This window comes from Thunnus thynnus, chromosome 11 (assembly GCF_963924715.1).
Source record: "Thunnus thynnus chromosome 11, fThuThy2.1, whole genome shotgun sequence".
Lineage (NCBI taxonomy): Eukaryota > Metazoa > Chordata > Actinopteri > Scombriformes > Scombridae > Thunnus > Thunnus thynnus.
Window position 1 is genome coordinate 21,747,306 of NC_089527.1, and position 280,937 is coordinate 22,028,242.

A 280,937-nucleotide genomic window follows, 5' to 3' on the forward strand; every position below is an offset into this window, starting at 1 on the left:
AAAGAGAGAGAGGAGTATGAAAAGACAGGAGAGAGAAAAAGAGCGAAGCAGGCACTTGAGGAGCAGTAGGAAAATTATATAAAAAAGGAAAGTGGCTCAGGCCAAAAGTATTTGCAAAAAAAAGCCCGTTGCTGTTAAGAGTAGTGTGAATTCTCCTCAGTGCGGTTGGAGTTGTGATAGGTGGTTTGCTGCTTTTCACTGGCCCACTCTCTCTGTGTCTGTCTCTGGTTTTCATTACAGCTGTTATGATGCTCTGTGCTCAAGCCAGACCTTGCATAACACCCTGCCTGTTATTGGCCCACTAGTCAAAACCATGCCCCCGCCAGTCTCGCCCCACTTTAATGTACTACTGTACAGTTCTAATATACTTCACCAGGCCTGCATGGAAGTCAGCTGACGTGGACAGCTGTGATCCACATGTTTTTTGTTTTGTTTTTTTAAATGAAAGTATGCATTCATCATGAGCTGTTTTAAACATTTACGTCTTCAGTAGGAGCAAATGGGATTGGGGCTGGGTGCCACAGACAGGCTGGGGGAGGCAATAACATTAAAAAAGAGGCTGACACATTGTTAGTTTTAGTGTTTTCATGAGATTTCTTGAGAATAAGAACATTTTGAATAGTGTTACAGAATTCATGAGGTATGGTATGTTAGGGCCCTCAACATGTTAGTACTGAGCTACAGCTACAATCCTGGTGCTGCGCTCAGAGTAAAATGTATCTGTTTAGACACAGTGCAGGGTGTTCTGCCCGCTGCGACGAAGATGCTATGAATACAAATTGAAACAGTTGTAATTTCATTCCAGATTACATACACAACATGTTTCTCCCGAGATTGTGATGTGCTTTCAGTTTGGTGTAATTTGTGACACTCAGAAACACACAGGAACATCCCTGTCTTACATATAGACCTACTGCTTTGTAAAGTAAACACCAAATAGGTTCATGGTAGAAATAATTTGAATTTGTGCTGTGCTGTGGTATTGTGGTAAACGTGAATGGTGGTCTTTTTCTCCCCCTGGATAAAGGGTGTTGTATTGTTTACAGATTATAAAACCCTTTGAGGCAAAGTGTGATTTGTGATATTGGGCTCTATAAATAAAATTGACTTGACTTCTGTTTTCGCAGGAAAACATTACTTCCCGTGAGATACCTTTTGTGGGTGAGATGGATTATGTAAAGTATTTACTTTAAATGTAACAGGAAGGGAGGACATCTCACTACATTTCTAACAAATCACTTAGTAATTGAGCCTATTCACGCATCCCTTTTGATGTATGGAAAATGGGGAGGTGAGTTTGATGTATCTGAACGTGAGAGTGCATGCATGAGAGCACAAGACACAAGAATTAGTTAAAAAAAAAAAAGAGGTTGTATATGTAACAAGCTCATCCTTCACCAGGGGCACTCTGGGACCTATTTGTCCCAGTAGGGAGAGGCGGGTGAGGGATGAGGTCTAGAGCCCCATGGCCTGTCTGGAGCTCCGAGCAGGGCAGGAACACCCAAGATGGATGAGCGGGGGGCTAAACGAGAAAAGGTGGATCAAAGAGTGGGAGAGAAGAGGGTAGCTGGGAGGATGGCGGAAGAGAAGATGAGCAATGGGGGGACGGTCTTTCTTTTGATCCATCATTGAGTGATGCTCCATTCAATGTGTTGACTGAGACCACCTGGGGGACTCCGGGGGAGACTGTGTGTTTGTTTATTAGCGCTAGGAGGGGGAGGGATATCACTCTGCTATAGATGGCTGTCAGCCTCACAGCCCTCCACATTAGGGTGATTGAAGGAAACTGATGGCCCACTTCCAGACAGTGTCAATGTCTGTGGAGCGCTTTGTGAACCTGCTGTGTGATCCCAGTGATGGAAAACAGCTTTCGTTACACTGATACAGGAGAAGCCAAACAAGGAATTATTTGATATCGCGAGTCCAATTTTGTTATTGTTGTCGAGGAATGAATAGTCGAGTGGGGACATCAATCCATGCCTCTGATTTATGAATGTTTTTGCTCTTTTTTTCCTCTTCCTTGATTTTCTTACTTTGCCTTGAAAAGAAGAGGCTTTGTGTTGTTCAACCATGTGTTTCCCCTAATTATTTATTTATCTTCCCTTCACCACTACCAGCCTCCGCCATTCATATAATAATGTGGTAATTCCCAAATGAGACTCCCATCCCCCCTCACTTCTCCTCTCACTCACCACAACCTCTGTTTTCTGCACCCATCCACCTATCCTGTTTATCACATGTGTATTTATTTTATGAGACCCACACACACAGACACACATACACAAATGACCTCGTGTTGGGGTCAATGCACAGGCTGAATATACCTTTTGTGACCAGAGGTGTTACTCAAAACTCAAAATGTGAATGTAAACAATGGCGCCATTGTCCTTCAGCTCTCATTCACTTTCTACATCTCTTTCTATCCATCATTTTCAAATATAAAAACATTCAAAAAGAGTATGGAATTGTTCAGAGATTTGCGATTCGAGGTCATTGTCTCAGTGTAGCATAGAAACTGCATGTCCTTGCTCTGTGGCTCCGTGCGTCATAAGGAGAGCAGCCGAGATAATACATGAGTCCTGAGAATTCAGAACATTATCAGTGATAAAGAAAAATGGAGATAGAGGCGACACAAAGATTAGAGGAAGTGAAACATTTGTGGTCATCAGTTAAGATGACAAATGTATTTTAAGATCAGGTTAACATTCAAGTCATGTTTGAAGGTCTGGTGGTCTAAAATAAGTCTTTCTGTGGAATATGTAAAAGATAACAAGCAGCAAAATGTTCCAGAGAGCTACGTAACATTCATTGGAATTGCCTTAGTGTGTGCTTCCCAAAAGGTTGTCACTGATAACTAAATGTTACCAGGTGCAAAGATGTGATATTGATGAGTATAGATTTTCTGCCTCAAGCTGAACTAAACGCAACACAACAAAGACACAACTGTACTCTCAGCTCGTGCTGCGTGGTTGGCCATACAGCTGTCAAACTATAGAAGACAATGGAAATTACTCTGCTATTACTTCCTCAACTGTTTGACATTGCCCAACTGTTAACAGTAATTTGAAGAAAACACTGAACATCTGCACAGTAGTGTGTCGTTGATGTTCTATACAGAGTTTCAATATCACATGTTTTACAGTGGTTCATTGATACTTAAAAAAGTAAAAGACATAAAAAAAAAGTCTTCTTCTTACAAATAAAATGTTGAATTCATAAGCGATAAAACACCCTTGTTCAGTTAAACACAGTTACAGATGCTGCCACCACAACCATGGTCTGGTATGACCAATTAGCTAGTTAGCTAATGTTAGCAAACTTTAGATAGATATTGCTGTGTCATTACTGCAGTCATATTGCTGAGTTTAGGTCTCTTATCTGTTTGAGCTACTGTTATGCTATGATTTACAGATAAACATTTCAGTGGTTTTATCACATATGTAAAACAAGAAGTAAATGGCTACAGTGAATTGTTGACCAAATTTAGTGATTTGGGGCCCTATAGGCAAACTGAGGCACGGGGCCTCCATCACTCCTTATTTTCCCCTTCTCTCTAACTGAGAATGCTGGTATTGGCAGTGGTAGAAGAAGTACTCAAAACTTTTTTTTAAGTAAAGCTGAAAATACCACACTGTAAAAAATACTTCTGCATTCAAAAATTTTCTTATATAAAAAATGATAAAATATAATAATAATGTTTCTAAATTGCGGTATTAATAATTTAGGGATCTGAAATACTCACTGGGATCAGCATGTTGTTGCGCACACTCTTCCTTTCTCCTGAAAGTAGTTTTTTCCCTATATTATCATCATATCATCATTATCTTTGTCTGTTTTCATGAGGGTTTGGGGGAAAATGAAGTTGATGCTCCCATCATCCAAGAAATGAGTCAATGTGGCAGGAAAACATTAGTGGCCCAATTCTGACCCTTGCTAGTTGTTTCAGGGGGAGCAACAAAAAAGTGAAAATATATCCTTCTTGGTTTTTTTTTTCTTTGTGTTGAAAGTGCTCACAGACATAACAATTTTTAATTGAATTAATCATGAATTGCATGTTACCTTGGCGCTTAAACACTGGAAATTTAGCATCCTTAGCAACAAGCGAGTGGTGTGCAGTGCCTCTAATTATGAAATAGTCATTTGTAATCTTTGTAAGTTACTGCAGGGTATCAGTTAGAATAGTAACATAATTTTATGTTTTACATCCAAACATCATAATAGGCCTACATCTATAGCCCTTGGGGCCCTAGTTGGAGGCCCTAGGCAGTTGCCTACCATGCCTAAAGGTAAAGTGTAAATGAAAAACTTCAGTGGCTTGTAAACAGCTGGAATTACCACAATGTCAGTCAACAGAAATTTCATCAAGGTTGACCTTTTTCTGAAAGAGTGAACTGTTGGAAAGTTGGGGTGACCATGACAGAGTGTACTTTTTTCCTATTTATAAGCAAGTTGACTTGCTTATGTCAACACTCATGGATTTTTCTTTTCAAAGCAGAGAGTCATCAAGAGTGAGAACAGAGGTGAGGTATCTGAGCTGTGAGTTTTTCCATAGCAACTACTCGTTTTCTAAAATACAAATCTGGAGGATAAAGTGTCATTATTATTAATACACAAACATGATTCATCCACGCTCACCACCTTGAACACATACACACAGGATAACAAAATAAAGTACACACTCGTGGCTCATTGAAACTCAAGCAGAGTAAGCAGATGGTGTTTCCTTCTAAGGAGCTGGTGGCTGTATGCTGTCTGCAGGTCGTGTGCTGTCTCCACCAACAACATTCATCACTTTCAGGCAAAAGCAGGGAGGGGAAAAGCAGACTTGTAGGGGGGCCAACTCCTAAAAAAATCTCCCTCGTACTGTCCTCTCAGGGGGGTTGTGGTTATTTTCAGAGGATTACATACTCAAGAGTTTCCAAATGTGTAATCCTTACACCATGGCTACTGTTTTCTTAATTTATGTTCCAGAAATTCTGTTTTGAAAAGCCTTTCTTTCTGCTACACATTTCTCACTGTTGCTTTGATTAGACCATGCAGTGTGGTGATACACAACTGAAGCCGTTGAAACACTAGTGTGATGAATAGCTCTACCTGTGCTTGAGGAAACATGTTCCCCAGCAGTTTAATGAGGACACACCCTGAGCTGACCTGCAGCTGTAAACACACACCTGCCAAGTATGAGTCACGCACGGTGGGCAGGGCCAGGAGAGAGCCATGAGCTCATCCTGTTGGTTCCTGCACATTCCCACATCTCATCTCCAACCCCCACTCCCCTCTGTCTTTGTCTTTCCGTCTCTCTTACCTGCCTCTTCCTGCTTCTCCCTCTTCATCTCCTACTTTTTTTTTTTTTGTTCCCAGTGTGTATGTGTGTGTGTGTTGTTTGTGAGTGTGCTTATTTTCCCCCTGCCGTGTCTGTTGTGGCTGCCTCTCTATCATCAGAGAGAGGAAGGGGTGTGTATGTGTGAGTGTGTGTGGTGGGTTTTTGTTCACCTGGTGGAAGGTGGGAGAGGCAGTGCAGTGTGTGTGTGTGTGTGCGTGTGTTTGTGCGTGTGTGTTGGTAGGGATTACAGTCAAAGCAGCCAGCATGAGAAACAGGAGATGCGCAAGAAGCGTGAGAACACTACCTGGAAAACAGCTGGGAATGTCTCTTGAACAGGCTGACCAAACACACATGCGTATACTTAGAAACGCACACTAATACATGCAAGTGAGCAACAGGCACTCCCCCCACACACACATTGCTGGGTCAGACCCAACTGGGACTTACGTCTTGACTCATTTCTCAAGAATCATAGTTTCAGGGTCTGGGAACTCGTAGACAACAGAGGAATGAGCTCTTCTGAAAGCCAGGAAACTTTCAACCTATAATCAAAACACAAATGTAAATCAACACAACTTTGCAGAACATCCTCGCCCCCACTAGCACTTCCCTTTCTCGCAACCCATAGTCCTTTCTCTCTCTTGCAAAATGTGTGAAAGTGGATGAGAAGAAACAACTTCTCCATTCTCAGATTTTACTGAAAAGAGGAAGTTAATCATTGTTTACTGCACTTTTGTGCGCAGATTATGTAACACTGGAAAGATGACACATATGATGGAGAGAGAGAGAGAGATAAGCTGTTGATAGTCACTGACCATGGTGAAAACTCAGACAAATAGTAGTAGTAGTAGTAGTAGTAGTAGTAGTAGTAGTAGTAGTAGTAGTAGTAGTAGTAGAACTTTATTTGTTCCCAGAGGGGCTATTGGTTGTGCAGCAGTAAAAAAAAAATAGTAAGAACACAAGATCAAATACACCCAAAGCAATGAAATATAAAATATAAAAACATAGAGTCCATAATATTGACGGAGTGTGGTTGATTGGTTAGTTGGTCAAGCTGATATTACCTTTTTCGGTTGGAGTTCAGCAGTGACATGGCTGAAGGTATGAAGGAGTGTTTGTATCTATTGGTTTTTGTTGGTAGCGGGTATTTGAAGTGGAAACCCGAAAGCAAGATCTGAAACTCTAGGTGCAGCAGGTGGGTGCTGTTAGACAGGATGGATTCTGTTTTTTTCAACAACTGTTTGTTATATAAATCAGACAGACTTTCCTGTTGAGTACCTGTGATACTGCTACAGGCCTTTTTACATATTGTTGTTACGATCAAAGCTCAGCTTATTATCAATTATAATGCCCAAGTACTTGTACGACTCAACGATTTCTACATCCTGACCATTAATTTTTGTGTTGACAGGATTGGAGTGATGTCATCTAAATTTAATGCACATATCCTTGGTCTTTGTCTCATTTGATTCCAAAAAACATTAAAAAATAATCTGTGACGGGACCCTGGGACATTTCCTATAGGTAGGAAGTGCTATTTGAATATGCAGCCCACAGTTAGAGAAGGATCTGTTACAAACACACAAGAGTAAAATGGGTGTGCCTCAGGGTATTTGCTCTCTCTCTCTCTCGCTCTCTCTCTCTCTCTCTCGTGAACCTGTCATCCACTCCCTCCCATGCAGTATACAGTATATACAAATATGGTGAAAAAATTCCTGAATGCAGAAGTGTTTGCATTCCTCCCTGTTGGATCTGTGGGAAATATCTGAGAACCTGAATATTTATGAATCCATGCAGTAGTAGAGCACATCTGCAGGTAGATTTCACCATGCTTGACTAAGTCCTATAAAACCTGTTGTACTGTCACCTTCATGGATATCAGCCAATTCCAACTCCTGCAAACCAAGATCACCAACTTTGTCATCAAGAGTGACTTTTCTTTAAAAGGGTAAGAACATAAACCACAGAGAACTTTAAAGGACAGTTCACAGTTTTTCAACCATGTCTTAAAACAATAGTGAAGTGCCCAAATGAATATTGAAACAGGTTTTCCTTGCCACAATCATTCCTCCTGTTCATAAAGTCCCTCTTTTTGTCACTATACTTCCACCGCAGCTCAACAAGGGGGATCTTTTAATAGCCAGTATGAACAGGAGGAATGATTGCAGGGAGGAAAACCTCTTCCAGTGTTCATATGGGCACCTGACTGTTGTTTTAAGACAGACTTGAAAAATTGTGAACCTGTTAACATCCACAGCTGTGGTCCTTTGGAAAAGGCTGATCTAAAAGTTGTTGGAAACATCAATGAGGAGCTCAGAAACATCATCTTCAGGCTACCAACCCATCCCCCGATCAATTACACCACTAGCAGTCAACCAGAGCAAAAGGCTTCTATACATCATGATTTTAGGCAAGATAAAAGTTGACAATTGTCAAGAGAAACACATTGACATGTTTGGTGGACAATCAAAACAGTGCCTAATCTAAAGCTTTGGTGACCAAAAATAGAACCACATGTGTGTGTGAGTTAAGTTTAAAAAAACAGAGCTTGTTTTTTTATTTTTTTATTTTGCTATGGTTGTTTTCATTTAAATGAATGTCACAGATGGAAGACCCAAGTTGATGATGTGTCTCTGCCTCATAGATCTATGATTCACTAGGCATTCATTGCATTATATGACATGCCTTGCAATTGATACTGTACAGTTTGACGTACAGTAGATCGCAAACATGAGATTATTGAACCCATCTTTCAGCGGTGAACCTTACAGACTGCACACAATGTGTAAGAGCCTGAAGTCTCATGAAGATTACAGTGTCATTTTTTTCCTTTCAGTCCTCTTCCACAAGAAAGAACACAGGTAGGTGTGTCTATGTTAACAGTATTGTATATGTTTTTGTGTTTTTGTATTCTGTCTCTCTATTGCACTCAATAGCCTCACATGTGCACACAACAATGCAGAAAAAGATGTAGCACGTTGGCTACAAACCCACGGAAGACTGATTGTTGTTGTAGGGGACATCCACAAATGGCCACAGAGCATACTAGCTTTTAAAAGCACACGCACACACATGGCCACTTATGTAGCGGCGGTGTCCCAGACAGCTCTCCGGAAGCAAGCCATTTCCTGTGGAGCTCCTGCAGGTCGCTGTCCATAAGGCTGATGACTCCCTGGGGCTACAGGCTACTTTACGCTGCTCATATGGACCTATCTACTGTTGCACAACCAACCCCCCCCCCGCCCCCCCTCCCCCCTTCACACACAAGACACACACACACAAATTTTCACTCACATGCACATATGAGCACATGCATCCACACACATGGTGACACGTAGGCAGCATTTACTGGCAAGCTAGTTCATTCAGTTCGCATGGTTTTATCTCACATGCATGTGTGAGTTTCCTCCTTTGGCTCTGTGCTCAAGTTTTATCTTCTTTCTTTAACACTTTCAGTGCTCAGCAACTTAAGTGTCACAGTTTTCCTCTTCACCTGATCAGTCATGATGAGACTCTTTTGTCAGTGGGAAGGAAAGAAAAGAGGATATAAGACATAGAGGCGTAATGGCTTGAGCCTTACTCTCTATCCTTTCTTTACAATTTAATGAGATAAATTAGAGTCTTTAATTAAACTTGCAGTGAGCAGTGAGGAGAGCAGTGATGAATGAGATCTAGTTTACAGGGAATATGTCATGCTTTGCTCTCTTTCATTAGCCTTCTAGCTTCTATGCTACTGGGAAAATTCTACCTAATGGAAGAGATCTACCTTCAGATTATCATTCTTCCATAAACCAGTGAGTCAACCTTCATATTTCTCTGCAAACTGCCTTTTCTTTCCCAGCTGTTCTGATCCACCCTTCACTTTTGACTTGCTGTGTTTATGACTCACATACATAAAATTTAAGTACCAACATGCACACAAACCTAAAAGCCCACCCCTCCTCCCATCCAAACATATACCGCTAGTAGACAATTAGACCTATTTCTCAGCATTAATTACCATTTTAATTAGCAAGGCTGTGAGAATGAATAATCTGACAGCATATGGCTAAGGGTGCAAAATCATAATCCTATCACAGTGTTATTTATTCCCTCCCAGTTCCAGGGGCTGTTTCAACATGCTGGTCTAATTACTATTGTTGGGGGTGGGGACTGGGAGGCAAGCTCAGAAAAACAATAACAATGCTAATGCTGGAGGCAACACTAGGTTAGGCCTACACCCAATTCTTGATGCGTTCTTTCTCAATAGGGAAAAGGACTTTTAAAAAAACACTCACAGAAAAGGAGGGACGTGGGAAATGAAAGAGAATCAAGACATGTCCTCTTTCCTTCCATCTTTCCTAATGAGGGTTTTCTTAATGAAAGAGCCAGGAAACAGAATTGAAACATCTGCTCTGGCGAGTGCCTATTCAAATGAGAGATGAAAAGCCAGTGTTTGTTTGTGATGTGACGGGGGAGGAGAGAGGGAGGAGAACGGAAACAGAAAGCAGACATCTTTTCTTAAATAATATCATTATTTATTGCATGTGTCTATAAAGAATCAATACAATCTAAAGCAATGAACTAAGTTTAAATTATCATCTCTTAGTAGCATCACAATATGCAAGATATGAAATATTTACAATGAAAGACACAGCAAGATAAGCCAGGGCCCCTATAGCAACCTTTAGATGCTGAATAGAAACATTATCCAAATGCAAAACACTGCTCAAAACACCAATAGGCTCGATTAGCAAAAACAAACAGAAGAAAAGTTTCCATTTCAAATTTGAAGAAAAAAAAGTACAAACAGCAAAAATCTGATTTTAAGGTTTAACAAACATTATTAACAGTATTTATACATTTGGTATGTCTTTGTAAACTAATTTTCAAAAGTGTAAATATTGCATATATGCCATTTGTGTTGTACCTAACTAACAAGAATTAATTATGTCAAGTATTAATGATTTCTCTTAAAATCTTTTTTTTTTTTTTCAGAATTACAGCATTAGAAAATGTCCTCATAGTGGCATCCGTTTCACAAGACTATCCCAAGACAGTTTTAAAAAAAAGAAAATCAAAGCCAAACCATACTGGTTAGCATATAACTTAATTAGTGCTTTTGTTGTATCAGAAAGTTCACTCAAACACATAGTATGTACAGTACAAACAGCATAAGTTATTTAACTTAACATCTCTCAAAGTTTCTCATCATTTGCTTAGATGTAATTCTCTGTAAAGTTGCACTATTTACAGTATATAGGCAAAGGTTAAAGTACCAGTGAGTTCAGATAAATAAAGAGATACTTCCCCTGGTTTGTTTCTTATATTCGGCTCGTGTCTGTGTCCTAGTTTTCCACTCAGTACCTCTGCATGTTTCACTGTTGTTGTGGCGTTGTTTGGGTCGTGTGTTCCTCAGAACACAGCATGTACTACATTCAACGTGTCTTGTGTTACAATCTAGAAAGTTTGTAAGTGCAAGACCATGCATTAGCTCTGGCATGTCCTGTCTGGCTCTCTCTCAGCTCAAAGCGGCAGCGGAAGCCAGGTGGATTCAAGCTATCGAGCGGCTCATTGAACAGCCAATCAGACTGTGTCCTGCATTCGCCACATTGCTCGGCGCTGCCCGCACCTGCCAGCCAACCTTCTGGTGTGACAGAGCTCCGCAATGAGGCATCAGGTGAGAAAATGTAAGATTCTGGGCTGTCCAGTTACTCTATATAAATAACTTCAAACATTCATGTTCCCGTACCTTGTCCTGACAGGTCATAACTTCCTGCAGGTTGTGTGGGTGTGCAGGGTATTACAGGTGAACAGTGGATAAGTTGGGTCCAAATGTAAAATGTATAAAGGTGCTGAGCCTTGTGCTCAGACAGGCCACAGATATTGGTGGTCAGGTCGGGTTGGACCTGGTTAATGCTGTATTCCTCTAAGGTCCTCTGTATATGAATCATACTCCTCCATCTCAGGCATATCAATAAATATATTACTCTGGATCTTTAAAACATTATCTTGTCATAAATGTAAAATGGGGAGAGAAGGAACTTAATCTCAGAGAGTTTGTCTCTCATTCGGCTCTGATGAACATTCAGTCTCTTAAATCAGTTAAATCTTTGATATACTGCGTGTTTATAGGTCCAAACTAAAAAGGTCCATCAGACTGGGGACTGATGGTTAGAGTAAGGCTTTGGATTGGTGATTTTTAAAAAACATTCACCTCTGAAAATAAATATTTTATATATATTTCAACTGTGTGAATTGGTACCAACCTGGTTTTTGCTGAGGTAGGGTTTTTTTTTAAGCAAATGATTTTTGATTTTTTTTTAAATATGTTCATAAATGCCACCTCTTTTTGCATGTATACAAATCCACACACACACACATTTCACCAAATGCATACATACATGATAAATAAATAAATATATGTATTCTGTATGCATGAAAGGTTTTTTGCATGTGTGTGTGTGTCTGTGTGTGCGCACGTGTTCTCCAGGTTTGGTTCACAGGTTTTTCAGGTGAGAGTATCTGGCAACTATTGGCTGAAACCAAAAGAAAACCAGCTGAAAGTGTATGAATGGAACAACAATAATAATTAACATAATATACTGCAGAATCATTTTGCAGGCCTACATACAGAGATAAATAGTTACCTGTCTATAGTTAGAGTTAATAGTCCATTTTAAAGAATCTTTTAAGTAATCTAGTACAGCAGCAGCAATGGCGCCTGAATGTTTTGGTGCCGAGAAAAGCAGAGGGAAGATTTGGGGCAAGGGTCAAGTGTCCGTGTTGCCATGGTGATGGCCGTCCCTGTGACCCTCAAAGACGACAAGGAGGTCAAAGGACATCGGCTGCAGCGCATGGTCCAGCTGTCGCTGTGGCGACCTCGTCACTAGGCTGCAGCGAAATCCTACGTTCACAGGAAAAGGAGAGTAGCGGAGGGCGGCGGGGGGTGGGAGGACCCGTCAGCCATCATTCTGAAAGAAAAGAAGAAGAAAAAACATGAGTGAATTTTATTATTGTGTGATTTACAGACATGAAGCTGAATGTCTGTGGAATGTAACTGAGTAAGATTTCTCAGTCAATACTCCCTTTAGGAACTTAATTTAAGTGTGTGTACATACAGTATATGTGATTTATTACGCAGGACAGAGCAATAGAGGGGAGGGGGAGGTCAAACAGATACCCCCACTCTGTTACCAAGTAAGGAATAAGTGCTCTTCAAGGGGCCTGACTTTGTGTGTGTGTGTGTGTGTGTGTGTGTGTGTGTGTGTGTGTGTATTCCATTGGTGGACACTGGAGTGGCAGGTGCTTTCACGGCAGGGGAAAAACAGAGTGTCATTTAGCACTGGGCAGCTGACACAGGGAAGTCTCTATTGACGGCAAAAGAGACAGCAACAACACTCCTCCACACCAGCAAACACAAACATACACACACACAGGTATCTTGATTGCATACCTTCTGAAGACAGATAAACAAATATGCCAAGTTCACTCCCACATACACCACAGCAGTGTATTCTCATGCGCTATAAATCCAGAGTCTTCAGAGTGTCGCTTTTCTCCCAGTGGAAAGCTGTGCTGACCCTTGCCCCTGTGTACTTGTTTGTGAGGTTTCATTTGCATGCAGCTATCAAACGGGAGCGGAAGTCTTGGCTGACACACACACACACACACACACACACACACACACACACACACAAACACGGCTGCGTTTCTTCCCTCGTTCGCTGTCTCCTCTCCCTCTTCCCCAGCCGTGAACAAGAGCTGTTTTCACAAAGCTGGATGTGATCGTCATTCTCTAAAACAAACCTTTCATTCAGACTCCTCACTGTTACCCCCTCCTCAACTACACCCACCATAAACACACACACACACACACACACACACACACACACACACACGCACACACACACTCTTTCTCTTTGTCTTACTCATACTCACATCAAATAAAAATCAGAGGATAATGTGAGATCAAAAACCTTACAGACACTTGGCACAACCCTTATTGACTGACTGGCGCATGTCCTCAAAGGCTCAGGGATGTCTAAGATGCAAAAGTTCATGTGAGTTCATTTGACAAAAATTAATTAAATAATTGATTTCACTCCTGAGGCCACCTGGGCTGGCTGGGCTCTGTCTGTTCTTTGTTTGGGGTGTCAGACAGAGGAAAATAGAAACACTGGGGAGGGAAGTGGTGGAAAAACCACAGTAACAGAATCAACCTGACAGAGAGGAACGGGAATGCAGTGAGGTCATGGGACCAACGGTCCATAACAATCTGAGGGAGTGTGTGTGTGTGGGTGTGTGTGTGTGTTTCTCTCAGGGCTGGTCCAGTCATTGGCCTGTAGAGGCAGACACTTGGGTGAGAATGGCTGCCGGGAAGGAGGCTTGAATCACAGACAGCTTAGATTAGTATGCAGGTGTGGACATGATAACATAAAAAACACACACTGAAAATGATTATCATCATTATTGTATTTGTTATAATGTGGTGTATTGGGGGTCTGATGAGACCCTCACCACACACACACACACATACACACACTGCTATTTAAACACATGCTGATCGGAGAAAAGTGTGGGTGGGTAGGGAGATTTGGGGAGGGGGGAGTGTTATTGAGAGAAGGGGACAGAGGTCCAGCGGGGAATGAACCCAATGGCCTCTACCCCTCCTCTTTGTGGAACACACACACATACATCCCTCAGCCCCTCCTAACAGCCCACGTCTGTGCCCCCGGTCCCTATCCCCACACACACACACACACACACACACACACACACACACACACACACACACACACACACACATATACACACACACACATACACACACAGGGTCTGTTCATTATTTATTTAGTTCTCACAGGCTAAATTTAGCCCCGCTTCATTCAGGGATAGTGCTCTAGTGCTTCAGAAGCAGAGTAAACATGTCTACTGATGCCATCGCCTGCTCGAGTACTTCTGTGTTGCTGCAGAGTGGACTGAATGAGCCCTTTAGGGGAACTGCTCCAACTGTATTTCTGAACAGCAACAACAAGAAAGGAAGAAGATAATGAACAGGTTTTTTTTTTTTTTTTTTTAATTACAAGCTGGAAATGGAACTTCCGCAAACAACAAAAGTGATGTTGGGAGTTTTTGTCAGTCGGCTAATTGATTTATCGTTAACTGTTTCAGCTCTAAAACAAATACTTTATTGCAGGTTACCAAACATGCTCAACAAGACAGCTTTTATCATTAAAAAAATCCAGATGAATTCAATCCATTACTACACATTATAGCCCTCCCTTCTTCATATCCACAACCTAATCCTAAACACCTCTCTGGAGAAGCATTAATACAGCACTGTGGGCAAAAGAAATAAGAGAAGAGTTTATGATAAGCTGGACAGTTTATGAATGGAAACTCCGGCAGTAGCTGACTGAGCTTGCCTAGTGTGTGTGTGTGTGTGTGTGTGTGTGTGTGTGCGCGTGTGTGTGTGTTTGTGTTTGTACTATATAACATGTGCATTCATGTCACACACAAGTTCTGGCTCTTCTTCTACTTCTAGACAAAACAAGCTACTCAACAATGTCTAATCCTGAAGTGAATGTAATCCTTCTTACCTCCAAGCTAAATTGAGGATACAGTAGGTTGACTTTGTTTTTATCTAGCACTGGAACATCCCGCCCTACTTTGCTCAAAGAGTTATGTATCAGACAGTCAGGAGCACTCTGTGTGTGTGTGTGTGTGTGTGTGTGTGTGTGTGTGTGTGTGTGTGTGTGTGTGTGTGTGTGTGTGAGGGAGGGAGGGGTGCGCAGTACAGGTGAGCACGGAGACAATGTGCTCCTTCAAATATCGTATGTAATCAAATAATCAAGTAAAGGTACTGTTTGCGTAGATAAATGTTCCGGGATAAGAAAAAAAATACTGCAATAGTCAATGTGTAAAATATCGTGAATGATGATGTGAATTTGCTTGCTTCTTGCATTAAAAAGGTTACTGCTCGGCTGTCAGCTATTGATTCTTAGATATCAGACTTTCCCATCAGCTCATGAACACACCATACCAAAAGTCATTTCGAATCAATCCTTGCAGGGTGAGATAACACAAACAGCAGGAGGACTGAGAGTCTTGTTAGCGGCTCTAATCATATATGATTAGCTAATTGTTTAATGCATCGTTAGACAACCCTCTATGGCCTCTGGTGCGAAAAGCCAATCAGAAACAGTCCACTGAGGTCAGATAACAACAGAAAAAACACACTGGCGCCCAAATACACTGGTGTGGAGAAGGTGTGTGCGGTGGTGGTGGGGGTGAATCACATGATTTCAGAAAAACAGAAACCGATGCCTGGAGAGAAGAGGAGGAGGAACGAGGGGAGGAGGATACAGAGGAGGGGTGGGGTTGAGTTGGTGTACGGCTTCTTGAAAACTGCCTGGCCACACCCCCACCTTCTCCCTGTTGTTGTTGTGGCAGATGGTGGCCAGTCATTAGCGTATTGTCACTCTCCTCTGAAGGGCCAGATAACCAGTGAGCACTGCTTGGCGGGGCAGGTGCAAAAACCCCTGACCCCCCACCACTCACCCCCACCCCCCTCCCCTCCTCCACCATCTGCTGATGGCTGTGTATATGTACGTACACGGGACAGGAAGGCAGACAGACAACGTGGAATTGTGTGTGTGTGTGTGTGTGTATGTGTGTGTGTGTTTGGGCGGTTTGGGGGGGGTGCAGCAGTCTGGGCACACAAATGAAAGGCATGGAGAATGTGAGTCAGTCTTCTCCCCTGTCTGCACCCATGCAAGACTGTTGTTTATCCAGAGGGAGAAACACTAGATAAATGAGTGGAAAGGAGGGAAAACACGATGACAGGAGGATGATAGTAACAGTGGTTGTAGAGATTTCCTCGGAAAGTTGATGTAAAATGAAAAAAAAAAAAAAAAAAAGTTGGAAAATAAGTACACACACCTCCCTGTTTCTTTTCCAACACAGCTACTGAGGTGTGTTAAGGTTTTCTGGAAATGCCCTGATTGCAATATCTCTCCCCCCCTCTCTCTCTAACACACAGCGCTAGTTCAAAGGTCAAGAAACTGACATTGTCGGCGGGGCCAGAAGGCGTGCACTGAAAGCTAAACAGCCCCCTCCTCTTCCCCTCTCCCTGCACCTCATGTGAGGCCAAAACCCAAACAACAACAGTGTAACCTATCAACTAAAAGACTTCCTCAAAAAGCATTCCTCTCTGAGCCACGCAAGAAACTCCATTTACACAGAGACAGAGGCATGTGTGTGGAGTTGTGAAGCAGCGTCTCCCTCACACGGTGACAACTTCAGACGCCAAATGAGGACAGGTGATTTGAATTCCTAATGGACCAGTTTCAAATTGATGTACTGACGGGAATGCAAACTATGGTTCACTCAGTGATAACAAGAGAATGTGGTAAAGCCTGTAGTCTTGTAATAAAAACATGTGCCCTTGCTTTGCCTCACGCACACAAAAGAAGTGCAGTTTACTATCATGTACAGACATATTTCAATCCCTCAGATTTTTTGTTCATCAGGAAGACCTTATATAACCAAGATCCAGTAGCTAAAGCCACCTCTTACAAGAACAACACTGATCTGTCTTTTTCTGTGTTTCTTTTCTTCCTTTCCTCCCCCTCACTCACTCACTCCCTCCCTCCCTTCAGTCAACAGCTCAATTGTCTATTTTGTTGTAGATGAAAAACAAAAGTCCTCCATCCTTCACCATTGTTCCGCCACCTCCTCCCCTGCTCTTGTACCCTTGAACAAACATCTCCACTGAGCTTCAAAATTCAAAATTTAGGTCCTGAAACACAAAACTACCAGAAAACAATGAAGTGATGGGACAATAAGTGGGAGGTTTACAATAGGTGTACGGGGGTGTACGTGTATGTGCGAGTGCTTCGTCAAAGTCATATGTGTTCATAAAAAACACAAGTGAGTACCTCCTGTGTAAAACCATTTCATTAGCATGTTTGTGAAGTTGCTCACAGTGAAAAAAAAAAAAAAATACTCCCATCCCCCCTCTGAGTCCATCCCGGCAGGTTAGGAAAACAAGTGAGCATTCACCTCTCTCAGCAACCTTTGCACACTGCCCGCATTCCAGCCCTGAAACCCAGTACCTGACAATTGATAAACAACTGACTCACTTGTTTTTCTGGGGAACCCGATGACTTGCACCAAGCCCCACACTGGCTGTGCTCACAGCATGAGAGCCAGCAGAGACAGAGACAAAGAGAGACAACTTGGTTGTGAAACCACAAACAGCAATTAAACTCTAGTATTTCACCATTAGGAACACTGACTCCTGACTCACAATGATCCCGACAGTGTGTTTTCTTTTCAAACAACAGCAACTTCTGACATGCCCCTGTTAGGTATCTATCTAACCCCGTAAATAATCCCTGCCATTTAGAAGATGCATGAAAAAAAAACACTGATGCAACAGCACACGAATGAGGTGAAAGGTAATATTTTGATGGCAACTGTTTTTTCCTCAGAAAGACAACTAGTCACAATGATTTCACAGCTTATTCACAAACATATCAGCGTCATAAAATCTGCAGAACATTGTGTTATGAAATGAACAATTAAACACATATTTTTGCCTGTTCTGAGCCATTCATCATGTGCAGTGATGCATGCGTCACTGGATCAGATTAGATGTTTTTTGAAATACTGACGTGGTATAAAACTGCGTCACTAAGGGGAGACCAGAGCAGACCATTCTCACAAACGCACAACAGTAGCTTCAAGCCAGCCAGGATAGGATAGAACAACAGTTTTCAAAATAAAACTGTTTCAAAATATGATGGTTGCAAAATCAGCAAACAAAATCTATAAAAACCAGATGAATCCTGAACTGAAATGCATGTGTTGTTTCCTTTTAAGGACATCTACAGCCAAGGGGTTCAAATAAAGCAGCATCCCCTGGAGAATATGGATTCATTGTTTTACTTCACACTTGTGCTTTCCCCTCAGCTTTCTAATTCCAAGCTTTTATTTGGAAAGAAACATACTTGTTTTCCGGTACGACTGCTCAAATGTCTCTACACACGCTTCAGTTTGAAGCAGATCAAAGACCGAGCAAACAGCTCTCCTCAGCATCGCACCGCCTTGAGATTTGTCGATGTGTCATGGGTGTGACGAGTAGGTGACTAATCCTATCTAAACACCACAGTCTACTACACCTTACAGCAATGTTAATAACTTTACATCCCTCTGCTTCTGTAGCCTGCCTTTACAGATAGAAAACTGCAAAATATCACATTTGTCAGTATGTGACCACTGTTAGCATAAAGCTCTGTTTCCCCTCATTTCACTACATAACATTGTAGCCTGTATTTGCTACATGTATGGTCAGTCAGATTGTGGCTTGATCTCTGATATGATAAGCAGTGAGTTAAACAAGGTTATGAACGACAAGTTCATAACACAGCTGTCCAGAAAAATAAACTTTGTGTATCAGCTTTTAACTTGCAGTCAGTGGGTTGAATCCACAGTCACAGTGTTAAACACACAGGCTCTGCTGCAGACACACAAATGAAGCAGTTTGGTTTCAACATGTTCTCTGAAAGATCATTATTCTCATATTTGGAATGAAAATGAGCTCAGAAGTGCTGCTTAGATACAAGCGGCCTATCTCTGCAGAGTACACAGTAACCCTGAGATAGATTCTATTCGAGCTCTGACACCACTCCCTTCATGAATGAAAACCTACTGAATGAATGAGTGCTTGTGACATGTATGCAAACTCTCACCTTTCACAGCAGCAGCAGTCTCCTTGAATCCCAGGCTGGCATAGGGGCTAGTGTTGAAACCATTCATGCCACCCTTGCATCCACAGGCTGTCTTGAATCTCAGGAGTCCATCACAGCCCCCTAACCTGCATCCTCCTAGGTTTCCCTCCATCAAGTTTAAGGCAATGTAGTTGAGTCCATTCTGATAACCAGCTGACGTCTCCCTGCACATGGGGCTGCTGCTGCCGTAGTCCTCATCGGGTCCATCAGAGCTGCGCACAGTGCGGGATACGTTCTCCACAGAGGCAGAGCTGTGTCGTTTGGTGTCATGAGCAAAGGATGGGCACACGGGTGTGACAGTGGTGGTGGAGGAGAAGGTCTCAGAACTGTGGCGCCGGCGTCCCTGAGGGTCAGCCCGGATCACTTTGGCCCCTCTGTGTGGGTCCACGAGGGTGACAGACAATGAAGGAGCCCCCAGGAGAAAAGAGTCCACCGGCACATGGGGAACCCCATCCACGATGCTGTTCTCAAGGCTGAGTCTCTGGACGCAGGCAGTGGGGCTGGTGGGGAGGGGTGCAGTATCGGTGGTGCAGAGAGCAGGTAGAGGGGCGGGAGGACTGAAAGTCATCTCAGTGTAGTCATCCTTGACTGGAGCAGGCTGACACACCAGGCTCACCTGCTGTTGGAGAGGATATTCCTCTACCATCCCCCTCACCTCTGCCTGTCCCTCTATACTTTTTCCCTCTTTTTCGCCCTCATCTCCCTGTATGTCCTGGGCATTCAGCAGACTAGGACAAGTCAAGACTTCAGGTGTGTAGTTTAGGCACACTGCAGGGGGAGATTCCCCGGCTTGGTGTGTACCCAGGTGACTCGGGGAGCTGACATCAACATTAACATAGTCTGATAGTGGCAGGGATCCCCTCTCTGCACACGATGAACTCACAGAGGACTCAGAGCTCTCTGACACTGTGGATGCCAGAGGGTTGCGGTTAGTACTACTAAAGTCTATGTTGATATACTCTCCCGGGCTGCGTGGCTCTGAGGGAAGTGGGTGTTCACTCATACATGGTAGGGTTCTGAGGGATTCCAGAGCCAGGCGGGTGGGCCGACACACCCTACTTCGGTGTACCAGACCTCCGTCTACCCGAGCTAGTCTGAGAGGAGATGGAGCAGAGGAAGGGGTGCCTGGTGTCCCTGGAGAGCTGCTGGCCACAGAGTCTCCTGGAGAGACAGGACAATAGTTGGACTCCTCTTCTATCCGTTGTCTCTGTAAACTCATCACCACATACTGGTCTGTGTCTGTGGACCCATTGCGCTGCAACTGGCTTTTAAGTGAGCGTGGCAGAGAGCTGTAAGAATAAGGCTGTCTGTGATGTTGCTGGGGGTGGGGATCTCCTCCTGGAGAACTAAGGATGTAGTCTGGGGGCGTGAGTGACACCAGAGGGTCAACAGGAGACATGTTCAGGTACTCTCCATTAGTGAGCTTTCCATCAGTGCTCTCCACTGACATCTTGGTTCCACACCACATGCGCATGTAGCCACTGTCCTCCAGAGAAACACTCCCAGGGGAGTCTGTGCGTGGGGCCAGCCCTGCTGAAGAGGAGTGTGTACGGGGGTTGATGATCTGCTTTGGAGCAGAAACACACATGGGGCTCATGGGCATGTAGGGGTCACCCTTGGACCCTGTTGTCTGAGGTGCCACTCCTGGCATCATAGGCATATAGCCACTGTCACCTTGGAGACTGCTAGAGCCAATCTGGACATCCCTGTAATCCTCGGGATAGGTCCCTTTAGGAGACGCAGTGTGACACCTGCGAGAAGACTGGCTTCCACTGGTGTATGTGGCCCTCATAAGAGTATACTCATCCAGGGAGGCGGAAGATACTTGTGGGGGACCCCTCTGCTGGCGGGGGGTAGTGAGGGAGTATGTGCGCTTTCGATAAGCCTTATCCAGCTCTGATAACCGACGGTAACCACTCTGATTCTGCCGCTCCATCACCATGTATCCATCAAGCTCGCTGCCTTCCCGGGAGGGGGGAGTGTCAGCTTTGAGAGACTCAGGAGTGTTGCTACCAAAGGTAAGCGGTAGCCTGAGGTCCCGTGCGTCTGCGGGGCTGGAGCCATATTCCTCACATGATATAAAACCAGCATCACTGGGGGAGCCCGAGAAGGAGGCACTGCAGCTGGAGGGGCGAGGAGCACTGCTGTCTGGGCAGGAGGACAGGCTCACTAGGCTAGGGGTTGCCATGGGCGGGGAATGAGACAGAGGCATAGACATCGACTTACTGTGCTGGAGGGAAGAAGATTCAAATGTCCGATAAGGGCGCGTTGTAATGGTATGAGATCTGCTCAGGAGGGTCCTGTGGACCCCTGGGCTGAGGGGGCTTCCAGTCACTGACATGGGGCGTGTCATAGTACCATCGCCCTCGCTGGCCGTGCGTATTCGACAGGAGGAAAATTTGCTCACAGGAGAGGTCGCAGCCATGCTGTCAGTGCGTGACCGCCGGGGAAGCCCGGTCTGGCTGGGGGGTAGATTGTTCAGGTGCCGCCGTGTGGGCACAGAGATGGGGTTTGTACCAGATGACTGACTTTTGCTGCGCGGACGAAATTCCGACAGCTCCTTCATGGCTTTCATCGCCTCCAAGATAGTTTCATGGATGTTTTGCGCCACCACTGAGTCATCAGCCTGCATCCACAACTCACCGGGTCCCGTGGCTGCGGATCGACCAACCTCAATGAAGAAAAAGCTGTCAGAGTGGCCGCACCTCCGGATATTCATCAGCTGTAAGATGACGGAGGCAACCTCCGTGTTCAGCTTGACAAAGCTGATAGTCCGACTGGAGAGACAGAGTCTGTACACCCCGGTCAAATTTCTGCTCTGCCCAAGGCCTTTAGATTTCAAATTTACTTGCCAAACCTCCTTGTAGACGGCGGTGACCGGCGTTATTACACCGTAGCTCGCCTCGTCGAAGCCAACCAGCGAGGACGCAGAGTTGGACGCTGAGCCGTCGTATACTTTCCCCTCTGCCATTAATTCCGTCAGCACCCGATACCAGCTCTCCTGTTCTTGCTCGTTTTCAGACGCCACGGCAAAATACTCGTCCTTGGTATAAAGCGCAATAAGATATTTGTGTTTTGCGTCCGCTCTCTTGTTGATATTAAGGCAGCAGTCCAGAGGAATAACTCTCTTCGCGGCCGATTTGTTTTTCCATTTCTTCTCGCTCTCGTAGTACTCCAGCCGGGCAGGGAAACCTTCGCTCGGCTCTTTCAGCACGAAAAAGCGCTTGTGTCCGTGTTTCTGCTTCTTTAGATATCCACATTTCTTGATATTGTTGTTCACGTTCGTATTACTTGGTGATAACGGCTGATCTCCCGTGTTTGGCGGACTCGCCATTCTCGCGTCCTTCACTATCAGACACAATGCTTCCTTTCCTCGAGTTGCAGAAGAAACGACGCGCTTTATTTTAATCCTCTATTTCCAGAGCCGGTTGCGCGTTCGTTCGTCTTCTCCCACAGCTGAGCAATAAATAACACATGTCTGCTGGTGTCCGGACTGAGGAGGGGAAACAACATGTGACGATCTACACATCCAGCTCTGGTTAAAAAAAAAAAAAAGGAAGGGAGAGGAGAAGAAAAAAAAAATACACACACCGACAGTGGGCGGTGCGCACTCAGCTCATTGGGCTTATTGGTGGAAACGGGATGAATGCTGGAGTGAGATGGATGGCCCTGTTCAAAGGAGAGAGAGAGAAGGAAAAAGCCCTCCTACTATTACTCTGCCCTCTTCCGACTCATTTGAGCGCAGTTGGTCAGGACTGTAGCTTTATTTATAGCAGCTCCGGTTCTGTGATCCAACGTTTGGCTGATGATTTTTTAATCAATCTATATATACTTGGATTTGTTCATAACCTATAAAACCCACATTTGCGTCATTTAAGGAGTTGAGGTGGATTGTAGGGAATAAAAAAGTGACCTATAATGCAGAATGCGGGAGCCAAGAATAAATAATTAATTGTGAAAATGTATTTCCCCAGAAGTCTTATTATTACTGTTATTGTTTTATTCTAATCGCCTATTCTTATTCCCCATGTTTTTCACAACCCCTTCGACTATATTTTAAGGTGACTGTAGAGGGAGTCCTTACAGTCCTCTTCTCTAACCGGTAAACAAGCATCATGCAGCTCTGTCACAGTAATTTAATATTCCTGCTGCGTCGCCCATCCAGAGTACATGCGCGCTTTAACCGGGATATTCAACCCCACTTTCATATGCATCGAAGTGTTTACGATAAACAACAAGATCTGGGGAGGAGCAGTTCTAGTGCAGCGTAGGTTATTGCGTAACGCTTTATTCATGTTTTCCCGGATCTCTCAGGATAGCCGATCTGCTCAGCTATGGTCGGTTTCCCACCGCTTTATCTGTAGCCTACATTTGTCTTTCCATTCATAAACAGAACAGGCTGTGGCCGCGATAAAGATAGAGATATAATTCAGAATGACAACAAATGTTAAGGTTACAGTAGGTCAAAGCTTAACCAACGGAAAAAAAAACCTCCCTCTGTCAGCGAAACAGAGGGATGATCCATATATGGTTATATTAAAAAAATCAGTGCTCATGATGACGCAAAAAATTCTCGATGATCTCGATGCGTCACTGGCTGGCAATATGCGTAATAATGAAATGCGGGAGGCAGCTGGGTACCACGGTGTGGTGGTGCTGTGACTGTGCTGCTGGCAGCCTGACTTTTACTTCCTGAAGGAATGAGGTTTACCTCTTCCTGCCCCACAAAGGGATGATGCTTTCAGGATGTCCTGACAGTTCAACAGTTATGTATTCAGAACTCATATTTAGACTCATCCATGTAGATCCTGAACTGTAATGAACTGGTGATTGTCTACATTCATGTGTAGTGCCACTTTTTAATAGTAGCACGCCCCATTATGATAACATGCTGAAATCTACCCCCACCTTATTCACACACACACACACACACACACACACACCACTTCCTCCACTTTATATTCCCATTTTCCTTCACACCCCACAGTGCTGGCTCAGCAACAAACCACCCTGTCCTCAGAGGCAAGGTCAATTACCTTAACCTGTGCAGGTCAATTATGCCACCAGAAGCAATGATTTGACTACTGCTAGTATGGAAAAGGAATCAGATCAAGCAACAACCTTGTATGGTCTGTCCCTGAAATAACCTTTAAGTTATAGATTTAGTTCAGTGGTAGTGATGGGTATATTTTGTGTTTTGTCCAGTCGTTTTCTTCATTTGAGCTATACTGTGTTTACTTCAGCTTTGCTTAAAGTGCCATGAAGGCATATTGATATAAATAGATATAGCAGAGCTGGCAGTATAAACCTCCCGGGCTCAGATATCTCCCTGTAGGATAAGGAGGGTTCCCTGTCTGTTGATATTAGGTTTCCTACATGACAGACATGGGCTCACATCTGAACTTTCACACTCTCTTATTAAGAAAACAACAACAAACAACTGCTGCAGAATTGTGAATGTGTTGCTTTGTGTAAAATTTACCATATTAAACCTCTGATAAATTATTATTAAAACAGATTGGTCCCTCCTACTCTGACTTTATTTCCATGCCCACTAGTCCAAGTGATGTTAATGTTACCAAACAAGCAAACAATCAAACAAGGTTAACTAAACAGAGTATAACAGATTGCCTAAATTCACTCCAGTAGCCTGTAGCTTTGAAGGCCTAATCTCATTTAGTCTCTTTAAGCTAGACTTCAAATACAGACAACCTCACTTGCCCCATTTGCTAAGTCACAATCACATAATGTCTCAGTCATCCACTGCACTGTCACTGTATGCAACGATTACTTTCATAAGCTTTCATAAAGCAGATTAGAATAGCCAATCTGATGAGATAAGATTAAGGACGGGCAGGGAGGGGGTAAAGATTAGGCTCAGTCGCACTCTGCTCACTGCCACATAAGGCTACATCGAATGAACAGCATAACATGTATTGTTGGCATCCAAACATAACTCTTTACCCAACCTCTGCCTCATCTCATTAGTCACAAACAAAACAGATTATAGCCACAGCTTGGAGTGTCTGACTTGTATTGTTCTTGCAGTGTTGTTTTGATGGTTTGAAGCTGAACATCCACTTATTTATTGTTCTGAGCAGGTGTTTTGTTAGGGTTGTTGTGTCAGAGGCTAAATTGGATAGATTAACCTTTGTTCTAATGGTTACTTAATCGGTTAACCCTAATGTTCTGTTGGTAGTCCTGCAGAAGTACATCACAGAAAATGGCAGAGACAGAGATGACAGAGACCCAAGCTGTTAAAAATGGTTGAATACGATGGATTTTCATATTTTCATACATCTCTATATCTATGATAGATGATGATCTATGACTCTGAACAGTAACATCACTACGTAGGGTAGCATACTGACTTTTTGCCAAACAAAATGAATCCGTTCATGTATAGATCATATAATACAGAATATAAACCATTAGATATTTTCTCATTTGGTGTAATAACAACCCTTTCATTTTGTTATCTTCAGTAAATGAGCAAGTGCAGTTTGTGGCAAATGGAAGAGTTAATTTAATACTTTTCTACTTGTTGTGTTTAATGAGGTCAGAAGAAAAGAAAAAAAATTGCAATTATTGTTATTATTTTACTATCTGCGTGACCCCCAACAACAAGGAAGTGAAGCCAGTGTCAACAAATTAAACCCAATATTGTAACCAGGTAATGATAATGAAAGCGGTTCTCTCTGCTCTTGAGCACATACAATATAGATTGCGCCATTCCATCTTATGTTGTCACCCATAATTGACTCGATTTTCTAATCGATACAGCAAACGCGAAATTGAAATTTCTCTTCTGGTTAATTTTTGCGCTCATTGATCTCAGTCGGGCTGACCTGGAGGCAAGACGACATGTGCTGATGGAGATTTTTGTGTTATTGGACATGACTGCATGCTTGTATTGAGCCAGAGCACAAGTGATTACAGTTTTGATTACTTCAGTTAACTAAATCATTAGATTGGACATAATCTATTTTTGATTAATCTGCAAATTGGACACAGGGTAGGCATTGGGTGTGTAGGACACAGTTTTCACTCTCTACTATGATCTTCTGCCTGATCTCCTCATAATGTTTTCACCTCTTTTTAAATAATTTGTTGCACAGACTCTCTGAATGACTTAGGTTTTCTCATTTCACAGGTCACTGAGACAGTTATTTATTTATTGTGCTCATTAGAAGGGACAAGAGATGTATCAGGCAGATGCAGTCGCTGCATGCTTATTTGACCAGAAGAGAAAGCAATGATAATATGTTTATGTAGGCTGAAGACATACACAGATAACATATTTATTCATGAGCACGTCTTCCCCCAATGAATTACTGGCTTGGCCATACAGAGAGATACAACAGCAGCCTGCCATCTAAAATCTTAGCTCTCTGTAGTTTTGATTAAACAGATATGAATGCATATGATATTCAGGCGCCATAATACCATCATCAGTCATTTGTCATAATTATGCATTATCTGGAGCCATGTGGTTTCAGATAAATGACAATGATACATGAGCCCCCCTCTCTGCTTCAGTCAGAGCAGAGGGAATCTTATTGACTGTGACTCTGACAGAAAGACTGTATTAAATATGAATCTTAAGTGATTTTGTTTTCAACTTTTCTTTTTTTTTTTTTAAAGCAACAGTTTACAATTGAACATGTGAGACTAGAACAGGGTTTCTTGACAGAACTGAGACTTATGATAAACGTCATCTTATTGCTTGTCGAGGAAATGGTAGGCAGTGTTGGGATCATGAGGATAATATTTGTAGCATAGTGACAAACAGATATCTATTTATTAATGCTGTTCCCTAAGAGTTAATCACACAGTTCACACATACAGCAGCAGAAGGAAGATGGAGGGATAGTGGGTGGCATCAACAGTATTAAAATTGGAACTGATCTCATAGGAATATGTAGGTAGCTACCCATTCCTGCTTGTGTTTGTGTGTGTCTGTGTGTGTGTGTGTGTGTGTCTGTATAGTTTAAGCGAGCATTGATTTTTGCTGTTACTTATCCTGAACTGACCTGCTGATCTAATCTCCTCTCCAAAGCATACACATCCTCTCTTTTCTCTGTTCGCTCTCTGCCTCTCAAACAAAACACACACACTCATCACTGTGTTGTGCTTTGGAATAAACCACATCTTCTCCTATACAATACACTGTGTAACATGTCTGGCTTAGATTGCAATTTTAAGGGTACGAGTATATGAAAATGTGTTGCAGTATAAAGATACTGCAGAACAATAAATTAACCCATAAAACTGCATAATGAATAATTAATGGGACCCAGATACACAGATATCACTCAATTAAAACAAGTTCAGTCTGAAACATGATATTTAAATCTGAGATATTCTAGGAAATATGACTAAGACCTTCACAGTTAACAATAAAATGTATCATAGGTTACAAGAGGACAGGTTTGAATACAGCTGTGATTGAACCTCAGAGAAATCAGCTATGTGTTCAGGGGTGCGTCTACAAACTTAATTTGGAAACATGTCTTTCATAACAGGAATTCAAATGCATTTGAAATATGTTTTATGAAAAATCTGACTGCTTTATTTTACATTATAGCTTTCATATATTATTGTGCTATATGTGAATGTTTTATATTACCTTTCTATGTACAGTATGAACTACTCTAGGCTGTACATTACATTATTGTGATACATTATCTCAGTATTGTAAAATCATTTATTTTATCTTGTCTAACTAATCTGATAAGAGAAAATAAATGAAAAAGCAAAGAAAGCAAATGACTCAAGGAGTGCTTTGTCTACTTTGTGATGTGTTAAAACCTGCATCCTGACAAATCTCCCATGATATAGTTGACACTGTCTATGCCAAACAACTCAGAGCTGTTTTTCCATAACCAAGACAAAGAACCAACCTCTTCTCCAGCTAAATAGCTCAGAGCAAAGGTATTTTTTCTCTTTAGCAGTGGTTCCAGTTTCCCACAGATATCTCTTATTTTAGGAGATAATGTATCTCAAGAGACTTCCAGGATAACTAAAAGGTTAAATAAATAACAAAGTCAAGTTTGAGTTTTCCTTTCAAACTTTCTATATTAATTTGAAGTCTCAGTGTGAAATTTTATGAAATGTTGTAATTTTCACTTTGTTGCCTGTTAGCTTATCTTGGTTGGGTTGTCGTCGTGGCCTAGGGGTAAGAGCCAACCGTGAAAGGCAACGTCCCTCCTTGTTTCCAGTCATCTTTCCACCACTGATAAAAAGAAAAAAAGCTTATCTTGATTGAAAGGAGCTCCCTTCTCTGTTACTTTCACAAACTAGTGTGACAAGATAAAATAAATGAAAAAGCAAATGAGTCAAAGGAGTGCTTTGTTTACTTTGTGATGTGTTAAAACCTGCATCCTGACAAATCTCCCATGATATAGTTGACACTGTCAATGCCAAACAACTAAAGCTAAATGGCTCAGAGCAAAGGTATTTTTTTCTTTTTAGCAGTGGTCCCAGTTTCCCACAGATAAAATCAAATGGGAGCAGTGAAGCAAAATCCAAGTACTGATATTACTTGAGACACATTTGATATGCATTACCAGAACTGAACTATAATCCACTGTAACTGGTTATAGAAAAGATCTGAATAGATACATGCATACAAGTCCTATATATATGTATGTAAGGATTCACAGAGGAAACTAGGATCCAAGTGTAGGGACATAATAGAACATCACATCTTCCCACTACTTTTCAGCCATATGCCAGTTTCCCTAAATCAAACAGACAGAGACTTTGCTCCTCATTCCTTAAATGAGGAACAATTAAAAGGCTATCACATTGTCCCGCACAGATTACATCCTTGAGAATATACTTTGTGTGACAGCTACAAGTTACAAATATCACATTTCTGACCCCACAAGACCACGACAGCTTGCCTGAAAAAAAGACATAATGGCAACCTGATTAGATAAACAAAACACTGGTTAAGGATGATCTCAGCTGTTAGGATCACATGATGTTAAAAGTCAAGGTTTATTACCTCAGTACAAGATGCTTCACACTGTTTTCTCCTGATATCACAACTACCTCTCTTTAAAGGTTAATTGACTGATGAGGAAAACGAATAAAGAAGATTGCACAAGCAGACAAAGGAAATAGAGAATTGTGCCACCACAGAATTATTGTAGTCCTCACCTCAGGACCCCTTCAAACTGGATTTAATCATGGCAATGACAACAAAATATTACAGATTTGAAAGATTAAACTCTGTAAAATTTGTAACACCTTCTCATGTCTCATGGTTTTATTGATATTGGTCCCAACCAGAAAAAGGCATCACTATGTCTATGGTCTTTGTTTGATAGTAAATGTTTTGCATAAGAGCACATTGTAAAGCACCTACAATCCCCAAACCTCTTAGTGGACATGAGAGCCAAAAGAACCACAGCTTTTGTTAAGAGGATATTCAGTTCCATCTAAATGATGGGCCACACAGACCATCCAAAAGTGTTTGCAGGTCCCACATAGGAACAAAGTTGAAATTACCCCTGTAGGACCTGTTTCACCAATGCAAACAGCACCGCTATAACAAATGTTTTCCCAAAACTGAACTTTACACTACACTCAAACTGATACACAGTGATGTGGGTCAAACCCACAGTCTATTGGCATAGGTCAATGTGTGTCAACCCTTTGCAGTTCCCGGCCCCATTTCACCTCATTTGCAACATTCAAGCTGCAACTTGTAACATGAGATAATTTTCACTTGCGTTAATATTGGCACATTAAACTAATCAGAAGAAACACTACACTTCCAACCTATGCATGAGCGTGCAAGAAGACTATAGGACTTGCAAATATATCTGCAATTTGTAAGCGACAATCATTTGTGAAACAAGGCACTGCACATGGGCCAATTACTGTCTGGTTTTGGAGAACAAGTGTCTCTACTGGAGATGGAAAGGTGCACATGTAGGCGAAAGAGAGAGAGAGAGCGCATATGGATTGAGGGAGAGAAAAGAATCAGTAACTTGGGGGTACGCCTCAAACACACACTGCTACCAGATTAGCTGTGGTAAGGGCTCATAAGAAGTAGTTTATGGTGAAACTCTATGAGCAGTATGGCTGAGGGTAAAGTATTAGGGGAAATTTAACTATAGTCTGTAAATAAGCAATAAGTATACATAATTCCTTTAATGGTCCTACTGTACCAGTAAGTGAAGAGATGGTGTTAGCCTTGCAGGTATGTGTGTGCATGTGTGTTCGTGTGCATGCCTGTGTGTGTGTGTGGTCATTTTAATGAAGACAGAGAAGTCACAAAGTTAAATTATGCATGTAGTGTAATTAGCCAATCAAGAGTTTAAATTAGATGTTGATGACTCTTTGGCACAAATGAGAAGATGGAATTCCCTTAGGTCAAAGAGGGCTTTCCCCAACGAAAAGAAAATCGTTCTGACAAGAAGCACAATTATGTGAGCTTTGTGCCTCAAACATGTTCACATCCTCTGACAAAAACTCTCAGTTTATCGTGAAAATAATTAAATATGGTTGTATTTATCTAATTATCTTATTTGTGTTCAAATTATGCCATTAGTAGGTTGTAACCTTATCGGATATATGGCTTTAATTACATCCTCATCAGATAGTGCAATTGCACTGTATAAAGTATGTAGTAGCTTGTATCTTATCTCACAGAAAAAAAACAACACATGTGGCATCCACATGGCCTGTAGTGGTTAAAGACACATACCATGTAATTGCAACTTCCCCGGTTTGAATCTCAGATCAAAATCAATTAATTTCAATGGCATTGCTTTGATTAGTGGATTAGTAAAATCACTTATTATGACCACACATTAAATGTCATTTAGAATCTCCCTTCTAAATGACATTTAATGTGTGGTCATAGTAAGCACTGTTTTGCTCATTTTTTAGAAACACCAGATCAGCAGTTTGTCACATTTTTCACAGCTCTCAGTTGGATTGAGAATCCGTCACAAACACAATTTCTTATTCCTTAATTGCAATTTAGGTGTAAAGCAAAATGTGATCAAAATGTATTATTTCTTCTCTTTCATTATCATCTACAGTACCAGCCAAAAGTTTGGACACACGTCCACATTCTGTGGAACGTGTTACTGTATGATTTACTGTATCTCATTTGTCAGCACTGTGTGGATGACGGCAACATTCTGAATGAAGGTGGAAAGCTACTCGCTGGTGGTTTTTTGTTTTAAATGAATCCTTCATGTTTTATAATGGTTTTAAATTGTTATTAGTCAAGGTACATAAACTTGAAAGAACATAAATAATTTGTTGAATGCCCCGTACATACACACACACAACACCACCATAATCCCATTTATTTGAGGTGCAACATGCTACGTGTAGAGACATGATATCTAATAAATTGGACGTTGATAGAGGTTGTAATGAAAATCTATATGGAGAAAGCGGGACACGCACGAGCATGCACACAGTCACATACACACAAATACACGTCCATGCATGCACATAGGCTCTCCTAATGAAAGAATCAGTCATAATGTCCCAGACAAACTCACATATATAAATACATTCATCCAACACTCCAGAGAGTGGGTTCAAGCAAATCATTTGAAAAACGAGAACATTTGCTTTTATGTATTATTAGGAATATTTATATGAGCCCACCCTGTCTTGGCTGTGTGCAATTAAAGTGGAAGTGATAGGTAATATGTATGATCACTGGCTGCTCTGGTTTTGCACGCGCACACACACACACACACACAGACACACACACACACGTAATGGCTGTACCATCACATGAATATGTAATGAAGTCTACACTGAAATTAGAAAGATGGAGTTTTATATCGTTCTACCCTCTCCTTCTTCATTTTTCTCACTTTCAGTCCCCCTCCCCCATCCGCCGTCCTCTGCTCCCTCCCTGTATTGCGAGGCCTACAGCTGTTAAATATTTAACATTTCAGAATGATTTGCGTCCATCTTCCTCTTTTCCAGGGAATAAGACAGACTTTGTTTGAACCCAGACTCTCCCCACTGAGAATTAAGCTTTTCTTGTATCTTATCTTCATATAGTGTCTGTAAGATTCATTCTTTCAACATGTTTAAGCTGCTGGCAGGTGGAGAGGAAATCACATGTGTATTATATACTGTCATAGGGTAAAATACTCTGCATGCTTGCACATATATCAGTCAGAGGCTGGCTGTGTGGGTTGGAGTTGTGGCGTAGTTTTGGTAACCACAGGGGTGGGAGGATGTGAGGAGGTGTAGTGACTGCCAGAAAACACAGGAAACGTTCTCCTCAGGCACTGGACCCATCCAGTGGGACAGGCTATGATTGTCTGCATCCTGAATCAACAATATGGGTACAAAGCATCTTCACACACTGAGCCACCATCAGCCGTAGCAAAAAAGGTCTGGTTAGAAATCTTATCACCTTTCATTCCATAAAATCTGCAAGGAAGGCCAGAATTACTGCATCAAGGCAATAAGATTAGATTAGATAAATGCAATTCTTTCCAGTAAAGCAGAAGTTTGTTTTGTTAAGCTTTAGTTAAAGGCATCAAAGTCTGAATGAATCCACCTACAGACACTGCTAAACTGACATTAAAGGATAAATCTGGTGATATTCAATATTTTTCTTATTGTCAACAAATCACAATGAAAAGACCAAAACCAACAATTAATGCATCCCTTACAGGTATTGTGGTGCCATACAGCTCTAATTTTGTCCAAACATTTAAGGACATTTTCAGAACACAGTAATCATACTCAAGTGCGGACCAGAACAACTGATCCCACCCAACTATAAGGCGTACTCTGCAAGTTGGGCTAAATGGCTCCTGTAACCAGGTGTGCTTTGCTTACTGGGATGCAGATGAGAGAAATCAACACTTACTAGCAACAAGCCGGAGAATGAATTGAGGTCCAACCTAGACTAGCACAACGAAGAACGTGGCATTTGGCCAGCGGATCCTCTTCAGGACCTTCTTCCTGTGTTTATATTCTTGCTCCTGCCCCAGACACATCTGACCAATAAGCGGCGCGAATGTTCTTATGTAGCTTTTAGTGATGCATTTTGTTTTTTTGTCAGTGTGAAAAGAATCTGAAACACAGGGAAAAAGCATCAGGTTTACCATCTCATTCATGGATTTGAACCAGAGCAAACAAACTGTAGATTTGAAAACCCCTAAGAACATATAAATGAGCCACACTGTTGAACTGGGTGATTGTTGTTTATTTTGGGTCAATCGCAAATATACTGTTCTGGTGTTGTGGATGACCATCAGCACATCAAATGTATATTAATCTGCAGCTGAAAATAGTCCCGAACAAATGTACCATTTACTCCTGTTTGAGCAAGGTGAGTTTGCTAAAAAAAAAATAAAGTGCCCAGTTGTTTTATTCAGCCTTTTAAAAAAATCTAACTATATATTTAAGACCTGTTTTACTTTTTTGATAGGAACAAATGGGCAGAAAGTCAGAAAGTATTGAGAGACAGACTAATACATTTGTGGTTTTGATGTTTTATGGGATTTGTTAGCAATAACAAAAATATAGCATATTGCTTTATCCTTAAAAGACACTCTTCAAGACACCATTGTATTCCCAGTCCAAATAAAACATGTGTACAAGATGACTGGGCAATAGGTGCCCTACGGTTTTAAATATTTTTTTATTCTTGTTCAGCACATTATACATCCAGCAGTCAAGCAAATGGAAAGAGGCTGTAGAGAAGCATTAAGATCTTGATCATTTACTCAATAATGAAACCCTGGTTTAATTTAGAGGATCATAATTGATTAAGACAAGGCCTAATTGTACATACATTAAGCCAAATTCAAAAATTCTAATGATTTTACGAGTGAATTAAGAGACAAATGCACTGAATAATGAAACCCTGTCTGAGGGTTTGACTCGAGGGGGCAGGGAGCCTGTGGGTCATAGTGCTGAGGTTTTCTTCCTATAGCTACCGCAATACTGCAAATGTCTGTCACCATTCAGTGGGACTTCATTTACATACATTTACATACCAACATTTCACTCATTCCATTGTCTCTTCTATGGGGTTTCAACAAGATGGTAAGAGTGAGGACCAGTTAATTAATACCTCATAGGTACAAACAATATGTTACTGTGCATGCATAGGTGTATAATGGTATGTGTCCATATGTATGTGGGTGATGGAATGTATATTTGCACATACAGTTTACAGTGCATGCATGTGAAAAATATTGAAAGTGAGTTCAATCTGCATGAATTTACTAAAGCTAAGACATAACATATATTGCATTAAATTCCAGCTGAGAACAATCAAAAGCTGTGGATATGGTAATAACTGTGTGTGAAAGGTTGAAACCTCCACCAGCATGGTATAGAGAAGAGGCATATTCCCAATGCATGGCTGCCCTTGTGTACAGAATAAATTATATATTGAAAGAATATATATGGGGAGAGTCGTTAGGTATACATTTGCATTTGGAGGCCTTTGGGATCTGAGAAATTGTGGTGTTGCAGGTTGTGGCCTCACGAGATAGGTCTTGACAGTGATAGTGTGTGGGTGGAGCTTTGATATGCAAGAAATTGGGTGGTTGACGATCAGAGCTTTCATGTGTGACGGTACTGAAATAGGAGGTTTTACTGCCACCTTCCGCGGTTTCACTTGTCTTCATCAGTAGCAATGCCTTTTCTTTAGCTACACACTGTCAACCTTTAATAAATACAGACTAGACACAGCATGGGCCTGTCAGCATCAATTCAGATCATTTGGAAACTTTCAGTCACGAAAGGCTTACAGCTAATCATCAGGCGTTACATGCACCAGCAACAACAATACCGAGTCTTGCTTCATAAAATAATGTGATCCTTTAATTAAGGTTAAAGGGTCATACATCACTTCCACACCTCCATTTAAAACAGAGAAAAAGTGGGAGATGATGACGACATGCCAGATGTCTTTATTTCTCCACAATGGGTGCTGCAGAAAGTAAAATACTTACCCCTCCTAGGTTACAGATACTGTGCCAAGCGACAGAAACACAGACAAGGGGAGACAGACTGATGGACAGAAATGAACAAACATTGGCCAGAAGGAGGAGACAAAAAATCTTGCGAAGTACCATGCGAAGTACCATAAAGTGCAATGCCACCAAAGGCCACTAGATTCTGACCCACATTCAAAAAGCGTCAATTTCTCTCTAAAAAAAGTCAATCATTTTTTTCAACAACTCATTGTGGTCTCCATCGCTAAATTCGGCCTTCTAATAAGTGTGCTGGTGGTCATTTTGGAAATTACTGCTCCATTAATAAGATTTGTAGCAGCTTTGATGTCTGCCGTGTGGGTGTTGATCCACAGCTGTGATTGACAGTTCGCTCAGCTGCTGCTCTCCGGCTCCAGGGCTTGTACTGAGTCAGACTATTCTTGTGATATTTCGTTAAGTTTAATGTCGCTTGACTATAATACCTGCCCTGTTAGCACACCTCTCAGTGTTTCCAGTAAGCTAGAGTTCGCTTCGGTCCTGGCTCATCACACCTTGCTATGTCCTTCTGTATATATAGTCTATGTTTAGTACTCATCCTCAAATCTTGTAAAGGTGAAACATACTTTTGAAAATATAACCAATAAAGCATAAAACCTCTGTGTTGTGTGACCAGGTAAGTTTTTATATAGTAAGCCTCCGAACAGGTTTATGTTAGAACGAATAACATTTTTATGACATTTTTACTCATAATACTGTTCTATAATACTTGGGCTAATCAGCTCTACCCTCCAATACAAGAACAATCCTGCTCTTGGTTGTTGTGTCTTCTTCATGAATTAACTGAGGATGCTAACTTTTAGCCCAGGACATGTAGCTTTAGCCTCAGTCTTGTAGAATTATATCATGTTTCTATGTAACAGCACTTAAAGGGTGTGGGATGCAGCAATGGGCCAGTTTAATTAATGTTGAAGTTGCTTTTTAGTGAATTTTAGTTCAGAAGTGGTGTGTATATTGTGCATATTGAAAGATGAAAAAAAGTCAACACAACCCACACAAACTTGCTGCAGGTAGCAAGGGTACAGATTGTGTCTTTTTTAGGAGCAAGAGTGTGTATGTGTGTGTGTGTGTATGAAGGTAAATGATACGGGTGACTGGGTCAGCCAGCGAATCAAATACTGGCAAACCATGTTGTTGCCACTATGTTGCCTTACGTAACTGTTTGTGTGCTGATAGAGGAGTCAGTGGTGGAGACTGTAAATATGAAAGTTTCCAGAGCGCAGTGAAAGGTCAAAGGCGTCCCTTATCTCCCTGGAGGGGATCACGACCTCTTTATAGCTTTCTCCTCATAGCCCATGACGATGGAAAAGACTTGTGACACACAAATATAAAAGGTCAGAAACACGCACAGTGTGCATACACAAACAGAAGGTTGCCAAGAAAGGCAAAGTCTTTATAGCTCTGTTACATCCTTCACACACGCTGTTGCCATCAGCCTCGTGTATGTGATTGCGTGTTTAATCTGGAATCTCCCGAGACATTGAAGGACAGCCTTGCTCCGTAATAGTGTTGAGCCAGCATGTGTCGCTATGGTGTAAGCACATTTTCTGACGTGCTCAGACCACTGTTGAAAAACAGCTAACTCCCATGAGGGTCCCCCCCCCAAACAACAACTGTGTGACAGCGTTTGTGTCTGCGAGCGTGTGTGAGCATGTGCGTGTGTTTTTGTTGATGCAGGTGTTACTCTGGCCTTCACAAGGGCTAATGGAAGGACCCATTAACACCACAACAACCCTAATAGTACTGTAAATACTTGGTCTGCTGGTGTGATGATAGCTTTGTTCAATAATTCAGCAGCTGCTAAGAAAATCAACAATTCAGCCTTCTAAAAGAGCAAACAACATTGCAGACAATGTCATCAGATAACCAGGGGCACAACTCATACATGTATGCATAGCTCCACTGAAAAGTTCAGTGCAGCCTGTGATGCAGTGTACAATATATATGAGTGAAAGAAAAAAATAATGTTTTTATTTAACCCACATTTATTGGTGTTTTTTTTCTTTGAAGACCTGACTATCCAGTCAGTTGTTGAGGATGCTTAGCGTTGGTAGATGTAGCTGGTTAGCCTCAGCATTCACGGCCCTTTCATCTGCTGTAATTGGGCTTCTTTTTGAGGGAGCACAATTGTTAATGGTGCTTGAGGTTGGTGATGACTTCACTCAGCATGTAAATGAAGCCGCCAAGTCAGCGAGAGATTCCCCTATCCGGCTCATAATATTAACTGAGGTAATTTAGCATGAAACACGGTAAAAGGTTATTTACTAAGGATGATACGCTGATATATATTTGTCTGTTGTGTAAATTAGATTGTAAATTATGGTGTAGTCTTTTAAATACAACCAATTTATACTGTGCAGTGAGCCAAAACCTCTCCCCACCCCCAACCTTTTATACAAGAAAGTGACATGAAGACAAATGACAGTGTCATGCCTAATCAATTGTGCATTTCTTCTCAAGATATAGTTTAATAATCATTAGTTGGTAATTTACATTATGATGTGACAAAACCATAAAAGCTGAGGAAAGTGTTGCCATCAGTTTGGTTCATCATGATGGAAATACTGGTCAGTCATGGATGAGATGTTCCAGTCCTGTGTGCTCGCACTACCGTACAGATCATCTGCAACTAATCATATTCTTTATTGACATATCTAGCTAATTACAAGAAGTTGTGTTCAACTGAATATGTAATTTTAAGTATTAGTCTTCACACCCTTAGCTGCTAATGTTCACACAACACCCACAATCATCTTCTCGCAGTCAGAAAGAACAGTATCTAATCAATATTCCTCATTGGTGTGAAGACTGGGCTGCACAGAATGTACCTTTTTTCTCTCTGGTTTACAAACATGAGGTGCACAAAAAAAGAATCCTCCTGTGCTTCCTCCACATATTAATTAGCCGTTTGATTTCTGCACGTGTAATTACGACAGGCAAGATGTCAAAGCCCAGGTTACAACGTTGGCTGTGAGATGTTGTCTCACACAGTCTATTTCATGACCTTTTCGCCCTCTCTCTTCCGTCTGGCCTTCTATGGATGGTTTCTATGGTTCCCTTTTTGTCTGACTTCCACATACTCATCCTTGGTTTCTAGTACCAGACAAGGACGGCCCATGAATGCCAACCATCTGATGGTACTAACGGTCCAGAAGGGCCAAACAGACCCTCCTGTGCTGACTGCCAGTCATTTTACCACCAAAGTTGTCCTAAATGCTCCACTTTTTCCTGCAGCTCATATTTCTAGATGCCTTTCTCTGCTATGTTTCAGTAGCTCATTCGGTATTTAAGAAACATTATGACTATTTAATCAAGTGCGGTTGTTTGCTATGAGTTTCTCTTTTCTTTTATTATTTCTTCATAAGATAAATCATTTTTAATGGGATCCTCTTCCCTGTTGAGGTGTCATCAACAGATGACAAGTCGTGGCAAAAAGAGATGCCACATAGGAGAAAGTATGTATTGATTGGTGGGGTGTTAATTGCAAAGTGCCATTTAATGTATAAATAACAGTGCTGGAGTACAGGACCATACAGTACAGGGGACAAAAACATGTGATTTACCTATAAATCAAACGGAAGGAAGTGAGAGAAGTATGAAGAGTTGTTCAAAAGAAAAAGAGTGATAGAATTGAGACAAATAAACAGAAAAGACAGATTGAGAGTTATACTGGAATGCCTCCCACAAACTCACTCCTACTCTTCCTCTCATGCCCACGCACTCTCTGTTACTGTGACGTCCACTCTTCCTTTTTACTCCTCCGCTCTGCTGTGGAGGCGTTCTGCTCTCCTCTCATTCATACACTGCCACACTGCCACGCTATTTCAATATTCCTGAGTGGACACTGTGCATTGAGTTGAAATTTCAGCGGAGGAAGAAGAGGTGGCGGAGGAGGAGGAGGAAGCACCATGTTTGGCTTCATCTGAGCACATCAGATTTCCGATCATGCTGAGATCGTGATCAGACCTCACATGAGAGCCAAGCTCCACAGATGGAATTATGTCATCTTCTCGCATAGGAAATTGAAGCAAAATCATGATAGTCATATTCTCAAATTCTCTAGTCTTTCAAAAATAGTTGCATTTTATTATTGTAACTTAAAATGACAAACATTACGCTTTTTAACATTAGCCCTGTGATAGATAGCCATACATAGATAGACCTCTAACACACACACAAGAACAAAGCCCCCCCCCCTCTTAGGTCCCTTGTATGCAAACACCAGCCTATGTAGACACCTGACCCACCAACATACAGGATCCATGCCAACCCAGAGTGACCTGTAGCCGCCACATTCCACTAATCATGCTGAGAAACAAATGCTGTGCAGCACAACTCTGCTGATCTCACAACACTGTGTGATCCGGTACATCTGTCAGTACCGGCCTTTTCAAAGAGAATGACATCACACAGCTTCTAGTTTGATCTGGCATCGTCCAAAGAGAGACATAAAACACAGGACAGTGAACTCTGAAACCAAGGCCGTGATTTTCAATTTCAAGTTCAGAGAGGACGTGTTCTGGGAACTGCTCAAGCTACTACAATTATAATCTTCACCAACGAGAGCAGCATGTTCCTAATGTTATGCTATTTTTTTTGTGTGTAATACACTGCATGGTCTACATGTAACTTTTTGGCACTTGATGTGACATCCTGAGCTGGATAGTGTATTAAGAAAGGGGCATAAACACAGTAGCAGTAGTTATCTATTTGAAAAAAGAAATGCTATTTAGTCACTGGTGACTGATGTGTATGATCTAAATTCAAGTGATGTAAATATTTCTTGTGTTTTGTGGATGTGTGAATGTGCTGCACAATCAAAACAATATGCAGTTGGGAGTATACTACTCTTTATTTTTATCGTATTCTTCTGTTCCTCTTTTAGATCATTGACACACTTTACAGAACAAGAAAAATAATGTTTGTTTCAAAAAAGCAAATGTATATATTTCAATTTGAAAAGTACAATTTTTGAAATGGTGGAGAAGGACGGCAACAACAAATAAGTAGCAAAGATAAGAGGTGACATTTTTCAGTTGGATTCTCCCTCCAAGCTCAAGTAACAAAGCAAAATAACAAAAAGAGGAAACTGTTATACTAAACATGATAATCAGCAATATATCAAAGTCAAATATCAAATAATTAGTGGTGTGATAAACTTACATCATGTCGAACGGGATGTAAAAGCAGCAGTGTGTCTTCACATGCTGAGACTTTAAATGCATTTTTAAAAACAAGTGGAGCATTGTTTTCAAGGCTAACAGAAAACAGACTTAATTTTTGTAAGTTGTGGTACCAGACAATAAGATGCAATCCATTGATGAAGGTGTCAGAGAATCATGAGTGCTCAGGCACCAATAAAGGCCCCATTATTATTATTATTATTATTATTATTATTATTATTATTATTATTATTATTATTATTATTATTATTATTATTATTATCATTATAGAAGTATCTTTTATAACCATTTGCTTAATACCTTGAATTTGTCACAATGTGTCATCTGTGAGCCTATAATGCAAGGTCACAACAAAAACAAATCTAAGCTAGTCAGTATCTGAGGAAACAGGGCATGTTTACACCGTTATATACGCTGTAAGTTTGGTCACACTTTCTCATTGAAGTGAATGGGAGGATGTGTCCAAACTTTTGACCGGTACTGTATAGTTTAGATGTTTAATATTGTAACGTAGTGACTGTGGTCAGGGAGGGGAGCTGCTGCAGATGCTAATTAGAATAAGTGGCTGTGCCTGTGCCTGATGAGGACTGTGGGGGCAGGTTAGGAAGTGTTGAAAGGGAAAGAGTTGAGCGCAGGCACTCATGTGGACTCATGGGGAGCGTTGCTCGGTGCTGACAGCCAAGTCTAACAGTGCACTCATTGCTGGGGGTGGGTGCCGTTAACATGCCGGTCAGGGCTGCTAACGGTGAAGATAGGTAGCTGGGCTGTAGTAGGGCGAGGTTCCTGAGTGGGGCTAAGGCTAGATTAGTTAAGGCGGGGTTATTAGGAGTGCAACAGCCGCTTCTCAACATGGTAAGAGGCTCTCCTGGTGCACATGGAGGCCTTCCAGTGCTGGACTGACACATTTCCCCCACTTCTGACAAGGGCCAGACCACCCCGGGGGAGGGTCTGGAACCTTGGGAGTGTTAAGTATTCTAAATGACTATTTTTATTGTTTTGTTTGTGTTAGTGTTAATTATTGTGCCTCGTTTGTTTTGTCAAATTTAATATAGTAAGTTTAGCCACAGTGTTTCTGGGGAGTGGGATTGTTTAAGGCAGTGGTTCTCAAACTTTTTCACATCAAGGACCCCCATCTGATAAGATTTTTGCTTTTAAATGTTTTATTACAGAAAGTGTATGAAACCCATGAACAAAATAGTCATATATTCTGTCATTGCGTTACTTATGGATGGAATTACAGTGAAAATAAATTATAGACCCCCTGGAACCCCCTCATCAACCCCTGGGGTTTCCCACTTTGAGAGTCACTGGTTTAAGGGACTGTTTATTCTTTATATGCTGCCTGTATACGCCCTTAAAATACTGGTTATGTTGCGGTGAAGTTGGATGAGTATCTGCAATGCATTTTCCTGAGTGCAGTGCCCTAAGGGGATGTAGTGGCCTTGGGAGTCAGCTGTGGTCTGATACATATTGGCTTGATGCCCACACAGTCGTTATCGGCTTTCAAGGGCGGCATCTGAGAAGTAAGATAGGACTTAGACTTGTTCTAGTTGTCCTGTGTGTAGGCTACCTGGTTGGCAGCTGCATGAATTTGTTATAATAAAGGTCTATCTGTTTTAACAAGTCCTGGTATTACCTCTTCATTTTTGCTGTTTAATTACAGAAACATTCTAGGCTATACTTACATACAAATCTAGGTTTATTATAATACATCTGCTGTTTTGCTAAGGTTATCTATGTAAGTTTTACAGTTGAAAACGTGCATGTTCAAGTGACAAACTGCAAATTACTGCAAGATTTTCACTTCTTGCAGTTGATTAACTCTTCACTCTCTAACATACATGTTTGCCTCTTGTTTAAGTCCGCAGCAAAGCTTGCAGGACAACTTGAGAGCCTTAATGCTCTCCTCTACTGTATCTTATGTTTAGGGAACAGATATTTGGCTCATCAGGGCCCATCAACAGTACATGTATACACCCTGACAAATAGAAACATTTTTCAAGATGCATATTGTCAACTTGTTTGAGAACTTACTAAAATGTTTAAAATATCCCTTGATTTAATATATAAACTAATATATTTTAAATATGCCTCCATTCATGAATTGAGTCTCGTCCGATTGACATTGACAAACCTGTGAGGCTCTCCAACATTCAGCCAGTTTGAGAGACGGAGCGAGACTGACCTCTAATTCAAAATATTAATTATTCATATTCTTGTTTATAACTACATGATGACACAACAAACAACAAAAGGGATAGTCAGGACAATGATGTTAATGACGATACAGTGTCTGATAAGAAGCTGTATAATTTACAACTTGCAGAGTGATCTTGTTAGCCGGCTAGTCACGCTAGCTCCTGCAGTTTCTGTTAACCATGCTATTTCGTGTGCGTGTTACGAGTTTGTTGCACCTGTTATCACAGAACAACTCGCACCATTATCATTCTTATTGGTAGTAGATTTTTCGCAACATCACATAATTCCCAGCATATATCTGCCCACCTAGAGTTGCAATCAGTGAGGTTAAAAGTAAACAGCTGTGGGTGTGCAGGACCTTTAACAAAGTCCAAATATAACCAAGATTTTGAAACATGATTTTGAAAAGTCCAGTGCCTGCTTTTCATAAGATTGTTGTTGGGGTCCAGGCAATCTAAAGTCATTTACAGCACCTGCAGTAAAAAGTACACATAAAAAATACCCAAATTAAACTCAATTAAAATCAAAATTGACTACCAACATATCTTTCAGTGGCAACTGTCATCTTACCAACAACTGATGTGATTGGCTGAGAGCTACTCAGCTCTTTCCACTAACAAGCTTAAGTGTTTGCAGGTGAAGTTCTGCAGAGACGACAGTCACATTGAGATCAGAAATATTTCTTTATGAAGCTTTTAAATGCTCATTGTAGAGAAATAACAATAATTGGGAATTATGATCCACTGTTGCATAGATCCTCACAGAATCTTGCTAGCTTAATTAGGAGGGAGAATGAAGCAATTTGATCAGTTTCCCTCAGACTAGAAATGCTGCATGGATCTAGCTGCTGATATCAAGATGTTTAAAATCATCTGGAGATCATTCATTTTATTGTTAAAACGAAAATTAAAATCAATTCTCTTCCCTTCTTTTTAGGAAATGAACAGCCACTGGTACCTTCCTATTGTAACTGTTTCCGGACCGACCCGAAAAGCACTGTTACGCTAAATCTCCCTCCTTTACGGCTGTGTCTGCATATATTTGTGATTGTTTGTTCTGTATGTCCTCTGTTACGTTTTGTATTGCTGGCTATGTTACAAGCTAATCTTCATTTGGCAGGGCTCAGGTCAAGGGGGTGTGGTGGAGGTTGTGGCCTCTGTGCTTGATCCACTTACGAGAAAGGTCTGGGTCATATTAACCTCCTGATGCATTCCTGCACTGTATTGTAAACACATTCTGAAAAACATGACAGATTAAGTTACATTATCAGTTTGACATAAATCGGTGTACGGTAATAGTATATATTCATTTTAAAATCAATTTTCTGTCAGTCAGTCAGCTTGATCTCCTCATAAGCAACGTCATGGACACATTATTGCAATAATGTTTTACCAGCATAAAACCTTGCGCTGTGAGGGTAATCGTAACTCTTAAGTCGGGTCTCAACTTAGCAGTGTTAGCAAACAACCAAGAGGATTAAAACGTTTAAAGAGGTTAAAGTTTTGAACTCTAAAGCCCCTGAGCAAGGCTGAGTGCTGACCCTAACCACATGGCAGTGATGTTGTGCGTTTGCATGTGAATTCCAGTGTTTTATTCATTTTTTAATCAACTTGTCTTGTGTGAAAATGGTATCCACATGCACAGAGTTACACCTAGGATTTAAAATCATATATTTTCCGTGACTTTTTCTTAAAATGATGTTTGCTTTTCAAACTCTTTCCAGTACAGTTATGACTGCTTGAGAGAAGCAGCAAAAAACAATCTCACAATTTTTAACTTTTATTTTGGATGGTATAGCCACAGCAGGGTGTTTATTGAGTGAAGAGAGTGTCTCCTCCTAAAGAGCAACCTCCTGGTCACAAGCCTGTTTCTCTCATATAAATGATACAGCTACAGGTTGTTGTGTATATGTGGTGTTGTGATGTCACTTATTTAATGTTCATCCTGTCCTCAGATGTCATGGCAATGCAAACAATGAACATGACAAACTTCACCGGGAGGGTTTGGTCACTTTCAATAAGATGTCAGTCAACTTTTGAGTGATGATCAGTTTGTGTTGTCTACAGATACTACTGACAACAATGATCACCATGATAAGATTATTTAAATAAGAATAGTGTTGCTGATAATTTTATTACTTTGTTATATACTACAGTTTGAATGGCACTTATTTTAATTTTTAGTGTAAGAATGAAATGTGACCTACTTTTCCACCATTGCATGGTTGAATACATCAGTAGTACAGCAGTAATTGTCTTTAAATGTATTACATCATACAAATGGATTGTATTAATATGAAGTTATAGATATAAATTTATAGTTTAACTTTCATACTTATTTCCAAGTAACTCCTCTGTATATTCCATTAACTTATTGCCTTATATATTCTGTTTGATTGAAGCATTTCCCTCCTAAGTATTAGAAAATTGACAAGAAAACAAGTACTCATCTCAGAAACTCATAAACAACTACTTTGTTATAAGACATAACCTATTGTAGTGTTACTATCCAATTGATTGACACATGTAAGCAAACTAACTCTAAATCTCAATTATTATTTTCTGATGTAAAGTTTTGCATCAGTAATGTTTGTAAAAGCAGCCGTATTATGGGCTTACATTTACAATTATCATCACTTTTAAACTTAATCTTTTAGTCATATTATTTGATTATCTATATATGTATAAACATACCTGTAATGTACTTAAAATACAGATTGGGCCTTTTAAAGTACGGTACATGTCTGAAAATGTAGCCTTTGCCCCAACTGCAGACATCTCAGCCATGTAGCAAATGATCTTGATTGTGGTCAGTAGGCCATCATGTTCAGTTGTACCCATCATTTGATCATTTGCCTTTAGTGTTGTATGACCCTCCACTGTGACTCCCACCTGAGTGACCTTGCACTCACCAAGCGGTCAGAGGCCAAAGCCTTGTTAGACTTGTTTATGAAGATAGCCGGGGGTCAAGGCCTCTCTGTTTGTCCGTCTGGTGACGAGAGGAAACAAGGGATAGGATTCCGGTAATAGATGAAAGACGAGAGTGGAGATAAAAGGAGGGGTTATCTGGTTCTCTGCGGAGCGTATCGATCTGTGTGTGTTTTCATGGGGTGAACGGGTTTGTTGGCCACCATCCCAGCAGAAGTGCTGAGGTAGTGGCTGCATCGCGCTGTGGAAAAGTTGGTGCAGAGGATGCACTTAAATTAGGGTTCGAGATAGATTTGAGGTCAGCTTTTGCTGGAATAATAGCCAATGGAAGTAAAAGCAAAAGGCCCTCTGTGAACTTGTGAATCATCCAGTTGGTGAGCTCTGACATCATGAATCATCAGCAACTTACTTTCAAATTGTGCTGATGCTGCCCTCTTGTGGCCCATATGGAGTACTGTAATAGAAATCTTCATGTCACATTTACAGAAACAGACAAATGGAAAAATAACACCTATGATAAATTAATAATAATATTCTAAAAAATTTTATTGCAGGAATTACACAGTATTGGATCTGGGAAATAAGAAATGTCTGTTCTGTTAATCAGTCAAGATTATTCCCACTGTACTCAAGTTTGTGTGAATACTGCTAATACTTCATGTACTTCATGGAGCACTTAATCAAAACCAAGCACAACATACTAACAAGAAAAAACAGGTTACGGTCAGTGTCAAGTAATTACTATAACTTTAACAGCAGAAAACTTTGTATCTTTCAATTGCTCTGCAAAGGACATAGAAACTATGTTTTGGGTTTCTCATATTGACACAACTGAAGTTCTCTAAATACTGTATATTGAGGAATAAACATAACATAGGCCTATATCCAGACCTCTTAAAGCATCTCAACCTGCATAGACACTTATAAATATAGCCCTCCTCATCTGTCTATGTTTGACTTGGATGCACAACCATGACATGATGAACCTTTACAAAAGTAATCCACTACGGGGAACAATCAAGTACATGAGCAGAATAGCAAGTACATGTTATATGTAAGTATATACACATGTGCATTTCTTTGGGATCAAAGATTAGAAACATTTGATTCACTTAACGTGACAAGAGTAAATCCTTTAACACACAGCCGTTATACACAATACTGAGAGTAATGGTATAAGAAAGGTGATTTTTTTTTTTTGGTCTATTTCTTTTTGTGCATTTGTCATTTGTTTTGGATTATATTTGCAGACATCACAACACACACACACCACTTCCTAACAGCTCAAATCCATTCATATATGTACACTCACACAAACACACACACACACACACACACCTGCCAATGTTGTTTCAGTGCTGTTTTGCATGTTAATAAGGCGCTGATTGTCAGAAGTTGAAACACTGTTTCTGGATTTATGGAATCTCAGATACACTCAAGTCCAACATATTCTCATAACTCTTATAAATAAAAATGGACTTAATAACACACAATGTAAATTCAATAATAACCTGAGGAGAGTATGTTGAACTAGGTTAGAGAGGAATGCATTATATTTACAACAGTGTGGTTGTTATATTTTGGTGATGGTGACATTATAGTGATTTTAAGTTTGTGTAAGCAGTGGTAAGTCCCATCCTTTACATTAGTATGTCTAAACAAGTTAAAAGGTGAAAATCTATAATACTACTATGTAGCTATATCTTTGAATGATGTGGCACTGGTAGGGAAGGGAAATAAAAAAATGGAATAAGGCAGATAAGTAAGATTCAATAGCACCTGTCTTACACAAACAACCCTTTCAAAATGAACACTAGTTTACCAGTTTAGGGGGCATGTACTCAGTGCAGTGGTAAACTGGGTGCCATTCCTTAGAGACATGTTGTGATCATGTTAGTAAAGTGTTCTGCATGGAGCAAAAGGCTGCTTGGTCTCTGCATTGTGGTTTGTAAAGTTCGATCTCCGGTTTGTTCTGCAACCCACGCCTCAGTCCCTCTCCTCTCACACATACAGGGAATTAGCACCATCCTCTGAAAACAGGAAGTAAAGCCAAGTCACGGACGTCGGCGCAGGTCAGGAAGTAGGACTCAGAGGTTGGGGTTTATGTCCTCTTCATGCACACCTGACAGCGGCTTATGTGTGTTCGGAGATTTCCCGCTTTTAGTGTTGTTGGGACAGGTTTCCTGGAGATACGTAGAGAGAAAAACATCAGAAGTCGGTTCTATAATGCCAAGATTATCATGTAGATGTGGTGAGGGAAAAAACAATCAAGAAACATAAGGAAAATCAAGAAATACAATGTCTGAATGTGAGTATGTCTGTCTTACGTAAACATCTCGCTGTCTTCGATAGTTGCGAGCCAGAAGCTGTAAGAGTTGGCGTAGTAGTTGCAGGTTCCACGACCATGACACTCGATGAACGGAGCACTGCGGAACTCCTCCAAGCAGGAACCAGGTGAGGCCAGAGCCTGGCCTGAGCCCTCAGCACCAGCACTGGTGTGCTACACAAACACACACACATACATATCCAAATGAAGCCTAAAATGTGCATGTGCAAAAAGGGTTGCTATGTGGATTTTCTTTAGCAGACAATATAAATCTATAGATGTATGTATATGTGTTTGTTTACATGTGTATGATTACAATGGGTTCATAGGTGCATGCACGTCTTCATTTATATATTTAGATAGGTTTGTTTGTAGATAAAAACCTGTAGATGCTGAGTAGATAAACACATCTGTATATTATGCAGTGGTGGAAGAAGTATTCAGATCCTTTGCTTAAGTAAAAGTACCAATACAGCAATGTAAAAAAATAGTCCATTACAAGGAAAAGTCCCACAGGAAAGTAAGAAGTAAGTAAGAAGTAGAAGTATTAGCAGCAAAATGTATTTGAAGTATTAAAGTAGAAGTACTGGTTTCATCCCTCTGACTGATATATTATCATATATGACATCATTAAATTAATAATACTGAAGCATCAATGTTTAGCAACATTTAACTGTTGTAGCTGCTGGAGGTGGAGCTAGTTTGAGCTACTTTATACACAGTCTGGCTTTATGATCACGGCCTGGCTGAGCAGCCTATCTGTGAAACTTAACACTAAACTATATAATCAAATCCAGATTTGTGTGAAGATTATTGGCCAACCTGAGACACACATCTTTCAAGCAGCTTCCAACAAGAGCATGCTTAGACTTGCTAACAGTATCTCTTCTGTTTTAAATGGAGAGTACCAACTTCTGCCCTCTAACAGGTGATTTAGAGTCCCTATATGGTTTACAGTTTTGGGGAGGGGGTAGGGTAGGAGGAATATATTATAATATGTATTTGTATTTACAGCATGATTTAATTAAATCTTTCAACAAATGCTTAAAGCACATGGTATATTCAAGTTAACTGTTATCTTTTTATCTGTGTATTAACACAAAAAATTGTAGTAGTTGTATTGTTATCATATTTCTCTGTTTTTGTTGGCTGCTCAGGATGTGAGCTGTTTTTATGGATGAATAAACTGAACCTTGATAATGTTTGTGAAAATAAAATCTGAGAAATTCTGCAAGAAAAGTCTCCCCATATTTTAGTGAATCATCACAACATGAGGCTTGGCTGATAACATCTCTGGTGTAATGAAGATTGAAATCTATTCTCTACAGAGGAGACTCTGTTCACTTGCACTGAGACCCGACCCTGCTTGTCTTACCATGACAAAGGAGTAGCCAATCCACAGAGAGTCCCAGCCATGAGGGCATGGTGGGATCATGATAGTCTGACTGTGAACTGCAATCACCATGGCTGGGGCTTCACACACAGCACACCTGTACGCACATACATATGAGAAGGGTACAGCATGTGAGTGTCATAAATAAGCTGCAACAGAACAGTATATATTGTATAGAAATGCTGACATACCTGCTGATGAAGGGTTTGATGCTTTCACCAGTGATTGGTGCCATGCTCATGGGCATGGGCTCAGGGGAGGTGAGCCAGTAGGAGTAATCATTACGGGAGGCAAAGTTGCACACGTTGTTGATGTTACAGAACAGGAAGGGCATGGGGCTGAACTTCCTCAGACAGCTCCCTGCCGTACCTAAAACACAGAACCATAACACTTGTAATTCATCCTGCAAACTTCTCCTTTCATCCCTCTTCTTTTTCTTAATCTCACTTCTTTCTTTCTTTCTTTCTTTCAGTCTTTCTTCCAAATATTGTTTTTCTCACCTAGATCCTGTCCGTGAGAGCGTTCATTTCCTTGAACGTATAGCAGGGAGTAGCCATCATATATGAGCGAGGTCCCCTCAGGACAATATGGAACCTCCACTGTTTGACTGTGACGGGTTACCAGGAAACCGTGTTCCATTGAGGAGGGGCCAGGGGGACCCACTTGACCTGGAACACCATCAGGTCCCGGGGGTCCAGGGTGTCCTCTGGGTCCTAGAGGCATGGAGTTATTAATCATTTATGAAAGCAACAGAACAACTGGGGACATGTCTTATCCACTGTTCCTTAGAACCTCTCACCTTGAGGCCCAGGCAGGCCAGGCTCTCCTTTAGATCCAGGTTGACCGTGATGTCCAGGGACGCCGTCTTCACCTTTTGGTCCTGTAATACCTGTCACACCTGAGAAACATAAATGAAATAAATGATGTAACAGTTATTAAAATGGATGTGAGCAGGAGGAAACTGATTATACATTTTTAAGCAAAACGTCACCTTGTTGTCCTTTCTGTCCAGGGAGCCCAGATGGACCCTGGGGTCCCGGTAAGCCTTGAATCCCTGGGAACCCAATGTCTCCTTTAATGAAGGTGTGGGGGCCAGGGGGACCAGGGGGGCCGTCAATACCTGAAATAAAGAGTATCATTTTCCAGATTACCCAGATTTTTAGCAGTTTGTGGAAATCAAGTGATAAGATTATCAGACAAGAGAAAGTACTGACTGAATTATATACATTATTTATTGATATAATGATTATATATAGTGTGTAATGATTCTAATATGGCAAATTATTGATCTCCGTTTTACCCTTTTCTCCCGGGAATCCTCTGTCTCCAAGTTCTCCTTTGACTCCTCTGTCCCCGAAATTACCCTTTGTACCTAGATATAATGTTCACAATAAGCTTTTTTGCTTTTGAAAAAACATAGTATTTTTTCTCACAATTGCTTAAACACATGCTGTCTTTCATACATGGTAAATGGCTGCTTTTATCCAAAGCGCTTTACAATGTTTCTGCTGCTTACTCCTCCATTCACACACACACACCAATGGTAGCAAGCTACCATGGAGGGCACTGGCACAGCCATCAGGAGCAATTTGGGGTTCAAGTATCTTGCCCCAGGACATTCCACCATTTGGACAGGAGGAGTAGGGGATCGAACCGCCGACCTTCTGATTAGTGGCCAGCCCACTCTACCTCCTGAGCCACACACCCCACATGAATGCACACACACACTCACAGACACACTGTATATTACACACCGTTATTTCACACTGTATTTACTTACCTGGGAAGCCAGGGACACCCTGCAGTCCCCTCTCTCCCTTCTGTCCATCAATACCTGGAAGACCAGATTGTCCCTGGAAGACACACACACACAAATAAAATCGCTGAACAAGCTTGAACTAAAAACACAGATCAGTGTTTCTCTAAAAACTTGCTCAGTTTACAGTGAGACAAAAGTTCTTCTTCAGTGGTGGGAAGAACAGCATTTACATGTATCAGCTATCTCTCATGCACATTAACTATTGTATGACATGACAGAAAACAGCTTTGTGACATACAGGAAGTCCAGGAACTCCAGGGTCACCCTTATGTCCTGTCTCTCCCTGGAAACCAGGGTGACCTGGATCTCCTTTGTCTCCCTTTAGGCCCTCTCTGCCTGGCACACCAGAGGGTCCAGGTGCTCCTGTGACTCCTGTTTGATAAAGACAAGAAGAAGTTGAAGAGATTTTTTTGACTACAGCATAAAATGTACACAGTATTTCTATTCAGAAACTTGTGACAGCTGCTCCATCTATGGAAACAAGTCCTTGCACATGTAATGCATTGCTGGCATGTCATGTATGTGGCATACCTGTTTCCCCAGGTTGTCCTGTTTCTCCCCGTTCTCCTTTAGGGCCCTGTAGAGAGGAACCTGGGGGCCCCCTCTCTCCTGGCTCACCCTGGCGACCCTGTAGGCCTTGAAGTCCCTTGTCGCCTTTGATACCAGGGATACCTGGATGACCAGGAGTGCCAGGGAAGCCAGTACTACCTTTGTCACCTGGAGAGTGAAAGACAAGTCCACATGATGAAACTCTGTTTGTCACCAGAGATTAAGGGATTATATAAATCAACAACGGAGGGGGCTCTCACCTTTATCACCAAGCACTCCAGGTGGCCCAGGGAAACCTTGGCCAGGTATACCTGCAGTGAAGGACAATTAAGAGGTACATTCCTAAAACATTTCTACAGGTGTGGAATGAGAATGTTTACTACAGGAATAGGACCAGCAAAATAATAATACAAAATAATATTATCATCTTAAAATATGTCTGATATGCTCTCTGACATTCACACTGAATTGATGCCATTATATTTAATTTGTCACTCCATCCTCTGAATTTGTTCACTGATTAATGAATGTCAATCAAATCCTTTCAAATAATTCATTTACATGGTTTCAGGTGTGGAATTGTTTCCAGTTATAATTACAATATGAAAATATTCAATTAAAAATATTTAATTAAAAAATTACATTTAAATTAAACAAGGTCTCAAGTCACAGTTTGAACAAGGATATGTGCATATTCTGAATGGCTTCTTTTTGTATTAACTGCTTCATATAGCAAGAAATGACAAACTTGTTGACATGTTTATTGTTTATTTGGACATATAGGACATACAGTAATGTTATATGCAATAGTAACTGTGATCTGTTTTTCAAATTTTGCAGCTAATGATGAGTTGTGGCAATCTTTTGAAGGTGCATCTCACTAAGGTTAAAAAGCATCATCCTCTGCTGTCTCACAGCTTTGTTACCATTGGTTACCATCTGATTGCTTGTGTTTCTTTTTGGTAGTTTTTGTGATGTCCAGATTGGTAGTGAGGGTTCTGAAAATGTTAGGGCTGCTTAAATCAAGATACTGCCATGTGTCTGCACTAATTAGTTGTCACCATATTTGGAGAAGTTACACTGTTACCTGAACTCCTGATTGACACTGAGCTTGTGTCTTCCCGTACTTATTTTTGAAAAAATAATATGTGGACGTACATAAAAGTATTAAAAAGTGCATGTGGTTGTTGTGGTGGAGAGTTCTCAAGATAGGGAATATCAGGCTGAGAGGCTCATTATACTGTAACGTCCAGTTGATAGACAGGTAAATTTTAGCACTAACCTGGGTCTCCTCTCTCTCCTGAGGATCCAGGGATGCCATCCACTCCAGGCTCTCCCTTCTCTCCAGTAGAACCAGGAGGTCCCTGCAAGCCAGCTTCACCTGGGAGAGAAGAGGTTTACACAGTATTTGTTATTGTGTTTATAGGGACAGCTTTAACTTATTTCATCATTGTCCAGCAAGACTAAATAGGCATTTGCATGGGACAGGTGTCATTTCAAGTATGGTGCACAACAGATGAATGATAAGTACATGAGTCCTTTTTGTATCTGTTTGGATAAGTACATGACTCACTGAGCTGTCACTGATCTGGAGATTTTCCCACAAAAACGGGTTTCTGAATAAAATTGGTATAAAAGAAATTGCCAGTCTGCTGTAGAGTGATGCTTTATTTTATACTCACAATAGCTAATTTAAAAAGTTACCAAAGTTTGGGAGAGGTGGCAAGGTGCATAATTGTCCAAACTGCCCCTATAATTCACTGATTAGTTTGGATTTTTTTACAGACTAAACTGTTATAACAAACCTTGATCCCACAGGATTATAGCTGATTAATGATGTATCAAAACTTGAGCAATTAATGCAGCATTAATGAAGTGTTTGCCATGTAGTAATTAATTGTGGGCACTGGTCTGACTAACATATCTAAGAAGCCTGTTACTTACCAGGCCGACCATCAAGACCAGTTTCTCCTGCAGACCCAGGCAGCCCAGGGGTACCCTTCTCACCTGGCAAACCTGGCTGACCTGTACAAAACACATGCAGACACACCACAATAAGAACGCACATGGAATAACAACGCTTATAATACCTATATATACCTAGTGTTCAGCTTGTGGACAAATAGGATGAATGCGACAACACAGACAGAAATCTGACCTGGATAGCCGATGCTTCCTTTGTCTCCTTTAGTTCCTTGCAGTCCTGGCTTGCCGGGCATACCTACATGACCCTTCTGACCCTTGTCTCCTGGTGTTCCTGGGAATCCAGGCTGGCCTGTCTGACCCTATGAGAGCAGAGGAATGGAGAGATGCTGAGTACAAAGAGGCATGAATGTGAGGAACAAGGCAGAATATGTTGAGGGAAGGACAAAGACAGTATGTCTCTGATAACCTGCTGGTCACACGTTTATAGGCATGATCACTCATGCTTACAGATACTTCTTTTATTCAGCGACAAATTTGACAACATTGAATAGCCAACTATAGAGTGGCGACTTTCATAGCCTGAGTCAGCTTCCATCTCCCTTGTATCAAGGGCGCTAATTTACAGTCTTTAAATCCCAACATTCTCCACACAGTCTATCCATGTTTTCTTAAATTAGGCAATTGTGGCTATCTGTGGTTTCAACTCACATTTGTAACAATGCAAATTATTAAAGATACAGACCTACAGCATTAGGCAGCTGAATTTTAAATCCCTTATTGCAAGCTTCTTGGAAATCACATTTGACTTCTTTCCCAAAGTTACCATGTACAAACTCTTGTACTGTTGCCTTTTTCATGAAAGAACCCGTTTTTTTCAAGACAGTGTTTTATTTTTTTTACTGATAATTTAACTGGGAGTTTCATGGCCATCCATGCCTTGCAAGCGCTCCAGCTACAAATTTTTAATGCACAGAAGATGACTTATGGAGGTCACTCCCTGCAGTACGTTCACTAAACTAGTGTTATAAATTATAACTGTTGTTATAGCTAGTGTATTACCTTTTCTCCTGGATGTCCTGGGAGACCGATACCTGGCTCACCAGGTAATCCTGTTTCACCTTTTTGTCCATCCGTGCCTCTGAAGCCAGGATGTCCCGGTGTACCAATGTCTCCTTTAGTACCCTTTGGACCAGACGGACCTGCACAAACAGGCACACAAGTACACACAAACAAACAAAACGCAGATATTTGTCAGCGTTGCATTGAACTTCCATTGAACACAGTGTTTCACACAAATTAAATGTCAACTTTAGTTATTCCCTTACTTGAAATAGTTACAAAACAGCTGTTAACAGTTCTGTGTTTAAAAGACAGAATTTCATGTTTGTAATACACACAATAAATGCCTGCACAAATGCACACGCTTCCATACTGTTTCACATTTTCAGGACATATATGACACATTTTTCTCTGCTTCTGAGTGAGTGTTTGCTATTTGTGTGTTCTCACCCGGTATTCCCATCTCTCCTACACTGCCCTTCTGTCCAGGTTGTCCGATATTGCCAGGACTTCCAGGAAAACCAGGGTCTCCTTTCTCACCTGAGAAACATCAATGAGAAAGAACAATTACAGAAATAATTTTTATTTTCCCTCCATTTTCATTGGGTACCAAGCAAGTGCAGAGAATTACCAAAATAGGAGTTACATTAAATGGGTAAACTGAAATGGTTACCACATGAAGTCTTTGTGATTTAACTATCCTATACAAATATTTAACAAATTTTAGAATGGTGGTCAGGTAGGTCACCTGGTTGTCCAGGTAACCCAGGCTCTCCATCTTTGCCAGGCATTCCAGGGTCTCCAGGCATTCCACGGAAGCCCTTCTCTCCAGTGATTCCAGGGTCACCTAAGGGGAAAATGGAATTAAAAAAGAGAAGACATATGGGCACTGAGATATGTCTGAAACTATAGGTCAATATACAGAATCATCAATTGGCCTGTTTGTAGTTAATCTAATGAAGGTAATCAAGCGTTTCAATGAGTCAAAGACCAGCCTGTTATTTCATACCAGTGTCTCCGATGTCTCCCTTCTCCCCCTTCATGTGCTCCATGTCAACTTCAGTCATGTTGCCAGGAGGTCCCTGAAGACCTGTGTCTCCCCTTTCTCCTTTGGATCCAGTCTCACCAACAGTCCCTCTTGATCCAGGGAAACCGGGGTCACCTGAGAGAGATGGTGGGAAAGGGAAATTGTAATTTCTGCTGATAAATAGGTAAGACCAGTAACAGACAGGCTGAAGAAAAGTACCCCTAACTCTTTAAATTGTTTTAACTATTTGGTGTTCCTCACCTCTCAAACCGGGAGATCCAGGATTACCAGGAGGTCCGGGAAATCCTGGTACTCCCGGTGTCCCCATGACGCCCATATCACCTTTAGGACCTGGCAAACAAACACAAACAGACATTGTGAATTTCTGTAATTGAAAAAGAGATTAAAAAGCTAGAGGAGTAAATTGCTGCCTATTTCCTATTTCAAATTGAATTGTAGGTTGAGTTCCTTATAGATGACTGTTACTTAGTGGTCAGAGTGATGCGTTTTGGAAAGACTATAACAACAAAGACATAACAACATACAGTCACTTCTCAAATAGTACCTCAACTGCAGAGAGGATGAACCTGTTTTTAAAAACAGGCTTATATATTGTTATTAATTCAAGATAATGTACATTTCCACTAAATTATTATACAAATCATGTCATAGTCACAACTCTGCTGCTGCAAATTTCTCTTTTTAACAGAGATACTATTCTTATTCACTTCCAAATATGTCTATTTTTCAGTTCTTTTGTTTGGCATTAAGCTACTACCAATGAAACGCAACACTTCCTGCACAAATGTTTCACATTAAAAGTCTTCCAGCAGCTCAAAGGCATAACCCCGCCCTTACCTGAAAAACTTTTAATGTGAAACATGTATAGGAAGTGTTAAGCTTCATTTATAATAGCTTAAAAATGAGCAAAACGGCAAAGTAAATTTTATTAATTAAATGTATGAATAATAACAGTATTTCTGATATAAAAAGTAAACTTGTCAGTTTGAGTGTTTTTTCTTGTGTTTTTGTGGTTTTGCACTCTCACCTTGGTTTCCAATCAGTCCGTCCCTGCCTGGTAAGCCTGGTGGCCCTGGCAGTCCTTTAGAACCTGGGGTTCCTGGGAACCCGGAGATTCCCTTCTCTCCCTGAGGCCCCGGCATGTCCAGACCAGGAGGACCCGGGTAGCCCTTTTCTCCCTTTACACCTTCCCTACCTGTACAACATACACAAATATAAATATATTGTGTTTGATATTCAAGTGAAGGAAATTAAGAGTATGCACAATCTTCTTAAACAGCAGACATTTTGACTTGTCAGTCAAAGTAGGGAAAGCACAGGTGTCACTCATAACATTAATGATGCCCCAGTAAGTCATGACAGTATGACAGTAAGCAACAATACCAAGACCCTGAAACTGAAGCCACTTAATGGTATTCTGCCATTATTAATGTTAGTATTTACACCTGTGATTTTCCTGCTGTGACATGTGTGTTCTGCAAAAAAAAGGCCTCTATAATAGAATGCTGAGGTTGTGCTCACCATGTGGTCCTTGCTCTCCAGGTACTCCTTGTGGTCCAGGAGCGCCAGGTGAGCCTTTTCCTGGAACACCTGGTAATCCAACCACGCCGGGAGATCCTGGGGGTCCCATTTCACCTAAGACCAAAGAAAATCAATTTTGTGCTTGGTACAAGCAGGTCTTTTAACTCATGGACTAAACTGAAGCAGGCTTCACACCAGAGTTTTTGTAAATGTCCTGCAGTACCTTTGATTCCCTGAGGTCCTGGTGGCCCAGTCTGGCCTTCCTGTCCAGGAATACCAGGTAGTCCAATGCCACCCTTCTCTCCCTGGAAGCCCGTAATTCCTGGGAGTCCCTGCAAACCTTTTGGGCCTGGCAGCCCTCGTCCTGGTTCACCCTATAAGGTTTAGAAATGATTTACACGTCAACTCTGATGCTAGTGATTTTACATGACATTCATATCCCCCAGTTTATCATGGCTATATAATAAATGATATTGTAGTTGCGGTTGTTGGATTTGAATTTTATTGTATGTAGGACTTGTATGTAACTGTAGGACTAATGCATTTGTTTGGTTTTATACCTATTCCCACCAAAACCATATTTAAATGCAACAAAAAGAAAGACGCATAATCCATACAACAACTCTGGGAAGTTGCACAAAACACTAATGTTCAACGGTCAAAAGTCCCTTGTTGAGTCACTTCCACAGTGTGTGCCAGCATATGTCTGTAGTATACATGTAATTAATCATTATTAAGTTATATATACATGTAGAACAATACATACTTTCTGTCCAGGTGAACCAGGTTGTCCAGTAAAGCCATCCTGTCCTGGTCTTCCTGGCTCTCCTGGTAATCCTGGAGCTCCTGGAATCCCACTGATTCCTGGAAACATGGACGAAACATTTCCTGAGTTATGTTTTGTTCTCTTCATTTACATGTTTCTTTAATAATCTGTAAGTATCTGCTGAATGTCTGTGATATATACATGGACAGAGGGACTGGGGTCAACATGGAATAATTTACCTTTAGCACCAGTTGGGCCTGGCAATCCAATTCCAGGGGGGCCGGTTTCACCTTTCTGTCCTGGGAAACCTGGCAACCCAGCATCTCCTGGATTGCCTCTGTCACCTACAGCCAACAACATGCTGTGTGGTAAACAAGACCACTTTCCAATAATCTTCATATATACATAATTACATGATCATCGCACTCTACAACCCCAAATCAATGACATTCCATTGATCAAAGTTTCATTGTCAATGATTTTCTTTTTTTGGAGTGGAGTATAGACTATGACAGCTGAAGAAGGTGTTGCGTACCTTGAAGTCCAGGTCTGCCGCTTTCTCCTCGTGGTCCAGGTGCACCTTGAGGTCCAGGAGTGCTCAAACTTATGCCTGGCTCACCTTTTACACCTGATGGATGTAAGGTATATGTTCTAAATTAATGAATATACGATTTGTGTGTGTGCTGTCGAGATACAGTTCGATATGACTTCACTTTGAATATATGAGTCCCTTTGTGTATAGTGTATTTGTGTAGATCTCAGGCGTACCAGGTACTCCAGGTGATCCAGGAATGCCTGGTCTCCCCTGACTCCCCTTCTCTCCAGGCTCTCCTGGTTGACCGAAGCCTGGCAGACCAGGAGGACCCCTCTCTCCCGGGGTCCCAGTAAAACCAGTGTCCCCGTTTGGTCCACGCTCACCCTTGATGCCTGCTTTGGCCTGAAAAATGTCCAGTCTACTTAGTTTTTAAAATGTTAATAATAAATTCAAAAGACTTAATAAATATAGTAATATCCCTATAGACTGCCTAAGCATACAAACTACACACACACACACACACTTACAGGTTCTCCTTTGAGGCCAGGTAAACCCGGGATGCCATCTCTCCCTGGCTTTCCTTCCAGCCCTGGCTGCCCGGGTGAACCAGGAACACCAGGCAGTCCTTTGTCCCCCTTCAGACCAGGAGCTACGAAAATGTCCCCTGGCTCACCAACAGCACCAGGGGCTCCCATCAACCCTTGACTTCCGTCAATACCCTGCGCACAGGTTAAGAAAGATGGTTCATACAGGTGAAAAAAATGTCAATGACATATTCTCTTATTTTCCTCCTGCTCCATTTCCCTTAATAAAATGGGGAATTCATCTCAGATCTTGTTGTCATAATCTCAGACATTATTCTACTTACAGGTCTTCCAGGATTTCCAGCTAGTCCAGGCTGACCCTTTTCTCCTTTGCCACCCACTCTCCCAGGAGGTCCTGCCAGGGGGAATGGACAATTGTACATAATTAGCTCCTTTAATACTCACCACAGCGGGTGTCAATACATGCAGGAAAAAAATGGTGGAATAAGACAACAGTAATGGTTACGTTTGGACAACAATAACAAAAAGTATTTAGAAAGGCCAAAGAAATATTTGAATGCTCAAATATTGAGAGCAGATAGGTCTCCAGCAAAAAATACCTTTAGCTCACAGCCCCAATTGGTTTTGACTATTGTCATTTGAATGCGACTACGTTCACTTACCCCGCTCTCCTTTAGTGCCCTGTGGGCCAGGTAATCCAGGGGGGCCAAAACCTTCACACTGAACACAGGTATCTCCTTTGTCACCTGATAGGTGGCACAAAAATATTCATTTAAAAATATGTAAATTTCCTGATTGTTTAGTCCAGCAGCAGTGAACATAAAACATTGAAACGTGGAGTTTTAATTAATCAATTATTCATACTTATCAGCATTAATTGTAGATGCTCTTACCTTTCTGTCCCAATTCCCCTTGTAACCCAGGGGGTCCAGGTGGGCCAGGAGCTCCTTTCTCGATGTTACATTCATTAGGGTCAACTGCATGGCCATGTCACAACACATACACGCACACAACACACATATTAGGTTATTCAAATATCTGTAGGTACACACTCTTTGTAGGTGTCCCTTGTTTTCATTGATTGAAATTATTGTCTTCACAGGTGAGGCATACCCGGCTGTCCCGGTGGTCCAGGAGGTCCAATAGGCCCGGGTTGTCCTGGAGGTCCAACTAGAGATTCTCCTTCAACCCCCCTGTCTCCTTTCTCACCCACGTCTCCCTTCTGACCACTCTCTCCACGAGGCCCTTCAATAAAACGGCCTGAAGCACAAGAAAGCCAACGTTAGTGTGTTATTTAGGTTAGCACCTAAACACCTCAAAGCAGTGTTGTTGTGTCAAAAAATTTGATTATTTTACCTGGAGGACCTGCCTCTCCCTGGGGGCCAGGAAAACCTATAGGTTAAGAACAAACCAAAAATGAAACAAAAACATGGATATCATTGCAACTTATCCACTGATGGCATTTATGAGTGAACGTATAAGCATTTGTGATTGTATCATGGCATCCTTACCTTTTTGTCCTTGTAATCCTGGGAGACCTCTGGGGCCAGGAGGACCAGGGGCACCACTACCCTATAATTACAATAAGTACCACAATTACAAAGATGAAAAATACATGACCATTTTTTAAAATGTATGTCAAGTTTTATTGTACCTGAATTCTATTCTGTACTTGCTGCCAGTCTGCTCTCTTACAAATAACTATTACTGCAATACTGGTGTTAATTATTTGTATTTAAATGACTATGAATAAAATGGTTACCCTTTGATAACAGTACATCCTGCTGTGTCCAACTCACTACAACAGATTTTTGCATTATCTCAAATACAATTTAGTATTATACTTCCATAAAGTCTGTGGTCTTTGCCACAGACAGATAGACTTTTAGTCCCTACTGTGGACCAAGCTCCAAAAATTCAGAAAAGGCCAAACATATCAGCTTTTTAAATGTTCAATTTAATCTCTTTCATTTAATAATTATTCTGTTCTAATTCTAATTTAAGCCTCATTTTCAATCAGGTTTGCTTCAGAAATGAACGGGTTACTGTCCTTAAACCATGAAAATAGAGTCATCCAATCAGATTTTTTTGTTGTTATCTCTTGGCAGAGAAAAGATTAGCTGGCTCAGTCATTGATTAGGACTTCATAACTGGGACAGAAGGCCATAGCCCCCATAGCTGCGTGTGTTTGTTCAGAAAGTGCCCAAAAATCATGCTTGTGGCTTAGCTCACCACACATGCTGTAGTTATGTTCGTCATGTCTTAATTCAAGGCTCCCTTGTCATGTTGTATGTTTGGTAATGCTCCTGTTACATCTTAAATGTTATTATGGGTTCATAAAGACAGTATTGTGTACACAACTAGTAATTGTTTAAAGTTAAATAGTGTAATACTAACTCTACTAGCTTTGCCTTGGGATTTCCCATTGTATTAAAGTTGCAGTGCATAGGATTTAGTGACATCTAGCGGTGAGGTTGCAGATTGCAATCAACTGAATCCCCCTCACTCTCCCCTTCCAAGTGTGTAGGAGAACCTATGGTGGCTGCGAAACTAGCAAAAATGCAAAAGGCCCTCTCCAGAGCCAGCGTTTGGTTTGTCCATTCTGGGCTACTGTAGACACATGGCAGTGCAACATTGGAGGCTCTGTGGAAGAAAACCTGCTCCCTACATAGATATAAAGGGCTCATTCTAAGGTGACAAAAACGCAATTATTCTTATTTTCTGGTGATTATACACTAATAAAAAAATACATACAATAAAAATCATACATTTCTGCCGAGTCTGTTCTGCTAGATGCCACTAAATTCTACACACTGCACCTTTAATATGTTGTTAGCATAATGCTAAGCAAGGATTACTGCCCTGTCAGTCAGCCCACCTGGAAACCTATTTGCAAATAGTAGTGTATTTATTAAAGCTCTAAGCAGGGGACCAAATAAGTTTGGAGACACATTTTTTTCTTTCATTTGTACATGAAGAATAACAGTGCACATGTCTGTTTGTAGTTTTGTTTCTTTGAGAGAGAGAGAGAACTGCTGTTTCTACATGCCTCCCCCTGCTGATTTTGAGTGATTGTTGTCATTGCTTTGATTACTAAATGAATATTTATCAATTATGGATTTTTCAATTACGCAGAAGGAGTAGATGTCATTTTAAGGATTTTAACAAGGTAACTGAACAATTTTTGTGTGAATAAACCATATGAGACACAAATTATTATTCAAAGCAGAGTATGTCTTAAAACATGTCTGGAGGGAATCTTTACAAATCCATGCAACTGTTCAATTGTTGCAACTGTTTAATTATAGAGAGGTTGCAGCCACCCTCTCTATGTTTAAGAGTAGGCTTAAAACTTTCCTTTTTGATAAAGCTTATAGTTAGGGCCGACCAGGCTCACCTTGGATCAGCCCTTAGTTATGCTGCTGTAGGCCTAGACTGCTGGGGGACTTCCCATGATGCACTGAGCTCCTCTCTCCTCCTCCTCCTCTCCATCTGTATGCATTCATGTAACATCAACGCATGTCACTGACTTTGCTTCTTCCTCTGAGTTTTTTTTTTTTTGTGTGTGCTTTCTCAACCCAGGGTTCCGGGCCGAGCCTTCGCGGTCCTTCACATTCCTGTTGGCATCCTTCCCTAGCTGCTGCTGTTGTCGTTGTTGTTATGATTGTTGTTATTCTGTCCCCCCCCCCCCCCCCTTTCCCTCTTTCTTTCTCTCTCTCAACCCAACCGGTCAAAGCAGATGGCCACCCACCAAGAGCCGGGTTCTGCTTGAGGTTTCTACCCGTTAAAGGGGAGTTTTTCCTTACCGCTGTCGCCAAGTACTTGCTCATGGGGGAATTGTTGGGTCTCTGTAAATTAAAGAGTACGGTCTTGACCTGCTCTGTGTGAAAAGTGCCCTGAGATGACTTTTGTTGTGATTTGGCGCTATATAAATAAAAATTGATTGATTGATTGATAAATTGATTGATTGATTTTCTTTAACATCTATTTGCCTACGTGATGGTCTAAATACTTAATATTATACTGCCAGAATATAAAAAAAATCCCCACTATATGTTAATATAATTAATTATTATTTTACCTAAAAACTTGTAGATATTTAATTTAAACCAGAATTACCCTCTGGTCGGTAAAGCCTCTACCACATTTCCACTGGGGACATAATGTCAGTGTCTTCAAGCTACAGGCCTCACTCAAGTGATGTCATTTGATGTAATTTTTTTCAGACTTGACTTTATTATACAACTGTAAAATCAGCGGAGTGCCACTTTAAGAAAGAGAGAGTTTACTTACATAACCTGGTGGTCCTTTTTCTCCTTTTTCACCCTGAAACAAGACAAAAGAATTTAGCCTGTGTGATCATAACACCTCCATGAAAAAGTTTCATATTAAAAGCCTGATATTATGGTATGTGTCGAATAAATAAAAGGTGCATTATTTACCGGGGAACCATCGTATCCAGGACTGCCAGGAAAGCCCGTTTCTCCCTGTGTGAGAGTATGTATGTACTTTAGCGATAAATATTTCATGATATAAAAGCAAATATCAGTTGGATGGTAGAGTAGGTAAATAATACATTAAGTTATTGTTACCTTACTCCCACTCTCTCCATCCTTGCCAGGTTTGCCCTTAAATTACAGAAAACAAAAAGCATACTTCAATTGTTGCATGGATTGATGGTTAAGAGACTTGAATAAGCTTTAAATGGTTACATGAAAAAACTGAGGTAAAAAAAAAAGCTTGTTTTCCATGTTACATTTAACCTTCTTAAGTATGGGCATAAAATCTTACACTGACAGCAACTAATGTTGAAATTCTTTAAATTCTTCATTTATTTTACTATCCCATAGAGAGGTCATTTGGCCACCTACTCTTGGTCCAGGTGGGCCTGGATCACCTTTGACACCATCGAGATGAGGGATGCAAAAGCCCTGCAAATGACAACACATGATTTGAACCATGTTTCAAAAGGTGTAAAGTTGAAGTTGAAGAAAACATACAGCCTGTGTACACAGTGATGTAAAACATGCACAACAATATTTGAAGCACAATACTAACTTTCTCTCCTTTCTCTCCTTTATTTCCTGTCTCCCCCTTTAGAAATAAAAAACACAAACACATTCAAGAAAGAACACAGAATTTAAGTCATCTTTTACATCTAAATTGTGATTTATTGTATCTATACACAACAATTTGTAAAATTTCTGTTTAGATTTATGAGAACTAGGTGAGTACCCGTGGTCCAGGTATATACTCCGTGGGTGGTCTGTAGACTTCACCAGCTGGAGGTCCAGGAGGGCCGGGTGGGCCACGAAACCCTTGCTCACCCTGCAGGGACACGACGACACAAATGACTTTGTAAGATACTAAGAAAATGAATGAGATTATCCAAAAAGATATAACTCAGTCTCTGGAAATGAATCATCATATCCTCTCTTCGTAAGAACACCGTGTGAACAATTAATCACAAACTTGATTGGAAAAGTGACTTAATCCAGAGAAAATCTCTTGTCTCTTAAACTAAATAAACCATTTAAAAGCCCAGTGGATTTTCTGTGAACTGCATTGTCACAAAGCTTAAAACAGGGCTGTTATTCTTAGCGCATGAAAAGCTAGCATGTGGGAGATACATGGTTTTCACAAGGGAACAATGACATTCAAAATGTGTTCAGTCCATCAAAGCAAACCCTGCTTTGTTAGCAGTAGCACTTTACATTACAGCTCAGTATTAACATGGTAATGATATATAATTAATTTAATTACAATGGCAATATCTTGGTATTATTAGAGTTTCATGTTTGTTATAAGGTAAAGGGGAAAACAGCTCAAAGTTATAATGGAGCAGAATATATCAGTGATAACATGGGAATAATGGGGCTAACCTCAAAACAACTTTAAAAACCTTCACATCAAGTCTTACTACCTCAAGATAGTACCTAGTGTGTCCTTTTAATCATTTCTGATTTTATTATTTATTTTGTCTCTGATCTAAGTTTTTTTAGTTCAGTCCTTTTTGATATTATTACCCTGTAATGTGGGCCGAGCCACAACAGAAAGCATTTCACTGCCATTATTTACAGAATGTATTTGATGCATATGTGACAGATAAAAATCTTGAACTTGAGTTATTGATGAAAAGAGATTAATAGAAGGGTAATAATTGAGTAAAATGCTGAGAATAACAAGGTAATATCAGGGTAATGTTTTCACAGTATTGAAATTGTAATGTGTAATATAAACACAATGGACAATGCCAGCTGAATCTTTGGTAGGTCAAATGGTTTAAAAATGACCATCACAGTCATGTATTTAAAACTTTTTGACCTGACGAAGATCTGACAGGGATTGAAACATAGTCCATATAACTACATTTATGGTTCAGAGTCAGCATGCAAGTGTTACTTTTTTCGTTGATGCTGATTTCCAATAGCACCTACATGTGATGTGTGTAAACCTACGCTTTGTATCTTCGAAATTGTCATGCATAATTATCGGAAATTAATGCTGAAATTCCTATTCCCTTTCCATTTCCTTTCCTTTTTTTTTACTTTTTACCTGAAAACACATAAAGCAGATATTACCCCATTTTTACCATGTTACCACCATGCTGTAAAGAGCTCCCACTACCTCTACAGTGAAAGCAGAAATGTGTCTTTTTTTTGCAGATAATGCATAAAGAACAAAACCTCTCACCTTTTCTCCTTTCTCACCCAAAAAGGCCAGCTTGTCACCCTGCGGGGAAGTAAAATAAAAAGTTCCAATGTCATCTCAGCTGGGTGATCAAGTCCAAGAAGGTGGATTTTGTTTTATAACTATAAAACTTTATTCATGACTTGTTTTACCTTCTCTCCAGGAGGGCCTGGTGGACCAGCGTCACCCTGCCAAACACAGTTATTCAATTAGTCAAACAAACTGATAATACTAATACTGTATCTAACTGATGAACAGCATCTGCCAGGTTATGATGTCAAGTATCTACAGGGATTGTACTTTGTAATGTGTGCTCTTTCCGGTGTGGATTCATTGGCTAATAAAATGTGTCACTAACTCTATAGGCTGATAAACAGTCCATCTCTGTAAGAGTAACTCACTTTGGGTCCTGGATAGCCGTTAGGTCCTGGGGGGCCGGTAGGTCCAGGAGGTCCAACTGGTCCCTGCGAATGAAAGATGTGTGTGTGAAGAACTTGGAATTACATGAAAATTCAGATTACATTTTCTAATTTGTCTCTTTCTCTCTTTCTTTCGACACATATAACCACATACGTGCATTCACACAAACAAACGCATAAAACGTACAGGAAATCCAGGTGTGCCTTGCAACCCTTTTTCTCCTTTCAGGGGAACCAGCCCAATCAAACCACCAGGGTCACCCTGCAGGATACAAAACAACAAAAAAGAGGTTTTGTAGAACATTTACTGGTGGATGAATTATTTTTTTCTTGTTTTACAAACATATTTGCATATAAAATGTTAAATTTTCATAAAATTTCAACTGACCTTCATTCCAGGAATTCCTGGGATACCCTGAGAAGAGAGGACAGTAGAAACATACATCTATACATGTAACATATTCTGGCAGATATATATATCCTTTTACGAGATGATGCTCAGTTAACATATTGCTATGTCATGTGGAAATCTTGTATTTCAAATGTTATAACTGTAATGTTTTAACTTCGGTCTTGTCCAACTGGACAAATCCCCAAAACAGTTGGCAGTCAGTATAAAAACAAAGCAGCCTTTCTTGTAATTTTGATGTTTTTCGCGATGTTTTCACAGGAAAGGTGTAATAACTGAAATGTGTGCTGCTCAATGAGGTGTTGTTTGTCATGTGGATTGCGGTTGCTTACAGGTGGTCCTTGAAGACCAGGAAAACCAGGAGTGCCATCCCTGCCTCTTTCTCCCTGAAACATACACATAACACATTCAGAAGGCAAAAACAGTCTGCAGGTTATAAAACAACAGAAAATATTAGGTGTGGAGGCTGTTGATCAGTTTTAGAAGAGGCTTACTTTAGTCCCATTGCATCCTGGGATACCTGGTGCACCAGGTGGACCATCATTTCCGTTGATACCCTATAAGCAGGACAATTAGAGACAATTTGCAGTTACACAGTGACAAATAATTTACTGGATCTTGCAGGATGTGAGACATGAAGGCAGATCAAATGAACTTACTGGTAGTCCTGGGTTTCCTGGGAAACCTGCCAGACCAGGAGGGCCCTGCGAGATCACCACCATATCAACATTACTATCTCATGACAATACAGCAACTACAACATAAGCAATAATTTGTAGGATTTGTGTAAGTCTGTCTCATATCATACTACACTGCTTATATCAGACTGTATCATAATTTTGATGGTTAGCTACTTACTCGCACTCCTTTTATTCCAGGAGCCCCAGGCTCACCCAGATCCCCCTAAAAAGAAATAAATGACAGCATGGTCATCATGAGAGAGAGAAATAAATTCTGACAAGCTCTGTGTGTCTGTATGGCATGTATTCATTACATTTTGGGGATAAAACTTTGTTCACAATGTCACATGTGTGGACTGGGGAACAAAAATGAAGTAATCAGAAAGTTATTGAAGGTTATTTATTTTAATGTGTATATGTGAATTTGTACTGACCTTGGGCCCCATTGGCCCTGGAGGCCCCTCAGGTCCCTGCATCCCTGGGAATCCCATATTGCCTTGAAGACCTGGAAATCCACGCTCACCCTATGAAGCACAGGGGATCATATTAATGATACAAGGGCAAAAGAGCAGGAATAACTTAAACCTTAAATGCTCAACACAAGTAATTTTATAGTTTAATAAAAGTCAAATTTCACAGGAAACAGAATAAGTATTGAATGACATTGTGACAAAGCTCCTCTGTACGTGGCCAGTAGTGTTACACTGTGCCCAGCATTCAAGCTGTCTTTAATGGATTTTGGATAAACATTCCCAGAGGGAGGCATCCTGGTGGTCTAAGGCAGTGGTTCCCAACCTGGGGGTCGGGGCCCCTGAAAGGGATACCTACGAAATTTGAGGGTCTCCAAATAATTGAAGAGATAATGAAGAATAAGATATTTTTGTTACACAAAATTATGTTTTGTTTTTTAACTTTTCTGAAATGTTTTGCTTTTTTCTTGTGAAATACATATTTTTTTAGCTGTTTAGGACTCCTTCAAATAAAAAAAGTTACAGGAGAAAAAAATCAGTTTTCGGTGGAATTTCTCATGTCTTCTTGTCATCAAGGGTCACAAGGAGACACTTTTTCATTTTAAGTGTCCACAAGCTAAAAAGGTTGAGCTCCACTGGCCAAATGGGTTTAAGGGGATGACGATGATGAAACATTTCTATCCTGATGGGAGTGGTCTCTCCTAGGATGATAATGCCTCCATCCACAGGGCACAAGGAGTCACTGAATGGTTTGATGAGTATGAAAATGATGTGAATCATATGCTATGGCCTTCGCAGACACCGGATCTCAACCCAACACCTATGAGGGATTTTGGACCAACATGTTATACAGCACTCTCCACCAACATCATCAAAACACCAAATGAGGGAATATCTTTTGGAAGAACAGTCTTCATCCTTCCAGTAGAGTTCAGAGACTTGTAGAATCAATGCTAAGGTGCACTGAAGTTGTTCCAGCAACACATAGCGGCCCAACACCTTACTAAGACACTTTATGTTGGTTTTTCCTTTAATTTGTCACCTGTCTGTACTGTTCTTCTACACCATTGTCAAGTTTGTGATTTCAAGTTTCTATTCAGTACATGTAGGTTTAGTTGGTACTGCACACAAAAGAATGTTTTCCCTCATCAAAACAGCCCATCACAAACAAATTTCTTATTGAAATAATGAGTTCATTGCATTTTATCTCAAAATAATCAGACTGAATTACCATTTTGTTTCACATCCTTCATTCATTCATTCATTATATTTGAATCGCTGAACAAATCTGAGGTGCAGATTCAGAGGTCTTGAAGCAGGCTATCATGATTCATGGTGCAGACTCATATAAATTTAGTTATTGTTTTTGTGTAATCTTTTAATTGTAAGCAATAAAACAAATATTGGTCCCAATAAAGCCTCTTCAGTGTCAATCACAGTGACAAAAAATTAAGTAAAATATTCAGACATGTTGTTAGCGTTATCTGCCACTAGATGGCAGCATTGCTTCATGAGGGAGAGTCATGCCTCAGTAATCTTCACAACCTTGTGGGTGCATCCATGGATGAGACACTGATGTGTAAAACTCAGCAGTGAATAATAAAGTGCCATATTGAAATGATTATTTTTGGATTGATTCCTTCTCCCTGAACACAAGATCAGATCAGTCACATCAGTCCGGAGAAACACTGTTGGTCTGAACCATGGGAACAGTCATGGGGTTCCCATGGCAACACTTGTTGTGGAATGCCAGGAAGTGATATCATTGGAAATAAAGCTCAAAGGAGATTTTGTGAAGGCTGTTTGGAGCCTTTCAGCACTTTTCAAAACACAGAGGTGCTTTGAAACTGCAGTTGATTGGCCCGGCTCCACTGAACACAGTCGGTACATCTGTTGTTGTCGGCTGAGCTGAATGTTTGGCTACTGTGGCTGTAAGAATGAGCCATAAAAGGCCAGTCTGCTACACTAAGAGGACAGATAACACTCTGGAGCCGTGTGATGTAACTGAGCCAATAATACACATGAACATACAAACAGCAGGAGTTGCAATGAAAAATAAATCTATGTAGTTGCTTTACAGCAGTGGTTCCAAACATTTTTTGCTTGTGACAACATTAAACAAAGCAATGTTGACTTACCGACTACATATACTACTTTAACCAGTTTAACCAAAAAGGGATTTTTTTCCTTTGTTTTAATCTTAAAGTGCTAAAGCAGTACAATTTATTATAATTCACTTGCAAAAGATGCAATTATAGAAAGAAAGTCTGAAAAAATTAACATAATTTTGTGTAGGAGAAATCTTAGACCTTGCCACATGTTCTAAACATCTAGCATTGCCCTCTTGGAACTGTAGTTTCACTTTCTTCCTGTAATCCCTTTTTGCCTCTTTTACTACATTTTAGGCTGCTTATAATTGTCCATGTTTCCAGACTGCAGCCCTAATTTGTAGGCTGCAGTGTGTGTGTTTATGGCATCTCGGATGGTTCTGGTAATCCATGCTTGCCAGAGAAGATCCATGTGGCCGGGATCGCAGCTGGTGTTTAATCCCTCCACATTTACCTTGGTGTTTCCTCCGATGTTGAGATGGGTGCAGAAGTGGACGCAGAGATGCTCTTGCTTGTCTATGTGGTCGCTATCATAACTGGTGTTTATCCCCTTCACCTTTTCCTCAATGTTTACTCCAATGTTTACATTTGAAAACCTCGACCAGCCAGATAGCAGAGTCGGCAGGAGAAGAGTTTACAAAGTAGTGAGTTTGACCATTTCTCTATTCTGATGAGTGACTCATAGTCACATGTTATCATTGTCCAATATTATTAACAAAAAATACAACTAATATCGCAAAAACAAACCTAAAGAGCATGCATTTGCATAAATGTAGGCGACTGGATAGGTCCACACTTTCTAGAACTTCTTTATCTTGCAAACCCTTGTGGGGGTTCTGACCTCCATGTTGGGAGCCGCTGCTTACATTTTTGGGTGGGGGTGGGGTCGGGGGGGGGGGCTGAGAGATCAAACAATTAAATGCAGTTCATATAGAGAGCAGGTATTTATGTTTATACCGCAGTCACAAAAAATATGTGCTTGTTTCTGACACCTTCCACATATAATTGTTATGTTTAACAGTTTAAAGGCTGGTGATATTCAGTTTCTATATTTATTATTGTCAACAAATCACTTTAAAAGACCAAAACCAACAATGTCAAAGTCCATCTCTAAATAGCTTCCAACTTCCCAAAACTGTGTCACTCAGCCCCAAGCCCATTAATTCCTACTGAAGACATAAATCTTTTGAAACAGGTCAAAGCAATTTTTCAAAACAGCTGGGCACTGTAATATTAGTAAATGTTACTCAAACAGGAGTAGTAGGAGGTAAATCTGTTGGGAACTATTTTATCTGTGGATTTGGTTTAATGTGATTTGTTGACATCAAGAAAAATATCCCCAGACTTGTCCTTTAATGTCTATTTGTAATTTGTTTTGGGTTTTTTACCATTGAATACAATAAAATAGTTTAAGCAGTTGTTTTCAGTGGGAAAAATGTACTTGCTACATTGCCCTGGTCATTTAATAGCATTTTTCATGTTTCAGGTCAGTGATTAACTCTCATGCTAGATTGCTGAAAGCTCAAAAGCTCACAACCAATTCATGGCTGGTGTCCCTGCCGCTTGCACATCTGTATCTGAGAGTTTCACTCAGTTGGATGGGAATAAGGCCTTCAGCCCAGCTGTGCTCTAATTCAAACTGATCTTTGTTCCCTTCTTGGTCTCTGCTCCGTGACTAAGCCCCATCCACAGTATTTCCACCCAGGCCTGACTCCTGTCCGTCCCACTGAGCTGACTCCATTAGTCTGAACATAGGTAGCATTGATGGGGCAGCTGTGGCTCAGGAGGTAGAGTGGGTTGTCCACTAATCGGAATATCGGCGGTTCGATTCCCAGCTCCTCCAGTCCACATGCCGATGTGTCCTTGGGCAAGATACTTAACCCCAAATTGCTCCTGATGGCTGTGCCATTAGTGTATGAATGTGTGTGAATGGTTAGTGTCCTCTGATGGGCAGGTTGGGACCTTGCATGGTAGCCCCTGTACCCATTCAGCGTATGAATGGGTGAATGTGATTTGTAGTGTAAAAGCGCTTTGAGTGGTCGGAAGACTAGAAAGGCGCTATACAAGCACAGTCCATTTACCATTGCTATGAATTTACAAATCCTGCACTTTGCGTCAACAGCAAGGCCTCATATCAAATAAGCACAAATATACATGAAGATTGAATGTTAGTGAAACTGGCAAATGTTAAAACAGAAGTCTCACCTTTGCTCCTTTCACACCACTGCAGTCACATTTTCCACATGATGCCCCGCAACCCTGAGGAAGAAGAGAAACAAATAAATGGTCCATCAACTTAAATTGTAGGTTTGAGTTTGACAAAAGGAAAGAAAGCACATTGTATCATTGTAAAAATTAAGTTTTAAGCCAGCAGTACATCCACTGTCCTACAAAAGTGTTCGCCAGCTGTGTAACGGACACCTGCTGAGAGTCATTTAACATCGTCCAAGTAAAGGAAGTCCATAATGTGTGTTGCACAATCTCTTCTGTCTTTTATAGCACATAAGTGTTCTGCCCCTGTGAGATGGATTACAGGTAACCCACTGACACATTAAATCACCACAGTGAATGCCTCAACAGATTCCTACAGTGTTTTCATGCAAGCCTGCTGATTTATCCCACAGATAGGCATTTATAAATCAGAAATAGGGAACTCTGGATAATTCAAGAGGTCACTACTATTCTGCACTCTGTTGTATCTTAAACGTACATTGACTATTTTTTTGGCCAATTGGGAACAATGGAAAGAAGCCATAAACACAAAATTAATATATTATCAACTTTCAAGGTGAGATGGCGAAATGTGTTAGCAAACAGTTGCTTATTTACACATCCAGAATATATGGAGCAGTATTAGCATTTATGTGGCCACATGATTTATGTCAGTCCAATATTCACTCTGCTTTTAACTCTGTCTTGGTCTCTATCAACTCCTGAGGGAAATTTCTGTCTCTTCAGCTGCTAAATGCTCCACTATGTTCAAAAGTTAGTTGTTAACTTTGACACTGTTTGGTGCTGGGCAGGTAGTGTACAGTGGGTTCAACAGAGCTTTTTGTGCAGCTGGAAATGACACTATGAGAGCTGTCAAAGTGAACCAAAACAGTAAAGTTGCTGTAAAAAAATAAAAGACTGAGCTGAAAATGCTGAAAAGCTCTCTAGAGCTGATGGGAACTGCCAAGTTGGTTGATAATTATCTGATCATGACCCCTTGCGCATACATATAGCCATTTGATCAATTGTTAATATAAAAATATAGATTGTAGCAGCTTTACGTTTACTGATGATGCTGTTAATAAGGTATCAAAGGTTTTATTTCCCGTAGTCAGGTTATTTTTAAGCTACATCAAGCGGTCATTGATGAGCTTTGTAGAACTACATGCAGGCAGCAGGACATCAACGCAGCTGGCCTCAGCCCTCTCAGTCCCCCCCACCCCACCCCCCTGCTTCCTCTCCTCTGGGTTCTCCAGAGGCCAGAGCCTGGGAACTGGCCTTGCTCCCTTCCATTGCTCCTCTTCCCCTTTTCCCTCAATCATCCAGCTGTTGCTTGACTCACGTGCAAGGCGTCCAGCCAAAAGCCTGTCAGGGCTTTGGACATGCTCCGCAGGCTTGGGTAGAGAGTACACAGCTATAACCACAAGAATTTCTTTCTGTCTGTTTCTCATTCTCACACACACAAGAAATAAATGGCTCCATTAACATCCATTGTGATCCATTCCCAACTTTTTAACCATGACATCTCATACATAAGTCAGTGTCAATTATAGAATTTCTATAACTCAATTTCCTGTCCAAGTCTTACTTCTATTCCCTGTCTTCCCTCTTACATGCAATCCTCTCCAACATACCTGATAACTGAATCAATATGTGGCTCTGGAGCTTTAAGAAATCATGGGAAACAGACTTCACTCTACACTCTTCAAGCCCCAACTGCCCCCACCCTGTCCCAGTGCACTTGTTCTCCTCTATTTGCACATGTGTGGCCTTCTACAGCATGTCATTTCCCATTCCTGCTCTTTCAAACACCTCTGACTCACCCCATCACACCTCTCCACCTCTGGTTCCTTAATTGTTTTTTTTGTTTTTTTTAACAGATTAATTTCTGTCATGCCATAGGAAAACTTTAGGAACACCTGCTTCACATCAGATTACTGTCATAAGACAAATAAAGGGAAAGGAATATTTACTCTGAAAATGAAGCACATGTGTGCCTTATTATAAAAAAAAAAACAAAAAAACCTGCTGGCTCACAGCAATAAGAGCTCCTGGTGCTGGAAGTCACCAAGGGAGTTAAGGCACGCTAATGTGATGAGGGAACACGCTTGCATATTGTCAGCACCACTGAAGTAAATCACAGCTGTTCATGGTTGTGTTGCTTAATATTCCCTCATTCACCTGTAGCTCTCTGTCTGTCTCAGATTTGTCTTTTGTGTGCATTTTTCTGTGTCCTCTTTAAGACAAAACTTGGCTGAGCAGACATTCCTGCACGTTGGTGGGCATGACCAGGGAATCCAAACCTCAAACCGACACACACGATGAGGACGCTGTGTGTGTTTGTGTGTGTGATGAAAAGCACCACCCTGTCAAGTCTAATGCTGGATCTCCAAACACAGAACAGTAATCTGCAGGTAGATGAAAGCAGAGTTTACAGTCTTTGATTTCACCTGTATGTTTTCCTTCTATGTCCGTTATGCATTGCCATAAACCCAAACACCAGATGGGAGCGATGGCACAAAGAACAGACTGACATCTGCACCAAAAGAACGTCTTGCTAATGACTCTTCCAGTCATATAGTGGATGATTTTGTGGTCTGATCTATGTCTTGGAGGAAAAGGGATCTTAAGAGGACCTTATCAGACAGATCCTCGGGTATATAGGATGATGAGGGATGTGATTGTTCAGCTAAGCCACAAGAAGGGGATCTATTTCTAACATGAATATAAGTTTTTTACCTCATGGAGATGAGTAGTGGATGAAAGCCTTACCAGTTCATACATGAGCCAAAATTGAAATGAGCATACAGACAGTGGTGCAATTTAACAAAGTACATTTACTCAAGTACTGTGCATAAGTATAATTTTGAGATACTTGTACTTCTTCTGTCCTTTCATGTTGTACCACTTATACTTTTACGTCACTAAATTTCAGAGGGAGATATTGTATCTTTTACTCCACTACATTTATCTTTATCAATATTTTGCTATATTTGCTTTGAACTTTTAGCCATACTTTTACTCCAGTAGTATTTTAATTGCAGGATAAGACTATAACTGTAAAAAATTTGTTATTTTCCTGATAAATCAATTAATTTTTTTTTTTGGGGGGGGGGGGTGTTGTCAGAAAATAATTAAAAAGACTTGTTATACTCACAGAGTCCAATGTGATATCTTTAAATAGTATGTTTTGTCTGACCAACAGTCCAAAACCTAAAGATATTCAGTTTATCACGAATGAGAAAAGAATGGATGAGAAAAACAGCAAATCCTCACATTTAAGAGGCAGACACAAGATAACATCTGGCATTTCTGGTGGAAAATTGCTGGGGAAATGACTGAAACAATTAGTAAATTATCAAAATTGTTTCTGGTTAATTTCCTGTATTTTAACATTGTGTCATTGCTATTTTACTCATTCCACTTCTTCACACAGACTACCAGCACAGTAGAGGGTGTACACATGGTGAATAGTGTTGGAGCCACAGACTGTGAGAAAATCAGGAGATGAAGATGACGTTACTCTTCCCAAACAGCATGATCTTTCACAGAGCAAACAGACTGAGCAGAAGCCTGAGGCTCTGCAGTGTTGAGTGTCCACTGTGAATATACAGTGGCTGGTGAGTCACTGAGCACTTGTGGCTCTGTATCAGATCCAGTAAACCTGATGCAGACAGCCTCACGTGTCTCAGGACAAGTGTTTATGTCATTCCTAAGTCTGGATGTCTCTGAACTATGAAAAATGAATATGACATACTCTGGTGGGGTGTTTACGTTCACTGAGTGCTGCGCAAAACAGTGCCTTATCATAATTGCGTGCTTGTTTGTGATTGTTTACTGAGGCTGGAGCTGGTAGGGAAACACAAGCCTGAAAGTTTGCTTTGACAAAATCTGAGATAGATTCGTAAAATGCCAACAGAAGAGGAGGATGGGGTGGCTATAATACACAGAGGCACATGCATGCACAGAGTGCAGGCCTTCATAATGTAAAGGTGCTGGAGGTTACATCAGTTCAAGCCTCTTCCCAAAAAGGTTTACTGTTTCAACAGCATTTACTCAATATGTCTGACATCATCAGATATGGAAATCCAGGACTCAGATGAACCCAGGAGAGAGGAAGTAATGAGTAATGTTTACTTTCGAGATCACATGCCTTGGCTAGCAAGAGATGCTGGTCCAAAGACATTAACACGAAGACTCTCAATGTAAACATACGGTGAGTGTATAGAACTGTTGCATAACTGGGTCCCAGTCAGGAGATGCAGCACGATGGCAAGCACATGGACCGGGTTTTGTATATCTGAAATTCATTTTCACAGATTTCACCTTGTGGACAGGAATAAGGAAAATACAATACTCTGATTGACAAAACAATTTCACCAAAAGGTCCATTTAGTTGCTGTTCTGGAGCTTTCAGTTGTATCACACGATCTTCCTCAACAGACAGAGTTTGCCCAGTTGTCATGGAAATGTAGATATTCAAAATTCTATTTTGTCTAAGCACTTTAAAGATCTCTCATCCACATTGGCATAAAAGTTGAGTTGAGTTGAGATTAAAATTAAAAGTCCATTTTTGAACTTGGAAACAGCGGATGACTAAACAGTCTCACCACAAGGTCCAATCAGCAGCTGTTCTGGCCCTTTCGATCATATCACACAATCTTCATCAGCAGTTGGAGCTGGAAGGAAATTTAAACATCTACAATTACACGACAACTGGGCTCCTAAACTGCTAAATGGACCTTGTGCTGAGATTGTTTTATCAACTTTGGTTTCCAAGGTGAAGAATGAACTTTCAATCTCAATATTCAAACTGCTTGGCTGCTTGTGTTGCAGCATTCACAGTGTTTTCTGCAGTTGCTGCTTGGTTTCCATTTCCTCTGTAAGCAGTTTTTGTACTGTATTCATGTTGAAACTTTGACTTTATCTCTAAGGCCTTCAGGGAAAAGGATTTCTCAACTTTTCCACAACCCCACAACCTGTCAATAGCATACTGTCTCAATCAAACTGCATTTCTGTCTCATCAAACATCCTCTTACAGAGTAAAGGCATCTTAACTATTTATGTACAAAGTGTAAACAATAGAAGGAAATGGAAAATAATTTATAGTATTTGCACAATTATGAGCTTGTGTCATGGCAACCAGATTTTCCCATTTTCCCAAATCTACATAGAGGGTCGCTTTCTTTGCAGCCCTCAGGGTACAGTCATTCAGTTTGTCCTTCAGCTTTATGTGGCTCTATGACTCACTGCCTCTGTTCTTCTTGCCAAAGTGGGCAGATCCACCCCTCACACCGACCTCCAAATATGGGTGATAGACTTAAAAATGTGCCCTAAAATGTTAAAAACTTTCATTTTGTGTGACACAGTTATAATATTTTCATTCGTCTCAGCCTGCTGCTTAAATATTGTACAAAGGTGTTGTGAATATTTTTGCTGCAGAACTGATTTCTCCCACACAGGGGCAGAAATGTTCCCACCACCAGAGTGCTCCACATTGAACATCTTTCCTTGCATGTTAAAGGAAACTGAATGATCACATAAACATCTGGTCAATGTCATCTACAGACCTTTCTTTGAAAGACATCACATTCCCAGCATATTCCTGCCATAACCTCCCACTTATGCTAAAGTATCTCAGAAAACCCCGGGGGATCCTGGAGGGGTGCTGAAGTGTGGGACGACGGATGAGTCATTTCACATCCCCTCTTCTCCCTTACATGTACAGTCAGTATATGTGCGTATATAGCACACACACACACACACACACAAACAAATAAAGTGTAAGAGCCCAACATTAAGATCACCTTCAACAGTAATGACTATCACACAACCATCATGAGATCCAGTCAAGGTAATGGAAATACAGTATGTTACCACTTACTGTATGAATTTTAAATGTATTAAATGATATATATACACACATGGTAATTGAGATATAGCCAGCACCCAGTTTGTTCAAATGGCCAAAAGATATGAAGTTACATGCTCATCAAACAGGCATTTTTCCTTTGATTTGATCTGATACCATTCTCTGTTGGGGCTGACATCTTTAACCAAAGTCATGCACAAAACTTCCGGTTTCTCTTATCTGGACACAAGTGCTGCAGAAGTCTGTTGCTTTTTTTTTTCAGAAAACAAAACACACTTTTTCCTGGCTCCATGGTGTGAAAATCTAGGTATCCACAGAAAATGGTTTGACTGGAGGAATCACTGTTTGTTTATCTCCTCGGCTGAGGGGGAGCAGAGAAGAGGCTTCCTTCCACATTGATAGGGATTTTACTGAAGGGGAACTAGATAACTTTGCCCATTCAATTTCACATTTTTACTTTGTTTTCCAGAGTTTTGTCGAGCTTGCTCTTCTTCTCACATGGATATGCACCTGTAACCTTAGTTACTGTAACTACTCTGCAGCAGTATTTTACATTTACATGGTGTGGTTCATTAACAGGATGTTGGTACAATACTCACATGCCTATGTGTACAGTGAAACAGTAACTGATCCTTCCTCCTCTCTATACCAGCTGAGAGGAGATCCCTTCCTATTGTAACTTCAATACAAGAGATAGAAGGTCCACAGTCCTTGTTCGATGCAAAGATAAACTCTTAAGTTTAGCTGAATATGAAGCTCCAGTCTGTTTTAGCTAAATCTTAGGTATTTTAGGTATCTTAGGTATTGATCAATCTTTTAGTGAACTCTTTCAATGTACATATGGACATCCTTTGAAGTGTCCATTGATATGTAGCCTCAGTTAGTTTTAGTTCCTACCAGCTTCTTAACCAAAGTCAATTGTGAGTGTAACAAGAGTCTGGTATAAACTCTACAACAGTGACTGTTATTGATTAACGATGATTACTTCAAGATCATTTGTAGCCTATTTATTACTCACAGCCTGGAGAGACAAGACAAGATAAAGTTGCTTTCATCAATATTTTTTATATGAACAGTGGCTCATGACTTTGTGTAATGTGGAAGGTGTCATTTGTGGGTCACCCTGGTAACCTAGTAGTTAAGATGCATACCTGCAACATTGGTGGTTGGATTCAGGACCTGCATGTCACACCCCTTTAGCTATGGTTACTGTTTCTTTGCACTTTTAACTGTCAAGTAAAGGTGAAAAATGTAATGTCTTAATCTTAAAAAACCCACAGATAATTTTATCAATCTCTTCAGTTCCCCATAGCTCTATGGAGCATTTTAGCAACTTTCAGCTCATTGTTTTGGTTTTTCTTGCCCAACAATTACATTGTTTTGGTTCAGTCTTACTGCTCTCATGAATCTTCAGCAAAAAGCTCTGATGAGCCTACTCTATGCCGTTATGTTCGACACCAAACAGCAGACAGACAAAGTTAGCAGCTAGCAGGTGAACATACTGCAGCATCTGGCAACAATACATGAAACATGTGTGTAATGTTCAGCTTGTTGTAGACATCTAACACCAACACTACACTGTTATACTGTCAGCCACAATGCTGCTTCCCCTGAGATATCTAAAGGGCATGTCAGTGGTTTTGAGCTGCTTGGATTTCTCACATGGATTTGTAACAGCTCCTCTCTTCTTCACACGCCCCCAAATCTCTGAGTTTTAGACTGTCACAATCCCTCTGACTAAATTGTTTTGCTTCAGTATAAACTGGAAACTGCAGCAACTCATGGCCTCTGAACCATGAGTACACAAGTTAGCCATATTGTTGCATTACTTACTTTTTTATTTACATTTCATTCTATGTTTTGGGCATTTGGTGGTTTGGGTTGATTTCAAATTGGCTGATCTAATTGCTCTTAATGACCTCCGATGAAATTTCAGCTTTGTGTCCCACCAGTAAATATTGTGCAACATTGTTAAATTGGACGTATCCATGAACTTTCTCATAAACATCTGGGTCCTTTTGTGGACTGAAATAACAAGTAGAGTTATACAGCACATTTTTCTTTCAGTGTGTCAAAATGAGTGTTACAAACTTCTGTGTCCCTTTATGGTCAATCCCAATTCCTATACAGATAACAAGTGTTTCAAGGTCATTTATACAGCATCTTCATTAGGATCCTGCTCTGTTACAGTCAATTTACTACAGTGCCATAGTATTGGTCTAAGATGTTTAACTTGTGTAAGTCACCCCATAAAGACGTGCTCGTGGCCTTAAGCCATAGATCATGGCTTACATATGGAGACAATCAGGGTAGCTTTACTCCATAAACGTCAGAAGGATCTCACTTGGCAGCAGGGCTCATTAAGCAACACTAAATGAGACAATAAAACACCACAGTGAAATACAGGGTAGACAGTGCTTTGTAATAAATTTAGCAGCAACAACACATACACAAGCAGATGAGCAAAAGAACCTATACTAGTGCTTCTTATTAGCTGATTCTGAAGTCATGAAAACTGTATGAGATCAGGGTCTCTCTGCAGTTGACTCATTCTGGCTTTTCTGTGGTTCTGGGCATTGCTTTGTGATTTTTCTTCGCCACCAATAAAATCACAGGTGCTAGTGACTGTCCCACAACAGTCCACAGCTACACACACTGAGTCGAGAGAGAGAGTGGATTTAACAGAAAAAAACCCAAACAAAAAAATAAAAGATGTGTGGAGGAGGATAGACATGTTTTTTTCAGACTGTGCTGGGTTGAACTGGGCTGCTCTGACATTCCTGGCCTTCTCTGGTACTGAGAGGCTGGGATGAGCGAATAGAAGTGGAGGAGGGGAATTTTCTGTCTGACTGCCATACTTGGTAGACAAGGCTCCTGGTGCAACTTGCTCTGTAAACAGTATGAGTGTATGTCTGTGTGAGGGGTGAGCTGCGTGCGCACTAACTGGAATGGTACGACATGAAACAGCACTTTTTAATGCCAAGGGTTGATATTGAGTTGAGCCAAACTATTTTTCATATTAACTGCTCCTGCGAGCTAGATTCTTTGAACATATTTCATATCCACTTGTTGTCAGTGGTATGAGCACCATTTTACATTTGATTAATTTAGTGGAGAAATTCAAACCTTATTAGACTAAAAAACGCAAGTTTTTTTGTTTAATCAATTCAATAAGATTAGTAATACCTGCACTGAGCATTACAACAAAATAGGTGAGATATAGAATTTTCTGGATGTACCTACTTGAAATCTGGAAGCAATAGTTTGACATTTTGAGCTTTGCTTTCTTGTGAGTTTGATGAGAAGATTGATACCACTCTCTCCAGAGAGACCTAACCAGATACTAGCTCCATATTTAGCGTAAATGAAAGTATCAGTCTATCTCATCTATCAACTGTTCCTTCAACGAATGCCCACTTGACAGCTCCAAATGTCTAAAATATTTGGTCTTATCTCAGTTAGCATTACAAATGACAGACACACACAGTAGTACCACATCAATACTCCAGAGACACCAAAGGCCAAGCAGAGAGTCCTACCTACATACATATACATTCTGCAATAAAACAGGGCTATGTTTTCTGTTTCCTTTATTTAAGGAGTCCTGTAGCACTTGTTTGCTGAGATCAGTTTGATGTAAAACATGCCCTGTTCTGGCTGCAGGCAGCACCTGTATTCATCTATACCACTGAAATAATTCAGGGCTCCTGTAACCAAAAGCAGATGCATCTGCAGAGAGCTGTTCTCACACACACACACACACACACACACACACACACACACACACTCAAGTGCACATGTCTGCAAGAAGAAACAGACATAAATGTGCATGTGCAGAAACATATGCATGCAAGGGATGTAAACACAAAAAAACAATAAAATGAATACCAGACTTGGTGAAAATCCCTGAAATCGTAAAACTTCTGCAAGCTTCATGGGATCTGATCTTTAAGTTGCACTTACATTTCCCATGGTAAATCTAGCCTATATTTGTAAGACAATGCATGAAAGGACCGAATGCACACACACACACACACAAGTTAATGACCAGTCAATCATCAGCCTGTTCATGCACGACCAAGAGTGAGGTTAATGTTGCCTATCATTAAATTTGGGGTTAGGAGACCAGAACTGGGGTCTGAAAGTTAAGAAAACTGCATCTCTACCAAAAACACATCAAGTATATCACCCATTTATCACAGTCAAGCAGCTACACTTAACTTCAGTATCTCAACAAACACAGAGAGCTGACATGCCTACAGTAATGCTGCAGTCAAGCCAATCATGTCCAGCTGTGGATGGCACGGCAAACACAGCTCATCAGAAATTGTTGAACATGTCAGCGGACGTCTGACTTGAAGAAGGAACACTGTACAGTCCTCTTCAGCAGGACACCACCAGCCATGTCAACAATCCACCCAGGAATCCTCACATGCAAAATTAACTCTGCAAATGGGAAAATTGTTTTAGAGAATTTCTCAGGCCTTGAAAACCGTGGGTTGGCTGATCCTCAAGAGCTAGTGGGATAATTCCAGCAAATTATTGCTCACTGTACATGCTGAGAAAATGAGTGAAAGGGGGAAATAAACACAATATGGGTGGCAAAGAGGCTGAAAAAACTGCATTGGTCCAATAACACAACATCATTAGACATCATTACACTGATTTAGTTGAAATTAACAGCACCAAACACAATAGGTCATCTTTCACTCAACTGCATTTAGGCCAGCTCCACGCCACATTAATGCTTCTAACAGATCCAATATTTCTACTTCAGATTACAGAGGTCTCTGACCTCTCCTAATCAGCCAGTCCATCTGCATCCCATCTTGACCAGTCACATGACCCTCAGAGGCTCATCCTGTTGACCCTTAACCTCTGATGAGGCCATTAGGGGGATTTAGAGGTTCAAACAGAGTTTTCAATATACGGTTCATCTTGATAACTAGACTCTAGTGTTTGTGTGTGTGTAAGCAAGCGCATGTGGATGAAATGTTACTTTGTTAACCTACTTAAGCAAGACTCCTACTAATCTCTTGGCCTCAGAGGGGACTTTCCATCTTTAAACGCACTTACATACACTTGTACTCCACCCAACCGCTGATGGCACTCTTGCCCTGTGTTGAGGATATATGATGCAGTTAAGTCCAAAATGCAGATTTGGTGTCTATCTCTCATACAGAAATCTGGCAAGCTGTCATTGAAATGTATACTGCTGCACTTGTGTTTCTGTCATTGGGAGATATGAGCTTCTTGCTTTCTGTGCAGGGCTCTGTTCATGTGCCCACACATTACTGTTCTGGGCGGTTATTGTTCCAAATAGTAAAAAAAAAAACATTCCTCAACAATCCCACAGGAACAGGACTGGTCCAAGTCATACACACAAACATCAAATCATAAGCTCTCTACCTCTGCACTTCTTTTTGTTGTTTGCTTTCTTTCTCTTTGCAGCTGCATCAGTTTGAGATGCCTGTGCCATAGAAACAAAATCTGATGCATAATGTTTGCACTATTTCTCTGCTAACAAATCTGGTAGTGATAGAGAGATGGTCAGGCGGTGGCAGAAAGAGCGAGAATAGGGAGAGAAAGCAGCAATAACTTTGCTAAGAAGTTTGTTTTCTCTGAGAAAGAGCCAGTTCAGTTCATGTGAGCTGCTGCTGAGATCTGCCTGTGAATGTGCAGCACTGTGCCACAGGATGTGGGGTTTAGGAAGCCATTCTTTCTCTAAGGAGCAAGGCCTCTTCCTTGCCTTTTATGCTCACAAAGACAAGAAGGGGTTGGGTCAGCCTCGCGTCTCTCTCAAGAGTGCTCTGGTATCTGGGAATAGCGTCAGCACGTGAGGACAAGGAATGACCTCTGTGACTTATGACCAACCAAATACCTCCGACCTGGAATATTCTCACATAAACTCTTTTTTTCCCACTAGTGTTACACTTGTGTTTCTTTTTTCACAAACTTATATGAACACATCATTTAACCAAGCAACAAAATAATATGATAAGGCAGAGAAAGAATTCTTTCAACCACATTAGTTTTAAAGTTTAAAGTTTAAAAACTAAAAAAAAACTCAAACTAAAAAAGTGTCTCTGTCGCTTTTACAAAACACACACACACATTACATGGAAGCATCTGGGATGTGAGTTAGTAATTTATATAAAGGAAGCATTAACATCACTGTTATACAGGCAGACACAATGCATCCATCAGGGAGTGTAAATGTACAGGAAGTGTGTGCATATAAGCTCTATTACAAATCCTTTTTAACCAAGGTTCTTCCAGTTGTGCATTCTGCACATATTTTGATGTCCTCTTCTTAAAATATCCTCATCAGAAACACAGAAACTTTTATATGATACATAATTGAGGCAACACTAAATGATTAAAGATAACTGTGAGAAAGAGGAAATTCCAAGGACCAGTGAAAGAAAGCCTTCATCTCTGCCCTTTGCTTCCAAGTCTGCAACAAACTAATGGATAATGGAGCCTTTTAGTCCCATTATCATACCATACACTTCAGATGATAGCTATCTAATAGACAGAAGTACTCTCTATTGTTCTCCTGTTTCTTTATCAGGCCTTATCTCCCACATCACCATTACATCGGTGCCGTTCAACATATGGAGACTGTAACTTACAGATGATACCGCCTTGAGGCCTGAGCTTTGCTTGCAGAGAGATGGCGAACCCTGACAACAGATCTGCTCTTGTATCAGCTAAAAATGTCTTAATCTGCCTCTAGACTCAGCTATGCATTGAAAGATTAGCATATCTCCACTTCTCCTGATGTGAACCACGTCATGTGACCGGCTTAACTTATTTCCTACTCAAAATTATCTGATTAAGCCTTTCTGGGACAATTTAGTAGAATAACAGCTACATAAATGAACAATTCTCATTGTCCGGCAAGTCGACAGGGTGCGACCGCCAGCAGCAACTTAAAAGAGCAACACAGGAGGAGATGAATAAAGCATCTGTTCTTCCAGGAAAGAAGTTCAAGGCTCCAGGTGTGGATACATGAGCATTCTCGGCTCCTGTGAATTTACAGTCGGATCTGATTCACGTTCTGCTATTTCTATCAATCCTCCTCTGTAAATTTTGTGCCATAACAGTCCAGTACCATGTAGAGGAACTCTAGCTGTTAAGATGAAAAGAGTATGCAGGAATATGTGAGGTCCACAGTGAGAGAAGCAATTCACAGACAGAGTTATAAACCAGATTATACCACATCAGATATCACTGTCATGTTCATAAGAAGTGCCTCCATTCATGTAATGCTCCGACTTATTGAAGGGCACCACATACCACATATGCCACATTCAGAGCTTAATCAGTTAATTCAGAGCTTTAATCAATTCACTTTTAATGGGACAAATATGAAGCATGTGGCCTTCTCATCTGTAATATCAAAAGGTCATGTGTCTTCAGTGCCTTGTATTCATCCTGACTCTATATGCCAGCATCTCCTCCTCTTTTTTGCTTCTGTAACTTACAATATTTATTTATTTATTTAGCTTACTGAACTACTTTGATAATTCTAGGCAGAATCAAAGTGAAATCTTCCACAGATTACCTTCATAGATATAAATATTACTAATGGTAGACAAAGACCTAATAACTCCTTTTAACTCCTTGTAACATGATATAGGTTGTTAGAACATTTTACAACCCTTTGCGCTTATGAAAACTCTTCATGACATGTTGTATAAAGTAAAAGATGTGAGGCTATTGAGCTACAAACAAAGCTGTTTGTCCCGTTTCCTGAAGAGTTGGAGAGAAAAATGTAAAATGTTTGCTTTTTGGAAACAAGAGGTTTTAGCCTGGCAGTGAAAACGCCAACTTTTAAGCATAAATCAGAGATACATTCTACTGAATTTAAAACCAAAAGTGACTGAAAGTAATATTCTGTTAACTATCAGACTCAACATTCAGGCAATAAGAGAACAACATTTATGAACAATTGTGTTTGTCCTGGATATTTTTTGCCAAAATACTGCCAAAACCTAATTTGTTATATACAGTTTTTTTTAATCATAACCACCCTGTCTGATTAGTTGATATGCATAATGTCAGTTTAGAAACACTCAGTCCTGCAATGTAGTATGAAAGATCAGCAATCAGTTTGAGCCAGCTCTGATTGGATCTTTATTTGATCTGGATCAGTTTTCATAAGAACATACTGTCTCTTTCTTTTGAGTACTGAGTCATGTCTTGAGATGGAAAAAATATGACATGAAATACAAGAAGGAGAAAAAAGTCATTTCTTTTGCAAGTGAGGCAAATTAATGACGTCAAAAGGCAAATCTGGTGGTGTTTCCAAATATGAGATGTAGATAAGTCTTTCATCAACTTCAAGAGTCAGAGGGTGAATAGACACACTTTGTGATGTTTATCTGAAAAGATAAATCACTACATTATTAATAAATACTGAAGGAACAAGAGGAGCACTTTCATGGAAAAAATAGAAAGTGCATGACCAAGGTGCATTTTGATTGTAGCCATGGGGATGTTCTGTGTTTTCACACACACACACACACACACACACACACATACAAACACACACACACACACATCTTTCCTAAATTTTTCAGCAATGTCCCATGTTGGTGTAATACAGGAGCAAGAGACAGTTTGAACTTCTAAACGGAGCAACATTTCCAGGTAAACCATGAAAAATGACTTTGTATGAGTTTTACACAGAATGAACAACCCAGTCACTGAGAAAGTCTAGACTTTACAGTCAGCTATGTTGCATTCAAGAGCTACATTGTTGTCAGATGAGCAAGCACGGAAGAGTGTCAAATTAAAACATGGAGACTGTGAAAATGATAAACTAATTTAATAGCTTCTTGCATTATAAAGGCTTTAAAATTCTTCTGGTGGGGTTCCTGATGGCTGAGTCCTTCACTTAAGACAATGTAACCTCTATGTTTCCAGTTCAGTTTCCTTTGTCGGCTTTGCGTCAAACACAGGAAAAAATGCCATAAAAGCTTAGTCTGGCTTCTGAGGAGGGAAATTGTTTTTTCCCTTTATGATATCACATGAATTCAGCAGCTTTTCTCTCACATTGCAAGGTATCAAAACAATGCAGTGACAAAATTTAAACAAAGCATTCACATTGAACGCCTCCCAGTGGCATTATCTAGTCAGGTTATGTGTGAAAACACAACAAAGGCTTTTTATACAAGGCACTAGAGACGACTGAACCCCCTACCATCATCACATTGTGATTTAAAAGACCCCCCCAAACACATTTCTAGCTGAGTGGCTACTTTCCTTACTGCTTATTGCCTCCTGTTCTTGTTACCTGAAGGGGGACAGCAAACAGAAAGACTGCTAAACTTAATTAGAAAACCATTAACATCATCTACAGTGTGTGTGTCTGTGTCGGATCACTGCCATGGTTCTGCAAGGCCCAGAGGAGCTGGGGGAGCTGGTCGAAGAGCCGGAGGATCTAGACGACCAGGATGCTAGTAACATCTCCCCAGCCAAAGAGAGATGGGCCCCATTGGGCCCAGAGGCAATGAGGATCCCTGACATATGCAAGTAGAAAAAAAATGCTGGGAGAATCGCAAACCTGCTTGCAAAGGTCAAAATCGAATACTCATTTCAATCAATTTTCGATTTAGAATCATGACACCCCTATTTGGTAGACATCGCCAAACCCTCCAAGGCACCGATGTGTGGACAATGCAAACCAGTACTTTTATCCACATTGTTAAAACTAGCAATTTCTTAGGTTCACACACACACACACACACATATCTATATACAGACACACCCAGAACCAGAATTGCACTGTCCAGTAAAACACAAACATAGACACAAAGAGTAACCACACACCTAAATGCTTTCTATGTTGTCAAGAAAGGTTTCGATAAAGAAAAACTTGACTAAACATAATTTTTCTCAGTCTTGCACCTGTCAAGAAGGACACTGAGATGGAAGCTTTCCAGGCCAGAAACTGACACAGAGAACAGCTGAAGAAAGAAACAGCCAAAACTTCACTCTTCACTCTTCACTTCATACAACAATACAGACAGTCATAAATCTAATGATGCCATCATCACTGACTTCATTATCCTCCGTCAGTTGGTCAATTTGGCAGCCATGGGTGGAAGTGCAGGTCAGGGGCCAGAGAGTGAGACTAAAAGATTTGCTATGGGGTATCACCGCTGGCTCCAGCCCACATTCCTCCACTTCTGGGGCTCATAACCTCATCACCTCCATCTCTCCTCCTCCAGCAGCCCTTCCACTCTATCCTTCCATCACTCTCCACCTCTCTGTCAGACAGATGTATCCATTACACCATCTCCGTCCAAACCACAAATGACATTTATGACTCACGAATTTCACACTTAAATGACTAAATTGCACATTGGCCATAACAACACACCTCTGGGAAGTAACCGATCTCGAGGGTAAAAGTAAAGTTGATGTTGAGACAATTAATGTGCAGAAATTATAAGCGTGGGAGAAAAGGCATGTTTTATGTGGGAAAAGTGAAACGCAGCTGTGACGAGTGAAATTCTTAGACTCAAGGGAAATTTGAACAAGGCTTTACCATGCTTAACCACTATTTAATCCTATCCTCACTTGGCACAGAGCAGGAACACACACAGAGGTGTTTACACATACACACACACACACAAAGAGGCAGAAAGTGGGGCATACCTGCTACACTACTTGAGTATCAAGGTCAGAGAAGACTTATCTTTGCCACCCATGAACGCCTGTCAAAATACTGAGACACAAACACAATCGCAACTCTTCCAAATGTAGGCATTTTTACAACGCTGGGAACAGGGGTCAGACAGGTTGTGCCTTCCCAGGGTGCATTGCTTGGTTGGTGGCCAGTGGCAGTGACAGGGTCAGCTGTTGTCTCTGTGGGGGGTGCTGGTCTACAGGATCAGTTCCAGACCAAACTACAAGCACCCTTGTGGGCACTTTGGGCTAACGGATTCAAGATTCTTAGCTTTTAACAAACAATACACACATGTTCCTCAGGCTGTATGAGGATTAACAGTTGTCAGCGCTGCTTCCTCCAGTCAATTTGGAGTTGTGTTCATGCTCCCTGTGGTTTGCCCTGCCCTGGAACATCATGGCCAAGCCGGGAGTGGGAACCTGGCAGCCCAGAGGAGCTTGTCTTTCCCACCAGCTACCGCATTTCCCAAAACTTCCATCACACATCCCACACACAAACTGTTACTCCAGGAATCTGTTAATCTCCTCCTCCTCCTCCTCCTTCTCCTTTAGGAATTACAAATGACTCATTCTGATCAGATTAAATGACCGCTAAGGGAGAGAAACTCTGACAACAGAGAAATTCACTCAGGATCAGATGATGCAGAGAAAAAATATGGGAGCAAAGGTTTACGATATTAGCTTGTCGCTTCATCCTTAAATAGAGGAGAGAGGTTAAAGGCAAGGCAATCTTACATTATTGCTCCGTTATTGCCTTTCTAAAGTCATCATGATCCATTCTGGGTTCAGGGTTATCACACTTGTATGTGCCTGCACACATTATTGGTTGAGTATGACTTGTTTATACTGTCTGTTCACTCCTGGCCTCAGTTTATCCCTACTGATTGTGAAAGAGCCCAAACAGGAGGCTCTGATACTCAAAGTCATGTCCTGTTCGAGGACACAAAGAGATAAACTCACTGATGTGTGGACATCAGCCAAAGACACTTATTTCTTTCACCAGATTCAAATTTTGGCAAATGTGTGTACATGAAATTCTAATTTAAAACATGTGACTGCATCTCAGCCTTGTATCTATGTCATTGTTCTGGATATAACTGATGAGGAAACCCCCCCCTTTCTGTTCACCGTCCTGCTTTGGACAGATGAAAGCCCCTGAGAGGATCACAAACTTCCTGTCGCAGACCTCCCGTGCGTGGATGGCAAAAATATGCAACTCCCGCCAGTGAATCCAGAATGTTGAATTATTCCAGTTTCATTGGTGTCATCTGATCTGTGACAAGATGTTCAGCCAGACATACACCTCCTCTCCTCTCCTCTCGTTTCCTCTCCTCTCCTCTCCTCTCCTCTCGTTCTGTCCAGATATCTTAAGTCCAGCTTGTGTTTGTGCTTCTGAATCCATGCAGGCAGGGGATCAAAGATAAAACAATCTGGTCTGTTTTTCCTCACCTTTATACATACTTCTGTTTGAGAGATGTTTCTGCTGGAAACTTCACCCACGCTTTGAATAAAGCACCAAATCTGATCAACTGACTTTAGTTATATATGTTTCAACTAATTGGATTTCTCTGTTTGTCATTAAAGTAATAAATGGATTATCTACTTCAATGTGGAAGCTGGATCTGGAAATGCATTCATATATTGCCTTCTTCTTCTGGGATAACACCTTGTCTAGCTGTTCCCCAGATGTGCTCTATTTAAAATTTGGGATTCATTTTGTTAGACATTAAGGTCTAGTGACTGAAAGTTTGGCTTTATCATTAAATACTTGTATTGGACCTGAATTAGTATCTCCATTCTAGCTGTTCCCAATAAAACCTGACTGAAAGAGTGACCCACATTATCAAGCTTATTCGAAACACAGAACTTTTGTATTTATAATTTTTACACTGCAATGGTTCATTTTCATTCTCACAGCTGATTAAGTATATTTTGGTTATTCCACTTCCCTAAGCACACCAGTTATAGACAGTTTTCAAACCTTCATCCACTAATGAAGACTCTGTGACAAGGTTGAAAGCCCCTGAAAATGCAATTGAGTAATTGGACCATGAGTTGCTTTATCAAATTATTTCAAAGGTCAATTAACTTTCATGCTTATTTTTCTAAATGTTTTTAGGTTACTTGGTTAGTTTGTTCTGGAATAACAAATTAACTGAATGTATAATCTCTAACCATCTTCTATATGGCATTTTGTAAACTGAGAGAAACGACTTCATTAGTTTTATTCACATGAATGTCGAGAACAGCTCTAACTGTAATTTTCTACCTGATGATGCCTGATATGTCATCTTAATTGACTTGAAATGGGAATGTGCACCTTTACATTTGGGATAGGAGGGAAGTAAACTGGTTGAATGACATCCCTAAATCACCAAGAGCAGCACGTGCTGACAGAGATACAGGTGATGACTGGTGAAGACAAAGCAGTTGTATTTCTCTCTGGCTTTGTGGGAGCAGACAGCTGCCAATAAAGAGCAGAAGTATCTTTATGCTACTAAGAAACATGCCTGAAAAATGTATAAATGGTTATCTGTACCGTGTATACTATACAGTGCATATCTGTCTCCCTCATTACCTCTCTATACCTCTCTCTTTAACACACATACACACACACACATACACACACACACACACACACACACACACACACACACACACACACACACACATACATACTTGAGTTTCTAGTCTGCCCCACCCTCTCCTCCTCTCCCGCTGATCTTCTCCAGCAGAAGTGGAGGAGGCAGAAGTGGTAGTAGACTCAACAGAAAGAGTGCAGAGCAGCGTGACAGAGTCCGACCACAAATAAAAGAAGTGAATAACAAGACAAATTAAACAAATAAAATCGCCACAGACTTAAAAACATCTGGGAAACGAACGGGCGTCTCAGTTACACTGAAACAAATGTCATTTTAAACTACTGTGGTAGGCTACTAAAAGGGATTAACACACTTAATTAACCATGTGAGCACACTGAATTCATGAAAGAGAGGGCAGAGTTGCTTGCAGATAGAGAATACATGTGTGCATGTATAAATTACATGAAGAAAACTCCTCAGTCAAACTCTGCTTTAAAGTTGCACACATTAACTTAATCATATATCAAATATCACAGTTCAGGTGATATTTTTGCAAAAGTAAACCTGTAATCTCCCCCAAATGATATACTGTATATACATTGTCCACTTACCTCTGCTCTACTCTGGTCTACACTTGATGAGAGAACCGCCAGCAGTAACAGGGTACCTGTCTGTAGCAGCATCGTGGCGGCGCGCAATGGCAACTGTGTGCGCAACAGTGCAGAGTGCCCGCAAAAAACACCTGTTGACCACTTCTTGTCCTCTTTCTTAAAGTAATTCGCAGTTTAACGGCAGAGCACCGGCGGCACGTTTGGCTGCATCTTTGTCCGAGACGATGTGAGGTTCTGATCAATGCAAGTTGGTCTTGTTTCTTCTGCACCACACCCCCCTCCCAAAACGGCCACCCTCGCCCATGCAAACGGACACAACCCTGATCATACAAACACTTTGACTTTTCTCGGTAAGGAGAGGGACTACTCGGCACACTTTGGTGTTTTTTGTGACAATATTTGAGAAGGTTTTGGTGTAACAGGTACCTGTTCTGAAACTTTTTCAGCTAGGTAAGCCGCGCATCCCTTCGTGATACCTGTTATTTCCGTCATCCTACCACTGCACGCGATCCCGGGGTGACTGTAAGTAATGTACTTTATTAGAGTGATAGCAAGTTAATGACATACATTCGTGAAAAATTTAACATTGTAATTGTTTTCTGTGAGTGGTTTCATGAGGAACAGCCGGAGGACAGTAACCTATTTCTTTAACGCAAAAACAGTGAAAATGGGACTTTTGTGAATTAATTCAGACATGAGCCAGGCAGGTCAGATGTAAAGACTCATGAGTAAACGGTAATATTCACGTTGGGGGTCTTGGTCTGCCTCAGGTTTGTCAGTCATGTGTTAGAAGTGTCCACAAGTGAAACAGCGGCGTGGGACTTAAGTTTGCGATCTGCATGAGTGGGACCATGCAAGAACAACACAACAGAGGAGTAAACAATCTGAGGTGAGCATGAACATGAGCGCAATTCACTGCAAGTCTTTAATAATTATGTTTGCTGATTATTAACAGTTATTTTTATGAACTGCAGGCTGGTGCTTCTGTGCCTCTTCGTTGCCATTCTCGCCTCAGGAGTGCACGCGGTAAGTTTTCTTACCCACATGTTGTTTTTTGCTCGTAAGCTTTTTCTTTCAAACCGCAGCCTATTGACAACTAAAATGTATGAGAAGAAACCCGCTAAAGTCTCCAGGCTCGGTTTGTCAGTCACACACAGACCTCAGTGTGCTGACAGTGGGAGTGTCTGGTTCAGGGAGTTCCACCTATGAGGAGGGTTTTGGCTTTGTGCTGGTAAATAGCTAAACTGAAAACAGTTATTGTAGAAATGGCTCATGTTGCAACACACTGTTTTGTTTTTGCAAAGTGCATAAACAGAAACATAATTCAGGGTGTTATTTAGAGCTATATCATGTTTTACTTGACCATTGACCTGTCAGGGATTGAGGGGTGGGGTCATGACCTCTGCAGACAACCATGACATGTTGTGCTTTATGGATGCACTTATACTTTATGTTACAACTTTCAACCAATACTCTCCTTAATGAGAAAGATGTGTGCCATTACATTCCTCTATGTGTGTGTTTGTGTGTGTGTTTGTGTGTGTCAGTCATTCTGCCTGTCAGTCAGATCCCAATATTTCAAGAACCAAAGATACATTATTATGAGAGGTGGACACTTTCCAATCTGTACTTATCTGCTTTATCACTCAATGATGATAGCACTAAAATTAATGCAGAGTAGAACTGACTTGTCAGCAGAAATGTGCCTTATTCATGATTTGGAGTTGGAGGATAGGTTCAGATCTCTTGAAAGCTGTCTTAATGTAATACTCACATGCTCTTATGTACATGGATATAGTTATTGGTTACTGTAATCTCTTTGTACTGGCCCTGAAGTCATCCCTTCCTACCACGACTCCACTGTCAGAAATGGGGGTCAAAATCTGCAGACGTCATTCTTGAGTTCAGCAAAAGTTAGCTTCATCAGTGTCAGTTAGTCAAATCAAGTGAGTAACTTCCAAATTCGCTGTCTTTTTAGTATAAAATTCCCTTTCTGTGTTCATCTCTCTCTCTGTCTCAGCTCAGCAAGGAAACACTGTTCAGGTAAAAAGGAAGAGTGAATTTCATATTCAAAAGTTTTAAGGAGATAAAACTTGCAAAAACACATTAAACATTTAAACATTTAAGTAAACTATCTAAGTTATGCCATTGTTGTTATTCATTCATATGTGTTTTCAATGAATGAACTAATTAATTACATAATGTTATATAAAATGTCCCTCTAAGAACCTACAAGCTGGGACCTACAGGCTGCAGTGTCGTTGTGTCCCTAAACCCACATATTCTCTCATGATTTATGGACTACTGATATTCATGTCAGAAGCAGTTTTATGTCGTGTCAAAATGTCCTTGAGCATGACGCTGAATCTCTTTCTACTCACTTTTTTGAGTCAGTCCATAGCAGTGGATGCAGAGGAGCAGGTCAGAGAGTTTTTTAGAGCTTCTCTGGTAGCAGTGAATTGGAGAAAGTATGGTGGTATTAACCTAGTGACAGTCAGGAGGAGTCTGAATGAATGCATGGACCCATGGTCCTTCAGCTTTAAGACAATTAAAGACACAATACGAGAGTGGAGCAGCTCCATGTGTTTGCTGACATTACAGTCTACTGTTTCCATTTTGGAAAATACCTTCCTATTCACATAAATTTTGATTTTTTGTTTTTCTCACACACCTACATGTATAAACACCCTTGCTTGGATTCACCTTTATTTTACAAGCTATCATAAAAGTTGATGTTAAAGGGAGAATACAGATGTTTTATTAAATGATTATGTTTGACTGGGCCCAAAAAATAACACATAAAAATGGTGTGTAATGATTTTATTATTTTTTATCCCCTCTCTCTCTCTCCAGGCCTACTTACATTGCATGGCCTACTTTTTTTTCTCACAAGATTAAGCCCACCTTTGTGATGCTGTGTGTTTGTGTTTGTGAATGTGTGGCACATGAGTGTGTTTTGCTTTTCTGTATTTTGCAGCTTGTTCAGAATGTCAGATGTTCATTGGTTCTGTAAGGTATTTAATATCATACTCAGGCCTCTCAGATGAAGGGTTATTTTCACAGATTAGATGAAAAGGCTCCGTTGTCTCTTGCTTTTATCAGATTTGGTCAGGGCTCGATTAAAAGCGTGTGACACAGCTCAGGTCCTCTGTGTATTGTGCAGCTTTGCTCCAAGGCCGCAATACTGAGAGACATCAGGCTAATTTTAGCTTGGCACCGTCCATGTGCTCTTTTCAGGCATGTTAATCGTCAAATGAAGGAACAGCTCACATTGATTATACAAATAACCTAAGTAAAAACAAAATAGCTTTGGTTTCAGGGTGCAACGCACAATCAGCATCTGACTGCTTGGGAAAATATTTGTTTGTGCACATTACAGAAGTTGTTGGAAGGGTATTAAGGAGTCAGTTTCAGTAGTTACGAGTTGTTGGTAATGAGGCTGTTAAGAGTTGTTTTTATTAAAAAAGGGTAAAAAGGGTGACGAAAACAGCAATCTATCACACATCATACTTTCATGTTTCCCATTAGAAACAGAATTTCTCAAACTCAGTTGCGTATCAGAAAGTATGTTTCTATTTAATATCAAATCCAAATCTGACCCAAGGGACTGTTTTAGTTCTTTGAACCAGACCCCTGCCTCTGTGTTGTACTGTTTCCCACCATCCGTCTCCACGTGATGTTTTACATTTGGAATTCCCCTGCTTATCAAAAATATAAGTCTCAAGATGTGTTGCATGTAAGATTTGATTTGTGCATTTCACGATTTTCACATTCCTCTTACATGGTAAACAAACGGGAAAACATGATATGCATTGCAACTCAATGTTTTAACATACTGAGTTGCAAGAGCCTGTGAGATTAGGAGCTGAAACACGCTGGAAATACAACACTGACATATTATCACCTTATGAAATTGTAGGCAAAGAGTTGCCTATTTACATATCTAGCAGACACAGAGCAACCTTAGTATTTACTGTATTTGGAGTTGTGTTTGACCTGATAATATGCATGTCCAATAATCACTCTCCTTTTAGCTCTTTTTTGGTCCCCACCAAATCCTGAGGAAAATATCTGGGTTTTTATCCTCTAAATGTTCCTGTTAGTTCACCAAGTGCTAACTTTGTCACTTTAGTGCTGGAAAGGCTTTGATTCTCGGGTGTTTGAGAATATATTTCAAGCTGTGTTTGAGCACGATGGAATGAGGGGATGATGGTGGCAGCGGATGTGTGAGTTGTGGGAATTGGGTATGTGACCGAGGAAGAGAAGTTTTTTGGCCACAGATTCCTACAGTACCTGGAAGCCCATCGGCAACATCTGCTTTAGCAGTTATCTCTTTTTAGCTAAGTGGATGATTATGATAAATGTAGCTTCTGCATGTGCCTTTTTGGCACTGGTATTCTACTGCAACCACACAAACTAAATCAAACCTAGTACATTTTGAATATCCGTAAGAGAAAAAGAAAAAGATGCAAATGATGGAAACATTAGTTACACAGACGGGCAGTTCACTCGGGAAACGCTGCATTTAAGAGCATAACCCTGCTTCTGAATGTGTATGAGTGATGTGCGATGGGGTCAGCCAATAGAAAGCAGACACGTCTGACCTCTCAAATGTGATTGTTTTATGGGGGAGGAAGGCGTGTGTCCAGGGCGAGGGGAAGATGTCTGACTTTGATAAGAGTAGAAAAATGGCAAGCACATCCCCTGCCAAAATAGTGGTTGTGATATAGAGAGTGCTTGGCTGTAACAATCAGGGGAAGAACCCATTGTGCTGTGCTGCAGGAAGCCATAGCCTCGGATGAGAAGCCCATATGTTGGGCTTCCCTGTCACTGGTATGTGCAAGCATGAACGTGTGTGACTGAAGAGAGGCAGCGTGCAGTTTCCATCAAGGTGTTGCCCTCACCTCAGAGACAGACCCCTCTGACCTTTCTGCATTTGTACTGCAACATTTGCTAAGATGGATGGGCACGAGCATGTGCGCTCACGTGTGAGTGGGTGTACAGTATGTGTGTCTGTTGTTTGCTTAAGAATTGTTTCCTGAGCAAAAGCATTCTTTTGTAAAACGTGACTTTGTGGTGGCGATCATTTGATTAGTCTCTGCGGGTCAGCATTGTGATCGTGAGGAAAGACCTGGTGAGCTTGGCTTTTTGCCCCCATTGGTGTCCAGTTTGCCTCATTAAACAAGCATCTCTGCACAATTATGAATACAGCTGAAAGCAGAGTATTGGTAATAAAGGATAAAAAGGTCAGTAAAGTCAGTTGTACGTTAGATTAGTTTGTGGGATACTGAAAGATGATTAGTGAGCCAATTTTCACTCTTGCCAAATTTTGTTTTCTCACACGTGCAGAGAGTGTGGGCCGTGTTTATCTGTGGGCTTAGTGAAGTTCAGTTTTATGGGAAACATCCTGAGTCCAGAATTGTGTGAAGAGAAAATAGATTACCCAGAGAAGCTCTCTAAACAGGAAAAGGAAGCAGGGTGGAGTTAAATGTGTCAGAGTTTCTTTACAGCCCTACTGGACCCCACATAGTTTGGCTACTCTAGAGAGTGTTTACTGAGTATATTCACATTTTAAACTCAGTCCTGTTCAAATTGTACATGCAGGAACATGAGAAAGAGAAGGGACTGTATACATGTTTGTCTTGTTTTTTTTAATTTGAGTTATTTTCATGTAGTGTGAAGAAGATTAATTAAAAACAATTTGCTATATCTAAAACTTGTGAACTTATGTATCTGTTTTCAAGCTCCTCTGGTCTCGTTCCAGATACCTTTGAGGTTATAAACATGACCCATATTCTGGCAGCTCTATAGTTAGACACAGTCTATGGGATAAACCTGAGATTCAGTAAATGTAAATATAGTCTATATTTTAGCTCTAAGGTATCTTGGGTATCTGCCACTGGATGTTTGACGTCACCTGGGTGCTGTGTGGTCTGTCTGGCTTGATCCCATTTCTGAGTATATATCCATGTGTACCTTTGCAGTCATTCCAGAGACTCAAGAGCACTGAAGTGATCCTCTTCAAATGAAATCAAACGACCAATATCTTGTCATCGGTCATTTTCTTAGCAAAAAGCAAAAATGCAGAATAATGATATTAAAATATGTACAGTAATAGAAAAACATCCATGTGCAAAGCAACAGGGAGGTAGGAATACCAGCGGTTTGACTTCATGGATAATTACAATTCATGCTTCATTTTCATTCCCAGTCATGTGTGACAGCCCGCAGTCACACAACACACGCGTACCAGTTATCTGGTACAATATGTGTTTGGACATACACACACACACACACACTCTCTCTCTCTCTCTGTCTGTCTGTCTCACAGAAATAGGTGGTTTACTTCCATTTCAGAAGTTGCTCTTTACACATACCTAACCTAGTTACAAAGCCATACATATATATACCTACTATACTATACCTACCTAGAGCATTTACTTCTGTCTAGGAAGTACTTCCCTTTAGGAAGTAACTATCCATACATACCTCCTTATTTACTTCCATCTTGGGAGTACATGTATGTAACTTTATACTGTACTTCCGTCGTTCGTTGGAAGTAGACGTATGTAGCCTACTTCCACAGGAGAATGTACAATACTCTTTCATCCCAAACAAGATGCTGTCACCCCTAATTGAATTGAGTCATTATATAAATAGATGTGCAGTCTTGTTTGATATGAAGTTTTTTGGGGAAAAAAGCTTCTTTTCACTTCTCTGTAGTCTCCCCATAATAACAAGCCAGTGGTTACTGTTAATTTATTTTGCTGTAGTAAAATCCAGCAGCTTAAACTGACTTTTATTGGACTTGGAATGAAGTCAGAAGTAAATTAATTGTGGACATTGTCTCTGGAATATCCCTGTATACTATGTATACATATATATATATATATATATATATATATATATATATATATATCCACCCCTGTCCTCTGCCCTTCTCCATCTCACAGTGATTAATGGAGGGACACAGGGGTCCCATCAGGCTATGCTGAAAGAATTCCAAAGCCTCCATCCTCCCAGTCCTCCCAGGCTTCAGTCACTCACTACAGCTCCGTCCCTCACTTCCTTTTATAGCCTCATTCTGCCCCTGGCCTCTATCTCCCCTGTCTTCTGTCCCTTCGCCCTCTTTCCATTTATCTCGAAAAGGGACACTTGGCAGACGGTCTGTCCTCCCTCTCTCTCACTCTTCCTCTCTCTGTCTGTCTCCTTCAGTTTTGTGCTCTCTCCCCATTTATCCTCCCTCCCCCTCATGTCCTCCTCCTACACATGCGTCTCTGGTCATCTGTCTCTCCTCAGTAGAGGTGACTTTTCTCACTGAGCTCAGATGGAAGGATTGTTTCAACTGTGTTTAGACAAAGAACATACATACTCCTTTCTCACCAATTTACTCTTGGCTTTCTAGATTATGTACGGGTTGGTTCAACAGGTGCCCACATAATGATTTAATTTTTGGAGTGGTTTGTTTAAATTTGATTTAAAGGGGTTTCTGTGATGCACTGATCTGTAGACTGGAACTAGTCATATCCTGCAGGTGGTGTGAAGGCCCCACCACACTGTCCTAACAACGATATCTCATCAAGAGACCATTCACTGATCTCACTGTCGTGCCTTGTACAGTTCCTCCTCTAGACGAGACACGTACACCATTTATTTCCATTCCAGCTGTGGTCTAATTGATTAGACTGAATTATTTCGTGTCATGGGAAGAATGTTAACAAAGTTAAATGCGCACTTTGTGATAACATGACCATGTCCAATGTTTCCCTCTCTCTCTCTCGCTCTCTCTCTCTCTCTCTCTCTGTATCTCTCTATCTCTGTCTCTCTCTCTCTCATCCCGTCTGTTGCTCTTCTCCTTTTTTTTCCTGTCCAACTCTGCCATAAAGAACAAAATAAGTGGGTTCACATCAACCAGCACTCCTGACTGTCTCACCATCTTTGAACCCAGCTCACACTAAACTTAGTCATAATTATTTGAGGTCTACTACATGTCTGACTAAATCAAACCTGAATTTTAACCTCAACTTTAACCCTCCTCTATGCTCATTTTCAAAGAATGTCCTAATCTTTAGATGCCTTCTGAAGATTACTCATAAATAGGAATAAAACATCAAACTCGAGTATTCTCAGGCCTCTGGTGTTGTTACTGAACGGATCCTCCCATCTGGATGTCATTGATCATCTGATTAGAGGGGTGAGCAGCAGGGCTATCAACATAACACAGTCTGACATGCAGGGTCGGCCTGTGCACACCAAGGTCCAGAACAGAAATGGGTCTAATCCAACCTCCATTTAGCTCATGGCCGTAGCAGGAAGCACTGATTAGAAGTGTGGCCCACTGGGAAATGGAGTTGAATCTCTATGTGACCTGAGGCCAGTTAAGGAGAGGGAAGGTCCAGCTGTGTCAGGCCCAGGGCAGAAACCAGAGCTGTGTTTACACTGGAGCTTTGCCAGAGGAGCACAGTGGGAGTTTCTGGTCTGCCCTGTTTCTCTCAGGTCCCACTGCTCTAGTTCATGGTCTCCTTCAAAGTCATGCCCTGCTCTTTGCAGTGTGACCCTGTCCCTTTGACTCTAGGGTTTATACTTTATTTTAATTTTGCAACAAAAACATAAAATGCTTTTAAAGATGATCAATAAAGTGACTTTGAGAAGTTTCACTTGCTGTTAATGACGGGCTATAGAGCAAATGAAAGGTCTGTATGGTTCAACAGTTTTGGTGCAACAGCTGAAAATGCACATCCGGTGTGACCTTTTTCTTCGCAAATCCAGCACACAATATTTCAACTTCCTTCAGCCATTCAGTCTCATATCGAGCCTTGAAGACTTTATAAAACAGGAACATGTCTTTTGAGTTTAGTTTCCCGCGCTTCAGGAATGTTCTACAAGTGTGTGTCAGAAAGAAGAGAAGTTGATCATTGCAAAAACACTAAAAAAAGACTGACAGCTGGATTGAGAAAATTGTTGACACAAGTTTATTTCCATTGGGAATAAGTGAAACATGTTTTTAAAAGATAAGATTTTAAGGTTCAAAAATAAGTAACTTGGTGAGATTATTGTTTTTTAGGGCCATTTCAAATACACAACTCACTGGGATGTCATTTATCTTTCTGTCAAAATAACTGGTAATGGTAACTGTTGTCATAACCTCATATTTGTCGTAAACTATCAATTTAAACCATTTTGAAGCACAATGTAAGCAGTGCAGTCACTGAAATGTGGTTTCTGATAGGTGCGATACACATGATATCTGTTAGGCATCCATCTCTCCTATCTCTCATTCTTCTCCACAAATCTGTGGCCCATGCCAACTTAGTAACTCTTTCGTCACATACTTTTTGCCTATTTCCGTTTGATTTTCCGCTTTTGTAAATGTATTTGTCTGGGGGTGTTTTATAAGTGTACACAGAGACTACAGCACAGCACTCGAACTCTCTAACAGGAGGTCAATGGTGGTGTGGCAGGAAGTAGAATTAGATGTAAAGAAGCAATGGTGCAGACAAGTTGTTCTGTTTATCAAGGAAAAGAATTGGGAGATCCATTATGGCCGGCACGAGAGTTATCCTTATCACCATAATGGAGGCCTTTGGGACATGTAGTGTATATCAAGACATGCCTCAGTAAAGAAAAAACTACGCCAACATAAACATGGTAATGTTTGATGTTTTGGTTTTCTGGCTTCTATATGTGTGTGTTTCTGTTTTGTTTGAGTGTGTTTGTTTAACACTTGAAATCTGATTATTTGATTCAATTCTAAGTCAGACTATTGCCGGAAGGCGAAGCTGCACAGAAAGTATAAACTCTTACTTTTGACACGCTGCCCTACTTTTTAAGCCATTCTGGTTTGAGCATTTTTTAAAAGTTAGTATTATAGTAGTCTGAAAAATAAGTACCACCCTGAGGACAAAATAAGAGAGGAAACCCTTTATATAAGTGTATAAAAGTGTATAAATTAAATTAATAAATGAATTGATTGTTGAAAAAGTATTTCCAAGTATTCTGTCGTATCCGTCCTGTTTTATATCATGAGGAAAACATTTCCTACAGCCCACACATGAGTCACACAAGCAGACAGAAACAATAACAGCATGATTTGGTCATCAGCTCTGCTTTTCAACTCTTTGCAGTCTGTGTGTACGCTCACACACTCAGACATTTGTGGTTTTATGTTTATACCTTCCCACTCACAGTCACAGGGGGTATTTAATGGGGGACATGATTCTTTATTCTCTTTATTCAGCAAAACAAGAACGTCTTCACCCAAATTCCTGAGTCCTGTCCTGGACTCATTCAAGAATCCAACAAGCCTTCAACTACAGCATCAGGACCGGCCTAAGTGTCAGCCATATAGCATCAACTCCAACAATAAGTGTTTTAATCACTTTTTGGAGTTGGTCCTGTTTATGTACAAGCAAGGGCAAAGACTAGATGACATAAAAGGCCAAATGTGAGATTGCTCTTAATCAGACTTAAAAGCAGATAGGATGAAAGCAAGGACAAATATTTTTTTTATTTTTTGACCCGATTAACTCTCAAACCTGCACAGTTTAGTCCGGTTGAATCGGACTCTCGTTTGTTTTCCCTTTTTGTGCGATTCATTTGACCAAATCTGATCGCAACAATCATATTCCAGTTGCGGACCAAAACAACCATACTGAGACCCTTTACAGGGGGTGGTCTCGGTCTCATGAACTCTGGAGTGACTCATTTGTGGTGGGAATGTGATCCTACCTTGGTCTGACCCAACTACAAGGTCTCCTCTGCAAGTTTGAGCTAAGTGGCTCCCATACCCAGGTGTGCTTTGCATACTGGGATGCAGATGAGCGAAATCAGCAGTTACTAGAAGCTGGAGAATGAATCAAGATCCGACCTGTACTAACAAGGGAGTACATTGCATTTGGCCAGAGGACTTTTTTCCTGCATTTATGTTCTTGCTCCTACCCCAGACACAACAGACCAATAAGCATAGTTAACCTTCTCACATGGATTTTTTCTGTGTGAAAAGAAACCAAATCAAGGAAAACGCAACAAGTTTACCAACTCATCTGCTGATTCGGACCAAAGCAAATTAGCTATAGGTTTGAAAACGCACTTAGTCTCTTCAGGTGTCTTGGCCGCTTAGCTGTCAGACAGAAAGCTAAATATGCACATCCAAAAAACATTCAAGATGGACTGAAATCCAAATGCTAAAAAAACCTCAGGAGGTGGTTTGAAACGCATTCTAGCCAGATGTTGGAAAGTTGGAAATGCAAACACCTTTCAGAAGCCCCTTTCACACATGCACTGCAACCCTGAAGTACATTACCCGGAGGAGCTGTATATACATATGCTTAAGACGCATATGTGATCTTTACTCCTCCCACCTGTCTCCTGTGATAATGGCAATTATAGTAGCCCTGAAACACTGTTGTGGCCTTTATCTGATCCTTGAAGAGTTTGAAGACTAAATATGTCATATGTATGATATATGTGGTTAAGTGTGTTCAAGTCCCTATGACACACTTGAAATGAAAATTGTAAATGGGCCTTAGACACTTAAAAATAATACATTTACTGTGCTGCCCTCTTTTACATTTTTATTATTTTTTAAAAGTTTACCATGAACAAAACTTTCAAGTTAACCCTTGATTCAAATGTGTTTCCTTTAACTTCCTGCTTTCTTGCTGTGAGTCAAATGCAGAGATAATTCTCAGCTGGCAAAGGGAGTATCAAACACTTGCCGCACAGAATCTCTCCCATCCTGACATTGAGATATAGTGCAGATATGTATCAAGGCAAATCACGCAGCACATTTCCATCATAGATATGTCTCACACAAACAGTGACCTTCTCAGAGCTTTTTGCTGAAAGTGGCCAGGTGTTTCAAATTCAATGAATATGCCTTTTCTCTTTGACATCTACATCATTAGTGTGAAGAAGGGCAGCTGTTGCCTTGGTAAACCATTGAGAGATGGCCTGACATGCAGTATATAAATGTACACACACACACACACACACACACAATCAAAATGAAAGTGGTGGAAATACACATTAAATGCCATAAATGTGTCCCTTCCTTGATAATTTATTGCATCATAATTCATCTCAATTATGTGGTGGTTTGTGGTTAGTTTATTGAATTAAATTTAAAGTACCCTATGGAGTTTTTGACCACTAGTACTGCTATGCAGCAATGTTCCTAGTAGCAGATCTCCATTGTGTTTGGTATTATGGTATTTTCAGTGACCAAAACAATGTGATGCAGCAGCAAACGGAAGAAGACTGGTAGCTGCTTTAAACATGGATATAAAAAGTGCAGAGTTCAAAATACTCAAACACACAACTGCGCCACCGCAAACATACAACTTCCTTTCATCCTATATTGGCCCTTTATGCAGCCCCTCAGTTCAGCTTCTGTCTGAAACAGGCCGTTTTAGTTCCTGTCTCTTTAAGGCTCCCTTCCTGATGAGCCCACTCATCTGATGGGTTTGGTCTGGAGGCGACATAATCAAACAGTAGTAGTAGGATTTAGCTTCTTTTTCTTTATGTGAAATATAAACTTCTCAGATACATCCATACATGACCGAGCCCGAATCCGATGGAACTAATGAACAACGCAAACCTGTGGAACAACCTTAACAACAAAGGTTACGAAACTGTTGACTGTTTGTGGGCATTAACAAACAATCTGATGTCAGTTCAAAGGGGAAGTAGAGGTAAATTTGCAAATGGAGCGTTCAGAGCAGACTGAAGCCCTGGCTTTAGACTTGAAGTCGGCATTTTTACATACATTAACCTCAAGTTATATAACTTTGACCATGTTTAACAAAAACATTCAACATTATAACAGTATATAAATTACAGAAAATCACAAAAAGCATGATATGTCCCCTTTAAAGTGTAAAATGGGTTTAAAGCTGTGTTGAGCAGTTGGCACTGCTATTTCTTTTCAAGGACAGTCCACTTGCTTCCACATAAGGTCTCATTTATTCTCAATTGTTGAAAAAACCTGCAATAGTTAATTTAATCTGAGTTTTTAGGGGTTTTTTTTGTTTTTTTTGTCCAAACACCTCACCAGTTTGCAGTATCATGTTTGTTTTCTTGTCCCTGCTTCTTGAGTGTGATAATGTTTGATCACTCAATATAAAGTTTAGTGGCAATAGAAGCAGCCCTCTGAGGTCATCCACCAGATAGTGACATTCCTCTAGAAGAAGATCAAAGAGGAAAGGCCGCAGGTCAGATCTTTCATTAAGGATGAGCTCACAGATCAACTACTTACGGTCACAGGTTTCCTTGTAGTGGGATTTAGTTTCTGTTGACTCTAGTAGCCTTGAGATTCTTCATTATGATTATCACAGCGGCCATATTTTACATCTTTTTTCTCAATTTCCTTCATGTTGTCCTCCTCATTGGGTGAGTTAGGGAAGGGTACAAACCGTGTCATCACCAATCACAGATCAAACACTCATCCTCAGCTCTAGATACTCTGTGATCTCTGTTCATTTGATCCCACAAGCACAGTGGGGGGGTCTCATACAAACACTGTTTATGCTTCACTGTGTCGTTTCATGTGTGAAAACTGAGAAACCATCTCAAAGAGGCAGTTTGTCATTTCCAGCACCTGAGGTTCAGAGTGATTGCCGTTACAGGATCTGCCTGTGACATCAAGGTTGATTTGTGAATGCTTGGATGTTTAAACAACAGCAACAGAGACATAGTATCTTTAAAACAAAGAGAGCTTCACATTTTTTACTAGTTATGAGCTCTAAACAGAAACTTAAGTTTGAATTCTGTTATTGTCTCTCTCTCTTTCAGCCATGTAGGGATCATGTGTCCAATTTGTCTTATCGTGCATTTTTCTGATACACTCTGAAATATCATAAATTATCTCTGTTTTTGTCTCTTCACTGCTGATTTTCATTGGGGGGCATATATAGTTTCAGCTTCCTCTCAAAATCTGGCACTATTCCTCTGCATCTGTATTTATAATTTGGCCTCAGTATGTTTTGTCTGCTGTTTTGCTCCTGTCATCATCCTGTCCTCATGCCTGAGATTCTGTGTTGATTTTGGCTGTTTGACAATGACAGGAAGTGTCAGGAAGTGGTTATGTCTGTGGTAAACCTACAGTATGGAGCACATCGATAAACCAAAACCGTGGTGACTCACACTGACCACAGACAATCCACAGCCGCTAACCTCCATCAATTCTGAATATGCTGTGTGATGGTGGTACAGTAAGAAAGACTGGACACTAGAGGTGAAACAATAAATCAATTCACACAAAGTTATTCAACAACAATTTTGTCTGTCATTTATGAAGGCAAAACATTCACATGTTCCAGTTTCTCAAATGTGAGAATTTGCTGATAATCAATATAAATGAATGAATAAATTGATCAATTTAATATCTCTTCATCAACAAAACATCAAATTTCAAGATGTCTCTGGGAACTTGTGATACATTTCAGTGTCTCTTTACATTTTATAGACTTAACAATAAATTAATTCAGCAAAATTAAGAAAAAAAATTGAAAGTTAATTGTAGGCACTAGTTGCAGCCCTACAGGACACCCAAGACTGACGGAAATGTTCACTATTCATTCAGAAATGAGAAAAAGCAGTGTAATATTTGAATGATTTGGGAAACTACCTGTTATGGAATTTTCCATCTTTAGGGGTTACAAATTGGATTACATTGGGTCAAACCTGGGCCTTGAGGTCACAGAGTAAACAACATCAAGTCTTGCAGAGAGAGACACTGCCTCTCCTTGGATATACAACTGTCTATGATATTTGGGGAAACAGAAGCCTCTCTGATAAAGGGTAAATCAGCCATGGTTACCAAGGTCGGGGGGGGGCTTTCCTAGAGAACACAGATAGGTGAATGCGTAGATTCTATTGACATAATCAGACATTCAAACCAGAATGTGCTGATGGTGACCTGAAGTTCCATGCAACGTGACCTAAACTAACACGGGTAAAAGGCAGTTCCTTGTTTAGAAACTAGTGAACCAATTAGACTAATTTTTCATATTGTAGGCTGATCTGTTGAGGTTAAAGACTAAGAGTCAGACCTTCAGAGGGCAGAACGGAAAGAGACAGCATCAGAGTTGCGGAAGACTTCGATGTTTGCTATTTCAGTTTCTCCTTGATCAAGTGCTTCAATAAACATTTTCATCATTAAGACATCAAAGGCTCGTATGCACTTTCTCCACTTAGGTGCTGACCATCACTCAATAATTCCACAACGCTACCTATTTATTAAACAGACGTCAAGTCAGTATTTTAATAGTCAAATTTATTATTTTGCCAATTTCAACACCAAAAAGATTCAGGAAAACTTGGTTCACCTGTTAGGGCTGGGTATAAAGCAATATGGAAACAAGCTTTCTATCTCTGCTATATGTCTCTAGACACAAACTAGTATCAGCTTTACAACAACAACAAAAGCATATATCTATCTAATACAGTTACAGTCAACAGACTAAAAACTGTGAAGTGGAAGTGGCTATTTCAAGTGCTCAAGGTTACGGATTTCCCAATAATTTTCTCCCTAGACAATGTGAGGTGACGCACATTGAGAGCACTTCACTCCACAGCTCAGATTAGCATGAAACTCTCCCAGTTGAATCATCACTTCAAAAGATGAACAACTGCGTCAGAAAATCTCTCGCTCTTTCATGAAAAAACTCAAAGGAATCCTTTGTACATAAAAATGTAAGGTGAGAAATGAACTATGATTTTAAACCATTCAATTTTAGTAAGAAATATCCAATCTCAGTGCTTCAGATTCTGGTGCGTTGCCGCCAATAGCAGGTGGACATTAAAGTTTACACTGTTGAGAAAACTGACAGTAAATTTGGGGCTGAATTTTGTAACTGCAGTGCAGTGCTTTGTACACAACTGCAACAGAGAAGCTTTTAAAGTTGCCAACACTCTTGACTTTTGTTTGCTGCCTGGCTTCCTCTCCAATAGCAATAGTGTTGGAGGCTCATGGGTATTGTAGTACTTAGACCCGCCGTGTCAAAGTAAAACATGATTTCTCAAAAACAAAATTTAAATAATTAAAACCGGTGGCCATAACATAAACCTATATGATTGTAACATTATCCATTATAGTTTTGTTTCCCCCCTTCGCTGCTCTATTCTAAATAAGTGCGTACTGTAGGTAACCCTGGCAACCATACTGACTCTTAACCACACTGTAACACAGCTGCGTTTTTTTTGCCTTCTTAGGCTGCTATACTAGTATGATTGTGTGAAAAAATGAAATGAATGACCAGAGTTCACAGCAACACCTCTCTCTGTATTCACATAGCCACATAAACTCATACGAGGGAGAGAGAGCAAGAGAGAAGAACTGACCGTGAGAAAGAGTGCTGTTGACCCAGCTGGATTTATTTCATTTACTGTACAGAATATTGAAGTCTGTGGACGTTCGGAGTGAGGCACCAGTGCAGCCATAAAGAACAGGGAGGCAACAAAAACAACATTCCTCATTAAGTAAAACATTAATCAGACTACTGTGGCCTAAAGATCTAAGAACTCAAACTCTAGTTCTTCTGCACACAAATATCTTCACACTTGTTCAATTAGTTATTCAAAGAAGCATTTTCAAAGGCTGGTAGATGGAAAACATAAAAATATTACATGTGAAATGCCTCTCATATAGAGTAGATGCCCCCTACACACACATACTGTACTTACGCACAAGGCCACAGACACTCACATATCAGTAACAGACATATATTACACAAATGTGGCGTCACTGGCTCTGCTGTTACAGACTGATCCAAGATACATGTATTTACTTATTTTATCTCTTATTTATTGTTTACATTTCACAGCACTATTTATAGTAATAGACTTATACACCCACTTCAGACACATTCAGCTGAAAAGAGAGGTTTGAGAGATGTTTTGGCTCTTAGATGTTGGCTCAAAAAGGAAAACTGCTTGTGGTATTTGGACAAGCTGAGCCTATTTTTCTATTTTATCAGCTCTGGAACATTTTATGTCTCCTTTGGCGATGGCGATTTTATTTATTTAGCACATTTTGTTACAAGTAATCTCAATGTGCTTTACACTGAAAAACTAAATATAAAATATAGGCATAAACATGAGAACATAGGTAACATAAGCAATATAGATATAAGAAAATAAGTATGAAGCATACACCTGATGTACATTAAACATACCACACAGGAATTAAAAACCCCCCAAAAATCAATGCAACGCACAATCAAATAGAAACCCCTGTCCTATCACATAGCCGCACATGTAACCAACTGTACAAGAAACAAGTGCTACCATACAGGTACACACACATGCATTCACACACACAGTAATTAACCATAAGCCTGGGAGAATAGGAAAGTTTAGAGTTTGCTTCTGAATGTAGACACAGTTGTGATGGACCTCAGGTCAGCAGGCAGCTTGTTCCAGAGAGCAGGACTGAAGGCAACTGAAGGCACCCTCACCAGACCTGGATCTAATTCTGAGTACAGCTAGAAGACCTCTGCCTGATGACCTGAGAGGCCTGATAGGGTTATAATCAGAGTGAGCAAGTCAGAAATGTACTCAGGAGCATTTATATGTGCTTTATAGACAATTAGCAGGATTTTGAAGGTGATTCTGTATTGAGCCAAGGAATTTCAGTACCGGGGTGATATGTTCAAATTTTCAAGTACTTGTAAGGACTCTGACTGCTGCATTTTGAATGAGCTGGAGCCGTCCCACTGACTGTTTGGGTAATCCTGCAAATAGAGCCTTACAGTAGTCTGCTTGAGAATTTCTCTGAGTCAGTTTGAGATATGAATGCTCTGAGTTTGTCTTTGGCTTTGTCATGCGTGTGTGGGCTGAGCGGTGTACACAAATGTGCAAGTTAATTTATAAATGAAGAGGAGTGAATGGGTTTCTGGAAAGCATGTTTACATCTATGCACGTGATTGTAATTTTGAAGTTGAGCAGATGACTATAATGGATCCTCCAGACCGCTAAAGATAATTCACAAGACATAAAAGATGATCAACACTGAGGAGCCATATTGTAAACCACAGATCACCTGTTTTATAGTCATTGTTTCATATCATATACACTGTTGGCAGACATCTCTCATAACAAAGACATATGTTTTCATTCATACTCTTTAAACTTGTGGAATATATAGAGAAAATATTGATATTTCTTTATATAAAGACACTGCACAATGGCATCAATTCATCTGTACGTCTATGGTGGAAATCTCCTGCCTCTTTGCGTGTCTCTTTGGGCCACAGATGAAATATTGAGTCTGGTATAGCGTTCAGTTTTCCAGTGTTGAGACTGGGAGCAGATCCCCTTTCACTACAGCTTTACATAGGTGTCAGATTTATGGTAGACAGACCCAACGCTGTGATGTTAGGTGGTCTGGATTTATCTCTTTTGTCGCATGGTGCAGTATGTTGGCAACTATGGGGTAAAGTCCTTGATCTTGTTTGGTACACTGTTAAAAAAACCCTCTCTGACCTGTTTTCTTTTGTCTGATCATATATCCTTATGTTGCTTTCACATCTGTAGTTCGGTTTACTTGGACCTGGACCACGTGCATACCCACAACTCCCACAACCAGCAGATGGATTAAATAATAGTTTAGCTTTTGAATGTATGCTAGAATTACATATTTACTGTCACAAAATCCTGTTGGAGTCTGTTTTGTCCTCCTACCCCGAAAGATCTGCACCAGAGTTTTCTTGGAAGTGGACACAACTTTTCACATGGTCTTTTGTTAATTGGTCTGAAACCGAGTTCAATTGACAGCTTTACTGCCAGCCAACCAGTTCATTGAATTCTGGTGCATTTGGTTGGCCTATTCGGTACAAGCTTGTGTGCTACGACATGTATTTTGGTAGTTAAGTTAGTGAGTGAAACATAGCCGCCACAAGATGCCTATTTTTTCTCCCAATTCTACATGTTCATTAGTAGGGCTGAAAAAATATGTGTATCACCAATGCCAAAGGTAATGTCCTCAAATGTCTTCTTTTGTCCCAACCAACCCCAAAACCCAAAGATATTCAGTTTCTATCCTAGAAATTGGCCATAATCGATTAATCAACTAATTGTTGCAACTCTATTCGTCTATTAATGCTGTACAAGATCCAGTTGAAGTCTATAGTATTAATGCTCATAATCAATCATTTCTTCATAAACATATGTCAGTCACCAGAATTTGATTTCTCTTTGTGGTGAGGCTCTGTCCATATGACTCCAGTCTTACAGCTCTTGGATCGTGACAATAAGTCAGCGTGAACACAGAATTGACTGGAACTAAAAGGTAATAATGTATTGATTTTTCTCCTTGGTCTGGACCAAATGAACCAAATTACAAGTGTGAAAGCACCCTAAAAAAGACAGAAAATAGGAAATGATTCGAGTATTAGGAAGCAAGTTTTTGAAGTTCAACAATTTCATAAACATTTAAACTTTCTAGTAAAATTTCCCTCTTGATATGGTGGATTTTTGTTGTACCAGCTTTGTTGCATTGATACACTAACACACATAGTCATCCAATGTGTTTCCAAGGTGTGCCGTACTGCACCATGGGAAAGGTGATTTTGACAAAGACTGGGTAATTGTGATAGTGGGTGGAGAAAACAGGATACTGTAGCACAATCCTATTGTCCTCAGCTGAAGCAGCCATCAGCTATTTTGAGCCTGTAACTGTAAAGTTGGATTGATGGCGCATTGCTCCACGATGTGTAATTGCTTTTATGGGAGCGATTCCTTTGTGTGTCTGTAAGGAGATGACGCAGTCTATTGTCTGTGCTATTGACTTCCACCTCAATGTGGAGAAAGGTCATGCCGTGACTATGTTACATCCTTATTGGGATAATATGACCTTTTGTTTAAGTCTCCACTCTGGAAACTAAAAAACTTGTTCTCCCTGCAGAGAAGACTTTGTTCATGTCATGTTTGTTCACATGAGTTCAAAATTAATGATATAAGTAAAGAATGTTGCTTGTGTACATGTATTGAGTTATGATCTGAGTTAGTCTACCACCAAAGTGTGCAGTCAAAATTAAACCCATTACATGTTTCAGCTATATCAAGCAGCGGTTTCAAAGGAATCCCTCCGATCCACTGATAGTTAACACACAAATGCCTTGTGCATTCCATAAGAGAGGGGAAGAGGGTCTTTTTGTTGTGGGGATAGGGGATCATTAAAGGACAATGTCTCTATAGTAAAAGAAGGTCTTTGTGTGTGTGAGGAGGGTCTCAATGTGGCCTTTGTTAAGTCGGTGTACTGGGTTCTGCTCTCAAACTGAGGAGGGGGAATTATTCTAAATTCTTAATCTGCCGCTTTGTCACCACTGTGGGCATAAAGTGGCCGTTTTGGGTTTTTTAACAAGGGAGAGGGGAGGGTATTGAGGCATTTGCTGCCTAAGCAGGCTATGGTATGGCTGTGTAGGTGGAGGACGCAGGCAGGCACAAGACAGAGACGTCATGAGATGAACCAGTTACATGGAGCCTTTCTGCATATCTATACTCAAAGTTTCACTTGTACATGCTAAGTGAAATTACACTGAAAGGCCTTTTTCCAATACACAACTTCTCTCTTGCATTTGTGTGTCTCATCACTATTCACTCTCAGGCACTATGTGGAAAAGTTCAGTGGAACATTTTAAACTATCAAAAAGCTTTGTTTCCACTCATGCATTGAAATGGAAACCGGGTCTAAACAGTCAGTGATTAACCTGCAGATCTTTTAAAAGAACGTGTGGATCAGGGACATATTAATTCCAGCAATGACTTTGAGCAAATCTGTTTTGCAGCATTAAGGGTTAAATGTGTGTCTTTTGGCTCTTGATATATTATGTCTGCAGTTTAGTCAAGGCTTCAAATTATTTTGCTTCTGCTTCTGGTGAGCAAGAAAATGTGGTCATGGCACAGGATCCAAAGAAACTAGGTTCCACATGGATTTTGCATGTGAATTTCATTAACAAGACTCTGTTCAGTCTTAACTAATATCTCTACGGCATTCTCGGCTATCTTAGGGTCTTGACACCTCTGACCTGTCGGTTGCGACTGCTTTCTTTGATCATGTCTTGTTCAGAGTGACCCCACAGGCTGTGTTTGTGTTTGTGTTGTATCTAGTACAGACCAGCCTGTGATGGTGGGTGGTTTTCTTGGTATGCAGACATTCAAAGACAAATTGTCCCCATCAGTGGCTGGACCCAGCCTCTATGATGAATGGGATTTTCATGGACACATGGCTATCCATTATGTCTGGATGTTCGTCATGAGTCATTCAAGCCACATCCAAAACATCCTTTCTGCACACCAGACCAACATAGACAACATTGCAACAATCTTCAACACTCATGCAACAGAGCTGCAACCATAAACAACAAGTGTATTCACAAACCACAGAATACACAAACATAGCCAGTCACACCTACATTACACAAAATTACTACACACTGTGTCCCATTTAGTGCACAAAGATGGAGGCTGGAATCAACACATGGACACATATGGCTGCTGTGTTTATGCTAATGAAGTGGACAGCAGAATGTTTGTTTCCTGTATATTTGACTATAACGTGACTTCTAACAACCCATCCCTAACCTCCATGTTGTCTGTTTGTGTCTTACAGGGTGGGAAGAAACACAGTGGCCCCTGCGGAGGAAGAGACTGCAGCGGAGGCTGTAAATGTTTCCCAGAGAAGGGTGCCAGAGTAAGTCCAATACTCTAACTACTGTTCCAAATAGTGTTATAAATACCCCCCTCTCTTTCTCTCTCTCTCCTTCTCCTTCTCTCTCTTTCATTCTGAAATGCCAAATAAGGCCATAATCGTGTTGGATGCTTTCTGTAATTGTAATTTCAATAACTTGGTTGCTGAGAGTGCATACCCTCCTCCAAAGTAGCTCACATTTTGATGCTTCAGGCTTCTACATACCTCAATCTTTCTCACAATGTGGCAGTATCTAGAAAACATAATTTGCGGAGCCTGGAGGGAACTTAATAACTTCTTATAGATCCTCAATTCTATATCCTCCATTTTGAAAGTGACCCCACATCCTCTTCTTTAAAGGACAAGGCTGGTGTTATTCTATATTTTTCTCCCCAACCACCAATTAAAGGACCAGTGTGTAAGATTTAGTGGCATCTAGTGGAATGCACTTGGCAGAAATGGAATATAATATTCATAAGTATGTTTCAATTAGTGTATAATCACCTGAAAATAAGAATTGTTGTGTTTTTGTTAGCTTATAATGAGCCGTTTATATCTACTTAGGGAGTGGGTCCTCTTCCACGGAGGCCGCCATGTTGCACCACCATGTTTCAACAGTAGCCCAGAACAGACAAACCAAACACTGACTCTAGAGAGGGCCTGTTTTTTGTGAGTTTCGCTGCCACCATAGGTTCTCCTACACGCTTTGAAGGGGAGGGGTATTCAGCTGGTTGCAATCTGCAACCTCACCACTAGATGCCACTAAATCTTATACGCTGGTCCTTCAAAAGACCAAAACCAATGATGAATTAATCCTATGTACAAGTATTGTCTGTGCAGCTGTAAATACTCAATACTGCACCAATGGTTATAAATCCATGGTTAAAAATAGTCCCTGTCCAATTCACAGTTTATTCCTGTTTGGGTAATGTTTGCTAAAAATGATTAGGTGATTCAGGAAATTTCTTAGCCCTTTACTGAAAGCTATATATTTGTGACAGTCAGAAAGTATTGAGAAATTGGCTTGGTCTTTTATGGGATTTTTTCATAATAGAGAAAAAATAGAAAAATAGAAAAAATATAGAATAATGCCAGTCTTATAAATACAAGCAGAGCATCCATTCTGGTATTATTTATACCATATGTTCCGTCATGTTAGCTAGCTAACATCATGCTATCACGGTTTCTTGTGGGAAATTAAAGTATCACAACAATGCAATGATGTGAATGTATGAGCCTGACATGGGCATTCAGCTATATGGAAGACTGTGCTGCTGAAAGCCATTAGTTTGAAATACTTATCACACTTTCTTAACATTTTAAGTGATGAAATTCACACCATTAACCACAGTCAAAGAAGAGGTCAGCATGCAAGGAGTGTCTGGAGTGTGAGAGACCCATTAGGGAGAGAAATGAAAGATAAAAAGAAGAGCGAGTGACCTGATTAAGGGGTTTGAAATCAGAGACAGACATAGACTAAACATGTTTAGATAACAAGCTCAGAGTGAGTGACTGGGGTTCTGCATGACTAAAGACTGTTTTTTGCTTCAGACACGTGCTGTTCAGATCATCAGATAGTTTTCTGATGTTGGAGTGAGGTTTCCACATCCTTAAAGTTTTTTAACTTTCACAATCAGTCAGCAAACACCTACTTGCCGCTTTGTTTGGGAGAAGAAAAGGGTTTCATCTGTTCTGTGAATACTTTCTTTTCAAGGATGAAATGTATTTTGAATGGGGACATAAAGAAGTGGTTTCTCTTGGCTTACACAGTAGAGGAGCTGACACAAACACCTCTAAGATCTCTGCTACACACTGAGCCTACCTGCTGCATGGAACAAGTACCTGTTAGTTGAGCAGGAAAGTAGAGCTGCAACGATTAATTGATGAATTGATTAGTCAGTCGACAGAAAATGAATTGTCAACTATCCATTCGTTGTTTTGAGTAATTTTTTAAGAAAAAATGCTAAAATTCTCTGGTACCAGCTTCTTCAATGTGAATATTTTCTGGTTTCTTTAGTCCTCTATTCGTGGACTGTTGGCCAGGTCAAAACAAGACATTTTAGTTTGCATCTTGGGCTTTGGTAAATGGTTATCATCATTTTTCACCATTTTCTGACATTTTACAGACCCAATGACTAATCTTTTTATTGAGAAAATAATCGACAGATTGTTGATAATGAAAATAATTATTAGTTGCAGCCCTACAGGGAAGAATATCTGGACAAGCATTGGTGTTGGGTCAACTTCCAAAAGAGATCAAAAACAAACAAAAAAAGCAGTCAGATTGCCACAGCTTTTGTTGCTTTGGGTGCTTAAACCCCAGTTTACCTGCTACCATGTCTAGTTTATTTTCATGTTATTTATTAGATTTGTTTTTCAGAGATTTAAATGTTTTCATTCCCGCATTTTTAATTTCCTGTCCATTCTGGTTTGGTCAATGTAACATTGCCCCCTACTAAGCAACTTGTAATGTTATACATGAACATACATATACTACCAATTATATATTTGCAGAAAATGAATTTATGCAAACGTCTGCACTCAGTGCCTTCTCAAGCATCAAATGTAAGGCATTAAATATGATTTCAAAGTCATCATTAGTCAGGTAATGTGCTGTGAATAAAATCACCATGACAACCTGTTACAAAGCAGTTGTACAGAAAATAAGGGATCTATAGCGTTATATATATTGTAAGCTATTGTTTAAAGTTTTGCTTCCCTCTGTATTTCAAAGACCATATTTCCAAAGTGGCCAAACTGGCCAGTTTCCTTTGTTTCTCTTATCTTGTAAAGAGTGCTCACAGGAACTATAAATGTCTCAGTTCAGCTCTGTGATGTGGTAAACTCAAGAACTGAAATGGACTCCTATAAGACTCCCTGCCCACCAGTAGAACAGCTCTGTAGGGAGGCATTCTTAAAAAACACAGAAGTGAAGACAGAAATGGTCTAGCAACTGTACTTTGGTATGCACTGAGAATTTACCAGACCAACTTTACAGTAGGTCTGACCTGTGACCTGTGTGCTCGCTGGATACAGGAAACCCCATAAGTAAGCGTAGAGAGACAGAGGGAGGAAGTTCCACATTCCTCATCTGAAGGATGCAAAAGTGTGATGAGAGGGTCAGCAGACCACCTTTCGTTTCCTCCTCCCCTCTGTCACTCTTTCTCTGCGTCAGCTGGATGTGAAGGAAAGGATTTCGATCATTCAGTGAAGAAGTGATAATGAAAGTACGAAGAGAGTTAAGAGTTTTTACAAGCAAAGTCCTTTACTCATTTGTTCTGCTGAAGATGACTGTACAAACGTTTCTTTTACGCACTGACTTTGGCTCTGAAACCATTTGTCGAAAGATAAGATTCTACTGTCCAAGAAGCTAGGAATTATAAATGTTCCTTTATTTTTGTCTGTCAAGTGTTGTCTCTGACTCATTATGTGCGTATTTAAGCTGTTCATTTTTCAAGGCCTAAGGGTCTTGTACATAATATGCTTCCCCTTCCATGCATTACCCAACTCTTGTACTTGTTTGTGAACACAATGGAAACAAAGATGGTCCCTCACAGATGTGTTCACCCATCTAATTCTTTAGCTTTACGTCTATTATCTTTCCTTCCAAGTCTTTCCCTCGAGGAGATTCAACGGATCTTTCGCAGCTGTCTGGATTGGCTGAGACTTGTCACAGCTGTGGTGATTAGGTGATGGTTGTTAATGGCTAAATGGTGGCTGTAGACATATCAACACAATGCCATGGCTGCCATGTGCAGTGGTGGGATTCTGTTATTTGAGCAGAATCATCATCACCGTGTCCAAGCTTTTTACTGTTAATGTTACTGTTTTTTATCTGTTCTGCTCATGCACTATGCTCCAATGTCTGGATGACCATCTTCAAAAATGAGGTCACACTAGCAATATCTCTGTGAGCTATGAGTCATCAAGTAAGAGAGATGAGCTAAGAGCAGAAATATAAAAGTAATGTTAAAGATATAATCTTCAAATTTTTTAATGAAATGATGCGATTTATGGTCACCATTTTTAATATAGTCTTTCATATATTTATATTATATTATATTATATTCTTTCTATATTGTAGTTTTCATTGTCAGTGGCAGAGTCCACCATCTCCACTCAGGATTCAAATTTCCAACCTACACATGAGGGATTCATAGGAAATGATGCATGCATGTAATCCAGTGTAATTTCACCTAATAATTATCAGCCTTGCTGTTTACTTTTCACTCTCCCACAACCGTATCAGAGCTGTATTAAGTTACTGCTAATGCAAACCAAATATTTATTATAGTTATACTAGTTCACATTAAAAGCATTCAAAGGGGGCGTATGTAAATCAACAGGATTGAAGTCTTAAAGGATTATAACTTAAAGGAACAAAGTGATTTTTCCCATTCAACATAGAAATATATTACATGTGTAGTGCAGGAAGAAAAGGGAACTGGATTATGTTTCACTGGACAGAGAGTCATGTGAGGTTCTTCATAAATTAATGCAAGACAAATCTGGAGAGAGACAAGAGACAGGCAGCGAGAGCATGAGAGACTGAAATAGTGAAATGGATTGTTTGGTGGAGAGCAGAGATTCAGCAAGTAGACTCTCCAGCCTTACCACCCACTCCCCTGGCAGAGTGCACACTGAAGGCGTGCAAAAAAATATCAAGCTCCTCGCAACACACTTCCAAAAGTCCTCATTGTTCTTTTGTATCATTAATGGATTGCACTTCTGAGATTGGTAATAAAAAAGAACCTAAAATGGAGTAATGAGAAAATAAATTAGGCACACAATGCATCTGAAGTAGTTCACAAGACTGTACTTTATTATAGTTGAGTAAAATAGGCACAGCTGTAATCACACAGCAGAGTTGGCACCTCTACAAAGAAAGTAAAATGTAGCCAAATAAAGAAATTGAGAATCCCAGGAGCTATGAGCGAGGTGGTGTTGTGAAACAAAACAGTTTGTGGTCTTGAAAGCATGAAAAACCAGGGCAGCATTATAAACTGAACACAAGGCACCCTGCATCCCCACCAGAAAACATGTTCAGCAGATCAATGCTGTCTTTTGTGCTGGGAATCTTTCCATTTCAGTTCTCAGAAACAAGGAGCGGCGCCGGGTTTTATACAGAAAAAGAAACTTCGGCAGAAAGAACAGTAGTGTCCATCTGCATGAGCTCACTGTCTCCTATACAGTAAGAGAGAGAGAGAGAGAAGCTATGGGAGGGAGAGAAAGATAATGTGTGTGTGTGATAGGCACCATTATAGACACTACGCAGATGGAGAGATGCTGTCCTTTCCACCATGGGAAAAGCTGCCACAGCTAATGTACAACAGGAAATGACACATATTTCAGGAAGTTGAGCACAATGACAGTCCACTGATCTTTTCTTAATATGGACGGTCTCTGTTTTTGTGGGAACAGGATTGTCCATGTGTTCGGTCAACTGCATTTTTTGCCTGTAGCTATAAATGGCAGAGATTTCCTTGTTCCATGAAAACAAGTCCATACCTACAGTACATTCTGAATCCAGCACCCATCAATATCACGCACATAAAGGGGACCTATCATGCTTTTCCTCAATTTGAGTCAAATGTATAATATAATAATGGATGTTCATATTAAATGTGGCCAAAGAGTCAAATAATAAGGTAAACATATGTAGAAGTTATCCCTGTGAGCAAAAAGCACCAGCTTCAGACTGCTCTGAACCAACAGTTTCCAACAGTTTTTTCTATCTATCAATTCAGCCCTAGCCGATGTCACCTTGTGATGGATTTCTTTATATGGTCATATGCTCCACACACAGCGTATCAGTTCACTTCTCCACTCTGCTAATATTATGGTGTTTTCCATTGTTTGGGGGTAGTCACTCTGAGCCGTTACTCAAATCAAGCTGGCACGCTATGAGTGTTTTTCCATTACACAGCACAGCAAAGTAAAATAAGTAGTTTACCTGTTGGTCGTCTGCAGCTCTTCATCAAACATCATCATCGCTGGGGCTGTTTCTGCTTGTACTAATCCTCCCTGCATTATTTCTAACTAATCCACTCAGCAAAGAGCTTCAAATATCCCCATATCTTGTTGTATCAACCGGTTTTTAGGGCTGCTAACGAAGCTCCACTAATTGAGTGAGTAACACATTTAATTTCCTGTAAATTCTTCACACTAAAAGTCTCCCATTATTAGGTAATTTAAAAGCAGCGGTTTCCATTAGCAGCAACTTAACACAACTGTTACAGCTGCCCCTCAGCAGGCTTCCAGAAAGTTGGCCAATCAGAACAGAGTGGGCTCATCTGGAGGGGGCCTTAAAGAGACAGGAGACTAAGACTGCCTGTTAGAGACAGAGACTGAACTGAGGGGCTGCATAAAGGGCCAGAATAACATAAATAAGGAGTTTTTTGTACTGTGAATCATGCAAAGCTCCTCTAGTGGAGTTCTAGATTAAAGGTATAGAGCTGGAAATGAGCATAATAGGTCCCCTTTAACGTCTGCTCAGGGACAGGATAACGGTACACAGAGGAATGTTGTAGATTTAAAAAGGATCAAAGAACTTTTGAATATATTTTCACCAAAAGGATGGAAGCCCTGGTTTGGTGAGTTTCAGGTTTTGAGCTTGTTTTGATCATAACTTCTTAGCAATGAGGACATTTTACAATGCCTGGGTATATAAAACCGTTTCAAAGCAAGTCATAAAACTCACTAATGCATGGCATTCATGGTAAAGTAATAATGTTTTTCTTTGTCCCTGAAAATTGTTTCCACTCGAAGATGCACATTTTTCACCTGACAGTAGTGATATGAATTTGAAGCAGACATTTTGGCCTTATCTAACCATCTAAAAATTGTCTCAGTATAACTCTTGAACTTAAATCATGCTCAACTCCTCTGATTAGAGCTGCATACAGTACCATCAGTGGTCGGTAACTTCAATCAAATGTGCTTGATCTCTTTTGCTGGACACAAATTGTCTGACAGTAGAGGAGAAGAAATAAGTGAGTGAATTGATTTGCTGGGACTGACAGCATACCTTTTTAGATTAGGGGCCTGTTGCAGCCTCACGCATCAATACAAGAAATGATGTGTACAGGCAGTTTTGTGTTGGAAGCACTTCATTCCCAACCTGCAATCAGGAGCCTCATTTATTCCTGTAGTCCATCTTCCCTGACCCAGACCTTGACAGGGCCTGTCAGGGAAGAACTACCAACTGTGGAGCAATGATGAAAAAGTGGAGCATGTGACTGTGTGATTGGAAGGGAAGGGAGGTCAGTACAAACCTGCTGCTATCACTAAAACTCTTGGACAGGAGGAGTTTCTTTTCCTAAGATTATTGGAAACGGGAATTCAATGGGGATCACAGGCTGGCTTTTGTCCTGTGTGAAAATTAAATCTGTGGGGCGGTAAGAAATGTCTGGGGAGATGCTTAAACAAACAGACAGTAACCAGCTGTTTCTATGTGTTAATACAGCATGATGTACCAGGCAAAAGATGGAAAGAAATGTCATCACTAGCTTTTGCTACGGGTGGAGGATTTTAAAGATACCTCAGCCACTGTGCAAACCTGTAAAAATAATGGTGAGACATAGAAGTCATGCCTAGAAGAAACACAAAGTCTTAACAAGCCTGTTAAATCACCACACCTCACACATTCCTCATGTGGTTTGTTTGGTTTCACCATTTCCCCTAGACTCAAAAATATCTGTGTATGGAACACAGAGATCAATGAGAAAAGAATAATATGCATAAATAACAAAAATATTTTATGACAAGGTCACAAAGTATTCTTTCATATATATATATAAAGAATACTAGCAGCTGAGCAAGAGTTTATGCATTAGTTTAAGTTTAAGCAGATTTCAAAGGAGGTCTCATGAGTAAAATAGTTATAAAGTATCAGAAAGGGAATTTAAAAGGACAATTGACATTTGAGGCTCATTAAATATTGGTGATGTCAGACTAATACTATTCAAATGTTATTTTATGAGTTCTCGTGTAGTGATATTTAAATATGCATGAAATTTTTCTTTTTTTTTGGGCCACTTAGGGGCAGCGCAAGAACAACACTGACCAGATTATTACCATATAAAGTTGTTATGGTGAATTTGGCTACAAATCTAGCACATTCAGAGCAACATTAGCATTCATTTGGAGTCATGTTTCTGGCCAACAGGCAGATAGTGCTGGGCAGATAGTGTGCATTAGGTTTTTAGAGCTCTTTTGCTGAAAACAGCCTGCTGTGGCTAGAAATAAAGCTGATGGGAGCAGTGAGAGTGAACAAAACTAGTAAAGTTAAGGGCCATAAAACCAAATCATGAGCTGAAAGATATTAAAACACTCTATTGAGCTGAGGAGAACTGCATAGTTGGTCAGTGCATCACTATAAGCAACCACATTCACACTATACATAGTCACTTTGTCAATCAATATTGATTGAAAAAGCTTTAAATGTGTGTTTGTGTGTGTGAGTTTGCTTCCTTGATACTCTACAGAAAGACAAATCTCAATGTCACGGACAACAAACAAGAAGGCTGAGACATACAGTGCAGCTCTCATACACAAGTAGGCTCTATATAATTCAGAAAATTGATATCACAAGATCATATCATATTTCTTCAATGACATCATCTGCCTCTACAATCAAAAGAAATACTTTTCCCTATCTCTTGTTTTTTTCCAGTACTGTCAAAGCCAAGTTTGACCCGCCATTCTGCACCCAGTTATGGTTCAGCTTTAAGAGCCTATAAAAGTGGCTTACTCTCACACTTTAAGATGATGGGTGCTGTTTTGGAACAAGAGGACTATTGTTGGTGTGGACAAAGGAGCATCTCTTTTTAAAAGTCACAAACACAGGGTTAGGGTTTTCAGTTTTTGCTGAAGAATATTAACCGTTTGCTAAATAACTGTTACTAGGCCGGCCTGTCAAGCTTTGGATTAGCATGCATGGGAGTTTGGAGGGTCGTGCCTTTTTATTTAGTCTTTCCAAAACCAAAAGCACAAGAGCAAAAGTGTATGTAATGGTAGTACTGTAGTACAACAACAATGCTGTTTATATTCATCTCCTCTCGTGAGGAAGCTATTTCTTCTGTCTTTTTAAAAAATTCTGGAAACATTAAAAAGCCGAAGACAATGTTTTGAAACCATAGAGTTAATGTTAGCTTAATCAGCTAGCAACAGGTGATAAAATCTGCCAGTGAGTTGTCATTTCAAAATCAACATCCTACTTTTGTCCGAAATCAACTTTGAGTAATAAATTTGCCAGTTATCATTGTAAACTGCATATGCCACCTGGGAACAGAAAGTTTGTAGTTGCAGTAGCTAAGGGGTTGGCAAGTGGTCAATCGATTAGACAAATGTGACAAAATTTTGATTTTGTCGTATCATAGAATGTCGCTCCATGACATTAATGCTTTTATCATCTCTGTATCTCTCTTACAGCAGAAAGAGAGATTAGTTAGACCTCTCCACTGACAGTGCAGTCATTCAGTAGTCCAGTATTTGTGCAACCTTGTGTGTATTTAGGCAGCAGACACTGGTCTTGTGAAACCATCTGTAGCCTCACCGTGTTATCATCAGCCTGAACACATGGCGTGAGTATAACTGAGGACAAACAAGGTGGATCAAGATGACTAGAATAAGCCTGAGATATTCTGTTTCATGTTGTGGCTGGGTGATTGTTACCTCATGGGACTCTGAATGTAAGCATACTTCATCCCTAATCACTTAGAAATATGGCAAAAAGCTCCTTTTATGTCCTGTAACAAACCTCTCCCCCTTTCTCTAATTGTTTCCTCATTATTTTCATATGGACACCTCCTGTTACAAGTTCAATCCATCTCCCTCTCCATCGTATTGAAAAGCACATGCAGACACACCAATCAATCATCTGGTCAGTCTGTATTGTCATAACAGGAAAGTTGGGTAAATAAGGTGTTAACACTGTTCATCCTCTGGGACGTATGCATTTGATTTGCAAACAGCAGTCAGGAAATGTTATGGTCGGCGAAGAGGGTCTTCTGGGTTGTAGGAAAAATGTGACCAGAGTTGTGGGTCACCACGCCAACACCATGTGTTCCCCATCAGGCCTTGTTGTGAAACCTACATCGAGGGCCGGTTGCAGAGGAAACAATTAGATCCCATCTAAGTCCTCTCATATTTATTTCCCCCAGTATTCTAGTTTTCTGAAAAAGACAGTTTCCAGTTTCCAGTGCAGGCTTTTTTCTCAGGAGCAGAGATTGGGGATCCCATGCCATGTGTTCAACATCACTGTGTAATTTTGGAAATGTTAAGCAATATGTGACTACAGTGATCAGCAGTTTTTCTTCCTCATGGCACAAGGTCAAAGTCAAACATTGCCCCCACTCTTAACCATCCACATCTTAAAGAAATTTGGAAGATCTCCTCGATGTAATTTTACATCTATAACCACCTGATAAGCCATTCAGTTGGTAATCATATCCATGCATAGACCTATGTGTCTAGGAATGTGTATTGCAGCTGGAATGGCACTGGGCGTTGCATCCCCCTGTGGGAAAATTAAAAAATTTTCCAGGATGGCAAAATTGGACTGTGGACTGAGCCAGATGGATGGGTCTGAAGTTGCCAAAAGAGACCTTGAGGATTACATGGGTATCCTCGACACAAATGTGACTGGCTGAGGTCCATATCAATCAGGGCCAAATTCACAGCTGGGTATTCCACAATAAATCTAGTTTTCCAGACTTGGCTCTTCTGCTACATTGTTGTATTTCTCACACATTTGTAAAGCAGTTCATAAAAGTGCCCTATATACATAAAGCTATTTAGGACTCCAACTTGGTATTTTTGCTTGATAAATTAAGTATTATATTATTACCAGTAATAATTTGGAATAAATGTTTTTGCTGATAGATTCAATTAATCAACTAATCAAACTGGCACTAAAACTAGCATCATCATTTTTACCCATACCTACTAGTGATCATGTTGTTTTACTGTAAGATGTTTTTATCAGATCCTTATTAAAAATACAAAAAAAAAAAAACTCCAAAAAAACTAATTTTCTAATACTTCACCATAACTCCTGTGGCCTGTTAAACTCTTACACGCCATATATAATTCAATATACATACCTTTGTGCCCTTGGGTGCGATACACAACGTCAGAGTACATTTGTTGAGGAAATGGTTTTCCTTGGTGGACTTTTATAAACAGACATGCTGCGCAATGAGCGAACCACTGTATGGAAGTTGTAATTGCATTATAATCACAGTGATAAATGTAACAGTGTGATTATAGAGGCAACACACCCATGATGGATCTCATTACACACAGACACACACTTATACACACATACATGCAGACACACGATACAGGCACACAGGTGGTTGATCTCGGAGGTGAGGGCAACACCTCATTTGAGACTAGGCGCCACATCTCGCTCTTTCTCACACACATACACACACACACACACATATATACACAAAAATCGCAGCTGTGTCCTGTTTAGACACACATGTGCTTGGACCACAAACTTGAGACGTCTCATTCCTCTAACGTGAGGCAATAGCACAGGTGTCGGGCCCCAGAGACCCCTGGGATAACTAGAGGTCCAAGCTGTTCTGCTCTCAGCCTGGGATCCCCCCCCCCTCGAGTCTTGCTCTGCAACACACACCCTTAACAAAAACAGCACACATGCAGACTCTCTCTAACACACACACACACACACAGTCAGTTTCAGTCCAACCACTGGTCATTAGGAGTCCTCTCTCTCCGGTCTGGATGCTGTCAGATCTTTGGCAAATGCGTGTGCACGTGTTTGGGGAAAATAACACGTGCATGCAAAAATTAGCTCAGTCTAAACACATTAATTCTAATGTAAACTGGGCTCAGCCAAACCACTCTGTGCCGAATGGCTGCAGACGACTTCATGAGAAATGAATCAAATGACAACAAATGACTTTTGTTTGTCTGAATGTCATCTGTTGATTATCCCGCCACTTCATCTCCTTCTGTGTACATGAGAAACTTAAAGTGAGTCAGAGGAACTTGTTGTTGCACCAGCTGAGTTATGAAGGTTCAAGTGATGTTTTCACAACTCTGGCTGGAGGTTTGTCTCCATGACAACTAAGCATGTTAACTTCCTCATGGATAATTCTTCATCGGGTGCTGTTTTGATATTGTTGTTCCACCTGTAGCCTGTACAGCATGGCCTTGTTGCTTTTTCTTTGACTATTACTGTATCATTTTTTATATGCTCTGATCCAACATGGTCATCAAGGATTTTCAGAAGTAAGACTTTTTTTTTCCAGCAGGGGGGAATTGGAAAGCTGACCTTCCTGACTGCAGCCAGGAGATCTAAACATACTCTCACAGATATCTAAACATCATCTACAGATGTTTATTTACTCTGCCTGAGTCCTCCTCAGGGCATCCAGTGGAGGGCCCTCCTCGTCCTCCTAAGCAAGCCCCTCAAGCCTTCCCCTAACCCTTAATTCCTGAGCCTTGTTTCCCCCCGGGCATCATGTGGAAGGGATGCGGATCTTTAGGAAATGAGTCCAAAAAAATTGTGTCCAAGAAAAACATGTATGTGAGCTGGGTCACAGAGCAGTGGGACCAAATTCACTGAAGTGTCTGAGCCCCATTTGTGGGAGTCAGAGAAAAAGGGCAGGAATTTAGTGTTTATGTGTGGTAATCTGTCTTCATGGCCACTTTCTTTCCTTTTCTTTCCTACTTTCTTCCTCTCCTCTCTTCCTTGATACATATTTATTTCCTTACATCCATTCATTCCTGCTTTATAATCTTTCCTTTTTTCTTTACTTCCCTCCTTTTTCTTTTGTGCGTTCTTTAATCTTTCATTCACATCTCCCCTCCCCTCTACTCCCTTTTCCCTTTTTCACACCAACTTTCCTGCCTTCATTTCTTCCATTCTACTTTGTTTCCTCCATTCCTTCCCTTCATTCTCCCCCCATTCTCTTAATTTAATTCTTCTAATTTCTATTCTCGGTTTCAACCACCTTCCTCACCATCACATACTGTTAATATTCTTCAGGGTATTGTCAACCCTCAGCAGGCAGCTCACAGAGACACTCACCAGAGTTTACATGAGTATGAGTGTTGTGTGAATATAAGTGCACTCACTCTCATCTGTTAGATGTTTGTTTGGAGGTAGGGAGCTGTCAGTGCCCTGTCCCACACCGATGACATCAGAGGGCACTGATCACACTGCATAGGTCAGTCATTCTGTTTAGATTCTAGTATTATTTCTGAGGAAATAAAGTATATACAACCACCAGAATGGCAAGTTATGGCATTAACACTGTTTTCAACAAAGTAAATATAGAGAGGAATAAATATCCCGTATCCATGAAAAAGAAGTGTTTAATCTCAATTTATATGTGAGTGGAAGTTTTGAAGATTGCAAATATCTGCAAGCATGTGTGTCTGCATGTCCTTAGGACAGAAGCTATTTCTTGTAAAAATCAGTCATGGACTGAATGTTCCTCTCCCTAAGCAAATATCTTCCACATGCTGCAGCTTCAACACAACAAGAAAACAAATAGAAGACAGAAAATGTTTAATCCAAGCTGGTACATTTTAAGGAATATTAAAGATAGGTTCACATTTTTTCAAGTCTGTCTTTAAACAATAGTCAGGCACCAAAATGAACATTAAAACAGGTTTTGCTTGCTGTAATCATTCCTCATCTTCAAACTACCCATGACAAGATCCCTTCCTAATGTGATATTCATTGTATGTGATGGAGAACAAAATCTACAGTCCCCCTTCTGTGTGAAAAAAGGCTTCAACAGGTATGTTTTTATCAGTGAAACATAATAAGGGTCAACATAACAGATCCTGAAGAAAAATACAAAAAAAACCCCAACTGTGGCCTCTTAAACTGTTACACTCCATATATAATTCAATATACATATCTTTGTGCCCTTGACTCTGATATACATTTCCACTCAAACGTTTTGACACACCTTCCCACAAGTGTCTCCAAACTTTTGACTGGTACTTTACAATGTGGGAATTTCATACTAAAAAGACAGTAACTCACTTGATTTGAGGGACTCAGATTGCTGCAGCCTCATATTCTGGACTCTGGATTTTGTCTCCCATCTCTTCCGTTGAAAGCACATTTGGAAGGATTTTCTTCAGGGCTGGTACAAACAAGAGGAATGATTACAGCAAGCATAAACAGTTTCATAGTTCATATGGGCACCTGGATATTGTTTTGAGATAGACTTGAAATCCTGTTCTTTGCTACTGCCATTATTTTCACGCTTACCTCTAAGACATGATAAATGTTTTGATTTTCCTGCCATTTATCATAACTGCTTATCTCTGTTGACCCTTTACCTACCAGTAACTCTGCCCATTTCTTGTCTAAAAATACAAAATGTCCTGAATGTAGCTCCCATTTTTTCCGAACAGACAGATGAATCAACAGAGGGAGCTTCCGGCCAGTTGTTTATTCATTTATTTTATTCAACTCTGAGGTCAGAGGTTTGTGCACTGGTCTGTTTGTTCCCATCCTGCTCTTAGCGGGTCATTCCCAAACCGTCCACCCCGTGGGACAGTCTGGGCCCAGATGAAATTTATGGTGTCAGACAGGGGAACTTTTAATATATCTGTGATTTAAGAATGAGAAATGCAAACACACCCACATACGGACAGGGGTGGGTTGCTGTATTTTAAACAGTGTGAAGAGGAATTTTCTCAGAGTTTTTCCAATATGGGTCAGATGTTCTGAAGGCACTAGCACGGTTAAGTACTGCAGTATAGATGACATGTAAATATGTCAGTTAGAAATCCAATCACACTTAGAAAAGTAGGAAATGTACACACTTCTAGACATAAGCATATGTTTGGACATGACTGTGGGAAAAACAGGTTGCGTCAGAGGAGAAACAAGCGAAATATATCCAGCATAATCGTAGATTTACTAACTTTTAAAAAGCAGCTTAACCCAGGCTGAAAACCCATGTTTCACTGCCCTCTGTGGTTGAGACTGTCAAGTCTGTCACATCATTTATGGTTGTGGTCAGAGAGGAGAACCACATCCAACAGTGACATCACAGTGTACTGACACACCCTGGAGTACATATCTGCATCACTGCAGCAAGATGAGGAGTTCAACCACTGGAGGTCAGCAAAAAGAAAATCTTAAACTGCTGTTAAATAGCTCTTTGTATAGGGTGGGTTCCAATTTTCAGAAAAAACATATTTTCGGACTTAGCTGTAATGCTGTCTGTCAGTGCATATAACTTTTGTATCATTTATATATTTTATATATATTTTTAACCCACAGATATCGCTGTGAGCAGTTTTCACTGAAATTATTCTCCACTGAATAAATACTCATCTTGAGTAACATGCACGTTGTTTCAAGAGAGATGTAGTTGTTGAACCTTTCAAATCTTTATTTTCATTGCTGTTAACACCACAGATTAAATTTCATTCACCTCTGTACTGGAGTGGTGGCAGAAATCTCAGTAGGGCTCTCCTCGTCCTCCTAACCAAATATATTTCAAAACCTGAGCAAAACAATAGAGATAGATAGCAATAGATATGTGAAATTACCCTTTAATAATCTGGCATGTCTCTGAAAGAGACAGAGAAACAGGAACCTCACCAGCAATCACTGGCTAACACCTTCTTTTCTGGATCTTTAATAACAACACAAGGATCCACACAGCCATGGTTAGTTCAGAGGTTTGGTTCAAATCACATGTAAACCTCTGCTGTCCCGTGGGCACCAGTTTTCTCCTCATCTGAATGCTCACATGTCAGATTTAACTGAAGGAGGCTGTCTAAAATCCTCCTCACACATTCCTACAGCTGTAAAACATAGAACTGGGACATCTTGTTGTCATTGAAATATATGATATATGAAAGAGGGGGTTAATCTGAGACAAAAATATTGCTGTGATAGGAATAGCTAAGAAAGAAAGTATTCAAAATAATTGATATCTTGTGTTTATCTGATGTGTCTGTGTCTTTCTGTCTGCCTTGTTGCAGAAAGAAAGATTTTTTTTACCCTATCAGTATCCCATCATCACACACCTCAGCCTCAGTCACTTTGTTCACCCGGCCGGGGTGTGTTTTTATGTGTGTGTTTGTATATGCGTGGTAGTTTTATGCCCCTCAAATGAGGTGAGAAGTGATCAGATAAAAAGCAGACACCAGTTGCCAGACCGTGTGGGAAGGGCTGGTGTTTTATTGCTCTTTCACAATCGTCTGCCTCTTAAAATTCGCAATTTCTTGCATGCATGAAGTGTCACTCTTTGTTTTATTGCCATTTATTTCTTTTTTTACCCTTAATCTTTTTATTTAAACTCTCCTCCTCCTGCCTGTCTGTCTGTCTTTCAGTTCCTCTTATTTAGTCGAAATGACTAACATAATTTGAACCATGAAATACATCCATACAAGCTGTTCAAATTGAATTACTGTATAATTTTGAAAAACTCATTGTTATCATTGTGAAGAAAGCTCTCTTCTAAAAGAATGTGACTTCCTAATCACACCTCACCTAACCTTCATCTCACACAGACTCACAGATCAGGAGTCTTGTTTTGATCTGTTCAAATGTTGTTGCAGTCTTATGCTGTATTACATTAAATAATTAGAAAATTAACACGGTTATCATTGTTATTAGTTTTTAAAGTTAGGTGAAATCACACAAGTCTCAGCATGGTTATTGAAAACACCTGTGTGGATGTGAGGGGCCTTATAGTATTGACTTAGTGTTGTAATTGTGTTTCTCCATATTGCAAATCTGTTTCTGCTACTTTTACTTACTCTGTACCTGTTGCATGTCTGTTCGTCCATGTCTATTGTTGTACCCTGTACAAGTTTTACCTTGTACAGATTGACAGTCAAAGAATACATTCACCGTCAATAATGCCTTGATGGCTGCAAGGAGAAGTTAAACTTTGGTAGATTATTGGTCACCTATGATCTACTGTCTGCCTCATCCCCTCCTTGACCTCAGTAAAGTCGAGTGCTGATTGATGACTGGTCGTATCTTATTATGGAACTCACGAGACAAGAGGCTGAAAGTATGACGTGAGCCATTTGTGACGGGAAAAAAAATAAGGGAGCACAGACAGCTACAGTTAAAGAAAAAGCCATAGGGCAGCACATGTTTCCTGAGCTTCATAATCTGGTATAGTCATGACCAGCCTTCAAAGACAGAAGCTCAGACTTGAACAGACACATGTATGTCTGTCCTTTTAGAAATCCAAGACATGTCTTTTTTAAGAGCACTCAACTCGGGATCAGAATTTTACTGCACAAACTGTAACAGGATGTTTTCTCTTTCTTATCTACTGTCATTCGGCATTTCTTCTTTCCATCCGCCTGCTGCTTCATCACAACTCAGACTTTTTTTTATCTTTCAGCTGTTTAGTGATACGTAAACAATTGTAATGTGTCTTTCCCCATGCCTTTTGGTTATCTTGTTAATCGTAGCTGGCTAATTTGTGGCCTTATATGTTGGTCCCTCTTGCCCTGGCAGAGACTGGAAGGGAAGTGAAGGCTGGCATGCAAAGGCGGGTAAAAAGAAAAGGGATGTGAGAATGCTCAAGAGTTTTGGGAGAGGAAGGGAGGAAATGTTGGGTGGAAGTAGTGTGAGCAGATAAGAATGGGAATGTAAAAGTATGGAGGAAGTGAAGCTGTGGAAGACTGGTGAAAAGACAGTGGGGGGGACTGGAGAGACACTTAGCTCAGGAGAGGATGGAGGTGAAAGGGAATGTTGAGTGTCTTGAGTGCTAATGGAACAATACAGTATGCTGTATGGAACAGGTCTGGTCAGTTTGATTCACTGTAAACGTACTGAAGTGTTAAGTGTGCTTAAAATAACCTTGTTCGTGCCACAACAGTCTGAAAGCAAAAGTGCTCATACCAATTCCAAATGGCCTCACTAAAAGCCAGTGTAAAGCTTGCCTTCATAGCCTTATTCAGGCTGCATCGCACTACCTCCCCAACCTCTCTTCAAGAGTTCTTAACTTTTTGCATGCCCTTTTATTTGCAAGGCAAAAAATCATACAAATGTAGATAAGGATGCACACTTTCGGACAGTCTCTCCAGGAACATGGAGTTGCACTCAGTTGTGCTACCACAAATTGAAAAGTTCCTGTTTGAAGAATGAAAAAAGAAAGCTTGACAGAGAAATTAAAACCCTGTATACTTTCTCACATCTGCACACCTGGCATATTACTGCATGAAGTAGGTGTGTATGTTGGGGAAAGCTATAAAAATTGTGAGGCATGCCCCCCCCCCCCCAATTCTGACACTGGAAAGGTGCGTAGGGAGATGTTTAGGATGCTGTTAGATGATCTTAGTTCTTAGAAGAACTTGGTTTAAAGCATACAGAGGTAGAGCAGACTCGTACCTTTCGGCATATAAAAGCTTGCCACTGGGAGTACCTTACATGGGTACAGTAAGGTACCATTTATTGCAGGTCAGTTTTTGTATCCCCACCATTTGTACCTGAGAAGAACAATTAGAACAATTAAGCAATATTTAAAGAACCAGTTCACTACTTTTATTTTCCCCTTCAATGTGAAATGGCCAGAACCTGATCCCTCACTGACTTCCCACTCAGTAACACGCTACTGTACTTGCTGGGCCCCCACATTATGGTGCCTTAACTGACTATCGTAACTGTGCATTTATGCCAAATACTGTAGGTACAATGGTGTACCTAAGGTTACAAGAAACTAGTTTGTACCTTAATGTAGGAATCAAGGTTACGTTTCTGGGGCCCTTTAAGTGTCTGTGAAAAAATGTTTTCCTGCTGTACCTTTATTTTTGAGTCCAGCATTGTAGCAGTCCACACAAATATGCACTTTGAAACATCTCTGGTTATCACCTATGAAAGGAGACTGGTATTTATCAGCTCTGTGTTTACGGCATGCAGAAAGATACAGAACAGTGCACATAGTGTACCATGCAAGTGCTCTAGACAAGGATCTCTTATGCACTTACACACTTACATGCACACATACACACACATGCAGTCTATTTGAGACATAAGCCACTTTTGAATTACGAGACTCTATTCCAGCTCACCCCACTCCTCCCTTCTGTCACTGTATATTTTGCTTCTCCCTCCGTTTGAATTATAGCAAAATTATTACTTTGACAGAACCATTTGTCTTCAGTACATTAGTCAGCTTGATTAATCTGCTTTCTATGAGGATGATGATTTACAACTGTAACTGTATGAGTGGAGTTCACCTTACTTCATGCACGAGGGTCTTTTTTTCACAGTAACAATAGGGAACATGGGGTTTAATAGCAAAGGAAACAGGTGTCAGTTTCTTTCTGCATCTAAACTTGCCAAATTACATCTATAATCTTGACAAGAAGGTGCAAATTATGACTGTGTTGATTCCACATTTAAACCTGCATTAACTGATTTTTTGGCCACTTGGGGGCAGCGGAAACAAGTTGTGAACACAACATGACATTTCATCACCTTTTAAATTGATATGTTCATCTTGTTAGCAAACAGTTGCTTATTTACATGTCCAACAGTGCAGAGCAACATAATCATTCATTTGGAGTCGTGTTTCTGTCCACCTGATTAATGTAAATATTCACTCTAATTTAGCTCTGTTTTTGAGCTCTGAGGGAACAACTCCTGAGGGAAATATCTGGCTCTTTAGCTGCTAAATGCTCCACTATGTTCACAAGCTAATCACCAACTGTGTCTGTTTGCTGTTTGGTGCTGAGCATGTAGTATACAGTGAGTTTTAGAGCTTTTTCTCTGAAAACAGCTGCCTGCTGTAGCTGAAAGGACACTGAGAGCAGTGAGAGTGAACCAAAACAGTTCAGTTGCAGCTGCTAAACAATGCGCTGAAACTCACTATAAATCTCCATAAAGCCAAGGAGAGGTGCAGAGTGGGGTGATAATACCCTGTAGGTTCATCACTATGAGCCTTTGGCATTACACATTGTCATTTGATACATTGTTATTATCGATTATAGCAGCTGTAATGATGAAGAGGATTGGGAACCACTGATGTGTTACAAATAATAGTAGAGTCAGAGATATTTACATGTTGCTTTTTTGGAGACATTTGAACTCTGCACTGCTCTGCTCTCTGGCTGTTCAGGGCTCTGCCAGTTGATGACTGTTTCGACACGATTGCACATTTACAGCAACACTAGCTGCGCGACTTCAGGAATAACAGTTTCAGTCTGTTGGTCAGTTGGTCTAACACTTAAGTCCAGATTGAAATATTTCAACAGCTATTTAAAGGATTGTCATGAAATTTTGTACAGACATTCATCATCCTTCTGACATTGTTGACCTCCTGACTCCTTCTCTAGCTCCACCATGAGGTTTATGAAATGAAAATTTTATTTGGGTCAGACGTTCATGTGCTCTGACTTCTCTGACTCCTCTAGCGCCATGTTTATGACCTCGGCTGTACTTTTTCTTTAGTGCCTGCTTTTTGAGAACATTTTCTGTCCATTTTATGGTGTGTTTTCTTCCTTCTGTTATGTACCATGGTTGGACACCGTAATTTATAATAAATGACCATTACACAGAATAACCAGGACAGTGATACCATCACCTTAGTGGACAAGATATACTGATGGTGTCATATCGTGATTGAGCCTCTGAATGCCTAATTAGTGCAGTCCTACAGCTGTTTCCATTTGTAAGTGTAAAAAAATCACAGTATACTGCCCATTATTTGTGTATGGTTTGACTTGTTTTGACAGGACTGCGTTCTGTCTTCTCTGTAGGCAACAGCTGAAGGGTCAAGATTGAAGACAAAATACACATCTCCTGTTCCAAAAAGCCACCCATAGACAAAGTTCTTGTTACTACACACGCACACATACACACAGGCTGCATTTACAAGTGCACACACATCTAGCGATCAGTCATACAAGTTCAACAGAGGCCTTATCTCACACTATCTGCATCTGATGTGTCTGTGAGCTTGTTTGAATTGTTGTCTGACAATGTTTAGGCTCCCTGCAGTTTTATTAACTCTTTTGAGACCCTTGGCTCCAGCTTCATGTGGCAAGGCTCAGAGTATTTCTGTCTAGGGAAAGCATCACTGTGTTTGTTGGCTCTCACAGGAACACTGTCACGCCCCCAAACGTTGGAGGTCATCAGTTGCTGAACCCCTGACCTCCCAGACCATACAAACACACACAGTTCTCATGGTATCGCCGACCTCACGTGTTTCTCGACCCTTTGCAAAGTGCTGTCGTCATATTAATATGTTTCCATCCCACCAATCCTTGTTTCCTCTCTGTCCAGTCCCTCTCAGACATGTGAATGTACTGTTAATCACTCTTCTTGCACTCTTATTTTAAAAACAAGGTGATGTATAAAACTGTAGCAGAGATATAGTTTTGAAACCAGACACATAACGTCTGCCACTGCCAGACTCACAGTTTCCTTCCTTCCTATCAGCCTGCCTGCCTTCTCTCTTTCACCACACTGAGTATCATAATCAAATTGCTTATTGATTGCTTTAGCTTGAAGATTAGGGGGTCAGCTGCGATTTCAAATAGTCAGCAATCAAAATCCTTTTTAAACAGCCCTTTACTTTGCCTTATCTACCTTAAGTTAATCTACTCAGTGCTCTATCTGGCATGTCTTGAAATAACATCATATGTGTGTGTTGGGGGGTTGGAGGGTCTCTCAGTTGCGTGTGAGATAAAGAGGCTCTTACCGGTTATTACATGGTTTAAACTGTTTCCACGCAGATTTCTAAGACAAGAATATATTAAGTAATTTGTTTTTGAGCGTAACTATTGTTTATGCATGTTCTCTCCTTAAATATTGAAAAGAAGAGGAATCTAGAGATGTTGAAAAGTATTATGTTATGTTCCTATGTTTGCATTTTGTTTATGTGCTTCTCTGGCTTTTAAGTTTCTGAGTCTAGCAGTTATGTTTTCATTTACTTGCAGTTCTTTTCTAATAGTGGACTTGTGTAAGAATACTGTTCAACCACTGGATGGGTGTAGAGAGCTTGGAGTGCTGGAGGAGAGGTTTTCACTAGTAAAAGAAAAGTAAATGACTCCCCCTTGTGATGAAAAGAGAAAATATATGCACACATATCAAATCCAAATGTAGTAAATGTGGTTCAGTGTGTCAAGCAGTCAGTAAATAAAGTAAAATATTGTTTGTATTGTCTTGTCATGCATTGTGCTGTGTTGTTGTGATGCTTTGATTATTATACCCACACTGTCCTATTTTCAAATCTCTCCTCTAATTCCTCTATTCCAAACAGGTGAGTTAACATTTTCTACAATATTACCCATCCAGTTACCCCAGATATCATGTTCATGTCATATATGTTAGTCTAGCTTTTGTTAAACTCAAACACTCTAAACAATCATTTTGATAAAGAGAAAATAATTATTCTTTGATATGTGCTTCTTTTTCATATTCATCTTCTTCTGCACTCTTGACTGAATGTTGATCAGCTCTTGTTTTTCTTTCTACCTTCCCAATCTCAGGGTCACCCTGGGCCTCTTGGTCCCGTGGGCCCCCTTGGGCCTCCAGGGAGACCAGGTGATCCAGGCATCCAAGGACAAAAGGGGCAGAAAGGTGACCGTGGCCATGGTGGCATCATAGGTCCTAAAGGAAGTATGGTAAAGTATCCCTCTTTTTTAATGTCTACTTGTTAAAAATCCTCACAGTGACAGTTTCTCGTGTTTAATGTGGAATTCTTGTTGCTGCACAGGGAATGACAGGAGTACCTGGGTTTTCTGGAAATGATGGCATTCCTGTAAGTCCTGCAGGAGCTCACCGTACTGTATGTTCACTCAATATTGATTTTGCTTGCAGTGCATTCTGACTGTTTTGCTCTGCAGGGCCACCCAGGACAAGCTGGACCCAGGGGGAAGCCAGGTGCAGATGGCTGTAATGGGACTCATGGAGAACCTGGGTCACCGGGACAAATCGGTTATAATGGCTCACCTGGTTTTCCTGTAAGTGCAACTCTTAACCTGTCTTGATAGTGATTTGTCAAATACAGAGTTTGCTTTCCTGTAAATGACTTGTTTGTTTGTGTTCCTTCTCTCAGGGACAACATGGCAGGAAGGGAGAGAAGGGAGACTCCCTGGAAGTGACAGTGTTCATGGAGCGTTTCAGGGTGAGGATTGGGAATAGTTCACATCAAACACGGTTTTAATTCTGAACTAAATTTAAAACTTAATATTGCTGCAACAAAGTCATATTGATCTCATTAACTTTATGAATCTTTGAACGTCTCTCCACAGGGAGATCCAGGCACACCAGGGATCAATGGAATATTTGTAAGACACATTATTTAAAATATTTGATACTGCATGCTGATCATAGTTTATCAGATCATGGTTATTACATATAATATTGTCATATGAAATACTAACTTCTACATTTACTTCTTTCCAACGGCTTATCTGAACCTTACTTTTCCTCATTTGCAATCTCTCTGTACCATTGTTCATTTGATTTTTGTCAGGGGCCTCCAGGAAGCCGAGGGTTTGTAGGTAGGGGGGGCTTCCCAGGACCAAAGGTAAGTGTGTGAATGTGTACTTGAGTGCATTAGTTCATGTGTCATTTTAAATTTGTGAAGCCTAACCATTATGATGCACAGTGCTTATTAGGATCCTGTTTGTGTCTTCTGCTAGGGTCCCCCAGGGCCTCCAGGCCCCCCAGGACCAAAGGTATCTTAACAGCAATATGTATTTGATACAATATAAAATAATTGTGGTGTATGACTGTATAAATACTGCATGAGATGTTATCTTACACTGTGTCCAGCATGTGACCCGTGGCAAATGTTAGCTTGAATTTATGAATGCAGCTTTAAGTGTTGTGTTTTTCTGGACAGGGCACTATGACCAAAGTGTTTAAGGGAGTCAAAGGAGACCAAGTAAGTGACCGTGTTTGTCAGATGCATTGCTAATATATATTAGTCAGGTCTATTTGCTGGTTTTGGATGAAGAATCCTGATTTTATTTAGGTCACAAATCATCTGCCTCATTTCCATTTGAGGTCTATATCTGTACTTTCCCACGCTATGATTTGTTTCTCTCTGGGCTGGCTGACTTTTGTTGCACTTCCTACTTTCACCACAGGGGGACATTGGACTACCAGGGCCTCAAGGAAACTCTACTCAACCCTACACTGGGCCCACTTCCGCACTCCCGGTCTGTACATCAGCAAAAATGTGTTCATCTTTATTCATTAAACCTGCTGTAATGACATGAATGTTACCAATACTGACACATGTACCCCAAAAATCCTCATTATTTTAGGGACCTCTAGGATTGAAGGGTCCGAAAGGAGACAGAGGAGATTCGGTATGTGGTCACTCATTGACGATCATACACATTTCCTCACACATATATGTTCACATAAATGCACACATACACCACTGCATGCCATTTCTTCTGCTGATCTTTCTTTCTTTTTTCTTTTTTTTTTGTTGATCTATTTCAGGCTGACAACAAAGGAGAAACCGGTGTAATGGGATTCCCTGGACAGCGAGTGAGCACATGCACATATCTACATATTTCAGCCAAACGCAGTCCTCTATCTGTGTGTTAAGTTAATTTTATGTTCTGTATTGGATGCTGTTCTAGGGTGTATCTGGTGCAGATGGGAATCCTGGATCAAGGGTATGTTTGTGTGAAAGATGACAGATGTGGCACCATCACTGTATTATCAAATTAAATGAAGTGCTATTTTAAAACGTAATCATCACAACTCGCTTTCAGGGGGATCCCGGTGAACGAGGACTAGTAGGCGGACATGGTCCTAAGGTGAGAATGCAGCTGATCATGACCAATAATCATGAATTATGTATGCAAACTTTTCCTAACTGACTGACAAAAATGTGTGCACTCAAGTTCACAGTCTGCAGCTTTAAAGATGGACTAAGCATCGTATAAATTATCATAAGTATATGTTTAAATCAATCATCTTGTTTGAACAAATCACTTTTGAGTTTCATGTCATCGTTCTTACAAAACACCATAAATCCATCACATTTATGTGATGAAATTTTAGTATGATGTTCGTTCAGCCAAAGGGACAATGATAAAAAAAAACGGATGTTAAACCCTGGTGTACCAATCTATCATCATGACAAACTCATGTTGTTTGTTCATTTTAGCATTTTTAAAACCTACAGAAGTTTATTTTAAATGCTAGTGTAGATCCCCAAATTTTCAAAAATACCAAATGTATCAGGTTAAATTTGGGGAAAATGTGTGTAAAATGACACAGGAGACATACAGAATATTTCCATTTGATTTAAAGGTTGCAAGAGTCATATGGAGTTTGTATATTTCTCTCAGTGTAAACATCATATACTATCAATTGAGTGTTGGAACATGCAGTTACAGAATATATGTGTGATTCTGTCAAACTGTGAAGTTGCATTTGGATTTTTTTGTCTAAATTGAAAGAAATTTAAGGAGATGAAGAGGTTAAGAGTTAAGAGTAAAACACCACAGTGGGTGATCTAAGTTTCAAATTTTTCCCACCAGTTGACCAGTCATTACAAACTCATGCTGTGCAATCAAACATCATTCAAAACCACAAAACTTTATTTCAAATTCTAGTTTCCAAAAATACCATCATGTCCAGTTGAATTTTGAGTAAATGTGTATGAAATGATCCACAGGACATCTATAATATTTTCATTTGATGTAGTGATAAAAACATGGAAGTGTACACATCATACAGCTTTAACAGTGTTTCATATAGTCAGTCATTCTGAGGAAGTGTTTCAGTTAACATGATATCATGCTTTTTCTCTCCTCAAAAATGAGCAACATTATTATCAGATTTTCAAAATCTTTTTTTGTGTGAAACTGGTCAGTGTGAGTAAGAAACATAAAGAACAGAAGATCAAAGATTAAAAGAAAAACAGATTTCCTTACTGATAACAGGATACGTGGCATCCTCAAGCAATGTGTCTACATTCAGCATGTGATCTCATCCAGTCACATCTGATCTTTATACTCAAAACTCTTATTAAAGTGAACCTGTCACCACCGAAGACTGACATCTAGTTTGTGTTTCAGGGAGTCAGAGGTGACGCAGGAGATCTGATTTTATCACCATCCCCTTGGCCTTCAGAAGGTAAGTAGATGAAAAGCAGGGAAGCAGTCCAATAATCAGCCAACAGAAAAGAGAAAACAAGTTTAATTCTAAGATGTAACATGTACAAAGTAGTAATGACTTGAAGTGAAACTCTGTGGGGAAATTAGTGACATTACTGAAGTTCAAAATTAATTTGTATTACATTTGGTAGTTATCGGTTTTTATTAAACAGTCAGAATAAAATAAAAATAAAGCATCATTATATATTATATATATTAGAATATATATATTAGAATAAATATTATTATTATATTAAAATTAGGGTATAGCAGTTTAAAAGCCTTTATAATCCTTCATATGTAATCTATTACAGAGGTACATGAGGATGAATTAAAGCAGCCAAAGAAAATGTCAATGACGTCCTAGCAAAAGCTCTCTGGAACAGCTTAAAGTTATGTGTTGCACAGATGCTAATAATTGTTTCTTCTAACTGTACTTTGACTCAATAAGCCGGCCTTCCTGGTCTCCCTGGTGAGCAGGGTCCACAAGGAGAGAGGGGCCCGGTAGGAGACCAAGGCTTCCCTGGACCCCCAGGAGGCTACGACTTTCACTCACAGCAACAAGGTCTGTAGACAGAAGCAAAACAGATTCATCCACACATTTCAAAAGAGTGCAGTGAAAAGTGTATGGAGTAAAGACAGTGGACAGTTTTTAAAATTTAGGCTATAGTGAATCAAAATTAAACATGTCACAAATCTAATCTCTAATATACAATGTTGATTTCTGAAACTTTTTCAACTACCTTGCCTTCATAAAGGTGATGTGGTTCTTTCTGGTCTCTTTATACACAAACCACCAATAAGTCTCAATATTTTGTGTCTATTCAAAGGGAAATATAAATTGCAATAAATATAAAACATACAAGGCAACATTACAACATCTCTTCAAACCCTTCAAATCTCTTCTTACAAAATGATTTTTAACAAAACATTTAGGCTACTTAAGCGTTACACAATTATACCATGGTGACAACTCAGTTACTTCAGCAGGTGTGAACAAAGGAAACGTGGTGGTGTTGTAGTCTTCTGATAAACTGAACAGTGATGCACTTGTTCTAAATCTGTCATGATCACGAGTTTTAGCTAAATGCCAAAAATGTAAATTTCCTTTTGTGTCTGTCAGTATTTGATTTCACAGGGCCGTTTGGTTTGAAGGGGGAGCGAGGGGAGAAGGGTCAACAAGGAGAACCAGGACTCCCTGCTGTCAGTGCAGGACGTCCAGGCAGCGATGGGCGCCCAGGGTTCAGGGGCCTTCCAGGTCCCAAAGGAACATGTGAGTGAGGGAGTGAGACAATGACTGTGCATTTGTTTTGATACTTTTAAACTCCTGTTTTTAATATTTGATCTCTTTTTTTTTCTTAAATGTCTCTTTAATATGTTGTATTTCTATCTATGTGTCTCTAGGGGAAGAGTTCTTCAAGGGGGCTCCAGGTGGGAGAGGAAGACCAGGCAATGCAGGCTCCAAAGGAGTGAGAGGTGCATACTGTTTATGCTAAAGAATGGTGGATTATTGCTTAAAACATATAATGTTTTCTGAAGTATTCTCTCCTCATGAGATGAACTCATGATACACTTGCACTATGTGGCTGATCTGTGCTTGGTGTGTGCATTTAGGTGATCATGGGGAATGTGAGTGCACTGTTGTGAACTCTCCACCTGGGCCACCTGGCCCTTCCGGTGAACATGGCGATGCTGGGATGACTGGAGAGTTTGGTATGGAGGGTGATTTAGGAGAGCCAGGTCCCCAAGGAGATGATGGATTCCCAGTAAGAAAAATAAAGTCACATCACATCAATTACCTTTTTTCATTCTTTTTATTTTAAGCCCTTCTTAAACTCTCTATAATGTCTTGCAGGGATCTCCCGGACTTAGAGGTGTGCCAGGTCCAAAAGGCCAGAAAGGTCTCTTAGCTGTGGCTAAAGAGAAAGGTGCCGTTTACCTGTGTTTTTATCTCATTTCAGATCAGCACTAGGAGTACAGGTGGGCTGGGAAACAGACAATAACCTCTGCCGTGTTTGTGTGTGCTGTATGTACCTGTGTGGTTGTATGTGTGTGTTGTGTGTGTGTGCACTTGTGATCTCCACAGGATATGCTGGAGACCAAGGGGTTCCTGGGCAAGTTGGTGAGCCAGGAGTGTCGGGTGCCCAAGGCCAAGATGGTCAACCCGGTGTCCCTGGCAACCGAGGTCTTACAGTGAGTCCACCAATCCTCTCCCTAATGGCAGTTTGATGTTGTACATACTTGTCATGTTTTTGTTCATTTCAATTACTAAGTAATGACTAAAGAAACTAAGAAATTAACAAAAACAATGTTTAAATGTCTTTTCTTTTTCCTGCAAAAATAAAATTCATTCTATTCAGACCCTGTTTTGCATTAGGAGTTAGGAGCACAGTTTTGTTTTGTTTTGTTTTTTTGCTTGAATATATTTATTAGTTTTCACATTTTTACACATAAAATAAAAACAGAAAAAGTAAAACAAAACAGAGAAAATGAAAAAACAGAAAAAGAAAAGTTATTATATAGTTCATTAGTTCTGCATACTGTCATAGATAAAACAAGTATAAAACAAATGCTTCAGTTTAATGATTGTGCTGGTTCATATCAACAGGGGGACAGTCCCAGGGGAGAACGTGGAGACAAAGGTTATCCAGGTCGACCTGGTCGACCCGGTGCAGCCGGGCTGAGAGGAGAACCGGGTTTGGTCCTTGGGGGTTTCAAAGGCCAGCCTGGTCTACCCGGTGATGATGGCCTTGCAGGCTATCATGGAGTCCCAGGAACACCTGGCAGCCCAGGTGAGGTGCAGTTGACTACTGCCTTCCCCACTTCTATCTCATCAGTCTCAATATGGTGTTGCATATTTCCCCTTCAAGGCTTAATCTCTTAACAGGGATTTTATCTATTTTCACTCTACTAAGTGTTTCATTTTGTCTCACCTTTCATAATATCCGCTCTTTTATAATTTATTGCAGAGCAGCTACATGGGAATGACCATTAATGGCCTGTGATTACAAAAGGAGAAAGCATGACAAACATATCTTGCCATTTTATTACTTTTCTTTCTTCACCTCCTGTTGTCACCTGGATGCAGGGGCTGCATCCCTCAAACCAGCTACAGCCAAGTTTGTTTGAGATAATGCTTGTGCTTTTGAATAACTCTTGTTCCGAATGCCTCTCTCTTTCATTCTCTCTCATTTGCAACTGAAAGGCGGCTGTAGTCGGACAGGAGATGGAGGACAGGTGGATGTAACAGGTAGCTGGTATAATAACGTTTTCACCTTATAGCTCCCTTTGTAACAACTCTGTTGTGCTTTGCCTCTGGATTATTTAAGTTGTGAGCATGATGATTTTTGAATTGTTTGAGACTCGAGTACTACTAAGATACCAGCTAATTTAAAGATAATGCCATGTTCTGAACAACAATCCACGCTGGGCAGCAGACAAAATCACCACAATAGTCATTTCTACACAAAAAAAACAGTTCTACATACAACCCTGATACTCTCCTAAGGATTTCCTGTTTTCTTCTCAGGTCCTTGCGAGGCTCTTCCAGGACCTCCTGGGCTGCCTGGACTTCCAGGACCAAGTGGATCAACTGGTTTATCAGGTAACACAACAAGAAACAAGCACTGAACATTGCCTCATGGTAATTGCTTTGACTATTTTTGATGCCCTGTCTTTCATGAACCAACAGGTCTTCAAGGCCAAAAAGGATCACAGGGTCCATATGGAGCACAGGGAGAGAAAGGAGAAACAGGAGAGCAAGGTCGAGGTGGCCGTCCGGGACCACCAGGCAAGAAGTGGCATGAAAACACAGACACTATCATTCACAGACACTTGTTGGGCAATATAATCAATCACAATATATTGAATATTGTCTTTTGTTTCTTTTATTAACCACTATGGTTCTCCAATACAGGTTTTGCCGGACCCCGTGGAGACTTGGGAGTTCCTGGCAGCAAAGGTTCAGTGGGAAACCCTGGTTTGCCTGGTGTGCCCGGACGGAACGGGGCAGAGGGTGAGAAAGGTTTTCATGGAGAAATCATGGGAGCATCACCCGGACCCCCTGGTGACCCAGGACTGCCTGGGCTTCAGGGGAATAAAGGCCCGATTGGAGTTCAAGGAGAGCCAGGCTATCCAGGTGAGCCATGTTTTCGCACTGTCACGCATAACTCAACAAGTTCTTTTACTTACCTGTCACATAGTCTTGTTTTGCCTTGTTGTCTTGAATAAAGGATTTGAGAGTTTTAATCTAATTTTCTTATTGATTCGTTCCTCAAGGAATGATCGGTATGCCTGGTATGATCGGTTTAAAGGGTGAGACTGGCCCTTCTGGCCTGCAAGGGGAGCAAGGGAGGCCTGGGCCAGCGGGCAAGTATGGCTTCCCTGGTGATCCTGGCACAGCAGGTCCACCTGGGCCTATTGGCGTCACTGGACAACCAGGTTAGACAAACAAACACACTGACACACTGTTTGTGAGAGCACATACACATGCACACTTGTTTCCTTTAAGAGGTGTCCTTTTTCATGTCTGTTCCGTGTTGAACGTGATTCCTGCTCATCAGGATTCACTGGAGAGAGGGGAAGTGAAGGAGACCCGGGCCCTCCAGGTCCAATAGGGCTAAAAGGGGTCCCAGGGCCATATGGAAATGATGGTGCTGTTGGTGAGGACGGCTTCCCAGGTGACCAAGGACAGATTGGTCAACATGGACGCACAGGACTTCAAGGAATAAAAGGTTTGTTTTGACTTTGCTTTGATAATTTACTGTTTACAAAATGTTGAGTACAATGAAATGTATGTAATTGTTTTAGTCAAAATGTTTGTTTCTGTGAGTTCTAATGGTCCTGCTCTCTCCTAGGAATCACAGGGTCTCCCGGGATGTCGGGTTTTGAGGGGGTCAGGGGTGATATAGGGTTGAAGGGCTTTGGTGGGCTGAAAGGAGAACCTGGAGTGACAGGTCAATTTGGCCCTAAAGGACTGAAAGGTCAAACTGGAGAGAAAGGTGGGTCATTTTAGTAAAAATGTTTGGGATCCCTGTGAGTCATTCGTCTGCTGTGTTATGTTGAGACTACCACATAAACTTTTTAACTTTTTCCACTCTTTCCTCATCACTGTCTGCCAGGTGAGCGTGGTTTAATGGGGCCGCCTGGGGAGAAGCCTCATATCCCTCTCTATATGATTGTCGACATGAAGGGACTCAAGGGAGACCGTGGATATTTCGGAAACCAAGGTTTCACCGGGCCAAGAGGTGTGCAGCTGCAGTCTGATATTAAGCCATCACTCTTTCCTTCTCACCTCCTCTGTCCTCTCACTTCCTCACATCCCCTACTCTTTTTCACAGGTGCTAAGGGTTTACCTGGTGTACCGGGCCATGAGGGAACTCACGGCCTTCCTGGAGACCCCAGCAATGAGAAAGGTTACCAAGGGGATCCAGGTGCACAGGGGCTGCCGGGGATGAGAGGAATGCCAGGCATAACTGGAAATCGAGGAATTACTGGCTTTCACGGGATGACTGGTAATAAAGTGAGTGGAGCCATACTAGGAAAATTCAGTGATCCTCTATGCTAATTATCATGCCTGAAGTCTAATTTAGATTGCTGCACTCACTCTACCATCATTTGTATAATTTTCTTATTCTTTTGTAACTACATGTTCTTTTTTTCATTGGAACATCAAATACAGAAGAAGTTTAATATGTTGAATATTTGTGTTTACTTTTCAGGGAATTAAAGGAAGTCCTGGTGCCTATGGTGCATCAGGAGAAGGAGGAAGGAAGGGAGTCAAAGGTACAACCTCAAATTTAAACTACAGCCAGAAGTGGATCTAGATGCTAATTATAAAAGGATTGATATTGAAAATATTCTAAATGCTAGTAAATTTTGCATATTATTACAGGTGACAAAGGTGTCCGTATAGACGTTCCAGGATCTACTGGACTAAGAGGAGAGATTGGTGTCCCAGGAGAGCAAGGTACAAAGTTTAACTTATACCATTTTTGTTGCTTCTTCTCTGGTGTTGATCAGCACAAACTGACGAATAGAGGATCAAGCTTGGCTGATATGAAATGTTTGGTACCCCCCTTACAGGTGAGAAAGGATTATTTGGACAGACTGGGGAGAGGGGCCCCTCTGGTTTTGATGGTATCGAAGGGAAAAGGGGAGAGCCAGGTGATCCAGGCACATCAGGATACACGGGTAAGAAACTCCTATTCACTTCCTAATTATAGGCTTTCAAGTTGAAGTATATCATATTGTTTTACATATAATGTTATACATTGTAGCAGAAATACATTGCAGTTGCTCTGACTCTTGACTTGTACACAATGTTGTGTTTTTCTTGCAGGTTCAGATGGGCAGAAAGGAACTCCTGGTAACCAAGGTCAAAAGGGTTTTCCTGGAACGCCTGGACGAGAAGGGCACCCAGGCTTTCCTGGGTTCCCAGGAAACAAAGGTAACCGTATCATCAGACCAATGTCTTTCTTTCTCTTAAGATACATACAAATGTTATCCATCATATTCATCCATCTTTTGTATGCAAATGTGTGCAGGTTTCCCTGGCCCGAAGGGTCTTTATGGATTACATGGACTAAAGGGACAAAAGGGTATCTCTGGAACTCCAGGTATTTTACCACATTTCAAGTGTTCATAAAAACAAAAAAGATTTCTCTGTGCACCTATTACTACCAGAATATACCATAAATGTAGCAAGTAGTTAACAAAGGTTTGGTGTGCCATCAAATTCAGTTAGAGATAAATGTAAGGTGCACAACCAATAAAACAAACAGGAAACATTGCTTCCATTGTGTGTAATGTAAAATACAGTCAGATATTACTTCTATTTATACAAAGAATTTACGCAGCTCTTTAAGCTGAATGAGAGCTGAGTAAATTCTTTGTAGAACATGGGTGAAGTTTCTAAATTCATTACTACATCCAATGTTTGTAGAAACCATGTCTTGGTATGTCTGTTATGTAAAAACCTTAGGAGTTTAACATCTGGGTCTATTTTCACCAGGTGTGGATACCATTGGACCAGCTGGACAGCCAGGAACTAAAGGAGAGAGGGGAGACACCGGTGATCCCAACAACCAGCAGGGTGTTCCGGGTACATCGGGTTTGAAAGGCTTCCAGGGAGCTCAAGGTTACCTCACCGTTCTTCTGCATGAATAAGGCCCCCACCATCTAAGAAACCTACTGAGCTCTCAGTAAAAGAATAAAATTAAGACCATCCAATGTTTTATTTGTTCAGGTGATCAGGGTCAACCTGGACTAGCTGGATTACTCGGCCCTGAAGGACCAGATGGGACCCCAGACAGACCAGGAGCCACTGGGGAAATTGGATATGTAGGACCTAAAGGATACCAAGGTGAAAATGTGCAGTTTAAAAAAAGAAACCAGTGTCAAAAGTGCTATATTCCTTTCCCCCTATCTCACATTGCTACATTGATATGCATTCAATTCTTACATAGTTGGCTTATGTAGTTCCATTACACAGCAGGGCAAAGAAAAATAAGTTTTTTTTACCTGTTGGAGGTGTGCTGGTTATCTGCAGCTTTTCATCAAACATCATCATCGCTGTGGCTGTTTCTGCTTATACTATTCTTCCCTATATTATTTCTAACTGGTCCACTGAACAAATAGCTCCAAATATGTCCATATCTTGTTGTGCCGCTAACAAAGCCCTGCTAATTCAGTGAGGGACATGTTTCATTTCATGTAAATTCTTCACAATAACAGTGTCTCGTTATTTAGTCATTTAAAACCTTTAATATAAAGCAGTTGAGCGCAGGAAATGTTGGGTTTGCATCAGCAGTAACTAAACACGACTCTGATACAGCTGCCCCTCAGCAGGTTTCCAGAAAGCTGGCCAATCAGAACAGTTTGGGCTCATTGGAAGGGGGGCCTTAAAGAGACAGGAGCGAAGACTGCCTATTAGAGACAGATGCTGAACTGAGGGGCTGCATAAAGGGCCATTATAAGATAAATAAGGAGTTTTTTGAACTGTGAATAATGCAAAGCTAACCTAGTGGAGTCCAAAAATAAAAATATAGAGCTGGGAATGAGCGTAATAGGTCCGCTTTAAAGAAATGAACTGTCATTTAAGACTGGTGAGTAATTGTTCATCTTACATACTTAAGTGCATTAATTAATCTTAAATTGTTTTTTCCCAGGTTTCCCTGGAGCCAGAGGTCTTCCTGGTGAAGATGGTCCAACTGGAGAAAAGGGTATATCAGGATTCAATGGGTATCCCGGACTCCCTGGTAGGAAAGGATTCCAAGGAGACCAAGGTGCATTTGGATACAGAGGACCTAATGGTGTCTCTGGGAAGAAAGGTATGCATAAAATATAAAATCTTCACCAGCAAAAGTCTCTACCAGTTGTGTTCAAATTACCACTGTACCACAAATGCCATTATTGTAATAGCAGGTCTTAATGTAAATTCAACTCCCAAAGTTATGTCAGGTCATGGATATCAAACATCATGGTCAGCCATTTGAACAATACAAAATATGATGATTTATTGTATAGTTGGAACAAATAATACAAAAATATATTGTGATATAGTCTCTTGAGATACATTATCTGCCACAAGTATACCAATATCATTCTCTTATGACACTTTCGCAAGAATGTATCACTCATTCACTGGCATTTTTTTTCTGGCATTTTAACACTGCAACTGTACTAATTTCTGGCAGTTTAATCTTTTGCCATTTATGAGTGTTGAGATAGCTTTATTGCAACAAAACCTATTAGGAACTTGCCTTGGTGAGCTCAAAGTGCAGGACAAACAGGCCATGTTTACAATTCAAGAGTCAAATAACCTGTAGCATATCAGAAGACACACAATTCCACAAATAATTGCAAAGAAAACCATTAGATAAAAACAAAATGTACCTCAAAGTACAAAAAAATGACCCATCTTTACAATATGTTGCTATTTCTGTGTTAAAAGTCCAGGAAAGATAGCCAGTATGTTAATAACATCATATTGTGAGTTAATCCTTTGTTTCCCACTTCTACTGATTTTCTTCTACTGTAAAGCACTACAAAAGTTTTTTGCTGGCATTCAACTAACTATTATTTCTTGGCCTGTAAAATCTTATTAATGCACCTGTCTGCAAGCCTATACAGCCTGATAATATGATCAACAGCTACCATCTATGCACAGTCTTAATGTGCTTTTGTCTTACAGGAGTGAAAGGAGAGCAAGGATTGATGGGAGTTCCTGGTATGATTGGTGTGAAGGGAGAGAGAGGACCAGCTGGTCCAAAAGGAACCACTGGACCCCCTGGTAAATTATAAACTCGTAATGTACTGAATGCTCATTATTTATTATGTACAGTATATGTGTTCTATCTATGGTTATTACATGATCGATGTGTGTTGCAGGTTTCCGTGGGTTTCCAGGCAAACAGGGTCCTACTCCCCAGCCCATCAAAGTTCCAGGAGAGAGAGGCCCACTGGGACCACAGGGTATCCAAGGACCAAAGGGGGTTAAAGGGGAACCAGGGCCCAAGGGACCCCCTGGGGAATCAGGTTAGTTATTCTAACATATGTTGTTGAACATCCTGAAGTGAAATGTCCTCCTTAGCAACATATACACATATGCTGTTACTGTACAGGTTTCATGGGACCCATTGGGCAAAAGGGCATGCCTGGGATTGGTGGTACACCAGGAATACCTGGATTCCGTGGACAGAGTGGACAAACGGGTCACCCTGGTCTGCAAGGCATGGAAGGTGCGTCTGACACTGTGGGGCAGTTTAGGATTAGGTTAATAAACCTGGATTAAATGATTTTAAAGTAGGTGGAGATTCAGGCAGGGAACCAGTAACCAAGAGGTTTGTTATTGTTACTTTATGTGAAAGTTGGATAAGTGAATAAAACACGACTAAGCACTGAGAACTGAAAACTGAAAACTATTAGCAGAGAGCTGAGGACTAGAGAGCTCCTCAAGGTCTGTTTGTATTATTATTAATTATCTGAGCAGAGGTGGTTACTAGGTTTGAAACACAGATATGAAAGCTTTTGTGTTGCAATGAAACTAAAACACAGTTCTGAACTCATTTTTCAATAGGTCACCGTGGCAAACCTGGTATCAGTGGGTTACCTGGTATGCCTGGCCGCAGTGTCAGTGTGGGTTACTTGTTGGTTAAACACAGTCAATCAGAACAGACGCCCATGTGCCCTGTGGGCATGTCTAAACTGTGGGACGGATACAGTCTGCTGTACCTTGAGGGTCAGGAAAAGGCCCACAACCAGGATCTTGGTAAGTCAAGATGACTAATTAAGTTGTTCTATAATATGTCAATGTGCTCAAAATTCTGCAGGGTATAATTATGATTTTGTTACAGGGATTTTGCTAACACGTTAAACCCAGAAAATAATCAGTTATCAGTGCATTGTCTAGATATATGCCAGTGTGTTTTTGTTATACAGTCTTACCAGGATGCAGTGATTGGTCAGGCGAAGATTCCCAGATTGAATCTCAGATTCAGTGTCCAATCCAGTGTCCAACAGCATCCTATCTACAAAGCAGGAACTACTTTGTTATGCTACATGTAACTAGAACAGATTTTCACAAAAACATAACTCAACTTTGATCATCTTTTAAAGCAAAATTAAAAACTGTTATGTTCTCCATTGCATTTAACTAGATTTTAAGATCTGGGAACATAATCCACCCTGTACTTCTGTTCTAATCTTCTAACATTACTCTTTTATGCATTATGTAAAAGCATTTTGAATTGAGTTAGTGTATGAAATTTACTATATCAATAAATATGCCTTGCCTTTTGAAAAAGATTTTCATTTGGTTGTTTGTCTTTTTCAGGTTTGGCTGGTTCCTGCCTCCCACGGTTTAACACCATGCCCTTCCTGTACTGCAATCCTGGAGACATTTGTTACTATGCCAGCAGAAATGATAAGTCCTACTGGTTGTCAACAACAGCTCCGCTTCCTATGATGCCTGTAGAAGAGGGAGAGATCAAACCGTATATCAGCCGCTGCTCAGTATGTGAGGCTCCATCAGTTGCCATAGCAGTCCATAGCCAGGACGTCACTATCCCACAGTGCCCAGTGGGCTGGCGCAGCCTGTGGATTGGCTACTCTTTTGTCATGGTGAGTTCAGACAGAAAATGTTTGTGTAAAAAGATCAGAATGCAACTTGGTAAATGCCAGTGTCTCTCCACTGATTAGTTCATAACGCACTCTTTCTGTTGTAAAGCTCGAGTCTCCAAAAAGGGATTTTTTCAAATTACACAAAGCTCAAGAGCCACAGACGGAGTAGCACATAAAGAAACATGTCACACCATGCAACAGTGGTGCTCACTGATGTGTTTTTAATGGAGCCCCATGACATGGGACCCCATTGTTGTTCTCACCTACCTCATCACTCCCCACTCTCACCTTTGTCCCCACAGCATACAGCGGCAGGAAATGAAGGTGGGGGTCAATCCTTGTCATCGCCTGGCTCCTGCCTGGAGGACTTCCGAACAACACCATTCATCGAGTGTAACGGGGCCAAAGGCACATGCCACTATTTTGCTAACAAGCACAGCTTCTGGCTAACCTCCATAGATCAGTCGTTTCACACTCAGCCGGTATCAGAGACGCTCAAAGCAGGCCAGCTCCTGTCACGCATCAGCCGTTGCCAGGTCTGCATGAAGAACTTGTGAAAGACACTACAGTAACGCTGACAAAAAGAGGTTGTTCCATTGACAGTGGTCTAGTGTCATCTCTCTATCCATGTACTAAACCTATCAGCAAAGGGGATCTGAAACATCGACTTAGATCAATGTGAATGGGAAGCTTCCTCCCCAAGCCACAGAGCTCAGATATGCAATGACTGTTTGACGCCTTGAGCTTTGAGTGAAAAGAGTCCCGCTGTAGATAAGACAGAAGCCCTGTAATGAAGTCAGCAGCATTATGGGAAAACAAGTATTTTTATGTTAAATGTGGATTGGTGCTTACTGTTAACTTATTACCTCAGCTACTATGACACAGATCAGAGACCGTACTCTACAGCTGAACCAAAGATGCCAATGTATATGCACAGCTTCAGTTTATCTACATGTTTTCATCTTTTAGGACTTACAGCCCACCATAAAGCCACTAACACTGCTTCTCAAGGAGGTAAAAGAATGTGTCATGAGAGGTCTTGAACTGTTGTTGGTTGATACTATTGACAGTATTATCCTGCTTTTATGATATTGTGCCTACAACATTTTATAAAATGACATGTTTTTAAGTTGTTAATCTGTTTATGCATTTATCAACTATGGCAAATTTCTCTCTTCATTTTTTATAATTTTTCATACACCATACATTCACACAATGCACTGATTCTCTTTGTATTTATATCAACTGAATGAACTTGACCCCCTTCCCCTAAGAGTTTTAAATATATATATATATATCTTATCTAATACTACCCACGTCACACTCATTTTCCTAAGCTACTAATGATTGAACCGCCCCAAGCTGCCAACCAGACAGAAAGTAAACAGTCTGGATCAAAGGTCTGACTGCAGCAAATCCTCGCTCTGGTCAGTGATCCTGGCTTAGATTAGAATATTTCATACAAATTAGAAAGTAGGAAAAAAGCAAACACACTTGTTTGGACATAAAAAGACTGATTATAAAGATACTGACACCATTTGTTTTCATTGCAATGTAATTACTGTAATTCCCATAACATAATAATTTCATTGAATTGTAAAGATTAAATGTTGTTTGTAATACTTCCTGTGTCGTTTTATTCTCACAATAACTCTCAATCTTATCTTAATCTGACAGACCACACCGACTGCAAAATAAAAATCTTTATTATGACAGCGTACTTAAAAATTCAACAGGGGTGTTCACTATTTACACTCATTGAAAAGTCAAAAATGTGCCGATAGAGTATAAAAATCAGTATCAATGCTAGTAGCAGAGCATCAAAGTGGACAAAAGAAGTGTGATTTATGAAAAATTAAACTATAATAAACACAGTGCAGTGTGCCACTCGAGTAACAATTAGTGCTGTTAAATTAGTGACATTCCAAAACATTAACAAATAGCAGTGTTTGACTTCTGATGTGTATTATTCGCCTCCGGACAAATCTTTGGGACACAAGTGCAGTTTCAGTTGTTGGGATGAAAGCTTTTCAAAGCATAGAGTGATAGTCACAACACTTGTTCATTTCCCTTCCTTACATTGACACACTTAAAATGTCGCTGGACACTACACTTTTCAGTTTGACTGTCCTTACATTGAAATATTTGAAGTGTCGCTGGGCACTATGCCTTTCAGTTTGACCGTTTTCACAGCATCAAGACATGTCTGTTGTAAGTGTGTGTGTGTGCGTTACTGGGGGGTCATTGATGCTATTGGGTCTCAGTCAAGGCAAATAAGTAGTACCGTCACAGTATGTAATTTGGTGCTCAGAGCAACCCATTGATTGTCCTTTGTTAAAACAAGTCTCTGCTCGTAGCAGCTTCTCCACCCTCGCATCCTAGCAGCAGGCAGATCTAGACCTCTTGCTGGTGGCCCCCCTGCACTCCTCCAGATCCACTGTAGGAGACTCCTGGTTCTCATTTCTCTTCCTCAGGATGGAGGGCAGCACCAGATCAAACAGCGTCTCAAACAGAGTGTCCACATTATACCCCGTCTTTGCACTTGTCTCGAAGCACATCCTCTCTGCAGGCAGGCTGTTCTTTTCATCCAGGCCCTTGTAGCGCAGTATTCTCCCATAAAAAGCTGCTGCATCCTCATGGGTAACCTGTTTGTGAAGCATCGTGCCAGTGAGGGATGCGGGGGAGGCCGGGGGTGTGGGGCAAGCAGACAGCACCTGTGGCTCCGTCTGGTTCTCCTCACTCTCAGTTCGGTCCTCTGACACCACATCTGTCTCCTGAGGCAGCTGAGCTTTAAGGTCTGTGAGATCGGCCTTGTTGCCCACTACAGCGTAAATGCAGTCAAGGTTAGCAGTATCAGTCAGGGACAGGAAGCGCTCCTCCAGCTCAGCTAGGCTCTGCCAGTTGGTGACATCATAAGTCAGGATGACAGCGGCTGCACCACGACAGTACATGGAGCCCAACCCGTGAAACTGTTCACGGCCTGTGGAGACAAGAGAAAGGTCACTGAACCCCATTACCACGGACTTAAAAACAGCCACACTGTATGAACAGCAGAGCAAAAGGACACAAAACAGAGAAAATGTGCAAGACAGTCAGCAGTTTGAAAAGAGAAACAACCTTTGTTGTTGAAATATGCAGGATTCTTGAAAGGGCACATTGTCCAGTATGTGAATATTTTTCCCTCAGTGGCGTTTCTTGGTTAATATAAACAGTAGCCAATTTATTACGTACTATACATCTAGCTAATGTGGTGTAACGCAATAGTCCTGTAATAAATCATACTGTTTTAAAAGGTGTTGATTCAACTTCATGGTAATTTTGGAGGCTGCTCTAACATTTTGTCCGCCCCGTTTATACCAGTGAGGAAAGACTAAATATTAGAAACTCCTCCCAATGCTTCACAACCAACTACAGCCTCCAAAACTACCCTCAAGTTGAATCAACACCTCTCTAAAACAGTAAAAACTGAACTTCTTACCTTCATGAAGGTAGGATTTTCAGGGCTGTTGTATCAGGCTGCATTAGTTTACGTAGCTGTATCAAATAAACAGCTAACAGTTCAGTTATTCTGTTGATTATTTTCTGGATTACTTGAACAATCTTTTAGTCTGTAAAATGTCAGAAAATTGTGAAAAAGGCCTATTATAATTTCCTAGAGCCCAAAGTGGTGTCTTCTTATTCCTCGTTTCATCCAAACATCAGTCCAAAACCCAAAAATATTCAATTTACCTTCATATACGACAAAGAACCACAGCAAATCCTCACATTTAAGAAACAGGAACCAGTGAATGTTACGCACTTTGGCTTGAAATATGACTCAAAGGCTTGTTTGATTATCAGAAGTTGCTGATGCTGTCAAATAATCCATTTTTGGCTAATTATTTCAGCTCTAATGGTACCTAAGAATATAATAATCACATGTATAGATCCAGGAATACACAGATAGGAATGTATTGAGGATCTGAGATGGAGGGTTTTTCTTTTCACAAGGTAGAAGTTTAAATGTCAGAAAAGAGAACCCTTAACTTACTCAGCCCTCCTTGTGCTCCTGGAAAGTACTACATCATGTAAGTTTAGAAACGACAGGATAAAGCAAGGGGAGTCAAGTCTTCCTGTCATAGCCGTGTCATATGACTATTAAGAGGAACAGGGTAGGCAGCTTAAAGAGCCTGCATGGGGCTTTGAAAGTAAACTGTCCAACTGAAAAACACTAAATCAGTAGGGAAAATGAGCAGCTGACAGCCTTTTTTCACTTTGCTGAGCCAAACATCTGACCGATTGAAGGACAACCTTTCTAACAGCCACTTTTCCGTCACTTTACGGTCTATGCTGACAGGACCACAACGGTTGCCTTGAAATGAGTCAGCGCTGATCCGGCATTTCTTCAGCACAGTGACTAAATAAAATGGACACGTTTTATGTCAGAGGTCATAGAGTGAGGGAACACACACAGGAAATGGTTTACTGGTGACATAGTAGGCCATTCCTTATCTCTGTGGCCCACTGACTGTGAATTGTGTATTTACCCAATACTGGAATGTATCGGTGTTATGAGCTTATTCATCAGCAGTAACCAGACGAAACACCTAATCATTCCTGTCACAGCCAACTTTAAGACTCTTAAGCAGCTTTGGGGTTAGGGGCAGAAGAAAAAAGCACAAGTTTGTATGTGTATAATTTTACCATGAAACAAAACAGACTGGTTCTGTGTATAACAGGCTAACAATATTCTCTGTTTCAGACTGCTGAGGTGTGACTGACCACTGCAACATGGAACATGCTTAAACAAGCAAGAATTCAAATGCTGACTTAGGATCTACCACAGAGTACAACTAACTACATGTATTAGATGATGATGACCATGCTGTTGTTCACCACTGACCATTTCATTCTCACACTATCAGTCTGTACTTTCAATCCATTCAACATGTAAAAAGTCCTAAACCTCATTTTTCTATAATGAAGGTGTTTCTAGGTACAAAGTAGAAAGACTGCTATCCATGTAACTGTGCCAATAACACTTTAACATACTGCTGATTGGCGAATTATCAGTTTAGTTGGTCAACAGTAGAGCTGCAACAATTAATCGATTCATTGATTAGTTGCCAACTATTACATTAATCGCCAACCATTTTGATAATCAATTAATCGTTTTGAGTTATTTTAAGAAGATATTTCTAAATTCTCTATTTTCTGGTTTCTTTAGTCATCTATGATAGTAAACTAAATATCTTTGGGTTGTGGACTGTTGGTCGGGACAAAGCAAGACATTTGATGACATTTTATGGACCAAACAACTAATTGATTATTCGAGAAAATATTCAACAGATTAATCGATAATGAAAATAATTAATTAATTGGTTGCAGAGTCAACATAACTACTCCAATTATAATCATTCAACTTGCCAAAAAGCTTGACATGGAGGTGCTTTCTCTCTCTGTTGAAGATCATTATTTCAGTGCATTTTGTTTTATGGCTGTTTATTCAAACTAACTGAGCAGTTTCTAGACATCAATGGTCACTTGAGCGGCACATTCATCATTGTTTTCTTGACATTTCAGGCCTGCAGATTCAACAATTAACGGAGTAACTGAAACTACATCTTGTGTTGATGGTGTTTCAAGATCAAATTACCTTCTCTGGTCAAATGTGGGGTTTTGTGACTTATAGCCTATGTTATCATTTAGGCTACAGCACATGTACATGCACATATGAGCTTACCTACTCATATCTTTTGGGACTGACTAAGCAGTTTTAGAGGCTCTCCACTGAGAGACGAGTAGTGAAATCAATTTGCAATCATCCATTCTCTTTTCACTTTAAGCATTGGTTATCATTTCTTAAGCCTCTATGTCAGACAGCTATTAACAGATTAAGAAATTAGGCTAATAGTACTGAGTGTGTGTGTGTGTGTGTGTGTGTGTGTGTGTGCGTGTGTGAACTTGTAAACTGCAGAAGAACAATAGCAATGATTAGGTCAGATTAGTCCAATATTGAGCAATAGATCACAAGGCCAAGCACACAGTGATTTTTGTAAGATCTGTGTCATTCAGCAAACAGGAAATATAGGGAAAGTGACCTATTATTATTTGTAGCAAAATATATATTTTAGTAAAACAGTATTAAGGTCGGTGTGTGAACAATAACTCGCAGGAGCTTTAAGTGTTTGTTAAGAAAGCAGGAGCCTGCATGATGGGTGCTTGCCTGTCATCACACGAACAAATCCAAACCTAAAGGACTTACAGGGCTTCCAACGCATCTCATCATAACCAACTGGAATAAACTGTTACTTTCATTGTTAATAAATCTATCAGTTGTTCCCCAATTAAGGCTCTAATAAATTACTCGAGAAAATGTAAAAATAAGTGACACATTTTCAACATAAGTCACCAAAGCTCGAGACAGTTTGGCCAGAAACAGAAACTCAATTATTAAATTTATACTGATACGAAACTGAAAATGATAAATGAGCAACTGATTATGAAAACAAGACCTGATACATTTTCTTGCAAGTCACTGTTCAATTTATTGACCAGCCTTTCTCTCTCTTTGGTTACTTGTATGAAAATGTCTTTGAATGTTATGTTTTTGAATATTCAGAGTTGTTTAGTATTTTATTACCTTGTATTATCTATGAAATCATATGTTTACCATCACATTTAACTTTTAAATCTCCTTAAATAGTTATTTTAAGACGATTTTAAAGGTTCAATACTGTAGTAAACAATTATAAAGGGAAATATAACTAAATTTGATGTTTAATTTCAGATATTTTTTTGGACTATCGTTTTTTGTCCTGTTTTCACCTGAGAAGGTCTGACTAACACTTTGTTTCAGTACTATATACTACATCAGTGTTATATGTGAGAATAACACAGAACTGGAGGTATGTTGCTTGAGTGCCAGTGTTGCCAACAGTTCCCATGAGACAGGCTGCCTACAGACTGAGCAGTCACATGCCAGTGATTGCCTCAGGTGGTGGGATCACGCGTTATCAGGTAAACACAGTTAGTAAGTCACAGCAAGGACACTTGATAAGGATTTAAAATACATTATGGAAGAAGTCTGTTGAAGGAGGTATTACCAGCAGTGTCCCATATTGAGATATTGTAAGGTCCCCACTGTTTGAGGAAAAACGCCCCTCCGACGGTGCTGATCGTGTCTTTGAACTTCCTCTCCGTGTACCTGTGGAGCAGCGACGTCTTCCCCACGTTCATGTCTCCCAGCAGAACAACCTTGACGTCGGGCTTCTTCATCTTCGACTGCTCGGGCATGATGTTGGGTCTTGTCCCACCAACGGGGGAGCTCTTTTCTCTCTCTTTTTATCCTAGAAAATAAACGCGGTCTAGCTGGTAAAACTGCTCGTGAATTCCTTTTGGATACGTCATTTTATGCACCAAAGTTCATTGGTGACACCGTGGCTATCCAGCGTTTGTTCAGTCTCAAATCTGATCCCAACTTTAAAAAGTAACAGAGGTGAAACAGGAAGTAGGTGAGGAACTTAAGAGGAGTGGAGCCTCTTTACCCTGAGTCCCACCTCTCAGGTTCGTCCAGTTACAGGCTCTGCACGGCCGCCGACGCCATTTTTTTCTAGGATGATGAAGTCATGACCCGCCCTACTCTGACTCTGATTGGCTGACTCTGATATTTTCACCCTCACACTAACCAATCGCACTCCTCAGGCCGAAAACTAAACCAACTCAACCAACCAATCAGAGGTAGAGCAGGGCGGGTCGTGACTTCGCCATCCTAGGAAAAACATTTTTTTTTTTTTTTTTTTTTTTTTAGTAAGTGACACATTTTCAGGCACAAGATATGAGCATATAGAGAGAAAAAGAAGTGATATTTTAATTTATTTTGAAGACAACTCAATGGACAAAAATGTTAGCTTTTTAATCCAACTGTTTATAATTTTTGGCAAATTCCATATTCAACATAAAATGAAATGGACCAATAAAAAACGAATTTTCATCTTAATTCTAATTGATATTAACTTTTATTACAGTTCTCTAGTCAAGCTGCAAAATAGAAAATCAACAAAGACCCTAACAATATTTCAAAAATATAAAATGATCAACTAATGTTCTTTAATTATTCATCTGTACCCCTTTATTCATTCATTCATTTTTTCCTCCTCCTTTGTATTATTTTGCTTTTACCAAATGTAAAAATTCCTTCACAGAATGTAAAAATTCCTTCACAGTCCCTCTAATGATTTTTATTTTTATTTTTATGTTTTATTTTATTTTTGTTATAACCGATCCCCTGATATTTTGTTTCCTATTTTTGTTCTTTAAACATCCATGGTTTATATGTTACTATTGGTTGAGTTTGACTGTTGTCAATAAAGTTGGAGAAAAATAGAGAAAAAAGCTACAAAGGAGAAAGACAATAATAAATCAGATTACTATCAGAAGAATAATTGTTTTAGAAAGGGTGTGGCAAATAAAGTTTGTTTTTAGTTTGTCTATTCATCTTCAATATAAATTTGTAAAGAACTCTGTAAAAATCTGGCAGGCAAAAAATTTTGTCCCCTTTAAAGAATAAATAAATTAAATGCTAGAAACGTTCTGGTAGCATCTGAAAGGCATCTTTTACCAAAAAGGGTATTATGTTCCAAATTCGTTATAAATAACTTTCCTGGCAAACCCAACAATTTGCTGTAAATTCACTTGCACATTCTATATCTATATTAGTATTTGGGTTTGCTAAGTTTAATGAAAACGGCTCTTTTCAACCTACGAGGCTAGACTCAGGGCAAAAAACAGACTCTATTTGTGTACACACGATTTTTCTTTTTGGACCGCCTCTATCCGCTTGACCAAACAGGTTATATGAGACACAGATTCTCTTTTCTTTGTCGAATAAAAACTTGATAGTGAGCGAATGTGAAGTCTCGACAATGGGGGCTCCTCAAACTGTGGAAATCTTTAAAGCAAACCAACTGTGCCCTCCGCTTGAAATTCATTCAGGTCATTATCAGAATAAAACAGAATTCAGGCAATAAAGTTTTAGTCTGTGGTTACTGAATGATTAAAATACTTTTTTATTCCTTGCAACTGCCATTTGTGTTCAGCTTTGTAGGTGTTAAATCGGCCCTTAAGGATTTTAAACCAATTCTAGTTGGATCAACTCCAGTGCTGCCTTCAATTACCGTCGTAAATGTGCAACATCAGTTTAAAAGGGGACATATTCCTGCCAATCGGGAGGTCAAGACAGGACACTTGCTGCTGACAGTGTGCAGGGCTTCACCCATCTCTGCTGAGCAGAGGACAACAAATACAAAAGCAATACATTTAACAGTAGGCTAATTTGGCAATCATTTACATTATATGTTTTATTATAAATAGTTATTATTGTATGAAGTCATTTTACGGGAAATATAAAAGATATTTGCACAGGTGTCCGTCATCATTTAACATAAGAATAGGATAAGCTTTGCTCACTCGCATCAGTGTCATAAGCAGAATAATATATCAGAACAGCAGAATAATCTGCTTACAAACAGAATTTTATGGATGATATGATTGTCAATATATTCAATTATTCTCATACCTTTACATCCACAAAGGGACAGTGTCACATTTACCAAAGTAATGTAGGCCCACAGAAGAAAGAAATCTTTAACATACACTGAAAAATAAACCAAAGAAAACGTCTATGTGCTTACATTATTATTATTGTGTGTATATAATTATCATAGGGACATTGATGGGGGACATCCCTGCTTTAATGTTGTTACAACCATGGATGTATTAGATTGCAACCCAGCATATAGCAGCCATAAGAAGAAATGCAGCTTTAAGGTACTTCCACTCAGCAGCTGTGACAGATTTCAATTCCGTTCAATTCAAAGGGGCTTTCTTGACATTAGAACATACATTTACATTGCCAAGATAAGATAATTTAAAACAAAATAGAAAAATGTAGACATTGCAGTTAAAAAATACAAATAGCTAAAAGTAAGTAAGAACTGTATAAACACATTTTTTTTAAAAGAAATATATTTAAAGATATCCGTTCTATATGTATATATAGTTAGTATGTCTATATACAGAGCTCATCACAATGCAAATGGTCAGTGCCGGAACACGCAGCTGATTGACAGTCTTCACGGTAGTTGTAGTCCATTGGCGAGATTTCAACCTACTCGGATATAGGAGTGTCCGAGGGGCCTACAAAGGCATCACATGCTGTTTTCTTCCTGCATTGCTGTCGGTCAGAGCGCCTCATGATCAGGATCATTTGTGCACAGTTCACAGCGTTGAAACGCAGCTCCAGTTTAGGTAAGAAGAACCAAGAACAACACAACACTGCTGGAAAAGCTTCATGTGTCGTTGGCTACAGTAAAGCATGAGTGACAACAACATGCTGCAACAGATACAGACGCTCGCCTTTTGCTTTATCACAGTTGCACTGTCGATTGTCGTCACATTGGTCTGTTTGAACGAGAGAGGTAAAGTGGAAGCAGCATTATAACAGTTGTTTTCATTACAACGCCCTGGTAGCTAAAGCTAAGCTAATGTCTCTGTAGTGTATGAAGTGAGAGCAGATGCGCAGGTTAAAGTGCCGGTGTGTGTAATGCTGGGTCTCTAGGACCCCGCAGACACCCAGCATGGGCGGTGGAGCAGGCGGAGAAAGGTGAAGTTGCCCTCAAATGACTGATCAGAGGTCAGTTTTATCCCCCCTGTAAAATGTAAAGGTTGGGAAAAGGGCTGGGAAAGCCGATCTGCAGTCAGTTAATGTCTAAGTGCTAAGCTACGCATTTCGCCAACGACGTAAAGGATAAACATAGTCGGGCTAGGATACAAAGAGTTGATCTGCACAAGCTACTGTAATGGTTCCTACATTTAAAACTGTACATATTGGCCCCAAAGTCCGAAACGGCCAGTTGACGTTGTTTGGGATAGCGGCGCCGCTAGGAGCAAAGATCCAGACCAGACGTCCGTCATAATCCGCAGTGTCAACATCTCCCTTCAACTCCCTGTCGTGGCGTTTACTGTGTAAGGAAGCCTGCTTGGATCAGCTATGCAAGCAAACACAACGCGGGGCTTCCTGTGGTCGGACGTAGAGACGAGGACCTTGCTGAACATCTGGGGGGAGCAGGACATCCAGGTAGCGCTGGATGGAAACTTCCGAAACAGCTTCGTGTACCGCGACGTCTCCCGGAGGCTGGGGGCGATGGGGTTTGAACGGACCCCGGAACAATGCAGGGTGCGGATCAAAAGCCTCAAGAGACAGTACTTGTTAGCGAAGGAAGGTAATCTGCGGAACAACGGGCAGTATCACAAGATCTGCAAGTTTTATGACACCATGGAGAGGATTTTGAGCAACCGGCCCGCTCTTGACCCCCTGGAGTTAATGGACGGCGGCGCGGGAGGAGAGGAGGCCGGGGATGGCTTGGAAGAGGATGGAGAGGATGCTCAGGATGCATACTCTGAGAGCACAGGGGAATGTCCTTTTCCTGCAGAGACCGAGGTGAAGCTGGAGTACCCAACTGTTCCCATCCCTATTCCGGTTAAAGTGACAGTGGGCAACAACAGTAAGTGCTCCCTACTTGTCCACATGCATTCATTCGTCTGTGTTGGGTGGATACAGTATGTTTACTTGATTGCATTTGGTCAAAGATGCATCACATAATGTCTCACCCCTGTCCACTCCAGGCACACCAGTAAGACCAAATAACAGCAGCCAGTCGGCCAGTAGCTTGTCAGCCACGAGACCCAAACGGCCCAGGAAGCGGCGTGCCAACTTCCCCATGGAGAAGCTAATGGAGCAGTTCCTGGAGCAGAGCGCCCAGGCTGAGGACAGCTTCTACCGGATGGAGGAGCAGCGCTTGCAGGCGGAAGACCGCCGCAGAGAGGCTGAACACACCAGGGAGCTGCACATGCTTCAGATGCTCGGCCAGATGTTCTCCAGCATCTCTTCCGCCAGACCCAGCTCTGCATCCACCCCATCCAAGACCGTTCCCCCTGCCCGCGCTCCTGTGTTCTCCAGCGCCTCCCCGTCATGCACACGCGGCCAATCCAGTCATCTGAGACGGTCTTCACCCCAGACAAACTGTTTCACCCAACAGAGTCAGCTATTGAACCCAGATCCCCAGGCATTAGGTATTAGTTTCGGTGTCATGTGTGCAGCCACGAGGTGGAATGTGTGAAGAGAAAACGGAAAGTAGAGATGTATCAGCTGTGATATCAGAGCTCAGTGATGGAGCTGTCACTCAATTACGCTATTTCTGGGGTTAGGTGGTTCGTTACTTTATCTTTACTCAGATTAGATCATTGTCTCTGTTTTGGTTGTGTATTTGTTGTTTTGTTGCCAAACTTTTCTTCGTGTGTGTGTGTGTGTGTGTGTGTGTGAGAAAGGTAAAAAAAAAAAAAGATGTTAGACCCCGATTGAGGCCAAATAAGTATTACTCACTTTAAAACCTCACTTTTGTTTATTTCCTCAGTGTTTGAACGCTACCACAGCTTGGGGTCCACATCACACAGAGGCATGGACGATGACCTGCTCTCACTGGTAAAGAGCACAGTCCCTCCACTGACATCCAAAAAGCACAAGGGACAAGATGGACGCATTGGGATCATTGGAGGATGCCAAGAGTACGTTTCTGGTTTGGTTTTTCAGTATGAACCGTATTCGCCAAACAAGAGTTTGATTTCTCCTGTGATTTGTTTCTCCATGGAATGTTAGCCCCTAATTCTTTTCATCTTCACTCTTTTAAAGCTATACTGGAGCTCCATACTTTGCTGCCATCTCTGCACTGAAAGTGGTAAACACTCATTCTGACAGATTTATCATTAATTTTCCTTCTTTTTTTTTTGGTTTCAGTTTTGGTACAGTGCCTTTTTTTCTTTTCCTGTCTCCAGGGAGCTGACTTGTCTCATGTGTTCTGCACCAAAGATGCTGCAACTGTAATCAAATCTTACAGCCCTGAGCTCATAGTTCATCCTGTTCTGTAAGTACAGATCCACTGGCAACATAATTAGCTGAATATCATTCTGCTGTAGGATTTTCATCACTGACAACAATTCAAGTATAAATAGAGGAATAATATGTATTTAGATCAAAAATATGTATTGCTATGCTCTCACAAATGCTATTATTTAGGAAATTAAGTGAAAAAAAGACTGCAAACAATTTCTGTCTAACTCCTATTTATGATGTATTATAGATTCCTTCATAACACATTCAGAATTCATTTTAAGAGTTCATATAAACCTTCACAATGCATTATGAAGTGTTATAACCACAGTCATAAGGCATTATAATGAGGATTACAATACTGTATAAGGTCAGATTGCCTGTAACTGGTCTACTCATTGTGCTTTATGTAGCCATAATGGATGGAGAGGGAGCTTATGGCTTGCTATGAAGCCTTTAAGATAGCTAGTCTGTTTCAGGTAAAGTAGGTTTGTGTCATTATGAGATATGTGTTTATTGTTTTGATCAGGTAAGATGAAAAGGAAGTAATCCTTCTGCTATTTTTAAAAAAAAAATTTTTTTACAATAACAAAGGTCAAGACGTTAAAATTGGCTGTAGCATCTGTGATACAGTGTCAGTGAAAGGCAGAGCCAACCCGACGCATAAGCAAACTAAGTATCTGCTCAGGGCCCCCACCATGAGGGGGCCCCTGCGGGCTGAATCACTCTGTCTCAAAACGTGAGAAATCATGCTTGTAGGTACGCCCTTTAATCTCAGGTTTTTGTTCAGCACAAAGAAAACTCTCCACTTTCAGTAGCCGAATTAAAACAGCCTTCCAGTGTCATTCCGCATGGTGAAGGTCAAACCTTTACGTGAAGTAACGATGAGCGAAACACATTTTTGAGTGGAGGGGGACTTAAAGGCTATAAATGAGGGTGTCAGAATTGTCTTAAGAAAGTGACTGCATAGTTATAATTCCCTATGACTGTTGTTATGCATTATAAAGACTTAGAGTAACTTCATAGAAACATACCAAAACTGTATATTTTATAAGTAGCAGAGTGCAAATGCCAAAAATAACTCAGGTGGTATGTACTTACTCTGTTATGTACTTGATAACATACCATACAGTGATACACAGGCATATATACATCTTTGAACTACTTGTGTATGTGTGTGTGTGCACAGTTGCCATGGCAGCATTCAGAGGACTTTTTTATCGATGAAAACTGGTATTATTTATGCATAATGCATGAAGAAATATAGAAAGAGCTTTTAGGAATAAGAGTATAACTAGGATAGGACTTATAATAATTTGTGCATTCGAACACATCTAACACGTGTGTCTGTGTGTGTGTGTGTGTGCGTGCGTGTGTGCACACGTGTTTTAAGGGACAGTCCTAATGCAGTGGAAGAGATAGAAAAATGGCTCCCAAGACTGCACGGCCTTGTGGTGGGACCAGGTCTAGGGAGAGAAGACGTCTTACTAAAAACAGCCAAGGCATGTGGAATACATTTATACTCCCTTGCACCCAAAACAGCCTCTTAGGCCAGCTGCTTGTGCATAACCACATCATGGAAATAAATACATATATTAACAGTTATTAGATAGAGAACAGTGCTGAATTTTTAAGCTGCACAAGGTAATTCCACATGTTGGCAGCTCCTTATGACTGGTAAAAAATTCAACTTGAATTCCCAGAAAACTTGAGTAAATGTGCCAAAAAAACTGAAGCAGATCTCATCCTGGTGATTCTCTGAAAGAGGCAAATGCACACTGATGCATGGGTAACACTCTTGAGTTTTGAATGATCAGCCCTATGTTTAGACACATAGGGACACTAGAATATATTTTGGGCAAATAGGGTTGGAAGTGTAGCCCAACTTTTATTAGGCTGATGAAACAGGTATATGTGTACATAAAGATTTTGTTGAGTGCGGCCTAAAAAGAACATTACAGTGTGCTTGCATTATACTTCACATTATGTCTAGATAACACTTTTTCTCTCTCTGATAGGAGGTGATAGAGAAGTCTAAAACAAGAGATATCCCTATAGTCATTGATGCGGTGAGTACTTGTCCTGATTAAATCAAGTTTCAGCTGTCAAACAGATAGGGTTTTATTTGCAAAGCCATGCAGAATCACTGAGAGAGAGAGTGTGTGTGTGTGGTTTGTTTGTTTTCAACAGGACGGATTATGGCTAGTTACGCAGCAACCATCTGTTATTCAAGGGTACCAAAAGGGCATCCTTACACCCAACTTCATGGAGTTCACCCGACTGTATGAGGCGCTCGTGAGTCTCTCAGCACTGTTCACTTAGTCACCGATTGATAAAGAGCATGCTGCGTATACTTCTGTGTGGTTGTTAATGCATGTTTCATCCTGCCTGTGTGTTGCTGTCTCAGCACCATGAGCCAATGGACAGCAGTGATCAGCAACGCAGCGTCATGCAGCTCAGTGTAGCTATGGGCAACCTCACTGTGGTGCTAAAAGGAGAACAGGATCTCATTACAGATGGCAGTAAAGGTCTGTATTAAGCCCATATACTGTATAAACAACTTATAACTCATGCTTTTTCAGTTTGTCATTCTGCCTTTTCCATTGGTGTAATTCACAACTCATATTTATTGAGGTAGCTTTGAGATTGTTGTAACTGTGCACAGATCTCATGCCTTGTCCTCTTGTTTTCAGTGATCTCGTGCAGTATTGAGGGCAGTGGGAGAAGATGTGGAGGACAGGGTGATCTTCTATCTGGATCTCTGGGAGTGCTGGCACACTGGGCCTATGCTGCCTCTGCAGCTGGACTGATCAGAAGGTGGAGACATTATTGGCTGTTTGTGCATAGTGTATTGCACCTTTGTAAAGGACCACATTAGTGGTTTTAGATGTTTAAGCACATCACCTATAAAATGCACCAAACATTACATTATGTGAACCATTTTTCAAAACATTATGTAAGTGTTAAGATTGATTTCTTACCTTTGAGCACCCACTGGTTTGCATTCACTTCAGCATGTTATAAAAATCAACTTTATTATATGTGATTGTATGTTTCCTAATCCATCGCTTGTGTCCTTTTCCAGTATGAATCCATCAATGGTCGCAGGATTTGGGGCCTGTTCTCTCACCAGACAGTGCAACAATCAAGCCTTCCAGCAGCATGGCAGGTCCACCACCACCTCGGACATGATCCAGGAGATCGGCTCAGCCTTCAAGAAGCTATTTGAAAGCTGAAAAACTGCCACATGAAATCAAAAATCCTGTTTATGAACTTATACATAGTCAATTTTGCATTCTTACAAAAAACAGAAGACAGAGAAGATGAAAACACAGAGGAAGCTTGATGAACTTCTGTCATTTGCCAGCCTCTGGGTGGGCTAGTGGCAAATGCTCTCATCAAGCTTGATTTGAATATAGGTCTAAGTGGTGTGGACCAATCTGGTGCAAAAAACACATACTGACATGTTGTTTGAAGTGTACAAAATGAACCCTCTAAAAAAAACAACAGACAGTCTTCCACGTCTTTAGTAGTATTATGAATGCATCTGTCAAACATGTTGAGGTGTCTAAATTCTTTCCAGCTCACCAAAGAGACAGAGATTGTAAGATAAAGATAAAGTGATGTTTGAATTTTTGAAATAAATAATGAATCAGATTTTGTTTGAGTTACTTTTTCTTGCAAGCCATCTATGTGGCATCGTAGCACTTGTGTGTTGCCTCAGGGTGGCAATATTGATCTGCAACATGGAAACACATCTGGGGTCAAATCTATTGCTACCACAGTCAATGGTCCAGAATCAGGATCATCTTTATTGGCCAAGTCTGTTTTCATATACAAGGAAGTTGACCCCAGTTTAGTGGCCCTCAGTGTACTTAAACAGAATAACAACACAACAATCTTCAGACATATACACAACCGTTTCTGTGAACTGTAAACAGGATTCAAATAGTGCAAATAAGTGACGAGTGTGCAGAGTGTTAAGATAAACATTACATAGCAAGAAAAAAATGACCTTACTTTATAATCCGTGCTGAGATTTGAAAAATATACTCTTATGTGCCACATTAATGGGAATCCCGGTGTTAGTTGAGTATCACGGAGTGGCAATACATAGTTGATATTCACAAAAAAGTGCAAAAAAGCAGAGAATGGCGTTACTATATTAGTTCACCATTTAACTGTTAGTGGTTGCTATAGCGCTTCATACTGCAACACATGCGCACAACAGCAATCGTTTATTCAAGCACTTTAGCTACCAGTTAGCATTAGCTGCTGCTGCTAGGTACCGACTCCTTACACATGATCTAGCGTTAGCAACAAGAACAAATAAATACTACATAGTGAAAAAACAACTAATATCAACACAGGTAAGTTATTATGGCAACCAGTTAGCTACCAACTAGATCCGTTTGCTGTAATGTTTGTTTTTTGCGGTGATGAACATGACGTTTCGCACAGTATTGTTATAGCTGCGTTAACGGCTAACATGAGCTAATTGAGCTAACTGTTACAGACCCGTTTAAAGTGTCAAAATTAGTGCGAACAGTGTTTCTGATGATTCAGACTGTTGTGTTTGTGTAACGTTAGTTAAGTTTCGGATTAAAGTGTTCTGTGTGTGTTTAACGTAAAGTTGTAGGTGAAATAAGTGGCTGCTCAATGTTTCCCTTTTGCGTCAATCTTGGTGTTTGTCACATCGTGATGTCGTTTGATAAAACTTTTAACTTGTCGTCAGAAAACTATTAAAGCCAGCTGACGTTACAAGTTAAACTAAAGTGTCATGTTATTATTATTTTAGCTAACCTAAAACTTGCGGAGTTGACGTTAACTCACCAGAGAGTTAGCTGTAGCGTAGTTTACGCGCTAATCAGGACTAGCTAGATGTTGGAGCTCAACTGCTTTTTTACAGAAATACTCAGTTTCAGCACTAAATTTGTTTGTGGTTGATTTGACGTCAGCGTGTTGGTTTATCACTTTGCCACACATCCTCTCAGTGACCCAGTCCAGCTAACGTTAGCCATCATTACTGCTTTACGTTATCTTTGTTGTTGCAGGACACACAGATGTGCGCTCAATAATAATGCCGAGTACTCCATCTGCAGTCAGCTGGCTCTTATTTACATCGGCCATGAACTGAGTTATTTCTGTCCGGTGCCAAACCACCTTCATATCTGCTGGCAGCTTTATAGTACACGTACCAGTTTTCAGAATGGCTGACTGTAGTTCAGATGCCCCCTCCCCCCTCTCACGTTTTTGACCATCATAGTTTAGATTTCCGGACAGATTTCAGGCAACCCATACTGTAAAACACGACAAACTCTTTTAAATACATAAGATGATATGCACAGTAACATAAAGCGGAGACGTCTGATGCAGTATGGCTTTATAGCAACAATAGACGTTTTCATAATGATTTGTTGTTAACAGGTGCAGGTGTCGGAGTGTCCTGTGATAAAGACGGATCCGCAATGTTGAACCCGACCAATGGCGACCCAGGCCACGTTGTCGTGAATTATGTGGAGGAGTATTTGGACCTGGTGGAATCCCTGCCTTTTGATTTGCAGAGGAGTGTGTCTCTCATGAAGGAAATTGATGCCAAGTATCAAGGTAAAGACACACTTCTGTCTTTCAAATCTTCCTACTTCAATCAAATATATATATTTACATATAACTTTATTTCCTAGTTACATTTTAGTTTGCTTAGTTTATTTCTTGTTCTTGAGAGAAACTGACAAGTAGATGTTATTTCTTAGGAAGTTACTGAATATCACAACACACTTGCAAAAGGCAGAGTGTCAACACTAAGAACATTTTGCAAATACATTTAAGTGTGTTCTAGAGAGTGTTTTATAGTGATCAACAGGCAAGGTCAGCGATGTAATGTTGGTCTTCCTGTGTGGTTGTGCATCACATGTGAGCTTACAGTTAAGGAGATATGGATACTGCACCTTCATATACATGAATATTTAAACAACAACAGGTTTTAAATTCCAAAAAGCAGCACTCTTGTAGCTACTAATTACTTAAGCAAGTGCTTAACAACTGAACACTTAACAAATGATATAGTACTCTGTATACATGCAGCTACTATGAGCCATTACAGAGAGTAATATCTGAGCCCACTGTTAGGCTCTTAACCTCTCTCTGTAGATCTAGTATGACAGTTACCACGTTGGTCTCATAACAGACTTATTACCAGCCAGTAGTCACAGTAGTCCCATCTCCTGCAATAACTACCAACCACAAGACTTGCTTGATCTATATACAGGCTGCACCTTTGATGAGACGAAAGACACATTTATCTGCAGGTCCATGTTGGCAGGTTTTACTAAACCTCAACTAAATTTAACCTTAACTAAGTGCATATAAATTGACATCTCTTAATCCAACAAAAGCTAACTTATATCAGTAAGATTGCAATTGACATTCTGTGTTGTCATCCTGCGCCTCCTAGTGCAATTTGTTCACTCTACTAAAGTTTCAGAATATTTTCACATTATAGACACATCATACAGTCAAGACATTATCCATTATGACATGTAGTAAGATTAAAATGTACATTTATTCACCTGTGTGTACCTTTTTTGAGAATATTTCTGATTACCTTCTTTCTTCTTGGGCAGATGTTTTGAAGGAGCTTGATGACGCTTATGAACGGTATCGCAAGGAATCCGATTCACTTCAGAGGCGCAAGCTTCAGTTATCCATCCAGAGGGCACTGATCCGCAGTCAAGAGCTTGGAGATGAGAAGATCCAGATTGCAGGTCAAATGGTAAGTAAAGAACATCCTGCAGCTGCTCAGTGGCAAAATTCCAGGTCTGAATGTGTTTAGCTGTTGGTGTAGAGAGCGGTGATTTCCTGGAACATATTTGCTCACCAAATCTAAACTGGAGTAGTTTAAAAAAAAAAAAAAAGAAAAGAAAAGTTTATAGGCATGCTAAAAGGCCTTTTTGTACTGGGGTTTATTAGGCTTTCCATTTTGCATTTTCCATTTGAATATCACTGAAACCTTTACCAGGAAAAACCCATTTGAACATTTGCAGGCCCCCAGCAGTAAACACTGAATCAGCCTACTATAGCTACACACTAGAGGGTCACTAGGAACATAACAGCATATTTAACCTTCCCCTTTGACATATATTTGGTTTGTCAAAGTCTAGTGATTGTTACTGCACCCCTCAGCTCGTTGCATAATGTGAAATGTTACAACACACAACTGGTTTAACAAGTAGCATGCCTCAAGTAATTGAAGCCCTACGGCCACACTAAATAAGTTTCAAGTATTTAGTCATCCACATATACTCAAACAGCAGACGGACCTTTTTATAACAAAATATGAACGTTCTTTGTTTCAGGTGGAGTTGGTTGAGAACCGAACGCGTCAGATAGATTGGCATTCAGAACTTCTCCTTTCCTCTCAAGAACTCCCAGAGAGCCATGTTCCCATAGCAACATCTATGGCAACCACCGCAGCATCCATGATGTCGTCATCATCATCATCGGCCACCATAACTCCAGGCAAAACTGGCCACCATGACAAGAAGCGCGATGAGGTCACCCCAGGCTCAGGCGGTGGAGACAAGGGTGGAGGGAAACGCTCGAGACGACAGAAAAACGGGGAAAACAGAGAAAGTTACGGGGGTCTGGATCCAGCCGACGATGTCGGAGTGGGGGCCTCTCGGGAAAAGAGGGCCAAAACGTCTTCTAAGAAGAAGAAAAGGTCAAAAGGAAAGTCTGAGAGAGAAGTGTCACCGCCAGACCTGCCCATTGACCCAGATGAGCCAACGTACTGTCTGTGCGAGCAGGTGTCCTATGGCGAGATGATTGGCTGTGATAATGATGAATGTCCTATTGAGTGGTTTCATTTCTCCTGTGTCGGGCTTCATCATAAGCCCAAGGGAAAGTGGTTTTGCCCCAAGTGTAGGGGAGAGAATGAGAAGACCATGGACAAGGCCTTGGAGAGGGCTAAGAAGGAGAGGGCATACAACAGGTAGCTCGTTCCGCCTGGCCCAATGAACACTATTGCTCAAAATTTGTATTTTGTGTCTCGTCTTTGTTTCCATTTACTGTTATGGCTGTTTAAAAAGAGTGATGAATTGATCAGAGTGACCTTGTAAATAGTTATTTTTGTAACTGCTACATAGCTGACAGTCAGAAGAATTTGTAAAGAACGGACATGTAACTGTACAACCTGCATGTTTGTAAGCAGCTGTCCTGCACTTACATCCCCTTTGTTTTTGTCATGCACGCAACATCATCCACTCCAATTATACATGCCCAATTAACTAATAAAACATGTCTTAACAAGAATTTTATGGTTTTAATGACCTCATACAAGATTCTGACAGGCACATTTACTCACTAAATAACAGACACTCAGTAGTTTACTCTATAGTGAGCAGTAAATCATCACTGACAGGTGTGGTATCACACTACAATTTTTACATCTATAAAATGCATTATGGGCTTGTTAGCAGAGAGTAGTGTAGATGCTGTGTACACTATTTTTTTTGTTACATTGCAGGAATGTTTGAGTGCACATTATGGTGCAGAAATTTCACTCAAAATTTGTCCACCAAAAAAAATGTTGGACAGTAAATATAGTGCACTATATAGTTATGTAGATGAGTCCAGAGTATTTAATGAAATCATAATGAATTGTCCATAAAAGATTTCATTGTAAGAGTGAAAGTAATCTGAGAGCTGTATATTGAATTTAGTTGCTATAACTTTTAAATTATACAACCTTATTGGTGACATTTCAGCCTGTTTTAATATTGACACTGTGGCGAGATGTTGCAGGAAATAACTGCAGTCCTGGACAGCATGCAGTTACCTGTCTTATCTTTCCCCTCCAAGACTGTTTTCATGTATGATCAATTTGCCCTGTGTATCACTGTTGATATAGCAAAGATTTACCTCCAATGTTACACAACGTTAAATGTTTTTTTAGTGGATAGATGCTCACATTTGTATACAAAACCAGTTTACTTAATGAGCAGTGCCATAATTTGTGGGTCTTCTTGGAATATCAGCTCTACATTAACTAAACAAAGCAGCCTAAGTATTTACTTCTATCAAAGCAAGAAAAGTATGTTTAGGTCAAATATTACATTTGCAGTTACAATAAAGAACTTCCCAAATAAGACTGATTTAGCCTTTTTTTTTATTTACAAGTGCTGAAAAAATGACATGGGGGACAACCAGTGCAAAATCTGTACATATATTCAGTTGCAGGTAGTTTATATACATGAGTACTGAACAGGAACATGAATACACTCTTTCTGTCATGCATGTAACAGAGTTCACAGCACAGCAAAGACACGGTGTAAAGATCTCTGATTTAGTTATAGTCCATGATGCTCAGACTGCTCATTCTCCCAGGGAAAAGTAGGATGATCCCACTGGAGCTCAGACAGCCTTGTGAAAACAAACTGACACAACAGATCAAGGGCACAACAGAAAAGGACCCATGACTTCATTTAGAAACCCTCCAAGACATTTAACATAATTAGTCATGGGGAGTTATTATAGAAAGTTAGAGCACACCAAAGATTTGGGGTAATGGCCCACAAGTCCAGACTGACAAAACATAAAGGCAAGATTCAGCACAAATCCCCCGATGGGCTGGAAAAGGGGGGTAGAATATAAAAAATAAATCCCTCTCGGCGGGCAAGAAAAAAAAAAACATTCTATGAAGGGAAGTTGAAGGTAAAGTGCATAAAAGCTTAAAATCAAAAAAGGTGAGGGGGCCAAAAATTAAGAGGTTCTCCACTAAAACTTGCAGCACACACAGCTTAACAATGGAGAGAGCAGCTATCAGGATTGCCAGGTCAACTGTCTCTCCAGCTTTGTTCTACGATGGCAGACACACGCTTCTCGTACTCCCGCTTGTTCTCCTGGTAGAGCTGAGCTGCCTGACTGTTGGCTGGACTGTTGGGATTTGGTTCATCAAGCAAGGACTGAGGAAAAAAAAAGATAAATACTGAAGGTAAGGTTGTTTTAGTGGAAAATAACCAACTTGCATCGATCCATTCATCTACACAGTCACATGCCTTCAAAATGTTCCAACTGTCACCTGATTTCAAGTGCATTCACTCTAACCAGAGTTTAAGATTCATTAGACATTTTGTCACCAAATGTCTGACTTTGTGAATATAATTTAAAAAAATTAGCAGCAAACACTTTTCTTTAAAAATATAAATATGACCCACAGAATAATCTCTTTTCAACAGTCCAATTCAACAAATGTTTTAATTTCAAAATCTTAATTTACAATTTACATATTTGCAAATCTTGGCATAAGCATACTGTATTTTTCCAAATATTTGTCTTTTTAACCTTACAATTTAAACATTTCTCTTCCCCAGATAAACAGACTAACAATGATTTTGTACAATTTTCTATTGTGTTACACTGCAGAGGGTCAATTAGTAGTCTAACATAAAAATAATTTCAATTTACTGCTTTACAGTTTCAGCTTCTCAATGTTGAGGATATAATTTGCCTTTTAAAGTTTGATATTGTGAACCTAAATGTGTTTTTGCCACTTGTGGTATAAAGAAAACAAAAATGTAAAATAAGGCATAGCCACACTTTTATAATCTCTATTCATTGTCATTTCCTACCTGGATGGATGTAAGAATAGAGGACACATCGTAAGTGGGACTCCAACGATTCTGTAAGATGTCCAAACATATACTTCCATCTGCATAGACTGTGGATAAAAACACAATTATATCTTGCTCACAAATAACAACTCTATAACGTGCCAGAGAATAAGACAATATTCCTACCATTTGGATGAAACATCTTTGACACAAATCGTACTGTGGGGGGTTTGTTGGGGTATTCTTCTGTGAACTCTACAATGAGTTTAAAAGTACCTGGAACAAAGACAAGACACAAAGATATTTATTTATGTGCCATTAAATGTGACTGTATGTTTGTGGTGTAGCATGTTTCAAGGCAGAAATAGTGTACTAGAGCAGTGACTTGTCCTAACCTGAACACACACAACTATAAGCAGAGAAAGTTGTTGTTACACACCTTTTTTTATTATTATTATTTTTTAATTTTAACTATCGAGGGATACTCTTTAAAAGAAAAGAGAAAAAACAGCTTTGCTTTATACAGGATATTAGTTATTAAAAACATGAGGTTAGGGTGTGATAAAGTTACTTTATTAGACATGTTTCACATGCAATATAGTAACATTATTCCTTACTAAGTCGTGAACAAGGTGAAATACTCACCATCTTCAAAGGGAGTTCCTTCAGGGCTGTGATGTTGGAGGGAAAAAAAAGATATTTTGTTATTCATTTCACACTCCAACTCTCAAGATTGTGTATTTGGGGAGGAAAAATATATCCATCAATCTATCAAAGTCTTACCCAAAAATGACAGCATTCCACACCATGATGTTGTTTTCAGATGGGGCACCACTGACACCAGCTGGAGGATCCTCTTGTAGCCTTCATAACCAAATAACAAAGACGGTTTAATGGAAACTCAATAATGCACATGTTAAGACAGGAAACTAGATTTCTTCTGCCAGTGCTGAGTCAGATAATCCACTTTCCTCTTCCAACATTTAGCCACAGCCAAATTTAATATTTCAAATACACACAGCTAGTCGCCAAAGTGATTGGTGGCAGGTACTTCAGGCTAGAGTAAACAGACTCCACTGCCACACTAAAAAATAAAAGACTAATTTCCTACCTTGGTTATGCCATTTACACTTTTAACCATTGTTAAGAGTAGTATTTTCACAAAAGAAAATCAGCCTTCTGCTTCAAACATAGCAACTGTCTCTGTAAATCAAATCAAGTCAGTGCCATGAACCATGTAAATACTGCCGTTGTGATTTACTATTATCTGCTGTGCAACATCTTAAAAGTTTTATCAGCTGAGATGTACAGTACATTGCCATTACCAACTACAGGTAGCCTCAACATGTGGCAGCTGTAAGTGCTAACTAACTTTGAATTGAGGAGGAGCAATGGGAAAAGATATAGTAGTACATTTTTTAAGTTTATAGAAGCTGCTATATAATTTGGGTATTTGTCTTGTAATTAAGGTTAACATTACCCCAGAATCAGCATCCAAAAGGTAATAAAGTTAGAGAAATTAAGCCTCTCAGCATGGTAGTTGGTTGCACAATACTTCTCCTCTTTCATAGTGACCCCCGCTGACTAAATAGGAACACTGCTGTTACAAGGTCAAGACTAAAATGTTAATCTCGTACACCGTCTGCAGCAAGCAGGACACACATCTAGCCACTTCTGACACTGTCTGTTTCACAATCACTACTGGCCTTACTCTCTATAAAGACTCGTGAATTATAGAAGCTTGTGCAAGGTTTCAGTGGTTTACATTGAGAAACACATATCATGACTTCAAAACTCAGTTCTAGATTGCATACATTTCCCACACTGGCCTAAATCAGCCGTCCATCTGGAAAGACTTGCCCAAAACCCATGACATGCAAGACAAAAGCTAATGACCAGCAGCAATTAAGAGATCTGAAGCTCTTGACCATTAACTGCGGGATGAAAACATGTTTGAGGACCCTGAAGTAACCAAATTCAATTAGATGGGATACTGGCATTGAAAAAAAAAAAAGAAAAACTAAAGATCATATTTGGACAAAGTGTTCTGCAGCTGTTAAAAACAGGACAGGACAGTTTGATGCTGACTTCAGAAACTACAGCCCGAGTAATTGAGCTACATTGAGGCTTCTGCCATGAAATTATGTTGTTTTCGTCTGAGATTACAGTATAACACACTGTGATGTTGCATCTCATTAAATATGCTGATAATTCCTAACCTTACACCTAACGTTACCAAAGTCGATTTACTTTAGTACTTACCGTAGTCAATTCAAATTACTATGTTGGTTAACAACGTACAGTATCTTACGTTCATGTTACAGAAACTATAAGCTTAAACTTACTTATGTTCGCTACGTTGCATTAACTGTGTTTTGGCAAAGGATAAATTTGCCAACTGGTCACTTTTCATGGACATTTAAATGTTAGCTTGTAAGCTAGAAGCCTTATAGCGTTAAAGTAAACCAGCCGGCTAACCTGCTAACAGGTATCGGTTAGCACTGTTAGCCTCTTAACTACAGGTGAGTAACGCCATTTCACTAACATGTTCCAGGTTTTTGAAAACACAAGAGGAACTGCACGACGTTTAAATTAATGTAAGTTTTTACTGTGGAAATTACCAAAAAACAGCTCTATGTTAATAAACTACTGGTTAGCTATACGAAGCTAATGTTAGCTGTTTTTGACAAATCATAGCGAACGTTATCGGCGTCGACCATTAACTCACCGTTTAAAATCTCTCATAAGTCTCCTTCTAGCCGGGGTTGACATGGCTCAACTTATGAAACGCGTATTGGCAACACTGAGATTTTAGCAGGAGCTTGTTTTCTATCAAAACGTCGGGGTATTTAATGGTTATCGGACACCATCCCACAGTTAACCCGTTCACGGCCACCTCTCTCCGTCGTTCGCTGATAATCCGGCCTCCCTCTGGCAAACCCAGTGAGGTTTAAAGGACGATACCACATCGTGAATAGGGGGGGCGTTACAAATGCTAAATTACACACACTTGTCTGGCGTCGAATATCAGTACAAGTTTACGTTTCTGTGACATTATTTATATTTGTACATACATTTATGATGTTCACCTGCAAAATACACATAACCATTGTTATTTTATTTAACAGCATTTTTTTTGTACTCCCCCTCTCGCCATTTTTTGCGGCGGAGACGTCGTCTGTTACGGGGCGTGGCCAAAATGACGCGATGTTTGTGCAGCGCTGCGCAGCCACGACGATGATGACGATAATGATGATGAAGGTCGGGCCTTTCAATTTACTGTCAATTTTACTGGGAACATTAATCCAACTTCTCGAGGTCTCGCCCACCGTTTGAATTTTTTTCCATGATTGAATTCAGAAAGTATTTTGAGTCTATCCAACTTATAAACAATAAAATTTAATTTGTACCGCATTTTTCATTGATAGTGAAACTCAAAGTGCTACAGTATTAAATTAAATAAAACACAAAACATAAAGAAAATAATAATGATAAGAGTTAAGATGAAATAGCCTTCCTGAATATAAAGGTTTTTAGGCCTGTTTTAAGAGTCTGGGTCTCTGCTCCCCTCAGATTAGGAAGGCTGCAGCAGAGCAGAAGGTAGAGTTTGCTCCAAGGATTTTTTTTTAAAGAAATCTGATTTTACTGCCTACCTTTTCTGTTGAGTTATTTTTCTATTTATTTGTTGTTTTTACCCTTTGTCCTGTCACCATGTTGACTGTATCAACATCAACAATTCAGAGTGAAGTCATGTCCTGTATGTTGTCTTTATGTCATCTTCTCTTCTCTTCATGATTCCTAAAGTGTTTTCTGTTATTGTATTATTGTCACACGTTATAAGTAATGCTTTATGTGAATAAAATGATGGGTGTCGGGCATGGGGAAAGTTTAACATGTAGAGTTCAAAGTATCCTGATAAGATTTTCTATCCAGCTAACAAACTAAAAACTGATAATTAATTATTGGCTTAAATTACACCTTTGCCAGGTTATTAAAAAAATGAAATGAAGAATAATCAGAGTTTAAGTTTCTCAGAACATCATTCATGAGTAACTTGGTTCTGCGTTTTTTTTATTAATATCAAGAGGAGGGATCAGCCCACTTCCAATTGTGACAGACAAAATCTTAGTATTGGCAGTGGTTCAATACAGATGCTTACTTTCTTAATCAAACTTATATCACAAGCTAAATAAACACTTTCTTTTTAACAACACAAACAAAAATCCACCTCTTAATCAACATTGACAGCTACAAATATCAGATCCATCCACAACAATGAACAATGAATGAATTTCAATGAATAACTGGACCACTCAATGGCTTTAAGGCAAATGAATGCTCATTTAGGCTAACAGCCCGTTAACTGGGTCCTTTGTAGTTTAGGATCCATGGTAAAGGAGCATGGTGCTAAACAGAGCGTGGTCATAAAACTGTTCTGCTTTCACAGACTTCTGGTGCTCCACCTGGCTGCCTGCAGTGTTGTTCTCAGGTGAATCACTGTAGATGTGGGGGTCGTGGAGAATTTCAGCTGCTGGGTTACATCCAAATGGAAGTTGTGGTTGATTGTGACCATTTAAGGAAAAATCCTCACAGTGTGTTTCACCTGCCACTGGAAATAAGACATAGTTAAAGGGCATATAAATAAATAATTTGTGACCATATACCTGCTTCTATAAATAGAAGAGAGAGGCAGGCAGGGAAAGCAGACCAAGTGGATTGATTTTGTTTTGCACAACTATTAAAAAGGGGGTCATTATGAGCAGCTAGCTAGAAAAGTTTATAAGAAATTTTATAACCGCATTTCAGAGAAAACCTTCTATAACCTTTTGGGTTAAACAAAAAAAAAGTTGATCAATAAATTGCAAAATACACTTTAGAGTCTTATGCAATTCCACTAGCTATGACCCCAGATCTTGTTTTAAATAGGTCACATCCTGATCTACGGTTGCTTTGACTTGCAGTTAGAGCTGAATGACACAGTGGCCTAGTTCTCTTCCCACAGAGGTATTTAAGCTGTCACGTCAAGAAAACCATAAGTCTTGGAGACGTGTTGGTATGGCCAAACCCAACATGTCTAGTAGGGATGATTAAAGTTAGAGTTTAGTCTAGTGAAATTATTTTTATGTTTATAACCCTTCCTTTGCATTAATCTGAAAATTACTGCATTTTTTACATATTTTTTGCAAGCCAATAAAAATACCATAAACACGGGACTTAACAGATACATAAAAATACATCAAGAAAACAGACACAGTCCACCACAATGACATTTATAAAATTTAACATTTAATGATTTTACATAATCAAGTACAAAGCTACACCTGCTCAGTACTAATCACTCAACGCTCCATCTTGAATGACTGTACACTCAATCTTTCTGGCATGTAAAACAAAATAAACAGACACCACCTGCAACATGAAATACTACTACAAAAACAGGAAGAAAGAATTTCCCTTACTGATGTCAGTAAAAGTTGAAAATATTGTCATTAGGTTATTGTTGAACTATTAAATACAGCTCAAAAAATAAGGCTTTTTGCAAAGTATAGAAACCCATGCAAAGTTGCTTGAGCTTATTTACAACTACAGATTTAAGTAAAATGGCCGATTACCAATTTCGGAATAAGAAGGGGTTTTATTATATAACATATAGATGTGCAAGCCCTGCTAGTTGCTTAAAAACATTTAGTCCTCTGCTAACACACACACAGTAAACTTTCACCATACTTGAAAATCCGTAAAGCACACAACCACAATGAACGCAAAGGAAATAACAGGAGTAACCGAATGCCTAGCCAATGGACCACTATGTCTTACATGACATCTACAATCTACAGAAAAGCTGCACAGTGAATTATTTATACTTTAAAAGCTACATTCAAGTTGGGATTTGCTTTGGCATAAGGTCATTCTTAAATATAAAAACTGCATCAGCTAATGCGCGGTAGCAGTTTAACATTAGGAGACATTTCCTCAGTGTGTATCAGTGCTGAGGCCCCGGCACACATCATTTTGAAATACATGTCCTCATCAATCGAGCATTGTTTAAAATGAATACCTGAGGAATTTAAATGTAATTAAGTCAGCGGGGGAAAAACATTCCTAAAGAGAACTGCCAATTAACCATTTAGACTTTTTTTTTTTTTATTACATGTCACTTGTATACTAATGCTGCTCTTTTTTGCCATTTCCCTTAATAGATTGTAAAGAAACATTGCACTTTTCCTAAACTGATTAGTATGAGCGTACAACAGCTTTAGCCATTCCAACACAAAGTAAATAAGTAAAATATCTGTGAATTACTCAAAGAAATGTTACTGAAATGCAAGTACGTTCGAATGTTGACATCTTCAGGTGATGAATTAAGTTTCTCCTTTCTTATTCTCATATTGTGCAACAATGCACAATAATTAAGACTTATTAATAACATGATAACATTTTTTTTTTCCATAAAGCCAATATAATCTCTATTTGCACTAGTGAGCCAACCGAGTTAATGCCAATCATTTTGTTATCTAGAACTTTTCTGTAAAATTGTGCAAAACAAAAATCATCCTTTTATCATAAAGCTAAAAAATAAGGATTACACAACAATTATCTGTATAACTGGACGGATGCATTAAATATACTTGTATGACAAAGAAATCTTTCTACTTTTATGCATCCGAGTGTAATCAGGTACACGGAAAAGTAGAAAACACAGCTTACACACACTGCTATACATCGTTCAAATGTCGCTTACCACCAAATCAGAGCAAGAATATGCCTTTATGCATATAATATGCAAAAAACATAGCTGGATACAAAAAAGATATACTACACAAATGAGAATATTAGAGTATGCCACTACACACACGCGCACACACACACACACTCTCACTCACACACGCAAGCTCTCTACAGATAGGCATAAGAGTTGGTGCAGCGACAGGGGGTCTGCATTGATGCCACAGTGATGACCTCCAGCTCTTTAGATGCGGGGTTGGACCTGTTCTGCCCCCCCTGGTCCTCACACTGATCCATGGGACCTGGCCCTTGTGGTGGTGCAAACCCATTCAGCCCAAATGCAAAGGGTCCTGGCCCACCTGAGGTTACAGTCGCTGCCAACTCCATGGTCATGCTTTCCATCTGGGCCTCTCCAGCACCACCCAGTGGCCCATTCCCATTCAGCAATTCTGGTGGCATGCCCAAACCTAAGAGCCGAGAGATGCAGATAAACAAAGCAATGAATTATATCTTAAAAATAACATCCTCAAACAGACCAGTAAAGCAGTCTAAAGCTACTGACAGAAAAGTTATGCCAGGATAGCAGGCTTCAGCTGAATCTCTTGCTGTTACAGCATCCATTTTTATTTTCTTTCTGCCCCCAGAAATTAAACTATGCTGGATTTATTATGAAAATATATCATATTTGCATGTTCTCCCCGTGTCTGTGTGGGTTCCCTCCGGGTGTCCCGGCTTCCTCCCACAGACCAAAAACATGCAGGTTAGGTCATTGGTGACTCTAAATTTCCCGCAGGTGTGAATGTGAGTGTGAATAGTTGTCAGTCTCTGTGTGTCAGTCCTGTGAATGACTGGCAACCTGTCCAGGGTGTATCCCTACTCTTGACCCTGCAACTCTCTAGAGGATAAACAGTATAGAAAATGGAAGGATCATATTTGTTTCCACTGGCTCAAATTAAAATCCCCCCTGATGAAAAGATATTTTTAGTGTCAAAGAACCTTAATTACTCAAAACCTTCTCTCTCTCTCTCTTTCTCCTTTCAGTTGTAAATGTCAGACTCACGATTGTAAGTTGTAACCATTATTCAGCTCCTTCTTCCTTTTACACATGGCCTTACAACATGGCTAAATTAAATGAATTGTTGGTTTTATATTTTTTTATAATATATATAAGTCATTTGATGCCTGATACTAAAATAAAATAAGTTGTGTGAGGTAGGGATGTATGACAAGTATAGACTGGATTTTTTAAATCAATATACTGGATGCACTATACATTATGTACATTATATTCCAGCCTAGCCTTTTTATTTGAAGTCATACATACACAGAGCCCCCATGGTGCAGTGCTGTCTGTGTATTTGTCTTTAACGACAATGACACATGTGCAGCAATCTTAGCTAACGGTAAATGTTAAAGCTTGTCCCTTAAGAAACATTAAAATCCAAAACTAACAAAACAAACAAAAAAAAAATTTGTTCAGTGCCTTACCGTTAGGTCTAGCCTTCTTCACTGGGTTTGCCTCCATGCCATCAAATGACCTCTTTCTGTTGGGCACGCAATTTAAGAAGCTGCGGCCCTGGATAGTGGGGTGAGCGTGGCCCCCTTTTTGGGTCATGCCATTCAGAAAAGCTCCGTTATGGGACTGAGCCATGTTTTGTTGGAAGTTCTGGGCATTGGAGAGAATCTCAGCGCACTCCTGGAATCCCTGGGCGTGGGCCAGGTCAGCAGCAGTCAGCCCACTGGCATTCCTCATACTGCACAACGGGAAGAGGGAGTGTCAGAAGCACTCACTGCATGTTTGATTTACACAAATTAAAAAAAACAAAACAAAAACAAAATAAGACAGTCCCAAGCACACGCACACACACACACAGGCACACACACATACAGACTCATTTAGCAAATATTCACACACACACACACACACACGCACAGAGAGACACACGCACAAAGATGTATAGAAATAGCCTGTGCTGCTCTACCCTCTCACATCCTCTTCGTCATCTTCATGAGAGATGACGACTGATCCCTTTTGGATCATTTGCATCTTCCAAAGAACTTGAAACAGTTTCCAAATAATTAGGGAAACGTGTCTGCTGCAAAAGGGACATGATTAAGACAACTGAAGGTATGCACCAATGTATTTTAATGAGTACCTGAAACGATCTGACAGACTGAATTGGATGATGAAGTTATGCGATCCACTGAACCCAAAGGAGATGCATTACGTAGAGCTCTCAGAGATTTGTCTTGCAGAAAGATGTGACATCAAGAAGGACTTTGTGAAGGGTGAAAGGCCGCCATCGTCTCACATTTCCACTGGTGATGATGCTCAAGGATTTCTACAGTGCTGCATCAAAATGCCAGGTAATGGTGTTGATCTTCCAAATACATGCGGCAACAAGAGCACTTTGTGAATGTATGATATATAAAAAGGGGTTGAGTGGAAGGTTGAAGGGGGGGAAAAAAAGCTGTATTCCTAAAAAACAAAAGATGTAACCGAGCCAGGCAAGATTGTAGAATTCCTCTGAGACAAGTTCAAGATTCAGAGGATTATTATTCTTCAGGGAAAACTCCGACAAATAAATGGTTCAGAAAGGGGAATGAAAAAGGACAAACTGCAGACTTCAAGCGTCAGAATTGTAGTCAAGTTTTCTCTTGAAAAAGTGGAGCTCTCCAGATGTGATCTTCATCTTGTTTGAAGGAGAAAGAACAAGAGAATGACAAGAGAAAAAGCTGCACTACCCTAAGAGGCGTTTGTACAACTGTTCCCATTTCAAATTAGAGTCTGTGCATTACGTACAGTTGTGTTAATTATACCCAGTTGCAGCAGGAATATAGTGATTTTCTCAGTGCAGTAATGAATGATCAAACAGTGCTGTGACTGGTTCATAGGTGTGAGCTGTCACTTACATTATTGTATGGAAGCAAATTCACTCAACAGTAAATAAAAGATAACGAGTCTCATCAATCAGTTTAATACTATATGAATGAAACTCTTGTATCTGTATGTTGTTGCTGCAGTTATTTAGTAAATAAATTCCCAATACAAAATAGTGAATTATCTCCTGCTGCTTTTCTGGAGGTCAACATTTAAGAAGGACATAGAAAATATCATACTAACCAACAGATGCCTTTCAGCTTAATGATGAGAACTTCTATATTCTCCATTGGCCAATTATGAAACAATACTGCACTTGTTCTGCGTCTAAATGTCATCACACTGCTAAATGAGCTCTCTAAGCAAACAGCAAAGTCTTTGTCAAAGAATTGGGACTTTTGGCCCACATCCAAGCTCGTACTCGCTGTTAGAGATGTGAAAGAAAACATTAAAACTTCTCATTGTATCAAAGCACTAGATAATAGATGATGTCCGTACTTGGCGGGTGCTTTAAGAACTACATGATTAAAAAGACTGTCTTATTATATTCTATTTTATTTAACTGTTGAGTTGCTAAAACCAAGTGACATTGACTTCCACACAATAAGACACAATTTGACGTACACTGACACAGTAACTGTTTGGTCATTCATTGTGTTTAGGAATTGTTCTTTCTCTGCGTTCAGTCAAAACAGTTGTGCAATAAAACATTTCAAGAACTAGTGCACATGAAGAATTTAAGATTGAAAACAAAAAAATAAAAAATCACACAATAACTTGTTGCACATTACCCGTCCCCTTCAAATTAACGCTTCCAAAGGATTATTCTAAGAAATTGCATTTATGTTGAAAACCATTTTGTGTTGCGGTAGATGGATTGGTCTCACTCTAAGGAATAGAAATCCTACTATTTAAATTACATTCGCTGTTTTTTTTTTCTTCAATTCTTTTCAATAATTTATATTATTATTATTTAGTATTCTAAAAACCCAAATTTCTCTCTTTTAACAGGAATAGTTCCCTGAGCAAAGCATTATGGAATTAATAGGCACTTATTAATGATAACAACATATAGGCACATAAATATTAAGGAATTAACTGTAATAATTTATCATTTAAGCAATAATCTGATACGAGTATTGTGTCCCTTTTTCCCATGCTAAATGCTACCCGAGTACTTGTACTTGTCCAGTGGTTAAGTCAGCAGTCTCTGGAGTCACACATGTGCGCTGACCTCAGATTAAATCTCACCAAAACCTTTCTATCTCCCAAACTCAGGCTTCCCCTCCATTTTCTTCAGAAATTCAAGGAGAGTGACTTTAAAGTCCATCTGTCCTTTTAGGGAGTAAAGTTCTTAAGTTTATGGACACATTAATTGTTACAGAAACTCCCACAGATTCATGCTTATCCAAGCTTTGTTTAAGGATTGTTTTTTTCAGGTGTAGGGTAGTTTTGGACAAAAATAAGGAGGGTTCAAAGTACTGTATCATAACAAAAGCAGATGTTTTGGGACATTTTTTTAATTTTGACATACAAAAAGATCAGCTAGATGATCTGAAACAGGACACAAAATGTGAAATGTTTGAGCCATTTCAAATAGCTGACTAGTACACTCAGACTCAGTTTAAATCAGATGCAAATTTGGAAAATAAACTATTAAAATATTTTTTCCAGATTACCTCACTGTTCAAATTTCCCTTTAGTCTCACAGCACTTCTTTAGTAAATCCCCAACTCTCTCCATGAGCTTTATTCTATTCTGCAGTTTGACATTAATTTGTTTTTGAAACCTTCTTCCAACTTAAATTATTAGATGACTCTCTCATGACTGAAAGGCAGTAATCCCTTTATAGTTTCCTAAATACAGTATTCCTTTAGTGAGACCTGACATCTACAATATGCACTGACCCAACAAAATGGACAGCTGAGTAAAACGATTACCCCTGGTTTGGTATGTGGATTTAAAAAAGGAAGCGTTAATTCTTTGTAAATGCCTGGTATGCTTTGCTTTTCCGTCCTAAGCACATATGTATCTTCTCTAACTATCGTCTAACCTTCCAGAGGCAGCCTATTATCATGCTAATGGTTGACATGGGACTCACGTGATTAAACCTGTCCATATAAAGGGCTCCTATGGTTAGTTCACAAAATCAAAAACAAAAATCATAAAATAAAAACAAAAACTAGATACAAGAACAATCATGGATAATAAGCAAAGCATGCAGGTCTAAAACTTTAGTTTTGATTCATTAAAACCTAGCATTAAAACCAATCACCGCAAGAAATACCTCAACAGTTTGCCAGTGTGTAGATAGGAAGCGATAGTGAGAACACTCAATGCCACAACAGTGCGGCTATCCCAGGGAACGGGGCAGACTCAGCAGTGTCTATTCTCCCCCTTTCTAGGATTACTTGAAAAAACCAAGTCATTTCCAATTCAATGGCTGCAAAACATTAAGACGTATGGTTCTGTTTTTGTTAACAGTATAGAAAACTTTTTTTTTGTAACTTATTGTCACTTTCATAAAGGAAAAGGTGACAAAGATTAGATGTCAAAACAGACTATGATATTGTATAGGGTTAATACTGTGACATACAAAATAAAACATTTCTTTGTATGAAGTAAAATATTGGGTACAGTGAAATGACAGTGAATAACCATTGCAACAGGATGATTGTTAGCATTATACAGTTAATAGTTCAGTACATGGTGCAAATCTAACCCATCTCACTCAGCTGCTTCAAGCCTCGGTCTCTGCACTACTCTCACCACCGGCAGCCTAGAAGCACTGTCCTGCCTTCTGCTAGCTCGCTAATGGACCAGCTTACACCTTTGAGGCTCATGACAAATTAAAAAAAAATCTAAACTATAACATTTGATTTGACAGAAATTAGATGTGGGAGGAGTTAGATTTAAAAAAAAAAAAAAAAAAGAAATAACTTATTTAATGTTTTTAATATTTAAGTTTGTTTTAACTCAACTAGATTACATTAGAGGTGGAAACTATGAAAATCTGAGATTTTTATTAAAATTATGCAAAGTAAAGTTAAGATCATTTTTGTTTCATTTATTAAAATGGATTTTAAAGGAAACCCACCTTAACTTTAAGTATGTACGGTTTGATGCTGTAACAATAAAATGTGACCTATTTAGACATGAGGACCATGGGCAATGATTTTAATATGAACAAGTTGTTATATTAGGATTAAACAGAGAGACCACTTTGTGAGAGTAAAGGTGGGAGTACGACCACGTCAGAAGGCAAAAGTGTTTATAGCTGTTGCAAACAGCAACATTCAAAGGCGGAGAAAAAGCCAGCCTGAATGTCTGATTGTCGGTTTCGGAAATAAAAGAAATTCAGTTCTGATGTCAGAGAAGTGTGGGATGTGAGGGGGTTTCACACGATGTTGACCATCCATCTGATAAGCACTTCCACTGAAGCATGTTGACACCCTAAATGCTGAGTCAGACCACAAGACTGTTCCAGTCATATCCAGCAAAGACAACTTGCTGTTCCAATGGAAAGCTCATCTCACTATGTAATTAGACAAAAATAAGTATTACATGAGGATGTGGACGCTTCCATCTTCTGTCATTCAGGGAACAAGGACACGTAGTTCAGTACAAGACTCCAAGTAAAGTAAATCAAGTTACAGTTGAGCCAACTTTTGGTTAAAATGTAAAATACATGAACATGTTTTTATTCATAGAAAATAGACAGAAATTCTATGAAATGCTTCTGGACTATGAAATATTTCAAACAACAGATCAGAGCTGTTTGGGCCTTGATTTGAGAAACCCACAGTCAACTATCAGGTGCTGTTGAGCCATTACTGGTCATCTGTGGCTGACTATGGTCTGTAGTTTTTGTGGTGTGTCTGGCAACACAGTCAGCCGTTATCAGCAGGTGTTAGGCCAACTGAGTGTGCTGAATCAGTGGTGGAGGCAGATGGTGAGAGAGTGCGCTCCGACTTGCTGTTTCACCAAACAAATAAAAGATTTATCCATTTAGTGCAGTTTTCCCTTACTGTTCACCTCTGACTCTTCTTTTTCTCTTCCACAAGCAAAAGGATGACTACGTCAATGCAAGTTGAAAAGCAGGAAATGCAAAACGCTTCAGTCCCTGCGGCAAAGTGTTCTCAAATGATATTTCAAGCATAAAATGGGGCAATTTATGAATACAAAGTCTTGACTGACAAGTTATTTCCTCTCATGCAGGCACAAGTTGTCTTGCCGTCAGCTGGAGTCTTTGAGGTGTGTCCAAGAGCTAACTATACGAAGAAAATATGAGTTGGCAGGTGATGAGGCAAATCCAGTTTCTATCAAGTGATAAATATAGAAGCATTTAGAGGTCGACTGAGAAATGGCCAGACTGATATATCAGCCAATATTAAGTTATTACTGATGTACTGGCATTGGTGTGAATGCTGGCCAGTAAGTAACAAGAAACTGAAGTACAGAAATACCAAACTAGGTAAGAGGTCATTTAGAAACCAGCAGAGTCCTCCAGAGTAAAACAACGTGATTTGATTTGAACGACTGTTAATGTTCTGCACAGTATGTATCTTACAATTATTTTTTTAAAAATATATCAGAGGGAAGCATATTTTGTTTATATTTTTAAAAATTATTATGTCCAATATATTGTTACCAGATTTTTGAAACTCTCAAATTGAGATCATTATCTGCCTCAAAAATCCAGCATCCATCAGGCTACAGTAGCATCAGTGTTAAAGGTTATTTATCCTGAAGCAATGATTCCAATTTGAAAACATGACTATTAATGTTGACATGAGTGTCTTATATACGGCTCTGCAAGTTTACTCCAGTTAATACACTGGAATGTACCTTCTCAGTGCTGGGAAAAACAGACATCCAGTGAAAGTGTGTCTGTCATTGAGCCTTAGCACCTCTGTAACTTAGTTAGGTACTATTAGTTAACTTAGTTGTTACAGTGCAGTGAGTGAGTTTCACTGTAGACAGCAGGCAGATGAACATCTTAGATGTGTAACAGTTGGGAGCTTAAAGCCGTCTTCAAAGATCAAGTGAAAGAAACCAGCACACAGGTCCAGATCCAGTCAGACAACAAAAATCTTGAAGGACAGATTGAAAGAAAGCGGGAAGCAGTAACATGTTCCAGGAACAAGGAAACTCATTAAATCCGATACAGGTTTGAACCTGGAATCAAGAAAGACTCCTCCTGGTATGACGGAGAAGGAAAAAATATATAAACGCGAAATATTCATGTAGCTTAATTAAATATTCTCAGGAAATGCATAACAACCTTTTCTTGAAAATATTATAATCATCAAAGATGAAGATATACGACCAATATACGACCCAATCAACAGAAAGGGTAAGAGCTCGCATTCCTTATGACGTTCATTGAGAACAACTATATTTCTAACTAAATGAGAGAAAAAGGTGTGAGGGTTTAAATTTTTTAAAATTTTGCCTGTAATATTTGCATGTCAGGTGAATTGTTATTGCCATGGTAATGGGTTATTAACATTTACACAACTGCAATTTATATTAGTAAATTTTTGATTTGTCGGAAGCAATTATGATAATGATGTCATGATGATTTGAAAGCAATTTGTAAACTGATACTACTTTTTTTTTTTTTTTAAAGCGTGTAAGCAAAATTATGTACATACAATTTTCATGAAATTATGTTTCATAGAATTTTTTTTTGATATATAAAAGCCAAAGAAGCCACACAACATATTGTGTCATGTCATGCTAGCAATAAAATATGACCAATCTAAAAAGCAGATTGAGTCACTGGATATTTTTAGGGCTGCCCCCTAACAGTTGACCAACCGTTATTTGATGAGAAGAGTCTTGGTCGACCAACTTTTCATTGGTTGGTTAGTGGAAGGAAAAAAAATAATTCCTCAAACTCCATTCAGTAGCTGCACCTTGTCAAAATTAGGTTAAAACCCGGTTTATGGCCGGACCGTGTATGAAACTAGAGGGCTTTTAATTTGAAACAACGGATACAGGAAGTGGCAACAAGTGGCGACTAATGATGTCACGACCAATGGTGTGACTTCATTAGTGACCCAGTCCACTGTGATAACAGAAACACTGATTCCTCTGGAAGTATCGGTCAGCTTCGGCACTTTCCTGCTGGGAAACTGCCTAAAATGAGAGATTTAACTGAACTAACTGACCCACAGGACTGAAAAAGGTAACTCAGTCTTCTTGCTGGTTGTTCCGACACATTCACTGTTGTTAACAGGTGGCTCGCTATATGCGTCCGCTTGTAAAATTTACAGTTTATTACAGTTTTGTATTTCTCTGTAATGTAGTACAGTGTTAACAATGAAACTCAAACCTTTTTCTGATGCCCCAAATATATATATATTTAAATAATTAAATTAATGTCATAAATGTGCAACGAGTAGTCCACAAATGGCTTGAACTAACGACTACTAGTCGACTAGGAAAGTCTTTTGGTTGGGGGCAGCCCTAAATATTTTCTTTAGAGTATCAGTTCATTTCATATTCAAAACAATATATAGAGATTTTCTTTGCATATCAAAACATATGAGTTCTATTTGATGTCTTATGTGTGTGGTTTATTTATAGACTCCTAAATATGCTTTGGGGCATCTCAAGTAGATATTTTATTTATCCTATTTATAAGAACACATTAGTGAAAAAACTTTTTTTTGATATCAGACACTAGACACCAACTTAATTGTGAAATTAGTTTAAAGTTATTTTGTCATGAGCCTCATTCCCACCTTGTGTGCCTTAGTTTCCCTCCCAGTTGTGTCCCACTACATTTCTGGGTCATGAGTTAAAAGAAATACTTAATATATTAACTAAACTAAACACAATATCTGTGATCTGCAGGAGGGAAAAAAATCACATATCATTTTCATCACTTATTCATATTACTCATCAGCTGATGACCAAATGCACATTAGATGACCTCAACAAGAAATGAAGCATTGTTTAAACATGTCTGCACAAAGGCATTGAATTTAATTTCCTGAAACAACCAAAGCAACCAGGGGTTTTATATGCCGCCGAAAACAACAAAGGTTCCACTTAGTAAAAATCACCTTGGTTACAGTCTGACAATTAAAAATCAATAAGGCTCATCTTTCAGAATCATTAAAAGATACACATTTTCATTCTTTTATTCTTTTTGTCACTAGTGGATATGTAGTCTAATAAAAAAAACTACAAGATATTATACATTTGCTTTTTTACAACCCTTTAAATGGTAATGCTAGTACTGTTTGCATTCCTTGTTGAAACCAGAAGAAACTGGTGGTTTAGTCAACATTGCCTATTAGAGTTAAGTGAACAAATCTAATGGTGTCAGTACGAGTGCTTTTCCTCCTCATTCTATCAAGTGCCTAAGAAAAGAGAACTCACAGCTGATATTTTTAGTATGGTATGTCCGAGTAATTTTGGTCAATGACATCATTTGGTGAGCTCAAATTTGCTAGATCACACGATAGATAAATATAGACGCTACTGTACATCTATAAACTCCCCGGTTGTTTTAGGTCTCTGGACATCAATGGTGTCAGAACAATAAAGCATACAGCTTGTTGCAAAGTATGAAACTGTGAGTAAAATATTAGTGTTTAGATAAGAAAGGAAAATTAGTTAATCCATCGTAAAAAAAAATATGTCACTTATAATATCTTAATATCTCTGCTTTAAAACACTTGTTACTTTAGCCAAACCAAACATGAAACTGATTTTTGAAACTACGCTTAATTATGGTTATGATAAGTTAAGTTTGCACACTTGTATAAAACATGATCCTGGCAGCAGGTAAATTAAGTGCAGAGATCTTTGAGTTGACTGAATTACATGACCTTTGGGACATAACAACTATGAAAAAGGAAATAATAACATAGTTACTTGTAAATATTTTGATCTCCCTTCAGTTCTTGGATGTATATTTAAGAAACAGGAAAGATAGGTTTGTTTATGCCTCAACTGCACCAACAGCAACAGAAAGTACAGAAAGCACAAAGGCATCTGCTGACTATGAAGGTGTGGTTGAGCATTTATTTATCAACTTCTAAAAATATCCCCAGGAAATAGGGTGACCTGGGCTAAATTTGTAATGTAACATTTATTATCCTGCAATAAATTATTTTTTGATCTTATACCAAGACCATTCTTTGTATTCTTCGGGTCAAATGACACCAGTTCTAAAAAAAGGTGCTAATGACAGCAGCCAAAATTGTCTGATCAAAAGTAGGAACACTGATCTTGAAGGTCTTGTACTGTCTCCTACAGCTTCAAGAAAGCATGCAACTAATTAAGTATGATCTATGCAGTTTCATTCTATGCAAAAGAGCTGTAGCCTTTCTATACTTACAGTAAAATGGCTTCGGAAAAAAAGTCAATGTGCATTTAGTCATCCAGTCAAACTGTGTATGTAAAACATTAACAAAAACAAATGTTAAAGAAAACCACACTCTAGATTTAACAAAGATCATGCAATATGGCTTACTAGGCTAAGAACAGTTTATCAACCTTTACATTAAGTTGTCCTTGTGTCTGTGTAATAATTGTGCTGGATTTACTGAGCTGCTATTCAAGATCAAAGGCATTGTGCTGAGTTAATTATCTACTTTTATTAATGTGCAGCTCGTCCTCAGATCACTCAGGTGATATAAGTGTTAGCTGAATGTATATGAAAGGTACTTATAAAATCATTCTCTATGAACCCAATGTGTTTTAGCCAGCATTATTACACACAGAGGACTACTTAATGAAAATTGTTGCAATGATAAACAACAATTTCAAGGATTAACAAAATGTGTCACATTTTCAAAGGAGCGCCACCAAATCTATTAATATTTAACATCTCATGATCAAACTGTTATGACAGCATGTTGGAGAGGTTTAAGAATCAACTTCATATTGTATATTGTAACAATACTTTTAACATTCTGCAACAGAAACTGTTGCAATCTAGCTGAAAAACAAATCTCATTAAAACCTCCTTGCTATTAAATTACTGCATCTCCATCATTACTTAAAAGATGCTGGGAAGTAAAAATGTTTTATACAGTTCTTGGCCATACAGTCGTAACACCAGAGTGAACACATAAAAGCAGATCCAAGGTGATGTTTTATTTATTGTATGGATCTTTAAAAGACTAATTCTCCATTTAGTTTGATCTTCTGTTAAAATGCACATATGCTCAAATTTTAACAATACAACCAGCACTGATTACAGTGGTATTACGTATACAGCCTTAAGTGCTTATGTATAAAGTTACCAGCTAGTAGAGCAGCTTCCTTATGGCTGTGTATGTGTAGGACAGCCATGGTATCAAAAAATATAATGTTACATACAAATTCTTACATTTGCATGTTTCACAAATTAATGTTTGCCGCATCTAAACGTTCAAACTTTTACTTCATTTGCAGATCTTCTGACTTATTTGTCTGCATCTTTGTGTAAAAAATCTTGCATTTAAATTTCCTCACTGCTCTGATTTGAGTTTGGCGGTGATCCCTTGTAAAGGTGTAACTGAAATGTTGGATAGAACAGGAGAAAAGAAATGAGGACACGGGAGTGATCACAGGACTTACTCAGCTTTTGCTCCCTGAATCAAGAGAGCGTTGATACACTCCAGACTGCCCGCACGAGCAGCCTTGTGGATGGGCGTCTCGCCCACATAGTCCTGAGAGATAACAAAAGACTGCAGTTACACACAGAAAAGCGTGACTGTATTGTGTACAAAAGCAGCTGCATGAACCTAAACACTCATCAGCTTCAGATACCAAGTATGAATGATGTTGTACCCTCCCTATCTACCTCTTTTTACATTTCCAAGGTTAGACAATAGACTTCAGGAATGAGAATAGGGCATAACTCTGCCGGGCCTGAACTTTTCACCCAGACTTCACCCCTGCCTGCACACATTTACAGTCACACATTAGTGAGAATGCAGATGGAAGAGAGAGAGAGAAACCACCTGCGCTGTTCTACTGTACAACAACAGCCAGGTCAAATTATTATGAATCCAAGAGAGGGAAGGTCATAAATCACAAATCTGAAAATTTCCCTTGCTATCATGTTTTATTTGCTGAGTAAATTCAATGCCATTATTAGAAATAATGTGTTTCATGATGACGACAACATGTTATGTCATCATGACCTACTAATCTGATTTCTCTAAGCAGTGCAGCGGAGCATACAATATAGCCTCAGTGCCTGAGTCTGTTCATGAAAATACATGAACACAGAAAACACAGAACAGTCTGAGAGCAAATCCACTCTAAGAAAACATAAGATATACATAATCTGATTATAGGTCAAGTAAGTAGCAATAGTACACTACGAGGATCGTGACCTCAAGTTGGAGATCCTCCTTGATGAGATCAGTCTGAGCTCAACCTCTCACACGGCTCTGCTCTTTTTACTCACGCATTTGTACACCTGTCTGTTCAAATTTGAGATTTTTTTTACGCAAGAGTGATTTTTGTGATATGTTGTACCTGTAGTCTATTACACACTGTGTATATATATACACACTGTCCCTTTCTCAAGATCTACTTTCCTTGTGCTATTGTCTGTATGTACTTTGTGAAAGATCCCTGTTTACAAGTGGTTCTGCATGAAATGTCAACAAAGCAAATTCCTTTAAAACTTACTTGACAAGTTGGGCAATTTTCCAAAGTGTTTAAGTGAACTGTTTCATTCTCTGGTGTACAGTGTGCATGCATGTGCTGAGTGTGCATCTGATTTCACACCTGTCTGTTAATATCTGCACCAGCTTGGAGTAGCCATAACAAGCACTCAGGGTGGCCTCCAAATGCAGCAATGTGAGTGGGCGTCTGTGCAAACCTGGAGGTTACAGTGTTCACACCGCAGCCCACCTGAACCAGACGCATCACACACTCCAGCTGTGAAGAGACAAGGGCAATGTGTAGAAAGATTAGAGCATGCGCAGTGAATCATTCGTTACTTTCCTAGACGACACTGGGCAGGTATGGACAAGTGTCAAACAGTAGCACTTTTTGTTCCAGTGTCCATTATAGCGCAATCTTCAACATAAGCCTTTTCTTAAAATGTCTGCAGAACATCCTGATTTGTTTTCTTTATCTGATGAATGTAGACTTCAGTACTTGTTTACAGAGCTAGCTCAGTTTGTGTTAAATGCTTACCAACAGCGTATGAGAGCGCTTTATGTTTGATGTGTTAAAAGCTCAGTCTTTTTTATGGCTGTAATGTCTAAGGAGCAGGACTGTGTTCATATTTGGTTTGACACTGATTGACATGCATGCATTATATTTGTTCTTTCAATTTCATTATGTTATTGCTCTTGTTTGTTATGTTTTGTAGTGCCTTGTAAGCCCATGAGGGCTGGAAATAAACAAATTGCAATTACAATTTACAGCAGCAGTTTAGAGGCAAACATGCAACACTCTTGTGTGGACTGGTTCAGTCTGACTCTTTATAGCTCTTGCTTTGGGCATGCATCCAATTTCTGTGGAAACTGTAGGCCTGCCCTTCCCAAAGTGCAGATACTGGGAAACAAATCTTAGCCAAGTATATGGGTGTGTGTATTTATAAGAGGTGGTTACACAGCCATTAACGTTACAAGTTGACTTGAAAGTTGGTTTGATTGAAACCACACGTTTTCAGTATATTGCCTGAAGAAGTAAGTTACACGAAAAAAATATGGGTAGATTTTCTGTGCTCAGATATTATTCGATTTTACAGATTTATATACAGGTTAGTAAGTTAATACCGATTTTTTTTTTTAACCGACGTTTCAACGTCTCGAAAATGTCTGTCAGCTTTCGTCGATGGGCCGTTAATGTTGTTCCCGCTCACCGACATTTATTTACAAACAAAACTCACTCTTAACATTTAACCCACCTAAAATATTGTTATAATATACACAAGAAAGAATTAAGAAAACCCCCGTTAGCTAGTGAACAGTGAACGCTAATGGTCCATTGTCCGCCATGGCTGCTCTTTTATTCCCATCAGCTTGCTACCAAACATCAGGAAATGGCCGAGACGAGGTTCATGTCGGAAAGCTTCATTCTTATCAGTGTTTAAGGAAAAAAAAATATTAACAAAGAGAAACCTTTTCCATCAAATATTCAGCTTAGAGAGCTACCTTTCCAAAATGAGCGGCCCAATGTATGGGCGTCCAGCCGTAGAAGGTGTCCTCCACCGTGAGGTCAGCCGGGTTTGAGGTGCACTGAAGGAGGGAGCACAAGGCACCGACATCGCCATCCCTGCACGCCCGGTGCAGAGGGAAGCGGGAGTTCAACACCTCCTCACTCGAGAATCCAGACTCGATTCCCACAGACATTGTAGCAAGATTGATTAAAAAAAAGATTAATATCTAACTAACTACTGTAGAACAGGCAGTACATCAACGAGCTTTTGTCTATGTGTGAGGACACACGCTGCTCTGGCTGCTGTTTCTTTCTGCCTGACAACACAAACGCGCCGGACTGAAACTTGAGAAACGCCGAGTGAGCCGTAAACTGCGGACTGGATATCACGGTAGCGTCTATATGGGTAACCCCAGAGCTGCGAAACTCTCGCACATGCGCACTTAAATCAGCACAGCAGCATATTAATCAATGGCAGATATACCGGGAGCCGCTTCAAAATATTCTTCTAAAAATATTCAAAATATTCTGCATTCGTACGAAGAGAATGATATAACAGTTGAGGTCTGGTTAGGTTATAGGTAATGGCCACTTTTGGTGTGGGTTAAAGATACTACTTCCTTAAAGTTAACCTTTGTCGTCATGGCAACAGTAAACATCACACACAGCTAATCAATTTTTTGCAAATCAGTTACAAATCTCGCGAGAGTTTCGCATATTTAGGGTTACCATCTAGACTGGATCTCATGCTCCTGATTTATACACAGTATGCTCCTGACTCATGACCACTCTTCTTGCTGTTGCAGCCTCACAAGTATTACCGCCACCCTCTGGTCCTTTCTACATAAATACACACAGAATTAACACATATAACTATAGATACCCCTTTTTTACTTTTTATTTTTACAATCCACAAGGTTATGTATATAGCCTAAGTATTAATACCCCCTCCCTCCCCCCGGATTCTGCACTTCAATGACTCTTTTTCCATTACTGCCATATGTTTACAATGCCATTTGCACAGAGCTCTACTACAAAAACTGTGCCCCTTTTTTATGCTTAGTACTTAGTTACTTTCCACCACTGCTTACTATCTCATAATTATGAAAAAAAGAAAATCTCATAAGTTACAAGGTAGATTCTGTACATGTTACACCTTGTTGTACCCATCAGATTGTGTTAACCTGATAGGAATTTCATCCACTTTATTGCATACTTTATTTTGATATATACGAATATACATACTATGGTTTTGCTTACTGTATTTTCAATCTTATGTCATTGTCATGAAACCATGAGCATATTTGCTTTTCTTGCTGTCACTCCCAACTATTTTGGAAACAAATGGAGGAATGGTTCAAATAAAGGAATGTATGTTGAACTCAGATCACATGTAGATGTGTGGACTGGTTAAGAAAGAGAAACTAGAAAATCTGCTGATTAACACAATTCTCATAATGGCAAAATATTATATACACAAAGCCAACGTTATGAAAACCCCACCCACTTTTAATGCTTTTTTATAATGAATGTCAGTTATATTATAAATCCCAGAAGTATATGAATTTATAATCTGCAAAATAACTGCTGAAATGTGTAAAACTGTACAAATGAATAGACCCTAAATGTACTAACCTTTAATTTAAATTAAAGACAGATTTATATTAATTTATCTTTTTTGTTTATTGTATTGTTCATTGTGTATTATTTACAACTTGCATATTTTAATTTAATTCTTCTTTTTAATAGTTTGATTTTATGTTTGATCTTTGTTTTCTCTTTCTACTCAGACACATGCCCAGGACTTTTAATACCATGGTTGACTTGCCTTGTTGTTTGTAAATGTATTGTTCAATAAGGCATAAATAAATAAACAATATCATCAACTACTCAGTGACATTAATGTCTCACAGTGTCCCAAACCAAGGAGTAAATAAAAATGAAATAAATCAGGTATCAAGCATCTGTCTTCTACAATAGCGATGACTGATGACTGACCTTTTGTCATGATAATCAGATCAGGATCTCATTACAAGGAAACTAGATCCTGGTCTGGTAATTATGGGATAGTTTTTTCATAATAATGAGAAAGTCATAAAATAAATAGATAATAATAAAAGTCATAATTGCGTTGGTGAATGCAATGTGCTCTCATTATTTTCTGCCACCAGGGTGCAGAAGAACTTCAAAAACAAGCTGGTAGACGCAGCACTGACGTCACTAACCAGCCAAAATCCCCACTGATACTCCTGCCTCTCTTTACAGAAATCCAAAGTCTTCTGCATTATTTAAGCCATATGAAGAACCACAAATGTGCATCTATTTGTTTATTTACTTTTCTATCTTCAATTCTCTCTTATTTTTATAGTTTGTTTTTTTCAAATATATGATTATATTCTTTTACCTATTGTCCCTTTTATTTTTTGATTCTTTTATGCTCTTAAATGGAATTGTTGGACTGTTTCTTTTTGTGATGTTTTTTTCTGTATTTGTGTGATACTTTCTTTTTGTTTTCTTTGTACATTATTATTTCCCAATAAAGTTAAAAAAACAACAACAACAACAACAACAAAACAAACAAACAAACAAAACAAAAAAAACAGGGCCCCAGCTGTCCAAGGGGCCTAGAAAGCTACACATTGTAAACTTGTTTGAGCTTATTTAATTGAAAATTTGTTTAGGAATTTGCACCACTGAAACATTATATCAGCTGACATAATAAGGGCCTTCTAAAGGATTGATTTAAAAAAATTTTAAGTCAGTCTTAAAACAATACTGATGCTCATATGTGCTGTACATTGAAAGCACTGTTGGTGGCCACAAAGAGATCCCTTCTTATATGAATAAGATATGGGAGGACAAAATCCACAATCCTATTTTTGTACAAAAATTAATGTCAAAGATCAGCTAAAGCTAATCTGAAAAGTCTGACATGTGGAGGCCACTTATCCACAATATATATTTAATATTTATTGTCATTAATAATGTTACTATTTTGCTTACTAATCCTGTTGCCAGGTGGTCTGCTCTATATTCTAGCATCACATTAATGAAGCAGTAATATTTTCACAGTTGTGTCTTACAGCTGCCTGGCTTATGTGTTTAGTGTGTGATATTTTCATTTTACTAACTTTGATGAACTATTTCTAAACATTTTATGAAGAGTGATAGTATGAATGTTAACATTGTAGTACTACTTTATTGTTGTGTAACACTGCTCTGCATGGCCACTGTACGCAAATGTGATGATTATCAGCATTGCTCATTTGTGTTTTGTTGTTTCATGTTGTTTTGCATGGCTGCACATAATGAATTTTGGATAGCATATATTGCTATATTATTGCATCAATGTTTTTCACTTTTCAAAATTTTACTTAGGTAAAAATACAAAAGTATTATCAGCAAAATCTACTTAAAAGAACTCATTATGCAGAATGGCACCTTTCAGTTATATTACAGTATATTATATTATTATTACTGATGCATTAACATATTTGTTAGGATTTTCGTCTTTTTTGAGTAAACTGTCAGCAGTCTAAAAGAAAGTTCAATTCATATTCTGGTCACAATGATAATTTCTGCCCTTTGCATGCTTCTTCATTAAAAGTGGTAATGTCAAACATGTCCATCTCAGTCTAATTATAAAATCGTTTTCTCTCCTGTCTTAATTAAGTCTACAGCTCTGTTTTAACCTTAATCCTACTGACTGAGGTCCCTGCAGACCCCAGAGGTTTACTTTTCATCATATTTCTCAGGTGCTTTATTCTATCATTCCAATTTTTCATGACTTTGTCAATCAATTTGTTCCTAATGACTTCATAGCATTGTTTTCTGTTTCTGTTTTAATTAGTGCTTTTTAAAAATAACAATATATTGGGGTCCTGGGGGACCACAGTCAAAAGCCAATTCTGCTTGTGCAGTTTTAACAGATGGAACTATTTATTGATTTCATGTTTGCAATGGGTCCTAATTTAAAGTGTCATCCACTACCGGGGGGGTTAGGAGCACTCTGTCAGTCATTTTGAAGGCTTTGTGGAAAAACTGTACTTGGGATAAAAACTGAAATTTGTATTAAAGAAAAGTGTATATTTTCATTTTTACACAACAAGCAAATTTGTAACTTTCCTAAAATAATAATAATCTTTTTTTCCACATGACATTAATTACATAACTAATAATGTTTTGAGAAGAAATGAGTTAACATTTTGCTATGATGGTTGTTTCTTACAGTAGTTTATTCTTGAGATCCCCAGGGGGCCCAGCCAGTAGTCCTTGTATGTTAAATATGTTGGAAGTATGAGGGTTAATACCATCCCCACAAAACTTAAAATACAAAGTTAGGACTGATCAAATTGAATTTCTCATGGTCCCATAACTATGACATAGTACTCTTTCATAATTACGAGATAGTATCTCAAAATTTCTATTAATTAAGTCAAAATTTGAGCTTTAGTATCTCACATTAGTATCTAGAATTTCAATATCTGAGCTGGTGTCATCTGGAGGCCATCATCCATTTAGAGTGAAACACAGATCAATCAAACTGAAAGACAATATTTACGATTGGCTAATGCCTCACAGTGGAAATATGTAAAACAGGCCACTGAGATGATGACATTTTAAGCAAACAATCTGCTCTGTCTTTTTTTTACCACAAGATGGGAGTATACAACCAAAACTGGACACAAGTGAGCTATTCACCAGTTAGAACAGGGAAGAGATGACACACATGAGGTAATAGAAAAATATTTGGTTTTCTTTCTTTTTTTATTTATATGTTTTCGTTACATAAGGTTTTTTTGTATATAAAGCCATAACACTAGACATACAGTAAGCTATATATAACAAACCCTTTTATCAGCCATAACTGTTTCTGTGGTGAAGTACTCTGTACACTGGGGGGAGAGTTTCACCTCAGTCAGTCACCATTACTGCATGATATAGTGTGGCTGTCCCTCTTGGATGTGAGCCATAATAAGCCAATTATGATTCAATATCAATCCATATCAATTCAAATCAGACCAGGAGCAGTCTTAGATTGTATTCCTGGTTTCATTTAGCATCCACAAGTTGAATTCTTAATCTACAAAGTTGAAGAAAAAAAGACAGAAAACAAATGAGGATTAGTAGCAGTAATATCTCAATTATGTAGAGACAGTTTCACTCTTCTTAACAAAAGCTTGGAAAGCTCTTGTTGTCCCACTTATTTAACTCTAGAGCTCCGCTCATCCATCCATTTTGCTCATCCTGTGGAGGGTCACACACTGTCCAGTTTTCTATAAAGAGAAAAGCTTTGGAATGAAAAGCATCTTAATGAACCTCTGTGAAGTGCGTCATCCTGATATCGCTGTGATGATTCAATCCGTTGGCCAACCGTTTGCTCTGGGAACCACCTCATTACCCAATTTTCCCAACTCACCTCCTTCACCTGTTTTCAACAAGAGGCAACAAGGTCAAGATGTATGGATGTGGGCACTAATGAATTCAAGACAACACAACAATAAGCAGAAATGTTTTGAGGAGCAGGTATGTGACACACAAACATGCGCTTTAAGGAGCATTTGAAGACCTTACAAGTGTAAAGCAGCATGTTTTTCTCGTCTCTACACATAAAAACATTGTCTACTTACATTGTGTTAAAAAAAACCCTGTATATGCTATATTTAATTGAATATTAGTATTGTAATCCATACAAACATGCTTGAGTCCAGCTTCAACAAAAGATGCAGAGACAAAGATACTTACTGTTATACATATATAACATTTTCAGGAAGTTTCAAATCTTCCTGTGGCGTCTAAGATGTTAGAGAGGGTTAAACTCAGCAGTTTCAGTCTTGGATCAGGGAATCATGTTCTCTTCAGTCAGCCCTTGTTGACCTGAATGAATCATACTCAGTGTGGACAATCAGTTATGGAATTTGGTACAGTAAATAACTTCATTATGTGTGATAAATCAGAAGCTTTTGGGTGCAGTAACCTAGATTGCTTTTTTAAATTAAATGATTTGTTAAGTTAATATTTAAATTGCTGTATTTATGTATATAGAGCGCTAGTAACTAAAAGTTTTATATCACAACTTTTCCAACCTTTATTTGAGTCTGTTATGTAGTAAAGGTACAGCAGCCGGTGTTGCTATCATGGACGGGGTCAAGGAAGGACTTCTATGCAAATACATTGTGGTAACTTGTGTTTTCATCCTGTGTCACATTTCAGTTCCACAAAACTATTTGTTCATTTTGCATTTTGCTACAAAATGAGAATTTGTGTTCTTATGTTTGGTGTTTATTTTTGCAAGTATTTTATTTATAACACCTTTGATAGGCAGTGCATGCTGTGATAGTCTCCAGCTGCGTGCAACATTGCACATAATAGTTTAGAGAATAGATGAATGGATGGTTGCTATGTGTATTATATTTCATGACAGAATAAAACCAAACTGAATCTATGTTGTATGCTGATGCAGCTGTCAGCTGGCTGCTCTTTTGCAACCAGCCCTTTTATGTTTATGAGCTCCTGTATGTAGGCTTAAGCTGTCTACATCAGCTGTCTGGCTCTGGGCACTTTAAAACAATGTGGGAAAACACCCAATATGAGGCTTCATTTATAAAGCTACTGCAAACAGCTGAAACTGTCGTCACTGAAGTTACAAAATGCAGCAACAACAAATCATATAAATTATTTCATATAAAAAAATGAATTTACATTAATGTCATGTTTTAGTGTAACAAATTTAGAGAATACTGGGGTCAGGGATTCATATTACAACCTAATTTTGCCTGAATTTGACCATTTCTCTATTGTCACAAAAGCACTAAGGAAGTAGTAATAATATTGTGTAATGAAATTGTTTGAAAAGTTATTAAATTTTTAAGAAATTATTTCATCACTTGTAAAACAAATGTGTGTGTAACATAATAGCTAAAAGTAATGAGTGCCACATGTGCTTTATTGAAGGAAAGTAAAATTTGTGAGATCTATACGAGCCCTACATAAAAAATATGTATTTATGTAGTAAAGTTTCATGTTTAAAGAACCTCAGTGACAAGAATCCCTCAGGGCTGTACAGTAAGGAGAAGACTGTGTCTATTGTGCATTGCCATACACTCATTATGTAATGTCAGCCAGAGAATAGTTAGAAGTTTAGAAGCACAGTAAACAAGTTGCTAAAAAGAGCTTTGATCAGTGCTCTCTTCATTCATTATCCCAAAGGACAACAGACTTGGAGCATATTCAGAGTGAAACTGAGGGCAGTCAAAACACAACATGCATAATAAAGTTTCCTGACTGTGTATTTTGTGCTGACAGTTTCTCTTTATTATTAAAGCAGGGTGATACCACCCGGACTAAACAAGCAACTATATCAGTTTTTTGGCAGGCTGAGTCAAATACCAAAGAAGCACGTTTGATCTCTGAGTACAAAAGATCAGGTCACATCAAAAAACTTTTTCTGCAGGGCTTTCATTACCTTTAGATCATCATGGCTGCTTCAGAGTTGCGACTACTGCATACTGGTCTAGACAATAGACAAGAGAGGTGGTGTTAGGTCAGCGCAGTAAAAAAATAAAAGAGTTGTTGTTATATAGATGAAAGAGGACTTTACAGCTGAATCACTGGAGCTTTTTTTCCTTTTTGTGGGTGAATCATATTCAGTTCTGTTAAGCCTCAAGTCATGCTAATGAGCTATCGTTCTGTCTCCTCATGCGTCACTCTGATGTGAATTTAAGAACCTGCTGCCAGCTCCTGTCTTGATCCCTGACACTGACCTTGACTACACATCTACACAGAAATGTCTGCTGATAGCTTATCAGCCTGGATCGATACCCCACCTGACTACTGTCTGTTTGCTCAGATCAGACAGACCGACACACTTCGGTCCACTTTGTCCTGCCTCCACATCGATATTGACCACCCTGCTGAGGTGCGGGAAGCTCTGCCTCTGCTGAGTCAAAACCTTGTCAGATGAGTGCTGGAGCATATCCCATTTGTCATGCATATAGAAATGGTCTTTCTGGTCTTCTCTTTACAAATTTCTTCACCATTGTTACAGGAATAGCTTACAAAAGATTGTTTGCTGACGTCTGACAATACGCCTCTGAGTCAACTCCACACAGATGAAAGAGGAATGACGCAAAGGTGTTAGGTATCACTTTGTAAACAGAGGAGCACCAGTAGGATATGGATGTTGGGCTTGCATGGAAATAAGTGAGCTCATTTGGCTGAAGCATCTGCACACACAAAGACACACCCCACACATACACCTCTTTCTCAAGCTCAAAGTAATGTACTCTTAATGTAGCTCATCATCTGTTGTGCATTTATACATTTGTCACCATGCTGTCATTGTGTAAACACAATTAGTCTTTACACTTTTTTAAGAACCTGGAATTCCAGACCTACACTCTCTATTTCAGAATATTAAATGTTTTAAGCTACAAAAAGAGGAAGTAATGGGATTCAATTTTTAAATAAATTTTACATTTTTTATTAAAAAACATAAAAAAGAACATAATAATGTAATATAATAAAATATAATAAAAGTCTTTCAGGGCATTACACCTGTGAATTTTTTAGACTCTTTTTTTTTTTTTGGCAAAAATGGTGGAAATTGTTATAAAATACCCTATTAATCCTAACAGGGTTTGTTTGACTGATAATTTTCTAGATTTTTGAATATTTTGACTTCTGCTCATACTAGATTGGACAGAATATGGCCTTGACTTAAGATGTCAAGTCAAGTCAGTTTTATTTATAGAGTGACATTGGTGGGCAGCCATCTGCCTTGACCAGTTGGGTCAAAAGAGAGGGAGTGGGGGGAGAGGGAGAGCAAGAAAGAGACAAAGAGATGCACAGCAACAACTATAATAACAATATCAACTGTAATAATAATATTAAACTACTGACTAATAATAATAATAATAATAGTAGGTTTGGGTGTAAAGCAGGACCATGGCAGTAGGCAGTCCACAATCATGATCCATGGAAGCCAGCAGGATGAGATAGCACAAAAACTCCGGGGAGGAAGCCAAGTTAGTAACATAACCAGATTAATGGTACATGAGTGCATACCCATGGAGAGGAGGAGGAGGAGAGAGGAGCTCAGTGCATCACAGGAATTCCCCCAGCAGTCTAGGCCTATAGCAGCATAACTAAGGACTGGTCCAAGGCAAGCCTGAACTGGCCTTAACTATAAGCTTTATCAAAAAGGAAAGTTTTAAGCCTACTAGAAGATAGAGAGGGTGTCTGCCCCCGGACCAAATCTGGAAGATGTTTCCACAGGAGAGGAGCCTGATAGCTGACGGCTCTGCCTCTCATTCTACTTTTGGAGATTCTAAGAACCACAAATAAGCCTTCATTCTGGGAGCACAGTGTCCTAGTGGGGTAATAGGGTACTATGAGCCCTTTAAGAAACAATGGTGCCTGACCATTAAGGACTTTGTAGGTGAGGAGAAGGATTTTAAATTCTATTCTGGATTTTACAGGGAGCCAGTGTAGAGAGGATAATATGGGAGAAATATATATCTCTTTTTCTAGTTTTTGTCAGTACACCTACAGCTGCATTCTGGATCAGCTGGAGAGTCTTTAGAAATGTGTTGGGGCAGCCTGATAATAAGGAATTGCAATAATCAAGCCTTGAAGTAACAAATGCATGGAGTAGTTTTTCTGCATCATTTAAGACAGGAGGTGCCTGATTTTTGCAATGTTATGTAGGTGAAAAAAGGCAGTCCTTGAAATTTGTTTTATGTGGGAGTTAAAGAATATATCCTGATCAAAGATAACTCCCAGATTCCTTACAGTGGTGCTAGAGGCCAGGATAATGCCATCTAGAATAGCTATATCATTAGATAATGTGTTTAAGGTGTTTAGGGCCAAGCACAATAACTTCAGTTTTGTCTGAGTTCAGAAAATTGCAGGTTATCCAGGTCTTTATGTCTTGTTAACTGTTTAGTTAACTGATTGGTTTCATCTGGCTTCATTGATAAATATAATTGGGTATCATCTGCATAGCAATGAAAATTTATGGAGTGTTTCCTCATAATATTACCTAAAGGAAGCATATATAAAATGAATAGTGTTGGTTCAAGCACAGAACCTTGTGGAACTCTGTGTCTAACTTTTGTGTGCATGAAGGATTCATCATTAACGTGTACAAACTGAAATCGATCTGATTAATAGGACTTAAACCAGCTTAATGCAGTACCTTTAATGCCAATTAAGTGTTCCAGTCTCTGTAATAGGACATGATGGTCAATGGTGTCAAATGCAGCACTAAGATCTAACCTTCACAAACGCATTCTCTGTGCTATGATGCACTCTAAATCCTGACTGAAAATCCTCAAATAAACTATTGTTATGTAGAAAGTCACACAACTGATTGGTGACTGCTTTCTCAAGGATTTTAGAGAGAAAGGGAAGGTAAGATATAGGCCTATAGTTGGCTTAAATACCTGAATCAAGAATAGGTTTTTTAAGAAGAGGTTTAAAGGACTGTGGTACATAGCCTGTTACTTAAGACAGATTGATCATATCTAGTAAAGAAGTACAGGTTGTTGGTTTAGGTGAAGAAATTGAAGTTAGTTCAGGGAGGTCGATTGGAGAAAAACAGTCTAAATATATATCAGGTTTTACAGTTGTCTAAGGTTCCTGTGTTTGGGGATAAATCAGTGCCTGTTGAGGATAAGAGGTGATGAATTTTGTCTCTAATAGTTTGAATTTTATCATTAAAGAAGCTCATGAAGTTGTTAGTACTGAGAGTTATAGGACTACATCGATCAATAGAGTTATGACTCTTCAAGAGCTGTTTTTATTCTTCTCTATTATTGTTGAGTTCTGGCAATACAGAGGGCCTTCTTATATGTTTTAAGACTATCTTGCCAGACTAAACGAGATAGTGATGTTTGCTTTAATTTGTGGGTTTGGGAGTTATACCATGGAGATGACCTCTTGTTTTTTAATCTTCTTTTTAAAGGGGCGATAGAGTCAAGTGTCATTCACAGTGAGCACTACAGCACTATCAAAAAGATTATCAGTTTGGGAGGGACTAAAGTTGGCAGAGAGTCGACCGTTGTAGTGAGATATAGTGTTGAATCAAATGCTGATGGAATCACTTCTGTAAATTCAACTACAGCACTGTCAGATAGACATCTAGTGAAGACATTTGAATATGAATATTAATATTAAACATGAATATTAAAGTCACCGACAATAATTACTTTATTGATACTAATGACTAAATCTGATAAAAGCTCTGAGAATTCAGATAAAAGTACAGGCCAGGAGGGCGGTGCACTAGAACAAACACAACTGGCTGTAAAGTCTTCCAAGTCAGGTGTGAAAGAACAAGGCTTTCATATGAGTTATGATTAAGTTTAGGTCGAGGGTCGATTAATAGGCTTGAGTTGAAAATGGCTGCAACTCCACTTCCTCGGCCACACAAATGCATGAATGCACGAATGTACATACTTTTTCCAAACACTTTACATACACATTGGCCAATTTTTTAATGGGTGCAAATTACTTAATTAATTAATTACTTAATTAATCATGAAAGAGTCAGAATTAATTTTTCACAACCTTTTAGTATTAATGGAGAAGTTCCTCAAGGTTGCCTTTTAAGTGGTCTTTTTCTGTGATTAGTATCAAACTTGCTGTACAAATAATAATAATAATTTTAATGACATAAAAACCAACAAGAACATTTTTGTATGTGGACAATGTTTTATTGTATCCTTCTGATGGAATATCTATGGGACATAATTAATAGATATTTCCCCACTACAGACAGGGGCATGCTGAAAAAAACTACTTGCATGTTTTCTGGCCATGACCCAAGTTGATTAACTCTTTTTTTTCACAGATAATGTCTTATTTTAAGAGGACTATAGATATTTGTTGAATATCCTTTTTGTCAAGGAAATGTATAACTGCACACTACTGGCATAATCCACAAATACCTTCCACAAGAGATAAGCTTAAAGGATGCATATGAAATGAAAAAAAAATGATACATAGACTGGAAATACAGAAAAAAACATTTGACAAAGAGACCTATTTATTTTAAACATTTCTTAGGCCTTGGTAAATTGATTTGCAAATGAAAATTAAATATGTAAGTTTAAAAAGTGGTTGTGTTGCTCATGGTTCTCTGCAAATATCATTTATATCATGTTTGTGCCTAACAGCCATGTGGCCACAGTTAAAGCTGTCCTCTTGTCTTCTCAGTTGCTGTCAACATTAATAAAGCCTCCGGAAGAGCAAAGTAATGTGTTTTACATGTGCTGCAAAAAGCTCTTGCATTTCCCAATTATTTCTCTTCCTGCCTTTCTTTATCTGGGTCAAAGGTAAAAATCCTTCCCCTAAGACTACAGCTTCCTGTTAGTGTAAATCTTTTTGCAGTCTCAGGCTCACCAGTGAAGTTTGTGCCAGCATTATAAACTCCTGCCAGCTCACAAGTTAAACCTGTCATACCATGAGTGGATGGGACATTGAGTTAAATAATTTATATTTAGTATATGATCCACACATTACTTACACTGGTGCTGTCAGAGCAAGTTTGAACTATGTCAGCAGCCACTATTTCTGTATTTTGGTTTGGTGGACTATTTCCTCTTGGGGTGAAAGGTCACCCAAACCAAGGACTCTGTAATGTGAGAAGAACTTTTTGCAACAAATCAAAACCATGTCTAAACTGGTTACACTATTATAAGCCACGATTATCAAAACTAATACTTATAGCACACCAACTATTAACATATCAGTGTCAAACAAGACAAATGCACAAAATTCTGCGTTATATTAACATGAATTTTACATTTTTGCAATGTTATTTGTAATTGATGAGTTTTAGCCTAAAATGGAGAAAGAATATGACTGTTGTGCTGGCTGGAGTGAGAGGGTCTTTATACTGTTTGTAAATCTGGAAGATGAATAGTTGGGGCAGCATGAGGCAATGGACAAAACAGCTCTGGAAAAAAGAAAGCCATGAGGCCAGCAGTGATGTAACGCAGATGATGGTCTGGCCTTGTATGTAGGGCTGGACATGACTGGCTGACAGATTTACAGCATGAAGATTTTTCTGGTTCACTCCTCATCCAAAGCTGCTAAACCTTACTAGAAAACATTCTGTCCACAGTTTAAGTGCTTCATAGTGTTGATTAAATGTACCAGAACAGTATGTGAATTATTACAGACTTGACTGGTGTACAGATTCTGTAGGGTTTTGTTCCATTTTTTTCCACGAAAAATGTTTAGTTACCACTTTAAAACCCTTAAAATAACAACTGCTCTTTCTCCCTCATTGAAAATTAAGGATCTATGAATATGCAAATATTTTTCATTTTAAATGTGTAACTGAACTTCACCGTAAAGTCCATTCTCAGTGTTTGTGCTCTGGAGGCTTCAAGTTTCCATATCACATTTGTTGTTGTTTACTGGTCCTTGATTGGCTCAAAACTAGTTTTGATGTCACAAATCACGCTTATAGATATACACTTTTAATTCAGATATAAGGTCAGCACAGAGAAACTTTCCCCCTTCTAGTCTCAAACTCTGCACATACGTCATTCTGCTCAGTGAAACTCAAACATCCAAGTGAAGGAACAAGAAGAAAAACACATTTGTGACTGGAGGGGGACTTTAAGTTTTAATGACTTTTTAAAAAGCAGTTGGAGTGTTACTTGCGTGAATACACATAAATACGATGAACAAACAGATGTTTGGGACCCGTAGTTACAAAGTTTGTTTGACTTCAGAATACTTGTTGTCTACTTGATATAGACGATACAGTGCAACTGGGAAATCTAAAACTTGCCAGCTACATCAATACTTTTGGCAAAGAATATTTGATTTGGGGTCAAAATTACTCCAGTTCTGGTCTTGATATATTTCTTATGGTATTCATGTCAGTATGGCATGTGGTTTGCAAACTGGCAGTCGCCTGACATCAATCCAGTGATCATGTGTTTACTGAAGACCAGACTATAGGGAAAAAGCTCTCAAAACAAGCCAAAAGTGTAGATGGCATTAGTACAGACCAGGCAGAGCATCACTAGAGAAGTGTCTGACATGGGTGGTTTGCAAAAGTTGCAAAATCGGACGCCCTTTTCATTTTAACAATTTTTCAAGTAACACCCCCCCCCTTATTCATTTTACCCATTTTTTGACTAACACCCAATCCTACTAATTCGACCTATTTCTCGATTAATACGCACCCCAAGTTCATTCCATCAAGTTTTTGGCAAAATTGGACGCCCTATTCATTTTAATAATTTTTCGAGTAACACTTTTACCCATTTTACCCATTTTTTGACTTACAACCAGTCCTACTAATTTTGCCCATTTCACGATTAACATCCACCCCATATTCATTTTATCAATTTTTTGGCAAAATCGTACACCCTTTTCACTTTAGCCAATATTCGAGTAACACCCCACCCTTACTCACTTAACCCATTTCTTGAGTAGCACCCAATCTTGCTAATTTTACCCATTTCTCGATTAATACCCACCCCATGTTCAATTTATCAAGTCTCTGGGAAAATCACACGTCCTTTTCATTTTAGTCATTTTTCAACTAACACCCAATCCTACTAATTTGACCTATTTCTCGATTTACACTCACCCCATATTCATTTTATCAAGTTTTCGGCAAAATCGGACACCCTTTTCATTTTTCGAATAACACACCGCCCTTAGTCATTTTGCCAACTTTTTTGACTAACACCCAATCCTACTAATTTTACTCATTCTCGATTAACACCCACCCCCTTACTCATTTTACCCATTTTCTGAGTAACACCCAATCTTGATAATTTTACCCATTTCTCGATTAATACCCACCCCATATTCATTTTTATCAAGTCTCTGGGAAAATCGCACGTCCTTTTCATTTTAGTCATTGTTCAACTAACACCCAATCCTACTAATTTGACCTATTTCTCGATTTACACTCACCTCATATTCATTTTATCAAGCTTTCACAAAAATTGGATGACCTTTTCATCTTTCCCATTTTCGAGTAAACCCCCCCCCCCACTCACTTCATCCATTTTTCAAGTCACACCCCCCATTACTCATTTTACCCATTTTTCGACTAACACCCAATCTTACCAATTTTACCCATGTCTCGATTAACACCAATCCCATATCAATGGTCAAAGAGCAAAACCTCTTATCTGAAAAATGCACTTTCTGAGAAAACTGAAAAAACTTTTCCTCCAGAATGCTATTTGTTAAGGATACTCGATACATAATATATTATGTGTTAACAACACCGACTAGGTATTATTGACTCACAAAGTGCAGATAGGTTTTTCCCCACTTTTTCTAGATCGTTTTGCAGATAGGAGCTTTTGCATTTGGTGCAAGTTGGAAGAGGTTCTACAAAATGATGTTCTAAATTTAGTTATTAATATTAAATTAAAAATAAAATTAAGTTTGTTTTCAGGTAAAAAGATGGGCCAGTGTAGTAAATGTAATATTTACTACATTGTAGTATACTAGGGTCAAAATTCAGCTCGGTCTGATGCTGATGCAGATAAGAGGTTTTGTGCCTCAACATCTAAGCTGATAGGAGGTTTTTGCCAGGTGACTTTTCTGTCACAACCAAGGGCGGGATTATCTTGCAGACAGACTGAATATGAGCAGCCTTCCTTGTTCTCATCATCCAAAGTGAAATCAGAAAATTCTGAAGATAGGAGGTTTTGCACTTTGGCCATCGATATGGTACCTCTAATGGTTCTTTGTAGTACCATTTGACAAAGGTGCTATATTGCACCAAAAAATGCTCCCCTGTGATTACGAGACATAGAACCACTTTTGGGTACTATTTAGCACCATTTTTGTTGAAGCAATATAGCGCTATATGGCACCGCTAATGATTCTATGTAGCACCATTTGGCAAAAGTGCTTTATAGCACCTTTAAAGACAGGAGCTCCATACTACCAAAAACAGTTCCCCTATGATTACGAGCTAAAGAACCACTTTTAGTGCTATTCAGCACCATTTTCTTTAGTGTGTGGTAATGAGACTTTATCCTCCATCGCTCTGTAGCAAGGCTGTGGTTGGTCATCTGCGCCTGTTGGATATCTTCCGTCCTCTTCCTCTTCCTTGCTGTGCTTATCTCAGAGCTGCACATGGAGAAAAATGGACCACAGAGCATTAGAGGGACTCGTCTTCTCTCTGACACTTATTATACCCCCCCCACTCACTCACGCAGAGGTGTATTGGATTGAGGTATATGTACTGTGCCATTTGTGATTCATTGTGTCACTGCAGAGAGGAAGTATGCTATATTACCGCAGACACACACACACACACACACATTGTTATACCATCTGTTGTTCAAAGTATTCATCATGTTTAGTATGCTGCTTTGTCTCCTGTTTTCCTGCGAATTGAGCTTTCTCAGTGCATTGTTCTTGAATCTCATTGTTAATTTCTCTGCACGACGCAAGTCTTTGTCCACAATACACTGCTGAGCACTTTGGGACTGCAGCATATGTTCATGAGATTATAATACATCAGGCAGTGCACCTGTTTACTGTCTATCTAAAAAAACACAAGACTTGCTGAGAGATACCTGTAACAAGACGTCATTAGTCATTTACGCACTCGATGAGGTGCCCTCCAGGGAGAAGCAAGGCGATCATCGGGCCCAGCAGTGATGCAGATTTTCTGGGCACGTTGGAGAAGGAGGGGCTGGGTGCAGCTTTGGAGGTGACATCAGTTGCTTCTGACGCCAGCACACACAGCACCAGCGTTTACACAGAGAGATTATGATTAACAGCTCCCCAACCTTTCTGTCCTTTTTTATCTAAAGTCTGTATGTGCGTTGTTTTCTCTTTCAGTTTTAATTTAATGAACTTTAATTCAATTGAACCAACTACTCTATTTCTCTGTCTCACTACCTGTTTTTCTATAATGTAATGCCATTTCTAGATCTACAGTTTCCAAGAGATATTTAAATACACATTTGAGAGACATTTAAATGCTACTTTTTCAAAACATCATCTCATCTCATTAAATTCATGTTGAGCATGGCATGAAAATGATATAAAACCATCAGTCAAGACAGGAAATTGTGCTCAACAAAACAGTTCTTTATTATTAATCAGGTTGCAGTTGTGCCAAAATAATGTTTTTATATAGGCTACTGTTTTTATACAGTAGTGAGAGGTGTCTACATCTGTCTTATGTACTGTTTAATGTGAACTGATGTTTCAAATGACACACTTGTATGACAAGTGATGGACTCAAATGACAGAAGTGATGAACAGCCAGAAATGTCAAAGAGTGTCAGCAAACAGAAATGACAGGTGTGGTGAATGTTAGCACAGTAGTGCCATTAAGGGTCAAATGACAAACAGCCAGACAATGCACAACTGCAAGAAACAAACAGAACTTCACCATTTCCCCAGATGACCCCTCGAGCTAAATCTTTCACAGCCGTGTACGTATCACTGCTGATGTTTCTATTAACTGCTGCTGTGACTTTTATTGTGCCATTTGAGTATTGTCAAGGCAAACTCCCTCTCTTTAGGCCTACACCATTACATGTTCAATGTGGACAGAGACAATAGATACAAATATGGAAGTGGCTACAGTGAATCCCACAATGAACGTAGGTCAGTGAATTGGGAACTAATCCCTCTAACCAGTATTGTCCTTTTAGCCACAGCCTGATGTAACTTATTCCTATGCGCCATGGAGACGGACTGCGACCTGCAGAGCAGAAGTCATGTGACTGGCGGAGACAGCTGAAGGCATCACAAGGTTAGTTTTTGGTAACCTTGGTAGCTTGGGTAGTTGTACTTTAAAAGGAGGCTAACAGTGGAGAAGAACAAAAAAGAAGTTCAGTTTATCTGATATTGAAAACCACATTTAAGGTTCCCTTCAGCATTAAAGTAGCTACTTCACAATTTCTCTAGGTCTGTTAACAGAATTTTCCTTCAAATTCTCCAATGTGTGGGTCTGTCGCCCAGTAAAACCAACTCTGATCAGAATGTCTTATCACGTCATCATCAATGAACACAGCTCACACAGTGATCAGTCAATAGTAAACACATTAGTGGAATGGCTTGCTAGCAGTTGGTCACATCATCTCTATGTGCTATAGACCTCCCCTTTTGTCCAAAAATTTTTTTAAAAAGAACACTGAGTTTGCAGCTACGCAAGCGACTGTGAGGCTGCACCTAGACAAAGGGGTGCTTTGAGCTAAATGCTAATATCAACATGCTAACGATGCTAACATGCTGATACTAAGCAGGTAAAATGTTTAGCAATTTCACCATCTTAGTCTATGACGGTAGCGGTTAAATTTGCTGATTAGCACTAAAAAGCAGAGCTGAGGTTGATTGGAATTGATGGGAATGTCATTATTTTGGGGGTTATTTGCTTATTTAGACCAAAGTTTTGGACAAATTTAAAATTTGATCCAATGATGGTGCTATAGAGAACAAGTCAAGGGATCACAAAAGTTATCAAAATTCATCCTGAGGGGGACATTTCATGAAAAATTCATGACAATTCATACAATTGTTAAGATATTTCTTTCAAAACCACAATTTTGAACCACATGGTGGTGCTATAGGAGAAGTCAGGTGATCAGTAAAGTCATTAGGGTACATCGTCTGGATACCATATATGTCAGTGCAAAATTTCATTTCAATTCATCAAATAGTTGAGATATTTCAGTCTGGACCAAAGTAGTGGACTGACTGACCTATTTGACTTAAGTTTGCTAAAAACTACAATGCCCAGCTGTTTGAGGAAATGACTGAGTTTAAAAAAAAAATGTAAGTATATATTTGTGATGTAAACGGGCTTGGGGAGTGCCATGTGGTAAGGAAGTCACAAAGTATTAAGAGACAGACTAATGCATTGTTGGTTTTGGTCTTTTTGTGGGATTTGTTTAAAATAAATAAAATTGCTCGCCTTACAAGACCCCATGTCAGTCTGCAGCTGATGTGATCTAACCTTTGTGTGACTATACAGTGTCTTATAAACCCCATGTTATGCTGAAAGAGAAAAAGGACTCATTTACAGAGCTAACTGTGCATAAGTGTTTATGCTGTAACAGGCTACAGGCATGCTGCATCCAGAGAGTTTGACCTAGTTAGTAAACAGCTTTTGCTTTGCCTTTTGAGGACACACACACACACACATACACACACACAAATGCCTACACAAACGTCAATGACTCTGACAACCAACACAATGTGCTGTGTCTCTCTTCTTACATTATTCTAGATTGGCATCAGAGAGCTGACAGGGAGACAGTTATAAGGGGTGAAATATGACGTACAACTGACTACTCTCTATTTGTTTTACCCTGAACGGCTCCAGTGAATTTGGTTTTATTCTTTTTTTTTGTGTTTTTCTTCTCAAATTCCCAGCCCTTATCAAGTTCCCACAGAATTAAGAGTGGGAGGTTAAAATCCCAAACAGTAGACGTCACTCCACACGCTTCCTAATTAAAACAATAAACACCATTTATGAGTCTGCAACCCAGTGATTTCACACCCTCACGCACACTTATGTTTCCTGCTAGACACATGCAGGCTAAAGCCACCATAATCCTGTCTTAAACATGACATGACACCTGTTATAATCACTCAGCCGTGTGCACTAAATGCCAAGGAGGATTATAGCAGATGTCATGTCATGGATTATAGAAGCTTTATGTATGTACGTCTATGGATGTTTCCCTGTCACCTCTGTGGAAATGCCGTGGGTAACCACTTTAATCTCTTATGTGTGTCTGTGTGTTGCATGTGCACATTGTGGAACGTATCAGCGTGTCCGCAAAAGCAAACATACAGCTCCTTACAGTGTTTTTCTTTCCCAGTCTGGCTGACTCTCATAGTATTGCAGGGGGGAGGGAAGAACCACAGCTGCTGTCTGACGTAAATGCAGCACAAACGCTCTGTTTGTGTGGTCACAGCCCCTCCGACAGCTCTAACCAGTTAATGGGTTACCTCACACTCCCTTCCTCTCCCCTCTAACTCACTTCTGCAGTGTTGCTAAGCCTTGTGATGGATAGTACAGACAAGCCCAAGCTGTTGCTGAGGGCCCTTTGGTGATCAGAGTCAAAAACAGTAACACTGTCATCTATCTTGAATGATGCCAGTTAAGTCTATCGAGCGCATGAACCTGAAATTCACATGAAAAATGAATATGCATGATGCTGAGCCAAGACACAGCATGAGCTCATTTAAAGGAACTCCACTGACTAAATAAACTTTAGTTACTCATCATAACAAGCACTACACAGCCTGTGAAAACAGTTGAATATCTTTTTTTTTTCTTTGGTGGAGCTTTCTAAAGTCTGAAAGAATAACCCTGATGATTATGTTGGATTGGACTTGGAGTTTCCAACAATTTGTAGCCACACTAATGTCATGGCTCTGTATGACAATGTCAGTTGGTCAGACAATCATTTTGGTGCAAATGGAAATATCTCCTCAACTATTTGATGGATTTTGGTACAGACGTTCAGTTCAGAGACAAGGTATCAAAATTTTAATTTGTCTAATACTTTGGTTTATGACCAAATACATTGACTGCCAAACATTAGCATTGTCATTGTGAGTATGTTAGCATGCTGATATTGGACTTTGAAAGATTTGGGCATTTTACATGGAGGGACTGTCAAATGATACATACAGAGTTGCATTATGGGAAGTGTAGGATCCAGCATTTTTGGAGCTTGACCAAACTAGGGCCTAAAAGTCAGGGTATCTCAGCCTCTGCTGATTCAATTTTGACTGTCTTTTTATTTGTCTCTCACAAGTCTCCAAATTAATGGAAGTTTAATAATAAAATTGCTACTGTACTACTTTAAGTCAATAACAGGGAGATTTATGGGATATGAGGAGATATAGATAAGTACTAAGCAACTTGAAGGAAAGCTACGCTGAAATATCCCTACAATATTTTGGCTTTCAAACACAAGGCTGAAACAGATTTCCATGTTGGTTCCATCCCATTTGAACTGTTGCTCTTTTCATGTCTACTGTGCATGAAAAGAGTCAGTCAACATGTTGCTCATTCTTGCTGTAACGTCATTTTCTATTCTATGTACTGTAGCTATTTAGCTAGCAAAAATAACCAATGAGGATGGAGACAAAATGATGGTTTGAGAGTTCAGTAGTTTGGGTGCAAAGTGAATCAATCCTGCCTTTTCAGTACCATTGATTGTGATTTATAAAAAGCAAATCTAATTTGATAATAAATCTACCATAAAGTCACCTCTGATTTACCTGAGTTGTTGATGTATTCCAGCCCACCCTTTGTCTCTACCAACTTTGACACCAAACATGCACCCTTGCACTGAGGTCAGTGTTTATGCCACTTTATGATGCAGTCAAGCATAAATGCAAACCACAAGCCAGCTGACTCATTTCACTGGACGCCCAACACATCCTGCAGCACAGTGCAACATTATCTGTGCCCATGAACACTGCAAATCCTGTGAAGCATTATAACTGTACTCTCCTGCAGAAAATTGTAATGGGGAGATTTTTTTTTTCTTTCTCACTAAAAGCCACTATCCACAGGGAGAGAGCTACGACGGATTGATGCACCTCAGAGAGGATTCAGTCACCTCCATTGAACAACCAGAAAAATAACTAATGAGCCACTTCAAGGTTACACATTGTTTTTCCAGAGGAGTGTAGGAGAGAGAATGTGAATGTGTGTGTCTGTCCTTCTGTTTACACACATGTCCTGAGCATTTGTCTGCCTCTATCCATTTAACTCAAGGGGCTACACATTTGCAGAGTACCTGTGCTTTTCCTGCTTCTCTATGAAATGACAGAAGGAGCTCGAGGAGAAAATTGACATGCGTGCACAAAGACACACCGCTGGCAGTGCAGATTTGATTAGTGCGCAATGATCTCGATGGAAGGCTCAGTTAGGCTAAGGGGATTGTAAACGTGCCCCTGAGACTTTGACGTAGGCTGCTGACATCATTGCCCACACCTTCTTTTGACCAAGCAGTCTGCTCACTGCTCACTGCCATGGAGGAGGAGGAGGAGGAGGGAGAGAAAGGGAGGGAAAACTGTGACAGTGAGTCTTATATCTATGAAAGAGGAGGTTTGGTGTGATGGAAAGGAAATTAAATGAATTTTATCATAGCAGTAGAATATAAAAAAATATGATGTGGCCTAACTAAAATGCCACAGGGACATATTATTCAGAGGAAGAACTCTGTACTGGGGGGTAATTTAAAAAAATGACTGGCGGTATGTGGCATTCAGTCACCCACCTGACCCCTTTCACCAGGATATTTATAGGAAATAATTCCACTGCCTTCTTCTTCATATCCTCAGAACATCATTAAGGCTGCTGAAATGTCACCATCCACCTGATGCTAATTATATACAGAAAGTATCACACTGAGATAATGATATTTGACTCATAGTGTGGGAGGCATGGATATTTATACAAGAGAAGGAAACTTTCCTAGAGAGCTGCATACGGTGCATATTATCAGTCTGACATCATACATGCTACAGCTGGAGTTTGCCAAAAGAGAAAGTGAGCAAAAGTTTAAATATGCCTTTTGTTAATAATAACTTTGTCATAAGGACAAACTTAAGACACAATTGTGCTGATTTGGAGTCTAGCAGCTTTCTTATCTCTGCTACTAAAATGGCATAAGGTCTGACCGTGGATTGTGCGCTTTAAGCTGGATGAGCAGATGCTGCTGCGCAGTGTGGCAGGTGACTCCTCTGGCTGCTTCGCTCTCTGGTGTATTTATTTTCCTGCCCTAAGTGGCTGACATTTATTGGCTGCCGAGAAGGTAGTGGAAGGAGATAAACCGAGGAAAGAAAAAAAGGGGGTGTGGGAGAGAGTGAGAGGAGATGGAAACAAGAAAGGTCTTTGTGCTGTAGTTAATCTGAGGTTAATCATTAAAGTGAGTAGTGGGTGGTCCGGTGTTGGATGAAGAGAGCAGGTCAAGTTGGACGAGGAACAGAGGAGAAGCTGTGTCAAACTATCTGCTCCCTGTCTTTATCTGACAAAAGCCCTAGCAACAAAATCAAACACAATGCAAAACACTCTGCGGCTCAAACATGCAACAGGAGTCTGCTCTCTTTGAAGGACTAAAGCCTCCTATCATTGAATGGTTGAAAAATGTGATTTATCAGTGCTCTCTCTGCGGCAAATTAAACGCTCTGCTGTTAAATTGAATTAAAGTACTAACTGGACCAGAGTTTTTCTGACATATTTAAATGTGATGAGGCTGCACATCAACACAAACACACATGCACCACTGCTGGTGATTTTAGTACATTGTGTTCCTTCCAGTTTGTTCTCTGTGTTGTGGGCAGTTTAATACTATAAATCAGGGGAATCAAAATTAAATTAAAAAAAAAACTGTATCAGAGACTGAATCATCTCATAGTCATTCAGCTCTTCAGGAAGCCGGAACACATTTTCTGGATTTATTGTACTGGCACATAAGAATCACTGGCATACAAGGGCAGAGAAACAAACAATATGTACTGCACTCAGTGCGTGTGTGTGTGTGTGTTTGCAATAACTGCATAAGTGTTTTTGTGTGAAGATTAGTAAGAAGCTGAGGATGCATGATGAATTTAATATATTACTATATCACTTTCTTTTGAACTCATTTATTTATGACCATCAAATTATTATTGTAAGTTTAAACACACAAAAATATTTGATTCCTAAAATACAATCTAAAGACAAATAAGTTTGTTGTTTAATTTCTTCCACCTTATCTCCATGAAAATTATGCGATTGTGCACATACTTTTTTTTTTTTTAAACCTGTAAGCTTTTAACAGGACTAAAAGTGAAGTTAGAAGAATTTACACTTTGAGGACCAGACCACATTACAACTCATCCTACAAATCATGAGGACCAACCTCTTGACCCCAGCTCTTGCTTTCCTTTTTTGGCCTTGGCGTAGAAGAAGATTCCCCCATCCCCCTCCTCCTGCTCCTCTTCCTCCTCCTCCTCACATGGCTAGAGCAGGCGAACACACAGATGTCCTGAATGTCATTTCTGCCTCTCAGACACCCTCCTTCACCCAGCTTAGATCTCTTAATCCTCGCTTAGCTGTTCTTTTCTCTGACAGACTTCTCTCAAACTCTCTACCAGCAAATCAAAAACACATTATGTTTCACTCAATCTGTTGCCAATCTGTTGACAGCTGCACAGGGAGATGGCAGAGGTCAGGTGGAAGAAGTTAAGCAAAGAAAATGTGGAAATGAGTAAACTGAGTTAAGACGCAACAAGTTTGGGACAAACAAAGGAAAGATAAGTCAATATAGATGAGTGAAGATGAGCCAGAACAATATGTGCAAGGACAAGTAATTGATAATACTTTGCATTCCAACTCTTATCACCAATTATATATAAACATGTGTGCTGGTATGCAGCCTGTTCTGTCTCTTACAAATCAGCACTGGATGGTTCAACCACTAACTTTGACCCCAAAAGCCTCTGTGCATATACTTTATTTACCTCTAGCTCTCTCTACACTTCCTTCCTTTCCCTCCTCTGGTGAGTTAAGGACTGTTATCCGGCTTTAGGGGGCCAGCTGAGAGACCATATGGACATTGAGCAGCAAGATCAGGAGCACAAGACGCAACAACACCTGGAGGGATACAACTTGCAACTTTCTTTCCATCTGGACTCTTGCAATGTCACTGTCAGATCACTCTTGTTATTCATCTCCTCAGAAATGTATATATTATATGTATATATTTTTTGTACAGATTGAGTTGTTTTCTATCCCCATGCTTTCATAATTTCATCCTCCTTCTTGATATCCTGCAGGCTGGTGGAGCTTTGATGGGTTTATTTGTTTTAAACATGATTTTAATCAAGTCCGGCCTCTCTACTGATTTTCCACTGTCCTATATATCAAATCCATGTCATCATGAGCAGCTCAATTCTGTAAATCCCCTGTTAGTTCAGATTGTGTGTGTGTGTATGTGTGTGTGTGTGTGTGTGTGTGTGTGTGTGTGTGTGTGTGTGTGTGTGTGACTGTGCATGTCAGCAGGCCGGTAGTGGAGGGTGAACACACACATTTTGAAATAACATTTACACATACTTTACACTTGTTAAAATTGGCTGCTCACAGTTCCTTCTATTGTTGTCTGCTGTGACATTATATCTTCATATCAGCACCATTGTATCCTGTTAACACAGAGCAACCAGCAATCACTACCCATTCATGCAATGTGGGAGTAAGGTTAACCAAACTCTTCCACTTTCACAGAGCGGAGTTTAGAGATTGGACATGTGACATTAGACCATGTAGTAGACCAAGAAGCTAGGTATGACCGCTTATAGGGAACATATTATGCATATTTTCAGTTCTATATTTATATTCTGGGGCTCTACTAGAATATCTTTGCATGATTCACAGTTCAAAAAACTCCTTATTTATCTTATACTGGTCCTTTATGCAGCCCCTCAGTTCAGCCTCTGTCTGAAACAGGCTGTTTTAGCTCCTGTCTCTTTAAGGCCCCCCTCCCAGAAAATCACAAAAAGCATATTATGACCCCTTTAAGTGAAGCTCAAGGTTTTATATTGTCATTAGTGTTGTTTGAACTGCCCAGTTAACCAACTTGCTGCTTTACTGAAGCTTGACAGTTCGCCCCAGTTTGTGCCTCTCATGTCCATTAGTATTACATTTGAGTCTAATCCAAGTTAGTTTGAATGTAAACTCTATAGTTTATAAACTATTTAAAGCTTTAATAACTTAAATTATGTGTAAATACTGGTTCATGCATCTGATTTCAGAAGGAACTTTTTACATTTGCACAGAGAAAGAAGGCATAAGGAGAGGAGACAGAAAACAAAAATTGAAACTTGGTGTATTTCAAAGTTTCAATTTTTGTTTTCTGTCTCCTCTCCTTATGCCTTCTTTCTCTGTGCAAATGTAAAAAGTTCCTTCTGAAATTACAAAATACAAAACATATTTTTTAATTACTGAAATAATGAATGTTTGCAAATTGAAACTACAGCAGTAAAATCGTCAGATAGTTTATTTTATGATCAGTTGAGAAACACAATTTTTCATCTGTGAGTCAAGCTGTCCACTTATGAATATGATGCAGCTTTGAATTCAAACAAATGAATTCCACATCAGTCACTTTTTTTATTGAGTTATACTGTACTTCAAACAATGATCTATAATAAAGATTATAGAGACTGTATTTGATTAGAGATTGTTTTTTGAGATACAGACTGATAGGTTCCTCTTTCCATCCATTACAGCCCTCACCCTCAGAGTAACTGAGGCAAGGAAGGGTTTACCCACCTTTTTTTTTTCCATAATATGGCCCTGCACATCACTGCTTATCCTGCATTTAAAAGCTGTGTGTGTGTGTGTGTGTGTGTGTGTGTGTGTGTGTGTGTGTGTGTGTGTGTGTGTGTGTGTGTGTGTCTGGACAAATAAAAGTGACCTAGACTTTTTGAACATTCATTCACTCTCCTTGATTTTGAAGCGGTCGAATAAGAGCATTACATCACTAAATCACTACGAGAGGTGCATCATCCTGCTCCACTCTGATGATGACCTCTTTCTAATCTTCCTCCTCACTGCTCTCTCTGTTTTTGTGCTCTCTCTTCTCCATGCCACCTTTATTTCCCTATGTATTGCTCTTTTTTGCCTCCTGTCTGTATTCTTTTGAATTGTATCCACTCATTTACTCCTACCTATAGCTGTGTTTGATCTATTTTTCATTTCATTCCCCTTGTCAAGCTTACAATCACCTTTTTGGATACCCAACGTCCCCTTCCCCTACCACCCTCAGCCCTGGATAATAGGCTGATCCGTGGTATGACGCACATGGCTCTGTCTCCAGAGGGGCTTTTGCGCACACAAGCATTCATAGAGGCTCTGTGAAGCCTGGTGTGCAGATACAGGCGGTGGCCAGGTATTTACATCTTGAGATAACGGACACCACAGGATTACTGTATGGCCAGCTCTGCTGATTGTACAATACAGCACATTCTTTAGCAGAAAAGGCTTTTGTTACTGTTATGAATAGTGTTCATAAAAACAGATACTGTATAGCCACCAGGTATCAGGGGTATTGAATGGTGTTGCATGTCAAAATCATTTTACTTTTCCCCTTTTCTCGAGTTAACAGGACTGTTTACTTTTGAGCCTATGAGCCAAAAAAAGTCCACAGATATCCTTAAAGTGGCTATAATCAATATTTTTCGTAATAACAATGTATCAAATGTCAATATGAAATGTGAGAGGTGTGATCTACAGAGAATTATCACCCGACTCTGCAGCTCCTCTCAGCTTTACAGAGCTTTATAGTGAGTTTCAGCTCATTGTTTAGCTGTCCGGCTGCCACTTTACTGTTATGGTTCACTCTCACAGCTCTCATAGTGCTGTTTTCATAGAAAAAGCCCTAAAAACCCACCGTGCACTACCTGCTCAGCACAAAACGGCAAATAGACACAGTTAGCAACTAGCTGGTGAACACAGTGGAGCATTGAGCAACTAAAGAGTCAGATATTTCCCTCAGGAGTTGATAGAGACCAAAATAGAAATAAAAGAGAGTGAACAGTGGACTTACATTCACCAGGTGGATGGAAACACAATTCTGAATGAATGATAATGTTGCTCCGTAACTGCTGGATGTGTAAATAAGCAGCTGTTTGCTGACAAGTTAGCCAAATCAACTTAAAACATGATGATATGTCAGTGTTGTGTTCACAACTTGTTTCTGCTGTCCCCAAGTGGCAAAAAAAACAGTTAATGCATGCACATTTAAGCTTCTTCCACTTGGTGAAAAGAACTACGTCAACATCTGGTTGACTACAAAACCAACGTCACTGGTTATGAAATATAATCCATTATTAACGCTAATACAATTGATTCGGCTAAGATAAATGGAGCCATACTTTGTTTGTATCTGGTTTCACTCTCTTACGTAGAGACTGTCCTCCCAAGAAAAACAACAGCATCAGTCATTTCAGTCATTTCTAAAATGTGTTTACGTACAAGTGCCCTCAAGTTCAAAGCCCTCTAGCGGCTGTAGGAATTATGACTCTTGTCTGTTCAGAGCAAAGAAGGAAGTAGAGTGACATTATTATAGAGCCACAATGTCCACAGAGGGAGAAGGTCGGGGTAGACAGACGGGTCAACACCGGAAATCACTGTCCGTTTCCTGATTCCTTCCGACAGTCAATGTTGGTTTCCTTTAACGATGACCTCAACTCTCTTATTGTAACCATCTCTTATTTATCTTATCTCTATTGCTACCACCTCTAATTATAACCTTAATAAAGTTGTAATTTTAACCCAAATCACAATGTTTCTCTAAACATTTTCTAAAAGTCATTTTTGTGCCTAAACTAAATCTTAACCATAGCATTGTCACATCATGAAATATATTTTTTAACAGTGATTTGTAACAGTTTTGGAAGGCTCAGACAAATGATGTTGTTTAATTTGGAGGACTTGCTTCTACTTTAGACCGCTTATATTATATGTCCACAAAGCTAGCAGTGGAGGTAACCATGTGGGAATAATGCATGAACCCCAAAGTGTGCATAACAGGAGGTTTTTCCTGTTCTTCCCATTCTGCCAGTATTGTGTGAATGCAGCATAAATCTTCACCTCATGTGGCCCGAGAGTCATCACTACTCATGGTGGCAAAAATGTTCTTCTAAGTGACCTGGCAAGCAGCAGATGTTGGCTTTCATCACAAATATTGATTCCTGTCCACCTCATAGTAATGGAAACAGAGACACTTGACAGCTAAATGAATGGTACAGTAGCTGCAGCACGACTGTGCACTTCAGTAACAGAGGGTTTTAATACAGTATGACTGAATGAAAGGATGATTTGTGTTTACTGCTAGATTCTTATGTGTGATATTATTAAATATGCACACTCGAATGTGAAAATTAGATTTCACAGCACCCTTAGGCAGTCCATACGGTGCACCACATAGAATTTGCACCCACTTTGGGAATGACAAGGCTCAAAGATAAACCAGAAGAAACAACCAAGTGTTTTTGTAACATCACGATTGCACACAACCAGCAATGTAAGAATATATCATGCTTTTTTAAAAACTGTAGCCAGTTAGCAGATAAATGTGATTTATTTGTTGGTTTGAGTGTATCTTAAAGAAAATCAGTAAAATATTCCTTTAAGTGCTATCCATTTGCAAGTTGAGCTTACTACTATGAATGGAAAACCTATGACAATCATTCGCATTTTCCACTAAACTGCTGCTGTGAAAAAGCATTCAGATGATGAGTTGGTTACCATAATCTATTTTCTACATAATAAATTGCTGTTTTACCTATTTCCTGTCAAAAATTGCTCATTTTCCGCTTCAGACTAAAGGATATGGATGCAGAATCATCTTAAATGTATGACTTATTGTCTGATAAACATAATTTACATGGTGGAATTCAAACCAAACACCCTTTTGGCCTTAAAATCAGTGAGAAACATGTCTGCATGTGTGAGTAAGCGATCTGTAAGGCCCTCATCACTGAAATTGTTTGTTTGAAGAGGGTTGGTGCTGGACGTCCTGGATGATATCTTGACGCACAAGCTCACGAGGACAGACGCCGCCTGCCAAAGTCAACAAGCGTACACAGACCCACGTTAATTACCACAGAAGAATGGTACCCCTGTCCTCCCCAAGACACAATGACACCAAATGATCAGACAAAGGAGCTTTTCACAGACTGCTGCAAAAGCAAGGAGCAAAATAAATGGATAAATGGAGTGAGGTCAGTGAGTATCAAACCCAGGTAGTCTGTCAATGGTGTGTTTGTTTGTATACTAAGACATATGTGTCATAGAAATAAGCCGATAAAGATGGAGCTGCCTTTTTTCCATAAAGAATCTCTTTCACACACATGAACACATGCATTATGCTTTCAAAACAAGAAGTAGAGCATCTTTGCCTCACAGCAAACCTGAACTAAACTGCTTTTGTTCTGGGTTTGTGACGTAGTGTTTACATTGTGTTTACTTGGTTTCATGTGTAGAATATATGCTCAAAAGTGTCTCTGCTGTGATTATGAAAGACAGTTGCAGTACAAGCTGTCAAAGATTTGGCATGAATGCAAGAGGCAGCTGTTGAGATCCAGTGGAGGGAACAGAGGGGGGCAGGCAACCTGGGACAAACTGCAAACTATCAGGGCAGCAACATTCATAACAAATTCATAACATAATTTGTGCATGTATATCGTATATATGTAATGTTTTATTTGTTTGCTTTTTACCTTTGTTAAGAAATGTGTATATGAAATATGGTAGTGGTATGTTACACCAGGACATTTTGACAATAATATGTTGACATGAGACATGCATGTATTTACACACATTGATGACTGTATCTGATGATGATTGTATTCTATATATGTGTTGGTGTGCACATTTAAATGGGACATATCCTGCTCTTTGTGATTTTCAGTCATATATACTGTTACAATGTCAGATGTATTTGCTCAACATGGTTCAGTTCCAAAACTTGAGGTGAACGTATGTAAAAATGTTCACTGATAGCCAAAAGCCCAGGTTCCAGTCTGCTCTGAATGCTCCATTTGCAAAGTTACCTCTACTTCCTCTTCGTGATGACATCAGATTGGTCATGCATGATCATCCGTTCCGTAGCCTTTGTTGCTCAGGTTGTTCTGTGGGTTGTTCTCACTGTCCACTTGTATATTGTACATGTACGGATGTATTTGAGAAGTTTCCATTATGACTAAATAGTGAGAAAAAGAAGTGAAGTCCTACCACTATAGTTTGTCACGTAGCCTCCGCGGTGCCAGAAGTCTGCCGAGGGGCAGCTTCTGGAAGCTAACCAATTGGAACGAAGTGGGCTCCTCGGTAGGGGTGCCTTAAAGAGACAAGAGCTAAAACTAATGAATGTGAATTCATTCATTCTTGCCCTTTTCCTTAAATCAATCAATCAATCAATCAAGTTTATTTGTCACATATAATCATGTAAGGCACAATCACAGTGAAATGTAGTCCTACCAGCCTGAGGGTAGAAGCTCTTCCTGAGCCTCTCAGTGCTGTCCTGGTGTGTCTGGTACCTTCTTCCTGACCGCAGCAGGGAGAAAGGGCCGTTATCTGGGTGGTTGGGATCCTTAATGATTCTCTTAGCCTTATTCTTGCAGCGCCTGGTGTAAATATCCATTAGCCAGGGTAGAGCACTGCCTATTGCATGATCGGCCGAATGAACCACTCTTTGCAGAGCCTTTTGGTCCTGTTCAGTCCTGTTTTATTTATTGTATTTATTTATCGAGACAGTGTACAGTTTTTAACATAAATGATGCACTGTACCAGATTTAGTTTCAAGCTAATTTTCATCTGCAGTTCCTTACAATTAAAACATATAACAGCACAATAACAAACAGTACAAAGCAAAAAACACACAGGGCACATTATACAAAATACAGAATACAAAGCTACACACAACAGCACATCACATACACCCACAATGTCAACCAGAAATCAAAAATGCAAGCATGTCAAACCAAAAGCAAGATTATTTGAGAAGACCATGAGATCAAATCCAGACTCAGTGGCCACAGAGCTGAGCAAGGTAGTGATGTTCCCCATTGGACGCTCTCGATGATGCAAGAGCAGAAATTCCTCAGTATTTGAGGGGATACCCAGAATTTCCTCAAGCGTCTGAGGTGAAACAGTCTCTGCCTTGCCTTTCTTACCTCTGAGTCAGTATGCAGTGCCCAGGTCAGGCCCTTCGTGATGTAGACACTAAAGTACTTGAAGCTGTCCACCCTCTCCACTGAAGACCCAACGGTATTAAGGGGGGTGTAGTTCGTTCCCTGCTTCTTCCCAAAGTCCACTATCAGCTCCTTAGTCTTGCTGCTATTCAGGAGTAGGTTGTTGTCCTGACACCAGCAGGTCAGGTCCTCTTCTTCCTTCAGTTAGGCCTTTTCATTGTTATCTGTGTTCAGGCCCACAACAGCTGTGTCGTCAGCAAATTTGATGATGGTGTTGGAGTTGAAAGTGGCTACACAGTCGTGTGTGTACAGGAAGTACAGCGGGGGGCTAAAAACGCAGCCCTGTTCACTGTACTCAATGAACAGTAGTCTCACATAGCTTCCTTTCTTGTCCAGGTCTGATAGGTAGTGTGGAGGATGTATGCTACGGTGTCTTCTGTTGATCGGTTGGGACGGTAAGCAAACTGTAGGGTCCAGTGTGCTGGGTCGGGAGGAGCAGATGTAATCCTTGACCAGCTATTCAAAGCACTTCATCACTACAGAAGTGAGTGCAATTGAGCCTTAGTCATTCAGGCAGGCTGGTCTTGTTTTCTTGGGCACAGGAATGATGTAGGACTTCCTGAAGCACGTGGGTATGACAGACTGAGCCAAGGACAGGTTGAATATAATTGTGATCACCAGCACTAGTTGGTAGGTACATAGTTTGAAGACCTGCCAACTGATACCGTCTGGTCCTGCTGCTTTCTTGTTGTTCACTCGCTTGAAAGCCCTCCTGACGTCATGCTCATAAAGGGTGATAGGTTTGAAAGGTGCACCCACCCATCCATTAACCTCTGCTTCAGCTGTTTTAGCTTGTTGGCTGCCGATGACCTTCCTGTCTCCTTCTCTTTTTCTCTTCTTTTTTTCTTTCTCTTATCTTCTTTGTCATCTTCTATTTATCGTTATCTTTCATTATTTTGGTTCACATCCTCCCATTACTTTACCTTTTACTGTCTCTGTGTGTTTGTCCTTGCTGTGGCACACAGTTGCTTTTCGGCTAAAAGAAATTCCACAAAATTACGATGTAATAACACAAAATGTAGTAAGTTATGTGCTCAGTATAGGTTATCAGTTTAGTAATTACATTATCCACAGTTATATAATGTAACTGCATTATGCACGGTTATTAAATCAGTTCCAGGTCAGTAAGACAAGGTCAGGTACAACAGATGTTTTAGAGAACATCCAGTCCAGTATCACACTTGGATTTGCAATGTGTGACAGAGGTCACGGCAGTCAGTGGTGAGAGGTCTTTGTGAGGACAGCTAATATGGAATGCTTGTATGAAAAGTAAAGTCATATATAAGAAACTGTAAGAACGGGAAATAAGTGCAAGGTAATATATTCAGTCATAGCTGGGTGTATGTATTGTCTGTTTGTCTAACAGTGTGGGATTTGTTTTTGCCCACAGTGTCAAGTTTAATCTTGTTTTACAGACGCACATTTCACCATCAAAGGATCTTGTGATCCTGACCTTGACGTCCAGATGGACCCGGATATGTATTGTTTGAAAAGAGCAGCCAGAGGACATTGAATTGAATTTTATTAGAGCTGATAGATAGACATAATTGCATGACACCAGATTAACAGTAGTGAATGTTTAATCTCCACTTTGAATGAATCACTTCTTTTGTTCTCTCTGAAGCCTGCATTCCTGCCATTATTGACAATTTCAACAATGTCGACAGCAATTAGTGTGAGTACTAGTGAAAAGATGAACCTAAATGCCTCAGCTTGCTTACTGGCACAAACAGCAACTCCATGGGTAAAAAGCGTGACTCATTACTAGGGATGTGCAGAAAGCCCAGTATTTGTGTTTGTATCTGTATTTGTTGAGGCAGCAAAATTATTTGTATTTGTATTTGAAAGTGGAGAGAGGCTTAAAAATCCTGTTTTTGTTTTTATTACGCTTTTAATTTTAGAAAATTAAAGCGTTACAATAAGTGTTCATAAATAATTTACCTCATGAAGGAGGTCCCCACACTGGGTCTTGAACTGGAGTCTCCCAGATCATAGATGACTGCGCTGACTACTGAGCTAAAACTTTACTCATTGCCTCATTGCAGACAGACCTCTAACTAACAAATATTTTCAAAAATATTTGTATGAAACAAATACTCGTTAAAAAAAACCCCATTATTTGTGCTTTGCCGAATAATGTATTTGTATTCGGGCACACCCCTACTCATTACATCCTGTCATACACCCCCTGTTAACTGTCAGTCCGCACAGCAAGTCTTATTTCTCAAAATTTAAATAAGTACTAAGGGAGTTTGAAATACCCTTTTAGTTGACCTTTGTACACCCACATGTGATAAAAGGGTACCGGAAGCACACAAAACACAGACCAAAGACACTTGTAGCTCCCTTATCTGTGGTAGTGCAGTGCATGTGCAGTGCAACGTGCCCGATAAATTACCTGTTTTTAGTAAACACTGATAAGTCCTGAAGACAAAACAATGACTGTTCAGCCATTGATATTTGTATTTCTCTGCAGATACCACATGACTGATACTAGGAATTACAATCTTTTCTTTTCTGCACAAACTCCTTTTCAGCATTAAGTCTGAATGTTGTCAGCAGTTCATTTTGATGAACATGCCGCATGTAGAAAACCACACAAGCATCTACAGATAAAAAGAATTATTTATGGACTGTGCACAGTGAGTCAGACAAACAGTTTGTATCATACAAAGCCAGACAGAAAGTGAGAGTGAGCCGATACTCATGACATTTCCAGGAATGAGAAGTTGTGCAGGTGAGACCGATTTGTGTTGAATGTGGTTTGGCAGACATTCAACTTATTCAACTATCCTGAACACATGCTATCTTGCAATGGTTGTTCAGTTTTTGGGAAAATATGTTGTGGTTTAGCATCACAAAGTGCCATCACCACTTGACCCCACACATGGGTCTGTATTTACCAAACCTCTCAGGATCACACTCACAGTGAAGTGTGCAGCATTCAACAGCTAAGCGATCACATGATTAATCACATTTACTCTAAGAGCAGGAATCAAGGATTGCCCATACTGTTCATTCTTTTCAGAAGTCCTCACATTTTATCAATTATATGTTATTCCGCAAAAACATACATGACTTTTAAGTATCTTGCCAGTAGCAATTAACACGTGACATTAGTAACAATATCATATATTTATAGAACAGAAATACATGAATAGAGAGGGCATAATAGGACACTGGAAATGATGATGAGAAAAGGGGAACCAAACTGAAGTAGGAAGGAGTTAATTATACATACAATAAGGGGAATTTAGTACCACAATGGCAAGTGCAGACAATGAAGATATGCTGCCTATCTGCAGAGAAAATCAACACTGCCAAGAAAATCAATGCCAAATTGTATTCTTTGTTGTTGAAACCCCTGAGGAATGAAATGAGAATAAGTGGTTAAACATCCTATCAAATGTGCATTTTGCAGCAGTTGCAACTAGCAGAGTAGAACTACCCTACTCTAAATTATACATTTCACTTCAGATAACATATTATTCATCATGACCACTGATTATTTTGTACAATCATTCCAAATTATGTCTCAGCGGGTGTGTGCTCGCCTCTGTTGCTGTGCTGCAGTCATCTAAGATCTGCTCAATATAACAAGAAATGTCTCTTAAATTTAAGAGCATTTTTAGGTTGTAAGAACTTTGAAGTTAAATAGCTTTTATTCTTCAGTTTGCAAGTTGGGCTTTCTTCCACTTAAGTCCAAAAGTTCGCTTCATGGTTTGACAAATATGGGTCCAGGATACTCTCAGATAAGTGAGCCTGTGCTCTCTTATCACACTTAAACAATCTGACTCAGGTAAATACAGTTTATATAACTAGATGTGCTTTGCCCACTCAGGAAATGAAACAACCATATCATACAAGTGAGGCACATATTCAAATGACACCAGGTAGACACATTTGGTTAAGAAAACATGCAGATGAGACGCTGAGTGGGCTGTGTGGTTTTATTGTAAGTGTGCTTCAAAATATAGCGTGACCTTTCAGTGGAGACTTTTTGCATGCAGTTTGCATTCCTTTAACATTTCAGACTGTGCGAGGGAAGAATCTGTCTCAGTACTGAGGTTGATGTTTGGTATTTGCACTCCCCCACACTCACTTTTATTCTATGTACGCTATGAAACATTATGTCCAGCATCCTCAACATGTTATAGTTGTCTTTATGGTCTCTGCCACTTTGTTTTATTCAGCCTCTTCTTGCAGGCCAGACATCTTTGTGTAACTTTGTCACCAGAGTCCATGTTTTCAGCTTCACTGCTTGATAATTAGGTGCAGCTTACTTTGCCCTTTCACACTCCAGTTCTATTGAATTAATCTTGTTTTTAGCTGGATTACCACCAAATCCAGTAGTATCACACACAAACACAAATCCCTCCTACCTCCACTCCCACAGCAGTGAATTTAACCTATGTTCTCTGATATTGTACTAATGACCTGGACTGTGTTTTCCCCTCGTCTTGATTGGCAGAATGGCTCCACCACAGGAAAATCCCCAGTAAACTTTTATCTGCTGCTCAGTCTCGGAGAAGAAAAAGCGAAAGGAAGTCACACACAGCACCTCTGCCATTACATATTGAAACCAAGCTGACTATATGAGAGAACTAGGTTCTTTCCCATAATAATCACAAGTTTGGATGCACAAATCACAAGGACAGAGTGTGACAGGTGTTCAAATGTCATCATAGCTTTGCTGTTCACTCAAATAACTTTGTAATGTGAGGATTAATATGAATCTTTGCATGTGCGCATGTGCATGTTATGCCCTTGTCTCCTAGTTCTCATTCAACTTGTTTCCTTGTTCTTTGGAAACACTCACTCCTCCTGTTTTCCCCCACCTTTCCTTTCTTTTCTTTTCTGCCTCACACTGCTGTCCTCCCTCTATGTTGAGGTGCTGTCAGCCTCTTTTCTTTCCCATCTGCACTTTGCAGAGGGGGGAAAGATATTCTTGGCCTCTCTGTACTTTATCTGCAATACGAGATGGGCCAGACAATTGCAACAAATAAACTTCACACTTAGGCCCAGTCTGTGATTACTTGAGTTTTATTCACATTGAGAATTTCAGTTTGGCACAACATTACTCTAATATTTCTTTTCTCATTTGATCATAATTTAAAATATATAATAATATAGAATAAGCTTTATAATAAATAAACATGTTTTACTTTTGTGATTAGATAGATAGATAGATATCTAATTACAAGATTATGATACATTGAATTTACCTTCATTTCCCAGTATCCTCTTAGCTAGTTGAAAGACACGATCTTGTTTATCTATGACATGTGAAAATGTAGTGTAACAGGAGTCAACAAACATACATTATTAGAATCAGTTAGACAGTATTGATCAAAAGTTTTCTAACTTCAGACATCATACATTACTGGTCATACCAGACCAAATAAGGCTGTAGTGGCAAAAATCTTGAGTGTAATGAAATAAACCAGGGTGTGTTTTATTGCTTATGAGTATCACTTTTCATTTGTAAGAGGAAGAATGTGTTATTTTGTCTTTCAAACAAAGGTCACACAGGGAGGCATTATAATAAGCTATAAAGTTTTACAGGGAATCAGTGTAGGCTATAAGGTAGAAACCTTATAGAATTTGAAGAATAGAATAGAATAACAAAACCAAAAATAATTGAAATAGAATACAATAAAACACAATGTACGACAGAATAGAAGACAAATATGTAACCTGTATTAATATGAATCAAACAATTTAATTATTCTGTTACAGAAGAATAGAATAGAATAGAATAGAATAGAATAGAATAGAATAGAATAGAATAGAATATTTGCTTTAATAAGTGAACGATAAAAACTAACTGACGATCACCAGTTGCTTTCTGTTTCTGCTTCGCGCGCGCAGCCGTGGTGTCGAGTGAGGAGTTAGGCAGCCCGCGAGCAACAGCCCGGCAAAAAGGAAACATCACGTGGTGACACATCTCTACGACTGACGTCACCGTCTCCATCTCTAAGCAACCCCTCCATCAGCACTCACGTCACCGGGCGCCCGAGCCGCGCTGTTGCCCGGCAACCCGTGCCTTGCGCTCGGGTCCGGCCTTGCCTTGCACCCAGCTCGGAGCTCTGACGCGTGTGTGACGTTAGTAAGGTGGGTATCAATTTGTTATGGTGGCGGAGGGAGGAGGAGGAGAAGAAGGAGGAGGAGGAGGAGGAGGAGGAGGAGTTCCCCCTCTGAGCACAGAAGCCCTCTGCTCGGCATTCCGGCGGAGCGCATAGGCACACACCGGCCGCAACCCAGTCCCGGGCCGAGAGATACTTGTTGTGGAAAAAGTCCAAGTAAAGACGGAAGAAAAAAGTTGCTCCCCGCTCGTTTTCTACAATTTTTCCCTTTTTATTGTGTTATTGATACGTCGCTCTGGTTGTGGAATGGTTTACGTTTCCTCTGAGAGCTGTTTGAACTGTGAGAGAAGGTGGTTTATGTCCGCTTTTTAAGGTAAGACCGGACTCTTCTCAATCCATTAGACTCACATTTACACATTTCCCCCTAACGACACATTTGTGGTTTCCTAGCGCAGCATAAAACTATCTCACGACTTGTTATTAGACTTTCACCGGCTCAAAAAAAGTACATTTCGATAATTAAATTAGGACTTTTGTGATTTAATTGTACGACATCACTGTGAACAAAATTGTGATAGCACCTTGATCACACAGGTTTATCTACTTATATTGGATCTATGTTATAAAATGTAAACATGTAATGTGTATCTATCTATCTATCTATCTATCTATCTATCTATCTTTATATATATATATGTGTGTGTGTGAAATAAAAAAATAAAAAGCAATGACATATACAACTGTGTCTCTGCCTCAGCAGGTGCCAGCCTTAAACTATCCCCGCGCTGTAACACCAGACATGGTGATAATGTCAGAGAACAGTCGGGCGGCTCAGTCCAGCCCTGCCCAGGGGAGGCCACTTCAGGTCGGCTTCTACGAGATCATCCGCACCCTGGGGAAAGGAAACTTTGCAGTGGTGAAACTGGCCAAACATAAAGTCACTAAAACACAGGTCAGCAGCTCCTCTCTTGTATATTTATTGTGCATAGGTGTGTGTGTGTGTCTCTGCAGGTTAGTATGCAAAAAAAAAATTATCTGTATATTAATTTGATTTTTTCTTGTGTGTGATTTTTGCAGGTGGCCATAAAGATCATTGACAAAACCAGACTGAACCCTTCCAATCTGGAGAAAATTTACAGAGAGGTGCAGATAATGAAGCTGCTAAACCACCCCCATATCATCAAACTTTACCAGGTGTGTATTATCGTTCATCTCTCTGCACCATTGCTGTTTGCCGTGCATGTGTTTATTTGTGTGCAGGACTCTGTGTGCGTGAGACTGTGTGTTATTCAACCTGTTATAAATGCTCACTGAACACAGTGCAGCCTGGTCTAATAGGGCTCCATGTGCAGGGAAGCTGGTTGCAACACATGTATGAATCTGGGAGTAAAATGCTGTGGTGTGGAAACTGGGGGATGCATTTTGTGTTGCAGAGTATTGTGCCTCATTATTGTAGATATTTGGATGTAGTGGCTCCATTATGTTCGACAAAAATAAGGGGCATTCGTTATCTAAGTGGTTTGTACAGTCTTCTGGTGAGCTGCTGACTCTGAGAGCACATTGAATCATAAGTACAGCACAACAGCATTAGTGCAATCCCCTCTGACCTCCCTTTGTGTGTGTGTGTGTGTGTGTGTGTGTGAGGTGTGTGTGTGTGTGTGTGTGTGTGTGTGTGTTGGGGAGAGAGAGGAACAGAGTTAGACAGTGAAAATAATCATGGGTACCAGTCAGTGCTGGGAACAATGGATTTCTAAGATGTTTTGAGTTATATAATGGCAGAGCTGATTGTAGCGATATGGGAAGCAGAGAGCGCTGGTTTGCAGTCTCACCTCTGTGCAGTATTGACCATTGATTGAATATGCAACCTTTTTGTGCCTTGATTCTTTCTTTTTATATACATATATATTTTTAAATGCATATATATTACAGAAATACATATATTTATATATTTTATATTGCTTTTCATATTTTGTTATTATATTTTATATGTATTTTTATATATATTTAATGGAGCCTCCCAGCCCAAATATTTCACAGTTGTATTTCTATAACCGGAGTGACAGTAAACATCTTGAATCTTGAAACAGCGTACACAGGTCTGAATGTTAAGTCCAATTAGCAACTGTTAAAGCCAAGTGCAATGTGTCTGCGTGTCACGTGAAGGCCTCCCCGTAAAGCACTGCTTTACTCCTAATCAAATTGAAGACTTAGTGGAAAGAATCCGCTTTTTGCCTCTCAGCTGGCCTTGCGAGTGCCATGGCACACGTCTGGCAACAAACACACACCCACACAAACAAACACACAATGCCCTTCTCTCTCTTTTTTTTTACTCTGGACTTTTCTGCCCTTTGTTGAGCCCTGCACTGTTTTGCTACATTGGAGGATTACCTCAGGTCCGGTTTTAAGCAGCTGAGCAGCACTTGCTGTGAAATCATGTCTCAACTGTGTTGATGCATTTCCCATTGTCAGTATCACCATCCCATGGGTGGTACTGACAGAATCAAACGTCAGTATCATGTAGAGTTTAAAAAAATTAGATGATTAAACAATTAACTGAAAATGAATTGGCAACTATTTTAGTAATTGATTAATCATTTATATAATTTTTCAAGTAAAAATGTAAAATATTCCAGAGATCCAGCTTCTCAATTGTGAGTAATTGCTGCTTTTCTTTGACTTATGTGATAGTAAACTAAATATCTTTGTGTTTTGGACTGTTGGTTGGACAAAACAAGCATTTTAAATTGTGATGGATGTTTTTCACTATTTTCTGATTTTACTGACCAAATGGTCAACTGATAATGAAAATAATCATTGACTGCAGCCCTAATTTCATGCTCAATATCTCGATATTGATAATACAACAGTATTATGGGTATGTGTGATGTGGCTTTCATGCTATATTTACCTAAAAGTGTATTAGCAAGTATTAGTAATTATGGTCAAATATGTCAAATGATCTAGTAATCCATAATCTAGACCAGGCATAATTTAAGATATATTATTACAGTGTTACAATAACTAAACATAAGTACAATGCAGCTGTAGTCCACATGGATCCTTGAGGCAGTTTGAGGCAACCTTGTTTCATGCATTCTTCACTAATCAGCATTTCCAATCAGGACTAACAGCCTTGTAAGAACTAACAGCTGTGCTAATTCTGTTATAGTACAGAAACTGTTACGATTAGGGGTTTGTGACATGGAAAAAATGAATTAAATGTAATTAAATTAATTAAATTAAATTAATGTTAAAGTGGAATAAACATTTTTTTCTTTTTTAAGTAGCCCTGGGGTTGTCTGATGTGAAGCTAGTCAGATGATTGGTGCTTGATGATAGTATGCCTTCCTCTTCCCCATAAGACTGTTGTGATCTAAAGGTTACATCCTCTCCGTGTCAGTGTAGTTTTTGGGGGAGCGTTCTGAGACCTCCGGCCTGATTATCAGCTGCTGCTTCTATTCTCTCTCTGTTCTCATGAGAGCAACATTTTCCTCTCTAGTCAAAGGTCAGCAAAGCCACTGTTTTGTTTCACCCTCCCTTTCCCTTTGTCTTAGCCTCTCTCTTTGACCTTGTATCAATCATATACTTTCCACTTATTCTTTCTTCTTTTGGGGTTTGAGGGCCCTTGACATGCCGTGCCAGTTCTTCAGTGCTATGACGTCAGCTGCACCTCAAGGTGACAGAGCCCCGGAGAGCTGCCCTATCTCACAGATAAAGACTACTCCCTGCTCGCAGGCGTCTGTGTATTGAATCATTGTTTGCTTGGTTTTCTGAAGGGGCTGGTGGCTGAAAAGAATTAAGCGGTATTCAGTGGAATTTAGTGACATTTAATTCAAAGTTGGCCAGCAGCACAACTCAGACAGGGCATTGTCATCTGACGAAAATCGCTTTGTTGTGCAACCTTTTAGCTCAACCGCTCTGCCCCTGAGGGCTCTCCTGAGACGTGGAAGCTTTTTATGAGCAACAGGAAAGGATTGCGTCTTTCCGGCCTGCATCGTCTGCCGGGGTGTTGAGTGATTGGACGTATGGTGTTTTTGATACACTAGACGGGGCCCATGTGAACAGCCCGTGTGAATCTGTCCTTCTGTTTCCTAGAAATAAAGAGATAGGGGTAGCTTGAAATTCAACACTAGTATCCCTTGCCAACTAGTGTGAGCCTCAGGGAAAACATTTCTGAGTATGAATGTTTTGCATTCATGTGTTCCCCTTTATGTATAAATGGATTTTAAAACATCATATACAGTAAATTCATGAAAGTCACTGCAACAGAGCATATCATGGAAAGCCAGGGTACTGGTATTTGCAAATGTGTGTGCACAGTATGTGGAACAAGCATATGGAGAAGTGTGAGAGGGGGATTTTTGTGGTTAGAAAATGTCCCATGCCTAGAAATGCCTGGAGCAGGCCACTTTGAAGCTTGGAAAAAGTTTCACTCTGAAAATTCATTCTTCATAAATAACCAGCTGCCTGCGAGTCGGTTGGTTTAATTTTTTTTTCACTCTTTCTGTCTTGTAGGTCATGGAGACCAAAGACATGTTGTACATCGTAACAGAGTATGCAAAGAACGGAGAGATGTTTGGTGAGTTCAGCTTTTAAATGTGGTTTATTGTACAACAAATATGAATGTAGGCTAAAACCGTTGACCCATATACTCTGACAGATAGAATATCACTACATTTCTGTCTGAATTAAACTAAAAAAATCCTCTCTCCCTCCAGACCACCTGACCTCAAATGGCCGTATGAGTGAAGATGAGGCACGAAAGAAGTTTTGGCAGATTCTTACAGCAGTGGACTACTGCCATCGACACCACATCGTACACCGTGACCTAAAAACCGAAAACCTGTTGCTGGATGCCAACATGAACATCAAGCTGGCTGGTAAGTGTGTTGTTGTGTGTGCTGTTTACCGTAACCATGTTTACTGGTTTCCTGCCCAGAGGCTGTTGTGTGATGTGAAACAGGAAATCAGTGCTGTTTATTTATTCACTTCAGTTTCACCTTAAGAAAGTGTTTGAGGCTTTGAGACTCTCAAGCCGTTCTAATTAAATGACTGTTGTACTTTCTCTGTGCTAATTAAGTGTGAATAATTCACCCATTTTACCAAGACTAATATAAACAATGGTAAGTTACTTAAGCACACAAACCAACAGACTCTCAAGCATAAAGAAATATGATTTCCTAAGAGCAGAGCAGAGCAATATAATCTGGTCTATGAATGTCTCTTAACATCATGATGTCAAATTACATAACACCTGGTGGTTAAAGACACAGAAAGGCAACACATCTGCGTCCCAGTGCCCTGAGCTACTTGTGCTGGAATGCAGAGAAAACAGAGTTTTAATAACAAAAGTGTTATTTATCTCTGTCTGTGTCTTATAGACTTTGGATTTGGAAACTTCTACAATGCAGGGGAGCCTCTGTCGACATGGTGTGGCAGCCCGCCTTACGCTGCCCCTGAAGTATTTGAAGGGAAAGAGTATGAGGGGCCTCAGCTAGACATTTGGGTAAGCTCATACAAGGAAAATATACTGGCTGACAGTCTTTCTTCATAGAGTAAGCATTAACATTGTTAAAATATTGCTAATATTCATGTAATGCTCTTTTCTTTGCAGAGCCTTGGTGTGGTGCTTTATGTTCTTGTCTGTGGCTCTCTTCCATTCGACGGGCCCAGCCTTCCTGCGCTCAGACAAAGAGTCACCGAGGGACGCTTCAGAATTCCCTTTTTCATGTCCCAAGGTATCTATTATCCTGATACAAATCGCAACAGTTACTGCTAATTACCATTTCTGTTTAAATCCTAAATCGCTCACAAACCAACACAAAAGACTAATTCTTTGTCTACGTCGTCCAGACTGTGAAAACCTGATCCGCAAGATGCTGGTGGTGGATCCGGCCAAGAGGATCAGCGTGGCCCAGATCAAGCAGCACCGCTGGATGCTGGCAGACCCGACAGCTGCCCACCAGACCCTCAGCCATTCCCTGACAGAGTACAACTCCAACCTGGGGGACTACAGCGAACCTGTGCTGGGTATTATGAACACCCTGGGCATTGACCGCCAGAGGACTATCGAGGTGAGTGAACAAGAAAAAAAAAAGCTGTCAGTTGTTAGCAGTAGAGGGTAGTCATGGTAAAAACACAGCATACAGTTACAGGAGACTTGTGTCTTGAGGTGGAGCAGTGAGTAGGTGGGGCTATAAGACAGTTAGTCATGTCTGGCATTAAATTAAGAGGTTTGCTGTCTCCCCTGCCTATAGTTAAACTCACCATGAATCACATGCCGCAATGTTTACTGTCGTCTCTAAAGAGATTATACTTAACAAAGAGCTAAAAGAAATGATGGGTGTAGGCTGGCATTAGGAGTAACAGAAGTTAAACAAACCACTAATCTACTGGCTTTCAATCATATTTCCTCAGTCTCTGCAGAGCAGCAGCTACAATCACTTCTCTGCTATCTACTACCTACTGCTGGAAAGAGTGAAAGAGCATCGTACCCAGCAGCTGAGCCGCCAGTGTGGAACCTGGAGCCAGAGACCCAGGAGCACCTCCGACTCCAACGGCCCAGAGGTGAATGCTCCTGCTTAAACATGTACTTCATCCTGATCTAATCTGCATTCTCTACTTGAAGACTAAAAATGCGGTGTGCTTTCTGCTACCTTATAGGTGATCATGGAGTCCACCGACAGCTTTAGAACTGCAGCATTTTCAATTCCACCCAAAAACCCTCCTCCAGTGTACCCAGAGATGGAGTGTGATCAAGGTGGATTGTTCCAGGTAAACACATTTTAATAAAACCTGACATTATTCAGCAGCTCAGGGGTTACAGGGCTTCACCTTCCACCGTGATGCTTGTCTACTAATAGACCAAAAGCAAACACTGCAGCACACGTGTCTTCTGTCAATCAGTGGCTAATAGTCTTAACTCTTTCTCTCTCCAGCGTGTGGTGTTTCCAGTGGAGGCCAGCCTGAACAGACTGCTCTGGAACCGCTCAATTTCACCCAACAGCCTGCTGGAGACGAGTATCAGCGAGGAGGTGCGACCCAGGGACCTGGAGGAGGAGGAGGCAACACAAACTCTCGGACCCCTGCTCCCCTCCACCACCACCTCCCGCAGACACACTCTGGCAGAGGTGTCTGCCCGTTTCCACCAGTGCAACCCTCCATGTGAGTGTGCAACCCGTAGGTCAGGGGTCACATACTAATCCACAGTCTGTCAGCTATGTAGAGTCTAATATCTTCTGTATCCTGTTTCTGTAGGTATTGTGGTCAGTCCCTCAGATGGCGCCTCCTCTGACAGCTGTCTGAAGTCCTCATCCAGTCCTACGCCCACTTTGCAGGCTGCTATGGGCGACATGTCAACACTTCTGGCCTCTGGGGCAGAAGGTGGAGCCCTGGTGCCTGCTGGAGCTCCCCTCGCCCTCTCCTCCCACCTCCTGCCCCAAGCACAGGGCAGCCTTCCTGCTGCTAGTTTCCAGGAGGGTCGTAGAGCCTCTGACACTTCCCTTACACAAGGTAATGGAGCAGGGACATGAAATCAAGTGTCATTTATTTCCACCCGATCATTATTTTTCTTATGTCTACTGTGTCACATTATAAGATCAAAGGAGTATTGTGTAACACATTCCCATGCATTTCCACAGGCCTCAAAGCTTTCCGCCAGCAGCTGAGGAAAAACACACGCACTAAAGGACTTCTGGGATTAAACAAGATCAAGGGTCTGACGAGGCAGGTTGTCCCTCCACCCTCTTGTAACCGTGGCAGCCGTGGGTCACTGGGTCCAGCCCTCTCTGAGCACCGCAGCATGTTGGAGGAGGTGCTGCACCAACAGCGGTAAGACACACTTTTGAAAGCACTTTGTCATTAAATCCCACAAATTACATCTCGCAGATGCAGTCTAATCTTCTGTCTTTGTTTTCCAGGATGCTACAGATCCAGCACCAGCCCCAGCCTCAGGTCCAAGCTGCTCAGACAGGACCTGCCCAGAATCCCTTGCTCTTCCTGTCCCAGCAGCAGTCATCCTCTCCTCCACCTACTTCAGTATTTGCTTCCTCCTCCTTGTTTGACACACCCACCCCCTCCGTCCTAAAGAGCAAGCCTCAGAACCCCCTTCCTCCTCAGCAAGCTTCAGTGGGTCTACAGCACGGCCCCTGGCAACAACCCCTCGAGACTTCCTCATCCTGCTACTCCTCTACTCTGTCCCCCGTGGCCTCCGCTGCTTACCTTCTTGAGGCTCGTCTGCACATCAGCCAGCAACCTCACCCTCACCTCAACACCGGCATCCAACAGCAGCCGCAGACAGCGACACAAGGCGCCTTCATGTCCAAACCAGTGATGTGGAGCATTGGCTCAGCCTCCAGCACAGATCCTGACGTGCTGGATTTGGGTCTGGCTGGACAGCAGCAGCTGAGCAGCTGTGTGATGGTGAAATAAAACGTTAACCATCAAGACCAATGATTGTTCTCACTGTGGGAGAAGCTCAGAGCAAAATGACTGTTGAGCCGAGAAGAATAGAGAGCAGAAGCGATGAGAACGAACAAAAAGCAGATGCAAAGACAAATTGACATGTAATTTAACAACATGGGGTACACATGTGCTTTTTATATCATATAAGCTAAAGACTAAGCAATAACCAAACTCTGCACAAGGCGTTTAACTCGTATCAAACAGCCAGAGAAGCAATAATAGACTGAAAAACTCTCATCCAGCGCCCTGACGGGATGTGCTCCCAGGGAAGTCATGGACTCACTTGAATGAAATGAGAGCTGACGTTAGCCGATACAGTTACGTCTCACGTGTTTTGATGCTGACTAAGTTATCATTTCGATTTTTTTTTTCAATTGTTTTGAGAACAGGAAGACACCATCTTCCTCATTCTTTTTTAGTCACTTTTTGATTTCCTGTTCTCAATGTTGCTCACTTGACTGGAGAGAAGACCAAAATCCTTTCTTTTTTTTTTCTTCATTTTTCCCACTTTGTTCGCCTTTCTCAAGAGACGTTACTCGGTAGCAGTGCAATGAACATGCAGTATAGTGCCCTAAGCTTAGAAACATTCACTGAAGGTGTTGATTTTCATTTGTATTGAAACTGTGACTTTTCTTTTTTTTTTTTTTTGCTGTGCAAGATTATAGATACGCAAATGCTGCTTTTAATCTTTTAAAAAGATTGAGACATCCTCATCAGCCAAAACTGAAGGAAAATAGTGTCTAGCTGATTGAGTAAAGCACAACAGGTACATCAGTCAGCTTGGTAGCACCTTATGTATGTGGATACATCAATCCACATTCCCTTCGTTTAATAAGCACCTTCTTTTTAGATGCTTCTACTACCTCCTCAGGCAACAAGAATTTGGAAACCTAAGCAAAACCTGTAAAAATCCTCAAAAAAAACACATGTGCAGTCCCAGATTATTAGAGGAATGTTTTCATACGGATCATGCAAAGACTGTGGGGACAGTGCAATATTTGTCACAGAAATACAGAGGAAAGATGATGCTAAGAATCGACATAGGAGAGTCAAAACGTACATGCGTAATTGTCCTGAGGCTTTTTTGTTATCACCTTTGATTTGTCTGTTTGACCTTGCTGTGCTAGCTAGCTGACTAGGAAAGGTACTAGTTATGTAACATAATAACATGGTACAGTAGAAATTGAGAAGAAAGACTGACAGCATTTCAAAATGCTGTTATTTCACACAGCAAGTGTGTAGTCTTCTAACTGAAAGGAAGAATATGGGTTTTACCAAAGAGCGAACCGCACAAGAGAAGGGTGATCTATCACAGATACACTACTGAACTTTCATTTGTATGCAGCCTCAAAATGTAGCATGGTGGTTAGCTTGAATTTTCACATGATCTCCTTAGCTTTCGCTGTGAAAAAAACTCCCGCTGCCACCAAATCCTAATGCTACACGTGTTGTAATATCTCTAGCTGTTACTGTCAGGACCATGTTGGTATTCATTTTTGTACTTTTCTAGAAAAGAAGAAAAATGTCAAAAAAAAAAAAAAAAAATCAGAACATAGCAATACCATGTTGTGCTGGAAGTTGAACTTTCTTCAGTTGTCCATAAGTGAGTAGAAATAGATAGACATTACCTGCAACAAGCTGATTTATCTGTTCAGTCACTTCAGACAATGAGTTAGAAATCTGCAAGAAAATGTGTAATATTGTAAGCGTAGTTAGTTCTGTCATATCTGTGAAACGTCCAGTGGATATGAAAGTGTTTTTCCAAACCCAGTTCCACATTGGAAACATGCAGTGTTGATATTTCTGGTTGATTGCACTCACTACCAACACTTGTGCCTTTATCTGAACAAACCCGCGATCAGAGGTCTGCGCCTCGAAGCTCTACACTGAAGAAGGAAAGATGAATGGCCATCCACTCAGAAGCCCCTTTTGATATCTTCTTTGACCTTTGAACTTGCTGTGTAAACAAAAGCAAGAATTGCACTTTATTCATATTTCTTAATACTGAAATTGTTTTTGTTTCTCATGTTGAAAAACATTTCACAAAACTATTGAAACACTAAGGCTCTTGATGCAAATCTGTAAGACCCTTTTTGATAAACTTTGGATAATAAGTATTTCATGTTTTTTTTTCTGATTTGTTACTTGACTGTGTGATCATGTCTGTATGTGAGTGTGTGTGTTTGTGTATGCTCATGTGTGAATGTGTGTTGAGGGGAACATGAAGAGGTTAAGAGCAAGAATGTTAGTTCAAGAAAGATTGTTTATTTATGTGGCTATTTATTTGAATAAAGTTCACTTCCTAAACTGTCTGTTGTTTGGATTTCACTGAAATCTTATCTGTAGACTTTAAGAACCCTTTTACATTTTACATGCATTCACATTCATATTTACAGTTTATAATAATAAAAAGAGATTATGAAGGATCCTCCTCACCATAGCAACTGACTCCAGCTTCTGTGCAAACACTACGTAGCCACGAGTTCAACACAGGAGCTCAGGATAGCAAACTCTATATCCTCAATATTTTATATATATTTGCACTCAGAATTTAATCGTATAGATTGCTTCACAACTGTGGAGTACAATGGACATATATATTCACACCAGGCCAATAAACACTTGCATATATTTATAATAATATTAACTTTGAATGTTTATCTTTTATACATTTTTTTCTAATTCTTATTTTTATTTTCATTATTATTCTTCATTCCACTCCAGAGTTTTAGCGCAGCCTTAAGAGAATGTAAACCTGCATTTTATTGCACATTTTGAATGAGTATGTGACAAATAAAACCTTTGAAACTTTGAATCTAATGGATTCAGAGGGAGTCAACAGTGACATTGTCCCTTAAATGGGCATTAATATTTGTCAGAACAACTGAAAAACATCAGTAACATAAGAGTAGTTATCTTATTATGTGATGGCCTCAGGTCACAGTTGAATGAACATTTATTGACGAGAATAAAAACTGAAGTCTTAATACAGATAATATATGATCACAAAACACTGGCACTAATAGGAAGTATTTTGCTGGACAAAAAACTTGATAATGTCTCATCCTCTTCCTCTAACTGAAAGCGAAGCACAGTGATGATGCACCAGCACCTTATGACGATGATGCTGTGATGCAGAGTGATGATGCAGTGCACCCTGACGACCCTCCTGGTGACCAGTTATTCATGAAACTGAGAGCGGACCGGTGTCCGACATCTGACAGGGAAGGCTGTGTGGGAGTGAAGTGACGCAACAGCAAAATAAAAAGCCATACCATCCAAGAGCTAAGTGAACTCTGCTGCACTCCTCACCTCTCACTGCTTGCTCATTATCTCAAGACAAGAGAGTAAGAAAGTGGTGAAACTCCAATTTAAATTTCTGCAGGATGAACGGAGCACTGCGTGTTCCAAAGGTGATTTGCTGCTTGCTACATGTACAGATTTATACTGTGAGGGGCTGCTTTGGTGCCTCACACACACACTTGCACACATTACATGTGTGACATATGGCTTGACATTTGACATACGACCCTCAGGGAGTTGCTATCGAGCACTCAGTGCGAAAGGAACGCTGTACATTTGACGTCCAGCCACCACAAACATATCATTCATCGGCTGCAGTCTGCTGCGGACATGACCTCATATTAACTAACAAGCATTGTGTAACATGCTCTCAACAACACTGTGTGACCATTTGATTTATAACTATGTTTATATGTGGTACGACAACAAGACAGTACTATGTAAGATAAGTAATATATACCTTTATATACTCCAGCTTACGTCATGTATGAAACTTAATTTGCTTGACATAAGGATAAAGACGAGACTAAACATTTCTATGGATGTCAGTTTTTGAGCCACGACAAAAGCCAAAATGTGGCCCGCAACAGAGACCAGCCGATTGCTGGAAATACCTTTTGCTATGTTGTGACGCATATCGTACAATGGCGAGGACTGCTGAAAAGACGAAAGTCTAAGCTTTGTGATAGGTTCATAAGGAATTTTATCAATATTTATTTGAATTCACAACACAACCCGCTCTCAGGGTACCGAAATTTGGCACCGATTGATCTAATGTGGCAACAAGGCATGATTGGTTGTCCCTAGTAGAAACAAGATTCCAAACTGAAGCAGTTGTTGATCACTTGCGACCCCTACCAGCCAGTTATGAGGAGCGGGGAGACAGAGCTGAAGTGAACAGAGCTGTCAATAGCGTTATAAAATAGTTTTTTGAAAATTGTGAATCACTGCAACCATGAGAGGTCCTTGAGCATACAGTCATAAATGTGCACAAAAAATATTAGGCTGATGAGTCCATTAGTATGTGAGATTAGACAAAGAGAATACAAGTATTCAGATCCTTTACTTAAGTAAAAGTACCACACTGTAAAAATACTCCATTACAAGTAAATATCCTGCACTCATACAGTAATTGTTTTTAAGTAAAAGTGCAAAAGTAGTAGAAGAAAAAGTACTTTAAGTATCAAAAGTAAAAGTACTCATTATCCGGAAAAAAATCACTATATACACATTATATCATTGGGTTTCCTGGTTATTAGCACTACGTTGGTCTAGTTGGCAGAAGTTTCAATAATTTTACTACAGCCGGGTAGTGTATAACAAATATTTTATAAAATGACCACGTTTTGTATGTCAAAAGTACAACATTTTGTTCTGAAATGCAGTGACATAAAAATATAAAGTAGCATAAAATTCCATCCATCCATTTTCTGCTGCTTATCCAGGACCAGGTCACGGTGGCATCAGACTGTGTAAAGAAACCCAGACATCCTTCACCCCAGCAACGCCCTCCAGCTCCTCCTGGCGTTCTCAGGCCAGAGGAGATACGCAGTCCCTCCAGCATGTTCTAGGTCTGCCCTGGGGTCTCCTACCAGTTGGATGTGCCTGGAACACGTCCAGAGGGAGGTACCAATGAGGCATCCTAACCAGGTACCCAAACCACCTTAGCTGGCTCCTTTCGGATCAGCAGCTCTACTCCAAGCTTCCCCTGGATGTTGGAGCTCCTCACCCTATCTCTCAGACTGAGCCCAGACACCCTTGATGGAATTGCAGTTTCAGTTTGATTTATTATACAGCAGGAGAATTAAATCAGATGATAATAACACTATTATAATGTCTCTCTTTGCTCTCTTGAACCAATAATTACCTTTGTTATATTGTGATATACCTGCAATAGAACAGAATTTAGGTCAACCATATAAATGTGTAAAGAGACCCAGTTTTTTCAATGACTATAAATGGTTGGGTGTCATCCATATTACAATAAAGATAAAGAGGACAGGACCTAGATGTGAGCCTTGTGGCACTCCGCAAAAACTTTTACTCTCACAAGGAATTCTGGACAGAGTAAAAAAATTTCAGTCTGAGAGAAAGCAACAAAAAAATAGAGTTGTGACTGATCAGTGGTCAGTAACTGTGATGTGACTGATTGTCGATGCTGTACTCAAATCTAAACATATGCTGAAATTATTGCACTATTTATCTACTGTTTCCTGTGTACTCACATTGTAAGGATGATTCTTCTCATGCCCTTTCACGTGGGTTTAAGTCCTGCTGAATTGCCCTTGGACAGGTCAGAGTCTGTCTGTTGAGTATTTAGTATCATCTCAGCGACAGATATATAGAGGTGATTCTGTTTATAACTCGGTTCGTTGTAAACTGAGCTTGAGGGTTGGGATAGTTCTGTCCGGGTCACATAGTACACAGAAACACAGGACTCACTGTGACCAGTACAGATTGTCTCTGAAGTCACAGGGCTACACGACTCTGTGCATGCATAAACATGTGGAGAACAGGCACAGCAGAGAAAAGGTAGATAAGGCTTGGAGATGTAAGAGCAGTAGTGGAGTACTACTAGTAGAGTAGTACTCAGATCATTTACATAAGGATCAGTACAAAAAACCCCCACTCATTAGGCAGAAAACATGGCACCTTTGAGTGTTGCACCATAATACATATATATATATATATATACACACAGAGGATTGTTATCACTGAAGTGTAAGTAATATTTTAATATTGCAGCTGGTCGAGCAGTGAATCATATTTTATAAGCTGATCATATGTTTTGTTTAACAAACCCTGAATCTGCATGTTGAATCTTTATATCTTATGAAAAGACCAAAGCCAACAACGTGTTTGTAGCTTCTTACTTCCTTACTGGTGTCTGTGGTTTGCCCCAAGCTCATTGGTTCTTCCTGAGAACATAACTCTTTAAAAATGGGTCACAAATGTATGGTTTCATTTTTGACAAAGGCAGAGTAACTTCCTAAAACAGTTGGGCACTGTAGTCTTTAACAAATGTCACTCAAACAGGAGTAAATAGTACATTTGTTGAGGACTATTTTCAGTGGCGGATTAATACTCTTTTGGTGCACATTGAGTGTTTATGGCATCAGGACAGTGTATGTAGAAAGGACTCATAATAAACTAAAGGTTCCCATGTTCATGGTAATGAAGGAACATGTCACCCAGTGCAAAAATGTGGCTCATTAATGTGTTTTTAATAGTTAGCAACACAGACAATATTTGTTTGTAGGATCAGTTTATTATTGGTTTTAGTCTTTTCATGGGATTTGTTGACAGTATGGAAAATATAACATATCACCAGCCTTATCTTTTAAGTGCAGTTATCGGATTATTCTACTCTCACCACTTGAAAGAAACATTCCTGGCTAGGACTCAGAGTAAAATCAGACTTGCAAAGCATTTTGGAATTTGGCCAGGACTATTAGGCACTTGGATGGGCCTTTCCTATCTCACCTTCTGCTCTCTTCAAAACACACACACACACACACACACACACACACACACACACACACACACACACACACAGGAAGTGAATCAGACTCCCAAGTTTCCACACACAGACAGCTTGTCATAAAACATTCAGCGTGTTTTGAATAAGTCAGTTATCAAAGTGAAAGTGCACTGAGCAGAGAGGTTTCCCAGAATTTCTTTATGAGGAAGAAAGCAGAATGATGTCTGAGAGAAAAATGTAGCTGTGGAAATGTAAAAAAATAACTTAGACTTGCAAAATAACCCCAGTGATTAGCTGTAGATGAGAGAGGAACTTTATGTCTGCTGACAAAAGGGAAATTCAGGCTCATAAGGTCAGTAGTATATCAGTCACAAGAACTGTTCCATAAGAAACACTTAAATGCCACAGTTATTGTACACAAAAGGCCTACTGGTCTGAATGTCATATAAAGCACATAAAAACACCCAAACACACTCAGAAATGTTCTTAGGAAGCCACTGAAGTGGCTGTTGGATCTTTCCCCTTGCTGTGAGATTAGCATTCTCCTAATTGTGTGTACGTGAGTGAGAAACGGTACACTTGCGTCACTGCCAATAATCGAGCCCTCTGGCAGGACGAGTGAATACCAGAGGATTTGTGGAGCTCATGGAGGTCCGGAGCAAAGTAAATAAACAACTTTCGGAAGTACACGACAGGGCTCTGCAAAACAGAGTTTACTGCTACACCAATCAGTTCACACATCCATCTGGGAACAGCAGCAGAAACCGGAAATGTTTCATCTAAAAATAATACTAATAATAAACAGACAAACAGAATCTGCCACTCTTATCTACTGTATAGAAAATCTTTGAGTAAGAAGACATTACAAAGTGATCTGGAAATGTGGTGTAGCCTCATTGCTTCATATGACTTTTCCCAGCTGCTACACCCCACTTCAGTCAATTAAAAGGCACATTTAGGTGTTCTTCTTTAAATCATAAAGTCTGGAAATATCATGTAACTTTGTCGTATTTGCTCATTCACAGGTAAATATCTTACTTGAACTGACTTTTTCCTTAACCAAACTGAGGGTGTGAGAATAGAAGCTGTCATGTTGTTTATACTGTAATGTCATCTGAGACAAATGCGTGATTCTGGGTTGTATAAAACAACCACAACAACTGGAGGAAGTAAAGACTGAAGCCAGGAATAAACTCCAGTTTGTTTGTGTTAGCAGCCTGGACATGTTGTTAATCACATGGCATAACATAATAGATGACCTTGTATACTATTTGTCAGTTATTAATTGTGTGTTATAAGTAAACTCACCCATGTGTCATGGAACCAGCCAGAGGTTATTTATCACTTCATCTGCTTTCTGAGTGAAATTTCCAGGTAATGAACTTGAACCTGAAAGTATTTCTTACACACATAACATTAAAGCTGCACTAGCCAATAATTCTTTGTAAATAACTGATCACATGACAATGTCTAATGTGGCAGATGTTGCCTTTAGATATGAACCCACGGAGAATTGTCACCCAACTCTGCAGTTCAGTTTTGGTTTTACGACCCACAATGTTAGTGCTGTGGTTCAGTCTCACTGCTCTCAACAACATCTAGCAGCTGCTTTCGACAAAAGCTCTAATAAACCCCCAGTACACTGTCTGGTCAACACCAGACATGTGCTGAACATAGTGAAGCAGATATTGCCCTCGGGAGTTGGTGGAGACCAAAACAGAGCTTAATGGAGAGTGAGTAATGGACTTACATTCATCAGATGGCCAGAAATATATGGGATTACATTTGTGTCATAATAACTGAACAAAATCTCATATAAAAAAACATTATTTTGAAACATTTGATTGAAAGTGAATAAATAGATTATTGAAACCAAAAAAATGACCTCAAAGGCAAAACTTAGGATAAAACTACAAGATTGCTACATTTGATTACAATATTCTCTGCTTTTCTTTCACTAATCGGGATTTCTCTTTTGTGGTCACTTTTTTCAGTTTCAGTTCTGACACAGAGCTCTAATGTGGGTGTGTGTCACCAGGCTGCGTCCCCATTGGCCAATTACTTGTGGGATACTTTTGGATTACTTTTGTTTCTTGCAACCTATCAATCATGATAGGTTGTTGATAAGGTCTTCTTAATTTTTCCAAGGTTACTATCAGTAATTATCAATAACCATTACTATAGATACTACGAGTGTGCCTGAATACAAATACGTTATTCAGCAAAGCACAAATAGTGGGGTTTTTTCTTTTACGAATATTTGTTTCATACAAATATTTTAAAAATTATTTGTTTTCAGGAAGAAAAAAAACATGTTAAATACCCGCGCACAGGTCAGTTACATCACTATCTCAGTGTCTCTCCTCTGCTCCGCTGTTACGTCTATCAACAGGTCTCAACGGGTCACATCCACTTGCTACATGATGCACATTTCCTAATTTGGACATCACTCCCAGAGTTGGGGGTGTTCCCAAGAAGTAAAGCTGAACTACTGACACAAATGAAGTGCTCCCAAGGGAACACTTCATGAACACTTCTTGTAACACTTTAATTTTCTAAAATTAAAAGCGTAATAAAAATAAAAACAGGATTTTTAAACCTCTTTTCACTTTTATTCGAATACAAATACAAATAATTTTGTATACAAATACAGATACAAATACAAATACTGGGCCCTCTGCACATCCCTAATAGATTCTGAAGAGAACTGAATTAGAAATATTAGGCAGTGAAACTGAAAAACAAAATCTATTTAAATGCTACTTTAAGGCAGGTCCTGCATTATTACCTTTGTCAAAATTCACATGGTGAATGTGCTGAAGCAGTTACTGTATGTGCAGTAGTGTCCCACATGCATATCCTTTAGAATGTATATATAAGTTTTCTAAATTGATTGTTTATTGTCATCATCATCTTAATCATAACTAGGACGCAAATCACCACAATTAACTGCCTTCACTGTCACACACTCCATTCATAGCTCTAATTTTTCACATAGATAGCACGTCATGTACCCTACATGGTTGGTTAATGCAGCGCTGCCATTGTTTTTTCATGGTAGCGACACCACCCAGGACTTTGATTTGGAGGCTCATACATCAGCACATGACTAGTTTTGCACTACAGTGGAGAGAGATTAAAGGGAAGCACATAACACAAGTATACACACTTGGTCACATACACACACACACACACACACACACACACACACACACACAGTCAGCTGTGAGAGCTATGACGCACTTTGGGCTCTGTTAATATTGTACAGCAGGCTTTGGCGTGTGTGTGAGCATTCCATTACATTCCATTACACTCTCATACTGAGTTCACTCAGCAGCTGTGTGCTCAATTAGTCTCTCTGTGTCACAAACTCAGAGTCTGTAACGCTCTTCCTTGTTCACTGTCACCTCACCTTTCAAGTTGTTGGGAAATTAAATGCTTATCTATTCTGTGTCTTTCTTTTTTTTCCACATTCTCAACAAACGAAAAGACCAAAAACAACAATGATTTGGGTAAATTGATCCTACTAACAAGTACTGCCCATGTAGCCAAAGTCTATCTGTGATTAATGTTGTTGTCCAACAACACTAACGGCCATTCTAGCAGCTCTGTGCGGCTGCATTTACAGGCGGTTAAGACAGAAGGATTCAAAAACTAGGACAGCAATAGGCTGCTATTCTTTGTGAATGGGATCTGGCACTGCAGCCCAGCGCCACCTGCTGAGTTACAGAGACTCAAAAGGCGCCCAGCTATGCTTCAGGGGAAAGTAGAGAGAAGCTCAAATGGCTCTTAAAATGTCCTCTAATGCTCATTTTGATTACTTCCAGCATAGATACAGGACCAAACATCGCCAATCAGTCTTGCCAGCTCAAACATCATTGTTGCATTAAAACAGTTACATCAACACATACCCGAAGGTAAAAAAGAAAAACAAAGCAATTCTATACTCTACAAACTGTAACAGGAAATTAACTACCGTATTTCCTCAAATAAAAGATGGTAGTCAATTAAAAGCCAGGTCTCTGATAATGGCTGAGGGCGTGGTCAACAGAAACAAATAAAGGCCAGCCCCAAAAACAGGCCGAGGAAAAAACAAGGGTGGATAAAGTCCTGGTGCCTGTTATAAAATGTTCACACCAGTTAAGCATAAATAGTAGTTACCTAGATGTAACTCCAGTTCTATGAGTATATGCATAGCCCTCTAGCCGACTGTCACAGAGAGGGGAGGGGGACGGAGGAGACATGATATTGTTTAAACACGGGGCTAACGGCGCATATTTCAATAATAATAATGGCAGCGATACTACATGAGCATGGGTAACCAGGGTATCCTGGGTAACCAGGGTAACTTAGCTGAGCCAGCAAGCGTACATCCATGAGCAGACTACCCGCATGCTACAGCTTAGTGGTGCACTGCCAAAACGTTCCGGGTGGAACTCAAGCGCTAAAATTATTGTTCTGCATGTCGGAGTAAGTGGATTACTGGTAATGCAGTCACAAAAATTAAACACAGCAAACTGAGGCAGATCAGAAAACAACTTTGCACTAAAATATGAGCAAACATACGGTACTTATCAAACTGAGGGAATTAGAAATAAAGGCCTCTCTCTAATATAAGTATGCATTAAAGGCCTGGTAGCCTCTGCAGTTGAGGTAAATAAAGGCCCCAGCCACTATTTGAGGAAATATGGTACTTTCTCATGTGTAGTACAGAGGCTACATCTGAAAACAACTGTGCTCTCGGAGCAGAGTATCTAAGTATCGTGCTCAACACAACACCCACAGATGTACAGATTCATGAGAGGCAAGATATTTTCTACTAGTTTGTGTCTGTATATTGAATGCAGAGTTAGGGTTGGTTTATGTTCAATCAGAAGTAGTTCATAGGACGTATTGTCTGTCCACATTGGAAATCATAAGTGTTGATTGTTGTTTTCCGAACAGCGTCACTCGAAGGTGGAGTGAAAAGTTGGCCATCATAGAGTGGGAGGATACGTGATATTGTTTAAATACAGGGATACTGGAGCAAATTTTCAGACACTACCTTCTTCATTCATAGTGTTGCACTTAGTTGTTCACGTGAAGTGACAGAAATTGTGAAAATGTTGCGTCAAGAATGAAAAAGGAGAGCTAAAGGGAGTAGTTAAAACCCTCTCTCTTTTCTCACCTCCACACAGCTGACCAATCATGGTGGGAAGTAGGTGTGGATATTGGATCGTCGGTTAGGAAAGTTACAGAAAAGGCCATATACAGTAGCGTGAAGTATGCTTATAAGTACAGCTGAGGCTAGTTTTGCAAATAGTTACAAATCAAAGTATTGGACTATACCAACTTTTATAGTCATCCATCCAATAGTTAGTTGTCAAGATGTTTAACCCAAAACTGAACATGATGGCACTAAGGTCAGGGCATCGGTAGTCAGTAGGATTCATCCTCTGGGGATCATGAATGTATGTACAATATATCAAGGAAATCCATCCAATTGTTGTTGAGATATTTCAGTCTGAACCAAAGTGGTGGACTAATTAACTGACATTACTATCCCTGGAGCCACATAACGATAAAAACAACACATATAGCCACAGCACTGTAGCCTCGTTCAAGACCTCCAAATGATCGCCCACATACCAGATTTTTTCAGCAGTTCAAAAAGCTCTAATTGTACCTGCTGATGGTTGTTTCCACTGGTTAGAGAAACCAACACTCAATCAGAGTGTACTAGGCAGGGTTAAGAATGGGGATCACGTCAGCTAGCTACATTCATGAAAAAAATGTTGACAAGCATGGATGGGGTCAATGCAATTGTACAAATCAACTTACAGAAATAAATCAGTATATTTGTTGGATTATTATGAAACATGTTAACTTGTCCTAGCAATCACTACTAGTAATTGTTTGTAAACTGAAAAGGATGTTGGTGGGATGAACACTTCACTCACTAGTGATTAGTTAGGGCAAAACAAAACAAAACAATCCCTCCTCCCAAAGATTTACATTCTCATTACAAATGAATGGGCTTGGGACAGAGAAAATATTGACAGATGGACCAACAGTTATTAGTTTTGGTCTTTGCATGGGATTAGTTAATAATAATAAAAGTATAGAATATTGCCAACCTTATCCTTTAAATCCATGTTCTCCTAGACTAAATGCACAATCTTCTCTTCTGCATCATGTAACTCACAGCATTTTTCTAACTTTCTCTGCTGTTCAGTAAAGTCCCCCTTGTGTAATCTCTCACTTCAACGTTTCATTTCTCTCTGCAGGGTCTTTATACAATATGTGTGAGAGAAATGATGGCGTATAAGAGGAACAATCACCAGAGAGAGAGTCAGAGAGTCTCATTGCACCACATGGTCGTGTCATGACACGGGAGTGTCAGAAGTTGTGCCTGTGTGGAAACTTGGAGTGCTTAAAGTCAGATGGTGGGTGCGTCACTCAGCCTGACTCCTAGGCCTCTCGCTCCTGTTACACTTGGCTTGTGACAGCAGAGATAATGCTACTAATTCTTTGTTGCGTGACCACATGTTGCAGGTGGGTATCATGGATATCACCAACCCTCCTGAGCCACAAAGACAGGCCACAGCTTAGTCACTGACATATTTCCAATAGGAAACCCTCTGATATCACTTTTCCCATTGATGAGGTCTATTTCTTTTTTACTTCCTCAGAATAACATTTAAGTTTTTTCCAATTGAGATCATTGAATAACACTCTTAAACTCTTAATTTCAGTTCACTTCATTTCTTAAAGATCACTTAGTCAGTCGCTCAACCACTTTAATCCACACTGAACTATTTCATAACTATTGGATGGAGTACAATTAAATTTTGTACAGACATTGATGATGCCCAGATGATGTTTTCTTATGACTTTGATGATCACCTGACTTTCTTCTAGCACCACCATGAGGGTCAAATTTTTGGTTTGGAGGAGAATGTCTCCTGGATGGATTGCTGTGAACGTTGGTACAGATATTCATGTTCTTCATGAAACTCCCATCAGCCTCAGCTGTACTTTGTGTTTAGTGCTAAACATGCTAAACTGAAATGGTGAACATGGTAAAAATTATACCTGCTAAACATTACAGTGTCAATAAAAAAAACTGAAGAAATCAGTTTGCTGAACGTTGATCTTCATTTGTTGAAGTGGATTTATCGGAGTTATGAGTGTGTTGAGCTGTTAGAGCTGCTCTTCTGATGACTTGTTTCAAATATGCTGGATTTATTCTGCTTGATCTAACAGCCAATTGCAGGTGATGCATTCATTTCATCAGTTTTGAAACCCCGACATTTGCTGGTGACTGCGCTATTATCAAATGGAAAAATATTTGTCTTGTGCAACTCTGTATAAACATTTCCCGCAAATTCTACCTCATGCATTTGTGTTTATTTGATAAATTTGGGATCATCTGAAGTTCTTTGATTTCATCAATGCTTGGCTACTTAAAGTTTTTGAAGTGGTTAATAGATCTCTTTCATCTTAATACAAACATACATCAGAGCGCACACATAACTACAGTCATCCTCGTCCCTCACATGGCTGTGTGTGTGTGACAAAAATGCTGCAACTAAACTGTGATGCCATCTTGCATTTTAGAACTTTACAACATTAATAACACAACAATGAGCATTTGCCCTCTCCAACATAAACTGCTATTTTTTTCTGTAGGTTACAGGTCAGAATCGTATATCGTATATAAATATGGATGACGTGTCTCCACTTCCTACCGCTACACAAAAGTGAAGCCAAAATATCTCCTTTCCGGGGGCTGCCATCTTGTTTGTGTGACATAATTTGGAGCCAGAGTCTGCGCAGTAGAGTTGGGCGGCAGGATGACAGCCTGCAGGACACGCTCCCTCAGCCATCCGGCCACCTGATGGAGGTATGAGAGCAGCTGTCACAGCTGTCAATCATGACGTCACACCCCCTTTTTATATCGTCATATAACTAAATGAAAACAAACTTATAAGAAAAATGAGCACTTAGACAAGCATCAGCTTGATAAGAACTACCTAAAATGACAGAAACCATCTTTGGGAAAAATTTATTTGATGTGTACTTTGATATTTTAGTTTGGCTCATGTCCCATCCACTAACATGGAGGGGGCAGGACTTATGACCTACTTTTGCGGAGCTGTCATGATATCCATATTTATATACAGTCAATGATCAGAACCATAGACTGTATATAAAGATCCTGCACCCTCCCGTGGATGTGGCCACCGTGACCAAAATGTTACAGTTAACTTTCATGAACTGAAAACACACTACAATAGAGGTGGCTACAGCTATGCCTATTCTCTGAACCTGGGATTATGCCATGTTTACGGTAACTAACCAACCCCCCCCCCCTACTTGCTTATGTGACATCATTGCAAATGATGTCACATAAGCAAGATGTCAGCCCCGAAAATGCAAATTTTTGGCATCACTTTAGCATAGTGGCAGGAAGTTGAGACATGTCATCCATCTTTATATACAGCCTGTGGTCAGAACAGCTGCTTCACAAACTCTTCTCAGTGATTGACTCCTCTCTGCTCTGTATGGATGCAATTTGTGTTTGTCTGTCACCTGTTTGTCTGTATGTCACCTCTGCCGGCTGCAGTGGACACATTAAGTCAGCTTTCACTGATGTAAGCTATTCCAGCTGCACAATACAGTTACAGACTGCAAGATGTTTACACATCTTCCTTTCGTTTCTAAGAACTGTTGGTTATACAAGATTGCAAAGAGTATGTGTGTGTGTTGGTGTGTGTATGAGAGAGAGGGAGAGAGAGAGAGAGAGCTTCTCTAAGTGGGTCATGTGTGTTTGTACAATGGGAAGGAGGGCAGAGAAATGGGTCGAGTATGGGGCAAGTGTTGGCATTAGTAGAGCTGATTGTTTGAGACAAGAAGCAATATTTTGTTCCAGCTCAGCAGTCATGAGGCTCTGTTGAATTTGTCGAGGTAATTAACAGTCTTGTCTATGAGATTTGCGCCTCCTGTTCCTCTTTTTTTTGTAATCCATTTGTCCACTACTGTATGTTCAGTGTCACGTACTCAGATCCTTTCTGGCTGTTTGTCTGTCACTTTGTAAATCCTCTGCTTGGCTGTGTCTCTGTTCATTTACCAACAACCCACACTTTAAAGCTGCTCAGTTATATCAGCTATTTCCCGTCTCTGTTGCACAAAGTTATTGCATGACCTCGAGTCAAATGACAGGAACAAGCACTCTGTTCAAAGGAAGTGAGCGCACATCCTGTTAACGTCATGGTCTTGTGATCATTGTGCCATTTCACTGAAGGAAAAAAAAAAACAATTAGTGTGCTATTTCACTGGACACAAACACCTGTTTAAAAATTGCCACGGCCTAACAAAAGAGACAAGGAAGTTGGAGGATTACCCAGGAAGCTTATTCACTATTTCCACTGAAGTTTTCTCTCCAGTCTGTACTGAAACCCATCTGCCTGTAAAAGTGCCTACAATAATGAAGCAGACCTGGCAGAAGCTCTCAAGGGGCTTTGAGCGGGAAAACCCTTTCACTAACAGTCTGGAGGCATTGACGTAAGAGATGAAAAAAACTGATGGGCGGACGGGGGCTCCCAAAATGGAAAAGCTTCTGAGTCAGAACAACAATGTACACTCTTCCCATCATCTGGCACAAACACAAGTACACACACACATATAAACACATGCGCAAATGCCCTAAAAATGCGACGCTTGCACGCACAGGTAAGTATGAATTCCTCGGAGAGCCATTTGTCTTATATTGTATTACTGAGGTTTTAAATTTGCTGCATTAAATCAAACACACCACACAATATGCCACCTAGCTGCTAGAAATATGATAGAAACTTGTGTTTCATAGCAGTTGTGTGAGAGGCAATACATGCTGCAGAGTGATCTCACTCACACACTGTGCAGTACTCATAGACATACGTGTCGGAGCTCACGTTACACCTCTGTGACAACAGAGACCGTCACAGTTACATAAGCTTGTAGTTTGCAAGGTCACTGATAGCAGAGACTTAGCTGTTTTTGAATGCTAACAAATTTTGTTGAAATGATGCTGTTTTCTGCCAGAAAACTAATTGTTGTCAGTTGATTATCTACATTCATATAGGAAACACTTCTCCAAAACAACTTACATTTCTTTCCCCCACATAAGCACTGTGAGAGCAATTTATTGTTGTCTTGCTAGGGACACTTGTGGACATGAGGGGCTGGTTATTGAGGCTACGATTAATGAGCAACCCACTCTATTATCGGAGCCACAGCCACCCCTTACATTAGCATTACTTGTACTAGTACTCCACTTTAATCCTGCTTTAATTGATGGCCATTTGTGAGCAGCACAAACACAACATTGACATATTTTTACCTTAAACAGTTGACACAGTGTTTGTCATAGCAAGTAGTTGCTCATTTAAACATCCAGCAGACACAGAGCAAAGTGAAAAGTGAAACTAGAACATCTGGGGTTTCATAACTAAGCCAAAAATGCAGCTTTGGAACATAAATAGCCTTTCTCAACAGTTGTTGTTTACTATATGTTTTGAAACGATATAATCTTATGTTAATATCATGTTTATTTCTGTTTTTTTACAGCCTTTAACAAACAGCATTTCCCATAAGCCCACCAAACACCATCACAGGTTTAATGTTCAGTAGACATGCCAAGATCATGGTCGAGTCGAGGGGTTGCTGTTAGTTTTGACATGTCTCTAATAACATAAGGACAGAAAGGCCCGAACATTATATGGACGTTTTTAGACAGCAGAGATTACAACTAGAAAGTTGACAATGACATAAGAGGAGAGTGTTAATGAATATTATGGATATGGAAAAAAAACAAGTTACTATGACATGAGTATCTGCGCTGCTGTGCTGGTAAATTTTTATTTAAAAAATTACATTTTCAGGTTAACTGTCGTTTTTTGTTTGCATAAAGTAATTGTTGTTTAACTCTGTCATGACATCATGATGGTTTCAACTTCTGATAGCAACTGCTGTAGTGGATGCCGATTTCTCTGGAAAGAAGAGCTCATGAACACGCTTCATTTTTTCAGAAAGACAGATGAAAGAAATGCTGAATGAGAAAGTGCACTGAGTTACAGAAGCTAACGAAACAGCGACTAGACCAGATGTGACATCATGACTCATTATCAACTTTCCTTTTATAGTCCCAATCAACTCCTGAGAAAAATATTAGACTCTTTAGCCAATAAATGCTTGATATGCTCACCAGCTAGTCGTTAACTTTGTCTATCTGATGGTTGGTGCTGTGCAGATATCGTGTCTAGCGGGTTCATGAGAGCTATTTGGATGAAAATAGTTGGCTGCTGCAGCCGCAACAAACCAAAGCCAGTCTTGCAATACCAGACATCGGAGATCTCCGCCTACCGAAGTCTGGGGATTTCTAAATGCACGGTAGTTGCTTGAACAGCAGCGAGAACAGACACTAACAAACCTACGCACCTTATATTTTGTCAAGGACGCGCCTTACTGGAAATGATGCTTTCCCCCGATTCTCCTCCGTAGCACCAATATGAAAGGCGGCATAAAGACTTTGGATTGGTTCTGCAATGCAGGGTTTTTTAAAACTCTCTAATTGAAACCTGGGAGATCGTCCTCAGTCTCTATGAGCGTAGCGTTTAAATACTGAACTGTGAGTCTAAACCAAAACAGTAAAGTTGTAGGCCGTAAAACCAAAATAACAAGCTAAAGGACACTAAACGCTCTGTAGAGCGGATAGGAAGTCAGATGCAGAGTCAGATACTTCTCTTTCTATAGGTTTATCACTATGACCAACACCTTCCACATAATATATAGTCATCTGGTCCAATATTAACATAAAAAGATTGATAAGAGCAACTAATCTTAGGACCACACAGTTCCCCATTCAAAAATTTAACAAAGTAATTCTCTTTACTCAATGAAATATTGGATTGTGCAGAATTTTGAATTTTAAAGGTGGAAAAGAAGGTTGATTACATGGACTAAAATGCCTTTTAGATCATGCAATAAGCCATTCACAAAGGCCCAGAGTTAATCTGTTAATGGATGTCTGATTTAAAAAACATTTTATACTAAAGCACCGTGACCCTCATATGAAGTGCTGAAATGTGTTGCCAGGCAGGCAACAGTGAAAAGCTGCAGCGGCTACTGCTCTGAACTCGGGGTTTCATAACAGAAAAGCCTGACTGTCCCTTGAGAGACACCTACACACAGCCTGGAGAGCAGTGTCTGTCTGGACGAGCTGACACGGCAGCACAGTCTGACTCACAGCAGCTCTACAATCCATCTAATGCACCACCTCTGTCTTTCACTGCACATCAGCATCAAACCCTTCTCAGAGGCACGGCTGGGTTTGTGCATTAGTGTACGCGTGGGTCTGTGTGCCAGTGATCTTTTGCACTGGTGGTTCTCTGCCCCAGTAATCTCTTTCTTTAGATTCTCTGTGTACTCCTCACGCTGTTAGATCCACCCATGATTTTCACATTTTCAGACTCTCTTGTCTGTCTGGCAGCTGCTGGGTGTGTTTAACCACTAACAACATGACAGTACAGGTCTGTATGTGCTTGGCTGCTTCCTCTCTCTGGCTCACAAAGCTATTGTTAATACTGTTCACCTTCAGGGTCAAAGCAGGTTAAAGACTGTGTTGTATTTATTGGGACCATGTACAGTGTTAAACATAAATGTTAACATTTGATGTACTGTACCAGAGTTAGCTTAAAGCTCATTTTCATCTGCAGCCCCTACGATTAAAACATGTAACAGCACAATAACAAACAGTACAAAGCAAAAAACACACAAGACACATTATACAAAATACAAAGCTACACACAATAGCACATCACATACACCCACAATGTCAATTTAAGTTGAACTGAAATTCAAATTAAATTTTACCACAAAATGAGCATAAATTTCCTCAGTGTACATATTTGGTCAAAATTATGATTATGTAATTAAGAAAAATTTAGAAATGTAGTTTTATTTACTACATTGCTGTGACAGCGCTCCTACATTGGTGTTCTTCAGGGAATATCAGTGCTGGAACTGTTTTGGGTGAAATATTCATTTGGGCAGGCACTAAAAATAGTTCAGTTCAAACAAACACAAAGGCAGAAAGTTACAAAGCAATTGTTTAACTAACTCTAAACAAAACCCAGGGGATTTCTGAGTGTAGGCTTGTTACCAGTGGTTAGTGCTAGCAAGTCAGCTATGAACACACGGCATTTAATGAGACAGCTTCTGAACAGGAAGAGTATTTGGTTTGGTTTTTTTTTTCAAGTAGGGGCTCCCCTCACCTCAAGTGGGAGTCTCTCTACAAGATCACATAGGGAAATTTTGTCTGTACAACCATGATACAGAAACTGTAGAGTAACTCATACTTGAGGATTCTTAAATGTGGTTTTCAAAATCAGATAAATTAGATGTCATGTTTGCATATGAATATTCAAAGAGTTTTTTGGAGGGAGGTTGGCTGCTACAAGTGTTCTCTCATCATTTTAACATTGGTACATGTTTAGCATTGTTCAAATTATAATTTGTTAAAACTAAACAAGTGAAATAATTAAGAAATAAGGCAAGTTGATTAACAAGCTTCACTGTGTTTTTCTCTTTTCTGTAGAAAGTTTTACTTATTGACTGTTGTGTTCTGTTCTTCACGGTTAAAATTATGTTATAGTACAACTAGACAAGCAAGCAAGGCTAATGAAAACTAGCCTAGTAATGCCTTCAACTCTCTCCGTTGGTAAAGTGAACCTCTCCTGCGCCAAGCTAACGGACCACATCTCTGTCCACTCAACACAGAGAAAACTGGTAAGAACAAGCAAGCCGACCTCCAAATTATCAATGTAACGGAGCGTAACTGACATATTGAATATATTGTAATAACTGGATTTCAAATTGTAATGCCTTACTGTTCTTGTTAATAAAAAAAGTAATCACATTACTGTGACGTGTTGCTACGTTAGGCTTTACTGCAATACTGTGTGCTGAGATTACAGGACTACCTGTCACTGAGTTTTTACGGTCTGGGTCATATACTGTCACCACAACTGACCCATAAAAAAACAGGCAGCTAATGACAGCTACACTCCCTTCTTTCAGTAATGTGGGACGAACACTGAGTGTACACGAGCTGCCGCTGAAATAACAGTCACAAAAATTAACATCTGGCGGGGATCAGTGCTTATGTTTCTTTCTAGCCTTAAATGTGACTAGACCTATCATGATAACTACTTCTGTTGGACAATATGTGATAAATGATATTATTGTAATTTTAAGTCCATTTTATGCCACTGATGTAATGATAACATAATAGCATAATAATTCAAGTACACCCTTTCAAAGAGCAGTGAACTTTGAATCCTGAAGAATATCCAGACATTGGAATTAACGTGGAAAAATATTTCCCTGAGTCACAAGGTTAGTTGGGATTGCCTGCACACGGCTCCCACCCCTGACATCACATGTGAACATGGAAGTGGGGGAGGGGGGTGTTTATTTGGAAAGATGTAGGAGTCTTGGCAACTTGCCTCGATGTTCATCGTTCGTGTGCGATAAACGTGTTTTTGTGAATCCCCTGAATCTCTATAACAGATGTAGAGAGCAAAATTTGCCTAACACATAGAGCCATGGTGGTCACATTTATGAGAAATACATGAGGTTGAAATAAACCGGAATTTTCCTTCAACAACAAAGATTTCATTGGAAGTTCTTTAAAAGGGCCAAAACTACCCAGCGTGTCCTTCACACTGAAATGTTTTTAAATTTGGCTGACATCTGGAGCAGAAACAGAGACGTGAGTATTCAGCATTCAGTCTCTCCAAAGGGACACTTAGAAAATGGGAATTAATAAACACTTCTTGGCAAATGACACAACTGTATCCCCCTGCTCGCCCCCCATCCCCCCCCCAATAAAGTGCAGAGGTTAGTTTCAAACCGCTGAGCTCCCCCGAGGGACCTGTGTGTGACGCAAGAGAGAAATCAGAGCAAGCAGCTGCTTTGCCCTCCATTCGTTTGACTTATTTTCTCTCTTATTCAATAATTCAATCACATATTCTCTTTGCATGCCTGTCTATCAATCTGTATTCATTCCAGCTATCAATGCCTGCCACCGACAAGATTTACTTTTATCTATTTTCTTCTGTAACTGCGCAGAATGATAAAAGTGAGCCAGGACATGAAGCAGAGAGGAGATAAGAGAAGGCAGGGGCAGGGGTCTCTATCGTTTCAGGAGATGACACGTGTTTGATTTATGCGTTTTGACGGAGGAATGACGCAGAATGAGAAAATTAAAACCAGGACGTGTTCTTTTCCTCTCCACTGAATCCTGCTCCCACCTCACAGCCTAATAAAAAACCCTGTGATTCCTCACAATGTTCTCCATTGTGCTGTGTTCCTGTTAGCTAAAGAGGCATTTCCTATCATGGATCAAACCCTGGATCCCCTGCACTCCTTTCCTGAAAGTAATATGTTATTAAGGAGAAAGTCATCTGAGCAGGAGTCGCAGTTGATTTGAGATAAGTCCGACCTTCACCAGGTGCACTTATGCAGAAAAATGATTTACTGTGTTTGAAAGAACAAAACTCAACTACAAACACATAAACAGCTGTTTGTTAATGTAATGCTCGCCTTTGGTGCAAGCATTGGAACAGAGGTATGAAGGCGCCAGGTGTGGAGTTGTTTCACTTTCACTCTGAGCTAAGATCATTTTAAATATGTTACTCACATACAGCTGTGATCACACAGGAGCCCAGCAAGAGGAGAGAGACAAGAAATGTTGAATTAGTCCAAAAAGAAGGAGGATGCTGCATTGCCTGCTTTATATTTACATTATAATTACATACAGTATATGTGAAAGCTTGGATTTGAATCCTGAATTAGATTTATATAAAGTGTATAGACATTTTAAGTGTTCATTAATTTATTTGTCAACTATAATTCCTTGTGAGATATCTGTAACTGTTGTATAAACAGATAACGAATGATTGACAATGGAAATATATGAAAACATATCCTTATAATTTTTAGTAATATTAAATCTGATATTTTGTATTAATTATATCTAATTCTTATATTTATTAAGGATCTGGTATTATGGCCTTTTTTGACTCATTTTTACAAATATCGAGTCTATTTTAAATATATCTGGCATTTTATTCACCAAATGTTATTTAGATTTCTATAATATATTATCTTTATAATATTGTCTTTATAACATTTTCTTTACTGTATAATATCTTTCCTGTGTTATGTAATCTGTGTTATCAGTCATTCATGAAGTGATTTTACACCAGTTACAGATGCTTTGTAGAAGTATTTATAATTTTTGACAAATATGATAATACTTTAAATTGTCCTTATACATATTTCTGCTTACTACTACATTATTAAATGTTTATACACTGCTTATAAATGGGTTAAAGGGATTTTAAGTACAAATTAAATACTCATAAACTACATTCAAGTTGATCAAAATAAATTGGTTGTTTTGGGATCTAAAGTCCAATAAAAAAAATAATCAAGTTGCACAAATTGGATTGGTGAAAGAATTCAAAGCGAAAAATTCCTGTGACATTCAGGTTACCAATGAGAAGCAATGAAGCATGGAAGTATTTGATCAGATATGTCAGATAGATATCTGTCCTATCAGGTTATATTTCAAATGATAAAGAAAAGTTCAGATGAGGGGGAATTCAAACCACATCAGCTCTGCTTTCAGATAGAGCATTAAGGAAAAATTTTTAATGCTATAAATACAGTGACATTTAAAATTCAACATTAAAACTGCTAGAATCAAAATATTTATATAAACAATGGATCAAATGACTACATGTAATGTCAAAGGAGTTGCTAATAGTGACAAACCAACCTTGCAGTTCCTCAGAGCTGTGTAGCGTCTGTCAGTTTGTTGTTTGGCTTTACGGCCAACTTAACCATTTTCATTCACTCTCACTGCATCATCATTATCAGCAGGCAGCTCTAAATATCCACTGTACGCTACCTGATCAGCACCAAACGCAAGACAAACAAAGTTAGCGACTAGCTGGTGAACATAGTGAACAGATATTTCCCTCAGAACAGAACAGAATCAAATACATTAATGTATTCACCAACACTTTACTAAAAGTCCTCCCATTTAGCATGTATAAGCAGTATATAAACATTTAATATATGGTTTATAAGACAATATAATGTAGTCATAGGCAGATAGAAAGACATTTTATATCACATCATAAGACATGATAAGACATAATTTATATTATTATTATTTACTGTTATTATTCATTACCAGTCTCTCCTCGTTGTTGACAAATGCATTCATAAACACTTAGTGTGTTATAAACCATGTATTAACTGTTTATATAGTGCTTATGAATGCTAGATAGGGGGACTTATAATAAAGTGTTAGCATATGGGTTAGTGCTTAGATTTCATTTGCTTAGATTTGTGTGTGTGTGTGTGTGTTGAAACATTTTTCATTGATTGTTTATACAAAAACAGAAAAGGTTTCTGGGTTTGAGTTTTGAATTGGGTAATTCTTCAAAAAGATAAGAGTGTAAACACAGGCTAATAGTTCCCCCGAGAATCTTTCAGAAAAGCTCCTTTCAACTGTTAATGGTTTCTTAAAAGGCCTCTTTTGAAACAGTTCTCTTTAAATATTTTAATTACTCCTTCAGGCATAGCCATTAACCACTATGGTTCATTGAAAGACCGATAAATTTACAGCACATCTCTGGTGACAGCTGGAAACACGTCAAAAGCTCCACCTGGAACATATTTATTCTTTAAGATTTTCATCTTTCAGACTTTATTTACTCTGTGCAGCTGTGAAGTCCTTGTTGAATTTTGCTCGCAGCTTTTAAATCTTTTTTTTTTATACAACAGAGCAAACCAGCGGAGACTTCAGTACAGCACACACAGTTCTATGTTCAGGCTATACAGATACTATACTATACAGATCTGTGCTATTTTCATCCCTATTGATTGATCCCAAAGAGGAACGGCCATGACCATGATAACAGCTCAGAGCCTGAGGCATTTGGAGCGCTGACGCAAGTGTAACTTTTGAAGCGAAGGGTCGTGATCGCAGGTGCCATGACCCAGTGACTCCACTCCAGTGAGTTAGATAATGGTGGCCGGGAGGTGTGATGGGCCGTACCAGCAGGGCTGTTACTGACACTGGCAGTGGCACCGAGGGACAAGAGGCCGTAGGCAACAGCCCAGTGACGTCCTTCGTCACTGCCTGTAGCTGTGCACTGGCTCAGAAAATGATGGGGTTAAATTTGTGCCACATGTCATCCACACCACAGTCTGTGTGTGTGTGTGTGTGTGTGTGTGTGTGTCATTGTCAAGCGAGTGCTGACAGGCACTTGTGGCTCTCTGCATCTCTCATCTGATTTTAAACACAACAAACAGAAACTAGGACACAGTGTACTAACATTGTCTGTCAATGATTTAAGACTTTTTGTCGTGACGTATTTGAACTGACATGTTTTGTGAAATTTGGGACGCAAAAGCCACATCCTGTATAAAGAATTAAATGTAACCGTGCACATGTAAGCAGCTCAGTATGCTGCTGTAACAAGACTCATGCTAGCAGCTCTGTGAGGCCCGTACAATGAAGCTTTAAGCTACATGCTAACACATCTTAGCTTAGCACGTTAGCATGATAACACAAACTACAGCTGAGAATGATGGGAACATGATTAGTTTTGAAGATATTTGGTCATAAACCAATCTATTTGGACAAATTATAATTTAACCTGATGATGGCGCTTGAGGAAAGTTTAAGGCATCGCCAAAGTTTCTACAATTCTTCCTGAGTGGGACATGAACGTAATAAATTTTATGGCAATATATCCAACAGTTTAGAGACATTCCACTCCAAACTGGAAATGTGAACCAGCACTGTGAACATGCATGTGTACCTGTTTCACATACACCGTTAGATATAGACAGTGCAAGTTGTAGTATAGCTACATAATTATTAGCACGGCTTAATATAACTTTCAACTGGTACTGTGTGTATATACATGGAGGTATGTGTGCATATGAGTATCTTCAAATGTTTTACAGTTTAATTTTTTTTTGGTAAATATGAAAGTGATTTCCCATAAATTATATGGTTAGAATTTTGTATGTGTGGATGTCAAGTCATATCAAGTTTTTTTTTCTTTTATTTATATAGCCCAATATCACCAATCACAGATTTTCCTCAGGTGGCTCTACAATCTGTACAACAATACAACATCATCTATCTTTAGACCCTCAATTTGGAAAGGAAAAACTCCCCCAAAAAGCCTTTAACAGGGAAAAAATGGAAGAAACCTCAGGAGGAACAACAGAGGAGGGATCCCTCTTCCAAGACGGACAGACATGCAATAGACCAAGAAAGCAAAATTACAGTACGTAAAAACAGGATTTTCCACATTTGTCTCCACTATGTGTGGTAGATACGTAAACTGTAACACATTTTCCAACCCCCTTCCTTTGTTAGTTATTTTTCTCTCTTTTATGTCTTTACTTACTATTTACAGTACAAATGTATGGATGTATACAGTTTAAGGGTATTTTAAATGCTGTATGCTGTTTAAATTTAAGTGCTAGTATATATGTGCAGTTTTTTTTTCCTTTCTTTCCCTCCGTCCCTATTATTCAAAAAAATATTTTTGGAAACAATCTCAGAGCATGTGTTTACATTCTGGGAAATGTCAAGCACACAGTCTATGGTTCAAACAGGGTTGTGCGTTCTCTCATGTAGCCTCAGTTTAAGTGCTGTTTGAACAGTGGCTACGTGTGCTTGTCAAGTGGTCAGTGAGCATAAGGGTCAGGCTCAGTGGTTTCCCATAGTATGAGGGCTGATGACCAAATCAGGGAGAGGGAGGAGTAAGAAAGACCAGGATGGAAAATACAGAAGAGATAAAAAGTGCTGCTGACATGCTGGGGGAAAACTGAATGCGCTGTTTTCCACATCAGAGAGGCTGGTGTAAAGGTCAGGGGCTGATTTGGTTGTTTAAAAGAACTATTCTGTTCCTTCTTCAGAAAATACCAAGATATTTTTGCTCTCTTGTTGTAATCTTGCTCCATAAGTGTTTCTCTGTGATATTTTCCTTTTCGGCACAAAACACAAATAGAAACTCACAGAAGTTTCATATACAGTATGACTGTGATACAAAGACAACCAAAGGACACGTACCTGACTGGAAGACTGTGTGTAATGAGTTTGTCATTATCTGAGTTATTTGTGTGGTGACAAATAAAGCTTTATCAGTGGTTCGTTAGTGTCTAGTGAGCCTATTGTATCCTCCTTATCAACTAAATGAATCGAATGTTCTTGGTATTTCTATATTATTTTTGTGTCCTACTGACTTCATGATTACGTAAGACAACCATCATGTAATAAGAATGTTCTGCCACATATGGATGTGATTAAGTGATTAGGATGTCACTGGTCATTTTGTTCATATGAGTATCCTGTGTTGGGTCCAAATATTTCTAATAAAAGCTTAAAGTCACTGTGTCAGGGTGCAAGTGCTTTTTTTAAAATTGTATTCTTGTTGATTTGTTGGCATTCAGCACTCATCCTACTGAGGTTTTGTGGATGTGCTCATGGTTATTTTAGCCTAAAGCTTCAACATAAATCATTAACTCTATGGCTAATTAGCCATAACACAGATTCTCAGCTAGTGATGCTGAAACAACCTTTGAGGCATTTCAAACAGTGGAATCATTGCTCATAGCTTTAGTATATGTGGGCGACATTTAACGCAGTCAAATGGGGTAGGGGTGAAACTGGGATTTGTCCTGCCTTCACTTTTCTGACTTTCCTACACTTATTTACTTTCTTCTATATCTTGTTATATCATATCTGTCCGTTAAATATAACCACCAGCAGCCAGTTAGCTTAGCTTAGCACACAGACTGGAAACAGGGAGAAACATCTGGCCTGCAGGAGGTAATAAAGTCTGCCTACCACCCCCAAAGCTCACTAATTAACATGTATATGGATTGTTTAATCCTTGTAAAAACTACAAATCACACAGGGTTATTTGTAGGACTATTTCTTGTCTAGGACCAGTGACTTTCTGGAGTCTCCACTGGTGCGAGTGCGTAACAAACCCTGGAAGAGACTGTGTTAATTAAAGTTTTAGAGATGCTGGTAGATGGACTTACCATTTAAACAGAGCCAGGCTATAGTAGCTGCTGGCTGTAGCTTCCAGATATAAGAGTGGTACCCATCTTGTCATCCAACTCTTGGCAAGGAAGCCAATACGTGTATTTTCAGAAATGTCAAACTATTCCTTTAATGTAATGAAAAAGAGACACTCCTTAGGAATAAAGTATGTTTTACAAAGAGTCCCTTCAGACATGTAGTTCAGAGACTACTGAATCATGCAGACAGCTCTGTATAATGAAAGATACCAGATATACATGATGAAGAGTTTGAGCATATATATATATATATATATATATATATATATATATATATATATATATATATATATACATACATACACACAGTAATAAACCAGTGGTTCCCAATGTTCCTCCTTCTGTATTTTGTTTCCATTGTCCAGTCTTGTTAATAGTCTTGTGACCCTTTGGTTTCATCTCATGATGCTCTGTAGTAAACCGGTGTTCTTTGGTAAGTAAAATAGGTCATTAGGTTCATTAACAAAACAGGCTTTGTTCCAGGAGGTCATTTAATGGGCCATGAGCCCCCCTCTGCCTGAGACGTGAAATTAAATAATTATCTGGTTTTAAAGGTCTTTTTTGGCGACTTAGAATTCACCCTCCTTGATTTGTGTGTTCAAGGCCCTGAGTCTGAAGCAAAGAATTTACCTCCAATTTGGTAATTATTGTCAATAGGCAAAGGAAGCACTGAAAGGGCTGAGAGGGAACTGGACGTGCGTCATTCTTAATTTCCCAATGCACCCACTGTTTTTAATCACCAGTCACATAGTAGCAGCGATGTGTGGTGCGTCAAATGATCGCATTTGCTGAAAATGGTTTCATTTTCTGATTGCGTCAAGGAGCAGTCAGATCTGAGCAGCTGTCCGTCCAAACTAAATGAGCCAGATCAAGAGGAAATGAGAAAAAAAAGTATATATATTTATCTATTCAGGAAAAAGAAATGCATTGAAGTATATGACGGGCACGGAAAACTCAACAGCCCACTCCAGATTTAGTGACCTTGAGACAGAGAGAGAGAGAGAGAGAGAGAGAGAGAGAGAGAGAGAGAGAGAGAGAGAGAGAGAGAGAGAGAGAGAGAGAGAGCTGAGTGTTCAGCAGATTTCTAAACCTTGAAGTTATTGCTTTTAAATCATATACTTGACCTTTTATGTTTGACTTTACCTATTTGAAACTTGAAGACAGTGAACCATGTGCAGTTCTCCAGGTGAGAACACTCATTTCCTTACTGTAAGTGCAATACAAACTTTGTGAGTAAAAAGGTATTAACAATAATTTTATTAATGTAACCCCCACCCCGTCACTGTGGACATCGTCATATGCCAATTCTGTATACATCGTTTTGCGTTGTCCGATTTTTATCAATGAAGTTTGGGCTGCTGTGTTACACTGTATTAGTTTTAGCCATACTCATTCTTTGATCATCACATATTTACCTGCTGTACATCCCAAGGAAGGAGAACCCAGTGTGCTTTGGCGCAAAGTGCAGGATGAGGGAGTGATAACTGCCGAACATCCTTCACCAGTGCTGTTCTAGTAGCTACACTCTCCAGTTTAACTGCTACAGCTGATCCTGTATAAACACATATTTTGTTCTGATGATAAGGCATGATTGTATGATCACAATCAGGTGTGATTTGTATAACACCTTGTTCGTGATTTTTTACTCCTTATCTTGAAAAAAATCTGTTGGGCTGAAAAACCAGATATTCTCTTTTATGAAATAACAACACAAGCAATTCTTAGCACACTATGTGTTATATATTGATGTGTTATATGTTATACTCGGTTCCAGCCACTCCTTGTTCCTTGCTTCTCCCTCCAGAGGTGGATGAGCACAGCAGGGAAACGCAGGATAAGAAAATGTAGTTTTAGCTGTAAATATTGTCAGTGCCAAGATTTTGTGGGTGTACATATCTGTTGTTGCGTGTCTTTACCTGCCGATTTCTGTCTGTGATGAGGGCTGACAGTTGCATCTGTTGCTCCTTAAGAAATTCTATGCTGCGCTTCAGACCTTCTACCTCACACCAGGTGCTATTTGGGACCTCTGAGCTCTGTAAAAAAACATTCGGTCATATCACTAACTGTGTTATCACACAACTGATTTGCGTGTCTGATAACATCAAATTACCTGGACAAAGTGAAGATCCCAAACCTTGTTAATTCTGTCCTTGATCAAAGAGTAGGTGCCATATTGGCCAGGAGAGTCTGACCTATGAATGTCAAAAACATTTTAATTAGTTTATTTAACAGGGGCCAAGCACAACACAAATGTTGAGCCAGAGTTAGCTATATAGCTAATTTACATCTGTGGTCAGACATTAAAGTACAAAAAGTGATACATTAAAAAATATCATATTGTTTTGACCTGTTTTCTATATCAATGATACAAGCCGAAGTGTACTACCTGCAGTCAACAGAGAGGATCAGCCCACCCCCCATCTCATTCAGATCTCTGACAATCCCTGCCTGTTCATTCTGTCAGGCCTGTACGATGGTAGGAATTGTGTAAAGTCGTTGATGGTGGAAGAAAGTGCTGGCACTGATGCACTGAAGCCCAAACAGCTTCAGCATTCTTATGATCTGGGTAGCCATGCAACCCGAAAAGTGGATGGCACCACTCAATAAGAGGTTGCAGGCAGGTATTTTTTCGGTGCAGCACTAGCTGGTTCTGCTAATAACGCCCATGCCCACATGTTGTACAGACCTAAGAGATGTATAAGACAGGCAAAAAATTACCTGTCTATATCATAAAAATAATAAAGTATATAAATAGATCAATACAAAAACAAAACAAAAAAAAATAAACAAACCCTAACCCAGGTTATGAACTTCCTTTTTCAGAATTCACAAATACCCTCTTACTTGCTTTATTTTTTACATAAGTTCCCTCCTGCTGCTCTCTGTTTCCCTGGGTTTCTCCACAACAGGCAGGGCAAATGTTAAACAAGGACATCAGCTGGCTTTGGCACACAATGAACTTTTCAGCAGCACTGAAAAAAGAAAAAGTTATTATTTCTGACTATGACACAATTTGGTGACACATAATCTATCTAATCTAAATTAAAAGAAGAAGTCATACTAGAGGCCAGGGGGAGATTCCTGAAATGGCTCTTTTTACAGTTCCTTGTCAGATGACTCACTCATTTCTTCCTCTGGGATCCATGACATATCACCAGCTTCGTCAATGAAAACAGAGGAGGATTCATCATCGCTGTGTACAGCACTGGCCAGTGGATTTGATGTTCGTTTCTCACACCTTTCTGTCTGAGTCCCCGCACTCACCATCGTGGGCTGTACCTGGACAGCTAGGATAAAAAAAAAGAAATCTACCCTATATAATTGTGCAACATTATACATTCAGTGGCCACTTTAATAGGAACACTTGTACAATCTAATGCCATCTAATACAACAGCTCTGTCACAAAATCTGCATTTATGAAGCTTATAATGTTCAATGTTTGTTGACATTCGGTCTGAATGTGTTAGTTCAATCATATGTTAATCATGGAGGTCATAGTTAGTGTTGGAGTTGTACCAGCCTGCATCATACTGAGAGGTTTTTCTAATATTTTGCCCTCCTACATTATGTAAATGGATGTGTGGCATGTACAGCTAATTCTAGATGTAAGAGTAGTGTTACACTACCTGATGAATGATGTAAAGGCTTGAGGTTACACTGTGAGCCAGAGTGAAGCACAGATGGTTGAGGAGCCAGTGGAGAGAATGCCTCTTCATCTGGGTCTACATGCACTGCAGCACCGGCTATAGGTACATCTGTAGTATCTCCCAAATCCTTTTAACACACCAACATTACACCACATGAAAATAAATTACAAATATATTAGCTGTGCAAACAAAGTCACCAAGCTGTAACTAATATGTAAACAGTACAGTATATTAACAAAATGCATTGCTAATGCTAGCTAACATTAGCCATTATACCTAATTAGCTGGGGGGGGTTACAAGTTAGCTAAGTTGCCTTACAACAATCAACACGTATCACACGTTGCGTCTCATTATTTAAAAACATTATTTTGACTAATTTGGAAGCTGGCAAACGTTAGAAAACAATACTCACGGTGCACAGTTCACGTTTTCGTCGAGCTGAATCTCTGACGGATCCGTGACCATTAGGCCCGCCGGCGGCAAAACCAGAAGCTGCTGCTGATGGCGGACCTGATAAAACCGCTGTGTGCACTGAAAGAACCGCGCCAGCATTGAGTCTCACCCGCTCCTGGCATTGGCATCCCATCCTGAACTCCATCATATGGCTAGGCTGATAATCCTCTGGTCTAAAATGAGCGCCATATAGGACTGCGTTTATAGTATCAGATGCCGAAGTGAAGTCCCGCCTCTTCACTTGCATAAAAGGCACCCAGGTACCAAAGATAGCACCGTTCCTTTACCTGTTAGGAAAACGGTGGCCCCGATGTCCTGACAGGCTGGAGTTAGTGCAACCAGCACAAACACAATAATTTACCATAATGATGATAAATAAATGCCATAGCAAACTACCGAAAACAGACCAACTCACTTTACCACAACTGCTCAGACCGTAGACTATGAAAAAAAATATGGACGTAGTCACCGCTAGCGAAAAACAGGCCTAAAACCGTTAAAACAAAATGTACTCACCGGAAAAACTGATCATCCGACTCATTGATGGGTCTTTTATTACTATCAAACGCTAGACTGTTTTTAGGCGACCACAATGTTACAATTAACTTCAGAGAACTGAAATCATGCTGTGAAATAGCAGCAGCTACGTCTATTCGCAATGTTATCGCCGTGGTAGCGACTTGTCAATCAAAACGTAGCCACGCCCTAAAGCATACGCTGCTTAATCGTCAAATTTAAATTAAATGGGACCATAATTTACGAAGTGAACATCATGCTGTATTGGAGAAGACTTGAAACTACCAATCGAGAACATAAACTCATTAGGAAACAGTTTACTGAGGTAATAAATCAAGAGAGAAGTAAGGTCATTTTCTCATAGACTTCCATACAATCAGACTTCTTTTTGCAGCCAGTGGAGTCGCCCCCTGCTGGCCATTAGATAGAATGCAGGTTTTTGGCACTCGCCTTTGCCTCACCTATCTATGTGTCTCTCAGTCACTTCAGCCTACAGAAAGTTTTAGAACTTAACAATAAGTGATGTTTTTAAAAAAACGTGTAAAGCATCAGGAAATATTAATCAGTCAGATTTAGTTTTTGTTGTGTATTAAAGAACATTGATCTGTTTAGTAGAACTGGACTTTTATTTTAGAGGTTGGGACCCCACCAGGGGTCAGTAAGAAACATCTGAAAGGTCACAAGATGATTAACAAGATTAGAAACATGAAAAAAATCTGTTTATTTTTTCTGACTTTTCTTTACATTGTTGTCATTGTGAAATCCTGGATAACTGTACTTCTTCGGGCCTCTAAAATATTCCAATTAAACAATCTGAAAAGGCAATATCACTTTTTTTATGCAACCTGTGGCAAGAAAGGTTGGGAACTACTTAAACATCTTGAAAGTAATTCATAACTTATGCTGTATATTTACCTGAATCAGTAACAGTTGAAAAGACGGGCATCTTGAGATTTTTTTTATGTCAATTATACTAAAATCAACCCATGAGTAATGTATTGTTTCAGGACTCTAAATAGGAAACACAAGTTTCAAAAGCTGTATCTTTTGAATGACTGAATCACTGACAGAGGGAAGAAGTGTTTGACTCAAACAAACATCACCATTTATGTGATTGTTTCCACAACAGTTGTTTCCAACTCAGTTTGATGTACTGTTTGCCTCAAGTGTCAGACTGAGACATATCATTATTACTGTGAGTTAGTAAGTAATGAAGCGCTATCTTTAGGCTTTTATGTGTTATGTGGGGTCAAGAAATGCAAGTATGAGATGAGGCTAATGTTTCTGAGATATACTGAAAATGCTAGGGTATTCCCAGAGGTGGAAAGTAAGTTAAGATTTAGTTTGAAATTCTTTTCAAACTAGAGGTGGAAATAAAAAAATTACCGAAACTAATCTCATTCGGTTCTTTTTAGATTAGTTGTCACTGACATATTTATGTAGTTTTTTCATTTTTTTCTAAGCTCTTCTAAGTGAACGCATCACGGCTCAAATGCACATCAGTACATACATCAGTAAGTGAATAAATCACTTTGTACAGAACTCTGTATAATCTGTTTGATTGATAACTCAGCAGACTCTGTCATCAGTGAGGAGCTCCACAGCTACAAGCCACTGATTCAGTAACAACGGTGGCTCACTACAGTCAGCTCAGTTTGGGGATCCTGTCTAAAAGATTTTTTTATACTGAACACCTCTATTTCAAACTTTAACTGTGACAGTTCTGGTCGTAGATGTTGGGGCTTGGATTAAGCAGGACTCAGGGACACAGCAGGTATAATGAGCTTTACAGACTCAATACAGAGCGCAGCAACAGGCAGACTACCAGAAGAAGCACATAAATCCAGAAAGAGTGCAGACAAGGGAAAGCGAGGCTGGGAGGCCAATGGCTGCAGGGGCACAATAGGCCTTTTTCACAGAAGACATTTTGACATGTCACAGCGGGAGAAGGATGTAGATAATGAAATTACACTAGTAATGGCTGAATTTCATTGCTACTTGCTTCAGATTCAGGATCCTGGTCTTGTGCATGCTGGCCTATGCTGAGTGGCTGATTAGGGCAAGTGAGGAGCAGGTTGCTGACAGGTGAGGATCAGGTGTCTGGGAAATGGTGGGAACCGACTACAGCTGGACAGGCAGGGAGTGACAGGGACAAAATAGAGAAATGATAATAAAGCTGTTGCTGTGACATCCAGAGGAGCATTTAGTCTTTCAACTGATCTGAAAGCTTTATTTCAATATTTCTGCAGGTCCAATAACTGGGGATATTTATTTTATTTTGTGTCTCTAATATTAGGATTTACAGTATTTCTGACAGGGTGTCTTCACAATGAGTTAACCTTACTGCTAAATGACCTGCTTCCTTTTACTTAAACCTGCATTAACTGATTTGTTTGGCCACTTAAAGTTAACATGGCGAGCCTGTTCGCAAACAGCTGCCCACTGTAATTACACATCCAGCCGATACAGAGCACCATTCATTTGGAGCATTATGTTTCCTTCAAATGGGGTCGTGTTTACTGTGTTCACAGAAGGAGTCCAAATGAACGTCCCCCTCTTTTGGTATTCACTATTTCAGAGGAGGACATTTTCTGAAATCTCCGAGTTCATGAGTTGTGACGTGTTGCTGGTGTTCTCAGAAATGGTGAAGACCATGGAAGTTCATTTTTCAGTGGATGGTAAGTTAATATATTGTATTTTTATTCGTATACAGTTTTTCTACATTGAGTAACAGTTAAATTACATATATATAAAAATTTGTCACCTTTGTCGTAATTTTTTGTCCTCCGCATGGCGTTAAAATACAAAGTATGTCAACATATCTTGGAAAGAAGCAAAGAATGACAAGAGAACAATGAGGAGTCTTTTAGCGTCCACGTTGCCTAGCCGTGGTTTTCTCATGACTTAACCACTTGAACGCCAAGCATATTGTGTACACAACTTCCCATGTCATAACCACAAGCTCAGAAGTTCCATTTGAAGGCAGCAATAGTTTGTTAAAATATAGTCACCGTGACGTCACCCACTGTATTGTGGACTCCTGTCTTAAAGTCACGAGTTCCACATTTTGACCGTCGCCATCTTGGATTTTTGGAGCCAGAAGTGGCCATATTTGGACAAGAGGGTGGAGCTGACCCTAACGCTAACTGCTAGCTTAATTAGCATGGTGTATTTACAGTCTATGGTGAACTGTGATAATGCTAATGCTAATTTTCGCTAGCGAAAAACAGGCTTAAAACCATTAAAACAAATATACTTACTGGAAAAACTGAACAGCCAACTCTTTAGAGGGTCTTTTAGTAAATCAGTCAAATGCTGAACAAGACTTTTTTAGGTGACCAAAATGTTATAAATGTTATAACTTTCATGAACTAAAAACACACTTTCATGAACTAAAAACACACTAAAATGACAACAGCTACAACTATGCTCCTATTCTAATCTGGGGTTGTGATATGTAACCAACATTGTCCCCCTGGTAGCAACTTGCCAAGTACAATGTAGCTACACCCTTAAGCATACAATGCTTTGTTGTCAAATTTAAATTAAATGGGACCATAATTTACAAAATGAATATCATGCTGTACTGAAGAAGACTTAAAACTAGCGATTGAGACCATAAACTCATTAGGAAAGTGTTTACTAAGGTAAAGGTAAATTCATCTTCTCATAGACTTCTATACAAACAGACTTCTTTTTGGAGCCAGTGGAGTCGCCCCCTGCTGGCCATTAGAAAGAATGCAGGTTTAAGGCACTTCCACATTGGCTTCACTTTTCAGACCTGGAGCTTGCTGATTGATTTGGATCCATGTTTCTGTCAATCTGATTAATGTACAGTAAGTCCAATGTTATAAACTTATTTTAGCCCTGTTTTGGTCACAAACTCCAGAGGAAATATCAGTCTATCTAATCAGCTTGTCACTAACTAAACCAAAACAATGAGCTGAAAGACACTATAAAGCTCTGTAGAGCTGAGGGGAACGGCAGAGTTGGGTGATTATTTTCTGTGTGTTTATCACTATGAGCAACACCTTTCATACAACTAGTCATGTTGCTTTAAATAAAAGACTTGAAGGCTTTTTCCACCAGTGTTTTTTGTACTCAGGAGGATACTTAATAACATATAAAAATAGCCAATGAGATTGTTTCTTAAAATATATATTTAAACGTAATCCTGTGCTGATGATTGGTGTATGACTGGTAGTGTCATCCTGTTGATGATGAGAGACCAGATGACCTCGTGCAAAGGACAGTCAAGGGCAGAATGATGTGTCATCTGCTGATATATTGGTTGTGCTGTGACTAGTTTGCCCCTTTGGAGTGGCCCTGTTTAATAATGGAGTTGATGGTTACAGTTTCCATATCAGCACACTGAGTGTCACCTCTGTGAAGTCAATATTCAGTGACATTGGAGCTGTTAAGTCATTTGAAACGGTTTCCCTTTTTCCTTATCGGAAATGATGGTGCGATGAAAAGACTAATAACTTGGAAAGAGTCACAGTTTGTGAGCAGGCAAAAGGTTTTCATTTCCTCATCTTACGTCAGTAATGTGATGTATTCCTTTTTGAGATGGGATGTTATGAAAGGAAATAATGCAGGAAGGAATCGCTCAACATTGTGACCAACTCAATATCCATTATGGGTTTTTGTTGTTGTTGTCGTTTTTGTGCACTTAACATGTACATTATGAAATCATTTCATTTAAAGTTTTATATAATATCAACTTTTAATATCAACTCAACAAAGACTTCTCTAAAAGTGTGAAAACACAGGTGTTAGTGTTCATGTCACTATAAACAATATTTCTCAGTGTTGTGGTAATTCTTAGGACATTAAGATTTTAGAAGACTTCATATGGAAACAGAATAATTAACAGAAATTAAAGGCTTATTAAAGATATTTCCATTGCCCATAAGGAGTAAAGGAAACCAAATAACAAAAACAGCTAATTAAGCTAATTTCAGATGTTTAGAAAGAGAAATAAATTAATTTGACAAAGTCTCCAAAAATCTGTTTGGCCCAAGAGAAAAAAAATCTTGATTGAAAATAAATTTGATGAAATCAGTTAAATGTGGTTCAGCTAATCACCTGATGACAGTAAGTCATAATAAAATGTAATGCATTTCAGTGGAGCATAGGAACGCTGTGAAGGCATTAAATTGAGCTTGAATGAAATAACGCTTTACAAACTGAACGCAGCATGGCCCTTTAAATTCTACTGAACCCAATGTCCTTATGAGGAACTGAATATATCGTACATGTTTAAGAGAACAGTTGTACTGTTTGTGTACACAGTGTAACACACACACACACACACACACACACACACACACACACACACACACACCCACACACACACACACACACACACACACACACACACACACACACTGCATGTGTCTCTGCAGCGTGTGTTAGTACTGCCTCCCTCTGGTTTCTTTGTTGTGTTACTACACATAGTGACAACAGACCAGGGGTCGTGTTCACAAACATACTGAGGATATTCTCACAGAGCTCCTAACTTAGTCTACATCTAGCAAGGAGTCCGAGCTGAGGAGTGATTTAGTAAATTTCTCAGACAACTCTGAGCAAGGAAGGAACAGAAACTTTTACCTTAGTGAGGAGGTGTGGTTGACATCAGTGCTAGGTATGACTCATTTATTTTAAATGTGTGATTGGTTGATAAAAAAAGCACTCTTAGTGATAATTTGCATAAGATGAACTGTGAAATTGATCGGCCTAATCATAGAGTTGAGTCTCTAAGACAACATCTCTGATGAATAAATTGTAAGTCATACTTCAAAAGTAGCATATGAAATGTTGAACACAGGTCTACTTGTGTAGTAGCCTATTCACATGCTGATAGTTGTTATATTTGTTTTCTTATGTGTATTTACCATAGTGGTCATTTTAGTAATTAATCTATTTGATATTAACAGAGGGGAGGAAAATGGTTCAGCTTTCATACATTTCTTTGATTGCTGGCCAGTCTATATAAGTAGCTGTGTTGGTTGGCATGTATATATTTTTTTCCAGTTAGCAGCAGATTCAAAATTTTTCCAGTTCCCAAATATCTTAGTGTTGTGATCACTTTCAGTTCTGGCATTATAGCATTAGTGCATTGGGTGGG

General features: G+C 39.8%; 10 protein-coding genes across 28 annotated transcripts; 4 read left to right on the forward strand and 6 right to left on the reverse strand.

The window, feature by feature from the left end:
* Window positions 1–9,818: 9,818 nt before the first annotated feature.
* On the reverse strand, window positions 9,819–22,824 carry irs2b (insulin receptor substrate 2b). Its single transcript, XM_067603781.1, has 2 exons — window positions 19,060–22,824; window positions 9,819–12,276 (listed from the first exon to the last, which is right to left on the reverse strand). Exons 1-2 carry the CDS (start codon window positions 22,430–22,432, stop codon window positions 12,272–12,274), a joined length of 3,378 nt encoding a protein of 1,125 aa, XP_067459882.1. The 5' UTR covers window positions 22,433–22,824; the 3' UTR covers window positions 9,819–12,271.
* Window positions 22,825–45,951: 23,127 nt separating this feature from the next.
* Window positions 45,952–91,883, reverse strand: col4a1 (collagen, type IV, alpha 1). The gene is made up of 52 exons (XM_067603786.1): window positions 91,664–91,883; window positions 71,892–71,945; window positions 67,543–67,632; window positions 67,287–67,331; window positions 67,088–67,132; window positions 66,923–66,985; window positions 66,761–66,814; window positions 66,408–66,434; window positions 66,207–66,281; window positions 66,002–66,064; window positions 65,753–65,788; window positions 65,604–65,642; window positions 64,146–64,238; window positions 63,969–64,004; window positions 63,782–63,841; window positions 63,503–63,538; window positions 63,353–63,397; window positions 63,204–63,236; window positions 60,422–60,482; window positions 60,267–60,302; window positions 60,024–60,170; window positions 59,804–59,887; window positions 59,573–59,656; window positions 59,234–59,304; window positions 58,893–59,084; window positions 58,599–58,767; window positions 58,366–58,458; window positions 58,070–58,174; window positions 57,831–57,928; window positions 57,288–57,438; window positions 57,065–57,178; window positions 56,571–56,738; window positions 55,784–55,873; window positions 55,505–55,657; window positions 55,244–55,342; window positions 54,946–55,035; window positions 54,496–54,635; window positions 53,669–53,795; window positions 53,455–53,535; window positions 52,793–52,891; window positions 51,771–51,821; window positions 51,493–51,678; window positions 51,200–51,333; window positions 50,923–50,995; window positions 50,443–50,514; window positions 50,134–50,262; window positions 49,942–50,040; window positions 49,643–49,855; window positions 49,334–49,511; window positions 49,125–49,239; window positions 47,751–47,923; window positions 45,952–47,606 (listed from the first exon to the last, which is right to left on the reverse strand). Exons 1-52 carry the CDS (start codon window positions 91,733–91,735, stop codon window positions 47,525–47,527), a joined length of 4,923 nt encoding a protein of 1,640 aa, XP_067459887.1. The 5' UTR covers window positions 91,736–91,883; the 3' UTR covers window positions 45,952–47,524.
* Window positions 91,879–152,212, forward strand: col4a2 (collagen, type IV, alpha 2). 4 transcript variants are annotated; one of them, XM_067603783.1, is made up of 49 exons: window positions 91,879–92,013; window positions 92,110–92,185; window positions 92,434–92,552; window positions 92,638–92,689; window positions 113,274–113,354; window positions 135,828–135,962; window positions 136,055–136,099; window positions 136,185–136,301; window positions 136,397–136,465; window positions 136,593–136,628; window positions 136,817–136,870; window positions 136,986–137,021; window positions 137,189–137,230; window positions 137,436–137,507; window positions 137,616–137,660; window positions 137,800–137,847; window positions 137,943–137,978; window positions 138,078–138,122; window positions 139,392–139,449; window positions 139,921–140,034; window positions 140,593–140,742; window positions 140,874–140,945; window positions 141,084–141,235; window positions 141,325–141,397; window positions 141,556–141,662; window positions 142,078–142,261; window positions 142,675–142,722; window positions 142,999–143,073; window positions 143,161–143,259; window positions 143,386–143,607; window positions 143,748–143,909; window positions 144,032–144,202; window positions 144,326–144,469; window positions 144,590–144,715; window positions 144,809–144,990; window positions 145,190–145,253; window positions 145,363–145,437; window positions 145,554–145,661; window positions 145,810–145,917; window positions 146,015–146,086; window positions 146,482–146,607; window positions 146,716–146,832; window positions 147,638–147,799; window positions 148,663–148,761; window positions 148,860–149,006; window positions 149,093–149,209; window positions 149,548–149,739; window positions 150,304–150,590; window positions 150,893–152,212. In XM_067603783.1, exons 3-49 carry the CDS (start codon window positions 92,503–92,505, stop codon window positions 151,145–151,147), a joined length of 5,031 nt encoding a protein of 1,676 aa, XP_067459884.1. In that variant the 5' UTR covers window positions 91,879–92,013; window positions 92,110–92,185; window positions 92,434–92,502; the 3' UTR covers window positions 151,148–152,212. The 4 variants fall into 4 exon arrangements, with proteins under 4 accessions (XP_067459884.1, XP_067459883.1, XP_067459885.1 ...); XM_067603782.1 differs by lacking the exon at window positions 91,879–92,013 and having other exon boundaries at window positions 92,020–92,185; XM_067603784.1 differs by lacking the exon at window positions 91,879–92,013 and having other exon boundaries at window positions 92,020–92,185; window positions 142,675–142,719.
* Window positions 152,213–152,278: 66 nt separating this feature from the next.
* rab20 (RAB20, member RAS oncogene family) lies at window positions 152,279–158,096 on the reverse strand. The gene is made up of 2 exons (XM_067603794.1): window positions 157,676–158,096; window positions 152,279–153,570 (listed from the first exon to the last, which is right to left on the reverse strand). The coding sequence occupies exons 1-2, from the start codon at window positions 157,863–157,865 to the stop codon at window positions 152,969–152,971; spliced, it is 792 nt and encodes a 263-aa protein (XP_067459895.1). The 5' UTR covers window positions 157,866–158,096; the 3' UTR covers window positions 152,279–152,968.
* A 2,646-nt stretch (window positions 158,097–160,742) lies between these two features.
* naxd (NAD(P)HX dehydratase) lies at window positions 160,743–167,172 on the forward strand. 3 transcript variants are annotated; one of them, XM_067603787.1, is made up of 11 exons: window positions 161,079–162,133; window positions 162,255–162,701; window positions 163,043–163,193; window positions 163,318–163,363; window positions 163,461–163,549; window positions 164,909–165,017; window positions 165,534–165,584; window positions 165,706–165,810; window positions 165,923–166,043; window positions 166,209–166,332; window positions 166,601–167,172. In XM_067603787.1, the coding sequence occupies exons 1-11, from the start codon at window positions 161,620–161,622 to the stop codon at window positions 166,749–166,751; spliced, it is 1,908 nt and encodes a 635-aa protein (XP_067459888.1). In that variant the 5' UTR covers window positions 161,079–161,619; the 3' UTR covers window positions 166,752–167,172. The 3 variants fall into 3 exon arrangements, with proteins under 3 accessions (XP_067459890.1, XP_067459889.1, XP_067459888.1); XM_067603789.1 differs by lacking the exons at window positions 161,079–162,133; window positions 162,255–162,701 and adding an exon at window positions 160,743–160,877; XM_067603788.1 differs by lacking the exons at window positions 161,079–162,133; window positions 162,255–162,701 and adding an exon at window positions 160,887–161,047.
* A 542-nt stretch (window positions 167,173–167,714) lies between these two features.
* On the forward strand, window positions 167,715–171,825 carry ing1 (inhibitor of growth family, member 1). The gene is made up of 4 exons (XM_067603792.1): window positions 167,715–167,885; window positions 168,943–169,122; window positions 170,139–170,287; window positions 170,871–171,825. Exons 2-4 carry the CDS (start codon window positions 168,984–168,986, stop codon window positions 171,507–171,509), a joined length of 927 nt encoding a protein of 308 aa, XP_067459893.1. The 5' UTR covers window positions 167,715–167,885; window positions 168,943–168,983; the 3' UTR covers window positions 171,510–171,825.
* An 839-nt stretch (window positions 171,826–172,664) lies between these two features.
* Window positions 172,665–177,051, reverse strand: ube2al (ubiquitin conjugating enzyme E2 A, like). Its single transcript, XM_067603795.1, has 6 exons — window positions 176,854–177,051; window positions 174,909–174,989; window positions 174,771–174,796; window positions 174,312–174,401; window positions 174,144–174,232; window positions 172,665–173,477 (listed from the first exon to the last, which is right to left on the reverse strand). The coding sequence occupies exons 1-6, from the start codon at window positions 176,895–176,897 to the stop codon at window positions 173,349–173,351; spliced, it is 459 nt and encodes a 152-aa protein (XP_067459896.1). The 5' UTR covers window positions 176,898–177,051; the 3' UTR covers window positions 172,665–173,348.
* Window positions 177,052–178,162: 1,111 nt separating this feature from the next.
* ankrd10b (ankyrin repeat domain 10b) lies at window positions 178,163–196,226 on the reverse strand. 2 transcript variants are annotated; one of them, XM_067603790.1, is made up of 6 exons: window positions 195,861–196,226; window positions 194,482–194,634; window positions 193,318–193,409; window positions 182,340–182,605; window positions 181,211–181,318; window positions 178,163–178,734 (listed from the first exon to the last, which is right to left on the reverse strand). In XM_067603790.1, the coding sequence occupies exons 1-6, from the start codon at window positions 196,056–196,058 to the stop codon at window positions 178,505–178,507; spliced, it is 1,047 nt and encodes a 348-aa protein (XP_067459891.1). In that variant the 5' UTR covers window positions 196,059–196,226; the 3' UTR covers window positions 178,163–178,504. The 2 variants fall into 2 exon arrangements, with proteins under 2 accessions (XP_067459891.1, XP_067459892.1); XM_067603791.1 differs by lacking the exon at window positions 178,163–178,734 and having other exon boundaries at window positions 179,390–181,318; window positions 195,861–196,223.
* Window positions 196,227–233,811: 37,585 nt separating this feature from the next.
* On the forward strand, window positions 233,812–244,507 carry sik1 (salt-inducible kinase 1). 2 transcript variants are annotated; one of them, XM_067603797.1, is made up of 14 exons: window positions 233,812–234,105; window positions 234,490–234,684; window positions 234,810–234,926; window positions 238,248–238,311; window positions 238,451–238,612; window positions 239,114–239,238; window positions 239,347–239,470; window positions 239,586–239,806; window positions 240,150–240,299; window positions 240,396–240,506; window positions 240,671–240,896; window positions 240,990–241,244; window positions 241,373–241,562; window positions 241,652–244,507. In XM_067603797.1, exons 2-14 carry the CDS (start codon window positions 234,532–234,534, stop codon window positions 242,160–242,162), a joined length of 2,409 nt encoding a protein of 802 aa, XP_067459898.1. In that variant the 5' UTR covers window positions 233,812–234,105; window positions 234,490–234,531; the 3' UTR covers window positions 242,163–244,507. The 2 variants fall into 2 exon arrangements, with proteins under 2 accessions (XP_067459898.1, XP_067459897.1); XM_067603796.1 differs by having other exon boundaries at window positions 233,813–234,105; window positions 234,493–234,684.
* On the reverse strand, window positions 244,293–275,624 carry LOC137192832 (uncharacterized). 12 transcript variants are annotated; one of them, XR_010930645.1, is made up of 10 exons: window positions 274,808–275,235; window positions 274,251–274,369; window positions 273,817–273,964; window positions 273,312–273,476; window positions 273,034–273,161; window positions 272,576–272,875; window positions 272,300–272,381; window positions 272,106–272,222; window positions 271,605–271,741; window positions 244,293–256,855 (listed from the first exon to the last, which is right to left on the reverse strand). XR_010930645.1 is itself a non-coding variant. In XM_067603801.1 (8 exons), the coding sequence occupies exons 5-8, from the start codon at window positions 272,608–272,610 to the stop codon at window positions 256,712–256,714; spliced, it is 354 nt and encodes a 117-aa protein (XP_067459902.1). In that variant the 5' UTR covers window positions 272,611–272,875; window positions 273,034–273,161; window positions 273,312–273,476; window positions 273,817–273,964; window positions 274,251–275,624; the 3' UTR covers window positions 244,293–256,711. The 12 variants fall into 12 exon arrangements, 2 of the variants coding, with proteins under 2 accessions (XP_067459902.1, XP_067459901.1); XR_010930644.1 differs by having other exon boundaries at window positions 274,251–274,464; XR_010930639.1 differs by lacking the exon at window positions 244,293–256,855 and adding exons at window positions 263,912–271,170; window positions 271,333–271,396 and having other exon boundaries at window positions 274,251–275,235.
* Window positions 275,625–280,937: the final 5,313 nt, after the last annotated feature.

Excerpts from the sequence above, each read along its gene's own strand:
- irs2b (XM_067603781.1), bottom strand. The coding sequence starts at position 22,432 with ATGGCGAGTCCGCCAAACACGGGAGATCAGCCGTTATCACCAAGTAAT.
- col4a1 (XM_067603786.1), bottom strand. The coding sequence starts at position 91,735 with ATGCTGCTACAGACAGGTACCCTGTTACTGCTGGCGGTTCTCTCATCA. Across the intron at positions 66,986-67,087 it reads CAGGAAACCCAGGACTACCA|GGTATCAACGGAAATGATGG; the intron begins GTAAGTTCATTT and ends TCCTGCTTATAG. Across the intron at positions 59,657-59,803 it reads AGGGGAATTGGGACAGAAAG|GTGACAAAGGAGATACCTGT; the intron begins GTAAGAGCATCT and ends GCCACCTATCAG.
- col4a2 (XM_067603783.1), top strand. The coding sequence starts at position 92,503 with ATGAGTGGGACCATGCAAGAACAACACAACAGAGGAGTAAACAATCTG. Across the intron at positions 142,262-142,674 it reads AGGAACACCTGGCAGCCCAG|GCGGCTGTAGTCGGACAGGA; the intron begins GTGAGGTGCAGT and ends TGCAACTGAAAG. Across the intron at positions 143,910-144,031 it reads TGGCGTCACTGGACAACCAG|GATTCACTGGAGAGAGGGGA; the intron begins GTTAGACAAACA and ends CCTGCTCATCAG.
- rab20 (XM_067603794.1), bottom strand. The coding sequence starts at position 157,865 with ATGCCCGAGCAGTCGAAGATGAAGAAGCCCGACGTCAAGGTTGTTCTG. Across the intron at positions 153,571-157,675 it reads CTCAATATGGGACACTGCTG|GCCGTGAACAGTTTCACGGG; the intron begins GTAATACCTCCT and ends TTGTCTCCACAG.
- naxd (XM_067603787.1), top strand. The coding sequence starts at position 161,620 with ATGCAAGCAAACACAACGCGGGGCTTCCTGTGGTCGGACGTAGAGACG. Across the intron at positions 162,134-162,254 it reads AGTGACAGTGGGCAACAACA|GCACACCAGTAAGACCAAAT; the intron begins GTAAGTGCTCCC and ends TGTCCACTCCAG. Across the intron at positions 162,702-163,042 it reads CCCAGATCCCCAGGCATTAG|TGTTTGAACGCTACCACAGC; the intron begins GTATTAGTTTCG and ends TTATTTCCTCAG.
- ing1 (XM_067603792.1), top strand. The coding sequence starts at position 168,984 with ATGTTGAACCCGACCAATGGCGACCCAGGCCACGTTGTCGTGAATTAT. Across the intron at positions 169,123-170,138 it reads AATTGATGCCAAGTATCAAG|ATGTTTTGAAGGAGCTTGAT; the intron begins GTAAAGACACAC and ends CTTCTTGGGCAG. Across the intron at positions 170,288-170,870 it reads TCCAGATTGCAGGTCAAATG|GTGGAGTTGGTTGAGAACCG; the intron begins GTAAGTAAAGAA and ends TCTTTGTTTCAG.
- ube2al (XM_067603795.1), bottom strand. The coding sequence starts at position 176,897 with ATGTCAACCCCGGCTAGAAGGAGACTTATGAGAGATTTTAAACG. Across the intron at positions 174,797-174,908 it reads TGGAATGCTGTCATTTTTGG|CCCTGAAGGAACTCCCTTTG; the intron begins GTAAGACTTTGA and ends CCAACATCACAG. Across the intron at positions 173,478-174,143 it reads CTATTCTTACATCCATCCAG|TCCTTGCTTGATGAACCAAA; the intron begins GTAGGAAATGAC and ends TTTTTTCCTCAG.
- ankrd10b (XM_067603790.1), bottom strand. The coding sequence starts at position 196,058 with ATGTCTGTGGGAATCGAGTCTGGATTCTCGAGTGAGGAGGTGTTGAAC. Across the intron at positions 194,635-195,860 it reads GGGCCGCTCATTTTGGAAAG|CTGGAGTGTGTGATGCGTCT; the intron begins GTAGCTCTCTAA and ends GTCTCTTCACAG. Across the intron at positions 181,319-182,339 it reads GAAGAAGGCTAGACCTAACG|GTTTGGGCATGCCACCAGAA; the intron begins GTAAGGCACTGA and ends CTCGGCTCTTAG.
- sik1 (XM_067603797.1), top strand. The coding sequence starts at position 234,532 with ATGGTGATAATGTCAGAGAACAGTCGGGCGGCTCAGTCCAGCCCTGCC. Across the intron at positions 234,927-238,247 it reads ATATCATCAAACTTTACCAG|GTCATGGAGACCAAAGACAT; the intron begins GTGTGTATTATC and ends TCTGTCTTGTAG. Across the intron at positions 239,807-240,149 it reads ACCGCCAGAGGACTATCGAG|TCTCTGCAGAGCAGCAGCTA; the intron begins GTGAGTGAACAA and ends ATATTTCCTCAG.
- LOC137192832 (XM_067603800.1), bottom strand. The coding sequence starts at position 272,610 with ATGGGGGGTGGGCTGATCCTCTCTGTTGACTGCAG. Across the intron at positions 272,382-272,575 it reads ATCCTCTCTGTTGACTGCAG|GTCAGACTCTCCTGGCCAAT; the intron begins GTAGTACACTTC and ends TGACATTCATAG. Across the intron at positions 256,856-272,105 it reads TCACAGACAGAAATCGGCAG|GTGGCCGGATGGCTGAGGGA; the intron begins GTAAAGACACGC and ends TACCTCCATCAG.